At 41.1% G+C, this 244,821-nt stretch overlaps 9 protein-coding genes and 4 long non-coding RNA genes across 20 annotated transcripts; 8 read left to right on the top strand and 5 right to left on the bottom strand.

The window, feature by feature from the left end:
• The first annotated feature begins 1,054 nt into the window (after positions 1 to 1,054).
• LOC135259665 (rab11 family-interacting protein 1-like) lies at positions 1,055 to 34,249 on the top strand. The gene is made up of 6 exons (XM_064344265.1): positions 1,055 to 1,840; positions 19,237 to 19,724; positions 20,228 to 20,840; positions 24,537 to 27,236; positions 29,496 to 29,652; positions 31,381 to 34,249. The coding sequence occupies exons 1-6, from the start codon at positions 1,464 to 1,466 to the stop codon at positions 31,636 to 31,638; spliced, it is 4,593 nt and encodes a 1,530-aa protein (XP_064200335.1). The 5' UTR covers positions 1,055 to 1,463; the 3' UTR covers positions 31,639 to 34,249.
• Positions 34,250 to 36,136: 1,887 nt separating this feature from the next.
• sfxn5b (sideroflexin 5b) lies at positions 36,137 to 59,207 on the top strand. Of its 2 annotated transcripts, XM_064344251.1 has the most exons (14): positions 36,137 to 36,302; positions 37,637 to 37,705; positions 40,038 to 40,115; positions 40,626 to 40,652; positions 41,168 to 41,222; positions 41,840 to 41,865; positions 43,046 to 43,099; positions 43,428 to 43,484; positions 44,512 to 44,577; positions 47,541 to 47,631; positions 48,870 to 48,985; positions 49,505 to 49,590; positions 54,032 to 54,149; positions 57,210 to 59,207. In XM_064344251.1, the coding sequence occupies exons 1-14, from the start codon at positions 36,246 to 36,248 to the stop codon at positions 57,285 to 57,287; spliced, it is 978 nt and encodes a 325-aa protein (XP_064200321.1). In that variant the 5' UTR covers positions 36,137 to 36,245; the 3' UTR covers positions 57,288 to 59,207. The 2 variants fall into 2 exon arrangements, with proteins under 2 accessions (XP_064200321.1, XP_064200322.1); XM_064344252.1 differs by lacking the exons at positions 36,137 to 36,302; positions 37,637 to 37,705 and having other exon boundaries at positions 40,553 to 40,652.
• A 13,645-nt stretch (positions 59,208 to 72,852) lies between these two features.
• LOC135258613 (uncharacterized) lies at positions 72,853 to 76,131 on the bottom strand. Its single transcript, XR_010331040.1, has 4 exons — positions 76,042 to 76,131; positions 75,760 to 75,792; positions 74,467 to 74,556; positions 72,853 to 74,379 (listed from the first exon to the last, which is right to left on the bottom strand). It is a non-coding gene; the product is annotated as an uncharacterized LOC135258613 (long non-coding RNA).
• A 26,065-nt stretch (positions 76,132 to 102,196) lies between these two features.
• LOC135259655 (serine protease FAM111A-like) lies at positions 102,197 to 107,896 on the top strand. Of its 2 annotated transcripts, XM_064344247.1 has the most exons (6): positions 102,197 to 102,321; positions 102,470 to 102,524; positions 104,201 to 104,260; positions 104,472 to 104,507; positions 104,827 to 104,880; positions 105,033 to 107,896. In XM_064344247.1, the coding sequence occupies exons 2-6, from the start codon at positions 102,507 to 102,509 to the stop codon at positions 106,329 to 106,331; spliced, it is 1,467 nt and encodes a 488-aa protein (XP_064200317.1). In that variant the 5' UTR covers positions 102,197 to 102,321; positions 102,470 to 102,506; the 3' UTR covers positions 106,332 to 107,896. The 2 variants fall into 2 exon arrangements, with proteins under 2 accessions (XP_064200317.1, XP_064200318.1); XM_064344248.1 differs by lacking the exon at positions 104,472 to 104,507.
• A 163-nt stretch (positions 107,897 to 108,059) lies between these two features.
• Positions 108,060 to 117,914, top strand: LOC135259656 (ubiquitin-conjugating enzyme E2 D2-like). 2 transcript variants are annotated; one of them, XM_064344249.1, is made up of 8 exons: positions 108,060 to 108,458; positions 113,993 to 114,056; positions 114,143 to 114,174; positions 114,266 to 114,343; positions 114,556 to 114,661; positions 115,213 to 115,306; positions 115,565 to 115,614; positions 116,966 to 117,914. In XM_064344249.1, the coding sequence occupies exons 1-7, from the start codon at positions 108,435 to 108,437 to the stop codon at positions 115,611 to 115,613; spliced, it is 447 nt and encodes a 148-aa protein (XP_064200319.1). In that variant the 5' UTR covers positions 108,060 to 108,434; the 3' UTR covers position 115,614; positions 116,966 to 117,914. The 2 variants fall into 2 exon arrangements, with proteins under 2 accessions (XP_064200319.1, XP_064200320.1); XM_064344250.1 differs by lacking the exon at positions 115,565 to 115,614 and having other exon boundaries at positions 108,068 to 108,458.
• Positions 117,915 to 121,382: 3,468 nt separating this feature from the next.
• Positions 121,383 to 146,245, bottom strand: LOC135259653 (nuclear factor NF-kappa-B p105 subunit-like). Of its 2 annotated transcripts, none has more exons than XM_064344246.1 (16): positions 146,049 to 146,245; positions 144,420 to 144,463; positions 143,221 to 143,308; positions 139,439 to 139,479; positions 139,111 to 139,209; positions 135,072 to 135,220; positions 134,775 to 134,938; positions 134,501 to 134,659; positions 133,029 to 133,133; positions 130,931 to 131,022; positions 129,867 to 130,005; positions 129,566 to 129,709; positions 129,193 to 129,300; positions 126,780 to 126,859; positions 126,327 to 126,393; positions 121,383 to 124,559 (listed from the first exon to the last, which is right to left on the bottom strand). In XM_064344246.1, exons 1-16 carry the CDS (start codon positions 146,083 to 146,085, stop codon positions 124,405 to 124,407), a joined length of 1,671 nt encoding a protein of 556 aa, XP_064200316.1. In that variant the 5' UTR covers positions 146,086 to 146,245; the 3' UTR covers positions 121,383 to 124,404. The 2 variants fall into 2 exon arrangements, with proteins under 2 accessions (XP_064200316.1, XP_064200315.1); XM_064344245.1 differs by having other exon boundaries at positions 139,439 to 139,485; positions 146,049 to 146,244.
• On the top strand, positions 138,338 to 138,828 carry LOC135259654 (uncharacterized). The gene is made up of 2 exons (XR_010331348.1): positions 138,338 to 138,475; positions 138,743 to 138,828. It is a non-coding gene; the product is annotated as an uncharacterized LOC135259654 (long non-coding RNA).
• Positions 146,246 to 149,688: 3,443 nt separating the features above from the next.
• Positions 149,689 to 190,862, bottom strand: LOC135259652 (diacylglycerol kinase theta). The gene is given in 24 exon segments (XM_064344244.1): positions 149,689 to 153,719; positions 154,233 to 154,385; positions 154,911 to 155,022; positions 155,219 to 155,365; positions 155,635 to 155,735; positions 156,348 to 156,526; positions 156,647 to 156,795; positions 157,286 to 157,437; positions 157,742 to 157,857; positions 158,444 to 158,482; positions 158,707 to 158,857; positions 159,236 to 159,297; positions 159,477 to 159,531; positions 160,071 to 160,161; positions 161,131 to 161,140; positions 161,897 to 162,107; positions 162,652 to 162,752; positions 162,882 to 162,956; positions 163,569 to 163,722; positions 165,625 to 165,750; positions 166,385 to 166,470; positions 167,450 to 167,549; positions 178,038 to 178,117; positions 189,376 to 190,862. Coding segments are annotated over 24 exon segments (2,775 nt in total). The 5' UTR covers positions 189,599 to 190,862; the 3' UTR covers positions 149,689 to 153,617.
• A 6,548-nt stretch (positions 190,863 to 197,410) lies between these two features.
• LOC135259651 (DDB1- and CUL4-associated factor 10-like) lies at positions 197,411 to 205,219 on the bottom strand. Its single transcript, XM_064344243.1, has 6 exons — positions 204,541 to 205,219; positions 203,342 to 203,455; positions 202,256 to 202,453; positions 201,495 to 201,775; positions 200,660 to 200,805; positions 197,411 to 200,110 (listed from the first exon to the last, which is right to left on the bottom strand). The coding sequence occupies exons 1-6, from the start codon at positions 205,080 to 205,082 to the stop codon at positions 199,727 to 199,729; spliced, it is 1,665 nt and encodes a 554-aa protein (XP_064200313.1). The 5' UTR covers positions 205,083 to 205,219; the 3' UTR covers positions 197,411 to 199,726.
• Positions 205,220 to 206,563: 1,344 nt separating this feature from the next.
• gsr (glutathione reductase) lies at positions 206,564 to 227,344 on the top strand. 4 transcript variants are annotated; one of them, XM_064344239.1, is made up of 14 exons: positions 206,564 to 206,777; positions 207,364 to 207,505; positions 217,507 to 217,533; positions 217,962 to 218,050; positions 218,876 to 218,945; positions 219,582 to 219,729; positions 220,368 to 220,422; positions 220,911 to 221,010; positions 221,519 to 221,605; positions 221,863 to 222,027; positions 222,537 to 222,648; positions 224,429 to 224,560; positions 225,013 to 225,146; positions 227,077 to 227,344. In XM_064344239.1, the coding sequence occupies exons 1-14, from the start codon at positions 206,680 to 206,682 to the stop codon at positions 227,224 to 227,226; spliced, it is 1,509 nt and encodes a 502-aa protein (XP_064200309.1). In that variant the 5' UTR covers positions 206,564 to 206,679; the 3' UTR covers positions 227,227 to 227,344. The 4 variants fall into 4 exon arrangements, with proteins under 4 accessions (XP_064200309.1, XP_064200308.1, XP_064200310.1 ...); XM_064344238.1 differs by having other exon boundaries at positions 207,361 to 207,505; XM_064344240.1 differs by having other exon boundaries at positions 206,565 to 206,777; positions 207,361 to 207,497.
• Positions 227,345 to 228,453: 1,109 nt separating this feature from the next.
• Positions 228,454 to 231,493, bottom strand: LOC135259649 (uncharacterized). Its single transcript, XR_010331347.1, has 3 exons — positions 231,266 to 231,493; positions 229,645 to 229,697; positions 228,454 to 229,438 (listed from the first exon to the last, which is right to left on the bottom strand). It is a non-coding gene; the product is annotated as an uncharacterized LOC135259649 (long non-coding RNA).
• Positions 231,494 to 233,289: 1,796 nt separating this feature from the next.
• Positions 233,290 to 238,104, top strand: LOC135259645 (uncharacterized). The gene is made up of 10 exons (XM_064344237.1): positions 233,290 to 233,763; positions 234,196 to 234,354; positions 234,569 to 234,658; positions 234,777 to 234,950; positions 235,060 to 235,179; positions 235,494 to 235,697; positions 236,531 to 236,725; positions 237,077 to 237,337; positions 237,446 to 237,534; positions 237,709 to 238,104. Exons 1-9 carry the CDS (start codon positions 233,617 to 233,619, stop codon positions 237,482 to 237,484), a joined length of 1,389 nt encoding a protein of 462 aa, XP_064200307.1. The 5' UTR covers positions 233,290 to 233,616; the 3' UTR covers positions 237,485 to 237,534; positions 237,709 to 238,104.
• A 10-nt stretch (positions 238,105 to 238,114) lies between these two features.
• On the top strand, positions 238,115 to 243,337 carry LOC135259646 (uncharacterized). The gene is made up of 3 exons (XR_010331346.1): positions 238,115 to 241,448; positions 241,682 to 241,867; positions 242,389 to 243,337. It is a non-coding gene; the product is annotated as an uncharacterized LOC135259646 (long non-coding RNA).
• The last annotated feature ends 1,484 nt before the right edge of the window (positions 243,338 to 244,821 follow it).

The following is a 244,821-nucleotide window of genomic DNA, read 5'->3' as shown; positions in this document are numbered from 1 at the left end:
CAAAAATAATGAACAGAGCGAAATTTAGGAATAACAATGCACCAGGAAACCCAATCAGCCTGAACCAAACATAACACTGGCGTCAACAGAGAACTAGAGACTTAAGTGTATAAATGATAAACAAATAAAACGCAAGTGCAATCAATAACAAAACCAATAATACAATAATGACACAACTCTCGCAGAAGAAAATGTCAGACTAAATAACTGAACAAGACACAAGTGCTAACACAAAGCAAGAAACACCAATAACAAGGAACAGAGACCAAACATGCAAAACAGAGAACAACTGGGGCTAGGGATTGGCGACCTCTGACGGTCAGAGACAGGAACTGTGACAATAAGTCCCTCATGATTCGTTACCCATAAAGAAAAATATCCCCTAAAGGAATATAACCAATAATAGCAATGATGACAGTCTTCAAACAAAGACACTTGCCTTTAAACATTTTTAAAATTTTGTTTTCAGCTTTTATTTGTTTATACAAAATTTATTGCACTGAATGCAAATAAAAAATGTAAATTAGAAACCAACGTTTGGTCATTTAATAGAAATTAATAGAAACAACTAAGTTGAGAATTCTATTGATTAATAATGGGAAGCCAGGGGAGGATGACGTGGGAGCGTTTCGAGAATATCTGTCTGTTGTTTTGGCAAAAGAAAGAAGAGTTGACAAAATAATAATAATAATAATAATAATAATAATAATAATAATAATAATAATAATAATAATAGCTTTTAAATTCATTGTACCGCTGGCTTTGATTCTAGTTCACCTGCACTTCTGCCACAACATCTGATATTGGGCTTTGTCGTCGTCATGTGCAGGATAATCTAGCAAGAAAGTATGACGAGCAGAAAATTTCACTGATGCAAGTTAATAAAAAAAAAAGAAAAAAAAAGATGAAAACAGCATATTTTTCCTGTTAGCCCTTGACGACTTAAACGAAGCTCGCACTGCATCTGCAACGAGCATCTCTGAGTTGCATAGCCTACATTTCTGCAGTACTTCTGCCGCTGCGGGTGTCTTTGTGGAAGTCTGTCAGTCTGCCCGATAACCCTCCGTCAAAATGGGCAAAAGGAGAAATGAAACACGTATTAAGGGTAGCGGCGAAGTTTGTGTTAGTGAAAGTCAGGCCTGTGGTTACTTCCTCTGAAAGTGACGTCGGCGAACGCTTTGGGCTGTATAGCCATTCAGTGGATTTTTGGAGTGCCTCTGCAGAGGAGTCCAAGCGGACGGTAGCGGCAGTGGCAAGCGAGAACAACAAGCTTTCAGACGCAGTAGGGCGGGGGCGACGGGACACAGAGAGACTTTCGGGAGGTGTGGATCGTATAATGCGCAACTGTAAACTGGAAGGATTCTGACAGCTAGGCTGCTCCATCGGGGGACGCGGCTGGTGCCACTTCTGCTATTACCGTGTCATTCGGGCGCCCCCTGATATTTCTGACTTGATAACCAGCTATGTCTTTTATAAATATAGAAGATGACCAGAGATGGGTGCCCACGCACGTCCAGGTAACCGTTTTGCGGGGCAGGGGACTGCGGGCGAAGGGCAAGCATGGAACCAGCGACGTTTACACCGTTATTCAAGTGGGGAAAGAGAAATTTACCACGGCTGTGGTGGAAAAGACTACTGCTCCGGAGTGGTCGGAAGAATGCGCTTTCGAGCTGTTACCCGGAGTACTGGAAGCAGGGGGACGGAGCGCCTATCCTGCCGGGAGTAGCGACCTGGCCCTTACTGTGATGCATCGAGCCTTGATCGGACCTGATGTATTTCTTGGACATGTCGTCTTGCCCTTGGATAAAGTCTTCCAAGACAGGATATGTCTGAGAAACGAGTGGGTTGTTCTTCTTTGTTCTGCCGATTTATGTATGCTTTGGTAGTATATCTTATGAACCCTCTCCATATCACGTGTGCCTGTGATTATGCTAGCTAGCTGGTCTGTAACTAAACCTGAGCTAAACCTCATTCCGTAGCACATGGAGGATGAATTGTTACCGTTACTCGGCCAGTAATCATATAGATTGGAGAGCATACTATATCGTTACTAGATTTGTATGTAGCCTACACGCGCATATTCTATTTGACTAGCAATGTAACGTTACCTAATATAACATTTAGAGATTTAATGCCAATATGTTCCCATTTGTCCTACAAACCCGTAGTCTAATTAAACCAACAACCGCAAGCCACTGGCGAATCCTCGCCATTGTTATTCTTTAGAGAAAAGGTATCTTGCGATTCGTGGGGCAATCTAATTGACGAACTGACTTTCTGACGTCGTCTATAGTTAATGCCGTTATTACAGGGCAGAAACTAAGAGGGCCTCTATTCCGTGTATTAAAGTGGTTCATTTGTTCGTTGTAATGTGATAACTGAAGCACAGTCTTGATTTGTGCAGTTGAAGATAATGACGTTACGGAACGGTTAAACTCGATTGATACGGGCAATGATTTATGATACGTGTTTTCTAAATCTAGTTTTGAAATCTATTTTACACGTTATGGAAAGAGGCGACCGAAGCGATCTGGTCTTCATGAAAATATTTTACCTGAAGCAAAATTGCGGTGTTGATGAGAAGGATAATTTCCAAGATGGATTAGCTGTGATTTTATCTATATTTGTCATCACGGTTGTGAACGAGGACTGAAATATCTTGGGCCGACTTAGTTTTCCATCTCAGCATCTGTACCAAGCCTACGAAAAACGTCACTTTTGTATCACTTGCAACGAGCAGCACACCCTATATGATTAACTCTGAAGACATACCATCCCAGGGCACGAGCTAATAGCTTTCCCATACCCAGATTTCAATTCCTTGTCCTTTCAAGTAAAATTGTCCCCCAGCAACAAACAGGCAGATGATTAGCTGTGCCTGGATGTGAATAAGATCAGCACGCTTGTCGGTCATCTGCACGGGTACTGGTACACACAGTTTTTGTTCACCCATCCAGGCCAGCCGCATATGGGGTGTATCATGCACTAAGCAGATCAGCCAGTGCACTTGTCTGGCTGAGTACATTGTGCCCGGACTAGGTTTGTAAAGTGATAGTTAAGTGCAGCTATTATACGATTTCTGTATTTAAATGGGGTATTTAAAAACTGGTTTGTGTTTTTGCAGGTAGTCCACACCTGTAATAGGTTGACTGCTTTTTTTGTTTGGGAAAATTTTGCCCCTTAGGACTCTGACCATGGATCAGTTGCTGCCCTTATACCTAAAACGGTTTGTTTTAAGATTAGAGGTTGATAGGGTGGGTTGTTGCTGGGCAGGACATACCCAGAGCTGCTTGAGTGGGTGCCAGGTGCATCGGTGGATGACGAGCAGTGGCGATTCTAGATTTTTAATCAATGGAGGGGGAGGTGTTGCAAATAGGCTTGCTATGCATTGTATTAAATAACTGCTATGTGTAGATAGGACAACCCATTTATTAGATGTGCTAAGCAAAGCCTTATAAAACCATTATTGCCATGGGAGATATGTAGGGAGGGGCAGTGCCACCCCATGCCACCCTTTTAGCCACACCCCTGATGACAGGATTGAAACTGTGTTTGCAGTCCTGTGTGAATTGAGCGTTTGTCAAAAAATTGCTTTGTGGAGTTCTGTCATTGCTTCACCCTCAGGGAAAAAGTGGTAAAAAGCACCCACTCGTGATGCATCATATGTTTAGCCCAGATACTGTCCTTCATCTTGGCTTACCTCACTGGTGCAAGCTCTCCACAGGGACCACAGGCATTTCATTGTGCAAGCTACTGTGGTTTTTATGGTGTGTGTCCATGATTTTCTGGGAAATGGATGGTTGTAATGTGCAAGATCTGTGTGTATATGTCTGTGTTTTGGTAAGTGAAGTGATGACATTTACAGTCTGTGACTGTCGGTGGTGCATCCATATAGGCTATGTTAAGGCAATAGATGATGGTCTATTTCAGACACGTTTACAACTTCATTCATTTTTCCTCAAGTTCCACTTCTCAATTTAAAAACATTTCTTAAAGGGATAATTGTGAAAGGGATGGTTGTTAGAGGAAAGGGTTTAATATATTACAGGCTTCTCTCAGCATTCAAAATTGTCTTGCTGGCTGTAGCATTTTCCCTTTTTCCCATTTTCAGGTTAGATATCGCACATTCAGATTTGCAGCAGTGGATCATCCTCAGATTTTTTTTGTTCATGTCCATTTGTCATGGAAGGGCTCTGTTTCCTTTAGGGCGGGGATACTCATATCTGGCCCTCGAGGCCAGTAGTGTTAGCTACTGGTTTTATTTTTTACCTGATAGATAGTTAGCGATAGATGGAGATTCAACTCACCTGGAATCCCGAGTTTTAAGGCGGTTCTGTTTAGAGGGGAGAAATTAAAATCAGCAGTGCTTTCTAGAAGAGTCAGGAAGCAGCCATTATAGTGCTTTACAACACTTTGGAATTGTCTATTGCCCAGAATTGTCAGCGTCCATGATCCGCTAGTCAAAGTGCGTTGTGGTACTGTTGTGGCCGCTAAGGACAAATACATCTTACTAAGACTAGTGCTTCCCAGGGGCATTATGAACTGGAGGAGACAGCCCTGTTCCTGGTATTCACTGCCCTCCTTGTTTGCAGTCTGTGCAAATGTGTGATGATTGAGTCTGATTCCTCTTAAAGCTGGAGTCGCACTGTAGTCGTTCATGTGACCCAGAATTGATGCAGCGTGGCTGATTTAGAATAACAAGCCACTGTCCTTTCTTTGGGCCAGTAAATGCTTTGAAGCTTTGGTGGTGGGGGGGTATATTAAGGTGACTGCTGGAATGTGCAGACTGAGTCTTAATAGTAGGCCTGGGTGATGGGATAAATTGGTTGTGCAGTGTACTTGTTATAAGGGCATCAACATTAGTATAGCATAAATAGATCTAGTTTTGCTTGGCTGACATACAAAGTCCCTAAGATTGCAAGGACTTTCTATAGCTTTTCAACTGGTGCAGTTTAATTACGTGGTCTCCCCTTGAATATGTGTTTATTTTGATGCTCAATTTCATTGCCATTTACTCTACATTTCTGGATGTGATGATATGACAATGTGATGCAGCTAACTGCTCTGTAATTCACCCCGGGTAAAGGCGTTTGGCAAAAAAGGAGGAAAAAGGAATAAATATTATGTTTTAAAGATTCGCAGTATAGAAATAATCCTGAGGCAGTTCTAAATTTTCAAGGGTTTGTGGAACCTTCCTTTCCAATATTTCCTTGCCTCACCTTCATTTACAATTTGGTCTTTTGCCAAAGCAACTTTGTGATCGTTTGGTCGGGATTTTTGTTGAAAGAAATGGCCTACGTTATAATGTGTGCCTACAGAAACGGACTCATGCATATTTTCAGCCCATCTGTGAATATATTAACAATCAGCTGCCTTCCCCTCATTGCAGCTAAAGAGAAGCGTTCCAGTATCCAGACTGTTTAATATTCATGTTTTTTCATTTATAACCTGGAATGTTCGCCTAAAGTGAGCCTGCAGGGTAGTCATTAGAATATCCTTTATTAAACCACACAAATGCAAATTAGTATTTAAAAAAAAAAAATATGTGTGGCTCTGTCATTGGCTCATTTTTTGTCTCTTGAAGTGATGTACTGTGGGACTTAATTAACAGAGCCCTTAAGTCTGAAATGAATGCCACTTCATAGGATCACATTTGGGGATACATTGGCAAAGTCATGAATTTGAAATGAACCTTAGTTCCATTTAAAGAGCTAACTAGAGTGTCTACTGTTCAGCCTACTGTTAGGCTAATCCCTTTATCCAGTGGCATGATTAAACCTGGACAGCAGCAGGAACTGGGACATGTGTCACTTGTCAAACATGAAAAAAGCAACCCGTACACCGTATACTACTCCCAAAGTGCTTTTGTGTACACATGAGTTGCTCCATCCCCATTTTTTTGTGTTTTGTGGCTATGAGGTACAATTTAAAAAGTACAGGCTAACTGTGCAGGGAGGAACACATTGTTGCTCAGATGGAATAACTAGCTAACCAACACTGACCACGGTTTGATGGCAAACTCAGTTGGCAGATATAAATAGTTTTCAAGCCTAAATAGAGAAAGCTAACGTTAGTCACCATTTTGATTTCCCTGACTGACAGTATCAGATCTCTGGAGGTGGTGTCAGAAATGTTCCCATCACTGGAATTAACTAGTATTGGTCACATCCTACTGATGATTTGGTAGGTTTCACTGTCATTGAGTAAGTAAACTCTTGGTGGTGCGAGTCCCTTTGTGCACTGTCAATCAAAAATCAATTTGTGAATTTGCATCTCCAAAATAGGATAGAAAAGAGAGTCAGTACCACCATGGGGCTTTTATTGGTGGAAAATTCATAATGGAACTTTGTTCACCGTCTCTTGTCGTTGTATTTAATATCCATTGTAACAGAGGGATGCAGCTTAATATTAGTAATAAGGGGAAAAAAGATGAATTATAAATTCCTGTAGATGTTGATGGATGAAGCTGCCAGACAGGACTGTGTTTTATTTGATAATTTTACTATATGCATTTTTAGTCAGTCACAATGTCATGTTTATGTTGTCATTAAAACGATTAGGCGGATGCATTCAGTAAAAGACACTTTTGCTTCAGACAGACAAACAGACCTATCTCTGGCATATAGCCTACACGCAGTACCTGTTGTTTCCAGGGACTAAATTCTGATATGAAATAAAATATGACATAGTAGTGATTGAAGAGAACTGTGCAAGGGCTATAACAACAATGCATGCCGTTTGGGTGTTTTCACAGTTGTGGATTGTGCTTCCTGTATCTCCAACCAGTTTTGGATAAAATTGGGATATACCCAGGAAGTAAACCTGCACCACCCTGCCTACTCTTGAGGGATATTATCTAAAACTAATATTTTTGGCTTACCTGTGTTTAGTCAGTGGTATACTGGGAAAAGTGGCAAGTTGTAGTGTGAGTAAAATACCCCACCGCACCTGCTGAATAGAGCTTGTGTTACGAGCTACAAATCTACAGGAGCCGAGTAAACCTGGCCAGCCACCTAGCTGCCTAGCTAGGCTATAACATGAAAGCTAGACCTATGGCTAAAACTAGGCTCTTATGGCCTAAGATTTGCACGCTAACCGAGAGTATGTTGTGTGGTGTAAAGGTGTGTGTATAAACGAAACAAAGGAAAGCAGAAACATATTGTGGCACATCTACCTAGGCAGCCCCCCCCTCTTACCAGTTGAGAGGAAGATGTCCACATGGAGGTTGACCAGCACTGCCTCCAGGCCTCCAGGCCAGCGCTGTTATACCTTGTGTCTCCTTTCTGTTTATTAATTTTGGTGAAATTAAAATGTACGCAAATAACCAACAAGTGAAAATAAATGCACACAAGGGCAAGGCAACGCACTGATGGAGAAGAAAGTTGGCAGGTGTTTCCCAGGGATTCCTTCCCTGAAAAAGACAGTATCAAAACACAGAAAAAAAAGATTTTAACAAACTAGTTGGGGAGCTCCCCCTAAACCCGACTGTAGGTCTCAAGTGCCACTTTTTCCCAAATTGGACAATATAGGCTTACACAAACACAATTGCCTCCTCAAGTTCGTTTGGTTGATTGGTTTGTTTAAATTTTGCCGCCAAAATCTAGTTCCTGTCGGATGGTCTTTAAAACTTTCTGGTGGGGGGAGGGACTACCCTGCTGCGCGTTGTTAATGACGCAGTGACTGCCGAATCAAATAAACAAAATATAAACAAAACGTATGTGCTTTACATGTTCGACTAGATGACCCTATCCTAGTACTTGCTCATTTCAATCATGCGCATCTGCACAGCACTAATCTTTATAACTAAGGATAATCTGTTCCTACAATGGTTCCGTAATTGCACATTGTGTTCAAGGTGACAATGGGAGAAATTAAATTGGGATTTAATTAGAGCTAATGAGCAAATACTTGTAAATGTAAAAATACTGCCACACTGCGTCAAAATAATTCCTCAATTGATTAACAATCCTAGTCAACCAGAAACCATTATTCAAGTTTGTTTGCACTGAGCTATAATGTCTTGTATGGTGTTGTATCTCTGGGGGAGATGCAGATTATGCTACATGGGAACATGTGAGATTGGTTGTGTGATATTGGCTGTTTGACCTTGGCATCCAGTCTCAGATCAATACACTTAAACAGCTGCTAATTGCAGGGAGGATCATTGCTTATGACCTATCTTATAACCTATTAAAAAAAAAAAAATACCACTCACAGCATGCTGATTGGGCTGTTGAATCGCCTGCTGTTTCTGGTTGCTTGGCCTTTGCGCATGCATTATCTCAGACCACGCAGGTGTCTGCAACCAGTTTTCTTCCCATCTGCTGAATCATGGCTGAGACAGAGTCCAGACAGACAGAGAGTGACTAGACTGGGCTCTGCCTTTTTACATAGATCCTGCCTTTTTTTTACAGATCGAAGGCTAGGGCTAGTTGTTTGGTAGAGAAGTGGACGGGAAAAGTGTTCTGTAAGACAAATGGTAAGCCTTGACAGAGGGACAGTAGGCAGAACCTAAATTGTTGTCAAGTGGATGGGAGTAGGTCCCTGACCCCCCCCCCCCCCACCCATCCCCCATGGTGCAAGGAGATATGGGTGGGGCCGCTGCAGAAACCAGCTGGTGCATTTTATTTAGCCAGAAACATTAATCCTGGCTTTGTCTATTTTACACACTATACATTTTTTTTTTTTGCAATATTCTGAAAAAGACAAAGTGCGACTTTATTTTCTGCTCTGGAAAGAACTGTACTTGTAAATCCTATCTGAAAACTTTAAGTTTAAGGCTTGATGTAGGCCTAATGATCATTGCTCTTAAAATGTGATAGATTAATTGTTGGAGCAATGTTAATATCCTGAATTCATAAAATCTACAGTATAATGCAACATATTGTAGTTTTAATAAAATAATGTTATATAATTTTTTTTATATAACTTCTGACAGATGTATAACATCCAGGTAGGCTAACTCAAATGATGATAAGATCTCAAAAGATCTCACTTTCTGTCTATACAGACGTTAAATGGAGGCGCGAGATGGCTCACGTGTCACTGAGGTTCTGTGTTATTAGGTACAGGCCTAGATATCAAAAAGATCACTTAATTCAATATTGCAGATGCATGCTTCATCACTGTGCATGGTAGATGAGGTTTAAGTAATTATTTTCTTCACATGCAAACAGATGTACGCCCAATGATGTGAGACATTTCAAAATAGGCAACTCTGAAGCGGACTGCCCCCCACAATGCCACCACATGCCCAGTGTGAACGGAGCCCCTTCAGCTATCAAAATAGAAAAAAATAAATCACACACAGCTTAGTGGATAAATTAGAGAAATATCAGGAAGGTTGGGGGATTAGTTGGAAAATACCCAGAATCCTCTTAGTATCCTTTTTACCAATTCCTGTTTCAATCCAGCTGCATTCCACCACATCCCTGCATAGTAATCTGTCTGCATTCTTATATTTTTATTATACAACATAATTTAGCCTGGGTTTATCATTTTATTATCAGACTGACAAGAACACTGTGGATCTTTCTACCATAGTTATATTGTGGGAATTTTCTGGAAGAAAGAATAAACTGCATTTGGGCTGAGAATTGATTACAATTTATCGCATGGATTGGGCCTAGTTGCTTTGGACGGTGTTCAGCTAAGCGCTTCCAAACAACAGCAAGGTTTCTCACTCATCCATACAAAGAGCAAATAGAAACAGGAAATCTGATGTCACAATGTCTGCCAATGGTATTGTGACATCAGTGTATTATTTCTATCAATTATTATTCATGCAGATGTTTTTCTCTGCATCCTACTGTCCATGCAGTCTCTCATAATGCTGCTCTTTCTTACCTTTTTGCTGGCAACAATACAAAAACCATGCATTGCAATCTGGGAAAAAGAGGCTGTGCCTCAATGGATCACTTTGTGTGTAGTGCCAAACCTAGCTAAATATTTATCTTGATATGGGACCATGCTTCGCAATAAATTCAATATAAATTTGAAAAATGTCATTTTAAAACAACTATCCATGCATTTTTGTATCCCTTCCCTGCCTCAAATTTGTGTTTGATGATTTAGCCTGGATAGTTGAGTTGAGGATCTGAGGAGTAGGGGTCTGACCAATGTTTTTGCTTAGGGAGTTTTGGTCCTAAATGCTTTATTTCTATTTAGGCCTAATTGTTTTGTACTTGTATTTCAACCTTTGTCGTCATTGTGCGTTAGTGTGTTGTGTTGTCATCACTGGGGCGGGGGGTGTGGGCAGTTGACATGGTCATTCCGCTGTTTGGCAGAGGGAGGTTTTGGGAATATCTCCGATTTCTCTCCGTACAGTCTCATTGCTCTCTGTCCGTCCATATCTATGGCTTTGCACTGTACAGGTTAAAAAATTAATGCTAAATACCCTCAGAACTCTATACTACTGTAGCACACAGGTGTGAAGAAGTTTTTGTAGATCACCTGGGCCAAGGACAAAAGAGCTAAACAAGATGACATCACTGTGTCCTGAACAAGAAGAGACTCCTGGCATTCCAGAAGCTTGAAACCTGGGTGGCTTCAGGGCCCCCTGAGATTACTGGTATGCTGTATTTGGGCTGAGCCCGCCTCCCCCCCCTTTGAGTCCACAGTAGCTCCCTGATGTGGATCCCTTCTGGCCCTTTCACAATGGTTTCTTTGTGATGGGAGCCCTGGGGAGGTCACACATCCCTTAGTGTGGAGCTAGCTTCACAGTGCCTTGTGTTCCAGCTCCTGTCAAACATTATTCATATCAATTTTCTTGGTAGCCAGTCATCTTTGTCTAATTTGTTTACAGAATTTACTGAATGGATGTTTTCGCACTTTATCTATTCATACAGTTGACTATTTCACAGAAGCAATTTTGGTTGAAATAACTCGCTCAGGGGTACAATACCAGTGGCCTACCTGGGAATCAAAACTGTAGCTTGTCGGATTACAAGCTTTGGTCTTTCCCCTCCACACCACTCTGCTACCTAGCGACATAGCTCAGGAGGTAAGACCAATTGTCTGGCAGTCGGAGGGTTGCCGGTTCAAACCCCGCCCTGGGCGTGTCGAAGTGTCCTTGAGCAAGACACCTAACCCCTAACCCCTAACTGCTCTGGCGAATGAGAGGCATCAATTGTAAAGCGCTTTGGATAAAAGCGCTATATAAATGCAGTCCATTTACCATTACCCAGTGTCTCTCTAAGTCCTCATAATAAATTTCAAAGTAATGGCATATCATTCCCATTACTAAACTTAATTTAGCCTAAAGTGAGGACTTGCTGTGGTACGAAGCTAGGAGAGGCGTAGTGGCTTTGTGATCTGTAAATCGTAATCTTCCCCTTCAAGTATTTTTCAGGTTTATTAATCAGGCTATGATAGAGCCCTCTCACTGAATTTTTATAGGTTGCTGATTTTATAACAGTACAGTACTGTCTCTTTAGTGGCAGAAATAGAAAACCAGTGCTCCTTTCACAACATATTCTTAATCTGTTAGGACCAGAGTGTCTAATTTGAGGTGTCCAGAAGCCCCAGTTGTGCTCTGAACATCTCTATGGTGAATGATCATCTCTTTTTGAGAAATAGCCTGGATGTGTGCTGTAAGAATGGCCAATTGTGCCTCTTCAATTTTGTGCTTCTATTTAAATTTTTCTTTATTTTGATTTACACATTAGAAGAACACTTTTAATAGGTAGTCAGTTTCAAGGGATGTCCATAAAACTAGTAGGTGTTTTCTGCAAGGCTCCTAGTGCTGCAACTCTTACCCATGATTATTATTCACACTGCAGGCCACGCAGTACTGCTCCAAGCACAAGATGGCCATTGCAACAGATAGAATCAGATAGAGAGGCATCTGACAGGTTGTCGGTGGAGCTAACACAGCATACTCAGAGAAACCCTGACTGACTCTAACGTACCCTTGACACCCTCCCACCCAAGGAAAGCCAAGCATCATCAGACTAATGACTAGCCTAATTAGAGAGCCCTGGCCCATACCTGAGCTGTCTTGGGTGCAGGGCCAAAACTGAGTTCATGGCAAATGGCTTGTTAATTAAAATAATATCATATTATAAATGCAGAAATATTCTACATTATAATATGGCTATTGTTTTCATGCCTGCATGCCGCCCAAAGTGGAGTGAAGTGTCCAATTCAAACCAGTGTAGAACCCTGTACTGGGATGGCTCCCACCTTCCTCCTAAGGAAAGACAGAGAGCCCTTGACTGGTTGCAGGATACTGTGCAGTAAGCCATTCCAAATGAGCCTGGCTTCCTGTTTGGGAGATGACAGGTCTGAGAGAATGGTTTGCGGAGGGTTCTGGAATGTTCAGCGTTTACATATCCCGTAAACAGCGGCCATGCAGTATACGGTACCTGTCCCTCTCTCTAGCATGCTGTAATCTCTGTGCACTGTGGCATAGGGGAAGTGTATTAAGGTCTACGGGGGGAGCATCTCAACTTTGCACGCCAGACAATAACGGTGTGCGTAAAAATGAGCATAGCAGCCAGTTCTGTCTTCATAAACATAGGCTAAATGATATTTTCCATAACTTTTAGCAGAGGAAATTTGGTAAAAACTGACAGCAGATGTCAATGTAGTTTTGAATCCTTGAAGTCTATTACGAATTAATATATAATCTATTTTTCTGAATGTTTTAAGACTTTTTTTGTGTTACTCTTCCCATGTATGAGTTTGATAGTGGCACAAATGCTGAAGTTCCTGGGCGAATCTTGGCTCCCTACAGAATAGAAATACCAGGAGTAGAAATAGGAATGGATGCTGCATGTATCAGTTCTGTGGTCTGTGGAAATTGAGTTCACATCAGCGTGGCTGCTGGCAGAAAACCACAAAGTGACGCCTCCTCGCTCCGCAAATACCAGTCTGCCTCTCTGTGTTTGACTGACCGTTGGAGGCACGTGACAGGAAATTGCCTGGTATGCAAACGACACTCCCAGATCAAGCCAATCCAGAGCAATCCCTCCACCCCCGTGGGGCCCAGCGAGCGAAGCCACGGCCCACATCTGGCTTTAATTCCACCCCCTCCTCATGTCCCCATTGGCCCGAAGCAGTGAAAAGCATGTGGAAGAGCAGTGGTTTGCCTTGGCTCCGGAACACGTGTTCCCCATTGTTCTGTTTTGTTCTGTAGGGGAGTGGGTGGGTGGGGTGCTACATTTCCGGGATGTGCCTGCAACACAAAGAGACGTCGTGGCCGCTCTGTACGGCACGACCCCCAGGTATGCGCCCGTCCCCTGGTACTATGAACATAGCCGCATCTGTAGCAACAGAGCAACGCGATGGGGGGATTTTAGTGAGTAAAAAAGAAAAAAACCAAGGCCAATGGGACGTGACTTCCATTCAAAATGTGCTGTTTCCAAGTTACTTTTTTTTCCCTTACTGCACAGTGTGCTTCTGCCAGACTCGCTCGGTCAGCACAATTCCCAGGTTGCTACAGTGTCGGGACCCTAGGTTGCTATGGCGCCCAGTGCAGCTGCACATTTGAGTGGGCCTCTGCACTGCCTGTGTCCAGCAGTGCTTGTCACCACCTCCATCTGCTGCTCTTGTTTCACAATATCTTTTACAAGGAACATTTTTCAAAGAGCAGAGGAGTGAAGCATTTCGTTTGTTTGCCCTCTGGTGAGCTGGAAAGCCACCAGGAAAGTATCTAGCTGAATTGAATTGCACAGCTGGCATTCTGTGCTTAATACAGAGACAGGTGCAATGCTTACTGGGTGTTTTGAAACCCAGGTTTTGTATATTGTTGAGACCAGAGGGAGTTGCTAAATAGCCTATATATTTTTTTTAACTGAATGCACAGTAGTTATACGGCACATACTGATGTTTTGGCCTGTGGTTACTATGGCTGATTCCTAAGCAATGACACTGTCATAACCTGGAGGTTATAGCCTACATATTTTGGCTCATCTTACTGTGTTTGCCTTGCAGTTATGAAAAGATCAAGTGTTCTAAGAGATCTGCAACAGAAAATTCACTATGGAAATTGTTTTAAAAGTCTAGAGTGCATTTTAACATGATCATCTGACATTGTATTGCGGTCCACCCATAGCATGTTTCTCATTCCACAATGGTCTGCCAAAACTCCTAAATTTATACTGCTCTCCTTAGAAGAAAACAACGCACTTTAAAAAAGTGGAAATCTAACAATACCCAAGGAAAATAATAATCCATACAGTAGCATCAGGAAGCAAAATTACAATTCGTTGTGACAGTCTGTTGAATGCCCGTCGGACAGAGATGCAGTCACTGTAGGTTTTGGTTCTTAATTCCTGCCACTGTGTGTTGAAAGAATGAAAAAATGTGAACTATGCGACCAACTCTGACAAAAAGCGGCACATGTCCAAAAATGTCCTCTTATCACACATAGCTTTCTCATTTCTGTCTTTTTTCCACTCCAGAATTCAAATGCTGAATAAAAACTTGGAATTATGGTACAGTGGCTATGTAGTTATACAGAAGCTTGAATAACAAGTGTCTACTTAGGCCTGTTGTTTAGCTAGTTCATTCAAACCCAGTGTAAAGCTAGCCATGGCAGATGAATAATATAGTTTCAAATAACTTGCGCTGTGGTGCTGGCTTAAGCCTGTTACAACGAGCGAAATCTAATCACAGATAACTTACCTGCCTCACAGGAAAAATTTATTGATATGTTTGTACATGTAGTAAGTTGATAAATGATGTATGGTTCAGACCCAAAGAGAGAATCTAGCCCATCTTTTGATTTTATGGTGGGGCTAACTGCTCAATGGTTAGAAGCACTATGCCAGGATATACGCCCCGCCCCCTCGAACGGTTGATGAGCTTCGACTTTGCACAAAACCAATTTTGAGTTGATTACTGGATGCTGAGCTCACCCCAAAACACTGGATTTTTAGACAAAATTGATGTATGTCATCATAACAGATCTGTGAATACTAGTTATGAAATTCTGCTAAGGAATGGAGTTGAGTAGACTGGATTAACCCTTTGATTGTTTGTACTTTCTCTGGCAGTTCCAGTGTAGCAGGCACATGCACAGATAGACACCAATATTTGCTGAAGCATATGCCCCCTGCCATGAGACAGCAAATGTACCCTTTTGGCTGGTTATTTTACACATTCCAGCATCATCTTGGTCAAACCTGGGCTTTCAGGGTTGCTATACAGTAGCTATCTGGAGCTCTTTATCTAGAGCAAGGGCACAGGTCAAACCTATCCAACCAATCAAATCAATTTAATTACATAACCAGTCTCTCAGCATGAATGAGAAGTACACAGAAGTAGGCCTACTCATTGACTGTTACAGTATGTGCCAAATGTGAAAAAAACCTGGTATAGCTTCCTATGCTGTTTCCCACATTCGTAGAGGATTATAATTAGGACAATAATTTCCCTTTCCTATGGGAGATGACAGTAACAGTCATAGTCATTATAGTAATTATTATAATGGACTTTGCACAGTGTTCAGGGGCCCAAATATCATTTGTTATGTATCATTATTTAGGCCATTTAATGTGACTCTGAGTAGCACAGTGACTGCATGGGCATTTCAATTTTATTTAAACTTTTAGTTAAATGGAGTTGGTTTTTGAGCACAGTTTTTGATGTTTTTCAGCTATTTGCAAACATGGGCAGGGAAAGTCTTTATACTTGAAAACTTTCTTGAGAATTTTTTTTATATTTACAGTATTTTCAAACACTTCCATGAATGCTATTTTCAAAAGCTTTTGACATTAAAATTATTATAAATTACTCCCTTAAAGTACTCCTTTCAAAATACCTTTCAAAATTCTTTTCATGTTATTTTGCAAACATAAATAATTGTGATATGTTTTTCAATTTCTGTGATCTGTAATGTCTGCTGATGAGACCTAAACTTCATGTTTTTGACCATTTGAAATAACATTTGTAATTATGGTGGTTTGTGTAGTGTGTTTATTGTTTCTAAACCTTAGCTGATTAACTGGTAATTGTAAGTTGAAATAGTGAAACCTCATGTGGGTAAAGCTGATTCATTCAGGATGCTCACTAACCTGTAGCCAGTGTGTTTGCCTTGGTTGCTTGTTCTATCCCACATAAAGGTATTGAGTAGGCTATATGATTGTATTTACAAATATATCTGTTAAATCGACAGTAAATAGGCTACCTAATGTAACATTTTTACTCTTTTGTTATTTTGAAATTAATTAAAATATTTTCTAAATATTTTAATTTCAAAATGCATGCACATAGTGAAATACCACTGCTGGCAAATAGTCTTCACTCCATCTGAAAGGCTTTACTTAGGCCAGAAAGTTTTGGGATCCTTGTCTTGGCCTTGTTTTGGTTCCCCTTTGTTTGGCAGCCTTTCACAACGAGAATAGAATCCTGTTACGGTCCCTAGACTGTGCTGGGAAAGGGCCTGGCTAAGAATTCAGTCTAGGAGATTGGCTTTGCAAGCTCCTCCACGTTTGGACCTGCTGGTTGCTATACATGGCCCTTTATCCTGCAATAGCTCCAGGGCATAGTTGCAAAGGAACACACTCTAAGAACAGAGTTTGCATGTTCTCCCCGTGTTTGCATGGGTTTCCTCCCACAGTCCGAAGACATGCCGGTAGGATAATTGGTGACTCTAAATTGCCCATAAGTATGAGTGTGTGTGTGAATGGTGAGTGAATGGTGTGTGTGTGCGATCGCTCGGCGGCCTGTCCAGGGTGTATTTCCGCCTCTTGCCCAATTGCACACTGGGATAGTGTCCAGCACCCCCCGCGACCCTGTCCAGGAAAAATGGGTATACATAATGGATGGATGGGTGGACACTTTAAGAACCTTGGTCCTAAAAGAACTCTGGGCTTTCTCATGAGGTACAAAACTGTAGTGTAGGCCTAGATCTGGAATAAGTATCAGCCTTGGATTATGTGGCCCTCCAGGACCAGGGTGGAGTAGTCCTACAAATGATGTGACTCTCCAGGATCATGTGTTGAGTTACACTGTGGCTCTCTGCTTCCTTTTTGTAAGTTTAGCCCTGGTTTATTCAGTGCAAGCAATACAATAAGAATACAGCATTAATAATTAAAATGCTCAATGGGTAACTTTGAGTAGCCAAAGGTGAACAGGAGAAAAGGAGTGATGCTGAACAAGCAGAAGTACACAGGAAGATGGAAGGAGATGCCAAGAAATCGAAACAGAAATATAGCAAGTAAACTTGCTCCAAGACCATTAGGGTTGGCACACCCGGGGCTGTATCTCTTGCATGTGGCTGTTGTCAGACACTTGAATTTCTGGGATCTGCATATGTAAGTTTGTACACAGAGTGTTGTGCTCCTTCCAGAAGAACATATTGAGGCCTTAGCCTTCTCTGGGCACCACAAACTATGTGCCAGATGAAACCTGGTTACATTGTGGTTTCTGTGTGGTCGCCGTGACCTTTGGAAGAGAAGAATCTGGAGACATTTTAGGTTCACGTACAGGTCAGTGCAGCAGACTCAGAACTTTCTGTGCTTTGTGATGTGACTGGGCCTCAGCCTTGGTTCAGATCTTTTACAGCTGATGTGATGCATGCTGGTTGAACTGTGGGTGGAACTGAGGGTTACCTCAGTGCTTTCATTCAAATTGCAGTTTTATCAAATTAGCTACAGTATATTATGGAAGACCGTGAGTGCAATAATGTTTTACAGCAAATCCATCAGCTTAGTAGCTGGTTCTAGTAAAATTCTAGAATCCTAATATAGCCTAATCCTAGACTCTGTAAAACCTAAACTGTTAACTATAGCCAGTTTATTCAATCAATAATTATGATGTGTTCTGTTATTTTGCAAATTGGCTACATACTCTATGTGAAATCAATTTGTGATACTACTATATTTACGGTTTTACTTTCAAATAAATGATTCATTTTTAAAATTGATTTCCAAATACCACATGCTGGTCAGTGGTCTTCCATATGTGTGAGAGGCATTACTCAGGCTTCAACATTTCAGGATCACTGAATCTTAGAAGCTGTTGTCCAAAATAATATGCGACTATTGAAGTAAATAGCCTTGCGATTGGTTCTAGTTCAGCATGTAGCCTAAAGGCTTTGCCCAAAAAAGACATTAACCTATGGGTCCAAATGTTAACAATCGCACAGTTAAATGGAATTACTGCTTTTTTCTTCAAGCTCCTTACGTCAAGACCTTTTTGGAGTGTGTGTATGTTTGTTCTCCTTAAAAATTAAAAGTTTACAATAATTTTGCTGAAAGGGAGATTTTAGAAGAAAGCACGGGTGATAATGTCAGTGTTCGCTGAAGCAAAGCTGAGCTCCTGATTCGGAATGGTCACACAAAGTTCAGACAGCACCACAAGCTCCCTCATTGCGTCAGTAGGCAGATTCATCCTACGGGTTAGAAACTGGCAGAGAAATAACCTTGGCCATTTGTAGCCTGCTTTGGCCAAACAGCAGGCAGTTTGGTTCGTTGCCAAGGCCGTAAAAACAGCTTTGTTTATTTATTTCTGAAAGCCACGCTAGACAAAGAACAATAGTCGAATGAATAACATGAGTAACATGTGGGGGTGTTTGGTATGAAACCCTTTGGGGTAAATTGTGGATTACAATAAATATACATGAGGAAAATGAGGCAAAGACAAAGAGCTCAAATGAAGGGCAATTTTTTTCTGTAGACAGAAAGGTCTTGTAAATTCCCAGCTGTGTGCATAGCTTCTCGGTAAAGATACTGAAATCTACAAGAAGCACCTCAAATAAGTTACACAAGGACAGAACAGACCTTATTGTTCCCAGTAACTGTTGAAAAGTTTTTAACCTTTCTAGAAAATTAATTCATTCTTTTCAGATGTTTTAGGCATCTCAATTCAAGATAAATGGCAAAAACTATGACAGCCTTTTCATGACATGCAAAGGAGAATGTATACAAATTTTAAAACTAAGGACCAGATTTACTAAAGGATTGTGACTGTGAATGTACAAGCAGAATTTACAAGCTCACAGTATCTATGTTGGAATTCCTAAATGGTTGCAATGGGTCAAATTTGCTATTAAAATGAGACTTATAGGGACTAACTCAATGTGCATCTTTCCTTTGATACATAGTTCTCTTTTCCAAGCATGGCAGCAGTCCCTAAAGCTAGGAGAACACACGGAGGACTAAGAGAAAACAGAACAAGACAGGAGAGACTATATCTTGTGCCTGGTTCTTGCCACCTTGTAATCTGAAGATGTAGGCCTGCCATATTGTTTCAGAATAGTGTTTGATTATATGCCACCTCTGTTTCCAGATGGTATAAGCTGCGCTCCAAGTCGGGGAGAAAGGAGAAAGAGCGGGGGGAGCTCCAGGTCACGGTCCAGTTCACCCGGAACAACCTGACGGCCAGCATGTTCGACCTCTCCGTCAAAGACAAGCCGCGCTCCGCCTTCGGCAAGCTCAAGGACCGCATGTCCGGCAAGATGCGGGGGGACGTGGAGTCCACCTCCGCCATCGTCCCAGGGGGTTACGCCGTCCTGTCGGGCGGGGGGAGGCGCATCTCCGGGGAGGGCGAGGCGGACGACGACGAGGGCCGGCGGGGCAAGGTGAAGAGCTTCTTCCTCAAGGGCCGGCTGCGCAGGTCGTCGGACGTGCAGTCCAGCACGTCGCTGGCCTCCGAGTGCAGCGGGGCCTCGTCCCCCGGGGGGAGCCTCAGCCCCACCGCCGGGGTCAACATGCTGGTGTCCGACCTCTCCAACTCCCCCAGCGAGGACAGCAACCACCCGGCCGACAGCAGCCCCGGTGAGAGGCCCGGGGGAGGTGGGGCTCAGGCGTTGGGGAGTTTGCATGCAAGATCATTTTATGACCACTGGCCACTATTAAACAACCCCCTTGCATGTATACAAATGTGACTTTATCATGTGTATAGTCTAAAATATTAGTGTATCCAAGCAAACGTTTCTTTGTCTCTTTCTTATTTTATTTCTTTCCTCTGTCGGAATGGTCCAGGCCTTTTCTACATTTTTGGCTGGACCGCAACAGCGGGGCCAGCCCTACAAATACGAATGTCTGTGACTGAGTAACTGAGTGAGTGATGAAGTTACACCATTGGTCAGCCGAGTTATGAAGTCACACCATTGGTCTGCCGGTCCAGCCATATACTAGGTTTTGACCTGGTCTTGTTCCAACCCCATCTGTCTCTTCTGCTCTGTATGTCTGTCTTTCTCTATCTCTGTGTCTCTTTCTCTGTCTCATATCCATGTCTTCTCTCACTCTTCTGCCCCACCCCCACCCCCACCCAACAGTGCATCCTGTCCAGCCTCCCCCCAAGCTTATGACCCACAAGAGGGCGTTCAGCGACGAGGTCAGCAGGATCACCGTGGCCCTGCCCAGGCCCCGTGCCGTGGAGACGCTGCGGGCCCAGAATTCCTCCCTGTCCCGCTCCTCGCTTTGCATTAACGGGATCCACGTGTACGGGGCGGAGCCGCTGGGGCCCGGCGGGGGCGGCGGCACCCTGCCCGCCACCCTGGGGCTGCTCCAAAAGTGCGCCCCCCTCTCGCGGTCGCTCCAGAACCTGGCCCGGCGGGCCGATGACCCTCGCAGGAGCCCCGGCACTGCCCGACGCTGGTCTTTCGACCGGGCCGGGAAGGAGGAGAAGGTGGCCCCCCCCGCGGCCGCCGCCGCCTCCTTGGGCCAGTCAATGGAGGCCGCCATGCCGACTGTTCCCACGGCAATGGTGGGGCCAGATTCAGCCGGCGAGGGTAAGAAGCAGAAGAGGAATCTTTTCTCCCATGGGAGGGGCGAGTCAGCAGGGAAGGGCTCAGACACGCCCAAGGCAGAGCAGGGGCAGGCCCCGCCCCACACTGAGGAGAGATATAAGGGATGGTTCAGTGCCAAGGACTCACAGAACAAGCCAAGGTGAGCATAGCTGACTCCTGCCTGGAGTCTGCACTCCAGGTTTTCACTGTTATCTTCTCTTATACTCTAATACTCTATTGCTGCACCATCATGATATGATTTAATTTAAACAGGATTGCCCAATCCTGTTCTTGCAGATCTGTTTTCATTTCAACCCTAATCTGGCACACATGATTCTACTAATTAGCAGCTCAATGAGACCTCTAGCTCTTGAATGAGATTGGGTTGGAGTGAAAACCTACAGAATGGTGGATCTCCAGCAACAGGGTTGAGTAGCCTTGATGTAAACACGGTGTTAGCATTAGTGTTATGATAATTACCATTAAGGACAGTGCTTTTAATACCGAGTAGCAATATTTGTATAATAATATTATAATACATATAGTAAGCTTCAAAACGTTTGGGACAAAGTCATATTTTTTCTTGATGTGGCTCTGTACTCCACAGTTCATAGATTTGTAATTTCTACATAGTGAAACCAAAGTGTATAAAAAATACCCTTAAATAAATGCTGAGGATGTGCACTTTAATCACATGTGAATTTTTCAATTACAAATATAAAAGTACAGAGCTAAATCAAGAAAAAATATGTCTTTGTCCCAAACATTATGTAGCTCACTGTAATGTACTCAGTAGCCTTGAGATTTGAAATGGTTGATTGGTCGCATTAAACAGGGCTAAACCTGCTGTATTTGTTCCACATTGTTACGAGGTAGCTCATCATGCTGACACTAATGCTGAGAAATTCTGGCCCAGAAGGGTTTGCCCTGATGATACCCGAAAAGGGATGGTTAGCCAGCATATCATTTTCCTCTGAGACATTGGGTATGAGATTCAGGTTGTGTCGATTCATAGTCACAACTGGGAAGAATATGTGAGGCTTACTAATGTAATAATTTGACCCTAACCTGACCTAGGGCTAAATATAGAACTTAAAAGTGGTTGGTCCCAAGTATTGCATGACTATGTGAATAATAGTACATATTGTGGGCCATATAGTCTTGATCACACCCAAGGTTTGTTTGCATGTGTCATAGCCTTGGTTTATTTTATTTAATTTACCCTTTAACGGGCACAGCAAAAAAAAAAAAAACACCTATCAAAAAATTATAAGAATTTGTTATTTTTTTCTTCCAGAGACCTCATAGTTAGAAACCCAATAAGTAAACAGGCACTTTAGTTGCCAGTTTACAGTGTCTACCATTCAGTATAAATGTTTTTAATTTTTTACGCTCTGCTTAATAATATAGTACAATCTGTAAATATAGATTGGCACTCATCACAGTATATATCTGTTATTTCATGAGCAACAACCACATTTCAGTAGCTAAGTACTGTGCTGTGAAAAAGTATTTGTCCCCTTCCTGATATTCTCTATTATTGCACATTTGTCACCCTGAGTGGTTTCAGATATTTAGACAAAATTTAATATTAGACAAAGAGAACCTGAGTAAACACAAAACACATTTTTAAAATTATTATTACTATTTTAATGAAAATAGTTATCAAACACCCATATCACCCATGTGAAAAAGTAATTGCCTCCTAACTAACTGGTTGCACCACCTTTAGCTGCAGTAACTGCAGCCAAACGCTTCCTATCATTTGGTATCAGTCTTTCACATTGCTGTGGAGGAATTCTAGCCCACTCTTCATTGCAGAACTGCTTTAATTCAGACAAATTGGTACAGTAGGTTTTCGAGCATAAACTGCCCATCCTGCCACAGCATCTCTATTGGGCTCAATCAGGACTTTGGACTAAGCCACTACAATTTTGTTTCTTTTCAGTCATGTGGAAAAGAAACAAAATTAGGCCTGACTTTTGTTTTTTGGATCATTGTCTTGCTGCATAACCCATTTGAGCTTCAGCTTTAGCTCATGGACAGGTGACCAGACATTCTTTTTAAGAATTTTCTGGTACAGAGCAAAATTCATGGTTTCTTCAATAATGGAAAGCCATCTGGGTCTCAAGGCAGCAAAGCATCCCCACACCAGCATACTACCACCACTATGTTTGACTGTTGGTACAATGTTCTTACTGTGAAATGCTGTGTTTGCTTTTGTGGCATAGTGTGCTTGTAGAAACTTTGTGGTGACTACTTCACACTGATGGTAAGGTTAAACATGAGTGAGGTTTAGATTCAACAGGGCTGGCTTCAATCAAGCCTGGCTGTGTTCAGTCAGCTGAGTCTTATTATCAATTATCCATCCATCCATTATCTAGGCTATATCCACTTATCCTGGGCAGGGTCGCGGGGGGCGCTGGTGTCTATCCCAGCGTGCAGTGGGCGAGAGGCAGGAATACACCCTGGACAGGCCACCAACATATTGTAGGGCACACACCATTTACTCACATTGTCTAATATTGTCTAATATTACATTTTGTCTTATGATCTGAAACCATTCAGTGTGACAATTATGCTATAATAGGAGAAATCAGGAAGGGGACAAATACATTTTCATGAGACTATCACAACTAATCAGCAGCTGATTCTGATTGTAATTGTGTGTTTTGCAGAAGGATTACCTTTCTGTGCTCAAATAATCAATTAGCTACCATTAAATATGATTGCATATGGATTTTTTACTACCAGTTAAAAATATAAAATTCCCGAGGGATTCATTTCTGGGCACTATCTAGGAAGGTGAAATGTACGATGGCAGTCTATTATTTTCCTATTGTGAGCCTGATTTTTTATTATACTAAAGCAGGGGTGCACAACAAGGGTCGATCCGTTTCAGGATTTTGTGCCAACTTCTCTTCTTAATTATTCAATTAGCTTAATCATATCACTACAGCTGCACACAGCAAGTGTGTATTGGTAATGTTCTTTATATTCTAAGTTTCCTTAACATAGATCTCTGTCGTATACAATGCCTATCTGAGTTTCAGTGATATGTAAAGTTGATTCCAAAATTCTTCTTGGAGAGAAAGATGAGGTTATAACATATTATACGCAGAGGTTAAATCATCTCATTGAGATTCCAGTATACAAGATGGCTGGGTTTCTTATTAATGCAGCCCCGTGAATTACCTTTTCCTATTATAGAAACCTCATTAATTTTGTCTCGGTTCCACTCCTTGAACAGTATCTGGTTGGCAAAAATAAATTGACGTGGTAAGCACTGTTGTAAATTGCTGTATTGTATCACATTCTTTTAATAGAATTGGGAATAGATCATCTACATTTGTTTTAATTTCATCAACACTTCCTTTTCAAGAAAAATAAAGAATTGTGAATGAAGGGAAAAACTTGTAAACACAAGGAAAGGAAATTTAAGCAAAGACAATCGCATATTTGTAACATGTAAAGTTTACGATTGCTTGCAAATATCAAATGAATGCTTTCAAATTGATTTTCTTATTTGGAGTAGGCTACATTTTAAGGTTAAAAATTTAGTGTACAGTTTATTTTTTAAATATATTTTTGATCTCAACTCACATTGCTTTACTTTTACTTTTTTCTTCATTTACATTTTTTAAAATTATTTATTTTAAAACACCTATACTTGTGGCACTAAATTGAAACCAAATTTGAGATTACTCTTTCAGCTGTAGTATACTGGCTGCAATAACAGCCCAGAAGTCATGTTATTGACCTTATAAATGATAAATGATATTTCCTTTAAAAGTCCTGTAAAATTCCATTTGACACAGCGCTAACTGTGAGGATCATGTTTGCCTTCCCTCCACAGCCAGGAAGTGTCTCCTATGGTAGAAACCAGCACAGATGCACCCTGTCACCCTTCACCTTGCTCCCCCAATCGCTTGCTGCCTTGCCCCTCCCCTGCTTCTGCTTCACCAGGCAGTGGGCATAATGCTAACCCCTTCACCCCCTCCCCTGCTACCCCACCCATATCTCCCTCCAACCCCTTCCTCACCCGTCTGCAGTGCAACCCCTTCTATGAGGAGCTCCTAGCTGATCAGGCGCTAAAATCTACCCTACCTACACAACCGCGCCCCTCCAGCTCTCCCCTCTGGCCCTCCGCAACTGCCCCTTCCAGGCTCAGCGCCCCCACCACCACCCCCAATGCTGTGCCTCAGAGACCATTTGTTCCTCAGAGGGAGCGTCCCAAGGGTGTGTCCCGACAGAGGTCCCTTCCCGCCCTACTGCCCAGAACTTCTAACTCCTCCCCCAACCCCTTTACCCCACGCTCCCTGTCTGAGAGTGGCTGCGAGTGGGATGAGTTTGAAGCCTTCGCGACCAACAGGCTGAAGTCACCGCGAGGTCCCAATCCCAGAAGGAACGGCGGAGTTAAGGAGTGGCCTGTGGGTGGGATTGCAGAGGAGACTGTGGCTAATGAAGCATCAATCCTAGCCGGGAAAGTCCCGCCTCTTCCCCCGCGATGGCCTGTGAGGACTCCGGTGAAAGAGTGCCGCAGTGACAGCTGGCTGGACAGAGCCCAGGAGCTAGCGGTGAAGAAGGAGGCATGTCTGCTGTCTCAGACAGATGCGGCTTCCATGCTACACCGCAAGGAGGGGGAGCGCAAGAAAAACACCCCTTGCTCATTCCAGGACCTCCTTTCTGAGGAGAAAGCCAAAACGACAGAACCACTCATGAAACCCTCCAACTATGATCCATCGTCAAGGTATGATTGTCCTGTGAGCAGCTTCTCTGACATGTCCGCAGCGTTGCAACACCAAGATAGTCTTAGGATGTCAGGCTGTGACGCTGAGGGCTTGGCATGGAACCACAGGCTTCAACAAGGACAAACTTCTGGAGAACAAGGACTCAACAATGAAACAAACCTGAGCAGCCCACCTGAGTTCTTCCCCTTAGAAATGCCTGAAGGATTATATGAAGAAGTTTCTACAAGCGGTACTTTTGTAGAAGTGGAAGACAAGCTTCCTTCACTTTTAATGGAAACATACAGTAATAAATCAGAGGCCCAAGGAGCTAAGACTGTTTCCACTGCCACTATCCCAACACACATACTCTGTATGGGTAACCAGAAGTCCCATGTCAGTTCTGCTACTGCACTTGAGCCTGTTCCTAATGTTACCACCGTCCATCCAAGCACGACTAACACCAAAATGTTTGATTCTAAAGTTAACGCACAAGTCTCCAATAAAAATATTTGTGATTCACAGCTTGGCAGTATTGACTCTGCTCCTTCTGGTGGTGCCAGGATTGACAATGTCTTTGAGATAAACAACAACACAGACAAAGATTTTGGCGTGTCTCTATCTACTCTTGGACCCCTCCCTAACAAAGTGCACCAAAATAAATGCCACAGCTTGACCTCAAACACCTTCGCAAATTCCACTACTGTGTCGGTGGATTGTGGCGATGCAGGAGGCTGCATGCCTGTTGCTCCTGGTCCAATTGTGAGATCTACATTTGGGATGAACAGAAATGCTGCTGAAGTTCTGGTCCTGGAGTCAGATTTCAGTATTTCTACAGAACCAGTGGAAGCTCCTTCTTCTGAGGTCCGGCGTCCACCTGGGACTTCTGCGGAAGGAAGTGCTTCAGGGAATGCTAACAAAGGGGTCATTGGCAAAGAATGCTCTCAGACAGAATGGCCACCCAGAGACCAAAAGACAGCGATGCCCAGCCAGGACTCACAGCTCAGCGACACATTTCAAGGAAATCTTAAACAGGAAAATGGAACCTCAAACTTGAAGACATCAAACAAAGCTTCTATAACTCATCCTAACTGCAGCAGCCCTTTGCCAAGTCATTGTACAGAGACAAATGAGTCCAGAACTTTATATGAACCAGGGGCACTTAACTCCTGTACTCCTACTGAAGATAAAACTATTGGGGAAACCACAGAGATAGAACATGGTCATCATCCTGTGAAAACCACCGCCGGTGAAGACACAGCGGAAAAGGATGGCTCTTTGTTCAAGGCTACATGCTCCTCGAATTATCCTTCTTTCATTGAGCTATTGCAGGAGGATGGATGCAACAAGCAGGAAGTTAGCGAGCCACCGCCCAAACCACCCAGGCTTTGTAACGAGTCAACAATAGCTAGTCAATATGTGAACGAGGGACCTAAAGCAAGCCAGGAGGCTGTATTTTGCAGGAAGGGTGGGTGTGCAGAACCGAGTATGGTGGAATGTCCTTTTTCTGAAAGCACACAGAAAATCAGCTTTGAGGATCTCCATGCCAAAGTGGCCCCAGGCTCAAGAAGTCAGACTCAGCCCAGGCTCCCACTGCATGGCTCTGCTCCTTGGGCTTCTGCCTCCTCCCAAGCAGCTAAAACTAACACTCCGTCCACCATCATCCCCCCGCCTGCCCTGATCCTCCCTACTGTGAGGCCAACAGCAGGGACTGCCCAGACCACCGCTACCCCCTCCTCCACTACTCCGCCTGTGATTGGCTCAGCGCACACAGTTCTGCCCAAGGAGACATGCCCGGCTACCAGCTCCCTGTCCCACCAAGAGAGCAGGTGAGACCACATGCAAATGCCCCGCTAAGGGGAGAGCCACCAAGCCCCCTCCCCTCTCCCTTTTTAATTTTGCCCAATCCATATATTTCAGCTGTTGCATTCATTTTGCATGACAATGAGCTCACCACACATTAATTGCATTGTCATCTGAACATTTATAGTTGTAGATAGTGCTGCATAGGTTATTAACAAATATTATCTCTTGATATGAAAAAATACTGAGTTTGGGTACTGAACATATTTTACTCCCAGGTCTTCAGTAACACATCCCTCAACAAGAATTACTGTACAGTACCTTCTGTTGTAACTATTCTGTTTTATACAACATATAATAACATTTAATATAAGGCCAGGTTAAAGATTTGATGAAAAAGTCTAGCACAAACCAGGTGTAATTGGCCAAAAAATGTTCCCTTTGCTTCTATTAATTTACTTAGATTTATAATCTATGATTTTCAGGTAGGACAAACCATTGTATTTTTGTAATATTCTCATATTTTTGTTGTATATACATCCCTGCATTAGACAATAGTATTTGTCAAATTCTTTGAGCATTGTTCTTGTTATCACATGTGACTGCCTGACTCTACAGAATAGCACAGGTGAGTTTTAGCAGAAAAAGTAACAGGTATTCAAATATGAAAGTCCAACTCAGGGAAAGAGGGCAGTCTTAATATGACATTGCCTTCGCAGAATCTCCAATTTCATTTGTATTTCAAAATGTATTTTTTCCTTTTCTTATGTATATCATGTTCACTTTTCCCTAATTTTAGGTCCATATTTCATACATTTGTTCCATTGTTTTAATGTGTTTTTAATGGGATGTGCTTTTCAGTTATATATTTTCTCAGATTTTAGTGTGATATCGATTTTGGCTAAATTGGCGGTGTTCAGTTTAAATTTCCCCCAAGTCACTTCCTGTTCATTGTTTATGCTGTTGAATCATAAAACTGTTCTTTGTGTTGAATTCAGCTGGCGAGGTGAGGGTCGGTGAATGATGCTTCTCACCACTGGCTTTCCATTGCAGTTTGTTTCCCTTGTCTTTTTTATAGCCAGTCCCTACACACTGATGTGTCCTTAGGGTAAAGAGGTCTTTATAGAATTGATAATGGAAGCATGGGAAGAGTCAAAGTCTTTGGTTCAGAAATGTCCATTTCATGACATCGAGAGAACATTGTGTGCTAATAAACACATGTAGAAAAGGGCCTTGTTTTATGGCTTTTGGCTCCTGATTGAATCCCATCAGGGTCCCTCTGATTACTTGTTGGGGTTGGGCCGCAGGAACACTGATCAGCATTAAATAATTAAAATTTAGGTTTTTCATGACTCCTCGATTCTGATCCAGAATATATTTGCTTTTTTTTTGCTTTGGTTAAAGGCGTCTTGCTCCACCTGTGGGCTGCGTAGTGCTTTTTCAGTGCTGTATTGATCCTTGTTCTCTTGCCTCATAGAACATAAGATGGAAAATGTGCATGGCTGTCAATCAAAAGTGGGTCTCTCTTCTTCCTCAGGAACTTTCTGCCTGATCTCCTCTGGCTGCTTTTCTAACAACCTGACTGACCTTGTCTACTGACTTCTCTCTCTCTCTCTCTCGTGTGCTCTCTCTCCTTTTATCACTTCTCTCCCACTACCACTTCTCTCTCACATCCCTATTTGTTATTATTAGCCAATCTTAGTTTTAGTCTTTCTGCTTTCTTTTTTATCCCCCTTTTTATATCACTCTGCCTGTCTCCCTTGTGTCCTCTTTTCTTTTTTTAATGTTTCTTCACCCCCATTGTCTCACCCTCAATCTTCTCTTTCTCTTATTGGTCTGCTCTGATTGGTCAGCATTGGTTAGTTGAACTATGCACTTGTTCTTCAAGGAACCAATGTCAGACAAATGACAGGGGGTGGTTATTTATCCAGGGACTTTTTAACTGATGTCTGGGGCACTCCAGAAATCATTGGTTGAGTCTGTAAGTCCTTTCACGACACTGATTTGTGCATTCCATAATGTAACATGATATTCCATGCCAGGGGAGTTGCTGACTGTTTCTGTATTTATAAAATCTGTCCTGTGACTTGAGAAAGATAAATGCTTATATAGAACTTTCCTGCTAGCAGTATTTATTGTTGAAACAAATATGACACAACTGTAGGCCAAATCAAGCTTTGACATTCACACTGAGCAGAGCTTGGATGGGGTCATGGTAAGGTATTCATTTCCCAAACTTAACCTCAGTGATTCCCTCTCCACCCCTTCATCCGTTTCCTCTTCAGCCCCCACCCAGTGAAGCCACTGACCGCTTCAGCTCTCCAGGGAGAAAAGAAGCCAGAAGGCCGCTCAGTACTGGTCAGTGGTTTGGAGAAGCTCAAGTCCACCATTCACCCAGGGCGAGCGTCCCAGCCAGTTGAGCCTGGGAGTGAGAGTAGCAAGGTAGGCATGGAAGCAGCTGTAGACATGTTGTACTGTTGGCTTAAGTATCTCCAGTCCTTTAGAGAAAACATATTTTTAAGTTGTAGCCTTTCTGTCTTAAGGGTTTCACTCCCCTTTATGAGAAATAACTGCAGTTTCATCTAGAACATCGGTGGCAGTCCTGGAAGACCACAGTGTCCCCTGGTTTTTTATTGTGTTTCAACACAAGTGATTCGTTTAAATCCTTGAGTTTACACACCTTGTTCTCAGTGCTTGTTCTTGGCTGCTGATTGAAAGGAAACCACAAATGCCTACAGACAGTCCAACCCTCCAGGACTGGATTTTGACACCCCTGATTTGGAACCTCATGAAAAACAATAATAAATGCCAATGTAAAATATGAAATCCAAAAATCTCAAGACTATACTTTCTAATGCATTTACAGTGTACAGCCCTAGAATGTATTGAATAATAAAGAAATAATTTTAATATAGTGCATATGTACACACACATATCATAAAATGTGTTGTATATTTTATGTCATTAAAAACCAACAATACACTACACTGTATATGCAAAAAGGAACACATGTAGAAGTAAATCTGCCTTATTTTTTTTTTTTTTTGTTGGTGTTGATTTTCATTTATATTTTAACCTTTGATGCAATAGTTCTGTGTTCATAAGAATAGGTGACTGAGCCTGTAAATGAAGCTGTATGGGAAAAAGCAATGCAAATTTTATTAAGCAGTGGTGTTGCAGTTAGCGAATATTGTACTTGGCTTCGGTTGTCACTTACACTTTGTGTGCAGGCAATTATTGATCAGAATCACAGCAAATGAACTGTCTCTTCTGAGACATCTTCTCAATTAATAAATACATACATGGAGCTGCTATTGTTAAATGCCTAATATCTCATTTTTCAAATGGTGACATGATAGCCATAGTTCTTGCAGTTTTTTCTGTATCAAGAATTTTAGAAAGGTAGGGTTTGCGTGCATAGTATTTGTAGCGCATGTGCAAGAGACTACATATATTATAATAGTATAAAGAAACGTTAATCATCAAAATGTAACAATTTCATTCAGTGTGTGTGAACAGAAGTCTTAGTTATTGCATTCATCTTAAGTTTTACTGTACATGAATTACTAACCATTTTTTGTCATTCAAGTACTTATTTGTTAGAGATTATATTTAGCAAATGGATTAAAAACTGGATTGAGATAAAAATAAAGGGGCTTCTAACTATGGTCAATGTCTGTTTAGGCATTGAGAAAGACTCAGAAATTTGTTGTGTAGTTCTGACTGAATGGAGCCTTGGGCAATCTTTGTCTTTCATTGCTTTCTGTTTAAAAACCGGTGGCATACTTCTATGAATCTGTTTCACTGTGGCAATGGGCCAGCCATAAATCGGCAGAGCAGACTACACATTGAAAATACTGTATGCTTATCTATGTACAGTATGTTTAAATGTTGTAAAGTGTGGTAGTTGCTGGACTGTAAATACACATTGCGGTGCAATGTCACATTCTAAGGCGAAGCACAGGAGGACAACTGTATGGTATGTCAAATGTTTTCAGAATATTTAACTCTGAATATTTCATGTTTAGCTTATTAACAGGATAAAGGAACAAATAACTTGTTTGCAGGCTTGAATTATCAAACAAAAATGTAATGCTTCTTTCAGAGAAGTATCCTTCCACGTGAAGGAGAACATCTTTACACACATCTCTCTCCATTTCTCCCGAACAGTCTCTTTCAGAGAGAGCAGCCCAGTACGACCACCTTACCAACAACGAAATCATCACTCTGTTACTGCAGCGAGAGGCGGAGCTGGAGAAAAAGGGGGTGGAGTTTGAAAAGCAGGGGGCGTTGCTGGAGAAGCGGGAGGTAGAGCTAAAGAAGATGAAGGTACAGGTGCGGGATCTGGAGGACTACATCGACAGGCTGTTGGTGCGCATCATGGAGCAGACGCCCACAATTCTGCAGGTGCGCTCCAGATACAAGTGAAGGTCTGGCCCCATTGGCTTGGGGGGAACGGGGTTTAAACTCCGCCCAAAACCACACCCACTACCCTAGTGACCCCATTTTACTATACTGCCCTTTCAATTTGGACTCAGGTTAGGAAAATTGTTTGCATGTATACCTCCTTGGTTTTAATTATTTATGAAGGATAAGGACATATCAGAGGTGCTGGTAGGGGTTGGGTGGCTGGATGATTTGATTGATGATCCAAATGGTTCATATGAAAATGATTAGCGTGGATTAAAAAAGAGCCAGCCTCACCTGTGTTAACCATACCTTCAGAGTGAATTTTTTTAGATGGCAGTGTTTATAATATAAGAAAGCACCTTCTCTCTTCAAAAATAAGACTCATTGCTTTTCCTGGGACTCTGAAGTGTTTGGCTACTCTGTGTAATATCTGAAAGCCATCAAAATATGGGACAAACCCTAGAGAATCAAAATTCCCAGAGATCAGAGAACATTCTTAGATCTCAGCTCATGAGAAGTTCACATAACGTATGTCACTCAAGGCTGCTTTGTTATTATGCTGCCTTCATTATTGTTTTATTTTTGTTTAAAAAAAAAACATGCAGTATGATGCATACTGTGGGATCCGCTCAGACTTTGTGACACAGAGATGTGCACTGCAGCTTCTCTAAAGCTAGAGTGTGGAACTGAGTCCTTTGGCTTTTTCTCTGTGCTGTTGGCACAGCTTTTGTATAGTTCTAGCAAAATGCCTCAGAACTGGCTTTGGCTGGCTGGCTCTGCATCCGTCCCCCTTCAACACACCTCCTTCCTACACTTCTGCCGCTTACCTTGCTTCCAAGTGTGCTAAAAGGAAGGGAGATGTTTAGTAGCACGTATGCCATATGGATCTGCCAAATGCTGCCTTATTTTATATTTTTTTGTTGGTGTTGATTTTTGTTCATTTATATTTTAACCTTTGATGCAATAGTTCTGTGTTCATAAGAATATATGACTGAGCCTGTAAATGAAGCTGTACTTTGAATATCCAAAGTATGATACAGGGTGGGGTAATTTACCGTTGTGCGATACCAACGTGCTTCCAAAACATCACTTAAATTCTGTGAATGGTAATGAGTGTTTTTTGTTTGTTCTTTGTTTGTTTTTTTACTTAATAGTTTTTCTTAATTTTTATATGCATTCAATGTAAAAATGTCTAGAAATGTATAATTTAAATATTTTTTGTTTTTATTTTGTTTTTGCGGACTACCTCCCTTCCAAGCTTCCATTAAGAGAACAACATTAAACATGCATTGTAAACTTCTCCGAAAATTCTCTGTAAAATGTGTAGCCTCAACTGTGGTGTATATATAGTATATATTGTCCTGTGTGTTGACACAGTATTAATGCTTATTCAAACCTATGCAGCCATGTTATTGACCAATATCACTCCTGATTGCGCTTTTAAAAACTGCAGTAGATGCAGCGCAGGCAGTGCGGGCTCGCAGTTGGTCTGTTAGAATATTTTTTGTACAGTTTTATCACACAGTAAGGTGCTTCAAAGAGTCTTAACAACCAGCTACTGACCACTTTTGTGTGATTGCTTTGGTGTTTCCTCTTGATGATGTAGACATAACAAACTGAAGTAGCTTTGTCTGCAGTTATACCATGCAATTTCATTTGTCCATTTTTCATGTGGTCCAAGGAATTCATGTGGTATGTGGAACAAGGGGTGTAGTTTTTAAATGTTAATGTGTTATGTGCTTTACATTTCATTCCATAAGGTTTTGCATTCTCTTCATGCCAGTTCATTATTAATTTTTGTTGAAATTATTCTAAGCACTTTAAGGCTTACAATAAGATGTTAATTTTCTTCTCAGACTTGGTTTGGTATGCAGTTACATTGTACTGCTCTACATTACCCATTGCACTTGACAGAAAAGAAACGCAGCATTACAGTAGTTCATTTAGTATAAGTATACCTGATACCTGATTTTTTTATAGTACGGCTTTTAAAAAGCAATTAAACCTGCAAATTGAAAAAGCTTTCTTCACGCACACCTTGATTGTGTTTGTCCTTTTGGATTTGGTCTGTGTGTCTCATTTGGTTTCTTGACACTCAGGGCTAATGTTGCAAATATAAGGTAACATCAACACACATTTCTGTTAGTCCATGCACGGCTTCTTTGGGACATACACAGTGATTCACTATTATTGACCACTGCAAAACCATGCCTCGCTTTTGTTTTAGTTTTGCAACTGTGTGCACTGTTATTATATTCTTGTTTGGAAAGGCCACTCGTTTCGAAAATTTGTAGAGGTGTTCCACTGGAGTTTATGTGACAAGTTCAACACGTGTTATACTACGCCATACATGTCATTTCCAAGTATCAGTCATCTTCAATGCCCTGTAGCGTATCTTACATAAATTAAGGGCAGAAATTAATTGATCTAAAGATTCTTAATTCATCTCTTTTTTTCATTGTTGTTGGACCGTTTATTCAGCATTTTGTGTTCCAGGAATCAAATGTGTTCAGTGTTAATTTTTCCCCATGTTGGTTGTATGTGATATTTCCAGCAAAAGGTTCTCACTCACAAAAATGTGTGATTTCAGCACTGTGGTGTGAAATAAAAACCCGCTTTTCACCCTTAAGTGTGTGGTATTTCTTCAGATGTTATCATTACTGTATTTCTGTAGTCAATGTGCAGAAGGACTGAACATACTTAGATCTAATTTGAAATTATTTTCATGGGTATGAGTACTGAAACTAAAGTACAATCAAAAAATAGCATGTACGGTTCTGTGAAAATGTTTTCTGAATTAAGTGAATTAAGTGAAATGGCAAATTTGCAACAATGTAGCAAATTCACAAAATTGCTAAAGTACCAAAGTATGTAATTTTCAAATTTCAATCAAATTCCACTGATCTGTGTCAATAACACTCCGGTCAATTATATACATTTTATTAGTTGCATTTAACACTTATCTTCATGTCATGAACAGGCTACCTTACAAAGGACAACCGAGGCCTAAATTCTTTTTTGTTGTTGTTGTTGTTTTCAAGTTGAGTGTTGCAGATTATTATCTTGCCAGCCACAAGAGGGCTCTGCTGATTTCAAAATGGTATTGTTTTTGATTTATTGCCTCCGGGCCATATTAGGTTGCTACAAATTACCGATTCAGTTTTCAGTTATAATTTAGACCGGAATGAAGCAGACTTAATGTATTCTTTGTATTGAATTTGTGCTAATTTAACTAGTTTAAACAAAATAAAAAACAAACCACAAGTATGACAAGCAAAAAATAAACATTTTCAAATGTGTTCCAACTTGAAGAAACCATTAAACGCAGCTTCTCCAAGCTCTCAAGGATGTTACCTCTAGGTAATGTCACATAGAGTCTATTAGACAATACTGAGTGTCACTTTATAAAGTTCTTCCAGCAGTTCTACAGGGTTCCTTTGTTCACGAAAACATTTATATCAGTCCCAATATATAGAAGTAGAAAATAAGGTGCCTCTTTCTTGCTCTAGGTTATTTCAAGCCAAACTGCCACTGACAAATTTGACAAGATATCTTAAAAACTGTTTTCTCATAACTGGTTTTCTGTGGATTCCTCAGCAACCCTATCCGGTTTCATGTGCCTGCAGTGATAACCGAGTATACGTCATTGTTTTTGCTCCTGTCACAAGCAATTAGATTCCTGTTTCTGCTGGTATCATTCACTTGACTAGTTTGGCAGCAGACAAAGTGCAAAGGTTGGAAGCGATTGCCTCAGTTGAGACAAACAAGGTGGAGACAGTAATACTTAATATGTGGATTGCAGTTATCTGAATTAGTCCACTGTGAAATGATTCTTGAAAATCTAGTTTTTGTTTTGCAGTATTCCTGTCTTAATCTCACAGTATAACTGCCTGGAACATGTGCAGGCAGTTATACTGTGCCACAAACTGGTCCCTATACACAAATAAATTAACATTGGATGATCATGGGACAGTGAGTGACTTTCTCAGTGTCTTGTCTTGTAGCTATAACTGGGACTGCTAAATCAATGACGTGCCAATTTACCTACAAAACAAATGTTACTTGTATTTTTTTTCACTGTTAGTCTCATATATTTCTGAATATGTCATCTATTTCTAAATATCCATCATGAATTTCCCAGCTTCTCAGTCTGTATGGGTTTTCACTTGAAATTTCTGTCAGCTTGACCACTGGGACAAATAGACTATTTTAAGATTCTGAAGAAAAAATATTGAAATGTATATATCATTAGACAATTAAAAGCAATAAAGTACAACTCTAAATTCTCAGTCGCCTCCTTTGGCAAAATAGAAACCTGTTTTGAGACAAATCCAGCGCTCACCAGGCTCATGCAGAACTCTACAGCGATGTCCCCCCGTCAAACTCAATAGTCCACAATACTACATTCGTTGCTACCGCAGGGATAGTGCGGGATCTGTAGTCATGGCGTTGATGACTATTATTTCGTTTCTCAGACAGCAACAGGACAAAAAACTTCATTTCCCATAACTCATTGCAATTCAATGCTCCACTAGTTTCGCAGCGGAGCGGTGAGAGTACTTCGCTCTTCTTTAAAATCCCGTTTTGTAACACACTTCATTAATAAGTAATACTTACTCGGTGTCATGGCGGAATCTGCAGCTTGTCCCGCATTCCAATTGGGGAGACCTCGTTATGACCAGGTGAAACATATTTTCTAACGGTTTTTGTATTTTCCTTACCAACTGCATGATTTGTTAGTTTGGACATGGTGCAGCAAACATTACATGATTAGTAAGGAATGTTCTTGGGGCTGATCGTGGTATCCGCTGATCCAAGCGCATCACTAAAAGTTGCTTCTGAATGTAGTCATAGCATTGTTAGTTCTCAAAATAATAATTATAATAATAATAATAATTATTATTATTATTATTATTATTAGTAGTAGTAGTAGTAGTAGTACAGGTAGTACCATTAGTATTCATATTAGTATTAATGTATTTCAATTCTCCTTCTCAACTGTATGACAAGTTTTCGGACAGTCTTGTGGATTTTGGAGAGTGCGTGTGCTCGGCGACATCTCAGCTGTTCGGCTTTGAGGCTGCTTCCATAGCAGCCTATCTTATAACTTTGAAGGACGATCTCGGGCATGTACAAACACTAAGAATATTTTTTTAGTTTTTATTTTAATCGGGAAACTGGAAATTTGGTGTCATGCAGGGACAACATATAGCCTTAAATCATATTAATGGCATTTTAATAGAAGAAAACAATTACGAGGCCAGCAGTACACAGTCAAAGGTCCAGTGTTAAATCATCTTATGGAGTATATGGTCCTGCTCTGGTCCAGAGTAGGACCGTATATTGTACTCTTTTTAGAGTTGGATTAATACTTGACATTTTACTGTGTAGCCTATAAATCGTAATTCATTTTTTTAGTTGGCTAATTTTTAATAGACAACATGTCTACGTACTACAACACGTTATTGCAAGTTTTCTCATATTTTATTTATTTTTTGATCATTTTAAACGTTAATATATGTATATGTTTATGAGAAAAGTGAAAAAATAAATTTGTCAGTTAAAGAAGTAGTAAGTGTCAGTCTGTGGTTGAATGCCTAGGTCACAGTTCATAATGATGAAGAGCCGTTATTATAAATTTACAAAACAGCATCAACATCTGTCCCATGAGGTCATTTAGCCTGGAGCAAAATCGCTTCTCTCCTTGAAACCTGCCCTAACCCTTCCCCGAGAAGGAAAAAAAAAAAAAAAAATTTTTAAGTTGCACAGTGGGGTTCCCTGACAAGTTGTATTGGCCCCATAATGTATATCGTGCATTGATAAAGGGGTTTAGCTGGTGTTTCAGATGGTGTATCTCGGAAATCTCTGAGACATTTTAGGTGCAGATGCTTGTTCAATATGAACAGATGCACATGGAACTTGCTGTAGTTTTTAAATGCTAGAAATGCCTACATTATTCATATTGTTAGTGAGTGTGCTGAACAAAGTGGTATTAACAGGCTGTTCTCTCTTCTAGAGCAACTTCTACGGCAGGTTGAGACACTTCCTGGATGTGATTGACCCTCGCACCCTTTTCGTGTCTGAGGTACACTTCTGCTCTGTCCAGGGCACCTGAATTCCCTGCACAGATTTTGTGTATCATTCTACCATTGACTGAATGACAGGGATGCTGTAGTACTGCTGATTTACATTCCTCCCCTCTAATGAAGGACTGATTTAAAGCTGACACAACAGTGAGTGTAATCTCTGGCCAATCAGTGACATTATTATACTATGGACCATCAAGCAGACAAGAAAACCGGCAGTACTACGCACCTTAAGGGCCAGATTTAAGTATCCCTCCTGTATGAACTACCTTAACCCAACTGCCATTGTTTTACCTACTGGCATCAAAGGGCAGCCTTAGCAAGCTCGACACACTCCACCACTCAGCAATCCGTTTTGCCACATGCGCACCCTTCACCACTCACCACTGTGAGCTCTACAAACTGGTGGATTGGCCCTCCCTTCATACCAGGCGGCTACAACATTGGCTGCAATTAGTTTATAAAACACTCCTGGGAAAGACACCCTGCTACCTCTCAAACCTCCTGCACATTTCCGAAAGCAATTACCGCTTAAGATCCAGTGATTTCATAGTGCTCATCATTCCAAAAGTCCGTACTGTCTTTGGCCGTAATTCCTTTCGTTTTGCCGCTGCAAATGATTGGAACACACTACAAAACACACTCAAACTCACAGCTCTCACATCTCTCAACATGTTCAAACAAAATCTGCAACAGGTCATAGTTGACTGCTGCAGCTGCTGACCAGCCCTCTCTTCACTCTCTCTCCCGTTACAACTGTACAAAGAATATCCAGTAACTCACCTTCTCTTGCACATAGTGTTTATTTATTGGTTTATTGATTTTATTTATTGACTTTTGATTTATTTTATTTACCTATGCCGTCTTTTGCCATTTCCTATGTACTGTCGTGTCATACTGTATGTAGTACTGTACTGTATCTGTACTGTATGCGTAGTTTTGTGCCCGACTGTGTTTATTTTACCTATTTACTGTTGCTGACGCCTCTTGGCCAGGTCATCATTGTAAATGAGAATTGGTTCTCAACTGAATTTACCTGGTTAAATAAAGGTCAAATAAAAAAATAAAATAAAAATACAACAGGGAAAAATGTCATTTTCTTTATCAATTTATCTGTCATACAGTAAATTCACAAGTCCTTTATAATTTTCTTTTTTGGGAAATGCCATGCTGACTTAAGAGAATTGAATAAGCTATAGAACCCCATTGAACTATATTATTTGCACAATTGGTGATGTTGTAGGTGGTTTAAAATATGTTTTCAGTAGCAATGGTAGATTAAGTCACTGTCAACCCAAAATGGCAATTATCATGTGTTGCTAGTGACACCCAAATCATGGTGTGATTCTCTGGATAATGGAGTATTTTATTAGTTTGTACCAGGGGTTTGAACATGCAGCCCATATTCTGCAATCACCCATCACTGGGCTGAAGCCTTTTTAAGTTTAAATTGAGAAGTCTTTCAGATAAACATTCAGTGTGTTTTTAAATTCTGAAACCAATGGTGCATTGTATAGATTAAAATGGGTTTCTTGTTTTGTAAGAGGATTGCTAAATACCTGGTTGCTCCTCTGGGGAGCAATGTAAATCTGGAAGACTGTGTTTAAAAGACTGATTATTTTCAGTAATGTAATGCCTGTTCAGAAGAATGTTACATAGTTTAGTAATCACTAAAAATACGTGTAAATGACTATTTATACCAAGTAATCAGTCTTACTTGTGTACAGTTTCATCTGCCTTTCTCTTTAACATAAATTGTTACATGCAAATTCAGTTGTTAAACTCACATGAGTGAAACTTGTTATTTTACTATATTTTTTCATTTCTTGCTTTAATTGATTCCTTAACCACTTCAGAGATGCAGCGTCAGAAACTGTTGCAATAAACTATTGCTTGCTGGTTTGTCATAATTGGAATTAATGAGGCATATTATTTTTTATCTTGTCTCTCTTTTGTGCTTATCATGTTTTGAATATAATGCCATATTCAGATCTTCAGTTTCCCTGTGAATAACTTCTTACCAAAATTATTACCCAACGCTGTTGTTTTATTTAACGGCTGTTCTGAGAGTGTTTTGTAATCAGGTGAAGAAAATGAGAAACAGGTCGCTTTTCAAATAAAGACCACCAAGGACCTAATAATACTCCCACAAGCAATCTAAAATTTGACAGATCAGAATATCTCATTTTAAATAAATTGTGAAAAGATTTAATAACAAGCACTTGTCTGTCAAATTGAACAGCAATGTTGCAGCCAGGCTGGGTGGATATTGTTCAGCTGGTGGGTGCATTTGTCCTCACAGTTTTGTAAATCTCCTTTTTCACCTGTTAGGTTCGTCTTAATGAGTGTATGAAACTTCTGGATGATTTTAAACATGGGACACTTCCACCTGGAGTGACAGATTTGCAGGTAAGTGGCAACGGTACACCTCTACATAATGACGTACATGGCATACGCACACAGAGACACACACATACACACACAACCATGCACAGACACACACACACACGCACACATGTGCACAGCATACGCACACACACACATGTACACACACGTACACCATACAGACACCCACACTCATGCACAAACACACACACACACACGCACCCATACACACTCATACTCACGCAGCTTAGGCACACAGCAGTCCAAAGCCATAGTGACCAACATTTCCGTACTTACATTTGTACTTGTAGTCACTTGAGTTCTGGATTGTTGTGAAATTAAGAAAGCATAGCTGACATAACTGTAGCTGCAGTAATCCTTAATGGATTAAACATGCTTATAGATTTTGGTTTTTAACTTTTTCACCATTGAACTGCTGCTCATGATCATGCTTTAACCAGTAGGCAGAAAGACCCAAACCTTTGCTTCTTGTGGAATGATCTTCCTAACTCAAATGGCACCATTCTGTTGCAGCTTTGGGAAGCTCAGAAAATCAAGCAGGTGAGATCTTTGGCCTTTTCTTTGTCAAATGTTGGCAGAATTCATTGCAATCCAGAATACTTTCAATCACTGTCGCAGGAAATGTAGGATCATCTCTTGACATAGTTGATACACTACAGTGGGTTAGAAAACCAATCTGCCCCCAGTCTGCACTCATTTCCTCTGGATGACTGATTCTTCTGTCTGACTGCACTGCTTAAGCCCATTCACATAATGTAAAGGTCTGTGGACCTACACAGATGTAAGGTACAATCTCAGTGACAAGTGGCCAAATATGTGCCATTCTCTGTTGAGTGAAAATAAGCATTTTCCGGTTGGGACCTGCCTTCAGAGGATCCAAATGCCTTTCAGTGGCCATATATTGCAGATGGCTATATTTTCTTACATGGCACCAGGACGGAGACCCCTTTTTTGAAATCACCTGTGGCCTCTTTTTGTACTTATTATCCATGCGACTGTAATAATGAATTTATAAAGTAATCATAAATCAATTGTAATTGTAATTGTAATTACAGGCCATTATTCACCCTGATACTGGGGAGAAGATCTTCATGCCATTTCGGATGTCAGGTATGACCGGTTTGTCACTCGTCTCCTCTTCACAGCTCTCGGAGCAGTGAACACTGGGACCCAGCAGGACACACACACGTCTGGGGCCCAGAAGCTTTTCACAGTACTGTAGACTGTGACTCCTGCTAGGAGTTTAGCAAGAAGGCTCTGCATAATTTATGAACAAGATATCGTGGCTCACTGACAAATGACTTGTTAAAGTGTAAATTGGAATGTTTCGCAGACGTTGGAATTGACTAAGGTCTCGCTTACAGAAAAGAAAGGAACATTTATGTCAGTGGCTATTAAAATATACTGTATGGTAGAGACTATCGCGGATATTTTTATATATGGATATGTTTCTTACTTTTTTAAAGTCTCGGATGTTTCTTCATTCAAATATGTAAAACCAATGCATGAATTGCAGAGGGTGTTTTGCAACACAAGGAATTTTACTTTGATGTAATTATGCCTGTCAGTCAGTGTTAGACTTGTGCTGGTAGAAATATCCTATTTCTGACCCTAGCATTGCAAGTGTTGCAAGACTGGACCAGAACATTGGTTTTGTTTTCTAACGTTGCATGTGTCCATTTATTTATGCCAGCAAATTATTTGATTATTTGTTTTGGACTTCACAGGTTATGTCCCATTTGGAACACCAATAGTAAGCATTCATTATCATTAAATGTATAAAATTAGAAAGTACAAGTAGAAAAGAAGTATTTAGATGTAGTGGGAAATGGCATGTTGGATTGTTCTGTGGGAAAAAAAAAACTTTTGGAAAGCATTTTCCTTGGGCATTGTAGTTATCCTGCCTTGCTAGAATAATTTATTTGATTGTGGCTTTGAATGTCCAGTAAACAAATTCCCTGGGGTTTATTTTGAAGTGCCAGGAGACTTTGATCTATAAGTTAATTAAATTAAAGTGCGGTGAGTGGCTCAGCAGATAAAATGAACACCGTGAGTGCAGACTGTGCAGTATAGTTAAAGATTCAGTCCTCAGCTATGTCATTAGCCTACTATAATTGGAATTACTATTCTGAAAAGGTTTTGGTTGTTTGGAACCACTGTCCACAGCTGAAATTAGTAGGTCCAAAGGAAGATTTTTTTTGTGGATTTCATGTGGTCAGGTTTCTCCTGGTTACCACATCAATTCCCCCAAGAAGAATGTACCAGGAAACCACAGGTCTCCTATGGCTTGTGCAAGTTCTGCCCTGTAGTCCTATACGGTAACTTACAATTCCAGAAAAATGAAATTAATGTTGAAATAAAACAGTCAACTTCTACTTAAGCTCCAGTTATGTCTGCATGTCAAATCATATTTTAGAAGGATAAACCACTGCTAATCCTTTTGGGAACAGGTCTGTGTGTCTTTCATTTTATTCTGATGTGGTGCTGGCTTACTGTTGTAGAATTAACATTGTCTGTTGTAATGAATTCTATAAGAACCAGGTATAGCAGCCTCAGGTTAGGGTACAGATGATCTATTATAATGGTCAGATATTCAGCTTTTTGCTTTCCCTCCATCCTCCATATTTCTTTGGGGGTCTATTTGGTAATGGGAGATTCCAGTGCTGTCACTGTTGCTGCTGTATGTAACTGTAGCAATGGATATTTGGTGTTCTGCCATGCCTTCTCAACTTTTTGAGCTTCAACAATGACAGAAACAACAGTCTATGTACACATGTACAACATGTACAGTATGGAGTATGTTATAATGATTTGGCTTTCTGATGAGTACTGTATATAGTGTCTGTCATAAACTGTGACAATTGTACCTTGACCCAACCCAACCCAGCAGTCATTTCCTTTTATAATGTTTTTCCTTGTTGGATCCCTTCCAGGTTGTAGGCCTCCTCCTTCCTAATCAAACTCTGGGGTCCACAGTGTTCTGGCAGGTAGGGTGCCCCATATCCCACGTTCCTTTAAATCCTGTCGTTGAACTCCGTTCCTTGTTTCACTGCATGGACGTCTGATTGCCCTCAATGCTCAGCAAATTTGCTGCTGTTTATTTTGACCTGTGATTATGCAATCAACCATATGGCCATATTGCCATATGGCTGCCTTAAAGCATGTTTCCTCAACCTGGTTCAAATTCTGTAATTTGTGCATCAGCAGATTCTTGGTGTGCCAGGTGGCTGCTTCCCGTGGTTTTGACCATTAAGATGGTTTCTGAAAGTGTCACGTGTACCTTGCTGACATGTTTCCCTCCCCTTCCCCCTCCAGTGGCTGAACCAGAGTCATAACGCTTGTGTTAACTTCTCCAACCGCAATGCCACTAAGGTATGTGTTAAGGCCTAGTCATGTGGAAGAATGATACCCTTAAGCACCTACCATCTGTTAATGGTCAGAGAGCTATTTTTAATTTAAACATTGGTCAGTCACTCATTTTTGTGACGGGTTGTGTTTCCAAGTCTCCATCGTGTTTCATTAAAGCTGGGTTTGTTTTGGGGACCCCTGATTGGTTTTTCCAGCAGAAGGATTTTATCTCACTGCAATGATGCACCCTATGAAAATAGAAAACAAAGCCTTGTAAACAGTGTGTTTTAATGAAGTGCTGGTTACGGTAAATCGAAATGCACAAAAGCCAACTTTTAGTGCCATTTTGTGAACTGCACACTCAAAAAAGGAAAAATAAAAAATAAAATTCTGCTTCATCAGCATTGCTCCTTGTAGGATTGTTTTTTGCAAGATCGGTCACATAGTTTTTGCTAGCTGCTGTCTACTGTACAAAGGCTGTTGTGAAACCAATGAAGATTGTTTAAATGTGATCCAGTTTACAGCTTTTTAGATTATTGGTTATTAATCATAGCTAAAAATGAGAGCCCCTTTAGAAATGATGGTAATAGAAGTTGCCATGTAGTAACTCAAGTAACCATTCCAATAAAGGATTATAATTAACATTACAAATTGTATTTGTATATGTATTTTGAATTCACATTCAAATTTCCAAACATTTCGTTTGGAATGGGCTCCATTCCCAAAGCATTTGAGATTCTACTGTGTATATCTACCTGTCTCTCTCTCTCTCTCTCTCTCTCTATCTATCTATCTCTCTTTCTCTCTCCGTCCTTTCCTTTCATGCCACCCTTCCTCCACCATTAAAATGCATGCATGATATTTGTACAGAAGGTGTATCCGCATTTCCTCTGGATGTTTGCTCTGCACATCTGACTCAGTGACTCAGGTTCTGATACTGTACCCGAGCCTTGTACAGTAAGCTCTGAAGTGTGAGGCTTGCGTCTGGCGGTGGCGGTGAGAGGAGAACTTTTGCCTCTGTCACACGACGAGTTCTTTATGTCGCCCTCAGCCGACGCCGGCCTCCAGGTTCATCCAGGGCTACGCGGGCGCGGTGACGAGCGCGGTCTCCATCGCGGTGAGTCTGGCCGAGCCATGCTCCAGCCACTGTCTTATCTCGTTATTTTTTTGCACATTTTACATTCCATTCATAATTGTCATTTAGCAGACACTCTTCTCCAGAGCAACATACATAACCTTTTTGAATTTTCACATCCCTTTTTTACAGCTGGGTATCTACTGAAGCAATTCAGATTAATTGCCTTGTTTAACAACGGCAGTGATTTACTTTTGGGCTTTGGGTTACAAGCCCAGTTCCTTACCCTTTATACTACGCTGGCAACCCGGTGTTTTTCAGTTAGAAAAACAAGTGCATTTTGCCTCCAGGAAAATGTGGACTAACATAAGGGATGAGAACTTTAGAAAGGTTGCCGCAGGTATGTCTTGCTGCAGTTCTGCTTTTCTGATTGAATAGGTAGATATTATGAAACAGAAATTAGGGCATGTCAATATGCCATAAACAAGCACAAGTTTAATTGCATCTTTATCTTTTTTATGGGAAGCAGTGTTGTTCAGGGTGACAATTAAGACCAGGCTGGGTTTCAACTTGCATGCTATGAGTAAAACATGTAGCAAAACAGGCAATGTTGCTTTTACTCTCTGAATGTGACGAGCCGTGTTTGTACGGTTTGCATCCTCTCTGCTTGAGCAGCGAATGCCAGGAGACAAGCTGTACTTGTTCTTCCGACTGAGCTGTTTCCAGGGCCAGATTTTCTTTTTTTTGATTGGTGCAAAGCAGGCCTCGCTTTCTCGTTTGCCTTCCGTTGCCATTACAACGGCTGTCGGCTCGCCAGGGCAGGCTGAGACCTTCCCGGGGTCTGAATGTCCACTGATTTCCGCTACACCCGGAACATTCTGGGTTTGCGGGTCACAGGGGTCTGGTCTGAGCCAAACACCTTCAGCTAAAGAAGCCTGTTTCTGGCAAAAGGTCATGTTTCTTGACCTTTTCTTCAGACATAATCACATATTTTGCAATAGCTTCCATTTGTTGAAAGAAAGCGTGCAAACATAAAGCAAAACAGACTATTTTAATGTCTGGTAAAATATGCTGCATAAATGAAAAATACATCAATTATCGACAGTACAAATATAGAAAAGTTGAAATTGTTAAGGTCCAGAGGCAATAGACAAATATCTTGTGGTGTGTAGCAAAATAAACCATTGTAAAATTGCATCACAACTACAGTGCAGCTAGAGAGATACAAGTGCCCCCAACTACAGTGAAACGGCAACAATGATCTACTGGTCTATATTAGCTGCATATATAAAAGTGAATATAATTTGTGATAATTGTTTTCACAATTTTAGGACTTTTGCCACCGAAATGTGATGTGCTGTGTATTGCCTGACTGCAGATGTACAGGTGACGCTAAATTAGAATCAAGGAAAAAAGGCTCTGTGCACCAAAAAATGCCTCAAACACGTTTAAAGAGTTAACTTTTAATAGGAGACTACGACTAACGTTTCAGCTTTCTTCAGTGTAAACACATAGAACTGCATGTCTGAGGCATCTTTTGGTGTGTGAGGCCTTCTTGTTTCCACGATTCTTTACTTTTTTTGGCATTTACACAGCAGCCAATTTAAGTTTGAGCACAGTAGCTTTGAACCAAAAAAATAAAATCAAAAATAATAACTTTAGGTTAGAAGTTTTGTAACTGTAAGAACTGGTGTTTTGAATATATTTCTAGTTAACCCTAATATAAATTTTGCGTTATGTGGTTGAAGTTGCTTTATTTTGGTTGGTATACGAGTTGTGCTTTGTTGATTGTTGTGTCAACTACTGTCAATGCAGTTTGTGTGTAATATGATATGTGCATGTTGTGGTGTGTTAGAAATGTGTGTGATATGGTCACGAAGAAGTTAATAATGTATAATAATACATTTACAATGGAATGTTTTTATTCAAATATTAATATGTACCATTAAAAAACACCTATGATAATCTACACAAAAAGCTTCATCTTGGCAGGTTTTTAATGGAGTAGCTTTAATTTGTAGTATTCATTTTTAACTTGGAGAGAAGTGTATTTAAAATCACAGTTGTACAGACAGCAAAAACTTCAATGGCATGTCTAGACTGTTCTGTTCAAAAACAGGTCTGCAGATTATATTCAGACAAAATGTTTTTATTTTCCTACTCATTTTTGTATCGTCTCCGAACCAAATTCTGCCATTTCTTATTTTATTAGGCTTGGATGATTAAATTATATTTAAAAATGCTTCCAGCAAGCCTCCTGTGAAAAAACAACAACACTGTAGGGCACAATCTTAAAGATCTTATTTTGTGTCATTTTATAGTTTGAAGAAAAGCAGTTTTTGAAATTGAAATTGAAATTCTGGTGTTGTGCTTAGGTAGTTTTATATTCATTTTCATCAAAAATAGGCATCAATTGAAGGAGGCATCAATTGAAGGAATAAGGGTTTTTTAATATAAGAAGTCATCTCCAAGAGATTCTGTGCCTTGTAATGTAATTCACATTTGTATATTCAGGTCTCTTGATAGAAAAAAGTAAAAAATATTTTGTGCATTTTACCAAGAAAATCATCCCCCTGATATTTTGTCTAATGATGATTACTAGACCAAATATGAGCAGCCATCCCTTGTGAGAGCCATTGGCAGTGTGTGTGCTTGGTAAATTCAACAAAATTGTTTATATAATAGAAAATTATATTTTTGTTAACTGCCTATAGATGGATTGAATGATAACTATGAGGTAAACTGGTTACATTTTTCAGGGAACATTTGTAGTACCCTGCTTAGATGGAAAACCTATTCAGTTCTGCATCCCACTGAACTCTTTTTGCTGTGATGTGAAAGAACATTAAAGGATAAAGGATGCCTATGCGTAGAAATTGTAGTGACTTATGTGATTTTACACTGTAGGATTTTGTCCATTCATGTGTCTGTATGTATGTACATATGTTCATGTTTATGTGTGTGTGTATGTGTATGAGCCTGTGTGCATGTTTGTGTTCTTCTAGGTGGGGCTTAATGTTGGGATCCAAAAAGCCCAGAGGTTCAGTCCGGCGACTCGTCTACTGGTACAGAGGTTCATTCCCTTCCCAGCTGTGGGTATGTGCTGTACTGAGCTTCCAGCAGCCCAACACCAAGGCAGGACTAAAGAGACAGTCAGTCACTTAACATAATTAGCCATTTTCTCAGTGTAGCCACTTCCCCTGGTTCACTGTTCTACCTCGAATGATACCTCAAGCCTTGTCTGGAACCTGGCTAGCCAGAGTATGGCAGCTAAAAGCTGAGAGATTGAGAGAGGATCCTAACCTAGTGGTGTGTTGGAAATTTGTCCTGGCCAGTGAAATGGAATCCATTTCTTGTTGGCTGGTGGGAAAAAAGCAAATAACTGGAAACTAAAAGAACTAATGTGTACAAAATGCAAGTTGGAAAAGGGTCACCGTACCTTGGAGCATGTCTTTCGAGACATGGGTCTAAAATGAAAAAAAAATAAACCTCAACAAACTGATGGGTTATGAAAAATTAAACAAGTGAAGGTACAACTGGGGAGTGACCCCAACTACACTGTTTTCTCACTCCTTGCAATTCGTCTGTACAGCTCGTTGCCGGCAATACCAGCTTCACCGCATTTTTTTTTGCATTCAAACTGCGTGGTATGTTGTTTCCTCTTGGTTCCAGTCCCACCCCCTTTTTGAACCTTTGCCAAAAAGAAGGAACTGTCCTCATTATGGAGCTCCATGGCAAAAATAAAGAAACTAAATATAACAAAAAGTGCACAAAAGAAATGTGTAACAGACCTTAGCTGCTGGACTCACAATGTCAGTCAATAAAATTTCACAGTCTAGCCCTCCTCACCAGGGTGTTGCCTCAGTTGTACAACAGATTAGTTATGGTATAATAGACATACCATTTAATTTGCATGGGGCTCATTGCGTTTCCCTGTTAATATAGTGTTATCTATGTATCATCAATGTTTCTTTCATATGAGCTTGACATTTCCTTAGTGTATAAGTGGCACTTGGTTCAGTCCATGCTAGTCTCTTGTTAGTTTTCATTACACATTCAATGCTGTTTTATTTTCTGTCATGATATATCTCACTTTTCTGTTTGGTTTCACATTGTTTCCATAAATTCCTCACTGAAAGCTATGGTCGATGCACATGGAGGGATGATTTAAGTTCACTGACTAGGCGTATTTTTTTCAATGATGCCCACCGATGGGTTACATCATAGCGTTGTCACTGTAAGGTTGTGCTGTGTCACGCTGTGTTGCTTTGCTTCCAGATTATGTCATAGTGATGTCACCGTGATCTCTGATCCCGAATCTTCTCTTTAATCAGCCGGTGCCAACATCTGCAATGTGGGTCTCATGAGGCACAGCGAGCTGACAGAGGGCATTGATGTGCTGGATGCCAATGGCAAAGTGGTGGGCTCCTCCAAGATCGCAGCCAAGCATGTGAGTGGAACCAGGGTGGGCCTAGCAGGCCATGGGAGTGTTACCCAGAATCTTTAGACCAGATTCTCAGCTCCTGTGCACCTTCCATCCCCTCAACTTCTTAGCTAAAGGACATTCCTATTGGAGTTTGATGATGCATCACAGTCCAGGGCATCCATTGCCACAGTATTATACTTGGCCATAGCTCTTGATGAATTCCATAAACTGCATCAAATTAGAACAGTTGGGATAGAGAACTTTCAATGTGCAAAATTCTGAGCTGAGTATCTGGTGAGTCCATATAATTTGTGCTCTTACCATGTGTGCACTAAGGAGTGTAGAATGAATAACTGGAACCTCTGCATCAGGACAGGTCTCTAAAGAATGAAGGTGTTGCAGCACCTGTAATGATTAAAATATCAGGGCCAAAGCCATGCTCATAAGGAACAATGCTTATGAAAGCACTTACACAATCATTGACTTTTATGATTTATATTCGACAGGTAGACCTGACTTCTTCCTTTCTGTTTCTGTTTTCAGGCTTTGTTCGAGACAGCCCTGACTCGCGTGGTCCTACCCATGCCGATTATGGTCTTCCCTCCCATGATCATGGCATTCCTGGAAAAGTATGTCACATCCTGTGCATGTTTTTGTGTTGTCCCAACAACCATTAAAAACCAACACAGGAATATACACAGGTGCCTGCAGGTTGATGTTGGATTAGTCTTGGATACATTGGATACAGTGTGACCCCAGAATTTAATCCTGATGCTGCCAGTGTCATCTGTGGTGAACACAGGGGCAATACTCAAGCAAGGGGCACGGGGTGTCACTGGCTTCATGATCCTAATGGCAGGTCAGTTTTGAGAGAGGGATGTTTTGGATGTGGGTTGGCATCCAGGCATTTCACTTCACTGCTGCAAAGAAGGTCAGTGCATTGGCTGTTGCATTGGTGACATTTTTTGACTCTTCATCTGGTCATTCAGGCCCATAGAAGGTGAGTACAGGTGGTGCCGGCTGCCATGGTGGCAGTTGGAGATTGTGTAATTCAAGGAAATGGAGTCAGAGTTGTGCAATATGATACATGTAACAGTTCTCTTTTTTCAGTTATTTGTATCCCCTATTTTATTGCTAAGAGTGACTGTATTACACTTCCAACAGTGACAACACACTGCCTAAAACGCACTAAATGTTTTAACAACTTATTGTGCTAAATGGTGGCGCTGTACATACAGTATATTAGGTCAACAATGATACTGTTTAGTTCACATTAATTAGCTGTGGAAGAGTAAGTGGATTTGTACTGTGCTCCCCATCTCAATTCCATACTTTATTTCAAAGAGGTGAAGAGCTGTACAGGACTATTTGCAAGAATTGTGTCTTAAATTTATAATATAATATACACTGTGTGTGTGTGTGTATGTGTGTAAGAGAGAGAGCGACCAAAAGTGGTTGAAGTGAAGGGTCCTAGGCTACAGTTACACTAGTCACTTTATGGAACTTCTAGCACTGTTAAATGTCCAGTATTAATTCAACTCTTATGGAAGACGTATGTGTCCAATAGGGACCACATGTACTCTGAGTTGAATTATCACTGAACATTTAGCTGTGTGTAATCAAAATTCCAACATCCGATTACATCAGGCCAGATGTGAATTGTTTTCACATTTTACAATTCAATGCAAACTCTTTAATTAGATTGCAGTTTGGATTTTATGATCCAGCACAATATTTAAGTACTAAATAAAGCAATGGGAATCAACATTCCTGGAAAAATGGTGTTTAGTGTTTGTGAGGTTGTGCTTCTTTTCAATGTGTTAAAATTGTGTAGTCAAGGTGGGACCTGTTCAAGGTGTGCACTGATGAGGAGGCAGCAGTGGCATGATATTAATGCAAGCATTGTGCTTCTGGGTGCATCAGCTGTTTTGGTGGAGAGAAGGGTATTGGCCTGTAAACGTAGCTGCCACTGGTGGAACCATATTGTGCATAATTTCATAGATTCTGACTGGGTTCTCAGTTTCCATATGCGAAAGCACACTTTCCACCACATTTGTTAACAGATTTTTCTTTACCATCAGCATACTCCTGCCTGTTCCCCAGTATCTGCACAGAAATGAGTGCTTATTGCTTTTCCATTTCATTGCCATCATTGGTTAGATCTTAATCATTTTCTCATTTTCCACATGCTCTCTGAGATTGTAAGAATAGTCTGCAAATTTACAGGTTTTCCAGGACACGTGTTACCCGCAAGCCAGTAAATAAGCTAGCTGGAGGAGGAGCAGCAGAGGCTCCGAGAAATCTAATTCTGCTTACTGAATAACCAGCAATCAAGCAATTTTATTTTAATTCACACATTTGCAGACAGTGATTAATCATGCTCACCACTCTAGCTTGCCAGCTGACTGACTGAACTCTCTCAATGTGCGCCGTCTGGTACCAACAAAGATATTCAATGCTGAGATGTTGATATGTCCTCGCATTTCTGCCTGGTCCTAATTTACATTGTAGGACATTGTGCAGCACCTCCAACTGAGGTAATGTCTTGTGGCTGTTTTATTATCTCTGATGCCAACTGAATGACTGGTGACTGGATGAACTGACAACATCAGGAAAATGGGATTAGGGGTTCACCAAAGTATGTTTTGTGCATTATTTAGTAGAATACTTTTGACTCATATAATCCCAAGTCACCATGAATAAGTACTACAATTTTTTAAAATTGTAATTGTATATCTGAGGGAGGGAAAAGCAGAATGGATACATACCCCCTCAGTTTGAACTGGCACGACGCCACTTTTTGAGTCGGTAAACTAGAGGGAAAGAGAAACCGAAGGAGAATGTGGGGAGGGGGGATGACATCACTGCGGTTTGTACTGTGCGTGTGCTGTAATCATCCAATGAAAGAGCGAGGTGTACCTGCACAGTCCCCAAACATCGTACCCCCTGGCACCTAACCCTCCCCCCAGGAGATGAATGAAAGAGAGAGGCTATTTGGAATACAAAAAGAGGGAAGATGGGGTCGGGTCAGCCCTTCTTGGATTTGCCAGGAACTCTCCACAAATAAGACGTTGTCAGTAGCAACAGTTGCCATGTCAGTTGCGGAAACATTGCAGAGTCTTTTAAGGCTTGGGGTAGCTCGGTGCTAGATTTGGCAGAGTATCAGTGACTGCACTGTGCGACTGATCTTCATGAAGGTATTTCTTTTCAGTGAGCTGTGGTTCCGGTCCTGGGGACATTGTATATCAGTGTGTATTCTATTGGTATGCTGACATTTATGGTTAGTGGAATATTGTTGCTGGACAGCATTGCCCTATAACAGTACCAGTTAACAGGCCAAGCCTTTGGGGCAGTATGTCATGGATTTGGAACATCATGATTTCTTACTATTGCCGTACATGTGCTAAGCACCTTATTTGTCGTATTTATAGCACAGATAATAATTTGGTACCTGAACATGTGACTAAGCAGCTACAAGGAACTTCCTGTCTATTTGTGCTGGCAGCTACCAGCCGTTTACACTCATGCATGCTCACACAGATGCACTGCGCAGCCTGGCTCACCACACATACAAATTTGCTCTCTCTCATGCACACAGACACACACACACACACACACGCAGACATACATGCACAAATGATGATTAGACCTGTATATAGTGATAGGTCTGCATCAGACCTGTATGATAAATCCCGTATGTAAAATGTAAGTGCTGTGTGTAAAATGTTCTGTAAGTCGCTCTGGATAAGAGAGTCTGCTAAATGCTTGTGATGTAGACCTGCTTTCACTCCTCTTTATTTCACTTACTTTTGTGTGCGGCTTCACCTGACGCACATCGTACAGAATGCGAAGGCATCTCAATTAAAGCGCAGTGCCGGCACATTAATTATCTTGCTTGTTAAGTGTTAGCTCCTCATTATCTGCTGGTGGCGGTGGTGGGTGACTCACGCTGGAGCAGACATTAACTCAATCTGGGCCCAGGCGTGGGGAGGCGTTGTGAAGCTGTACTGTTCATTGCTATGCACAGAAGCAGCGCTGGGGTGTGGCGGTGGGTTGAATTGAGCTCAAAGGCAATCAATGAATTTGTAAGGTTTGCCCTTCTCCACCCATATTCTGAATCCCAGACTCATCATTGCAGTGCACAGGAAGGCTGTTTGGGGAAACCACACATAGCTACTTAACTGGTAACTGGTATTTGACTGAAACTGAAAAGCCCTACAAAAGTGTTAGTGTCCCTCACTCATTTGAATGCCGTGGAGGGTCCAACACATTTCACGCATACAGATACCCAAGCACGCACACACTTTTTTTGCGAACGCTATGACATAAACACGGTGGCATTTCCTGTACACGCTGGCATTTCCTGAGCTTCCTCCCAGTTTGGGCTGTGAAAGTTGCCTTGGTTTTCATTTCTTACATGTTCATGTTCACATGTATATTTATTAGACCATTCTGTTTTTTTAGCCGTGCCTGAACTGTACACATCTTGGGCTCTGTCGTAATAATACTGAGCGCATTTCTAAACTACTGTTCCAAAATTCCTTTATTTCACCATGAACAATCACAGCCACTGAATTGTGCTATTTTTGTTTTTGTTTCAAATGTTACTCTCCTGTTCATCACACTTGCGTTTTCATTGAGAATTAATACTATCCCCTGTCAATTGTCCTCTCCAGAAAGCCTTAACCTTTTTGCCAAATCATAACTGCTTTAGCCTCATTTATATGTGTTTATTTATGGTTATTCAACACTAATAAATGTTAGGCCAAGAAAGCCAGGTTGGCCAAACCCGCACAAGGTTACAATTCTGTATTATGTGAATGGGTGTATATGTAGCATGAAAATCTTTTATTTTGAAAAACTATTCTGGAAACCGTGACTACCATCATGGTATCTATTAGTGTTGACTACAATGTATTTTATATTTGTATTAATTTATAGAATGCAGTTATTAGTGCTTAATTAGTCATATATAATTCTAATGTATGCGCCATTGTTTTATACACTATCTGGCTGCCGTTAATAGCCATGTACCAGTGTTGTAGTAACATTTTTCCCTGTATCTTTCAGACTCCCTCTCCTGCAGACGCACAGGAGGCTGGTCCTGCCCGTGCACAGCCTGATGTGTCTAGTAACCTTTGGCCTGGCTTTGCCTGTGGCCATCAGTCTCTTCCCTCAGATGTCACAGGTAATGCAGTTCTCCACCTGCCTTACCCTGCTCAGTGAAGCGATGGTTAGAGAACTGGACTGTGCTGTTGGATTTTATCTCCAACATCTTGGATGTTATTCCAGTAAAAGTTCCACGTCCTATGAAAGATGAACCATGATGAGCATTTGCAGGACCTGTTTAGGCATATGCTGAAAGAAATGTATCAGTTATTCCTAACAATATAGCATGACTTGGTTTGTTGGTGAGCACTGAGCAGAATGCCACATCTCTGACAAAGTTGGGAAACAGTGCCTCTGATTCCCATTCAAACCAGAATAACACTTCCTGAGCATAATGTTGTGGTCCCTGTGGAAAAGAAATCCAGGAAACTTGCCCAATTTATCTATTCCTCTCTGTCTGTGAGTGGGATTAATGGTGTCTTTGGTCCTGCCACCCTCCTGGATAGCTGAAGTTCCTGGAATACTGAATGGACAGGGCACTACTAGGTACAGGAGCGGCCCTCTGTGCTTAATGCTGTCTTTCTTGGTGTCACAGTGCCATTTTAAGATATATGGTTGTTCAAATCCTAGTCAAAGTGTACCAATCACTTCATTTGTTGGGCACATTTACACTCGTCTTTTTTCTCAAATAAAGTAATGTGTCATATTATCACTTAATGGCAAACTCAGTGAAATGTGAAACTAATGAGGTCACTGATAGCAGATACTGGAGCATAAAGCACTACGTAAACATTTTCATTATATTGCTGGCCTTTGCCAGAAACTGTTATGCAGACTGACCGTAATAACTTTTTATATAAATAAATATAGTGTCCATTTATACAGCTGGGTATATACTGAAGCAATGCAAGTTCAAGTGTGCTCAAGGGTACAGCAGCGTTGTCCTACTTAGGAATTAAGCTTTAATTGTTATATTACACTGACACCCAAAAAAGTTTTACATCCTTGATTTGAGAGATCAGTAATGGTGTTACGATGACAGAGCACAGTCAGGTGAATCAGCTCAACAGCATAGAATAACATTACTCAGATGCTAATTTTATTTCTATTCTTTGGTTTTGGAACTTAGGGCAAAGGTGTCTTTGCTATTGATATGTTCCTGTTGTTACCATTGTTGTAGTTATTGTCATTTGTGTCAATTGTATTTGTTAAATCATTTCCAAGTACAGCAGAGCTGGTTGCTATACAATTACAGTTTGGGGGGGCCTTTTCAGAGCTTGGTGTTGTTTGGGAGGGTCCAGAGATGGACCCATGGAACACTGCAGAGAGGATGGGCTATGAGAGAAATGGTGTTCAGCTGCAGGTTTATTTTTAGATTTGATTTCACAGACTTTTGTCTCTCCCACGCTGTTCTGGGGCACCACGAGAACCAAAACCAGATGTGGGAGAATTTCTGTGTTTTTAATCTGTTAGGTCTGGGGAATAACACATGACCCAGATATCTGAGGAGGTGTAAGAGAGACTTTAAACCCCTCCCCCTGCCCTTCCTGCTATATTTTTCAGCCATTTTTCCTGCCCTCCACCTGTCTGTCACTCTTCTGTGCTCCATGATTCTTTGCGCCTCCAAACTAAATTTTTCCTTGCTCCTCCTCCATTACACCTCTCCCTGCCTCCCACCATTCTTCACCTTCTTGTCCTGCCCTAGTGAATTATACATTGTTAAACCTAAATAGCAATTGTACTAAATGAATAGTTCAAGCTTAAAAAGGAATATCATTATAACTCAATTCAAAACAGAAAAACAAGTTTTAATTAAAAGATAAAGACCCGTGAATACTTGATTCAGCACTATCCAAATGGTTCAAAGTAATCGGTGTCCTCAAATGTGCAAACTGCCAGCTTTAATGTAAAGTAATGTAATGTATATACATCCATATCCAGTGATCCATGTAGGAATTACAACCCTTTAAAAAAAAGCTAATATAACGTAATCTAATAATCACAAATCATTAACACAGATGAGACACAGAAACACCAAGAAATTGAAACAGGCGACCTCTGGTGGACAACAGGGGGAACCCGTGATAATGTGTTTGTGAAGAATCCGCAGCATTCTACTCTTTAATTTCAACTAAACGTGAACCCCCTTTGCTATGTCTTGATAGTTTCTCTAAATAAAAAGTACTGTTTGCTGAATGTAAGCCAAAATCACTCCCTCTAGACTGCGAAAAAAAAACCCTCTGCAGTTCAACTGTGTTTTAGGTGTTTACCAATCGCTACATCATATTTTGATTGTTTTCCATTGAACAATGGAATGGGGGCATGGGGGGTGGGGGTGGAGATAAGTGAGATTTTCACTGTTACTCAAAACTAGCTGAAGGACATGTGGCATTGCGGTATTGAGTATTTGAGTGATAACACAGGAAGACTGTTGGTTGTCATTGCCCTGCTGAGTGGTGTGAAATCTTCCAGAAGTGGTGCACTGCCTCTATGAGGAAGATAGGGGTAATGGATAACTCCAGAAAGGGGTGGGGGGAACATTCTCAGACGTCAAGCTGCTTCACACAGAAACCCAAATGAGTTCCAGTTTTTTGAGCCAAAAAAGCTTCAAATGGTGTTCAGACCTTTCATTCCCATTTGGATGCAAAGCCAGTCATTACGGCCAACAATGAGAGAGATGCATCTGTGTAGCTGAGTAGTGACAACGTTTTGGGTTCCACTATGATTGTATTGCTTGTTGTTTTATGCCTATTTTCTATGGGATGTAAAGTGTGCTGCAATCAAAATTGAACTTTCATCTACAAATACTCAGATCCGTCAGATTTTTAAGCTTAAATGTGTTGGTCATTTATTTTGGTAATTAATACCGAACCCAGTTGTATTTACGAAAAACACTTGTATATAAGTATCAGGTAAGATCATATATTTATTATTTTTTTGAATGTTTTGTGTTCTTGAGCCCCACCCCTGATCCTTCACGTATGTAATATTTATACCTGATTGCCAGACCAACGGTGTAAATCTAATAAAGAGGACTGTCTGATCATTTAAAACAAATGCATTCCTGATTTTACTACTGCATACAGCAATAACATACTTAAAATGCCTAAAATGACAACCTGTGTCATTTCTTAAACAGATTGATGTGTCCCAGCTAGAGCCAGAGATCGCCAAGGCAACAGACAGCAAGGTGGTCACTTACAACAAGGGTCTGTAACCAGTGGCAGCGGAGATCCAACAGGAGCCTGTGAACAGGAGGGAATCTCGCACTCTTGTTATGCAGTTGAGGTCTTCCCATCAGCTACCAGCAGGTGCAGATGCACCCAACGTGATTCAGTTTTGAATGAAGCATAGACACAGAGAAGGGCAGATACATTAGTGTGTGTTTTAACCCCAGTGTCACAGATACAGCATTATCTAGTGTTGTGTGAAGTGGGTCAAACCACAGAGAACGAGGAATTCAACACCAGAATGAGTCATATTACTTTGCAGCTGGGGGAATTTTTCAGCCTTGGCGTATACAGTGTTACAGTTTGTTGTCTTTAATTCCAGAAGTGAGTTAGCATTTTTAAGTCATGGGTTCCGTCAGCAGATTTCCTATGCTTGTCTCGCTTACAGATTTTGATTTTCATGAGCCTAAGAGAGTTTCACGTTTTGTTCTACAACAGACTGTATATTGAAATTGCTAACGAGTTTCTATATTGAAATTATTGAAATTACAACAATAGTCACATTCCACCACCACCACTCAACCCACCAGCACAGAACAACTGTTGTAATTTCAATGTAGCAACTTGTTAGCAACTAACATTTTTAAAGCACATAACAGCTTTGAAATTCACAGTTGAGACATTAACAGGTGTAATTTATGTTGTTGAACAATACGTGAAACTCTCCTAAAGCTTATGTTAACCACAAACCTTATTTTCTGCATAAATCAAAATCCCTGTGGGAAAAAAAGCATTGGAAATCTTCTGAGGGAACCCACGTTGGAGGAAACTTCCGGGTTGGCCTACAAAAAGACATTGTTACTGTAACCCTCTTGGTGTGGAGAAACAAATGTATCAATGAGCTGAGGGATGTTACTGACTTACAAGCATTGCAGTTAATGGTCTCTAAAGCTGAGTGCTTACAGTAAATAACTGGGCTGTAACACATGAATAGCTTTTGTTAGTTTTTGCCTTTAGTGACTGGCAAAAATTCACATTCCCATCATCAACATTCCCTGTTATATTTCAGCTCATGCTCAAACAACGCAAGGGTGCATAAAGAATCGATGTATTGAAGCCATCGCATGCCCACTCTTTGTGGTGTCAAGGGGTCTAAAACAACCTGGATCTTCCAGATAAGACTCCTGTTCAATCCATGCAAACCATGTTCCCTGACCCAAATTGTGCACCATGATTGTGAACGTCCCATGCAAATGCACACACGTGCCTGCATTCTGACACAAACGCACACTCCATCTTACACTGACGTGCTGACAATCAGACAAACTTTAAATGCACACTAAATCACATGAACAAATGTGCACAAAATCTCACACCCTTACGTGCGTGCACAGTTCAACACCTGTACCCAAATGCCTTCACTGTCACAATCCTTTTGACTCCTATGCAAAACCACAGTTTTGTTCACCAGAAGTGCCCCCAAGGCTGACACACTGCCAACTACCCCAGGGTCTCAAAATGAGCATTAAAGGAAGCCTGGTTTTTTATTGCAACAGTAGTTTCACATACCTGCATATAACAATTTCACTAATCTAGACTACAAGGCACATATCCAGAGATCCCACCAAAATAGTAGAAAAATACCTAATTATATTTACTTAAATTAATATGATGAACAAAAAGCATATCTGTTTCTGCGGATATGAACATAACATGTTTGTTATATTAACTATAACGTGATAATGTTCAGTACAGAATTGGTCAGAAACATTATGACGTCCTGATTCCGTTCTGTTGAGCTGAGATCATTTCTGATTCTTGTGTTCTGATTGTATATTAAAAATGGGCATGCACTTTGTGTTGATCTAAATAGACTTCTCTTCTTGCACTAAAAATGTTTAATGTGAATTAACATATTGGCTGAATGTTTAAAAATGTCATGCTGAATAATATATTTATACACAGTTTACCAATGTGCCAGTGTCTTCATTTTGGTCATGCTGAGGTCTTTGTGTGAAAATGCTTCCACATTTCTGTAATTACATGTCCAATTTCAAAAGAATACGATTTCCATGGTGCCAGTTCAAGAGCTTATATTAATCTTTGCAGGGCTTGTCTGTAAAGTCTTAACAGTATGTGAGTGTCAATGCATGTGTGACCACATATTAAGAGAGAGTGCAGGCATGTGCTTGGAAATAAGGTTAGCCATTGGCCTCAGAACTATGTGAACATATCACAAACTGTTAAAAGAATATGCAAGCGGGTAACAAATCCTATACCTGTGTTTGCAAATAAATTTTGTCTGCACAACATCACCTTCTGGCTCCTATTCATTAAGAGTTCTGTAAATGTCCAGCAGCTGGCACTATATAAGCCATAACATAGATGTCAGGCAAGCCAGTGAAAATGTCCCTTTTACTTAACTGTCTTCTAGAAAGAAGAAATATGTAGCTGCATGAGAATTTTCACTGTGTAACTACTCTTTAATGATTTGAAATAACGTGTTAAAAATATTAAATTCTACAGGAAAAGTACCATTGAACAAAGACTTCTAAGGGGTTTGCAATTAAAGATTGTGCATGTTTTGCACCCACATACTGTATGCAGTTTTGATTCATTGAAAAAAGGTAATTTTATTACTGTCATATCATGACTGGAGTAGTCTTAATCAAATCAGTGATATTGGAGGACACTGTGAAGCAGTTTGTGGACCAAATATTGAAGCAAGCGTCTTTATTTGTTTCTTGTCTTAAGTTAAATAGTTGCTTACAACTTGAGACAATCTTCTTACTATTACAGTACTACTAATCCTTATTTTTATTAAAAAAACATCAAAATGAATCATCAGGAAATAGCTGATGTCACTAATTTAATCATAGAATAAAGAAATGGTAAAATGATTAGGATAATTGCATATCAACTTGAAACAAGTGAAGATAAATTTGCTTAGATTTCAGTATTGATGTAGCTGTTATAGAGGGAACACAGTTAAAAAAACTCAGTTTTATTTCTTGAAAGTTGGGTGTGTCCTATGGAAAACAGTAAGGCTGGGGTTTCTATTTAGGTACGGTGTAAATCACAGGATTGCAATCTGGTTAATCAGTTACAGTTTCTACTTTTCAGAACTTAGCATAATCATGGATAAACATCCCCCAATATTAAAAGTTTCCTTGTTAAATGTAGGTTAAAAACATATATTACACTATTGATTTAAAAATATTAATGTATTTGAGGGGTTGGGGAATACCGGTGTTTCGTGTTTATAATGAATTTTGATAGGCTTAATTGTAGCCACTGAAGGACTGACTCTTTGCTCTCATCCTCAGCTAGCTAGCTGACCTTAAAAATGAATCAACAAAACTAGCTAACAGTTATGACAAGTAGACACTTGACATTGGATACACAAACATATGTTCCGAGCAATCTTTGCATTTCAGAAAATAAACATGGTACCATAAAAATGACCACACATTATGTAATTGAATAGTTTAAACAATACATTTTCTGTAGAATGGGCATATAGCTAACTTGTTGCTGGTGCTAGCTTGGCTGAATTGAGTCAGCCAAGCCTGCCTTTGAGGTACACATAGCCCCTTGCATGTTGCAGTTAGCGCTAGGTAGATTTTTGTGGGTCAGGAAAGGAACCATGAATGGAGCAGCTTAAATGCATTAGCTAGCTAAAGAAGAGCAGATTAAAGGGATATTTTATTCACTTTCATATTTTAAGTAGGCTACAACCCAGATAGAAGCAATTCCAGGCTGGATTGGTGCCAATTTTGGCCTGGAGTCAGCACTGCTGGCCCAGAATCGGCATAGAACACTGGTTAGAAGATACAGAAAAAAGCCACAAAAAAGAAATGAAGTTACAATTGTGAAAATAAAATCTGAATTGGGAGAAATAAACTTGCAATTGCGAGAAGTAAAGTCAGAATTCCATGAAATAAACTTGTAATTGTGAGAAAGAAGAAAATGAGCTTCCATAAATAGACGATGAACTAAAAGTGATGAAAAATGAAAATGGAACTATGAAAGGTGAATTGTTATAAATTCAAAGATATTCCAGAAAATGGAAACTGAGGCAGCATGGAGCAAATGAAACTGAAGGTGAAAATATAAGAGAGGTTGTTATTAAATTCCTTGGGTATGTTTCTCAGAGCATCAAGAATGAACTGACGTAATTGACATGGTACATCGTCTTTGCCAATAAAGGGAAATACTGAGACTTGTGAAATTTGAATTACCTTGAATGTTGCTCTCTTGACAATCAATGTCATTCTATGAAGGAAAGTACAACTTCTTTTTAGGCAGGGGATCTCTGAGATACTAAATCGAAACGTATGCATATTGTAAGACATGAGCAATGATAATGTTTTCTAATCATTAAATCATCTAATCATCAATTGCTGACTGCAATTGCTGTGCCCAAAATAGACTTTACATTTGGGAAGGAATGTTAAACACAAGTTCCTCCTGTTTTTCATCTTCTTTAAGCCAACTTTTTTTTTCTCTGGCTTCCATACCTATTTGTTTGATTGGTTCTTCATTGAGGTTAACTTTGAGAGAACAAACCAAGCCCCATTTTAGCACGCCAGCAGTACATACCGCAAATTCATTTTACATTTAAAAATACAATTGAGCTTCTCTGCCCTACAAAGCCTAACTGTAGTAACTACGCAAAGGGTAAGACTGAGAAAAATGGCTTTAAAGTATTTTAACTGGCCAGCCAAATGGGTTATAGGTATATCAGTGATATTGCACTAATTGTACATGTATGCATGAGGTAATTTTATTACTGTCATATCATGACTGGAGTAGTCTTAATCAAATCAGTGATATTGGAGGACACTGTGAAGCAGTTTGTGGACCAAATATTGAAGCAAGCGTCTTTATTTGTTTCTTGTCTTAAGTTAAATAGTTGCTTACAACTTGAGACAATCTTCTTACTATTACAGTACTACTAATCCTTATTTTTATTAAAAAAACATCAAAATGAATCATCAGGAAATAGCTGATGTCACTAATTTAATCATAGAATAAAGAAATGGTAAAATGATTAGGATAATTGCATATCAACTTGAAACAAGTGAAGATAAATTTGCTTAGATTTCAGTATTGATGTAGCTGTTATAGAGGGAACACAGTTAAAAAAACTCAGTTTTATTTCTTGAAAGTTGGGTGTGTCCTATGGAAAACAGTAAGGCTGGGGTTTCTATTTAGGTACGGTGTAAATCACAGGATTGCAATCTGGTTAATCAGTTACAGTTTCTACTTTTCAGAACTTAGCATAATCATGGATAAACATCCCCCAATATTAAAAGTTTCCTTGTTAAATGTAGGTTAAAAACATATATTACACTATTGATTTAAAAATATTAATGTATTTGAGGGGTTGGGGAATACCGGTGTTTCGTGTTTATAATGAATTTTGATAGGCTTAATTGTAGCCACTGAAGGACTGACTCTTTGCTCTCATCCTCAGCTAGCTAGCTGACCTTAAAAATGAATCAACAAAACTAGCTAACAGTTATGACAAGTAGACACTTGACATTGGATACACAAACATATTTCCGAGCAATCTTTGCATTTCAGAAAATAAACATGGTACCATAAAAATGACCACACATTATGTAATTGAATAGTTTAAACAATACATTTTCTGTAGAATGGGCATATAGCTAACTTGTTGCTGGTGCTAGCTTGGCTGAATTGAGTCAGCCAAGCCTGCCTTTGAGGTACACATAGCCCACTTGCATGTTGCAGTTAGCGCTAGGTAGATTTTTGTGGGTCAGGAAAGGAACCATGAATGGAGCAGCTTAAATGCATTAGCTAGCTAAAGAAGAGCAGATTAAAGGGATATTTTATTCACTTTCATATTTTAAGTAGGCTACAACCCAGATAGAAGCAATTCCAGGCTGGATTGGTGCCAATTTTGGCCTGGAGTCAGCACTGCTGGCCCAGAATCGGCATAGAACACTGGTTAGAAGATACAGAAAAAAAGCCACAAAAAAGAAATGAAGTTACAATTGTGAAAATAAAATCTGAATTGGGAGAAATAAACTTGCAATTGCGAGAAGTAAAGTCAGAATTCCATGAAATAAACTTGTAATTGTGAGAAAGAAGAAAATGAGCTTCCATAAATAGACGATGAACTAAAAGTGATGAAAAATGAAAATGGAACTATGAAAGGTGAATTGTTATAAATTCAAAGATATTCCAGAAAATGGAAACTGAGGCAGCATGGAGCAAATGAAACTGAAGGTGAAAATATAAGAGAGGTTGTTATTAAATTCCTTGGGTATGTTTCTCAGAGCATCAAGAATGAACTGACGTAATTGACATGGTACATCGTCTTTGCCAATAAAGGGAAATACTGAGACTTGTGAAATTTGAATTACCTTGAATGTTGCTCTCTTGACAATCAATGTCATTCTATGAAGGAAAGTACAACTTCTTTTTTAGGCAGGGGATCTCTGAGATACTAAATCGAAACGTATGCATATTGTAAGACATGAGCAATGATAATGTTTTCTAATCATTAAATCATCTAATCATCAATTGCTGACTGCAATTGCTGTGCCCAAAATAGACTTTACATTTGGGAAGGAATGTTAAACACAAGTTCCTCCTGTTTTTCATCTTCTTTAAGCCAACTTTTTTTTTCTCTGGCTTCCATACCTATTTGTTTGATTGGTTCTTCATTGAGGTTAACTTTGAGAGAACAAACCAAGCCCCATTTTAGCACGCCAGCAGTACATACCGCAAATTCATTTTTACATTTAAAAAATACAATTGAGCTTCTCTGCCCTACAAAGCCTAACTGTAGTAACTACGCAAAGGGTAAGACTGAGAAAAATGGCTTTAAAGTATTTTAACTGGCCAGCCAAATGGGTTATAGGTATATCAGTGATATTGCACTAATTGTACATGTATGCATGAGGTAATTTTATTACTGTCATATCATGACTGGAGTAGTCTTAATCAAATCAGTGATATTGGAGGACACTGTGAAGCAGTTTGTGGACCAAATATTGAAGCAAGCGTCTTTATTTGTTTCTTGTCTTAAGTTAAATAGTTGCTTACAACTTGAGACAATCTTCTTACTATTACAGTACTACTAATCCTTATTTTTATTAAAAAAACATCAAAATGAATCATCAGGAAATAGCTGATGTCACTAATTTAATCATAGAATAAAGAAATGGTAAAATGATTAGGATAATTGCATATCAACTTGAAACAAGTGAAGATAAATTTGCTTAGATTTCAGTATTGATGTAGCTGTTATAGAGGGAACACAGTTAAAAAAACTCAGTTTTATTTCTTGAAAGTTGGGTGTGTCCTATGGAAAACAGTAAGGCTGGGGTTTCTATTTAGGTACGGTGTAAATCACAGGATTGCAATCTGGTTAATCAGTTACAGTTTCTACTTTTCAGAACTTAGCATAATCATGGATAAACATCCCCCAATATTAAAAGTTTCCTTGTTAAATGTAGGTTAAAAACATATATTACACTATTGATTTAAAAATATTAATGTATTTGAGGGGTTGTGGAATACCGGTGTTTCATGTTTATAATGAATTTTGATAGGCTTAATTGTAGCCACTGAAGGACTGACTCTTTGCTCTCATCCTCAGCTAGCTAGCTGACCTTAAAAATGAATCAACAAAACTAGCTAACAGTTATGACAAGTAGACACTTGACATTGGATACACAAACATATTTCCGAGCAATCTTTGCATTTCAGAAAATAAACATGGTACCATAAAAATGACCACACATTATGTAATTGAATAGTTTAAACAATACATTTTCTGTAGAATGGGCATATAGCTAACTTGTTGCTGGTGCTAGCTTGGCTGAATTGAGTCAGCCAAGCCTGCCTTTGAGGTACACATAGCCCACTTGCATGTTGCAGTTAGCGCTAGGTAGATTTTTGTGGGTCAGGAAAGGAACCATGAATGGAGCAGCTTAAATGCATTAGCTAGCTAAAGAAGAGCAGATTAAAGGGATATTTTATTCACTTTCATATTTTAAGTAGGCTACAACCCAGATAGAAGCAATTCCAGGCTGGATTGGTGCCAATTTTGGCCTGGAGTCAGCACTGCTGGCCCAGAATCGGCATAGAACACTGGTTAGAAGATACAGAAAAAAAGCCACAAAAAAGAAATGAAGTTACAATTGTGAAAATAAAATCTGAATTGGGAGAAATAAACTTGGAATTGCGAGAAGTAAAGTCAGAATTCCATGAAATAAACTTGTAATTGTGAGAAAGAAGAAAATGAGCTTCCATAAATAGACGATGAACTAAAAGTGATGAAAAATGAAAATGGAACTATGAAAGGTGAATTGTTATAAATTCAAAGATATTCCAGAAAATGGAAACTGAGGCAACATGGAGCAAATGAAACTGAAGGTGAAAATATAAGAGAGGTTGTTATTAAATTCCTTGGGTATGTTTCTCAGAGCATCAAGAATGAACTGACGTAATTGACATGGTACATCGTCTTTGCCAATAAAGGGAAATACTGAGACTTGTGAAATTTGAATTACCTTGAATGTTGCTCTCTTGACAATCAATGTCATTCTATGAAGGAAAGTACAACTTCTTTTTTAGGCAGGGGATCTCTGAGATACTAAATCGAAACGTATGCATATTGTAAGACATGAGCAATGATAATGTTTTCTAATCATTAAATCATCTAATCATCAATTGCTGACTGCAATTGCTGTGCCCAAAATAGACTTTACATTTGGGAAGGAATGTTAAACACAAGTTCCTCCTGTTTTTCATCTTCTTTAAGCCAACTTTTTTTCTCTGGCTTCCATACCTATTTGTTTGATTGGTTCTTCATTGAGGTTAACTTTGAGAGAACAAACCAAGCCCCATTTTAGCACGCCAGCAGTACATACCGCAAATTCATTTTTACATTTAAAAAATACAATTGAGCTTCTCTGCCCTACAAAGCCTAACTGTAGTAACTACGCAAAGGGTAAGACTGAGAAAAATGGCTTTAAAGTATTTTAACTGGCCAGCCAAATGGGTTATAGGTATATCAGTGATATTGCACTAATTGTACATGTATGCATGAGGTAATTTTATTACTGTCATATCATGACTGGAGTAGTCTTAATCAAATCAGTGATATTGGAGGACACTGTGAAGCAGTTTGTGGACCAAATATTGAAGCAAGCGTCTTTATTTGTTTCTTGTCTTAAGTTAAATAGTTGCTTACAACTTGAGACAATCTTCTTACTATTACAGTACTACTAATCCTTATTTTTATTAAAAAACATCAAAATGAATCATCAGGAAATAGCTGATGTCACTAATTTAATCATAGAATAAAGAAATGGTAAAATGATTAGGATAATTGCATATCAACTTGAAACAAGTGAAGATAAATTTGCTTAGATTTCAGTATTGATGTAGCTGTTATAGAGGGAACACAGTTAAAAAAACTCAGTTTTATTTCTTGAAAGTTGGGTGTGTCCTATGGAAAACAATAAGGCTGAGGTTTCTATTTAGGTATGGTGTAAATCACAGGATTGCAATCTGGTTAATCAGTTACAGTTTCTACTTTTCAGAACTTAGCATAATCATGGATAAACATCCCCCAATATTAAAAGTTTCCTTGTTAAATTTAGGTTAAAAACATATATTACACTATTGATTTAAAAAATTTAATGTATTTGAGGGGTTGGGGAATACCGGTGTTTCATGTTTATAATGAATTTTGATAGGCTTAATTGTAGCCACTGAAGGACTGACTCTTTGCTCTCATCCTCAGCTAGCTAGCTGACCTTAAAAATGAATCAACAAAACTAGCTAACAGTTATGACAAGTAGACACTTGACATTGGATACACATACATATTTCCCAGCAATCTTTGCATTTCAGAAAATAAACATGGTACCATAAAAATGACCACACATTATGTAATTGAATAGTTTAAACAATACATTTTCTGTAGAATGGGCATATAGCTAACTTGTTGCTGGTGCTAGCTTGGCTGAATTGAGTCAGCCAAGTCTGCCTTTGAGGTACACATAGCCCACTTGCATGTTGCAGTTAGCGCTAGGTAGATTTTTGTGGTTCAGGAAAGGAACCATGAATGGAGCAGCTTAAATGCTTTAGCTAGCTAAAGAAGAGCGGATTAAAGGGATATTTTATTCACTTTAATATTTAAAGTCGGCTACAACCCAGATAGAAGCAATTCCAGGCTGGATTGGTGCCAATTTTGGCCTGGAGTCAGCACTGCTGGCCCAGAATCGGCGTAGAACACTGGTTAGAAGATACAGAAAAAAAAGCCACAAAAAAGAAATGAAGTTACAATTGTGAAAATAAAATCTGAATTGGGAGAAATAAACTTGCAATTGTGAGAAGTAAAGTCAGAATTCCATGAAATAAACTTGTAATTGTGAGAAAGAAGAAAATGAGCTTCCATAAATAGACGATGAACTGAAAGTGATGAAAAAGGAAAATGGAACTATGAAAGGTGAATTGTTATAAATTCAGATATAAGATATAGATATTCCAGAAAATGGAAACTGAGACAGCACGGAGCAAATGAAACTGAAGGTGAAAATATAAGAGAGGTTGTTATTAAATTCCTTGAGTATGTTTCTCAGAGCATCAAGAATAAACTGACGTAATTGACATGGTACATCGTCTTTGCCAATAAAGGGACACACTGAGACTTGTGAAATTTGAATTACCTTGAATGTTGCTCTCTTGACAATCAATGTCATTGTATGAAGGAAAGTACAACTTTTTTAGGGAGGGGATCTCTGAGATACTAAATCGAAATGTATGCATATTGTAAGACATGAGCAATGATGATGTTTTCTAATCATTAAATCATCTAATCATAAATTGCCGACTGCAATTGCTGTGCCCAAAATCGACTTGACATTTGGGAAGGAATGTTAAACACAGGTTCCTCCTGTTTTTCATCTTCTTTAAGCCAATTTTTTTTCTCTAGCTTCCATGCCTATTTGTTTGATTGATTCTTTGTTGAGGTTAACTTTGAGACAACAAACCAAGCCCCATTTTAGCACGTCAGCAGTACATACTGCAAATTCCTTTTTACATTTTAAAAATACAATTGAGCTTTTGTAATAACCACATTTATGTGTTAAATAACAGTATTTTGAGGTCTTAACCTGCCATATGCTCTGCCATATTTAATCATTGGGTACACAGTTCAAAAACCTTCTGTTTCATTTTTTTTTTTTTTTTTTGAGAGAGAAGCTCAAGTGCCAGGACCATGAGTTTTGCTGAAAGTCAGGTGTGTCAGGTGTGTCATATGGCATTTATTTAAAGTGAGTTTCACAGAAGTCTGAACACATTGAACAATTGCAAGAAAATAAAAGATAAAACAATCAACACCAGAAATCAGCAACAACATAGCAACGGAAACAGAAAATAAGAACAATGATAGAAAAACTAATTTAAGGGTTATCAGACTGGTTGATAAAACCAGGAATGGCAGGCTATAGGAGAGTAGGAAAAGGAGTGTTTTGTATATAAGGCATCGTCCACGATGAGCTGGTCAGCTATCGGAAAATAATGACCAACGAGGAGGCAAAGAACCACAAAGGTTATTATTTCCAGATAGCTGACCACCTCAGAGTGGATTATCCTGCTTATTACACAGCTAATTACCTTACAAAATAAATCAATCAATAATTTGATGCAAAATATTGATTTAAAGTGATTTTGTTAGTTTATCCATCAATCCATTATCTATACCCACTTATTCTTGGTCAGGGTCATGGGAGGTGCTACTGCCTATCCCAATGTGCATTGGATGACAGGCAGGAATACACCCCGGACAGGTCGCCAATCTGTTGCAGAGCACACACACCTAGAGCAATTTAGAGTCTCCTGTTAGCCTACCTGCATGTCTTTGGACTGTGGGAGGAAACTGGAGTACTCGGAGGAAACAGTGCTAGCCACCGCGCCACCATGCCATCCTTATTAGTTCAAATAAATTTAAATTAATATGATACATAAAAATACAAACAAAGGTTGCAGAAGAGAGAAAGGAGATTGGGATGGCAGGTATGCCATCCCGCCAAGTTACGCCTTGGCGGGGGCATGCCCCATACCTATACAGCACCGAGAGTTTGGCACTTTTCAGGGTTCCCCACAGAAATAACCACAACAGCCACAGACACTCAGCCCTTAAAAACATTAAATTCTGCACATTCTGACCCCATTTCAACAGACAGAATTCATAAACAACTTCACATGTCCACACAATAAAGCCCCAAACTAAGGGGATTTTGCGTTTTCTCCTTCTTCTTCTTCTTCTCTTTCTTCTTCTTCTTCTTCTCATTCTTATTTTTCCTGCCGCCTATCCCACTAATAACATGTCTCCCCATTGGACATTTTACAGATACCCGCCAAATCTTCACCTGCACGACCCAATGAAAAACTCGCATACACACACAAAATACCCATACCTTTTTACTCTGAAACATTTTCAGTACAAACAGCTTGTCTGCCTGTGGCCTAGTGGGTAAGGTTACAGTCTTGAGAACACAGGGTCCCAGGTTCAAGCCCAGCTAAGAACATGTTTCTTTAACTTGGTTTTACCTTCACTAATAATTGTCTACTACTTCTCAATTATTGCTTTTGCACCATATCTACCAGCCGTTCCCCGAACGTATACACTGTATTATGACGTACCGTCTGCACGTTCAATTGTTAACCGGCTACAATATTGCAAAGCCATATGGATTCGACGGGAGCTCTTCTGTGCTTACTCGCCTGTGTTCTTCTTTAAAACCACGGACAGGTTTGCTAATGATATTTCACGCATTGCATAGCTATGTCATGGTGCTGCCCTAACAAAGTGACAGACTGGTAAACCTCCAGTTGAACGATTGAATCCCGCCTCGTCCTCAGGCAGATAATTTCCTCTTTTACACTAACGTTCTCTTACGCTTATATTTGCTTTACCAAAACTCACTCATGGCCACCCATATGCATTTCATGACGGCAAATGTATTCCTTTTATTAAAAAGTTACACCAGTTCACCGCTGTGCCATTTCTACTAACTACATTTCTTCACTTGGCTACCGTACAAAACCTTCTTATCAGCAAACGCCACGTTTCTATCTTCATATTACCTCGCCCTGTTCTCTATCTAGCCACATACAAACAATTACTACATATGTACGTTCTGCAACTCCCCATTAAAACATTACATTTAAAATCATGATTCACTCATAATTATAACTACTAGTACTGAACATGAAAAAAACACGGCAGTGCAATAGATTTCACATGTTACTTAACCCTCCACTTTAACAACTAATGCTTTATAGCGACTGTTATATATACCGTTCGATAAGGAATATAAGCTCGCTCATGGTTACTCCATTTACTTCGCACTATACTCCGTGATCATGTCAACCTTCACCTACATGCCCATTCTACTAAAAACATACTGTTTCAGCTACGCAATTTCATAATTTCAACCTAATTTCTCTCACACTGTTGTTATTTTCTCATATGCAAAGCCTGCTGGGACATATGCGTCTGCTCCTATTCTCCACTATCATGTTTTCCGGTTCTAGTTTAGCAAAACAGCGAAGAGGATTCCTACCTGCAGATAAGCCTATCAAAATGCCTTATAAACCTTACAAACACTAAAAGTGCATCTCCACGAAATAACAGACAACGGAGCAGGACAGAAGGCTACACAACTTGAGACTTAGGGAGTTATAATTCTACGGGCTTGCTGATTCTTTTGTCAGTCAAGGCTCGTTGGATGGACGTCAAATCCGTGAGTACATACACTGGCCATATTTCATCTGTGTTTCTGATGCGTTTACGCTTACGCCACCGCACCCTTTCTCACAGCCACTATTTTACATATATAGCAAACCGAAACTGCTGAACGGTACACGCTCATCAGACTGTATACAAATGCACACAACGATAGCCATAATCCACAACCATTTCTTACAGGGTCACTTCGCATTTCTCACTCTCATAATAAAACGCTTTGCAAAAAGAAATGATATCTCATAAAAAACACGTTTTCAATGTACAAAAGTGCCAAGTTACTCAAATGTATTGATATCAAAATGACGCCAAGTTACGGTACTACAAACAATATAGGCTATCTTGCCTCACCGAAATGACATAAGATGTATTTCAAAGCAATGCTACCCAATATTTCCTCAGTTCTTTCAAGTCACTTGGCCCTGTGTTTTGTAATCTTACCATTTTACAATGTCATGCAAATTCTGTGTCAGATCAAAGAGTCAAATATTTCGAATTGCCTCATGGAACACATTGAAATTAATGTACAAACCTGCTGCTGAGTAACTACAGGAAGCATGTTTCTCCAGAAAACATGTTTATACTTGCTTCTGAACTGAATTTGAGTACATGTGCAAGTTATTGTATATTTGCTACGTACAATAAATACTGCATGTTCAATACATATTGTACATACATACATAGACAACTTCTTTATCCCCATGGAGACATTTCCCTCGCAGCATGTTACATTCACATTTACGAACACACACTTATACCAAGAAACATACTATCATTCACGCAACTGAAAGGCTGGGCAGCGAAATACATGCATACCAATACAAATTGGACATATACACGCCTATTCAATCAATCTTGATTGTGAGAGAGCCATCCATACATATGTTTGGCCTGTCCATGTAGTGCATGCTTATACACAGGGCCAAGTGACTTGAAAGAACTGAGGAAATATTGGGTAGCATTGCTTTGAAATACATCTTATGTCATTTCGGTGAGGCAAGATAGCCTATATTGTTTGTAGTACCGTAACTTGGCATCATTTTGATATCAATACTTTTGAGTAACTTGGCATTTTTGTATGTTGAAAACGTGTTTTTTTATGAGATAATATTTACAACAATGGATGCTTTAGGGGTATTTGGAGAATTTTACCTTGTTTATTTATACACTCTAAAATCAAATGCGTCAGCTCTGACACAAAGATAATGATAATCATCTCTATCTGTCTCCAGATTTGTGTCAATTCAACCCATATCTTTTCACGTGATTTCATATTTTGTGTTTTTGTTTACATGGAATTCTATGTCAGATGAAGTAGGGAGAGTTAGCACACATGGCACTAACTTGATGTGAACACAGCACATTTTATTTTGTTCTTTTCACATTTTTTATCTACTTAACCTATGTTAAGATAAATTGATTTTTTCTTGTTTGAAAAAATAAAAAAGATTCTGGAGACACCTGGCACAAAAAAGTTATTATTTCAGTTAACCTGAAAAACATATTTTTCAGTGTAAACACCTAGTTGGTGGCTGAATTAAAAGGTGTAAATAACTGTGAGCACATGCAGATTTAAAAAAAAAATGTTAGACTAACTTATTTAATGTCAGTGAAACATATTTCTTTAAGTATACTAAACCACGTACTTAAGTTCATGTCTGAGCCATTTTCTGTGTTTGCTTAACGTGGATTATCATGCTGACAACAGTCACCATTTTTAATTCATACTCGCAATACATTGTAAGGTACTCAACTTTTTACTTTTAAATAGCCTACATTCTACTAGCATTACAAATCACTTGTCAAACACAATGAGGTCAAAATAAATGTTTTATATTCAATTTAATTCAATATATTCAATATAACATCTCTAGTTGTAATGATGGACTTTTATTATGTTAAATGAGGATAGAATATGTATGTTATAGAACTAGAAATGGGCAAGTAGGCACACACACACACACACACACACACACACAGGGTGAGAGAGAGAGAATAGGTCCAGATTCTGTCCCTGTAAGGCATATTCTCTTTCCATTTCACTCACTCAAACATCGACACACACACACACACACACATGCACACACAAAGGAGAGACATGTGGGAGAAAGTGCAGAGCAGAGCCAGACACTTGTTTACAGATAAGCGTCTCAGGATGCAGGTACAGGTGTGTGTAAGGCAAAACACATCTTCAATCTTTGTCCACTATGCTATTCTTTGTTTTAAATGGCACCTTTTTGTAAAAGAATGGCAATCCCCCTCTTTGCTGATTTACAAGATGATGAAAGTACTTGAGGTAACAGACATTGCACTGACTCTTCTCACGTGTTGTCTATTCAAATGTGTCTGCTGTAGAAATACAATCTAACCATGTCACTTTGTTTATAATTGTGTTTATAAGCTAGTTGTAATGCAGTTCTGTGATCTAAGGACACTGCAATTGATCCTTTGATTTCTGCATGCTTTGTTACTACATTTACATAATGGTAAATACCCAGTAATTATTGGCCGTTCATATTACGTGAAGTTATGTGAAGCTAACTCTTGCTATTTCTGAACTCCTACTGAATTCATAGCACGTAATTTTCTGTCCACCCTATAAAGTCTGTTTATTCTGGCATGTTATCTATAGTTTGGTGAGTGGAGTCAGGCAATCCAGTGAAGATGTCCCTTTTACTTAACTTTACTTAACCACTCTGCAATCATTTGCAATAACGTCCCTTAAACAAATGGAATTCTACAATAAAAAATTGAATAAAGACTGCTTAAACTGAGAGGGATTTGCAGTCAAGATTGTGCATGTTATTGTACCGTCATTTGCACAGTTCCAGCGTAGGTTATTGCAAAAGGGCTCTTGTATTAGTTATACCATGACTGCAGTAGTCTCAGTCAACTCAATGTATATAGGAGCACAGACAGGTTTTCGTGTGAACAAATGTTGCGAGGCAGTTGGCATACAAAATACTTTATTTTTTTCTAGCCTTAAGCTAAATGCTTGTTTACATCTTGAAACAGTCTTCTCACTATATCTACTAATCCTTATTACTATTTGCAATTTTCTCATTAATATTATCTTTTTAATACACTTGTTTTCTTTAGACAGATTATTTGTGATCCTTGTGAAAATTATGTTTCTAATACAGGCTCTTTTTGTCAAAGCTAAACTTTAAATAATTCAACACATCATTCAAAACTCCAGTTTCATCTGTCAGGTGAGTTATCATGGAAGCAAGCACAACACATCACACTTCCCATTGCTCATTTCTCATCCCACATCGTCTCCGAAGTTACACACTCCCGTGCGGCAAGCAGGCAATGGTAGAATGACTCAGCAGAGCCTGAAAAATAAACATGAGAAGCAAATGGCTTATTCATCATGGAAATCACTCAAAGCATTTGCTCACTATGGGGCAAATGTAACTTACCTGGGACAGTTTGTGCTGACTGCAATCTCAGTTGTTGTTTATATGCCTTCACTCCCTCAAAACACTCCTCAATGGCACATTCTATCAAACCTGTAAGGCAGACAGCTTGCTCAGTGAGGAAATCCTAGCATCCTCAAAAAAACTGAAAAAACGAATGGTCTTGATAACTAGTGGCTTCAACTAATAAGTAAGTAATCAATCATTTCCAGTTCAAACCCCGCCCTGGGCATGTCGAAGTGTCCTTGAGCAAGACACCTAACCCCTAACTGCTCTGGCGAATGAGAGGCATCAATTGTAAAGCGCTATGTAAATACAGTCCATTTACCATTTGCTAAGTAACATTATATGAGACCATCTGTCAAATAAATAAATATTCCATCCCAGATTTTTAATCTCCTTTGTACAACTGAAAGATTTGTCTATTTACTTCATTACAATGTTAATTGAACTAAATCCAGAATTAACGGGAATAAGCTGTATGTTTTGATAAACAGCACAATGCTTCTGCATATCTGTTGAAAAGATCAAAGCAAAATATTGTGTTTATTCCCCCTTTACAGTATCAGGAACCCTGTCGAATAAATTTATGTCATTGATTTTTGAAATCATGTTTGTCAAAATAGCAAATCATCAGGGAATATCTGATGTCAATATTTTCAGTTATCAAGTATCAAGTGCCAGTTGGATTTCTGATTAAAGAAATAAGCAATAAATTACCTCTGGGTAAAGGAATGGTAAAATGATTAGTATTATTGCATATCAACATGAGTTTTGATAAAAGCAAAGTATCTCAAATGTGAAAGTACAAAGTAATAATGTGTTTATACAGCATATCAACTACATTCTATTCATTTCTTAATTGCTTGCAATAAATTATAGATTCCATGAAGGTGGCCATACCTCTTTTTCTAAAATCGTATTGAAGACCCAACATAGTACAGAGCCTAAAATGTCTTTGGATTCTCTATAAAACTAATTTCTGTATGCTTGACTCCCAGGCCTCTTACTACACCTCCAAAGTGTTGGAGAGATGAATAGGGAACATCTATAATCAAACATTCCATACTGGGATGAAAATGGGGAAAAGATATGCCAGGTTTATGATGTAAGTTCTTACATATCTATCATGAATGGCCCATAAAGCCTATTCATAAATAGTACATCCAATCAAACCATTGCCAGGATCTATCACAAAACTACCCCAGACCTTTGTCAAGTCTGAATTTTTATTAGCTTGTTAGTGTGTTGGTTTTAAGGCCACACTGTCATTCATGAAATGTAAGTCTTACTTACCATAGGTATCGAAGTCATGCAAGTCACGGTAAGCTGAGACAAAGAGACATATATGTTCAAGGATCTGTGATTAAAATTTATCTTTGCATCTTAGCTTCTGCATTCAATGAGTAGCCTAATTGGTCAGTGGTCTTAAACTAAGACTTGAACTAAAAATGGACTTGAAGATTAACTGTGAAAAGGAACCAATAAGAGTGGACCAAAATTCATAAAGAAAATAGCTTTTAAAAATCATATTTAAATTCTGAAAACAAAAAATCTTTTAATGAAACATGAACTTACTAGAATCTTGGAAAAAGAGATCGAGTCCAAACAGCAGGCACGTTTTCAATCCATAACTTTTTTTTTCTTCCCAGCAATCTGAAAATTTGATAAAATGCAAGTAAGGGTTTGTCTCAGATTCATAAGAGTTCATGAAAAATTGATGGGCTAAATATCCCAAGTAACGCTGATCATTCTGCTTCATGCATTATAGAAACTTCACGATGCAAATTGACCAAATAAAAAAAATTGTTTCCCACCATACCTTGATCATTCGAACAGATGTAGAAAGCTTCTGCAAGTTTCTTTTTATAGCAGTCTGTAAATTGCATAATAAAGAGCATAAGTATGAAACATTTCAAATCAAAGCAACATGTTATTATAATGTAGCAATGTTGATATTATTTATCTGGAGACAAATTTCCATCAGTGTCCAGAATACACCTTGAATCTGAATGAGAAAAGGCCATTTTTAACTAATTCAAAATGTCAAATTCATATTTATCTACTTTTACAACTGATTACTCTCCATAATATGATAAACGGGAACTACAGGAGAGCTGTGGCCACTGCATTGTTTCAGCTTCAATGTTGAGGTCTGAGTATGACAGTTGTTGAAAAATAGAAAGTGAAAGGTTTTTAACATTTGATGATAGATCAGATAGAAGGGGCTGTTGTTGGTGATTCACTATTTGGGTAAACTGAAGATTGTAGAGCTGGTTTCCCACACTGCTTCTTCCTGAAACAATTTACAAGTAGTGTCATAATACCAAGCTTACTGTAAAAAATGTACCTGCAATCTTCGAAAATGGGTCTGCAGTGCAGAAGTATTCCGAGAGAAAACCTGTGGGTGGAAAGGGCTTTGGATATGAATACTCTAGAAAAGCAAATATAGCGTAATTTTATATGTGGGAGACTTAAATTCTAATAAGGCTACTTTACTCCCTTACAGTGTATTCCTCTCTCTCGCTCTCTCTCTCTCTCCCTCTCCCTCTCTCTCTCTCAGGGAAAATGCAGATTGTCAATTTTGTGTTGGGCCAGGCCAAATTGGCCATATGGGTGACCCGGAAGCACCAGCTAAGGGGAGCAGGCCCAACAGAGGTGTTAATGTGGTTGCGTTTTTTGTTCCGAGCAAGGATACGGCTGGAGTTTGAATATTATCTGTTGATTAATGATTTGCCTGGTTTCCAAGATAAGTGGTTTATTCAGCAGGTTCTGTGTGCAGTAGTGGGCAATACATTAGACTTGAAGGTTTGAATAGGAGACATGGGGATAGTGGTGTTGGTTTTTAAGTGTTCTCTGTGTGTGGGGCTGGGGTTGGTTTCTCTTTTTTTTTTTCTTGGTAGGGATTTTGTTTTTGTGGCTGCAAAGTGATTAAGACTGTGATTAATAATAAACAGGGTTTTAAAAGTCAAAAAGTTTCTCTCTCTCTCTCTAATCTCTAATTTTTTTCTTATATTAACATTAACTTAATTTAAGACTGAATGCAGAGTAGCCTACCACAGGAAACACAGTATGCATCTAGAGCTGGGCGATATGGACAAAATATCATATCATTATATTTTTAAATTTATTTAGCATTATATCTATATTTGACTGTCTTTTGATTTTCCAATGCAAATAACATGAGAAGTAAACTGAAGTACACTGCAATGGTAGAAACATCAAGATCAATCAAACTGTTGTAATAATCAATCAATATCACTTCATTAGAAACATGAACACTGACTGATAAAATAAAATTCAAAAACTGGATAGTAAATACAAAATAGAAAAAATGTGTAAGTAAGAAACTATCCACAATATTCAAGCAAACAAAAAAGAAAAGAAATTCTGGTTTCAATAAACCAGATCAACGATTATGGAATGTTATTATATTGATTTTCTTAAGCATAATCACCGCCATACAGTGTAGGCCTATCAGCTTTCTTTAATCTTTTTTTCTTTAATCATCTCTGATGCAGTAGTAGCCAAAACATCAAAACTTCAGAGACCATGTGAACAATAAAAAACAGTAAACAGTCCTATCTATTGGGTGTTGATATGACCTTGCAGCTTCCATGTGAACACATCACATCACAGAAAAGAAAGATTATTATTACACTTGATAACTGTCAGAATGATTTATTGCCCAGCCCTACACGTTAAGCTGTTCCTTAATCATTTCAAAGTGCAGCCAGATGCAGCAGGGACTGAGAGGTTTCACTTGGCTCCAACTCCATCATATGTTTCCAAAAACTTGTCTGCACGTCTTTTCCACGATGTCATGTCACGTCACATTTAATGAAATGGTGCAGGTTTAATTCAAGACTGACAAGTCACCTTAAGTTTATGTTGCACAACTTATCGATTTCTTTCAGAGGCTGACATATTGTGCGGTTTGGGTTTGTTTTCCTTTCATTTTATACAACAATAAATAGTTTAGCATTTTTAAAAATGGTAGTGCTTCACTTAACTTGTACATGCTTTACCGTACTGTTACAATGTGCAATTTACAATATTCATTGGATGAAAAACAATAAAATACCATTGAGGTCAGTATTGCAAAATCACATACCATTGCTGAACATTGGTAGCCTATATCGAAAAATACCATACACCAGCCCTGTATGCATTAATAGCTGAAGTTCAGCAGCCTACCAGCAAACAGCGCAGCAGCCAAGAGAAGACAATATGCAGATGCCATGGCTCTTGGTTCAGTGTTGCGTCCCACTGTTCTGTTCCTGAGGTGTAGAGTGAAGTTATTTGTCCTGTCGCAGTTATATAGATGACTGAAATAAGAATTTGACTGTACAGGAAAGATGAGTCCACCCCTTTCATTGGCAAAAATGAAAGTGGAACTTAAGATACTACAGGTATATAAGGCATCTCCTACTTCTGCAGCACATTACAGAGTACAGTGCTGACCAGTTATTCAATGTAATGTAAGTACCTGTACTTTCAGTTTCCAGTCAGTTGAAGAGAGGCTGTCTTATAATTGAGTCATTGTACACAGTGTAAAATAATGTCCTGATTTAAAAAATTTGGTACCAGTAGCCTACAGTAATCTAAATGTGGTGTCTTTCTTTGTTCTCTTTTATTTTGTTACTTGTTACAGTAAGCAAATGCAAATGGCCACCAAAAACCCTCTCCTACTCTTAACCATCTTTCTGCTCTTTGGTGAGTAAATATGACTACATTTTTGCTTTTGTAGTTCATGCTGTGTTGAAATACTTTGTGGAAGCTGCTGTATTATCAATGTGCATCAACAGCTAAAATTCCTCACGTATCCGGCATGTAAAATGTATTTATTTAATTTAATATGTTGATTGCAAAAATACCAATGATCAATTAAATATCCAAATTTATTCTTATAGCAGAGAAACCCGTTGGATCAACCTTTAACAACACGTACAACTCACAACCAGATTAAAACTAAGAGATTTATTGAGTTGAAAGTAGAAGTCCGCAGAATATTTTTCAAAAAGAAACAGGGATAAAAGACAGATGCCAAGATTTAGGTGAAGGGACTCAGATGGCTACTCAAAGGTAAAGACAGCCCCCCCTTTATTGTAGTTCAATGAGGGGAAGGGACACTAGAATCAATCAAGGAATATTGATTTCTTCCCTTTTATATATTATTATTGTGTACAATACGACACATCATTTTAAGGTAAAAAGAAATTGACTCTCACCTGGTGAGCATTATGGTGACATTTAATATAAAGGATTTTCAAATCTTTTTGGGAGGGTCAGCTTTGGCTATTATTGAAATGTTTGTGAGCTACCATGCAGAGACTAGATCAGGCACTAATTAAACCAAGTTAAAAAGCCAGTAGTAACACCTTGTCCTCTGTTTTATTCTAGTGTAGCCAACATAGTACCTATACAGTAGATTAACCAATTTTAAGGTATGGAATTCTCTTAGAGTATGAGGTATGCCAGTATAAGGTTTGCCATACACATGCACACGCACACGCACACGCACGCACGCACACGCGCACACACATACACACACACACATACACAAGCACACACATTTACATCTGTAATGACTAGCCTCCTATTGCCTCCTCTGTGTGTTTTATCTCTAGGCAGCTCTGGCCTAGCCCTTTGAAGTTGCCTAGGGCCCAACAGAGGCCAGATGGTAAATTAGAGGTCAGACACGCATATCATGGCAGAGAAATAAGTTTAACTCTAATTTTAGGATTTGGCAGCAAAGGATGCTGGGGGTTCTTGGACCTGACAGGTGAGTTTTTGTGGTATGTTGACCATTAATTTAATCTTTCTTTCAGTGCTCGTCATAGTACTTGGTAAAAAATGTTTCCTTTCAAAAAAAACTTTCCAGGGTGTGGAGCAAACAGGCTGTTCTTCCAGTTTTTATAATTACCAAATGAATCTTGCTGGTGCCTTTCAGTTTATATACTTGAAATATTTTTTTTCATGTGTGTTTGACTTTCTGTTGGTTCACATTCCATTTCTGAAGTAGAGAAACTGTGTCAGTTGCAACATGCCCACAAGTTGGAGATCAGCTGAAGCTATATTCTGTTTTCCCTTTCCATGTTTGGAAGCACCTGGAATTGCTTGATTTCAATTGATAATTCATTGGTGTAAGAGATTTTTTTTTTAAGTTACCCCTACTTGCATCCCTGAGGCACTCCTGTCACAAAGTTATGCAAGTAGTAGAACTTTTCCAAAAAATCACTTATTGTTGTCCAGCCCATATTGCACCAAGTAGCATTCCCAACCCATCTGTCATTATCTATGATAATTAATTGACTTCTAAGGTATTTAGAAAACCTATTGACCTTATATTGTCCTTAATTAAAATTCTCTGCTGATACCCACAGACTGCGTCCAACTGGAGATGGCTTCTGCAAGTTTGTATTGTGAATTGAAATCTGGCTCCCCAAAATTCTGGAAAGGTCTGGATTTTGGAGTGGGGGGCTATACTACTTCTCCGAAATATGATGCGCAGTACAGTAGTGCTTTAGCTATTTTTCTTGTGGGTGTGATTATTTTAGAACCATATCCTGACTTTCAAATTATAGTTCAATATTTGATGTGGACTGGAAGATTAGATGACCAGTCTTATGTGGCTTACATTAAGATGACTATTCCCAAGACATTTGACTGCACTTTATATGAAATATTGAGGAATGTATATTTAAGTTCCAGAACAGAGGCCTTGAAAGGAGCATCACCGAGCCCCTGTGGTTGCTATCGCTATTGCAACCTTTCACGGTGGGGGGTTTAGGCCACAGGTTCAGGTCCTGACATCACATGGTGACAGTTGGCTTCACCAGGGGTAGTGCTGGTTACTGTTACATTTCCCATTATCATCTGCTCTTATTACTCAATTCTCATCTAGTGTTTAAATGGAATGGATCATATCCTGTTCATGCATTAAATTTGAATGCAATTATTTGGCTGACACAACATGCAAAATAATTTTAAATGTCTGAGGAAATGCTCTTCTTATTAACAACTGAACAGATGTGCCTGTATAACTCTTTTGGTAAAACAATGTGACTGCTACTGTGAATTATATAGCTGGTGTAGTTGACAGGCTCAAGTCATAAGCATTCATGGATTACACCTAATTGAACAAAGTGGAACCTAACACATAATAATTATTTCAGTATACCTAGACATAAATTGCTCAATATTTTGTAAATGCAATGTAAGTGCAGACATAAACTCTGAGAAGTACTCTTCCTGCTGCAGTCATAGGAACATTAACAGGCATTATATCACAAAGTCCCCAGTTTTATTTCCAACCAATGATTCATGAAGTATCTATGGCACATTTTGCTAATATCTCAATTGTGCGGAGGATGGACAGGTGTAATTGAATTTGTTTTTCGCTTTTTTGCTTGCTAGCTAAACTAGTTCAGGAAATATTGAGTTCAGGGGGTATTTATGTTATACTAAAACACCCGAAGACCAGACCATTAGTCATATAATATGTAATGAGAGCATGGGCATTGTATAGATATAGGGTTTGCTGCTCCAACACATCCTTTTTTTCCTGAATGACACACCTTCTATTCCAATGTTTTTTTTAATGTTTTTTGGATATTTTCCAGAATGCGTGCTGACTGAAGGAAAAGCTGTCTTGATGCGATGTTGGAAAGGTATGACCCAGGACATGTGACCAGATAGTTATATTTTGATTTGCATAGTTATTGCCAGACTATTAGCTATGTAAATTGATGTCAAGACATATCTACTAAGAATCATAACAGAATTTTCTTTTAATGTCTATAGTCCCATGTGTTATTTTTTACTTCTCTTAATTTTAGGTACTTTTCAACATTTATCTGAAATAATTCAATACGACTATGGCATGCATTTAGAGCTAATCACCACCACCCTGCTGGAATCTCTCTTCGACTGCTATGACAGTGAACATTTCACTTTGGGTAAGTTTACATATGCAACTGTAGCAATAATATAACAAGCGCAAATCCGCAATAGCTGCGACCGCACACGCGCATGCATCCATGTGTGCATACATTCATGCACACACCCTCACACAAACATGTGACCTGTTCTTTGGCTCATGACCAACCTTTCCACAAAATTTTGTGCAAATCTGTGAATCCATTCAGGAGTTATGTGTCTTTTTGTGATCGGCCACGCCCATCGCCACGCCCCCTCTTGGTCAATCGGCCTGAAAGTTACTCAGCACTACCTTCAGTCATGACCAACTTCCATGCCAAATTTCAGCCTCCTCGGGCAAAAACTGTGGCCGCTACGGGGTGGGACACTTTTGTGGACCAACCGACTAACCGACAGACAGAGCTATAGAGCTGAGGTCACAGCTAAAAACCTGCAGGAACAATTTTATTTAGTGGGATGAAAGCTGCCAGAGAGGATTGATAGGTCACCATTTGGTTATGTCATTTTAATATACCTCAGGTATTCAATCACAATGTGGCCATACATCTACACAGTCACAGTCACACCCAGTCACAGTGCAGCAACAGTAGCATATTGCATTGCAGGTTATGGCTCACTGTGTGAACAAATACTTCAGCTCTATTACAGATTGTCCTCATCTGAGAGCTGCTGCCATGCCTATCATGTTTACAACAATGAGATCCTAACTGTCACAAAAGCTAGGTGGCACTTGAAAATTTGCCAGTATATAACATGGACTATCTGTGACAAAAACCAAATGTTGGAGCCAAATCTGAAATAATGCCATCACTAACACTTGTTAAGTATGACGTTTTTTACCATGATTTTGAGCCGTCCCAGGTGCCCCGGTTTGAAACTATCAGCACACAATTGATAATTTCAAACCAGGGAATGTACGACAAGTGAGAACGGCAATGAGCAAAAGCCAATGAGAGTGCAGGAGGAAACCAGGGAGAGGATAAATAATTAAGTCTTTCTCTGGGGTCCCTCCAGGTGAAAGATCTTGTAATTTGTGAACCTTGTCTGCTCTTGATTGTGTAGTGTAAACACCACTATGTCAGCAAGTCAACAGATCACAAGAAAGAATGTTGTGTTATGTCAGCGGTATAGTGATTTTGGTATATCAGAAGTCTTGTTATGCAGGAGGTTAAAGGCGTGTCAGTCCTTAATGTGTCCCAATGTCTTTGCAGACTGCATTTTTACCACAGCTATTGAGAGGGCACTGTCAAATGTCTCCACAATCATCACGGAATACTTTCAACACCCAGGTATAATCTTTCAAGTGGTGGTTTTCTGTTAAAACTTGGAAAAATCAGGAAAAATAAAGATGCTATAACCAACAATGCATTGAAGAAATAATATATAATTTTCAGATATTAATTAGTAGTTCGTTTTGCAGATATTTTTGAAATTAATTTGATTTCCTAACATTCCAGACTATGTCAATTGCTGGGCAAGAGGAACTGCGAATGGTGTAATAGATTGTGCAAGGGATCCAGCTTTTTCATTGGGTAATCATACTTCATTGACTTATCACACCTCCCCGAATCAATTAATAATATTGTATTAAAGCTGCAGTAGGACATTTTTAAAAATCAAGAATGGGAACAGTCATGCTTAATTGATAACAATCATAGAAACTGCTGCTGTGAGAAAAATCCAGCACCATACGTGTTGACATACCAAAGGCTGTAGAAGAAATATGGAGAATATGACTGTCACTGTGATCCATCACCCATTCACTTTCCAATGTTTTGTGAAAATTGTATTGAAACCACATAAGTGCAGATTTTAGAACCAGAGACTGAGCAGTTGGGGAAAGGGGGGACCCTTATATGATCATTAATTCCAGGCTGCATCCAGGCACAGTGTAATTGACCTTCCTCAGCCAGTACTACCTTTCCCTGATTAGTCCAAAAATGACATGATAACTTAATAATTCCAAACAGGCAGAGACATTAGATTAAGAACAAATACCTAATGAGACAACATATTCTTTTAGGAAAAAAATAATTGACTGTATTTTGACAATGTTGGTACCATTGAAATGGGTGGCTGAAGGACCTTTACTGGATCCAACTGGTGAACAACGAGTGAAGAACCAAACAAGGAAGTGAGCTTCAAAACCCGATTTTGGTTACTTGGTTTATACTGTCTAATTCTGCATTCTAAAGCCAATAATTCGGCCTGAACCAGTCAAAGAGACACCCCGGTTCACGTAATGAACTAATCAACAGTAAGATTGACCTTGCATGTTCACAAAACACTGCACACAGATCATGTTGCATGACTGGCTGACAAATGACTTGCTCCAAGGCTACATAATTTAAAACAAACCCAGAAAATATAATTGGATGGACCTGGCTGTAAAACTATAATAAATATTGAAGCAATGGAAGAAATGCAGCAGGTTCCAGGAATAATAGGCATTAACATAATTAGTGAAAGAGAGCAAGAGTCCCTGGGTGTCAGCAGTCAAAAAAGGATGGCAGTGTGCATTTTTGCTGTAACTATAGAAGTCAGTACAAAGTCACATACATGTACACCTACCCACCCCTACGAGTAGAACAGTCACTTGATGTCCTTGGAAAGGCACGACTCTTCTCAACACTAGACTTGACAGCTGGATAAGTCACAGTTGGTGAAAAAGATCAAGGAAAAACCATTTGGTCTGTTCAAGTGAACATGTATACCTTTTGGACTAACAACGTATACCACTTTCCAGCACCTTGCTGGGTGACCTTACCTTTAACGTTCTGTTGATGTAACAAAATAACAATCCTCTTGTCAGAGGATTTTGAAAACCACTGCAATAAGCTAGACATGGTTCAGCTGACTGAAGAAACAGATCGAAGCTGCAACACAGCAAATGCTTTCATTTGAGAACAGTTCTCAGGTTATCTAGTCTTAGCAAACAACATCAATGAAGACAAAATCAAAGCCCTGGAAGACTGGCCTGTTCCCAAAAATTCAAGAGAAGTGAGACAAGTGCTAAGGTTTCTGAATTATCATCATTGTTTCATACCCAGATTCGAACGCCTTATGGAACTACTAAACATGCTAGTGGGAAAGCCGGGCAAGACAAGCAACAGAGTTGCAGCTGCACCCTTTATCTGGAGTGCAGAAATGTCAAAATGACTTTGGCAGTCTAAGAAGATGCCCAATGCCAGTGTTATCATACCCAGACTTTAATCTTTCCTTTTAGCCTTCATGGACTATGGAGCAGTGCTAAGATAAAAAGAGGAAATAGCTGAGGCTTACATGAGCTGGGGTCTGCAAGGATCTTAAAGAAATCTCCAAATTATAGTGCATTTAAATTGGAGCTGCTAGTCCTTGAATGGGCTGCAACCAAGAAGTTCAGGGACTATTCTCTGTTCTCTAATGTCACAGATCATAGTCCTTTGAGCTAACCTGGGAGCAACTGAGCAAGTGAATGGCTCAACTAGCCGAATACTACTTTAAGGTACACCACAAGCCAGAGAGAGGGAACACTAATGCTGGTGCCTTGTCAATGATACTTCTACAGCAAGAGGCTGAGAGGAAAGACTCAGAGAAAGACTTCCCAGTGGTGAAGGCAGATGAAGCCTGAACATACTTGTAGCCAGCTAAGGAGGTTGGACCAAGTGACACAGATGTGTAGGTCACTGTGTAAGCTGTTGTAAAGGGAGAAAGTACTGGGCACAGCTAGGATGAAAAGACCCTAATATTGGCCCCATCCTTTTCATAGTGAAGACCAAAACCAGCCAAAATCAGGATCAGGTTTGAGAAATAGGGCCAATATTGAAGAAGTTGCTAATAAGTGCAGATGACTGAAGTTGCACAATGGAGTTTTGTTCCGCAGTATATGGGATCCCCAGGATGGAGAAGAGATGCACTAGCTGGTGGTACTTGAGCCATTGCATTGGCAGCTTTACGGGACCCAGTAAGACCATGGAGGTCACTTGGGCAAAAGGAACACTTTAGAAATGAGGAGGAGGAACTACTGGCTAACCATGACTCAGAACATACTGCATTGGGGATAACTGTGCTGTGCACTGGCAAGGGATGTGTTCCAAAACATCCATTTTCCTATGACCTGCACCAACATACAAGACCACAAATATCAATTTAAGTTCTTACCATCCCCAGGACAATTTACAATGTGAGTACTTCAGTCAGACAATGCACAAAATGTTAAGGAACCTGCCGCCTGAGAAGAAAAACTGAAAGGAGTATTTACTTGAGCTGGTGATGGCCAACAATAGATATGTACATAATTTAACAGGCTATCCACAATTGTACCTCCTATTTGGGAGAGATGCAAGGCTTTCTTTGTGTATACTGGGGGAAAAGACCTAAAAAGAGATGGTGACATTGATAAACTGAATGACTGGGTCTTGATTTTCAAACTGCTTTCACATTGCAACCATTTAGAACATAGCCTACTGCAACTTTAATGCCACTGAGATCATAGCACATTATTGCAATAAGTCAATAGTTGTGGGGTTCTGCACTCTAAAATTCTGTCTCATCCCAGAAGATACTCCACTCAAGCGTAGAGCGAATGGTACGTACGTCTTGTTCTTTAAATATTTGTGGGGAAGCAAAGCTGGGGCCTGTAACACAAATTAAACTGGATTAGGTAAGGAAATTCCAAGTTAGCTGGCTACAGAAATCCTAACCACAGCAATCAGGGATAATGGGTATCACAACGCTGGTTATAAACTCGCTCTGTCAACCCAGGATTACCCACTCTTGTCTTCTGCTATCTACATGTTCACATAAAAGGGGTGGTGTTTGTAGCAAAAAGACAATCGTACAGAATCATGGAGGGAGCAAGAGTCACATATTGCCTTATGTAACATATATATTTTTTAAACTTGTGTCATGGATTGGTGCCTCTCTCTCTTTCACTGAGCTGTGTACCATTGTCTTCTGGTTTTAGGTCTAATTCTTTGCGTCCTGAAATCCAGCATAAAGGCAACAGTCAATTGTTAACCTCCCTCCACAAATGCAGATGAAGAAGAACTTCCAGTGCCTGTTTCCCTGGACTTTACTATCATTTCGTTTTTTAATTTGATAAAGCTTTCTTTTCTAGCAATGTGTCATTAAATGACTGGCTGTAACACGTAACGGCTACTTTACAAATACTAGACTACTTCATTGTCACTTTTGCATTCCCCTTTCTTTTAATGTATGCCACACTATTTAGGGAAATTGTGGTAATTCCATATTGATTGTGCAAAGGTTACCCTATTATAATCCCATGAGTTATTTCCTATTTGAAGGAAAATGGATATCTGCACACTGGATTACAGCTCCCAATATTTTATTTTGGGAGCTGTAATCCAGTGTGCGGATATCCATTTTCCTTCAATCTTCATATGTACTTTTATCCTGCACCTGGCTGAATAACTGGTTGGATGTGCACACAGCTACTCTGCTGTGCTTATTTCCTGTGTGCACATAGGAACAATACAATCCATTGCAAAGACAATATCATTTTGACTTGGAAATCTGTGCTTGTTACTGTTAATCATGGCCATTATTGTATCTCGATGTAACCTCCTGACTGGTGTGGCCTGGCCTACTGAGTTAAACTGTGGTTGCACACTGCACACCAGAGAAGAGAGCTGTGGCTGATCTATAGTCTGATCTATACAGATAGCGGTCTTTTGTCTTGCTTTGTAAAATAAAGTGTTCACCTTTTCCATCATTGAAACTGCCTATCTTCGGTTATTGCCAACGATCATATTATGTCATAATGTGTCATAATGAACAGTTTTTTCCCTTTTTCAGAAAAGCCAATGCACATATACACGAACCCGTATTCACATACATCTTTACTTTACAGGATTTGAAGTTAATGGAGTCAGATAAACATGTTTTTCTCCCTGCGGCTAAATCTAATTCCTTACAAAAATAACTGTTTTACTAAATACATAAGGAAATATTGTTTGTATAATGGTATATTGTACTGTGCAGTAGTTCCCTTAAAGTAATAATCTCGAAGATTTTCATTAAAATAAATGTCTGTTAAGTCACTATCTATCGCTGAATTAGGTAACACAATGGTGATTGAGCCTATTATTATATTAATTTATATAATAATAATAATAATTATTATTATTATTATTATTAATATTAAAATTTATGATTAAAGAACTGGGTGTCTGTGGCGACATTCCCGGGAAAATTAACAAGTGGCGCATAGATAGTGACACGTTTTCCATCACCCATCAGTGGTTGGTCCGCCAGAGAGGGTAGGCGGAGCTAACGCAACAGGCTTGCTCTTCAACTCACTTGTGTTGTGAGCGGTGTACTGTTTTTTCCGGTGTCTGCTAGCGTTAAATGTGTGTATGTGTGTGTGTGTGTGTGTGTGTGTGTGTGTGGGGGGGGGTTATGGAACCCTAATAAGTTTTTGTGTAACATGAGAGGTCATATTATTTGTTGATGTAGATTTCGTATAACATTTGATGACAATGTAACATTACTAAATTACATAGCTATTTGCACAGTTAACGCTGGCTACCGGACCATGTCAATAAATGCAACATTAGTTCAGACAACGTTGCGCACAGTATCCATCTCTCATATCAGGTAACATTGCGTTAGTTGGCTAGCAAATGTAATTAACACGATCTAATGTCAGCTAACAATTAGAAAAAATGCTAGCTAACGCTACCGACCGGTACCGACCTCGCAAACCGTCTCTCGAATGCAATGCTACCTTGTTGCAATGTAGCTAACTAAAGGCCAGTTCAGATCAATGATTCGCAACAAGACTGGGTACAACTTGTAAAATTCCAAGACATCTGATTGTAAACATTCTAACTGCATTTGGCGATTTGACAAGGTGGGTCTTTTGAGACCCTAGGCAACGGCTTCAGAGGCTCTGCAACTAACCAGCTCACACCGCTGCAATTTTCTCTGCAGCATTCTAAAACCGTTTCGTCTCGTTGCGAATCATTGATCTTAACTGGCCTTAAGGCTACCGTTATTTACATTGCCATCAAGTTCATCAGTATATAAGCCGGGGTATAGGTGGAGCAGAGGGTCTGATTTCTGTGTAAAGATGTCAAGCTGGAGAAAACTAAATAAAAGAATACGGCAGTATGGATTAGTGTTGTTATGATTTTATTATGCTTCCTCATATGTTCCTTCAGCCTTGATGCCCTTTTTTGATGAAATCTCCTTTGTTTTTGTTTTATCCTTCTTATTCTGATTGCTAATTTAACACCCAGCTCAGCTTTATTCTCGAACAGTTTAGCTAGTAAAACCAGAAACAAGGCAGTTGTTTCAAAAATATCACACAACAATCATTCACGATGATGATGCACGAGATACATAATTGCACGAGCCACAGCGAATCCCGCAAATTCTTCTCTGCAGTGTAAAGATGTTCATACCGAGCAAAGGGTGGATAAAGAACGTTTGTGGAAATTGATCATGACTAATTCTACCCCAGGTCTGCTACAGCATTTTAACCTGGCTTGGCAGTGTAAAGACAGCTTAAGTTAGCCTAATGTTAGACAATGAATGAGTATGTACATAACGTTACTTGTATGACAACCATTTTTTATTCAGTAAATAATAAGTGTAATATTACATTATTACATTACATTATAGGCATTTAGCAGACGCTCTTATCCAGAGCGACGTACAACAAGTGCATAGGTTCATGATGTAGAGGTGCAAAAGAAACACTCGAGTGAAGTAAGGATCGTAGTGCCAGAAGTGACCACATCGATCAGGACTCCAACCCTGTAGAGTAAGCTTGTTCAGCAGGCAAGAATCCTACCAAGTACAGGTGCCCCAGGTGCCCCAGGTACCAACTGACTGACGTCACACAGGCGACACTGGTTGGATCCGGTTGGATCCGGTTGGATCTATGGGAAGTGAGGTCCAAAAACACACCTGCAATTACCGCTTCTCGCCATTGGTACAAAGAGAAAGAAACTGAAATCTTCAAAATTGTAACTTTAACTACACAGTGCCTATACAATATCCTGAATCCAGGGACAATGTTGGAAAATTACAGAACCTACATTTATATTGAAAATAAAGATAATGGTCTCAAATGTATCAGTTGGTCGTTATACTTGTAGAATTACACTATAAGTGAAGAGTAGCAGAGAAACACTGCATGGAAAGATCTGTTGCAGAAAATGAAAATCTGGACCACAAAATTCCAGCATACACTGCAGAACTGTGAAAGATTTTCATCATTTTAAACAAAAAGTTCTGTTTGAGTATGAGTCTGAGTACACTGATTCCTTAACAGAGCACAACTCATTCAACAACTCGCAATCTTATTGAGCAGATCAGGTGTGCCAAATTAAGTAGGCAGTATACTCCAAACGATGTACAAACCTTGAAAAAGAACCACCGGCGATCACATCACTGAATAGTGTTGTTAGTATACTCCATGTTCTTCTTTTTATGTCAGTCTATGCCACTGGGAGGAGTACAATGATAACAAGGCAGCTGTTATGTATGGATAGACTTTTGTGTCAGGAATCTGAGAACATTTTTGTCTTTAAAGTCTTTGAATGTTTGATCATAAAGACAATATCTTTGCACAAGTTCAGCGACTCTTCCTTCAAAAGTAAATCTCTGGATAAGACCGTCTGCTAAATGCCTGTAATGTAATTTAATGTAACTCAGATGCCCACTTCCAACTAACTGTTAAAAACCAACTTATTGCCAAGTTGCTCAAAAAACTGACCGTGACTAATAAGAAACTACATATTTTATCTAGTGAAAGAGAGGAGGGGGGGATAGACACCCCATTTGACACATACAAGCAGACCCACGCTTCCGCATAGACACACATTCACACCTCAAATGGCTACCCCCACCCAGTTCCTGCTCTGTGTCTTATTTGCAGGCTATGCTGGCCGAGCTCTTTGAACCTTCCTTTGCCTGGGAATGGCCAAATGGTGAATTACATGTCTGACAGGGCGATTCCATGCATGCACATGGCACACATATTGTTACGCATTGGTCAATCATACAAGTGCATGCTAGTCCTTAGTAATTTCTTTAATGAAATTCTCCAAAGATTCTGTAATCACAAAGGAGTGTTCTGCTATAAATGTACAAAGTCCAGATGGCCGGGTCCTTAAGTTTTTCCATGAACTAGACAATTTTCCATCAGCTCCCTTTTCATCGACACAATCTCCATTTTTTTACCGTTTCATCAATTAGGTTCAAAACAGAGCCAATAAAAAAAAAAAAAAAAAAAATGTCTGTTAAGTCACTATCTATCGCTGAATTAGGTAACACAATGGTGATTGAGCCTATTATTATATTAATTTATATAATAATAATAATAATTATTATTATTATTATTATTAATATTAAAATTTATGATTAAAGAACTGGGTGTCTGTGGCGACATTCCCGGGAAAATTAACAAGTGGCGCATAGATAGTGACACGTTTTCCATCACCCATCAGTGGTTGGTCCGCCAGAGAGGGTAGGCGGAGCTAACGCAACAGGCTTGCTCTTCAACTCACTTGTGTTGTGAGCGGTGTACTGTTTTTTCCGGTGTCTGCTAGCGTTAAATGTGTGTATGTGTGTGTGTGTGTGTGTGTGGGGGGGGGGGTTATGGAACCCTAATAAGTTTTTGTGTAACATGAGAGGTCATATTATTTGTTGATGTAGATTTCGTATAACATTTGATGACAATGTAACATTACTAAATTACATAGCTATTTGCACAGTTAACGCTGGCTACCGGACCATGTCAATAAATGCAACATTAGTTCAGACAACGTTGCGCACAGTATCCATCTCTCATATCAGGTAACATTGCGTTAGTTGGCTAGCAAATGTAATTAACACGATCTAATGTCAGCTAACAATTAGAAAAAATGCTAGCTAACGCTACCGACCGGTACCGACCTCGCAAACCGTCTCTCGAATGCAATGCTACCTTGTTGCAATGTAGCTAACTAAAGGCCAGTTCAGATCAATGATTCGCAACAAGACTGGGTACAACTTGTAAAATTCCAAGACATCTGATTGTAAACATTCTAACTGCACTTGGCGATTTGACAAGGTGGGTCTTTTGAGACCCTAGGCAACGGCTTCAGAGGCTCTGCAACTAACCAGCTCACACCGCTGCAATTTTCTCTGCAGCATTCTAAAACCGTTTCGTCTCGTTGCGAATCATTGATCTTAACTGGCCTTAAGGCTACCGTTATTTACATTGCCATCAAGTTCATCAGTATATAAGCTGGGGTATAGGTGGAGCAGAGGGTCTGATTTCTGTGTAAAGATGTCAAGCTGGAGAAAACTAAATAAAAGAATACGGCAGTATGGATTAGTGTTGTTATGATTTTATTATGCTTCCTCATATGTTCCTTCAGCCTTGATGCCCTTTTTTGATGAAATCTCCTTTGTTTTTGTTTATCCTTCTTATTCTGATTGCTAATTTAACACCCAGCTCAGCTTTATTCTCGAACAGTTTAGCTAGTAAAACCAGAAACAAGGCAGTTGTTTCAAAAATATCACACAACAATCATTCACGATGATGATGCACGAGATACATAATTGCACGAGCACAGCGAATCCCGCAAATTCTTCTCTGCAGTGTAAAGATGTTCATACCGAGCAAAGGGTGGATAAAGAACGTTTGTGGAAATTGATCATGACTAATTCTACCCCAGGGCTGCTACAGCATTTTAACCTGGCTTGGCAGTGTAAAGACAGCTTAAGTTAGCCTAATGTTAGACAATGAATGAGTATGTACATAACGTTACTTGTATGACAACCATTTTTTATTCAGTAAATAATAAGTGTAATATTACATTATTACATTACATTATAGGCATTTAGCAGACGCTCTTATCCAGAGCGACGTACAACAAGTGCATAGGTTCATGATGTAGAGGTGCAAAAGAAACACTAGAGTGAAGTAAGGATCGTAGTGCCAGAAGTGACCACATCGATCAGGACTCCAACCCTGTAGAGTAAGCTTGTTCAGCAGGCAAGAATCCTACCAAGTACAGGTGCCCCAGGTGCCCCAGGTGCCCCAGGTACCAACTGACTGACGTCACACAGGCGACACTGGTTGGATCCGGTTGGATCTATGGGAAGTGAGGTCCAAAAACACACCTGCAATTACCGCTTCTCGCCATTGGTACAAAGAGAACGAAACTGAAATCTTCAAGATTGTAACTTTAACTACACAGTGCCTATACAATATCCTGAATCCAGGGACAATGTTGGAAAATTACAGAACCTACATTTATATTGAAAATAAAGATAATGGTCTCAAATGTATCAGTTGGTCGTTATACTTGTAGAATTACACTATAAGTGAAGAGTAGCAGAGAAACACTGCATGGAAAGATCTGTTGCAGAAAATGAAAATCTGGACCACAAAATTCCAGCATACACTGCAGAACTGTGAAAGATTTTCTGGCATTTCCTGTACGAAGATGTTAAATTCTACCCATTCATATAGTTCTAGATACATACCATTTAGATGTATATGGAAGGGGGAAACTTCCATGTAAACCCTTGAGCTGACATGGTAAATAATCTTGTGTGGTTTTCTGCCAGGAAACATTTTCACACCTGACACACATTTGTATTTCACACCTTAGTGATACTCTGCTGATACAATGCTTTCCCCTATTAGTCTCCAACTGTTTTGCCTCAGAATTGATTAATTGGTTGCCCACCCAAAACCCTGAAAATCATTTCCCTATTGGGCCATTACATGTATTGCCTTTCCTCAGAAGTGATTTGATTTTTTGCAGGTTCCACTTATATAGTAGTGGTAGTGGTAGTAATAATAATAATAATAATTATTATTATTATTATGATAGTGTATTGTCTAGGCCTAGAACAGTCTGCAACCCTAAATGAGGCAATATATTCCAGACAACATACAAACAAACAAAAAAAAAACCATGGACTAGCATGTCACCAAACAACAAGTCACTGGAAACCAACTCCATGTTCTTCATTTTATGTCAACTCCATGCCACTGGTGGGGGGGCTGCACAAACTTGTTGCACAGACTTTTCAAAGTTACTTTGCACAACTCAACAAAGCGCCAGGAATTTGAGCACATTTCATTGTCTTTAAAATCTCTTGCATGAGTTCAGATACTCTTTGTTTAAACATATTCATATCAAAAATATTCCAGTCATGACCACGAAGATACAATGGGACAGCACAGTGATGAGATAAACAAGAAAATAAAGTTGATCCCTGACCCCTGGTCAACTGTGATGCACCCGACTATGTAATATTTAGATTGGTCAATCGCAAATGGGGGGAGGTATGTGAACTGGTGGGCTGGTTGCAAACAGTTCGCGCTGGATATTGCACACACCGCACTCTACAAACTCAAAACACTACGTATTTTTGTTTGTCTTAATTGAAATCATCATTTTAAACAAAAAGTTCTGTTTGAGTATGAGTCTGAGTACACTGATTCCTTAACAGAGCACAACTCATTCAACAACTCGCGATCTTATTGAGCAGATCAGGTGTGCCAAATTAAGTAAGCAGTATACTCCAAACGATGTACAAACCTTTAAAAAGAACCACAGGCGATCACATCACTGAATAGTGTTGTTAGTATACTCCATGTTCTTCTTTTTATGTCAGTCTATGCCACTGGGAGGAGTACAATGATTACAAGGCAGCTGTTATGTATGGATAGACTTTTGTGTCAGGAATCTGAGCACATTTTTGTCTTTAAAGTCTTTGAATGTTTGATCATAAAGACAATATCTTTGCACAAGTGTCATGGTTCTGTGTTTTCCTGTCTGTGTTTCCCTTGTTGGGCCGCCAGATGGCGGCACTTCTGTTTTGTGTCCTGCTCCCCCCTGTTAATTGTATGATTGTTTCCAATTGTCTCGTTATTCTATCATTGTTCCCACCTGTGTCTTGTTATCCCCTCCTTTTCTGGTTTGATTGTTTTTTGAGTTCACCTGTGTCTTGTTACCCCCTGTCTATTTAAGTTCTTTGTTCCCTTGACTTGGGTGCTGGTTCCTTGTGTTTGTTTGACTTACATGTATCGGCCTGCCTGTGTTTGTTTCCTACTTGTGTTTGATCTGTTTGAATGTACCTGCCCTTGTACTCTGCCTGCCTGTGTTCTGCCCTGCCTGTGTTTTTGAGTTCCTGTTGTTTTCTGTTTTATTAGTTATTTTTTGAGTTTGTGTTTTTGCCCATCATGGCCTTTTCTGTTCCCTGCTTGTTTGCCTGTCGTGTAAGTAAAGTCTTTGTTAATTTTTCCTTTTTGAGTTTGTTTTTTTTTCCCTCTGCGTTTGGGTCCCCCCTATCCGTTACGTGACAAGTTCAGCGACTCTTCCTTCAAAAGTAAATTTCTGTATAAGAGCGTCTGCTAAATGCCTGTAATGTAATTTAATGTAACTCAGATGCCCACTTCCAACTAACTGTTAAAAACCAACTTCTTGCCAAGTTGCTCAAAAAACTGACCGTGACTAATAGAAAACTACATATTTTATCTACTGAAAGAGAGGAGGGGGGGATGGACACCCCATTTGATACATACAAGCAGACCCACGCTTCTGCACAGACACACATTCACACCTCAAATGGCTACCCCCACCCAGTTCCTGCTCTGTGTCTTATTTGCAGGCTATGCTGGCCGAGCGCTTTGAACCTTCCTTTGCCTGGGAATGGCCAAATGGTGAATTACATGTCTGACAGGGCGATTCCATGCATGCACATTGCACACATATGATTATTACGCATTGGTCAATCATACAAGTGCATGCTAGTCCTTAGTAATTTCTTTAATGAAATTCTCCAAAGATTCTGTAATCACAAAGGAGTGTTCTGCTATAAATGTACAAACTCCAGATGTTTTTCCATGAACTAGACAATTTTCCATCAGCTCCCTTTTCATCAACACAATCTCCATTTTTTTACCGTTTCATCAATTAGGTTCAAAACAGAGCCAGAAAACATCCCGTGGGTAGGACTTGGGGCATCTGGCTGTGTTAGTCACATGTCAATTGACACTGCAGGCAGAGTCAACCACTTCAGTCAACCTGTTGGTGTGGAAGCGGATACCATCACTGAGTGTGAATGTGGCTGGTCCGTGTTAGTGAGTTACTATACTTGCAAAGGCTGGGACTAGAATGAGGTTTTTTTTTTCCCTGGTGAGGTCTTTGGACTCAGTTCAGCACTTGTATTAAAGGCCTCCTGGCTTTGTAGACTTTGTCAAACTGGTTCTTTCACAACATCTCTGCTTGAGCTTCACTATGCCCAAGTGACCCTTGTGTGCCATTGTAAGAATACGCACACACAGGGAACTTATAAACCACAGTGCAAAGCCCTCGTAACATGCAGGTTTCACCCCAGTAAGAGAGTTCATCAAAAAAGGTATAAATAAGCTGCTCAGGCAAACAAGATAGCCACCCGATATGATATAAGTGTAGAACATTTTGATGAGCTGCACCTCATTGTCCTCCACTGGGACAACTAATAGTGGATCATCATGGAGTTAGAGAGGAGGTCAGCAACTGTGTTACTTCTTCCTGGGGTGAACTTCAGCAGGTAATCATTCCGGCGAAGGTGCTCTGCCCAGCGATGAAGCTGTAGTGGGCTTATGGTCTGAACCTGAGGCTGACAGCAGAACGGAGTGCTTGGTGATCTGTGTGAAGCGACAACTACAGATCTTACATGTGCCATCTTTCACATGCCCAGATGTAGGCCAGGGCCTCCAGTTTGCCCACAGAGTAGGGCTGTTCTGTAGGGGTCAGGGCACAAGAGGTAAAAGCAACAGGCCGCTCAACTCCATCCTGTACCTGCGAGAGGACCGCACTGCCTTGGCTGAGGTATTGATGGTGACCAGGGTGGGGCTCGACGGATCAAAATGTGCCAGGACAGGCAGTATGGTGAGCTGGGCTTTCAAGGTGTGGACTGCCTCCAAGCAGGCTGATGTCCAGGACCAGGGCTTTTCCTTTTTCAGGAGCTGGTGGAACAGGCAGTAATTTGAGAGTGCTGCATACACGGTATGGATCATGAAAGTTGTGAGGTGTCTGCTGACTGGATGGACAGGAACCTGCAGATTACCCTGATGCAAGTCCAGCTTAGAGAAGCCTGCAGAGCCACATAAGTGGGTGGTCAATTCCTCTGACAAGGGCAAGGAGTGTATGATAGCTTTGTTCATTGCCCATAGGTCCACACAGACACAGGATATGCCATCAAACAGGACAAGATGAATTCATTGCAGGGGTTGAATGACTGGAGCTACAGTGGGATCCACCATGGGCCTGTGAGTGAAGGTGTTCAGGCAGCCTAAACCCTTAAACAGTGCTGGTGACTTTTGCTGCCAGGTGGAGGTGACCTGAAGGATGGTTGAGCCTCTGATTCATGAGAGAGAAATCCAGATTGATGAAGAGATCAAGACCAAGGAGGTTGGTTACCTGCTTTGCTATGTGAAACTGGAAGGATGATAAGTGATTTGTGCCATAACGTTGAGAGAGCCAGACAATACAAACAATGTCAATCCTGGAGCTGCCAGAGACTTCCAATGTTATGGAGGGCTGCTGCAGTGTTAGGTGAACCTCTTATATGTGCCCAGGTTTAACAGAGAGACTGCTGCTCCAGTCTCTAACAGCAGGGGCACACTAGGGCCACACTGATCCATCCATCCATCCATTATCTATACCCGCGGGGGGTGCTGGAGCCTATCCCAGTGTGCATTGGGCGACAGGAATACACCCTGAAGGCTGCATAAATTGAAGGCCGCAAAAATCAATAATACTCCCATCAATAAACTCCCATCAATTCTGAAAAGGCATTTCTGGATGAGGTTGAATGACATTTTAAATACCGTTTAAAAGCTCAGTGCCAAAACTCATGGGCCCAGCGATTTGGATAAGGGCCACAGGCTATGTACAAAAAGAGCATACAGCTGGCGCTCATAGCCAGTTATGTCAGTCTCATGTTTGTTGAAATGATTTCTCAGCTAAATAAAGGAGTGAAAAAGTGATATTCTTGGTCCTTTCTTCACCGAAATCACTACAATATTTATGTGAAGAGTTTAAATTATAATTACTAAATAGTCTGCCAGACATGTGAAAGATACAAGCAATAAAACTTGTGTTGCAATCACATTTCCAACTCCACAATCGAATTCAGCAACATGATTGCATTGCACTAGCGCTCTTTTAATCCTCTTCAGGGCCCTGGAATCATTCTGGTGATGCTGATCTATCTGCTCCATCATTTCAAATGTATGTTCTTGAGTCTCCAAGCGATGACTGATTTCCTAGTGATGCTCTGGAATTTGATAACAGTGCAGCGAGTTGATGAAAAACTCCTTAATTCCTGAGATCAGCTGCTTACTGCAGTCACTAACTGATGCCGGGTGTCTGAAATTGTGGTCTGCTTGCTGGAGGTGACTGTCGGTCACTGGCACCATTGATTCAGGAAAAACTTTTTTCTTAATTCGAGGGAAAAACCTCTTGCAAAAATGTCAAGCAAGAAATGTTTTCTTTGTAAAGCACCTCTTTTATGGAACCAGCTGGTTTAGATGGTTGGGACTGTTGTTCTGTCATTAGCTTAGCTATGGTTGAGAATTTTGAAGGTTAAACCCACGTTGTCCAGAACTGCTCATGTGGTCTCATAAACCCCATGGCTGTTTCCTCATAGCCAGAAGATTAATGCACACCAGCTTTTAAACCCAGTTGTTGTGTCTTGTTGAAATAGCCAAACTGCCAGTAGAGGTCACTTTAACTGAGGTTTAAGATAAGCCTGCTGCACACATGGTTTAACCAAGGATCAAAGGGAGATATCTACTGCTCAGATCATTTTAAGATTTCAGATTGTTAACATCTTTCACCATATATGGCCTTATGTAGACTGCTCTAATAAAAGGGTGAACCAAATACAATACTGCGTAATTAAATAATGTGGTGTGGTTAGGGCACCATCTGCTGGCGGAGAGGGAGCGGTTTAGCTGGCCCTACAACCACAGCTGTTTGTGATGACAATTAATTGCTAATTGCTTATATGCTCTGCCTGCAGTGAGACCTGGGCGCTGGAATGAGCGATGCACGTGGGAGCAACAATTTGTTTTGTTTTGTTTTGTTTTGTTTTGTTTTGTTTTGTTTTGTTTTGTTTTGTTTTGTTTTGTTTCCGTGTTTGGTATCGAGTGCACAATAAAGCCTTGGTGCGTCTAAGAACGACGGATTGTGTGGTTTGTGGTGAGAAGGACTGCAGAACTTGTTACATTTAAAATGTGTTATATCTGCCTTAATCATTTAAAGGCAGATATAAGGATAAGGCCAGCGTAATTTTATATTGCTGTTGCTATTCAACTAAACATCTTAGCACAGCCATGAAGGGTGTATGTGGGAAACTACACACTCTTCTGCAGCCCTGCTCCAATCCAAATGAACTATCTCCCTTCACTTCTTTCCTTCAATGGAATGAGTACTCCAGTGAAATATTGTATCTCGTATATGCAAGAGACCCCTTTCTGAGTGAGGGGAGTGATTGAGGGGATAGGGTTGGCGTGATTTGAATTGGGCCACCCTTGCGCTGCTTCCACAGAATCCGCACTTCAACATTTGTCGCACTTTCAGTCAGATACATTACCCTCCATAATGTTTGGGACAAAGTACATCTTATCTGTACACTTCTGAATTTGCTATCAGCGGTTACATCATCAATGAAGGACAAGTGAGCCAGTATAGCAGCAGAAGGAATTCTGAAGTGTACAGAGCCATCTTATCTGCTGAAGTTCATGCAAATGCCTCATTCAAACTCATTTGATGGCACTTCACCCAAGATCAATACTGTGATCCCAAATATACTGCTAAAGCAACGAAGGAGTTTTTCAATACCATAATCGAGAAAATTCTTGATTGGCCAAGTCAGTCACCCGATCTGAATCCAATGTGTTTGATATGCTGAAGAGAAAACTGAAGGCAACTAGCCCCCAAAACGAGCAGGAGCTGAAGATGACTGCAGTACGAGACTGGCAGAGCATCACCAGAGAAGATAATACAGCTCCCGGTGATGACAATCGTTCAAAGATTTTAAGCAGTCACTGCATGCAATTAAAGTATATTTAACAACGTATTAACAAGACTACTCCCATTTACAATACATGAATACTGTATGTCCCAAACATTATTGTGGAGACATTATCGTAAGTTCCAAAGTTCAGTGAATTTAATGATGTATAATTAAGCAATCAGGCACTCAAGGCTCGGTTTATGTCAGCCTACACACGTGCCTGCAACAAGAATTCCAATGGGATAATAAAGCTGAATATGATATGGAATGGACCCCTGAACATAACAACCACCATCCCAGCCCTTTAGGTTTGCCAATCATTAACTATGAAAGGCTGCAGAACTAGGACAGGTACATCCAGCTAAGAAGCAAACGTGGATTTTTTTTTTGTAAGTTAAAAATTTTGTGCTACATGGCTCCGTTTGTTTCTACATACACGTCTGTATTTTCCCAAAGATACCTCTTTTCATGTAGTGAAAGTAACAGAAAGAAAGCAAGCAGAGAGTAGCAGAGAGATGGATTCATACCATTTTTTGTGAAACCAGTATAACATTTTGCTTATTTTGACTGCAGGTGAGAAAGAAAAGGCTTTATATTTTGTATTGTGTTTATATGTTGAAATGACAAGATTCACAGTAAAATGCTTGGCCAAAATGTATATTTTGCATTGATAAGAAATGCTGAAAATATACTGCATTTTTTGTAACTGCATAAAGGGCCCACAACATCAGCAAGATGTGTGCAGTGATTATGCAGATTTAGATGCGTGTTGATATGGTGGGGTTTGTGCACTTTTGTGTGCACATCTAGCTGGCTGTCATTATTGTGATGGGCAGCTTTGTGGTGTTATTCTAAATGGGATGGGTGGATTAAATGTAACAAATTTGTGATATAAAATCTGCTCTGGTGCTACACTAGGGGTCCAATTTATGGTTAAGATTTTCCAAAGAAGTTGTGAATTTGTTTATAGACCCTTTAACCATGTTTCCTCCATCTTTAGCAGACCAAAGAATATTTCCACTCTTTGTTTACATAAATGTATGCACCTCAGAAACCTGCCTAATTAGCCTAAGATGTTGCAGTTTTGTTTGTGATTCCAGAAAAGAGGGAACTCTATGCAGGGTTAATGTCTGCATAGTTTAGGTCCTGTAATGGTTAAATGCTTCTAGCCGGATCTTGCTGGAAAACGTCATACGCTCTTTAAGAGAGAGAGAGACGAGAGACAAGAAGAAAAAAAAGCGGGAAAATGTATGAGGAAGGACAAAGGAAAGACCGATAAACCAGTCCTTTCCAAAAATGACTCCACATTTCAGCTTTTATTCTCATCTCCGGGCCTCTGCCATCTTTACCCGTAACAAGTTTTAGACCTCTGAGTTAAAAACAAGGGGTGCTGGTTCCAGGCATTGACTCCGAGATACATGTATGCTGCCTAGCACAAAAGCATACCCATCAGGTTATCTCTGGGTATGTCATGTTTCTATAGTACCTTTCCCCACTCTTACTTATAAATTGCCCTAAATATTCCAGTTACAGGTTTTGAAATTAAATGTCAGATAAACATGTGCTTTTCTCCCTGCCAACAAATCTAAACTCTAACCATTCCAAAATGGCTTACAAGCATTACCATTTTCCTATCCTTTTTCATTCCCTCCACTGAAAAATAGTCCTTATCCCTCCCCATGTTACACGTGATTGGTTTACTATTCCCGCCTTTTTAAATGATTGGTGCAAATATTTCCTTATTTTATGCCTCTGTCCCTCCATTTATTTTTCTACAAGTTACAGTATCTGCAGCCTCTCTGAACATCTCTAATGTTTAATATCTTCATTATTTAAGTTTTAACAACCTGGGACGTGCATAAGTTGCAAGTTTGCACAGAAAGCTATCAGGTAAGACCAGCAACATCTGAACGGGGGTCTAAAGGATGTTGTTTGCTGTCATGGATCAGATTCCAGAATGGATTTATGTATGTGTGTGTCTGACGAGTAGTGCATTTTACTTGCTTTCAACAGTGTTTCTGCATATTTCTTTTTATAGCCCAGCTCTGCTTCCTCCTTCAGCAAAGTGCAAGACAATGGCAGGCACTTTTAAGGTAAGCACTTTTAAACTTCAGTGTCCCAATGAAGTACTGAGAATCTCTGAATATTTTAAGGAAATGTAGCTTGGTAGTTCAAAGAGATTGCTCATTGGAAAAAATATTTTTTTATTAATTCCAGAATTGAAAAATAAAGATATATAATTTAACACTGTGAGACTCAGACATTATTGGAATTAGAAAAAAATAACTCGTTGTAACTTGTTGTAGGAGGCCTCTGATGAGGAATATATTTTTAAATGATCATTTTTATGTTTCATTCCAAGTTTCTAAACATGTTGAAAAAATGCTATTTACATTACATTACATTACATTCATTTGGCAGACGCTTTTATCCAAAGCGACGTACAAAAAGTGCACTTCATGGTCATAGACAACTTCTCAGGATATACACAGGATATGCTATTTTTGGCTGAAGTGGTAGCAGACATAGTCATTATGCTTCCCAGTAACAATACTCAAAAGACAGTTGTGCCAGTTTTAATACTTTGTTCATCGCAAATAAAACTTGTTCATTTGCAATGATAAGAACAAACACATGTTGAAATTTTATTCTTATTGCATACTTTAATTCCTCAAATAATCATATTGTTTGTATTCATATGTGTCCATGCTGCCCTGTTCAGTGTGATACTGAAGGAAGCTCTTGTGACCTGTGTAGCAGAGGCAGACATCATATTTGTAGCTATTGTTTGTATATCCAGTACTGCAGTGTTTGCTGTATCTTCATGTTGTCTTCACTTGGCAGTGAGCAACCTGTTGTTGGATTTTCTACACTGTCTTGTGTGCATGCATGCACAAGTCTACACGTGTCATGGTATTGTTGTCAACATAGAATGGTGACACAATCATAACATATTCCTTAGAGAACATAGGGACAGTGCTACCACTGTTGCATTTTTGCAATATGATCAAATGACCTCAAAGTATCAAAGTAAGACTATTGTTTCGTTTTGCATAAATGTATTATGCACAGGTACTACTCCCAGTTGGCATCCAAATAAAAAATACTGGAGGAAATTTATTTAATTCAGGTGGTGGAAAATCCAGATGTTATGAGACACAAATGGGATCTGCTTGAGGAGCCTGTGTTGTGTGTGCTCTAAGCACTCATATGCGTGATAGTTTAAAATGTTTCACTCCAAATATGTTGCTAAAATAAAGTAAAGGGCCTGGGATGTTCTAAACTTATATTTGGCAGAAACAGGGATTATATGGTGTATTTTTATGGTCTATTCATCTATATGATGTGTGCAAGCATAACTCCAAATCAGTTTGCAAATCAGCAACATTATGTCTCCATTATGAAGTTGTACTCTATGTGTATATGTTACTAGATTATTCTTCAAAAAATGACTTGAATATTATTTTTAGTTTGCACTAGTTCCTATGGCTCATGCAACATGAGACTGCTGCGCTCAATAAAAGAAGTGCCAATACAAATTTTAAACTAATACTTATTTGATAATAACTGCTATAAAAATTATATAAAATATATAACATAAATTAACCATTCTGTCCAAGTTACTTGGAGTTATTTGAAGTGTGTTTTCTATGCACACAAAAACTGACAATCGAAAACATGCATTAAAGTTGAAATAATTTAAATAAAAACATTCCTTTATACACTGTTGTCTTTCACTGAGTTTAGTGTTATTTCTCATTTCCTACAGAAACCATTCACTTTGAGACTTCCAGCTACAAAACAGACAAGGATTACGCAATACCTGAAGGTGAATCAAGCTGACAAGCCCTTTCAAAGTTTTAAAGCTTTGTTTATAGCTAAAATCTTATTTTCTGTCCTCTGTTCTGCTTCCTTTGTTCCTTCATTTTAGACTATTTCAGCCTGAGTTATTGTCAAATATTTTACATTTTTTTAAACTGTAAGAATTGAGTTGATATTTATTTTGTTGTGTCTCACAGATATTTTCTATTCTCTTACAGAAAAAGAAATCTTGGAGTGCTAAAATTATGAAATCGGTAAAATTGTTCTTTCTATTCTTAATTGTAGAAGAAGGACTTGTGGTAGTAACAGCAATAATAATAATAGTAATAATAATAATAATACAATGAGTATTGTCATAATGTATGCAAAATTGTTGTTAGGAAATCAAGAACCAATATTTTATTGGACTCCTCTTAGGTTTCATTCGGAATGTCTTTGACGGCAGCATGGGCTTTTTCAGTTTGTTACTGTCAACTTTGAAGTACTGTCTCAGATTTAAAAAGAAATATATGTTGCTTAAAAACTGCTGCTGGGCAAATGATTGACATGACACCATCCTCATATCTGTCACAGAAACTGAAAACTCGGAGAGGTGGAAGACTGACCGACAATAAGAAGTACCTAGGGGTAAAATAATGAATCATCTTCTTCTTATTCTGTTTTGCACTCTGCTTATGAGAAGGCGACGCAAGACATTAAGCAGCTTGAATCATATGTCTTGTTATGTATTCCTAAAGGATCGTGCTTGGTTGCTAAAAAATTCTATACCTTCCTTCTAGATCCACGGTGTGACAGAAAGAGAGGACTTCCAGAACTTAGGGAAAATGACACATACAATAGAAATGACAAAAATTAAGACTTTGCTTGAACTGGGAAAATCTGTTTGTGAAGTGTGCATTAACGGCACGGCCTGTGGTACAGGCTTCCTTCTATTTGAGAAATTCATTCTGACAAATGCTCATGTTGTCAGGGATATCATAAATGGCAACATGCAACAGCTTTCACAGCCTGTTACAGTCAAATTTGAAGAGCTGTCACTTTTGAATATTGTGGGGCATATTCCCGTTGAGGAAACCTTGACTGCATATCGATTTGGTTGTGACAGCTCAAACCATTTCCTGGACTATGCTTTACTGCAGCTGGCAGGCTCACTGGAAAACCTGCCCTCAGGCCTGTTGCCTCCAGGTCTTCTTAGTAAGTGCAGCCATTCTCCACACAAGGGTCAAATCTGTATCATTGGACACCCACAGGGGGGTGTGAAAAAAATGGCTGTTGCTTTCATCACTGAATATGAAAAACGAAACATGGCTTTTGACAAGTATTTTGCAGAGAACCCTGGACACATGGCAGCAATAGCAGGGTCCTTGCTGAAGGGAAAATGGGACTTTAAAGAAATGGAGAATCCCCGTCTAATGACCTATGATACAAGTTTCTTGTATGGGTCCTCTGGCTCTCCGGTATTCCAAGACCACTGCCAGCTAGTTTCCTTGCACACTGGTGGCTACCCCTATGAGAAGGATGGTAAAAGTTACAGCATCCATGAGTATGCCATTCCCATTATGAACATAGTGCAGGACATTCTGTGTGAGCTATTAGAAAGCAAAGTTATGCAAAATCACCAAAAACTTGATTGTTTGAAAAAGTTCAGCAGTGAAGCTTTGAGGGGGTCACAAGACATAGTGTGCATGATTGCATGGTTTATGACTGAAGTTTTATTGAAGTTCAGATTGAACCAGATATACCCAAAAGCTCTACAGGTGCTTCTGGGTGCGGTGAAGGGGACCACGCGCCATGTTAAAACACAGCTGCGTAAAGCACTGAGAGATGCCATGGATACAAAGCCATCGCTGAAGGGAATTTCTCAACAGGGCCTCCTCGAATTGGCAAATACAGAAGAAGAACAATCCAGCATGGCCACTCTTCGCCGTTTCCTGTTTTCAGAACAGAGAAGGGTATTGAAAGACATTTGTTTGAATGTACTAGCAGATGATAAACAGAAAAGGAAAAAGAGCGGGAAGGCAAAAGGCAGACCAGGAAGACAAAGAAAGATGCAGAAGAAGGAACTGATGAGATTGTGAAATAAACAGCAGATGAATTATGTTTTGAACTTATAGCAGTACATTCATATAAATAATTAAGAAATTGGTATATTGCATATTGCTGCTGTCATTTCCAGATCTTTGGAATTACTGAGGATGCCATTCTCTGTCTGTCTTATTAGCAGATAAAGGACAGAGGTATGTAAATGGGACAAAAACTTGACTGATCAAAATGGTTCATATAGTGAGTGTGATTGTTTGGTTTATAACTGTCATTTTAATGAGACTCAGAGAGAACCAAATAAAACTACCCAAAAGCCCTGTAGGTGTTTCTGGGTGCAGTGGAGGCAACCTCACTGAGGGCCTGATTTACTAATGCTGCTTTCACGTAATATAGGAGTTACCTAAATTATCACCTTCTGACTAGGAAAAAACGTTCAAGTTGACCTCTGAGTTGTAAGTAGGAAATATGGGAACTGCCTGACGTCTCCGATTTCTCCGACCTGGCAGTAAAAATCACAGAATTGTGTGAATATAGCAAGAAAAATGGCTTCCACAATGACAAACTTGCCAACCTTTCAAGAAGAGAAAATCATATCGTATGTGTTAATATTTTATTTTTATACACAATTTTATATTTATTTTACACAGGACCACCATGTTCAGTTTCCCAAAGAGTGTACAATGCATGAACACTTCCAAGGCAGGGCAATTAAGTCTTCTGATCATTCAGCTTTCTCCCATATGACGTAAATGCAGCATAAGACCTTTATACTATAAAACCTTTTAGCACATGCAAAACCAGTAACGTGACCAATGACTGGTCCTGGTATTTATTTTGCATGCCCTAAAAGGTTGTGCCGAAATGCAGAAAATGAAGTCCATCACAGATTTGTTTCCCCATTTCCTCTTTGAAAAATAAAAGAGTATTCAAATTCAAACCAATGCATTTATTTAAAAGTCAGAGATAGCTGAGGCAATTGGATACTTGTATGATGTGGTAACTTCATAATGAAGGTAAATGACTTGATAATGTCTTGATTTGAGGTTGTTTCCCCCAAGATACATTGGTCAGTTGGTGCCAAAAACATATTTTGTTTATCTAAACTGTCCATGAAACTGTAGTCCTTTGCTCACAGCAGTTAAACCAGATGATGTAATATCTCTGAAAAAGTGTAGGGTGCCAGTGCCCCCTTGAAGTTATTTTGTTTTACTGTTTTTTTTTTCTTGTCCTGGTATACTTTAATGTTTTTAAATGTATGTATTTCATTTGTTAATTTTTATTCATGAACCGTCGACATACAAAATTGTTGTGTGCAGTTTAGGTCAAATTGACCTGTTTTAAACTATTAGGGAAAGAGGACTGACACTTTTGATAAATGTATTTCATAGCCAGTGAGCAGTGACTATAAATCACATCTTCACAAAAATGAATGCCACTTTCATTGTTTAATGTGATATAGCAGAGGTTAATTCCATCCATTAACTTGTTTTGTTGGCTTGAGCATGTTCTGTACAGTTCTATATTTCATGTGCTCTACAATCACAATCGCAATTAAACAAAAAAACTGTATCATAAGCCATTACATTTGTAAAAGAATAAAAAGAGAATAATAATGAAAAAAAGTTTCGCTGTTTTTTTCCGCGAAGGCTGTGGCCTGGATGTTACCCCATGTCACGCCCCAAAGATACTGCACGTACAGCAAGACACCTGATAACCGCCTATCAATGTGTCCTTCACAGAACTGTTTCCCTAGGTTCCGTTCTCTCTTCTTTGACGTTGTGTGGTGCAGTAGGGGCGGACGGATATGAGGTTTGCCCAGTTGCCTGGATGTGTGTAGTTCCGGCAGAAGTAGACATCTTGTGGAAAAACTGCGGAGAAAAGACTTGGGGAAGAGAGGTTGAGCTTGGAGGAAGCGATTAGCAAGTAGCCACACAAAGGCTGATGATAAGTGACTGAAGAATACCCAGTGACTGGTGGTTGTATCTGGGTCACTATTTATTTTGTGAGCTCTGCATATTAACAGTGGCTGTTTTTCTTGTATTTTGCCTGGCCAACACAATTCAGAGCAGATTAGAGATACGTTACCCTAGCTAGCTAACGTTACCCCCATTTCTCGGCGACCCCACAGTGAGGCAAGAATGGCGCTGAAACGAATTCACAAGGTAAATTTTGGCTGAACAGAAGTCGTGTTTTCTTAAATGTAACAAGCTACATGGTGCTTGTTCTAATTATTCAGTTTGTTGGTTTGATTATGGAGGGGTAGCTATCTGACAACTGCTAGCTTGTTCTCTGTCTACCTCGATTCGCACATCGGTTTAAACTGGCACTAACTAGTCTTGACAGTTTTCTGGTCAACTACCACGTACTCGTCAAACAACAGTAGGCTACAGAAGAGACTGGTTGTTGTCAGTTTGCTGCGTTCAATCTGCGTCGCGGGGCGCCTCAGCTGGGAGGTCCTCGACTTCTTAGCTAGCTATTTCGCATGCGAAGTGGTGCTCAGCGACTGGCTAACTTGCCAACGCTGCCAACTAGTGTTAATATAGTTTTCCAATTCTCATTTACGCCGGAAGTTCAAGTTTCACTCCGTTGGTGCAGCATATTGCCTACCCTCGTTTTCAGCTGTTTGTTGGACATTGTTATTTTGTCCGAATTGTGAGAAATGGTGGAGTTTAAAATGATATTTTTATTAACTACACATTTTCCATTTTATATTAAATCACTAACGCTATATAGTTGATTGGCTAGCTAGCTAGCTTATAGGCTGGCCGTATTGCTGCTTAGCGTTAGCTGCATTCTTGAAGTATTGCAGCACTTATATTAGCTAGTCTAGTCTAGCTAGCTAGCTAACTGACAATTCCTTGCAACCTGGTCCATGTGCTAATAAGCTCTTGATAAGACTGTGCAGGAAAACAACCATTAATCAACCACTGTTAATTTAAAATGGCGACTATATTAAATGCTATATGTAGCCAACGTAAACGTGACATATTCATGTTAAAATCATTGTAGCCTGCTTGCTTACTAAATATGCATAACAGGTATAACAGCTGATTCCCTGATAATTTGGCACAATGGTCATGATGTAGCTAATTAACACTAAGTAGTAGCTTTGATACCAGCTGTGTCACTAATGTCGCTAACTTGGTTGTAGTGTGCACCTGGTCACTCTACCAATGTAGAGTGTGAGGTATCTTGTAATGAGCCAAGCTTTCCTAATTAAACCTATGTAAAGAAACTTAAAGTCTGTATACACTTGGTTAAATTTTAGCTATTTAAGTCGATAAAATGTTATGATGCAGTAATAATATGTAGGCAGTCTTTAAAATATTTAAGACATTTTGGGATATCATTAACTTTTTTTAAAAAACACAATTTTATAGGTAGGAATAATAATGTAGGTTTGTTCTTCCCAGTAAATCTTTTACAAGGACCAATTTGCAAGTGTTCTTTTGACACTTGACATTTGCAAGTGTGTTCAGTTTCGGTCAAAGTATGCATTGATGAAAGGCATGGTACAGCAGGATCTTTTATTCTAAAGGCAACGTAATAGGCTACATCTCATCTTTTGTGAGAATCTTATTTGCTCATTTCCACGGCCAGATTTTAACGACCTGCAGTTGTTCACCATCGGAAGCCTCATAATGTTTCAGGATGGCGTGAACACAATATTTGTGGGATAATTTTACTTCGTTTTGGCACAGTAAAAATATATAACTACAGGATATGGCTTTCAAGGACAGGAAATAACATAATTTGATTAAAATCAGTTTGTAAAGGCAGCACACAAGTCTGAGTGCTTGCTTTCAGGAAAACTTTGACTTTGAATATAGCATCCACCAGATTCCTCTGCATGTTTAGTGTAGTATGTAGCTAATGCAGTGTGCTGCGTATTGTTCATTCTCCATTCTGTTATGCAGTGTCCGACTGCTTCCGTACTGGACTGTTTTTCCCATTGGGCCCAAAATCCACCAAACCCCTGGGTTCTGTCCTGTGAACTTGAAGTGACCACTGTCAAAGGCAATACTCGCTCTGGTTCTGGTGTCTCGTCTCCCTGGGTTTTGGTTGGCTGGATTTTGACTGTTAGTTACCAGCTTGTTTCATTTCATTTTGATCAAATAAAGTACGGAGCCTCACTAAGGAATCGCAAATGTCTGTTCACACATCACTTGTAAGATAGCCACCATCACGGATCGAAGCAGGAGTGTAAATTTCCACGAAACACAAACAGCTGGACCAGTAGTACTACATTCTGCACTATGCTTTTGGCTTTTGTAATCATGACAGGGTTAAAACAAATGATGTGCTTTAAATGGTGTTTCCAGAGAAATAAAGGGAATTGAAGCTGAAGGGTTCAACGAAAGGGGGCAGTTTGGCTGGAATGAAATCCGTTTTGCAAGTACTTTTTTCATTGCGGTGTAAAACAGCAAAGTTGAAACATACGCCTATTAAAAATCAAACTCGTAGTTCACGAAGAACAGGCCTACACATGCAGTTTGTTCACAAGTAGAGGAAGACGAACCCTGTGGTTAGGCATAAGGCTGGGCAGTTGTGCAGAGGGGGGCTTATTTATTGCATAGCAGAACATGGTGGGCCTGGAGACTGAAGCTCCGCCCAACTTACAAGCCCCGCCCACTGAAGAGCCGGGTCCCTGGAGGGGCTGTCCTTGCATTCCCTTCACCCTAAAAAAGAAATGCAGTCCTCTAAATAGCTGCCACTGTTGGTGCCAATGCAGCAGTTCTGTGAGTGCTGTCAGGCCCTCTCAGTCACTGCATACCACTCAGCCATTTGCTGCTCCCAATACATTACTCAAACTGGAGTGGCACGTAATAATGAGGGCCTTCACCACCCTCAACAACTGTGTGACCCCTCTATAGGTGGCTTAATTTAAATGCCTTTTTCAAATAAGAAAATATATGTGTGTAAATGAGGTGGGCAATATACATTAACTCATGAAACGATATACAAAAATATTTTATTTCCCATAGCCAGCACACATACTGGCTTATCCCTCTGAACAACCTGACTTGTATAGCCCCACTCAGAGTCCGAGCAGGGCGGCAGTGTAGTCTAATGGGTAAGGAGATGGTCTTGTAACCTAAAGGTCACAGGCTCGATTCCTGGGTGGGGCACTGCCGTTGTACCCTTGAGCAAGGTACCCAATCTGCAGTGCCTCAATATATACCCAGCTGTATAAATGGATGCCTTGTAAATGCTATGTAAAAAGTTGTGTAAGTCGCTCTGGATAAGCTAAATGCCTGTAATGCACTGTAATGCCTCTGTTCATTGGTTATTGGAGCTGTTGCCTTTCGACAGTCCATGCTCGTCTCTGTCCTGAGAAGGCCCAGGTAAATTTATGAGCATGCTGTCTCTCAAGTAGGTGGATTTTTTATTTCAGAGTCCTGCATCATCATAGCTACATCATTAATCTGTCTATTTTAAGTAGGTTGAATTGATTGAAAAGGAATAGGGTTTTATATGGGTTAATCCTTTTCTCTGCTGAAATTAAGAATTGTGGCCTTGTGTTTGAAATGGAAAAATATAACTTAATCATTCAAGATGAGATGGAAAGTAATTTAGCCGATTGATTTGTTGTACATTTGCAATCGGAAACATTGCATTAGGCCCAGGTTTCAAACTAGCCCAATAGCCTCAGCACCCCACTATAACCACTAACTGATGTTAATTCTATGAGAGGGGTGTCAGCGCATCTCTAATGAAAAAGTGGCTAGATCGTTTTTGTCAGCGCTTCAACAGGTCATGCTTTTAGTGGTGAAGATGGTAAGCTTGTGGGAGTGTAGCTGGCTTATGTTTACAAGACCCAGTTGTCTTCTTGCTAAACAACATAACGGCACCAAGAACACGTGCACAATATTTTCAGGCTTTTACAAATATCTGACACTGAATCGATGCCATTTCCTGCCATAGTTAGGATATGTTATGCAATGAAATTAACTTTACTTTGTGTGATATTCAAATTTGGGCGCATACCAATGATCTCGTAAAATTAAACAATGATTTAATTCCTGATGTAGGCTAAATGTTTGCATGCTAGCTGTGACAGTCATCAGAAATGCCCCCAAGACATCCTACCCCATGGCTTCTTATGTAATTATGCGTCACCTGACTAGAAATGAGATTACAATCAAGATTTCTTTACACTGCTAAAACATGGATGTATTCCTATAATAATTTGGCAGCATTCCTCCATAAGTTTCAATTACAAAATGGTCAGGGGTTAAAATATTGGACTGGTTCTTCTTCTGAGACACTGTACTCTGTCACTTTTGAAACATTTAAATGCTTTTCCCCTGCGATCTGGCAGCTTGTTCCAATCAGGTCCTTGACATTTTACATCTGTTGACCAGTTATGTTTCTAAGCATGATTTAGGCCTGTGTCCTCCAGCTACTGTAGCGTTCTTTGTTGTTGGCGGCACCGGCAGTGAGTATACCAATGAGTGCATTTACATTGGTATAAAGCACAAGCGCCATATCGATTTAGATGTGTAAAAAACGAATCAGTCATATCGATTAGCCTACTTGTCTCAGCCCTAATATTGAGCCTTGCTGTAACAGCTTCTTGCAAGCGCAATCACCTTCCTTTAACGTCCACCACAAATCTGTGAAACTCACTGTGCTGAAGGTGAATGAGCGGCATCAATTGTAAAGCGCTTTGGATAAAAGCGCTAGCCTATATAAATGCGGTCCAGATTGTTCTAAAATTCTAGAAAGTGTTTTTAGTATTTTTGACATTCTCCTGAAAGTGTTCCCACCTCCAAACTTTTGGCCCTCTAGTAAGAGATGGGGAAAAGCACTGGCCCAACCTTATAGCAGATAATAGTATGCTCGTGCGCCTGGGAGCTCTGTTTTGATTGGCTTTGCTGCTGACTTTCTGGCTGTGTCCTTCCTGCAGATGAACCACAGAAATAAAAATGCACCAGAGCGTTGTGCTGCTGCCCCCACCCCCCTCTTACCCACTTTCTTTCACTCTCACAAACACTGCAAATAACAATGGTTATGAAGCATTGATTTTATTTAGAAATTTCAGCGATATGAACCCATCAGGAATGTCAGTTGCCAGAAACGCAAATTTTGTGCATATTTCCTTGATGTCAGGTTGATTAAAAGAATGTACTGATTCTGCGGGTTAATTTATGTGGTTCCAGTGTCTCACTGGTTAGACCGTAACATTTACACTGCTATTGCACATATTGTGTATATTTTGGATATTCATAGGCTATATTTACACTTTCAGGTTGCCAGCTTCTTGTTGAGATTTTAAGACCGGAAAACTTTAGAAGTTGACCTTTTGGCAGTTAAACAATCTCAGCAGTGTAAAATATACACTGTGTATTTTACAGTTACAGGGAACATTGGAATACAGAGAAACCGCTTATCAGAAATCGGTCAGCATTATTGTACCCGACATCACCAAGGTAGTTATTTTTCCAGTTTTTAAATCATGCCAGTATTTAGCGAGAAACTGAAACCCGTCTGAAGACATTTTAATTTCACGCAAAGGACGACACAGCCTAGTAATTCGTCAAAAGAATTCAGGTACCGATCACTATTTTGCTCTTTTAACAGTGAATGGAAATATACCAGTGGGCAATCGGGTAGGGGCGAGTTCCTAGAGGGTGACGTGGTGAGGAGCTGTGTTGGCATCTCGGTCTCAGTTTCTCTTTCTCTCTCGTGGCAGGAACTGAACGACTTGGCGCGCGATCCTCCGGCACAGTGTTCTGCAGGCCCAGTTGGAGATGACAGTAAGCCCCGCCCCGCTCCTCTCCGTCAGTCATAACGCCCGGCTAACGCCCCCTTGTCTAACTGAGCTCACGTTCTTTCGTTGCAGTGTTCCATTGGCAAGCTACAATCATGGGACCTGTAAGTTCTACGACCGTTTGCACGTTTACGAAATCAGCCATCGTTTGTTTTGACCACTGCTTTGTGACCCTCTTCTTTCTTCTCCCCTCAGAATGACAGTCCATATCAAGGTGGTGTTTTCTTCTTGACAATTCATTTTCCCACAGATTACCCTTTTAAACCTCCTAAGGCAAGTAGAGTGAAAAAGCCTTCCTGATAAACCCCAACAAATTAAATAAAAAAGGTTGTTTTTATAAAAAGTAATATAAATTAACTGTATAAGTGTCTGTGTATGTCAAACTTGTTCTGTCGCTGGGGTCTTTAGAATACAGAAACATACTGACACCTTGATCTTGCTGGCTGACTTTTTGGAAATTCAGTTTATTTTTTGTTTTCTTCTAGGTTGCATTTACGACAAGAATTTATCACCCAAATATTAACAGTAATGGCAGCATCTGTCTCGATATTCTTAGATCACAGTGGTCTCCAGCATTAACTATTTCTAAAGGTAAGACATGTCCCACAATTATAGAATGTCTGGCATCAACCATCATTCTTTTTGTTCCATTTTCCATCAGTAGACTTTGATTTGAGTGAACTGTAGAGGGACGTCCACTTATCTTGGTAATGCCCCCATTAATTGTTTAAAAATCTGTATGAATCTCAATAATCCAGAGCTGCATTTCAGCTCTGGATTATTGAAAATGTACATATAAATATAATATTTTAATGTGAGATCAGAATGCTGAGAGCTCTTCATGTATGTCTGTTGTGATTTGGTTGGAGTGAATGAGCTGTTTGCAGTCTTCATTAGCACTTTGTAGCACCTTCACAATCAATGCATAGAAATCTACAAGCGCTTCTATCAGTAACTGCTAATAGTCATGTTATGACAACTGCAAATAGTCATGTCATGGCATCACCATGATGTAGCAAGTCAAACGTGCTACATCATGGCAACGTCATGTGCTGCATCTGTGGTGACGTAATATGCCGTATGCCCCGTTTGCATGCACAGAAGCAGACGCTTTAACCTGATCTCTCTCCTCCTGTCCGCAGTCCTTTTGTCCATTTGTTCACTGTTATGTGATCCCAACCCAGATGACCCCCTAGTGCCAGAGATTGCGCGCATCTACAAAACAGATACCGAAAAGTGAGTATCGGCGCCGGTCCTCTCGCCCGCAAACGCGGTTGGCATTTCGCTTGCTGTGACCGGACCGTGATTTTAAAAAAATAAAAAATTCACCTTTTACACTGCTAGCAAGACCTATAGCAAGGAGAACCAACATCGGTTCATCCAAGGACACGCGAGGAACCAGACATAATTAATGTGTTAGTTCATTATTAAGTGACTGGGACATATTGTGGAGGGAGCAGCTTACTGTAACTCTAGACCGTTTTGCCTCATTAGGTATAATAGACTAGCCAGGGAATGGACAGAGAAATATGCCGTGCTTTAGGGTAAGGTGCTGCAGCATGGTGATGGATGTAATTGTATGTGGTGTTGCATGGAAACCACGTGGTTTCATCCTAACAAAGACTCTGCAATAGGGCTTGATTAACCTGGTCTTGCAGGGGTAACAACTGTCTGTCTAGTACTGCCACCTACTCTGGTTATGTGAATTGCTTTGATTTAAAAAGGGTATAGAGTCAAGGGGCTGTGGTGAGACCCTATGAACCTGAGCTAGGGCAGAGTGCACCCTTGTTTGTCTCCAGATTGTGGTGGTATTTGACTTTAAGGACTTGTTACTTCTGGTCAAAAGTTCAAAAACTGCACACCAGCCTTCAATTCAGAGGTTGTAAATGAAACATAAAAGCCACACACAAATTACACTTGCATGCGGTTGAAAATAATAAGTTTTGTCATCATGCCAGCATAACAGAATGTGTGTTGGAGACCACCTGATAACGGAGGTACCTTGGATACAGTTTGAGAACATGTCACAGGTGTGTTTGGGTCCAGTGTTCTGGAACATGTCTGCGCTCTCACTAGAGTAATGTTAGGGAGTCGGGTGTCCCACTGCTGAGCATAAATGAAGTGTAAATGAGCATGCTGTGATGAATAGAAAAGGTGCCGATGATACAGCCATCCCCCTTTCTTGCTTGGTTCTGCCTGCGAGTTTCCATAGTTACTGGCATGGAGGCTTTGGAGTTTGGAGCAGTGAAATCTCCTTGGACAGCAGATCAGGGCCCTGGTCTCTTCTGCTCTTCAGGGTTACTAAGGTCACATACCATCAGGGAACCCTGAACTCAATGAGCCCCATTGGGTTTTAGAGCTTGTGGGAAATGTAGTTTAAAAAAAGAAGAGAGAACTACAATCTGTGAAAGATTGGCCAAGCCAGAGATTACAGCAGTCTTAGTGTGTCAGCGTACGTTCTCAGCTCTGGTGATGGTGGGCTTCACTGTCTGCAGGGCTACTTAGGGCTGAGTATCTGAATGTCTACTGGTAGATGCCTTCTGTACCTTGGCCCTTCCGCAATACCCCCTATCACCCACATTGCCTGCTCTTGAGTGGAATTAATTTCCTGCAAGGAGTGACTGTACACTCTCCGCTCAGAATGCCATTAGTTTTCTTTGCTTGAATCATGTCCATGCCAGAGCACCTCTGGACATCAGAATTTTGCGGGCGCCGTGACAACGTGACCGCATGCTGTCCCGCACTTCTGTTATGTCGCTTTTCGATAGGATGTTTTCATGCCAATGGTCCCGTCAGCCAGTGCTGTCCTGTTGTTTTTATTTTTAGCCAAGATTGAATTCCAACGTTTTCTGACTTTGTGTGCCTGTGTGTGTTTGTATGTGTGTCACTTTGCAGGTATAACAGAATAGCTCGGGAATGGACTCAAAAGTATGCAATGTGATGCCACCTTGTGGCAGACGCAAGAACATGCATTGTTGCTGGAATAAACTTTAAAACATTGTTCTTTTTTGGTTACCTTATTTGGCTGCTCTTACACATCAGACCATATTGTTTCTTTTTTCACCCCCACATTCATATGCTCTGACAAGAAGATATAGTTTCTGTCTTCGGATAAGACGAGCTTCTTCTCCCTTGAGTTTCAAATTCAATTTTTAAAGAAAGCGCAAATTATAACGGTCACACGTGGTCCTGAACTCTTGGCGGAGTGCCGTCTCGACGGTCTGAGAAAGAGGCAGATATTACCCCCCAGAGTCACTTGTTTCCAAGACAACAAAAAGAAGAAGAAACAAAAGTGTTCCTGGCCACTTCGGAAGATGCTACAGACCCAACAAGGATGCTCCACGTGCCACAATACCCATTTTTTCTGAGGATCACCTCCTTTCTGGAAAGGCATCCATCTTTTTGTAAGCTTTTCCACTGCAATAGTATTACAGAACTGAGGCCTGTTTGGGGAAAACACGCATTTTATGCCCATAAATGACCTGGCAAAGAATTTCAGGGGAACACATAAGGAGTAAAACTGAAAACAGTACTGTATTTTATGCATGTTAATAAAGAAATACAGTTTTACCTTGTGCTGAAAAATTTGAGAATGGACGAGGTGGGTGGGTGGTCCACTGTTAGGGTAACTTGTATTATTATTATTATTTTTTTCTGTTCCCTGTTTTGATTTTTGAATGGAGCTATTGGTTAATCAACCTTCCACAAAACTGTACTCTTGTAGCACTGAATAATGATGCAAAGCTGTCAGTGGTTGACTGATAAACTAAGAGCTCCTCTCTTGATTTTTATTTTGTTTTTTTTCTTTCCTCCTCAATAAAATTGCATAAGCCAATATCCAGTACCCTGCTGCTGATTTTGTAGTGCTTTTTGTATGCTAGTGTACGCTATTGTCTTTTTGTTGAGAATGGTACTTTTGGTTGGATGAAGACTCACTTGTCCATATTTATCGCAAAAAAGTCTGTCTTAAGTGTTTTCTTCTTGAGACTTAAAATCTTATTTCTTTTTCTCGGAAGTAGAAAATATTTGCTTGTTTGAAGGTGCATTTTGTTTGGCAAGTAAAATTGTTTTACCCCATTGCCAAATCTTGAAAAGAGTCAAACTGTCTCACCTCACTGGCTGTCTTTTTGTCATATTTAGCAAAGAAATGAACATAAATAAGATCTTAAAGGGTAATTACACCCTAGCTGTAAACATGTCTGTTTGCCTACTATATAATGAGATGTTTTCATCCATTCCATTTTTTCAACATTTCTGATATATCATTTCACAGAAAAAACTGGCAGAAAACACCTTTGTGCTGCCCTCTAACATTTGAACATTTTCCATTTGAAAGTAATACTACCTCATTTCAAATGTCACACAAGATATCCATCCGGAGAATTGTTTCCGCCCACAAATTCATCAGTTTACTTAATACAACGGAACATTGCCAGCACCTGATTGGCTTGTTTTGACCCAACATTTTCAAACCGGAGAACATTGGCAGCCTGTTCATAAACTCTCTTAGTCCACCTATACGGTCCACTAAAATATGTTTCTGAAAACATTTATGGAGAGAAACAGGTTATGTGATTACTGAATCTTAATTTATGGTTGACAGATTGAGTTTCATGAGCCAGGCACAGCTATACTGTACTAATTTATTTGTATACAGAATACTAAATGCAAATGAGATGGACACGTACTCCACCCACCGCAGGATACATTTTTCTAAATTGTGTTGCAGGCGGAACCAGACTGAAGCAGTGAGTGCAATTACTATCTGTAAATATAAGTCTAAATAGAAGACGAAAATACTGAAGATTGACTTACTTTTTGGTTTTTAAGTCTCATTTGATGTATTTCTGCCCAGGTCATCAGTGCAGGTTCCCTCTGTGGAACTGGTGCCCAAATTTAAACCTTTAAAAAAAGCTTAAAACATTTTAAGACAGAGTAATTTTAAGGTAATTTTGCTGTACCAATACCTTTGCATACCATTGTGCAGCTCATAGTTACTGATTTGTTCATGTGTGAATGTGAAGGCCATAAATTCTGGCCTTTTGGTTTTTTTGTCTGTTCTCTAGGGTGGTACATCAGGTGTTGATGCAATACCGATTCACTGATCTCCAATGGATGGCTCAGCCTTCTGGTTTTGATCTGCACACTAGATCAGTGAATCGACACAACATTCTTAAAACAAGCCCTCTGAAACCATGTCTTTTGTTGGACTGAAGCCAGATTGGGAAAAACTAATTCAAGGTTTGACGTGGTGTGCATTCAGAGATGCTCTTCTGCATACCTCGGTTGTAACAAGTGGTTATTTGAGTTACTGTTGCCTTTCTATCAGCTCGAGCCAGTCTGGCCATTCTCCTCTGACCTCTGCCATCAACAAGGCGTTTTCGCCCGGAGAACTGCCGCTCACTGGATATTTTCTCTTTTTCGGACCATTCTCTGTAAACCCTAGAGATGGTTGTGCGTGAAAATCCCAGTAGATCGGCAGTTTCTGAAATACTTAAAACAGCCGGTCTGGCACCAACTACCATGCCAGGTTCAAAGTCACTTAAATCACCTTTCTTCCCCATTCTGATGCTTGGTTTGAACTTCAGCAGATCGTCTTGACCATGTCTACATTCCTAAATGCATTTAGTTGATTGGCTGATTAGATATTTGCATTAACGCGTACAGTTTGCAGTTGAACAAGTGGACCTAATGAAGTGGCCGGTGAGTACATGTGTAAGGATAGTGTGACTTCGGCCTACCTCATGCATTTTGATTGGACGGAATGAATTTGGCTAGTTGCCACTAACAGCAATGTGTTAGAATGTATATTGACCAGTTTTGTCCTTTTGTTTATGCTAGCATTGATTTGAATGCCTTAGCATCAAGATTTGTGCATACTAAATTATATATAAATTATCCTTATTAAACCTACCTTAATCCCCCATTAAATCTAATTCTCTGTTTTCATTTCAAATAATCAATGTGACTTGTATTCATTATATCAGGTCAAGCAGAATGGTGAAATGGTGGTTTGGATTGAAAGGCCTTGCTATATGGATCCATTTTGAGAGTATGAACAGTGCGTAACATTCATGCAGAAAATAAGAGTATGGTTAGAGTACCAAGGGATTGCAATTCTCCGGGGATTAGTCGAATGGCTGCATGCTGGCTAACTGGGGCTTTGGTCATAGTGAAATAACCTATTTGTATTTATTGAGGGATTGCTACAGATGTCACTAATGTTGCAAGAGCTTATATTTATTTTAACGATGGGAAGATGGCAATCAATTTTGGGATGAAGCTCATGCTGCAGCAATAAATGTAGCTAAAATGCCAGATGGTGTAAATGTTAGGGCTAATTAAGTAATTAAGGCCAGAGATCGGCATAAAAACCAGAAAGATACAGCCCTCATTGCCCACTTTTGTCTTAGAAGGTACTTTTCTTTCAGTCCTTTTTTATTGAATTCATATCTTGTAAACCAGCACCGCATTAGAAGAAGCATGCTTGTTGTGCACAAGGCTGTTTTGCTTTCTTTTATAGTAAATTCACGTTGATGGAAATGCACACAGTCATGCGCTGCCAGAATCTGCAGAGTCGAGCCGTCCCCAGCTCCCAGTCCTTCTGCACAAAGTACTGATCCCTAAACTCAATAAGGGTGCTTGCTTTACTGAGCCAATATTGTCTTTGACTGAGAAGTCATCTGTATTTTCATTGCCTAGGGCTTAATTATGTCTATTGTGTACAGCTAAGGATAACCGACATATTGGTGGTAAACTTTGATAAGGAACCACAGTGAAAAAGGATAATAAGATCCGCTTTGAGACCACAAAGAGTTTCTATCCTTTGCCAAGCAATGACTGCATGTCCTGAATGACCAGGATCCTATTAAAAGAGCCCTTAAAATAATTACAAGGTACTCTGGGAAATATCTAATGACAATAGCTTTTTTGGTAAAGTTTGCTTCACCTTCTTTTGGCTGCACCCATGTTAGTTACATTCCTAAAAATGTAATTGTTTTATGTTGTGTAGCTGTTTTTTTTTTTTTTTTAAACAATTGAGCCCCTCCATGACACGATTGATAAATTGTGAAACATCAGAATCCCAAAATAAAACACTATTGAGCCCAATATCGCTGTCATGTACTGCCCTGCAAATGCAGATTTGTAGCAGGTTCCTGTGGTCCACAAGGGCACTTTCTCCTTTACTGAAGGTAATATCTCTACTGCTGTAGCTACACTCCATAGTATTTGAAAAACATATACAACATTGACTCCATAACATTTTCAAACACAAGAAACCGTAAACGTGTAAGTACAGTAACTATGGACATTCATTTCCACAATTTTATTATAAAAGTATAAATCAAACCTCTTCAACAAACAGTCTGTCTGAATATGTACAGAGAAAAAAGATACTGGCACACATGTTGGAAACGCCTACCAGAGCAGGCACAATCAGTTTCGCTGAAAACAAGCAAAGTTGAATGTCTTGAATGTGCCAGCCTGTTGCAGTTCTGTGAAAAAAACTGGGTAATTTCCTTTTTTTTGTATTTCTTCTGAAATGAAAGCAACGGTAAACTTGGCCAAATACCTCTAGCTGGCAGCTAGATGGCGTACCTATACGGGACATTTTGGGAAAGCTGAATTGTACATGTAGGCCTGTCTCAGCAACACTGCAATGTCCTCTGTGAGGGCTAAGATTCTCCAATATTTCTTAAGTCAGACAACAACTGCTTTTCTCACTGCTTTTTGTCCTTATGTCCTTATCCAAACGTCAGCATCTGCTGCAACAGGCTTAGGCAGATCACTGGTGCCAGATCGGAAAAAAAAAGAAAAAAAAAGGCTGTTGAGAAATGAGAACTGGAGTACCTTGCAAAATAAAATCCTCCCTTCTGGAGTGATGCTGTAGGCAATATTGCTGGCTGGTGCTGGCATGGTTGTGACTTTCATTCAACGCGTAGCGTGCATTACTACACTGCACGCAAGTGCTGTACCCAGAAGCACCATTCAGGAGCCTCTGGCGGATGTAGCGATTTTATACTGACGACAGGAACGCACTTTGCTGTACATTCGTAACTAATTTTAATTTCAAATGTACTGAAATAACAAAATACACAAAAGTGCGCTGTTTAGCATATTCTGCTCAACACATTTGTAAAGATCCCATTTAATATATCTAAAAGAAATAAACTGTAAATTTGGTGTTATATTTTCTCTCCAATGTCTTTACATCCTAGCATAAAAATGTCTATCCTGGCTATAAGATCAGGAAATAACAGATCAGAACTTGAGGCACCATTATGTTTTTGAATTTGAGAAAAAGTGACAGATATACTTGAGACCAAGTCAGTCTTTGGTATACAATATTTGCACTGTTTGACAGGCTACTTTTAATGCATCAATGTGCATTTTTGCAGTGCAGAGAATGACAGTCAACGTACCACATACTTAAAGGGGCAGTTGACCGAAAAATGAAAGTGTATTTCCACTTATCCATCCAGATAGTTTCACTGAAATTTAATGAGTTTTCTGGATGCAGTTCACCTTGATACAATGGACGTCTATATACCCATATTTCTTTGGTGCTCAATGCACTGAAAAGCTAGATTCAGAAAAACTTGACTGCAACACGTATTTCCAAATACGCTATGGTTACGGAATATCCATAGAGCTTATATTGGAGGTAGGAAAAAGTGCGCCTCAACCAGCAAAATGAAGAGGAGTGCTGGGCCGAAATATACATAAACTGATCAAACAACTCATAAACATGAGTGAGGTAGCACATCCAAAAATAGTGAAAACAAATACAAATTCCTTACTTTTAACTATTTATTATTAGACACACATTAGAATAACGCTGATGCGTTTTGGCATTACTGCCTTCATCAGAGCATCTAGTAAAAATGAGTATGAGGTCAGTTTATATAACAAAACGAACAGGTGTTGAAAAGTGTGCTCACTACTGTTCCTTTTGTTATATGAACTGACCTCGTACTCATCTTTACTAGATGCTCTGATGAAGGCAGTAATGCCAAAACGCATCAGCGTTAATCTAATGTGTGCCTAATAATAAATAGTTAAAAGTAAGGAATTTGTATTTGTTTTCATTATTTTTGGATATGCTACCTCACTCATGTTTATGAGTTGTTTGATCTATAGAGCTTAATTTGTGCACAGCTTTGAGAACTACTACTTCTAATGAAGTCTTGTGCAGGTGGACTAGAATTCCACCAACGTCATGTCACCACCACTCAAGTTTCATACTAGTCCGCCTGCACGAGACTTTGCTCGGATAGACACAGTTGGCGTACTTCCTTATAAGAAGTAGTACTGCATGAAACCGTGCACAAATTAAGGTCTGTGGATGTTTGTGAGTGACCGTGGCATCATATTTGGAAATAAACACTGCTGTTGAGTTTTTCCAAATGTAAATTTTCAGCACATTGAGCTCAAATCTCAACAAAAATATCCGGATGAATAGATAGTTCTCTGGGTAAGTGGAAACATACTTTCATTTAATTTCTGGGTGAACTGTCCCTTTAATAGTTTCACCAGACATTTTTTAGTAGGCAGACAATCATTTAATGTTAAGACCTGCGATCTTCAAGATAATGCAAGTCTTTTACAGCTATAACACAGTTATTGTAATAACTTACATTATTCAATAGATTTAAAAACTATTTTCACAAATACAGCTCTAAAATGTAATGTCACAGACAAAATAAGTACAATAAACCAAAATCCTAACAGGAAATTAAAGCAAAGCATGCTATTGGAAAAAATATTTTTCCAGTGCTTATAAAACACAAAAGTCGGGTAAATCTTCAGCCATGAGCTTCATCATCTTCGTGATGGCTTTAAGCAGAACGTTGATCTAAGACTATCAAGAGCGTCTTAGAGCACCGCCTGCCATCTTCGTGAAACACACCGACTTACTCTTCCTTGAATCGAACACACAATTCAATTTTTAAGACATTCTTGTACAATATACTCCATTTCTAGAAGGAAATCGCTGAAACGCATTTAAAAAAAAGTTAGATTCTTAAAATAAATCTCAGAAGTTTTCCTGTTTCCCATAATTGCAGGCTGGATGTACCTGTGCGTCTTAAACTAAATGGCCATCTTCCCTGGATTCAATATAGACAGATAAAGTTTGTGCCCTTTCAGGTGAGAGTGTTCCAAGTTGGATTCTTTTTGGGTTTGATCCTCACCCCAGTTGTTTTGCCATTGAGATGAAAAGACGATACAATGTATGTATTCCTGTGAAAGGTGCTAGGTCCAGGTATGGGGAAGGTCTATGGAAAGGAAGATGATGTGCACCCTCGATGTGTCGTTCCCGGGACATAGGGGTATTATACCGCCCCTTGTAGCAATGAACTGCACTCATGGCCCTGGACCTGCGCTGGGGGCCCACAAAGGGCCCCCAAAACACTGAGACTGTCAGACCTGCTGTCTCCCTCCACCTTAATCATGTCCTTCACAGTCATCATCTGAAAGAAGGATGGGCCTGAGAGAGAGAGAGAGAGAGAATTAGATTATTATTTCTGACTATTATTGCGGTCACTCTTCCTGTGAAAAATTATAAAACGGTATTCTTTCTTATTGGAGTCTAGCCAAAGAAAGTTGCCCCATTGTCACAAACCATGTGTACTGACAGCAAAGGACAAGTAACACTGTAACACACAAATAAGTAGGGGAATGAAGTTCTGTCTCAAAACCCTTTAAACCATTTGAATGTTGCCCTAAGATTTTTGTTTTGAATATTTATTTTAAAAGCAGGCATTGTACTGGTGTCTAAAGGATTAGCATCTTTCAAATAACTAATGAATTGGTAATTGGACAAGTTGTCTCAACTCTTACACTGGGTAAGCCGAGGTTTTGATAAATGCGATCTCAATGTCCTGAACAGAAAATGAATTTTATTATTATTAATAATAATAATAATAATAATAATAACTATTTGTATAGCACCTTTCGTACAGACTGGAGCTCAAAGGGCTTAACAGGAAAAATAAAAACAAAAGGCAAAAAAAAAGTACAGCAATCATAATCAGTTATACACAAGAGGCAATATACTGGCTTCATCAGAGTACTTAATGGAAATTCTATTGCATTAGAAATTCATTAGATGTACTGCCTGCACATGCTTTAAAAGAATAGCAAAACTGTAAATTGATATTTTAATGAAACAACAAACCACGCTGGTTTGACACAGGGAGAAGAAGAGACCGAATAAAACAGAACTGAACAGAAACTGAACTGAACAGAAAGTTCAGGTATCTCCCTTTCAATGAACTGAACAGAAAGTTCAGGTATCTCCCTTTCAGTGACGTTTTCAGCAAGCTACCCACAACACGAAAGAGAACGTCATGCTGACTGGAGGGCGTTCAAAGTGGAAGTGCCTTCGTGAACGGACCATTACATCGTTCTCTCGTTTGAGGAAATGCTACGTTGTCGGTTTCCTCTCCGTAGCCTGGATTCAGTCACGCCCATCCCGGGGGAAACCCTTGTGCCGTCTCATGTCAGAACGACATGAAAACCACCGAGGTCGACTGCGACCGGGACCACGAATGCGACCGCAGCCAGGCCTCAGTCACTCTCTTCTGGATTTTAGGGGATGCCCCGAAACAAAAGGGCCCGCAATGGACCGCTAATGGGGGCTTTAGGGGTCATCTAAATGCAAATTGGTTGCGGACTGCAGGTTTCTGCAAAAATACTTGGGATGTGACATCATCACAGTGAACGTAGCCTTTGGAGTACATACTGGAAGTGAATTTCCCATTCATTTACTCATTACATTACATTACAGGCATTTAGCAGACGCTCTTATCCAGAGCGACTTACACAACTTTTTTTACATAGCATTTTACATTGTATCCATTTATACAGCTGGATATATACTGAAGCAATTTCGGTTAAGTACCTTGCTCAAGGGTACAACGGCAGTGTCCTACCCGGGAATCGAACCTGCGACCTTTCGGTTACAAGCCCAGTTCCTTACCCACTGTGCTACACTCCGCTACTCCATTGACGTTTCAGAAAAGCCTTATATAAAGAGTTGTAAACCTGGAACCAAGCCAACCAACTACCAGATGAATCGCTCACTGATTGACAGTCTTGTTTTGTTACGTAGATATGTCCAGAATAAATATGGGGGGGGGGGAGGCTTCCTTTTCGGGAAAGGAAGCAGTCATGCAGTGCCATTGATTTCAGGTTCGTATGAAGTGCTCTGGGACGTACGCTAGAACAGCTCATTGTATAGCAATGCCTTTACCTTGAGGGGTCGTCGTGGCGATGCTGCCATCACACAGCCACTGTTTCCCATTCTGAATGTCATAAGCCTCAGGGTGAGAGGAATAAAGAAAAAATCAATCATAAATCCGAGAAATCAGCACTAAAATACTCGTTTACAAATGGAAAATGAAGCTGCAAATTCCTGTGGCCATAAGAAGGAAGAAGGGCTTGGGTAGTCCGACACAGCAGAATTCAATAAAGCACATCAAGTTCTGTCAGAAAGGAAATGCTAATAAAAGAAACATGTTTTGAACTTAAACATCAAAGCCATTTCAGGTCATTTACAAGCAGGTCACAACACGCAAATTAGGGACAGGGGGGGTTCACTGAGTGCTTCTTCAAAGCTTGTTTCTGGTGAATGGGCCTGGAACTTTACTCAGGGTCGCAAGAAGTGACTACAACTTTCAAGGTGACTGTGTCGTGGGGTACTCACCATGTTCAATGGGGTGACCCCCGTGACAACTCCTTCATCTTCACTGTCACGCTGAAGCTTACAGCTGTCCCTCTGAGAGGCTGCACCAGACAGATGTAGTGGAGGGCAGAGGGAGAGAAACAGAGAGCCAGAGGGAAGTATGGCAGAGACAGACAGTACACAAATAAACAGAATGGGAGAGATGAGGGACAGAGAGCAAGAAAAGTGGGAGATGGAGAAACCGATCACAAAACGGATACTTCTGCACCTAAATTGTGAGTCATTATTAGTCACATATACTCGTTTTATCAATGGGGGCTAATCATTCAAGTAGGGATTTTCCCTCAAGGAACTGGCCAACCGGAGCAGTTGATCGCATTGACAGAGCTGACGCCTTTCATCTCAAACGGACTTTCATTTGAAAAATCTGTCATGTAACCTCTGACATCTGTCATGTAAAAAAGGGGAATTCTGCCCAAAACAAAATTAGCATTTTTTAAAACTGCTTTTCTAACCCATGGTACATGATCTGCTAATGTATTTTGGAGTGTATTATCTGGTCAAAAGAACTGACGGCCTCTTAGTGGCTTACATATAGGTACAACTGAAGCAATACATACTGTATATTTACCCATATTTCTGAAAGAGATTTTTTAGCTTAGCACCTGAAACAGCAGTGAACTGCAACTGTTACACTTCCAGAGGAGACAATCAAAATTGCGATGCAGTCGCATTGGCCAACCCGTATATGACTACGTTAGCCGCAGTTACCAAAAAGGGAGGCAGGAATAGGCATTCATCCTATGTACAATGCCACAGCCAGAAGGTTTATATTATTTTCAGTCCTCATTCACACAACATTAAGATATACAGTGAGTCTTCAAGGAACATTCAACCTTACTTACAATACATTGTATTCACATGGAATCAGAATGAGCAGCCAGCCATTTTTCTGATTATGGCCTCTTCAAAACAGGAATACCAAGGGCATAGGTACACCATTTATTTTTCCATAAAAAGTGAGTTTTTCATTTTCCAACTTAGTGAGACCTCTCAGCCATTCACCAATAGACATTTGTGATATATGTTGAAATAGGAAGCACCAGAAATACAAAAAGAACATTCTTACATTCTTCTGAGAGCAGCTGGTGATAGTCTGTCACAATGTATGAGACACGATTGTTATTGGAGTCCATTGTATATGATTTATAGTTGTTAGCTTTCATTTACACGTTTAATCCATAATCCGCGATACAATTTGAGATGATAAAAAAATAAGTAAAATACTTAATTATTTGCTTTACGCTGTGACTGACAGTACATAATAATAATCCTGGCAGACAATCCCACCATTATGGCAGCGTTGCTCTAAAATTGTTGAAACAAGTGGCCTTGCTACCTCAAGGGTACAGGGTTGATTCCCTGGTGGAGCACTGCGACTGTACCCTTGAGTAAGACACCTGAACTGCTTCAGTAAAACTCCAGTAAATATAAGTGTAAATGGATAGCATTTACACAAATGTAGGCTGGGCAAGTTACCCTGGACAGGAGCCTGCTAAATAAGTCAAATGCAAAGTGTACACTTCTTGACTACTGAAGCTCAACCAGTCTTGGAATGTGAAAAACACAGCTGCCAAGGGCCTGATTATCAGTTCAATAACATTGACTAGAAATAGCAACATGCTAAGGGGAACATGACTGCAGAGCATGACTGCAGATTGTTTTTTTCTTGTCCTGTTCACATCATTCAGTTTATGCATTCCATTCCATTACATTACAGGTATTTAGCAGACGCTCTTATCCAGAGCGACTTACACAACGTTTTACACAGCATTTACATTGTATCCATTTATACAGCTAGATATATACTGAAGCATTGCAGGTTATGGGTACAAAAGCAGTGCACCTGATAATGAAACCCATGACCTTTAGACCACAAGACCAACTCCTTACCTACTATACTACACTGCCATACACTCTGATGCAGTTATTCTGAACTTGGTACTTTGCTTCAACCTCCTGATGCCTTTCATTTAGAGCTCTGAAATGAATTACAAGAGCTCCCCCTGTATGTCATAAAGGCAAACCAAGCAAAACAGGCTGTATACATTAAATACAGCTGCTTTTCTGCTTTTCAGAGTTCAGCCAGTGTTACAGAAAATAGTTACAAATACAGAGCAATTCACATTGTACCCAATAAAATCAATTAAATTCAATTTGCTGTACGCAATCACATGTATGTTGCTCGATGCAAATGCTCCAAGACATTTCCTAATGTGAAGAGTGTAGAATAAAAATGAAATGGCTGATAACCTACCACTTTTGCTCTGCACCATGCAAGACAATTCTATTCTAGGAAACTGCTACTTTACACAGCTTTCTGTGGTGACTAGTGGGCTGGTGATGTAATTTGACTGATAGCTCTTTCACTCACCATGCATCATGCCAACGACACCTCCAGCCCCACCCCCATTGGTTCCATGGGAAAAATAGTCAGTTCCATAACTGTTGTAGGTGGAAAAATTCTGGTAGAAGGACAAACCTGCAAGGACAGACATCATGGTTTTAGAGGTATTGCATAATAAGCCAATATTTAGTCCCTTAAATGTATTTGAGACTATTCACAAAAATGTTTGGTTTAACAAGCTAAATGTTTACCAATCAGGCCAGTATGGGCAATTTACTTATTGTGTGCCCTTCATATCAATGGAATTATGGGCACAGTATACGGCTACAGAAATTTGACTGGTAACACTGGTGATTGATGACTGATAATAACACTAGGGACTGATTAAGTCCAAGCATACCTCCTCCAGTGCCAGGACCTCCTTCTGCTGAAGGACCAGCCCCACCTCCTCTGTACATGCCCCCGCCCCCTCCTGTTCCAGGGTGGCCAAAGTCCTGAAAGTTGGGAAGGGTCTTCTGCCTCTTCCTCTGTACCTCCTCTTTGTCTGAAGAAGAACATGTAGCAGTGTCAGTGGTGCTAGGGCAGTCAGAAGTGGGTGGGTTAGTGGTCATTGAGGGTGGAGGGAGGAAATTACAGAGAGCAGCCAAGCATGGATGATTGTTAGGGCAGGGGATGTGGGATAGGGCAAGGGTGGGGCTTACCGATAATCTGTGGGTGGTAGGTGAAGGGTTTTGGTTCACTGGTCTCGTTGTCTGACTTTCTCTTGAGTTGCACAAAGACAGAGGTGGGCTTCTGAAGTTGAAGATCTTGGTATTTGGGGGTCTTGAAAACGATGGCAAACTACATGGAACAAAAAGACAACATCATTTCGGGGCACAGCAAGCTGTTTCAAAGCATGTACACACTGTCTAATCTGTACAGCCTGTGTGAAGTGGCAGAATTTCCAGAATAAATCTGACTAGAAACAAGTCTGACTAGAAATATAGGATAGCCACAATCCAGAACTTCAGCCTGTTGTGCGAATAAGAATGCTTGTACATTACGAACACATTTTCTTGAAACAAACTTCCCCATTCCATTCATACAACGGCATTTTGACTCTAATGATATATTCTACCATGGCCAAATGTATGTGGACACCTGACAGCCAACACCTCATCCAAAATTATGGGCATTAACATGGATGTAATATAGTTGGTCTCCCCTTTGCTGATGTAACAACCTCCACACTTCTGCGTAGGCTTTATACTAGATGTTGAAGCATTGCTGCAGGGATTTCCTTCTATTCAACCAGAAGAGCATTAGTGAGGTCGGGCACTGATGGGGCGATTAGGCCTGGCTCGCAGTTGGCTTTCCAATTGATCCCAAAGGTGTTTGATGGATTTGAGGTCAGGGCTCTGTGCAAGCCAGTGAAGTTCTTCCTTACTGTTCTTGATAAAAACTATTTCTATATGGACCTCACTGTGTGCCTGGGAGCATGCTGAAACAGGAAAGGGCATTCCCCAAACTGTTGGGGAAGCACAGGATTGTCTAGAATGTGATTGTATGCTGTATGCTGTAGCATAAAGACTTGCCTTCACTGGAACTAAGGGGCTTTTTCAAAACCTTAAAAAACAGCCCCAGACCAAGGAGTGCCCAGGTACTTTTGGTCATATCTCTTGCAAGAATGAAATAGTTTGTGATGGATGGACACTCTCATTAGCACTTTGCACTGTAATGGCAAAATAATGTTGCTGCAATGTTACACTGTACAAATGTCGCTGACCTGCCGGTGGACATCTGTTGGCGAGAAGTCACCAAATGCCTCCCACGTCCGCCCGGACTCATCTTCTTTGTAGAAACGCACCTGAATGTCGTCTATTGGGGATGAAGAAACGACACCAAAGGGGACAACCTTCATGAGCACTCAACTCATCTAATTGAATGTGGACTATTGATGCGCTAACTGAACATCCATTTCAACTAACAGTCTAAAAAGGTCTTCCTGCTCAATTCATGGCTACAGTTTCTTTCAGTTTTCAAGAGCGGTTTTAATTTGAAAAAGCATGGCCACCAGTGGTGCTGAGCAGGTCATTGGATGTTGTGACTATCTTCTAAAAAATAAACAAAACACCCAAGGGAAACCTTTGTTGGCTAAATGGCTTTAAGTCATCAAGGGTCCAAGGTATCAAATGAGCCTCAAACCACCGGGCTGCTGCCAGATATGCAGTAGATACTACAGGCATTGTTTCTCCTGAATATTTTTTACATTGAGTTCAACAGGAAAACTCATCAGGAGAAACAATGCTTGTAGTATCTAGTCCCACCCCCCAATTCCCATAGAGATCCATTCAAATGCAAGGAGTTTTTGTATCGCTTGTAGGACAACCTGAAAATAAGATATCCAGACTCTGATGATGTTGATAAGTCACAGACATCAGGAAGTCATGGAATGCAAATGATATGCAACCAAATACAAAATATGACTCTTATATTTGACATTATGTTAATTTGTCTACTGTATCAGTGAAGTTCCCTATTTATAGCTTTTCCCCAAACAGTTCACTGCAGCAAAAGTAAACAAGCAAATGGTGGCACAGGAGGTCATATGAGTGCATTTGTTTAATTCTTGCTAATTTTCTGACCAATTTGTTGTTAAGATCATTAAAAGCTTAATATTTTGTCGTTTTGGGCTTGGCCCATTTTATTTGCCCAGGAGTGTATATATATATATATATATATATATATATATATATATACACACACACACACACAGAACAGGTCAAAAGTATTAGGCCATGTGTGGTTTAAAAAAAAAAAAAAAAACTTTAGGTTTACATTACTGCCCATCAACTGCACTCTTCTGAGTGTGTACTGAACACTGCACCAGGAAATGTTAAGCTTCGTTACAATTTCTCGCTGGGAACATTCTTGCCACAATATGTTTATTTGGCTCTGTACATCTAAGCCTAACTCCCCCTTCTTTGTCTAGCACTTCCTTACTATCTCGTTACTTAGCAAGCCAGTGTAGTCATTTCATTATTTCTTTTATTTTCCAATCATATTTTTTAACACAATATTTGCTGCGTGTTATGATTTGTGAAGATGATTGTATTTTAAAGATCACATTAAACATAAATAAGAGCAGACTCTCTATCTTGTCAACATATGATTTGACAGCAAGTTAGCTATTTAGCCAGACCAAGCACCTTTCAACCTTTCAGGTTCGTGGTACTGTAGGGGAATTCCCCTGTGCAAAAACTTCCCTTACTATGAGTACACGTCACTCTGTCGCTAGTCCAAGCACTCAAGGAGTACACAACTATTGCCCTCAGACAGATATTTGTGCACATAGGTGTGTTTATGTGTGTGTGTGTGCGCGCGTTTGTGTCTGTTTCTGTGTGTCTCTGTTAGCATGCATGTGTTTTAGCATATTTGTGTGTAATGAGAACAACGTTTCCCTGCAATATTGGTTGACTTCACACCAAGAGATGCTGGCTCACATTTTTTTTGGCAGGCTCTTGCCATCTTTTCTTAGAGTGACTACCGACTTCTTCCTTATTCTTGACAAGCAAACAATGCTCTCGATCATTGCTCACGAAGTAGGAGGACCACAGTGGCTTCTCCCAGCAGCCTCAATCCTTGATCTAACACCGGTATTTCAATAGCAGCGCTTCTATGGTTGCTTCAGGCCATCACCGCAGGTTACCACCTGGCCGGCCAGACAACAACCCAGTCAGACAACTGAACTGCCACACTTTGCAGTCAACCGAACAGTCACCGACCCACTGCAACCAATCAGAGTGCTTGGACTACATTTCTAATGAGCAGCATGGATGAAGCTCTTGGGAAGGCAGGACAGTCGGCATCCTTATTTCTCCTACCTTTCTGGACCTTGTCACAGAGGAGGTAGACCTCCTCACCCCCCGTGACGCATCCTGCAGTCCGGTCCATCCTCACGATCTTCAGGTTGGAGGCGTTGGGGGCCTCTGTAGCAGAAAAGAAGAGAGAATAAAGGGGCAGGAGAAGCATTCATTTCCCATAGTGTTCAAAGCACATCTATTAATCACTCACATTAATGCTTACGGGGCGGCAGTGTAGCACAGTGGGTAAGGAACTGGGCTTGTGACCGAAAGGTCATAAGTTCAATTCCTGGATAGGCCCTTGCCGTTGTAGCAAGGTACTGAACCTGCATTGCTTCAGTATATATCCAGCTGTATAAATGGATACAATATAAAAAATGCTATGTAAATGTTTTGTAAGTCGCTCTGGATAAGAGCGTCTGCTAAATGCCTGTAATGTAATGCTGGTTAGCAAACCAGTGGCAGAAGTATCTTGATATACCAGTAACTACTTAATATCAATTCAGTGGGATGGTCCACTTGGGCGATATTGAAGTCTGTACATATTCAGAATCTTTTATTTTGGTTCATGGTTACCACAGCTTATTTGCACTAGCACATTAGTGTTGATGTACATATTCGCTGGAATGAGTGTGTTGTTAGTCAGGCACTATTGGTCATATAAATCAGGCGAAAGCACTTGTGTCCCCTTCATAAGCCACTCTGGATAAGAGTGTGCACTAAATGGATGAAAGGTTAGATAATTTAAAGTGATGTAACCGCGAACAAGATGTGCCGTCGGGTGTGGGGGAAGGGGTTGGTGTTAGGGCAAAATAGCCCAGTTTCACTGTTGTGTGGGACTTCAGGGGTGAGGAAATTACACACGGAGGCGTTTCTCTGAGTCGAGTCAGGGAAGTGAAACCGCGGACAGGAACCTACGCAATGTTTGCTTTCCTGCCTTTTACGCACAGCCAGCCACCAGCTGTATTGTTTTCAATAATTACAGCTTCAGCACGGCACAGATAACTAGTATCATGACAGTGAGGTTCACTGGCCTCTTTCATCTACTTCATGTTGCGTTTAACCCAATTCTAATTTTTTTTTAAATTGAGAAAAAGATGGGCCAGAAGTGAACTGCAGGAGACAGTAAGGACCTATTACTGCTTTCTGTGGATTATTTAGGAGATCTCAGATGCCCACTGATATAAAATATTTGGGGGTGCCAACACTGCTTGCTGCCTTCATTAGGGTGTAGATTTGAGGGATACAGATTTGAGATTTGCACGGATCAGGGCAAATCTCTCTTTTGCTGTGGCATGTGGGGTATAGGTTTAGGGTGGATATATAGCACACAGATCCACCGTAGTCACAGGTGAGGTGTAGAATTGAGGGTGTAGATTCAGAACAGCATAAAGTGCTGTCATGGATCAGCTGTAAATTTGAGGCTATGCATTTTGGGGGGTAGATTTGGGGTTTAGATACGGGTTTAAAATGTAGGCGCGTTCCATGCTCACTGCTGTCGTAGATGGGGTCAGAGATGATGGGATCCAGCCGTCGGGTGAAGGCCCCATCACTGTCGGGCAGGAAGGCCGTGAACATGAGGTGAACCACACTGAGATCCATCGCCTTAGAGTGGGTCAGAGCTGCATTGGCAATCAAATCCCTCTGGTGGTCTGTGAAGCAACACGCACAAGTTAGAATTATGAATGCGTAAGACTACACTCATTTACACTTATGTTTACAGGCAAATGCATACACACACGCAGACATGCAAGCGCGCTTCCACACCTGTGATTTCTCTCGGTAGGCGAGCCTCTCCTTGCAGCATGTCGATTTCGGGGTGGATGGACAAGCCGTGGTTGTAGCCCATGCGAAAGGCCTCGATCATTCGCTCCTCCAGAGTCTTGCTCACGTTCTTCCTTGTTACGTGGAGGATTCCCAAATTTGGGAAACTGGAGTGTTTTAACACAGCAGCAGTCAGTCGAGCAGTTTTGAACCAAAAATAAATGTGTATGATTGTGTATGACACTGAAACTACATGAATCTGGCCCACCCCCCGATCCAGCACGCTTGCGAGGTGATCACCTGATGCTGGCATCTTTGGCCTGGAGGTCGATGATGCAGACGCCTTTCTCACACTGCTTACCCACAAGGCTGTGGGCGTGGAGGTGGACGTCCTTTGTGGAGGTGACCAGCTGTACCACTATGCGTGCCGGACCCTGGTAGTTACACACCTGGCACAGGGTAGGCATGCTGTTAAAGCATTCTCCTGGCATTACATCACTCTTAGCTCATTACATCACTCAAATACACTTCACTATGCCAACGATCTGCATATTGGTAACAATAAGAATACAGCAGTGAGCTTCCCTGTTACTTTTTGAGGAGGCAAAATAAAATCTCAAAATAATGTATTTGGATAATTTGCTCTCATTTCATTTCCGAGATGTAAAAGTCTTTCAGAAAGTAAACCTTGTATTCTGCTAGAACCTTCCTTGACCAACTGGCTTCAATATTGTTAAACCCTTTAAATAAATAAATGAAGTGAAGCATTATGTGACTGATGCTAGATGCCCCTGGAGACTGCCATGCTGTTTATGCTATGAACAGCTGTTGCCCTCATATGTAGCCAGTGCATCCAAGGTTGATGTAGACAATATGTGCAGTTACAGCCAACAGCAGCTGACATTTAAGCCATCAAAAAAGGTAAAAAGTCTTTCCAGCTGCCAATATGCTTATAATCACACAGAAATCAAAGTGCTTTTCAAGACACACTTTTCCCCCTACATGGCCAATCAATACAGATGTATCAGCTTTGTTTCCCTGATATTACGAGATTTCGCCAACATGAACTTGCAAAGCAGGGCCAATGGGTGAACTGCAGTTCAAATCTCTTCATGGTCATTTATCTGCAAGCAGTTTAACAGTTTTACAGTTTGTGTAACCTCCAGTTCAATACACTCTGGTATTTGATTCTGCTCTACACCGATTTCCATTGTTTGGCTAAACTGATCAGGCAGCTCTAGGTGACCAATCACATCACTGGCTCTGCATGTATGTGTGCTCATTCATTCAATTTAGAATTTGTTATGGGAAGGAATATTGCTTAAATTGAGATTTAAAAAAAGTACTTAACAAAGAACACACAGACCCCAGGAAGACTAGCTGATTGTTATTGCATCAGCAAATGGGGATCCTTATAAAAAAATAAACAAACAGGCAAAAGGTAGATTGAGAGCACCACATTAGGCATCCCTCAACATGTTTACCAATTTAGAATGCAATGCCTGTGTAGATGTTGTAATATTTGGTAAATCTGAGCCACCATTTTCTCGTTGACCATATCTGCACGTAGGTTTCAGTTGGGTCTGGTGGTTTCTGGTTTCAGTTCAGTTTCACATTGAGGAGAAATTCAGGAGAAACAACACTCAAGTGAGGGAAATTCTTACGTGAACATGATACACTCTCCAATTTGTTTGCAATCGCAGCTTACTAACAACCCAAACAACAGAAATAAAGCGAATTGTGGCAGAGCACAGAAATCTCAGACTTTGTTTTCACAACATCACTGCTGCAAGTGAAATTTAATGACCGAAAATGAAACTGGAATCGCATCAAAATGCATCCTTTTGCTTCATTTATCACGGGTTGCTACGTATGCCTTTGTCAAAATGCCTGCTGATTGTAAAGACACCCAAAAATGTTTTTTTTTTCTTCACATTTTCTGGTTATTCTAAGGCTTTCCATCTTCATAACTGTTTGACAGTGATACTGCACCAAAAACTGGAATCATAACTACGGTGATTCATTCCTGTAGCAGTGAAGTAGGCCTACATGATTTTTTGCTTTTGTAGTTATTCTCACATGGTTTAAAAGGATACTTTCACTTGGACTAAATGAATCATTGTATGCATCGGCACCAAAAAAAAAGAGAGAAAAAACCCCAGTTATTGTACTCATGTAATATCAAAGTATGCGGGAGATTTTTTTTTCCACTAACTAAATACAAGTAACGGAAATTATAAATCGATTGTCCGATGTTTAGTTGAGAAAGACATTTCAGTTGAGGAAAAAATAAACTTTAAGTGCAGCAAATGCAAACTCTCCTATGCTCATTGTTCATTTGAAAAAAAGACAACTGCCTCAAAAGCTCAATTAAGAAACAACCGGGACCACTGCCACACTGTACCATACTGAAATTAATTAATTATATGCAATGGATACGGCTTTCGTGTGTCTCATTTTACACATTTTGTCAACTACTGAATGTACTGTATTACATGCACACATAATCAATGTAATTAATGTGTTTTTTCTTCATGTTTCAACATTTGTGTGCGCGTTTGGGTGTGTAATGTGCATATGTGTATGCCACTCTATTGAAAGGGCTGTGGCATCTCTGAGTGGATGCCCAAGGAGTCTCTGGTCCCCTAAAGAGGACTTACTGGAAAGCACATATAAGATTCGCAGAAACTGTGACTAAGACTGTATGCCTATAAGGTCAACAATGTTTATTAGGTTTGGGAGATACAGAATAAGAAAACAGCTACAATCTACAGAGTGGAATAAATGGAAATCCCCCGATTTACCAAAGTCACTGTGCTTTTACAAAAAGCTGGTTAATTTCTTGTAGTGCGAATTCGAGTGAGCGTGAGTCACCTGCTTGTCACTGTGGTCTGTTGGCTTGCAATCGACAGCCTCTACGTCTCCAGTTGATGAGCAACATTCTGATTGGCACCCGAAATGTTTTGGCTGTGCTTTCACATCAATAAAACCTCAAGCCACTGTGACAACGTTATACAGAAGGTTAGCCTGGCCTGATCACAAAACTAGTGCTGTATTATGTGAATAGGTCTACTGTATTTTAATGTGCTCAGCCTGCGGTGAACTATAATTGGCTTGAGACACGATGGCTTTTAAAGACAATGTTCAGGAAACAATTTCAAAATGTTCTTTAAAATTTCCAAGCTTACCAATTCGACAGGCAGACAATGGAGATTCAAAAAACCTTAGGTTTGTTTAGGTTCTCATCAAAAGCAAACACCATTACCAACAGAACATTTCACTGCAATCCTTTGAATATTATAGCAAAAAGATGCTAAACCAATTAGAACGCACCGTTTCCATTTGACCTGTTTTTAACGTGTCACTTAAGAAGAAAAAAGGACCAACTCAGTTACAGACGAGGGTCGACGCCCTGCGGCAAACCTGAATACTGTCTTCCACAGGTCTGCATGTGAGAGGGAGGGCCTTTGCCACTTCCTGTTTGCTGAGTCGGTGGCACAGCATTGGGAAATGGCGGTTGCTTTAGTGAAGGGTTCAAGGAAACCAGCACCTTTAATAGCCTTTCAAAGCTGACTCCAGATATGAGGACTCAATCTCCCATGGAGCATTTCTTTTTCCTACAACCGCACATACACCAGGCTGTACATTTCCTTTTTATTTTTTGGTCAAGGATTATAATTCAAAGTATCAAAATGTAGGCCTGGGTACATACGGAAGAGGATTAGGGCCACGCAATTTGCAATTTTTTTTTGAGTTCTGACTTTAAAGTCAGAATTCTGAGAATAAAGTCAGAATTCTGAGTTCTGACTTTAAAGTCAGAATTCTGAGTTCTGACTTTAAAGTCAGAATTCTGAGATTGAAGTCAGAATTCTGACTTATTCTCAGAATTCTGACTTTATTCTCAGAATTCTGACTTTAAAGTCAGAACTCAAAAAATATTTTTCACATGTGACCCTAATCCTCTTCCGTAGGTACAAGATGTGTCAGAGCAAAAGGATTCTTCTGTTCCTGTGTAAGTGTAAATGCTCTATAAATACTCTATAAATTCATATTAACGCCATATTCATAAAAAGCCAGACCTGTTTGTTGTCCCATAATATTATTTGGATATAATATTAAATGGAATGCAATCATGAAAGAATAAAAATATCCAAAAATGTCAAGTATTAAAAAAACATTCACGTTGCCTTAACAGAGACTCTGCAGTTTTGGTTTCATGTTATAGCAGAAGCATACTTCTTAGGCTGCTGGCAGTTTTGGTTTGCTTTCAGCATACGAGTGCTGTGACTGTGGTTGATAGTACCATCCCCCTTGTCTGCACCCCAGCTGGTCGACCCACCTTCACTTGCGGGTAGGATTTCCTGTTCTTCTTGCTGTATGCCCCTGGGAGCCCACCATGGGATGGGCCCTCGCAGCCATAGCGAAACCGGAACCCCCTCTGGAAGAAACCCCATTCTCGATTATCGAACGTTATTACATCACCGTTCAGTTTATTTGGCAAACAAAAACAACCGCAAGTAATGCAAACACATAGGAGTGCACAGTGTTTCTGGGCAGATGGCTAAAGCCAATCAGTGAGAAGTCAGTGGTGTGGAGCACAGCTGCACAGAAATAGGGCACAGTGATAGTTTATGCATGACAACATGAGCATAATAGAGAACAGGTACCTGTTTGGGCTGCTCTGTTATTTCGAGGTAAGGCCCATCAGCTGTAATTGAGAAATAAACAATGAATTAGTTTACAAAATAGTCAACCACAAAAGTACCATCTTATAATAAACATCATTTTTCAATGGGTACATCAAACTCATTATTTCCAATCTTCCTCCGCAGATGAAACAAATGCATTCCAACACGCTCACATGCAAGCCAGTGACTATTCAACACTTCAGGCCACACAGTACACAAGAGCTTACTTTAATCGGATGCGTGTTCGATACTAAGGACAACTAGAAGAACTGCTGCAGTGGTAAACAGAGGAACTCTGGGTAGTTTAAGGCATTCTACACTTTCAAAACTCATAACGTGTTATTTTAACACATTTCTATCTCTACAGAAGGACCACACATTTTGTGTTACTTTCAACACAGTCTGTGTTAAAAGGTCTACCTCTGTAACACATAAATTGCATATTTGTAACACAAAAGTAGTAACTTTGGCACAAAATGTGTTGAAAGCAACACAAAAGCAGTAGCACAAAAAGTGTGTTGGACATTAAAGACATCTTTTTCAAGAATCTACCCATGTCAGGGTAAGATCAGCTTAAGATGAGCTTTACAGGACCACAATTACTAATCACCATCATAAATGCATTATATAAAACATTTGAGGGAGCTACTAGCACATTTGTCGCTGTGCTTTGCACGTTCAGCATTGCTTGGTTTGCAGAGAACTGGATTTCAGAGAGAAATTCCCTGTCTGACAACAATGGAACTTCCTACAGCCTGTAGCCTTCAACGACAAAGCTTAGGTCATGTGGAAGTTCCTGAAACACAACTTAATATAAACAATTTTGTACTGTGCACAAAATGTATTTGTGCTTTGCAGTGTCTCTATTCTGAATGTATACAGTACTGTGAAAAAGTATTTGCGCCCTTCCTGATTGCCTCTGTTATTGCACATCAGTCACACTGAATGGGTTCGCAGCTTTAGACAAAATGTAATATTAGACATAGGGAACCTGAGTAAACACAAAACACATTTTTAAAATTACTATTACTATTTCAATGAAAACAGTTATCAAACACCCGTATCACCCATGTGAAAAAGTAATTGCCCCCTTAAACTAACTGGTTGCACCACCTTAAGCTGCAATAACTGTAACTTTATTGGGTTCAGTCAGGACTTTGGACCAAAGATGAAACTATTCAGTGTGATAAATGTGCAATAATAGAGGAAACTACGAAGGGGCAAATACTTTCACAGCCGTGTGTACTGTATTTTAGCAAGTAAAAGACTTATTCCAAGTTCGGTTGTCCCTTACTCATCACAAAAGTCAACATCTGCAGCATTCAACACAACACTCAGATAAGCTGTGTCTTGATTTAAAACATATTGAACTCTTTAGCCACAACCACCAAAGATAAATTTGGAGAAAAAACGGTTAAGCCTTTGAAGAAAAGAACACCTTGCCTACTGTTAAGCATGGGGTGGATCTACTACGCTCTGGGGTTGTGTGGCAGCCAGTGTCGCAGGGATTGTTGTACAGGTGGAAGGATGAATGATTTCAACTAAATATCAACAAATCTTAAGTGCTAATATCCCAGTCAATGAATGAATTGAAGGTGAAAAGAGATTGGGTATTTTACCAACACAATGATCCAAAACCCATCTGAAAATGTTATATAACTCTGATCACGTCTTTTTAAAATGCATACGTAATGAGACAAGTTTTAAACGTAGGACTGAAAAAAAGGATATCATGTCAAATACGCTACGGGCCCATAGATGTGAATCATTACAGTTAGTAATAACTTCCCTCATTATTTAATGGCTGGAAAAAAGTGTAAACTTCATTCAATACACATGACCTTGCCAATGTCTGCTGCCCTTAGGTACAAAGTTTTCTTTGTTTTGTTGCTGAAGAAGGGGGAAGTCTGTCTGGGTCCTGTGGCATTTTGCTTTTTTTGAACAACTTTTTATTCATTTTTAAGCCATGTGAAACAGCCAAAGGGTAAAGGTTATGAGGTGGGATTCCCTGAACAAAAAGAACAGGACAAGGTACACAGTACCTGACAAATTGTTTCATATGGTAGAAGTGGCGATGTCCAAGCGTAACCCTTATTGCGGACATAAGACCCACCATTTTTATTGAAAAGCGCACTCTCTCCAACCCTTCTGGTATGTAGAAGTCAATCTTGCCAATAAGACATGACTCTCTTTGTTAAGTCAAATTGGAGTTGGGGGACATCCCCAAAAAGGACCTGGGTACACTGGCGTATACACACAATATGGGAAAGTACTTCTGTAACACACTTACAAAAAGACATTCCCAGAACAGCTCAACGTTTAAATTAGTCTTATTACTTTAGCTGAGAACTCCAGAGACGGAAGGGCGGAGCACAGTTTAAGATGCAGCAATTAAGGCAAACAAGGACAGAGTCCTTAAATCTTGGTGCATCATGAAATAAATCATCAAGGTCTCAACATTTCTACACGACGGGTAGGGAAACCAAATGTTTGGTTTGCACTTTGATAAATGATTGTCATGCCAAATGGGGGGGGGGGTGCATTCCAAAAGTTGTAGCCACTTGCTTTCATATATCTAACTAATTGGCGATGACCAATAAGATCAGAAGACAATTGACTCATATTATCGATTGTATAGAAGGTACCCCAGATCATGAATCGAACTAGTTTTTCTAGGGCTTCTGCTTTTGAAGGGCAAGTAACCTGACAAGTTTGGTCAAGCCATATAAGGTCCTCAACTAAAAGGTTGAAAAAATTATTTTCAAAATTAAACAAGCTAGGGCTCAATTTAAGACACTGTATATTTCTAAATCAATCACTATGTTGCTCCATATACATCTTCAACAAACCATACTCAATTAATTAAATAATCTGTGAGGAAGTAAAAGCAGAATCATATTTTAATAACAGAGAACCTGTCAGATAAAGCATGTTTCAAAGACTTTTAATACCAAAATATTTTAATACCTTAATATATAAATATATCCTTTTAACTTACACAGGGTTCTTAAGTTTCTTTAGGATAAAGACTTTTGATAAAAGCATCTGCCAAATAAAATATAATGTAACTGGCAGGTCACCTTTTTCCACATCAAACGTAGTTTATTTATTGATTTGTGCAACTAGAAAGAACAATATGAGAACAGATGAATGAATAAAAAATACTCAATTGGATACAAAAATAAGCATAGTTACTTGTTTCAGCTGCCAGTTAAAGGGCTTATATAGATGACTAAGAATATATCCATTGGACAGATAATAAATCTTACCATGTTTATTTCAAACTAATTTTTAAATAACACTTGGGCTGTTCAATAAAATGATAATTGATTATTAATATCTTAAAATTAACTGAACAAAAATGCACTGTAATTATCTTGGAAAAACTCAAAAAAAGGCAATTTTTTCTGCTTAATACAAACATATTTGAAAATGTACAGAATTTCATGCTAGAAAAGACAACTATCACTGCATAACAGATTGCTATACTCTACAATGACGCAAAAAGATACTTTTTTCATATTTCTTAGTTATCAGTTGTAAAGCAGTTCACCATATGTCGCACAAACACAGAAAGCATGCTTTCATTTGCTGTATATCTGCAGTACATAAAGTTTGAAGCAACAGGCTGAGAGGTACAGTACCAATTGTGATGTACTGATTACACAGGCTTGGTCCTGATTCATGTATTTACAGAAATATGACAGGACTTCTTTACAGGAGCTCCTCTCTGAAGTTCAAAGACTGCAAGAGGTACTTACCAATCTTCAGTGAACCATTTGGATGAGACACAGGTGAGAAATTCAGATTGTCCATTCCCATCCAGTGAAGAGCGTCCATGTCTAAGAACTGCATGAGTGGTGGACAGAGGAGTAACAATGCTTCATTTAAGGTCAAGCACAATGTGGCCAGTCTACCTTGGTTTACAGTTTTGGCACCATATCTCTAATTACATTCTACCTGAGGTGTTCAGCCAAGTCCTTCTTCCTGGAGCAAAGCTCTACTTTCTGTGAGTGTTGCATAACCCAGTCTTGAGCAAACAATGGATGGCAGTTGGCTGTTTTCTTATTAAAATAAAAAACGCTTGGTTCGCAAACAATGCACGATGATGAACACGGGTGACTATGACTACAGGGTAAGACTTTGGCTGAAACTCTGAGACACTGGGGTACTGAGCACCTTTAACCCTCATCTGTGAATCATGACAGAGTACCACAGAAGAAGAGCTTTATTAGAGGAGGGGGAAAAGAGCACATAAGATGTTAAACAAACACAGTTTAGAGGTGCTCTAAATGTGCGGAAACGAGGGTCTGAGTAGAGCTCCCATTAAAGGAATTCCTGTTCCAACTTCCCACTAATTCCGAAATACTGGAATTAGGTTTTCACCTGAACAGCCTACATTCTGATGCCCCAAATCATTGCCAATGACTGAAGTAAAGACATGTAATGCCAGAGTTCCACAAGTACAGTGTTATTATTATTATTATTATTATCATCATTATTTTTTATTATTATGATTGATTTAACTATTTCATACACAGTAATTCCCAACTATTTCCTCAAGACTATGCAGCACAACCCTGTTCCCAAATTCACCTGTGTTATGTGCATGTAAGTGCTTCATGTGCATTACATCACAACTCTCACGAGCAGTACAGTTATAAAGTTGAATATATTTTCTTTTATTGTTAATATTAGCAGCAACGTTGGTGTTTGTCCATAATTTATAACTAGGTACTCCCCTGAACACAATGCTCCCTCAAAACTGCTGAAATATCTATTACCTTGTCTCCATTGCAACAAGTTTGCAGAACTTTAAGCTGTTGGTCCGCACCGATACTGTCCCTACATTGACAATGGTTAAAGTAACAGCCCAACCAACTTGCACTATTTTCCCAAAATGCATATGTCGTGAACAGTACATTTTACAGAACTTTGTAGAGACAGCATTAATACTTACTGATCCTTGGGCAGGAAGGTAGGGATCCTGCTCATTCATAGCGTCTGCATCAAAAGGTGAAAACCAGTCAAATAAATGTCCATTTCTTTGACATAGCACATATCTGTTGGAAATGCTCAGGTTTGTGCATAAAAAACCAAATACCTGCTGAAGCAAGCCAGGCTAAGAACTTTAAGGATCCAACCACCATCTTTCTAAGTGGGCTTCAAACCTGTAATGTCCTGGTAATAAAAGCCCAGTTCTCTAATGCAGGGGTTCCCAAATGCCATGGGGCCACAAAAATGCTTCAGGTGGTCCTAAGCAAAATAGCTCCCCTTTAAAGAAATGTATATTATATAGAAATACATGTATATAAAAAATATGTTCCCCTTTAAAAAATATTTTGTTTATATTTGCATATTTCATTAATTACATGTTCATAAACATACAACTGTAATTCCATTTAATTTTATTTATTATTGTGTCTATTATTTAAGTATGTTTGATATAGACTAGATACTGTAATACACTAACAAAAACATCTCATTTTGGACGAGCTTGTATGCACTAGTGTGTTAAACAATTATTGCACTGCAGCCTGTGTTTAGTAACGGACAAATGTATTGAAGATTACACATATTATTAAGGTGAGCATGTGGTGGTATGAGCATGACATAACCAGCGGCAATGATTTCAGGGGGCCTTAATTTGAAAAAGTTTGGGAACTGATGTGGGAGCTGAAAACGCACAAATAGAACAGGCTACTAGGTAAGCTAATATTTATCGCAAAGTAGCTTACTGTAATTTAATTTCAAAGTTCAATAAAACAGCATGTTCGTGCAATTGTGCTGTCCACTCTGTACAAAGTTATAGTCTGTTACTACTACATGTACTTTAGTCAAGGAATACATTTATAGCTACAACAAACAGTCGTCTGGAAGATTTAAATCAGGTTATTAGATTTAAATCATTGAACGCTTCCGTAGTGTCTAATAGTTTATGAGGATACCTGCTCTAGCACTTGGCTTGACAATTCGCACATCACTTGTTGGAAATTGCAGGAGGCGCTGGTTATTGTCATCGCACGTTCTACAATTTAAGAAGTGTAATTTCAAAGCTCAAAGTAACTGGCACACAATGTACTGTATCACACCAACGCGACCCAATTCTGAACGTCAAGATGTTAAACAGAAGTCAGTTTCATATTCGAAGGCAATAGGCGCTTTCCCAGTCACTTACACGTCCCGTCATCAGCAACTGAGTACAAGACATTAGCACATGTATATTAATAAGCCGAGCTGGTGTCCGTGATTTATTATAAACAGTAGCCTACGTCTCCACGAGGTAATGGAATGAACCCTGTTCACTGAACGCTAACATATTTATTAACTTGCTATAGCGATTCATTAACAATTTCCGCGGGAAATCTAGTATCATGTACAATATCGATAACAATTTGAAAAAACAATACAAACACAGAGTGCATATGATAAAATAATTACCACAACATTGCGCTAATGCAGCCGTGCAAACTCATCTGACAAAACAGGACTTGGGTTGGGGATAATAACACCGGTGATCAGACGAGAAAAGCGTAAAATAAATCTTTACCCATTTGTTCAAAAACAGATTGACAGAGTAAAAGCTTACGTTTTCCGAATCTGACAGCGTCCAGGTTTGCGTTCATAGGAATGCCTCGATACCGAACGGAGAGAGAGAGACCTGGAAATTATCGTACCATGTGTTGTTCTAAAGCAACCCCCACAAACTTTCTGTGTTTGTTAGCTAGGGGCCGACTTGCCTGTCGCTACAGCTAAGATGACGATCATAGGACTTCCTTACGGGAAATTCCCTGTGACGTAAGGTTGCAGCCTTTCGTGTTTGCTGTCCTCTGGCGGCTACAATACTGAAAGTAGCAATTGCATTTCGTCGTTCCTCACCGAGTATTTAACAAAAATCAATATATTAGCATCTAGCATCATTATTGTATGTTTCTGAAGTAAGAGCCACACGAGCAGATTGCAGCTAAATACAAGTTTATGGATACAATGGACACAAATTATGAATCCTGCAAGCGTGTCTGATTTTGCCATTCTACTTTAAATTAGACATTGTTAATTCGTTCAACAGTCAGTGAAATGCACTGGGTTTCAAATTCTGCAAGAAAATGAATAACATTAAAAGATGGCTAATGCAAATAAACTGGAGACAGTACAGTTATCCAAGTAATAAAATCTGTCTTTGATTTGCATTGATAAAATTTAAAAAGTTAATTATTGTTTAGTAACAAGGATTTATTTTTCATTATTTCTTCATTAACATTTACAGTATTCTTAATCCTTCATTGTCCTTCTTTTTATGAGGTTTGGTCCTGCATTTGTTTAAACCAGGAGAGGGCAATCTACGGTTGATTATTACAGCATCAGGAATGTTGACCTTACATGTACCAACTCCTAAAAACAAAAGAAACTACTGGAGGAATTCTTAATTTGCACCTATAACTTGTCCATAAATATAATAATTATATACAAAATTAAACAATCAAAATTTCATTAAAATATAATTTACAGCCAAGAAATGCAGTTGTGTTGCACAGACATGTCGGTTATCACAAGATGAGGTTTAGCCTCAAGCATCACTGCTTGCAGCTGATTTTGTTTTTTAAGTTACTTTAAAGTGTTTAAATTGAACTAATCCGAGTGAAACTAATTGGTGAGATTAGACTTTTTCAGGTATTTATCCTCTCATGTAAACCATAGGCTTCAAATCCACCCATCCTTCTCTATGTGTCTTTTTAACTGTGACTGAGTCACCTGTTTGGTTATTGTGGACAACACAATATGGGGAGGGCAAGAGTAAGAAATCTGATGAGGAGAAAGACAGATCAATGTCCAAACTTGACCAAGTAGGAAACCAAAGGAACACAAAGTGAGGAGAGGACCAGCGCTTGAGTGACAGTTGGACATGAACTGGTAGATGCAGTTCTGCAATGTCATCAAAAGGCTGTGTTTCGAGTCAAAATGTATGTACAGTAAAGTCTGCACAGTGCCCTCCAGAAGTATTGGAACGGTAACGAACTACGGAACCAAAGTAGACACTCACTGCTCATGCAAAAGGAAACGCAAGCGACAGTGTTAGTCATCCCATAACTTACTTTTACAAAGTTGAAAGAAAAAAAACTGTCAACAGCTGTTTCTGTAAAATATATATGAACGGAAATACCATGAAATAAAAGCTGATTGTCTGTTTTCATCTTCTGATCTCAAAACCAAATTCCTTAGTTATATAGAAAAAATGATACATTTTACTGTACTCTTCCCATACTTTTGGAGGGCACTTTATAACTTTATATGCATAAAGCAGTGACCCACAACTTGTGATACTTTTACATGGGCACTGCATGTACTCCAAACTTTGAGACAGGGGGGGCATGATGCAGGAAAAGACTTTCTCTTAGGACTGACAGCAGAATCTGCAGAGGAATTCACAAGCAGGAGTAGGTAAGGAAGGCAGTGAATCCTAAATACTGGCAGAAGCACAGAGATCCATAACTTCCTGAAACAACACCATCACTAAACACATTATTTTTGATACATGACACATTGCTTTTCAGAATGAGGTTTTCAATTACCTGCTCCCACAACACTGAGTGCCTAAGTTATTTCATTGTAAGCTACGGTGTCAGAAGGCGTGGATTCATCAGAATGCCTTTACTAGCTTTTTACCACATAGGATATGTATCAGAAACAATCTTATCCTAAAAGAAATTAGTACAATATGTGGTCAATACAAAAAAAAAAAAAACCTAAACATTGTGCAAGCTGCAGAAACAGCAATGCATACTTTTCCTTGTGTCCAAATACAAGATTTTCCAAATTAATGCAGATAATGTTATCTGACTGAATTCATCCTCCTACATTGAATCATAAAGGTGTTTATGGAATCAAACATGTTTATATATGCTCTTCATAAATTCAGGGACTTCTATACGTCTACCATTTTAAAGTGCAAAAATGTCATGCAGTATAACTCTGCTCATGAATCCAAACAAAAGTGCTATTGAAATCTTAAATGTCATTTTTTTAAAAAGCTAGAAATGATTACTTCTGGCATGTATGTGTAAGGGTATAGGGCTCAACACTGCAAAAGTATAAGAAATTGCATTTAGGAATTTGTTGTTGTTGTTGTTGCTTGAAACACTTTTGTCTGCATTTTTTATTTATTTCAACAACATCATTTGGTGAAACCAAAGATACAACAGCGAACATGTGCAACTCCATGTCTCGTTGAGGGCCCCCCTTAACACCAGTAAGTGCACACAACCTCCAAAATGACTGGGCAAGAAAGGGCTAAATATAGTTAGCATTGTATAATTCATTTTGCTCTAAAGCATTTTATCTTTACATTCCTCATATTCTGAAAAGTACCAAGTACAAATAGTCACAACTCATTATTATTATTATCAACTTCCATAGCGTGACAGCGCCAACTTCCATGGCGAAACAGAGCTGACTAGTGACATTAGGTGAACTTCACGCTTAGGTGTTCGTGACTGCATTACGACGTAGCATACAAAGATATGTGGTTATTTATCAACATTAAAAAAAAATAAACACTCCCTATCTTAAAAAGAGTAATAAAAGAGTATGTGTTGTCCCTTCTTTGTCCGTCCGACATCATTGTATATGACTTTGTGATTAAGCGCAAAGGAAGGTTGGTGGAATCATCTGAAGAGAAGCCCTGATCTGCCCCCTAGTGGATATACCCTTTAAACTTCCAGTCAGAAAAAAGCAAGCAGACAAGTACGTGAACAATGTTGCCCAGGATGCAACTACTTCACATACACGTAGCGTCAGAAAATCAAAGTATGTGTCCAGCCTTAAAAAAAAAAACGACACCACCATTTTGGACTACAGTACAAGATCATAATCATGTGACAGGACATGACATAATACAGACCCCAGGGAAGGACCCCATAACTAGGCTGAAAGTTTAGTCTTAAATATATGATGCACTTAAAAACCTGGGTATGCTTTTAACAAAATTCCATGTCAGTTGGTATCATCCCTGAAAATAGGTCAAAATGTAATCTTAAAACCTGAATGTAAATGCTTGCCGTACGTATTTAAATCCAAAGTCATGACTTGAAATAGTTTGCACAAACTGGCTGCTAAACTTACTTACAAAAGGAAATTACAATAGGCAACAGTTGTTAAACCATTGACCCTTAAAGCCATCAACATTTTATCAATAAAAAAATTAATGTAAAAAATGACAGCCAACACAATACTAAAAAGTCCCACATATATTTAATTTTGTTGCTGGACATATAAGTTTGTAATATCTAATTTATATATCTCTATATATATAGTTATATACTTTAACATTCATGTTACACAAAATGTACACTTAAAAGCATTTGTAAAACATTACAGTCAGTGCAAATATCTTTACATTTCAAATTAAAAACAGATTTTCAAAAATATACATATTTGTTAAAACATGGAACTCTGGTAACATGTCAGTCAAACACACTAGGACTACTGAATAACTGTCATGATAAACCTTTTTTTAAAAACAGAATTAACATAGGTCAGAGGCACATTAGCTCACGTCAGTCAAGACACCTTGAACCTTGACATAAAAGATACTCACTGCACCAACGAAACAAACAGAGCACACATAATCATTATGAACAGGTAAATACCACTACATTATAGAAGCACTTTAAGAGGCACTATGTGGAATTCAAGCCCACGGACGTCACGAAGAACAGCACACGCCTGAAGTTTTCTCCAAGTACAACAGGCATGGGGAACAGAAAGCTGCACAACAAGTACAGGCGAGGTTAAACACGAAACGGTACCTACACACGGTGTTTCTTTAACTTACACCCCCGCTGGAGTATAAGACTATATATTATGCGTCTGGCCCGTAGCAGGGTAAGCGGGAAAGCAGCCGATAAAAGTGCACACTGAAAAGCCAAGAGTGTTTACAGAGCGTTCTCCAAATGTTGCCGAAGCGTTGCAGAAATACGTTCATGCGGTCACACGGCGAGTCGTGATACAACAGCGTGCCACTGGAAACGAGGAATGGGATGGAAGTCGGCTAGAACAGTGAAATAGTCAACTTTACATGAGGACAGTGACAATTTCAGGAAGAAAAGGCCAAGTCTGGAATAGCTTACCTAGCCTTATACCCAATCCTTTTGAGATATTCCTACCAACCCCCTCCACCACCAACTCACTGGACTGACTAAATATATAACCCTGAGTCATTTATGTCACTGAATCACTTTGGCCATACCCCCCAGGAGGGTTGCATGACCCCTTCCTTGGTCTATTGAGGATCTATGTTTGAAACCTACAATGGGAGGTGAAAAGTTTTGATGGAGTTGAATAACAAAGGTGAAGATGGGAGGGAAATAAAGGTCATGGAGGCACAGGAACATTCAGAAAGCAACATCGACCATACTTGCTCTGTCGCTTGGCACTGCAAAACAAGGCGAACCATACAGACCAATGAGAGAGTACTCAAACGCACATATTCCACTGTGCTTAGTTATAACTATACCAAGCACAAATTAACAGTTCATTCTTAATTGCTGCATATTACCCTCACTAAATTTTAAAGTTGTCCTGGGTTAACACAGAGTAGACAGCTCATGCATCACCGACAGTACAACAAAGAATTATATATTCTGGGCACCATGCATGTCTCCATCCGTATCTGAAAAGAACATATTTGATTTAAAGACCACTCAGTAAAAACATGTTCTGACATTTATGACTAGCTTGTCCATATTAGGTAATAAGATTATCCTTATTAGGTAACCAGTGAGTTCAAACACAAGAATTATTATATTCATAATATTTCCCTATATTCATTAGATTTCCGCTTAGGATTTCCAACAAGGATAAAAATATCTTTTCTTGATCCAAAATAAAACACTGATTTTTTTCCCCTCAAAAGGAAATGCTGAAGAAATCTATTTTCTGAGACAATACCTTAAACTGATTTGAAAATATATTTCAGGACAAAAAATAGACTAAACTCTTTTCTTTTCTTTTTTTTTTTTACTTCATAACACTTGCATGGTCTAGTTAGCATGTAGTTTCACCTATGGCAGGGATGGCAGCCCTGGTCCTTGACAGCAAAGGGCCTGCTGGTTTTGGGGTTACCACTAGTTGTATTCTGGGTCCTAAAGTATTGATTTTGGGCTTAAAAACAAGACCTTGCCCCCGATTGGCTCTTCAGGACCAGGGATGGTGTAGCCTAGCCTAGGCTTAAAATACTAGGAAGCCCCTATGCTCACTCTTGAAGATTTTAGACTTAAATGGAAATTCCAGGGAAAACCAAATGACTTGCATATGTTCGATCATTTATAAGACACAGGATTCACAACACAGCACTTAACACACTGGCACCAGATAACAGAACAAATTCATATCACATGTTACTGTAGATAGGACAAAGGCAACACATTCTTCTGGCTACTTTGACACATGAAGACTGTTCAAAAAGAGGTGGAATGGGAGCAGTTTTAGCTCTTTAGACTGAACTGGAAGCTTGATTTCTACAAAAGTAGTGAGATTCCATGATCCTAGAGTTCCACGTTCTACAATAAGTAACATGGTCCGAACACTTCCTTTAATACATTTCATGAGTACATTTCAGAACCATTTGTCCCATGGCAAGACAATTTGGCCCAAACTTTTCATCCTGAAAAGCCATGAGTCTTTCAGAAAAGAACATGGCAAGGTTAACATCTCTCAGTCTGAACCATCCACATATGGAAATTTTCACATGCTGGAGCTTTTCATAAAAATGTTACATACTTTCTCCTGGCAAGAGATGGCTTCACCAATGCTCTTGTATAAACATGTACATTGAAATACTGAAGTGTATGCTAAATTTGGCCCCGATTTTAATTTCGACAACCCCGATCAACAGCAAGCTAAGGGCACAATAACAGCGCTTAGCAGGTGCAATACAAACGTGGTTATACCTCTACGAGATCACAACAGCAGACTGTGGCAGGGAAAGAAGAACTCTGCTTGGAAGTGTTCTGCTATAGGTTTGCTTGGCTAACATTAAGAGTAAGGTCGTGATCTGTACAGAATGACAGAAACAAGCAGCAGCATGAAAAAAAAAAAGAACAATGAAATGCATGCACACCTATTGTCAGTAAATGTGCCGTTGATTTGTCTAGCAGTGATGTCAGAATTGCTTCCTAGGTACACTACAAGGCTGTGATGATATTGCCAGATGCTACTCCAGTAAATACCACGTGACCTCTATGAGTGACGGACGTGCGTGCTGCCGCTTCCACTGAAGGCGCTACATGGGAGAGTTTGATATGAGGTATCCTTTGTGCTAGTGGGTGTGGTTCCTGCTCGCGAGCTGGGAATGCAGTAAAAACAGATGTGAATGTTTCAGAGGAATGCTTCTCTTTGCCTGGACCGTTTCTGCTCTGTCCAAACCCTGAACGTGATAATTTATCATTTCATCCCCTTGCAGAACAGCAGTGTGAAATTCTGAGGGACGGACATAATTGCAATGCTCAGTAGTCACTGTTTCCCCAGCTGATGCTTTTAAGATAGAAATGATCATTGACTCGTACACAATGTTAAAGGCTCAGTTTACTTTGATTGATGTCTGCGAGCTGAGAGAAAATCTTTTCTTTTCAGAAAACCTTCTGCCTTTTTTACACATTTAAAGAGCTTTGAGTCCGTTCTCAGAATGTGTGGAGCAAAACAGCGCATGAAGTGTCACAATCAAAGCAAAGAGAAGCTTAACTTCTGGCCAGCATGTGATCGCAAATCTATTCTTACCTGTACAGATTAATAAACCAGAGTTCAATGGCAAACGGAAGTTCAAGTAACGTGGAAAAAGCTATATTAAAAAAAATAATAACAATAATAAAACGTTCAGAATCCTACCTAGAGCTTTCAATTCAACTGAGGCCTAAGTGCTGATTGGCCAGTAAAGGGACGTATGAAAATGTGGGGTGGCAGCACCCTCCCCCCATCTTGCGTCGGCCGCTCTAGGAACAACATTCCGCGCCGGTGACGAAGGTCTCCCGAACCTGAAAGCGTTCCCGATTTCACCTGTGAGGTTTGAGGAGGGACGCACAGGGGGGGCCTCTCTCTCTCCTATCACCCCCCCACCCCCACCCCTGCGCCAGAACCCCCCACCGACCCGAGACGGGGCTCCGGGTCAGTGGCCCCCGTTGCTAGGCGGCGGGGTGTCGCTCCTCGTCTCCTTCAAGCTGCCGGATTGCTTCTTCTGCTTGCTCTTCGACTTCCTCAGCATGCGCACCTGTTAACGGTTTAGGTCGTGGTTAGTAAAAAAAAAAATATATATATAGAAAAAGAAATTTAACCCTGAAAATGCCAAATCAGAAAGCCTACGTAAGAAGACTACACGCTTTACTGTGGTGAATAAAAAAAAGGCAGCACAGAACATCGATTTCTCGTGTATTCACTCCAAATCAACTACAGCAGTTATTTTTTATTTTGTCGGTCTCGTTTAGTACCATATATTTAACGGTCTCATTAACTTCGATAGTTATATGAACGATAACACAAACAGTTTGAAGAGATGCAAATAAAGAACATGCAGTTAAGCATTAAGTGCTGCCACTGCCATGGCTTAGGTTTGCCGAACATCCACAGGTGGTACAGTGTCAAAGGATTAAAATGCTGGAATGTATCACGTGCTGCCAGAACGTTGCCTGTAGTGATCCCTGTGCACAGTGCTCAGTTACAGGCTGGAATGACTGGAGATCCCTGACCCCACCCTGGCCTCCCCCGTCTGAACCCCGCGTCTGACCTTCGGCCCGGCGGCAGAGATGATGATCTGCCCAGGGGCCTGGATCCAGGGCTCCCCGTCCACCTGCACCGGGATGGGCTTCATGACCGTGATGCGGATGTAGTTCCCCTGCGCCACGCGAATCCCCGAGCGCAGCCCGCTCTGCACCTGACCCTGAGAGAGACGCGCGCGCGTTAGCCACAACGTTAGCCGCCACGTTAGCTCAAGCTACCCTACGTAGGCTCATCAAATCGAGAAGGACAGAAGACAGCTGAATGCTGTTCATTTTTAGTCAGCTGCCGACATTCCATGTGTGTGATGAGTAAGTCTCACAAGAAAGATGATGGGAATCTGAATCAAGATCTGTACTGTCGGCTCAACGACTTGCAAACGAACCTCAGCTTCTATATTACCAGCCAATCTTAATGCAGACCGCACTGCACCTGACCCTGACAGGCACAGGCCCACACACGCGTACTTGTACACGCACTCACACGCACGCACGTGCAGGCAAGCACAGGAATCAACCTGTAGCAAATGCCTCCTTTAAAAGTCTGGGAGACAAATTATGGTCCTGCGAGTTGCAGGCTTCAACCACTTGGGGGCGCTGTAGGCGTTCGTAATGGTGAGTTTTTTGTATTGAGCAATGCGCAGAGAATGGGGGAACTAGGGAAGAGGAACAAGCCGTTTTTCACTTACCATGTGCACCACCCCGGTCACCCCCACCACCTCCAGCATACCGTCATCGATGCGGGGCTTCCCAAAGCGCGCGTCGCTGTCTGAGCCCCACAGGTCCGCACCAGAGCCCCAGCTGGACGGAGAAAACAGGTCGATGGAGCCCTGCTGACATTTTGCAACCAGAGACCTCTATCTGCACACGAGCGTGCACACATATGGAAGCTGCCTCTTACATTCTGTGAATATAGGTAGCCATGTTTTTTCCAATGTGTGCACTTGCAGCTAAACGATTGCACCCACGTGTGTGTGTGTGTGAGATTGCTAATAACCTGGGGATGTTGAGGAAGATGAGGCCTTCGATGTTGGGTAGCTCCACTTCCTGTTTGTCCACCTGCAGTTTCAGGTCTTTATGAAGGTTGCGGGTGTGGCTAAGCTTCTGCAGGCCCACCTTCACGTACACACCCTTGTTGTGAAACCTGCGGGGGACACATTAAACTGCGACACCGCACCAAGACACTGGTCCACAGCATGAAAAACCTGCATCCTCGGGCCATTTTAGCAGAGCCATGGCCAATGTCTTTCAATCAGACTGCATGTACAACAAAGGTTCTCCAGCACAGGAAGTGGAGGAAGTGGCATCACACAAAACACCTCGAAGCACGTTCAAGAAATTCAGTGCGGTTGCCGTGTTCCATTACGTCATGGTTTGTGGCCTCTGATTGGCCTGTTTTTCCGTTTGCGGTACCTGCTGTTGAACTTTCCGGGCTCCTCCTCGCGGGCATGGTGGAAGTCCAGGCTGAGTTCGGCATCGATGCCCAGGCCGCAGTAGTTGCTCATCTGGACGATCTGTGGGGGAGGGAGAGAGGAAGTGCATGGGGCCTCACCCCTGAAGACCTCCCAGTCACAGGCAGCCAGTGACAACCCTGGATCAAACCAGCAATGCCTTGGCGATAGGAACCAACCTTCACGGCAACCATTACCTCTAACAAACGCGACACCCCTTCAAAACGAATGTCGTGTACACCGTCTCAGTGAGGTATGCTAATACTGTCCTACTAATGTCCTTTTTTTAACAGTATTTACAGTTAATAGCAGGATATATTTACAATTGTAATTGAGGGGAAGTCAGGTCAAAACCAACGTAACAAGACAAAACAAAATAGAACAGAACAAACAAAACAACAGGGGGTGAAAACAAAATGGTACAAGACAGGACAGGGCACATTGTAACAAACTGGAACTAATATTGGTGAAGTGGTTGAGATATTATAATGGCTAGGGACAGTGGGTGGGGAGTGGAGAGGCATGTTCCGAGGAATCAGCTCTCAGTGCTGCCAGGTGCCTTAGAAGGACTGGATGTTTTCCTTTAGAGTGGGTGTAAGCTTTTCTGGTGTTGAGTGTTCTGTTTATAACTGTATGGTAATGATATCCATGCTTGGGCAGTCGGCCGGGGGCTACCTTGGGCGGCTCCAGGATTCCGTCCTCCTTGCCGTCCTCCAGCACCTCCTGGGCGTCCAGCAGGATGGTCCAGCGGTCCATCAGCACCTCCTCCGCCTCCTCCACCGACAGCAGGACGCTGAAGGGATCCTCCCCGCTGTACCCTGTGCCCCATCGCAGCACACGCGCCAGGTCATTACCTGAGGGGGGAGGGAAGAGATAGGAATTTCGTTCTTTATCGATCTCTCCCAATGCCGAGTGACAGCCAGGTGGCAGTCGCGAGGCATAACGGACCCGAACACGGTTCTAATTGTCCTCACCTGTGCCCAGCGGCACGATGCCGATGGCCGGCTCGGCGCAGGACAGCTTGTGCCGCACCTCCTCCAGCACCCCCAGCACCCAGCCCACTGTCCCGTCGCCCCCGCACACCAGGATCCGGAAGTGCGGAACCTCCCGGAAAGTGTGCAGTCTGAAGAGGGAGGGAGAGAGGGAGGGATGGAGAGGAGACCACAAAAGAATGAGCAGCAGAGAGAAACAGACAAAAGAAAACGAGGGAAAGAGTGAGGTAGGATGAGTGAGCCAAAACAGCAGCAACACCGATGACAGAAGGATCAGGCAAGATCCATGATGCCACTTCAAGACTGCAGCACAGCTTTAAGTTCCACAGTCCACAAATTCTTGTGTATTTTCAACCTAGCTGAGATCAAACAGCCCTTTGGGTCTAAACGAAGAACACCACAGCAGGATTCATTGCATTATGCAACTGATGAACTTTATCCAGCCATATTTGTCTACTTAATTGAGAACCTTTACCAAGAGGTTTCCGGCTTGAACTAGCTAATGCTTGGTCTTATTTGAAACCTGACCAGATATAAACCCGAGGGGAATTACGTTGCTCTCGATGCTTGCAATGGGAGCTCATGTGCAGACTGGAGAGGCGGCCGAAGTCCGGTTCTTACCCTGGCAAAGGTCCCCCGCTGGTCAGCTCAAACACTTGATGCGGGTTCAGAAGCTTCCGGAAGCTGTAGAGGATCTCGCGGCCCTTCAGGCCGCCGCTCTTGGGGTTGACGAAGACCAGGAGCGGACCGCAGCCCCGCGGGAGTTTCCGGTGCTGGTAGGAGAGGACGCGGGGACGCGGGGACGGGGGGTGTCATAACTTCCACCCATTCCAAAACATTATTACTGATACCAAACGCCCAAACCAGATCAACCAAGAGGCTGCTGCTCACTGACGCTACAAACTCTTCATGGCTGATTAGCTTACATTATGAACCTGGTTTAAAAACATGATTAAAACTGCTGTATTCATTTGGAAAATTTACCCAACAGCACTTTTATAACAGATAAAAGAGTTCATCTGACGGCGCCTGACACTGAGGACGTGAAGTAAGGCTCGCCGAGCGCTGTGTCTTTACCATGATCTCGGGGATGACCAGTGAGTAAAGCGCCTTCCCGGAAATCGCCGTGTCTTTAGCCAGCATGTAGATCCGCTCTGCCTCCGAGAAACATGAGATTTCCAACACTACCGCGCCTGAGAAAGAACAGGGAACGAAGGAAATGTGTGTAACTGCACACAAGAGCAAGCGTGTATGCATTCGCACTGACAAGCACAAGGCATCAGCATGCAGGCACTGGGCTGCCTGAAGCCCAGGCATAAACAGGAGCAGCAGCAGCCACCCATCGGATATTTCAATCCGCACCCTTCAGGTCTAAGCTAATTGAGCAGAGTACTCAGGTACACATCCAGGAGACTGTATAAGGTAAATCAGTTGCTAACCCATATAAAGGTCACCGCAAATAAAAAATAGGAGACCGTCAGAAAGAATTTGAACACAGGCCAGAAACATGCGTGTGCCCGTGTGCCGATCATTCAGCCTATAGTGGGTAGGCAGGCATTATTTCAATGTTTTCATGGCGACTGAATATTCACAAAAAATATATAAAAATGCACTTCATAATTATTTGCAGTAGAGAGCAGAGGGACCAATGATGAATACAAGTAAAGCCCGCGACACTCTTCGTCAGGTCACGTCGTCCGTCGCGCGGTGAAGGCTACGCGTCGGAGCTCATGAGATTCGTGAGCTTCGCGTTGCGTTTTCCACGGCGACTGGACTCACCTTGCCCGGCGTAAACGTGAGTGATGGCAACCAGGTGACCTAGGCCGAGACAACAAAGAAAAACGCACCGCTGAGTTCGGACGTGATCCAAAATCTCTCTGTGCAGCTCTCTGGATACGGTTCACAACTGAGGCAGCCGGCCAAGGGGCTTTGGCCCGACGGTGCACAGTAAGCAAACGTTGGCAGGCGGAATCACAATGCAATTCAGAAGATTGAATGAACTGAGCGACGTCAACGGGAGCAGCAAAAAGGAGGAGACTCACTCTTGATGGCCAGGTGCTCCCGAAGCAGGTCCGCGTACTCCTCCCTGCAGAGCTGCGCGGGAAGCCCCCCCACCATCAGGGAGACCTGAACCACGCTGTTCCTGCGCTCCGCCACGTACAGCCGCGTCTGGTTCATCTGCCGCAGGGACGTCTGCGCAGCGCGCGGAGCGCGTGCACGTGAACACGCAGAAAAACAAAGACACCGAGAGACACAGAAAAACGCACAAGGACACACAGAGAGACGCAGAGACACACAGAGGCAGTGACACACGAACGTGCACGTGCAAACAAGAACAAAAGCGGATAAACACGCACACAAATTCAGAAATGCAGACACACAAATATGCACACACAAAGAAGCACAGACGAAATACAAAGATACACAGGTACAGATACACACACAGACACAGACAGACAGACAGAAACACACACACACACAGTAACACAAAAAGGACATTGTGAGTAAATGCAGATTCCCGTTCCTGAACAGTAACAGTCAACGTGTTCAGTCAGAGTCGGTTCCTCACACCTTTCTGATCTCCTGCAGCTTGTCCAACACGAGCTCCTGGCCCGAGAGCACCTGCCGCAGCACTGGAGGGAGATCAGGAAGAGTCTGTTCAACATGACATCCTCACGCCTACAGGTACACCTAACGGCACAGCTCATGGAAAACCAGCATTACTCAATAGGAAGAAATGTTCTTTACCACTGATACAGTAATGCTCTTCGGTGCTGATACAGTAATGCTCTTCAGAAGGTCTGAGTCTCACCTTGTTTACTACTCATGAACACCTCCACCAGACTGTATCCTGCAGGGTTTTCATCCTGACACACACACACATACACACATTTGAGATGCTGAGGTGAGTTATAATAGATTGACACTAGTTTCAGTTCAGTTGCCTAAATTGAACACCGATCCAGTGTCACCAAGTGGTGTAAGCGAAAGGGATCTGGGGTCGGTTGACCAACTTAGCTGAGCCTCTGGTGTCACCACCAATGACACGGCAGAAATATTCCTATTCTGCCCTTTGTTTCGGTTTCCATAGATACAATATCAAAGTGTACAAACTACTGAATTATTACTAAATAAACTAGGTCTTGTAACACGCACTAACCCATGTCTGCACTAATAAGTAATCTGACAGGTGAATGTATGGACGGTAATCGACAGTAGTTCTTAAAGATCCATTTTAGCAAGTTTCCTTGATCTCTACATCACCAACACACTCAAACCGGAAGAGGGACGCGTGAATGGATCTGCTGAGACAACAATCAGCAAATCCAAAGGAGCTCCATATGTGTGATCAGTGGGTCGAGAAGCGCTTGCGAGTGATCAGTGTCATCAGTCTAAGCTCAGGCACCTGTTTCCCCAGCTGTTTCAAGACTTCCTGGACCACAGTGTCGACCGTGCTGCTCCTGGAGACCGAGATGGAGATATAGGCCACGCCCACTCTGTTGACAAACAAGGGGAACAAAGACCGCAACCGTTCAATTAGGACAACTGTGGACAAAAAGACAAAAGACCGTGGGGAAATTCTGCAGTGACACGACAAGGTGGATTAAAGGACAGCAGGGCAGTAGGGTTCAGCATCGAATAATTAGGCCTTACAAGCACCGAATCAGCTGACAGCACAGAAGCAGCCAAAGGAACGGAGACACAGCTTCCTCTCGTCTTTGATACGACAGTTCCCGTCCCCATGAAGGTAGCCCTTGATGGCCGTACGCCACCGGTCACTATGAACGGAACGGAACATGCTTCGGTCCAGAACATTGCTCCCATCTCGCCTTCCATATCGGACCGTGCGGTTTCTGACTCTTCCTACGTACAAAACGTTTTAATGGGAGCGCTGCTTCTTTCTGTCACAACAGCATTAGCGGAGCGATTCAAGCCTTTAAGTAGAAACTGATACGATTTTTGTACATGGAAAAAATGAAGATGCCTATTCACATCATCTCACTGAATGGAGGATAATTCCAAGTCTGATGCTAACTGCTTCTAATCTGATGCTAACTAGTGCTAATCTGGTGCTACCTGGTGCCAATCTGATGCTAACTGGTTGCAGCATCTACCCCAGGAGGAAGAGCTGCAGTAGTTGTGGTATTCCCCCCCCCCTCCACAACAGCGACACCTTTGGTCAAAGCCGGCAGTGCATCCTGGGAGCCCCTCGGGTGGCGCGGCTCGGCCGGCGGACTGCAGGGCGGCGGCGGCGGGCGCAAGCGAAAGACGATACGGCGCTGAGGGCGATGGACGGACCCGCAGCTGAAATCGGGCCTTCTAAAACTAAAAAGGAGCGCGAGGCGGGCGCCCTACGCGGGCCATTAATAATAAATAATGGGCTGCATTAGCCCGAGCTAAGGCCTTCCCCCGGCTCGCTTCGCCTCTTGCGGCCCCCTCCTGAAATTGATTCTGGTAACCGGCACCAGAGGAAGCCTTTGCTTCGCTGCATAATGCCGTGCACGGAGGAGACATCAGCGTATTAACACTCCACGCCCCGCCGCTGCATGCAGATAAAAGCCTTCGGGCTAAACGGTGCGAGGGGGCAACTGCAATAAAAGTGCAGTAGGAAATGCGATTTGGACTGGCAGGCACCGCCGCAAGCGGGGTAATCAAATAACCCGGGTTTCCAATCGCGAATCTGATCCGATGTTTCCCGCATGCTTTTCCAGGAAATTGTGAAAACCTCCGAGGAACGTTCCCCCTTGTGGAAGCTATAAATGCTGACCACAGTGCACTTGGAGCATCGTAAAGGTGAGCGCCAAGGCTGTTTATTCCATGAGGAATCGGTGAGCACTGTCGTCTGGACCTGGGGACAGCGTAAAGCTGGCCACACACAACCCGCCTACACAATGAAGCCAGTACGACTACGCAATGAACGCGTAAAAGGAATCACACACAACTCGATAGGCTAAAATAATTATGTTAGCTCATATAGAGAAAAAAACTTTTTGATTGATCATCATTTGTTGATCCTAAACAAAGGTCAAACCCAAATTATTCCTGGGTGGCATTTATTTTCAGAAATGGCCAGTTACATCTTTTTCAAATGTTGAGGAAAAGGTTTTTCTTTTTTGATGGGTTTGCATGTGGTCTGGGCTCCTGATTGGAATTTCAAACAGGTAATGACTGTAGTGGGTGTTCCTTTAAAAAGGGGGTGGGTGACATGTTTACCAAGTTCCCCAGGTGGACTCTGAGCCAGGGGGTAGATCTTGGAACCCGAATCTCCGGCTCTCAGGATCCAGGTTTCAGTGCCTCTGAACACCGGCTTGTTGTCGGGCTTGTTGTCCGGGGCGCCGTTGCGGTTGATGATGTCATCGCTGAGGAGGGCCTGCTGGCCGTACACCTGGAGCTCGTAGTCCTGCGGCTCGTCCGGGATGTAGAACGCCCTCAGCGCGGCTTCCTGTGGAGGCGGATGCGCGCAATCACAAACACGCGCTAAACAACCGGCAACGGACCTACAGTCACAGACGCACACATATGGTCACGAACACGCAAAGACAGATGAAGACAGGCTCCCAGAAGACATGTTTACCGCAACCCTTTCCCCCTTCCACACACGCATGCACGCACACGCGCACACACACACATGCACGCACACACACACACACACACACACACACACGCGCGCGCACACACGCACGCACACACACACACACACATACATGCACACACACACATACACTGCACACACACACATGCACACACACATGCCGCACGCGCACACACACACACACACAATTGCACACACACACACATGCACACACACAGCACACACACCCACGCACGCACACACACACACACAGAAAGGCACACACAGAAACTTTACATTTTTGAGTAATCCTGCTTGGTTCATGTGACCGGCCTACACCAGACTTTCGAAAAGCCTATATTTGAGAGAGTTCACTTTCAATCTCTTTCACTGTGGGAAGAGGGAGGAGTCTCACCACCACTTCCTCATTCTTAGTAATGCGGGGGATGGAGACCAGGCGGAACTGGTTGCGTCTGACCGCATCATCTCCGTCAAACACCTTGAGAGTCTGTTTGCCTGTGAACAACAAAGAAAAAAAAACAGATAGGGATTTTTTGCCGTTTGCTGGTAGTAGCCTGCTGACGCAAACACACGGCCATGATTCGTCCAGTCTGGTGACAGTGCCGTCTCTCTCCACACACTTACCTGTGTCTGGAGATGACGAAGACTGGTTCTCCTTTGAAGCCACTACAGTCGGGGTGTCGACGTCATCCGAGTTATCTGGTCCAAGAAATGATCAAAGTGTGAAAAAAGGCAGGCCCTTTTCTGAAAGAGTGACATCATGGGGTTTTCTATCTGTGTGAGACCTGGGCTTCTGACTGAGAGTAAGGAAGTGGAACCAAACCCAACTGCTACCATCTGGAATCAAGAAAGACAACTTTATGGTGGGCAATTCTGAAACGCCACACACAGAAAGTGTCTGGTTGTACCAAGAATGAAACTATCAATCTGGTGAAATTCAAATCAAAACAGCATAGCTTTTTGGCCCATGATAAAGCTTTGTGTGCAGTAGGCAAACGTGAGTACAAACACACAATAGGCAAAACTCAGGGGAAGAAGAAAAAAAAAACGGCAGCAATAAAGTCCCAGTTTCAGTGCTCAAATTCACAGATTCAGCTGCTTTACAAAAGCATTCCAGATCATCACTGAACTCCATAGCTGAACCTTCATAAAATATTCATTAGAGCTTTGGGGTTACTGACGCTTCCTGCAGAAAGCACTAAGTGAGGCCGTACTTAGCCCGGTCGAGGATGTAATGCAGTAGTGCTTTGGTGGGGGGGGGGGCGGAGCCAAGGGATGGGGAAGAAGGGGGAGGGGCTTCTCCGGGATTACCGAGCTCGGTCTGGGTGTTCTCAGAGATGCGGAAGCAGTGCAGCTTGCTGAAGTTGCGGGAGCAGAGGCGCACGCAGCCCGGGGGGAGCATCATGTTCCTCAGGCGTCCCAGCCCGCAGTCCGGGGGCACGATCACGAAACAGGAGGCGTGCGCCTGCAAAATTAACACGGGTCAACGACGCGAACGTAAAAGCAACGGAGATCACACACAATGAAACAAGACCGTTAAGACGGAAAAATAATAAAAGCAATAACAATAAGGGCACAGCTATGAATGGCTATGGACAGCAGTAAGACTATTCATCAATTAGTAGCCTCCTCTATGGTTGAATGTGTGTTAATTAGTGAAATCAGCAGGTGCAGGGTTGGAATGAAAACCTGCGTACTTTTGGCCCTCTATGGCACACGATTAGGCCAAAGTCTATAGCAACAAGGGCACAGAGAAAAGAGTGTATAAAAAAGGACATAATACAGAGCATATTTTACAGATAAGAGTCTATAACAACAAAGGTACATGAATAAGTGTCTATAACAACAAGGGCACAGGAATAAGAGTCTATAACAACAAAGGCACAGGAATAGAAATCTGTAACAACAAGGACACATGAATAAGCATCTATAACAACATGGGCACAGGAATAAGCGTATATAACAAAAAGAGCATATAAACAGGTCTATAATCACCAAGGGCACAGGAATGAGTCAATAACCACAAGGTCATAGGAATAAACCAGGCATAGTAAGGAGCATCTCTTACAGAGACAGAGCAATGAGAGTCTAACAAAGGCACAGGAGTGAGTCTATAATAAGGATTATGGCCCCTCTTTTTGGGCCCAAGGTCACACCCAGGGTCACGGGACCAGGGTCACACCCTGACCCCGATTGGTTTGTGCGGGATCCATCACTGAAACAAACGTACGTACACCATGGGCAGCCCTGTTCTCATGAAAACAGGGCAACCCCCCCAAACTGAAATCATTCACGTGGGCCCAGGGAAATCCCTTGTAATACGTAACGACGCCCTAACCCAGGGGTGTCCAGTCGTATCCGGAAAGGGCCGGTGTGGGTTCACGTTTTTGATTTAGCCCAGCATTGCGACACCCGACTCAACTAATTAACCAACCATGGTCTTCAGCCAAGACATTCATAAATCAGGAGAATCAGGTGCCTTTACGACTGAGCTGCAACAAAAACTGGCAACCACATTGGGCCTTTTCGGATAAGATTGGGCACCCCTGCCAGAACCACTACATCTCACTTTTTTTAGGTCTGCTGAAACAAACGGATAAAATCATATCAAAGTGTGTTATATGTCAGTTACTCAAATCTCCCTGAAGAGAGGAACACAGGTAGCCTTATTTACACAACGTCCTTGACTGGTATGGTCAGTATGAGGGGAAAATGATGAGCTTTGAGTACTTCATGGAGGGTTAGGATGAAATCTCTTGACTTGAACCATTCATACAACACACAGCTAGACCACCACAGTACCAGGTTTAAATAATGTGGGACTAATCATGTCCAAAGTTTTCACAGCAGGTGATTTTAAAGAGGAAAACCCATCTAAAAATAATTTTTGATGGTAATTTAAATTCCAATCTGTCCATCTATATTATGAAAAAACGAATAATTTACAATATACAACTCATACGCTATACGGTACATGACAAGCCAACTTATACGTTAGCCAACATTGCTGATGAAACATGGGTAGCACAATGCTTCATATGAGCCTGCGTAGACCTACCAGAAACTGCAGCGGTGAAAGCTGGAAGCATTTCAGCTAGCGCTGACATCGAGCCACAAACAAACCAGTGACCGAAAATTATGAAGCCATGGCTACAGGGCAGCGCGTGCTGCCACAAATAGAGTGTTGTCCACAACTTTTTACCCAGCGGATAACGCTTCGCAGCCAGTTCTTTAGAGATCCCACTGAGCCACTAAATATTTAATCGAGAACGCAATCCTTTTTGACCTATGGATTGACAGTTGAAAGAGCACCCATTGCCTCCCCCCCCACAGACGCCCAGCTCTTCGGCGCCCCCCGGCTGCGTACCGTGATGCCGCACCACTCGCACCTCATCCCCGACAGGACCTCGGACGACCCGCAGGTGCGTCGACACACCTCGCAGCGCGCCCCCGACGACATGTTTCCCTCCCGCCAGTGATGGTGGTACGTGTCCTGAGAAAAAGGGGAAAAAAAAGGGGGAGGGGTGGCGGAGGGCACTGCAGGTCACTACAATTGCATTGCATTTGCTGCACACACTTACCACAGGTGATTGTACACGTCAATTAATGACGCAAGAGAGCACCCAAAATAGCCATGTCGCCGCACTAAATGATTCACACGCGCTCTGTGGAGACCACAGCGGCGCTGGAAGCGGACCAAAGATAAACAATGCGGTCGCCCCAGCACAATGCACACAAAGCAGGCTAGTTTAGCATGTTCCGGGAGGTAGCAGAGTGTATTAGGCACACCGAGTAACAGGCAAATTAAGGCATTCGCTCGTTGCTGAAACGAAACTGGCAGCTCTATTCCGGCTGCGTCAATAATTTGCACCGATGGCCGAATGTTGTGAGACTACACAGGGCAACATTTCACTCCTGACTTCAAAAGCCTGAAGGAAATCTGTTAATGAGTGGGAGGGGAAGAGGAAGAGGTTAAATACGCACTGGATTTGCCCTAAAGAGGCAGACAAAGCCCCCCCCCCGCCCCATTAACCATGTCCATGAATGCTTATAATATTTGGATTGGGGAGGTGCAGGGGCCATGGTAACTGAGACCATTGCTCTGTGGGAAGGGTAGTTCCACTCACGTAGTCCTGGGTACCATCCTGGTGGCAGAGTCGGCAGTCGCTGCAGCTGAAGGGGGCGCAGTCGGCGTGGACGTGCAGCTCGCACACTGAAACACGCACAAGACACCACGTCACCCAAGCTGCTCTTCGGCTGGGCCGTCGCCAGGCCAAAGGGTTACGATTAGACACATTCAATTAGATCACATTGATTTTTACTACTAAAAAAACGACAATAAATTATAAGATCATAATCCCCTAAAAAGAAATATTTACACTACACACACACACACTTCTACTTTTATTAAAGGGTATTTTTATCCATTTTGTTTTCACCATGTAGAAATTACAGCACTTTAATGCATATATATATATATAGTAGCAATTAACAATAATTTCATATAACCATGGTCAGTTCATTGCAGACCGGTCAGAAGCCGAACAGCCCCTGAGGAAGGACAGGCTTCAAGATGTGTCACTATGGGCCTTGTTTATTCACCAACAGAACAGCGCCACTGGAACAAGGACACAAGACCGACGCCTGAGGATGGCGGGGGCCCTGCTGTACGTTGTGTGTATCTTTGGATTTGCCAGTGATCCGTGTAAGCAGTTCCACGAGCGGGCGCTGAGTTGACGAAACGTAACCGGACTGCCGCGAGACGGTTGTTGTGTCTGGCGCGCGCGAATCTCCGAACGTCAGACACTAATTGCTACAGTGAAACAAGCGTAACCTCCTCTGCGCTGCTCGTCTGCAGCCCCCCACCCCCCCGCATCCCCCGCTGTTGGATTTGAAATGCCGAACTTCTGTTCCCATGGCAACTACACCTCTCCACCAAAGAGGCTGATGCGGCGAACACCGGGAGACTCGAGGAGGGGGGGCGGGAGGTGACTGCAAGTGCGTTTGGGGGCAGGGGAGGGCCAGGCAGAAGCGGTGACTGCGAGTGCGTTTGGGGGAGGGGTGGGAGGGCATGCGGAAGCGGTGACTGCGAGTTGCGTTTGGGGCAGGGTGGGAGGCATGCGGAAGGTGACTCGAGTTGCGTTTGGGGGCAGGGGTGGGAGGGGCCAGGCGGAAGCGGCGGGGGACCTCACCTTCGCAGCGCAGGGCGGAGCTTCCCTCCAGGTGCTTGCGGCACACGAAGCAGAACCTCTTCTTGTGGCCGGCCGGGCCGAAGCAGTGGGCCACCGGGACCTGGAGAGAACGGGGGGGACGGGGGGGGACGGGGGGGATTCCGTCAGCTCTTCCGATCCGACACAGTTTCCGGCTTAATCGTGAACTCGCATTTAAAGTGTAGCACACCTCCCCCTCCCCGTCCCCCTCCCCCGGCCCCGGCCCCCCGTGCGGCACATGCCAGGATGTACGGGGAATCCGGCCGAGCACGCCGCGGCCCGGAGACCGGGGGGGGGGGGGGTTTTCCCGGGTCTCAGGGTCCTTCTTCGCGTTCCTCTAGCCGGGGCGAGAGCAGCGACCGGGGGACTCGGCTGACCTTGGGAGAGCAGCGGCTGGCGCGACTGCTCCGGAACCCGGGCCCGCTGCCAACGCTCACACGCGCGGTCAGTCGCAACGGGGTCCCCTCCTACCAAGTGGCACTCGTGTCAGAGGGAAACACGGACAGAGCAGCAAGTCGCCGCCCCGTCCCCCGTTATATACTGGAGCCCTGCGGTAACTCACGAGCTTGTTTGTGAAGAAAGCCGTAACCCAGGGTGCGTAGCGCACGCTTCCGTCGTGCCCGAGCCAAATTTGGCGGAGGACTCCTGAGAGGAGGCGCCCTTTAGACCTCTTGTTCTTGCGCTCCGGAAGGCTCTTGGTCGCGGGGAAACCCGTGCCGGGCACGCGGAGGGGAAAAGGCGGGAGGAGGATCGAGGAGGCTGGTAGCCTTCTCTGACTTCCACAAATAAAAAATAAATAAAAAAAACCTTTCATTACAGAAATAAAAACCTTAGGTCCACGGCGTCCTGGGTGGACAATACCACCCACGTATCATGTCTTAAAAAGGTTCTGTTTGGTACGGCCGATGGAAAAAACTTTCCCGGGTTGCAAACTTACTCTAATGAGCGCCAAATAGTTCCAGGGAACCTCGTTGATAACGACAGGCCCCGGTAGCGCACGAAGCGGCCGGGTAATCTACAGGAAGCACATTGTTCTCGGGATCAACAGCGCCGCGCCAGCAGAGATGCAGACCAACCGCAGCTTAGCACAAACGTAGCCTGCAGGCTACTTCTGACGCGATTCAAGAACGATACCCCTTTTTTTTGCGGAAGCGTGCACGCTTACGTGTATTTGCGCACGTGCAGGTGTAGCCCATTCGCGTATGAGCACACGCCACTGCGTGCGTGCGTGTGTGAGGGAACGTGCGCCCGTGTAATGGAGAAGGAACCCGTGCGCTGGACGCGATCCAGTGCGACCCCTCAGACGTTAGTCACATGCCGGCGAAAAAGGGAAAAAGGAGATTAGCCCCTTCCGCTAGTCTTACGGATTAGCGTAGCCGCGCGCGTTCCTCCGGCGCGGTTCGACCGCTAAGTCGCGCTTGTGCGGTTCAACCTCGTGAAAAAAACCACAGAAAGGCACGGGACTCTCGGCTCATTAGAATAATTTATTGAAACCAGAGTCAATCGTCGACTGACGTTCAAGAGGTGAGATCCTGCGAGAACATACACAAATGACAAAAATACCGCGTGACTATCATCGCATATTCTGTGAGAAACCACACAGCTGGTATCTGAAAGTTCAAAGAATAAGACTACAAATCCCAGGTGACCAGTCATGCATTTGAATTCAATTAAAACTCAGTACCTCTTCACCAAGCAAATTTAGAATACCACGAAATGGTAAAATGAAATGAAACCACTAAAATAGTGCACAAATGCACTGGCCAGGAACACCTGCCAATGCACAAAATCTGACAGAATAACAGCTAGCCTATCAAGAGGAAGTCACTTAAAATGAGAATTCATGCCACAAAATATAACTGTACTGCCTTCAAACTTTGGTCCTCATTTGCAAACATTCTAAGACACGGCACACATCCTCCTTCCTGCAACATGCTGGTTTGTAAAGCGGGCCATCTGTACAGTGTCTTTAACGTCTAACGTGGACATAATTGACCAAAAGCATGTGACTTGCATCGAAGTATGAGAAGCGCAATCGCTCTCGACCTGGAACAGCTGCCGGTTGTTGCTGAAATGTTTTCAACTCAAACAGAGAGTAATTATTACATTCTGATTCTGTATATTTTTAGCCCGCTTCACTCCCGCCCCTGAAACAGATGTTCTCTCGTCTGCTTAACCGCAGTGTTTTGGGCTCTTGGTGGCAGCTACCAAAGCGCGTCAAAAAAAAAAGAACCCAATGGCAACGAACGGATAATGCCACCCCCAAACTCGTGCCAACCCGCCTTTGTCTGCCCCCACCCACCCAAACACTCTTCCCCCCCCCCTGCCCACAACAATAAGCTTCCTCCCGAAAATATCCGCCCGTCCCGGGGTCTGCATTCGGCATTTCCGAGCGCGGGCCGCAGTTCCTGTGTCCGAGGGGGTGCGCTCAATAGCGGGAAACCGGGGCGAGAGGTCGATGGCTTCCTTCCTGTTGGGGACCGGAGGACGGGGGGGGGGGGGGGGTCAGCCTGTTTGGGGGGCGGGGAGGGGGGGGGGGCTACAGTGTTACTGGCTTGGGATGAACCCCCTCCCCCCCCAACCCTGAAGGCAGGGGAGAGCCTGTGCTTAAAAATAGACGCCCCCACGGCCCCCCCCTAGCCCAGTGACGTCCCGCCTGAGACTCCCGGCCTCTGGCCCGGTCTTCCCGGCGGGAAGCGGCGCTCTCTGATCCAGGCCTCGGGTCAGGCCTCCAGCCGGGCGCTCTCGGGATCAGGGCTCGTCCGCCCGGCACCTGCGTTTCGAACCCCACGCCACTTTGGGGACATTTTTCAGGTGTACACCTGGTGGGTAACCCTTCTCTATGACGGTCCCCTAAAAGGTGGTACACCCCCCCCCCGAGAGGACTGCAAAACAATCCCCGGTCTGCTTAGCGTTCCATCAAACTGCAAAGCCGTGTGCATATCTCCCAGACTATCATTTCTTTTTTTGGTAACGGAAGCTTCCAGAATATAAACGCACACGGTCCCTTTCACATTCACCTCTGTCTAGCGGAACGACCGCACAAAAATACATTGCTCGACAAGGTCTGCGCTATTCCGTAAAACTGCGAGCCCGCATACGCGCGCTCCCTCTCCCTGTCTGATGAGGGAGGGCAGACCGCAGCAGACTAAAGCTCAGCCGTGCTTGCAGTCCTCCTCCTCCTCCTCTTTCGTCCACTCTGACCTGCGGGGGAATCTGGCACTGGGGCTCGCTCTCCGCCGAGGCCACCTGCCCGCCTGCCCGTTAATTAAGCCTGCACCCCCCGAGGCGGGCGGCGACCGCGCCTCGCATCCTCGCATCCGCCCCCTTTCGCAGCCTGACTTGAGAGAGAGGGGAGGGGGGGGGGGGTGCGGGGTCTGCGCCGCGGGCGACGGCGCCACGCGCGGCTAGCCGGCCGCGGTCTCTCTCGCTGTGCCGCTCCCGTCGGGGCCGCTGAAGGTCGGCTGGCGAGCCGTTAAATGTCCGCCGTCCGTCAAAGATCTCGGAAAGGCCACCGCGCGGGAAGGACGGCCGCGAGGGAATGACAAAACCCGGGAATTCCCCCGCGGTACAACACATGGACCGCAAGGTTTTTTTTTTTTTTTTTTAAGATTCCCCAGCTGATACGGGCTGTAGAACGTTCCGGACACCGGCGACGCAATCAGAGGATCACCAAATCCGAACGCTGATCGTCGTCCCTGCAAGCGCCGTAAGTAACCGCGGTAAACTGTCACACCGGAGGGAAGGGGGGAAATTAAATTCTCGCTTCGCTTGTTTCAATTTCTATTTGTAAAATTTAACACAATGGGTCGCACGTATTCCGTTTGCTTTTTTAATTACACACAGATTAGGCTACTTGCCATTACAATCAGTGTAAACAATGCTGTGCCATACAGGCGATTAATAAAGCAATAAAACCAAATAAAACTACAAAAGCAAACAGTCAACAGAACAGCAGCCTCCAATAAACTGAGAAGCCGCATTTCTACTTGAGAAGGATATCAGGTGCTTTAGTTACCAAAAATGGGTTATTAATGTAGGCTACCACCCAACAAACTAAAATTACACCCTTGATAATAGTGAATTTTATAGTTTTAGACCACAACCACATCCAGATGCCCCTATATCAGCCATTATAAAGCCAGTAGGCCCTCAGAAACTTCTGGAAATATCTACAATAGCCTTCATCGTGTACAAAAATCCTCCTAAAAGTAAACTAAAACTGAAATACTATCAAAAAACCCCAGCCAATGACGTTGAGTCCTGTAAGTTTAACACTGCTAAAGAGAGATAAAAATATAAACTATAAAAAAATTATACCCAAGGTCTAGGGTGACTGAGCAAATTGTACTGTACACGCCACCCCCAAAGATGAATGGGAACTACAAGTAACTGCATCTCGCAAGAACAAGCCACCGTTTGATAATGAGTGAACCCCACTGACAACTGAAGCAAAACAGAGCAACTGTTAGAAGCCTTCTGTAGAAGCCAGCGCCCCCGCCCCCCCGCCCCCTCCCCCTCAAAAAAAAAAGGCCAGGAGGGACTGATCATTCCACAGGATGGATTGAGGGCCTTGGTGAAGGACAAAATGGACACGAGACGAGAACAGAATGTCTTGGCCACGAGTGAACCGTTGTTTGGGGGAATGGGGAAAGGGGGGCTCGGGGCTTGAGGAGAAAGGGAGCGTCCTTCCAGATCTTTCCGCAACGAGTCCGTTCCCGAGCCCGCTCCAGGTGGCCCCTGAGGTGTGAAATGGACGGCCGTGTCTATGTGCAGTAGTTTGTACAGGAACAAATCTTAAAAGCCATCTACTAACAGTGGACCATGCCTTTCCTCCTCAGGACAGTCAAACTGAAGACTATGGAATCATCTAATATACCCCTAATGAGCAATTTACTTATGTTGGGTCATATATAATTCAGGCTTGATACACCAGTGCAGTTTTGTGCATTACCTGATTTTAAGGACGTCAGGCATTTGAAATGCTAGCAGAATTTGAGTTCACAGGCGCTCACGTACTTCTTAAACACTAAGCTTGATTCTGTCACGCTCTTCTGTTCTTGCACACGCTGGTACAATGCCACACTCAAACACGGGTTCTTTAAAGTACTTAAATCATGTTGTGTCTGAATCTCTGCAATTTGTTCTATGTTTGTTCTATAAGCAAGATTTAAAGAGATTGAACAATAATGTGTGGTACAATACCATCTAGTTTTTCTATGACGTGCAGTAATGAAATGTTCTCATGATTCTGTGGTTAAAGTAATGTCAAGTCAGTTGCGAGAATAGCCCATGTCTATTCTTATTTTCAAATGAACCCCACATTTCCTTGTTTCCAAGGCAGCCGTATCTCCAGGACATGACCCTCTCCCCTGCTCGCTTTGGATGGGGCACGACCTTGAGCAGCAGCCTGGGCCTCCCCCCTGCTACAGCGCCACTTCCTCTGCAGAGAGGGGACACTTCCTGTCCAGCTCCCGCCCTCCCAGGGGGCCTTCCCACGGCAGGCTGGAAGCATCAATCAGGAAGACTTCATTTCCTGTCTCCTGCTCTCTCTCTCTCTCCCTCTCGCTTGTGCTCTTTCCCCTTCATTCCTCTCTCCCCACTTCCATCCCTCCACCTTTGTCTCCCTCTCCCTCTACTCAGACGTCTTGCACCTCTCCAGCTCTCTCCCCTTTCCCTCTCTCCCATTTCCTATTCATTCAATTAACCTTTATTTAATCAACATTTGCCCTCAGCTTTCTTGACTTGAACGCCGCACTATATTCATGAGAAAAAAAAAAAGTCTTGCTTCAATCCCAGTCAAAGTTAAGGATGAATGCTGCCTGAATACCAGACTCAGTCTGAGCTTGTCGCATTAAGCTAGAATCTTAAGAGGCTTGTTCCTAGTTTCAAAATCTCCATTTCTACTGGTGAGAATGCAGAAAGCCAGAGTAAGCCATCGAAACCAACTGCAAACACTGAAAAAAAAGAGAATCAGATGGTACAGCGGTGCTCTGACAAGCGTCTACCGGTAGGAACCTTGAGCACCAATAGCGCAATGCTGCTAAAGACTGAAAGGGCAGTTAGCGGAGCAGAAGAAGGTTGCTGTTGGAAGGTTAATGGGGGATTTGGTTCTGCAAATTACTCATTCCCTCATATGAGGGGTAAACAAACCGACCCCTTTTTATAAATACGGCTTAAATGTAGAAAGGGAAGCAAAGCAGGAATTTGCAGGTTTTTAGTACTTTTTTTGCCCCTTTTCATTTCTGTTTATATCGTGGCCTGTTAATCATACACCATTTTATATGAACAGTTGTCTTTGAACAGAATGCCAAAAGGTCAGAATTTATGTCCCTGCCCCTATATTTAGTGGACAGGTCCACTGCAAAATAGGGGTGAAGTAATTCACATTAATTGCGGGGCACGTAATTCACAAGAATTGACCGCACCTCATTTCATGCCATCAAAGACTTTTACTGTTAATATGCCATTAAATCAAGGCTTTGCGGATTGCTGCTTTTGCATTACTGTCTCCACAAGTATCCTCTTTTGGACACGTAAAGACCTGCTGATGGACAGCTGCCCTTGGCCTATGGGAGGCACTGGACAGGATGATGGATGTGTGGGCGGAGAAACATGATTAGAATCGCATTAAGAAAGCACCAAATGGGTGTCCCCCTCTGTCAGCGGCGGAGTGACTGCCCTTGTATGGACAGACAGGACCATAAATCTGCAGTCCCCTCAAGTCGTCTTTATGGAGTGTTACCAAAATCACATCCTCCTGTCCCCTTCACACACACACACAACACACACACACACACCACACAGACACATACACACACACACCATATAACAGTCACACACACACCACACAAACACACACACACACACCATATAACAGTCACACACACACCACACATAAACACACACACACACACACACACACACACACACAATATAACAGTCACACACGCACACCACACAACACTCACACACACACACACACAGAAACTTTACATTTGCAAGCAATCCTGCTTGATTCATATGACTGGCACTTGCAAGTAATCCTGCTTGATTAATATGACTGACCTACACCAGACATACCAGATGCCCCTATTTTTAAAAAAATCCGCTTTTACTTTTGGCGCACGCACGCACACACGATAGGCTCTCATAGAAAATGCTTACTATAACTCACTTGAGTGCACAACTTGTGAAGTAAATCCATGTTTTTTTTTTCAAGGGAGTACATAAACCTTTATTTTGTTACCATTGAACATTTAAAAATTCAAGTTTTTCCGTGAGGAAACAAAACCCAGGGAATATGCTTGATTGGACGTAAAAAGAGACAATAAAGAGTGTTAGGCGGCAAATAACCGGGATGTGTCCTTTGTGCATACAACCAAATGCTTGGCCTGGGGCTCAACTACTTTCCAGAATGTAGCCTACATTTTTATACGGAATACCAACGTAATTACAAAAGAGGCTAAAGAGCGATCATTTTTCAAGTTTAAAGTTCAAGGCGAACACACAAGTGCGATTTTCCATGTTGCTCACGGGAATTTTCACCGGATGGCAGCGGCGCCACCACCATTTGGCATCATCAGTGATGGAGGAACGGTTTGTTCTGACAAAATACGCCCGTGAGATTAATTACCAAACAAATCACGCCGCCACTTTCATTTCCGCTAAATGTTCCACTAAACTCGCTTTTACGGTCTGGCGTCGCGGTGACCGAGTGTTCTCGCGCGGCGGCCATTTTGATGGAGCTAACGTGCTGCGAGGCATTGACTAGGCTATACCCACAGGCGCACGGCAGTCTGCTGAACTCGCAGACAGAGCTCATCCACAGCCGGTGATCCCGCGCCAATTAGCCAGCTAGCCTAATGGCCAGTGATTTGTCTACGGAAAGGTTTGGTTTGGAAAGCTCTGCGGTACGCGGGCACATTACTGAATGGTCACCACGGTGATCATCTCCACACTCCTATATAATAACCTATACAGTAAACGCATTTTCCACCACCTCACCGAACTGCAACCAGGGCAAAAGAACACTCACAAGCACCCAAACGACTGAACATACAAATCACCATGATCATGCACACACGCACACACCAACGCCACAGCTTTACCCACAATGCCTAAGTCTACCCACCATACCATAGTGTACCCACAGTGCAGGTTTACTCACACGCATGCTTCCGTTCGGGGTCAATTAGGTTTCAATTCGGCTTATTTGGTAAACGGACGGATAATTCAATTCATAAAATTAAAAAATTATCATAATGGGATTTGAGGATTTTTTCAATTGATTAATTGAAAGTTCACTTCATTTCCTGATTTGACTGAACTGAAGGAGAACTGATCGCAAACCGAACGCCTCCTCTTGTAATGTGTCTGGTAACTGAGGAGCAATACGCCAAGATTGCATTACTGTAATTGAATTAGGCTATAGCACATCATTAAGGGTATGCCCCTTTAAGCAAAGAGACTGTTTTGTTTCCTGGAAGTGCTCTTAACGCCGTTATTCTGTTTCTCAATGACATCTCTCGCAGTCTCCAAGTGCATATGCACTGCGGCATAGAGACTACCACTACGTGAAAAACCACTATGCACTGTAGCATAATCTAACACTGAAAAAACACTATGCAATGTAGCATAGTCTAACACTGAAAAAACACTATGCACTGTAGCATAGTCTAACACTGAAAAACCACTATGCACTGTAGCATAGTCTAACACTGAAAAACCACTGTGCAATGTGGCATAGAGACTAACACTGAAAAACCACTAAACTATTCATTAATGAACCGCTGTTGTTTGTCAATTTTCGGCTCCACTCATATACATGAGTTATACACACGAATACATGTTGTCATATACGTGGATTTATGTAGCCTATATAACAATAACACTACAGAATGCAGAAGGTTGCATATCATCTCTAGCGTATGCCTGCTGCATGGGTAAAATTAGATATCAAATGAACGCCTCAGTGCTCAAGAAGAAATGTGCCATCACCCTGCAGTCTAGCTATTTAGCATGTGTGAAAGTTCTGACTCCACAAGCACTGCAAAACACAGATACACAAAATGCTCTACATGGTTTTTTTTTTTTCTGCTTGCAATAATTAGCTCCCTTTGGATGTGCTCTGTGCAGTACAGTTAATTGGTTTAGTGAGGAAATTTCAGAGGTAGGCCAGAGTGCCTGACGGGTACACACACACACACACATACACACACACACCTTATCCTGATGACTGTACGGTCCCACACTCAGCCAATGCCTCTCATACCACATCCTTCAGATCAGTGTGGAGCGATGTCAATATTGAAAGAGTCGCACCTAGAGTTCTTATTGCCGATTGGGCAGCAGTTTAATAGGTCACTATTCAAACTGCATTTGATAGGAGCAAACAATATACCATGACCGCTGAAGGTCAAATACTACTGTAGGGCAGAATACTGGTCAGGCAAAGTTTTGCCAGAACCCAAAAAGCAAACATTCATTCATTCACTTAGCAAATGTTCTTATCTTGAGGACCTTGTGAAAACGGAGAACATCAGTGTTACTCCCAGGAACAGAAACATACAAACCAAGGTGGCAGAGACAGGCCCATTCATAATCAATAAGTGTACAGCTAGCCAAAGAAACCAAAAATGAGTATTGTAAACAAAAGTAACAACCATGTGACAAATTAACATGGTAATCTGCATTCATTTTGGGTAGGCCGTGCCACATTCTAGCACACGCAACACCCTTCAGCACGGTTTAAAAAAGAAAAGAAAAAAAAGAAGCATGTTTGTTTTTACGGCTCATTGTCAGGGATGACAGCATACCTTTGAATAAACATTTCAAGCCATGTTTATAATGCTTCATAATAATACATACATGTAATAATAATAATAATAATAGTAGTAAATAAATACATACATACATACATACATACATACACAGCATGTAAAAAAACTCCTTTGGTTTCAGATCAAATTTGTTTCTGTTCATTCCATTTTTAACATCAACTTCATGACTTGCAAAACCGTCGAGTTAATGCTCTCCTGTCCTAAAAGGACAGGGGTTGCCTCAGCCTTCCTTTATGGAAAAGCCCATTATTTTGAAGGCAGTTCCAAAGTCAACAGAGACTGAGAGGTGTAAATCCTGTGTCAGCCTTGCCAGACGGCACTCATGAAAACCGAGAGTCTGAAGTTATCATTCACGATACGATGCACTTCCTGGCTAGGTCTCACAGTCCATGTCGTTTATTTGAGCTCAACCGGATATGCTAATCACAACATTTATACTGATTCGAAGAAAAGCAATGTTCGGATTGACCTGCCTATATATAGCGCCAAAGCTGGCGGAACGGGAACACTGAAACGATGTTACATAATATAACTGGATCCCGGGAATAGGATCTTGGTCCTGGTGCACGCATCAGTCGATTAATAATTCACTTGCCCTTCTGGAGTTCTCAGCAATTGTAATAAAGCATTTCAGTGTATGCGCTGCATATTAATACTCAAGGTGGGGGGGGGGGGGGGAGGAGGGGGTGGGTGCTTGAATGCGAACTGGAGGCAGGCTTGGTACTCACCCGCACGAGTGTTGGAGCGACACAGGAACAGACGGTCTTGACGTGCTTCAAACACTTCTCGTGGGACATGAAGTTACACACTGCAGGGGGTACACACAGAGGAAACGTCAGTCCCTCAATCCTGGACTAAAAAAAAATGCCATATGCTCATATGCCACATTCAACTGACATAGTGATGTCCTAACATCTGCTGGATAACTTTGACTACCTTTCCATTATGTTTAACAAACTGTACACAATTTGATGACACAATTTTTCACACTTGGCGAAGGCACTTCCTCTGATGTAAAAAGTCGAGTTCTCACATAAGCTTGTGCAATATACAGGATAAAGGCCTGCTTCTTTGGAGCAGATATTTTCACTGGTCCTTGCATGTTAAAAACCTATTACTCACCATCTTCTGCAAAAGCATATACAGCTTAATGAAAAAGTGTTGGTACAGTGATATTTCTGTTGTTTGTACTCCGGCACATTGGATTTGAAATAAAACAATGAATATGAGGTTAAAGTGCAGACTGTCAGCTTTAATACACATAGTACCTTTTATACATGGTTCTCCCATTTTCGGGGAGCAAAAGTAATGGGACAAATTAACATAATTTGAAATTAATTTGTTAAAGCTGACTGTATGCACTTCAACCTCATATTCATTGTTTCATTTCAAATGCAATTTGATGGAGTACGGAGTCAAAACAACACAAGACGACTCGCTGACCCAACACTTTTGCATTTGACCGCATATCGATGTGCTCTGCCTCGGCACAAGCGATTGACAAAGACTACAAACAGCTGGTGCGCTGCTGTGTGGCATCCTGACCTGTACACAGAAACAGGTTCCAGACAGTGCTACGGCTCTTCAGAGAAATTAATAACAAATGGGTGCGTTTCAAAGCAGATCCGTTGTTGAGTTTGTCTGGCTTAAACCGATGCTGGCGGAGTAAATGTTCTGCTAAAGAGGATTAAATGAACCTTTGGAGCTTTGGACCGGATGAACCGGGTCAATGGTTCATTAGAGCTTTCCTCGAACCCAGGCCCCACTGAGTACTGATTGTTCGGTGATCCTTTCCCAGCCTTTTCCATTCACAAAAGTAGGCCTTTCACTCACTCACTCAATGGCCATTCAATGCCATTTAAAATTCCAATAGCGATTTGCCAGGAGAATAAAGCAGCATTTACTTCAGGAGCATTCACAGAAATGTTTAAAATGCATGTCTGGCAATTTCCAATTTGGGCATTTAGCAGATGCTTTTCAGCTGAAGGAACTTACAGAAGGTGCATTTAACGTGGTTGAAAAACCACCACTATAGCTAGAGAGAAGCAATGCTAACAGCCTTAGCACTGTGGCCAGACCCATGCACCAAAATTACAACCCCATAATGTTATAAAGCCATCAATGGGGTTGTTCTATTGAGAAAAAATAAAAACCAGTTAAAGTATATTGCTGGATAATTGTTAGATATCCCTGATCTCTGCATTTCTGTTTGTATTGTAAGTTGCTCTAGATGAGAGTATCTGATAAATGACAGTAAACTAGATGATGAATGCAATCTTTCTGTCTGCTTTGTTAGGCCTATTGACTTTCAGCGGGTAGGGCACATCCAACCAAACACTTTCCCGGGGGTTAACTATTGAATGCTTGTTGCCTATTCCCAGTAATGGTTCTCATCAATTTCAAGCTCCAATTACAGAGACAGTAAACAATAGCCGTACTGTAAACGCACTGCAAACAAAATGCTGGTAATTTTTATTTCTCAGAGAATCCCCTCAGTTAAGCCGGTCTTGTGAGCGTCTTGGCACTCCTTAAAGAAATTATTGTTGAGGAAATGCCCAAAGTCTCATAGTCACTCATGCCCACCACTATGCTTTAACTACAAGGGATGCCATTTGCCAGAATGATGGAAGTCCTGTTGGAAGTGTACCGAGTCCACATAAATGATGTCAAAACAAGTACTATTTGATACATTTCCACGTTCAAGGCAAAACTTTTCTAACAAAACCCTTCAATAAATTTCAGTTCATGCTACCATATCAGACATTCACTGGATCGAATTGGCCTTCTACGAAAAGCACAGCCTTCATACTGACGTTATAGCGACGCCAGTTACTGACACTACGCGACAGCTCAAATCATGACTGGGTTAACGAAACCCTTGCCCGTTAACAGGACCGCAGGCTGAATTAGCCAGCACGCGAGCGCAGAAGAGTTTGGGCGGTTTTTCACCAGAAGGCGAGTTCGGCGGTTTCGCCGAGTCAGCTACGGCAGGAAGTGGTCGCTCCAGCCTCGCTTGCCGCTGGCATTTCGTGGGCGGCTGCGAGAATCTTTTCCGTCAGCACGACGCCCCCGCGCAGCCCTACCCCGGAGCGACGAGGTGTGAGAGCACGCACCTGAGTGGTCCCCAGCCCCCCTCCCTTCCTGTCTGAACTTTAACGGCTCCCATCGCAAACTGCGGATTACGAGCACCATATGCTCAGTGCACTGGAAAGCACTGCACGCTTCAGCGATTGTTGGTCGCACCAAGCATTTATGAGTCTTTTATGTAGGGGCCGCTGGTGTGGTGCGCGCTTGAAACATCTTTCCTGTGAGAGGGCATCTTCTTTTCTTACCCAATTTTATCCTCCATTTCTTTCATCCCGCACTGGGTGATGATATATGATCAACTGTGCACTCCAACATGGAAGGCCTAGAACGAAACGCTCACTGACACGGTGTGATTTCAGTGAGAGGTGGTACATTCCCTCATCTTTTGACTGTAGAAATGCACATCGGCTCGTAACAATGCAGATGCTTATCAATCATTTGCTTACATTTGTAATGGCTAATGTAATACTGCAGGACATTTTGTCACAAACTACACAGGAGCGCAGCAGATAAACTCGTGCATGGCTACACAGCCAGCGCTAACGTTTGAAAGGATCTCAGCTGCTCTCTGTCTCTCTCTCTCTCTCTCTCTCTCTCTCTCTCTCTCTCTTCCTCTCTCTTGAGCACTGGCATCCAATCCCCTCTTTCCAGAGGACTTGCTGTTGCTATGCCGACCGGAGGAGTCAATCACGACTTTGCTGCAGCAGATTACACAACAGCGGCTCCCCCTCTGCCTGGCAACACCAGAACCCAGTCGGTCACATGCTCCATATGCACTCAACGCCATGTCCATGCGCTCCATATGCACTCAACACTGCATCCATACGTCCCCCACACACTCAACACTACAGAAAAAACCTCCCGGCAAACTGAACACGCAATGTACACAGCGGCCATATGCTATGTCTACGCTTAACACTGTGCCCATATGCTCCATATATACAGGTGTCCATGTATACTATGCATGCTAAACACTGTAGCCAACTACTGCATAATCCCAGTCCCTGAAGATCACACACAATAACAATTAGGCTACTTCCAAACATACACGCAATTCACTGCACCAATTCATTCAGTTTGTTTACACCCCACAATACTCCAGATTTCACACGAACATTCACACATTGACTCACTCAGGCTTAGTTCTAGCTGTCATGTGATGCTCTATTCATCTTTTCTTAATAAATATTATTTACTTACAAAACAACCATTACTCATTTCGTTGGATAACCATTACTAAATGACCATTTTTCATTTAGTGGGATAACCACTACTTAATATCCATTACTCAATAACTCAATATGCAATAACCCTTAATAAATAACTATTTTTCCACAGTAGAAGAAAGCTTGACAAAGTGCAACGGTTGTGTGACCCTCTTCCCATTTGACCTTCTCCACCTCATGGTAACCCGAGGAGGAATGAGGAGGTGTGATGGATTCCTGTTGGCTCCTGCTGATATTTTAATGGGCCCCAGATTCAAGCCCTCATGAAGAGGCACAGGGATCTGAGGAGACAGCATGCTTCAGGCCCTGCTTCGGGAGGAGGGGGGGGGGCTGCCAGCTCTACCTCTAGACCGTTGCGTGCGGCGACCCTCTGCTCCCCACCGCCGTGAACAGAAAACAAAGCAAACGTTCCCCGACAGCTACGCTACCACCCGAGTGTTCTGCTGACAAGGAGAAGCTCTACACCCAGGAGAGAGAAGGAGGTTAACTCCAACTGCTTCCCTGAGGATGAAGACGCTCTCTCGAACTACTGCACAAAAAACAATGTGCACAGATAGCACAATGGTCCAGAGCGACATGGCTCAGGAGGTAAGAGCGATTGTCTGGCAGTCGGAGGGTTGCCGGTTCAAACCCCGGCCTGGGCGTGTCGAAGTGTCCTTGAGCAAGACACCTAACCCCTAACTGCTCTGGCGAATGAGAGGCATCAATTGTAAAGCGCTTTGGATAAAAGCGCTATATAAATGCAGTCCATTTACCATTTACCAACACAGCAGTGTATACTAGACTGACTGTAACAGTCAATCTAGTAAAGATTTTCACAGGTCAATCTGGTATAGACTAACTGGTATAGATCGAATCTAGCAAAGGTTGACTGGTACAGTCAATAGGACTATTGAAGTAGCTCTTTGGTCAAATGCAAAAGCAGGAGGTAGACTACATTATTCCTTTACGGCGTGTACACATCCTTTAGTGGGGGGCAGACAAAAAGTTCCTGCGCTTCCCACAATGCCTATACGGCAAGGACAGGCAATCCAGCAGGGACATCCTGCCCGCCTGTGTTCTCTGTCATGGGAGCCAACTCTCCTGGTGAGCCGCGGGGTAAAGCAGCTCAGCGATCTAAAAGGAGACCTCAAAACCGGCCGACGGCTAGGAAAGCCTGTCCCCGAGTTGGGGGTTAAAGGCCGGGTGCCAACGGTGCACCGAAATCTAGGGCCACGGTGAAACCGCGGCCTGGCACCTGCGATGAGCTCCCCGACTGTTCTGGTGAGGCTGACGACGTCAGGCACATTAGCGCTCGGCTGGGAAGATCCTGTCTAATGAGCGCAATTAAGAAAGCGGGGGGCTGGGTGGTGACACAACTGAACCAATTCCATCTTTCCTGTTACTCCTGGATGGGGCCTTTTACTCCTTTTCTTGGACAGTCTCTGTGAGCTGTCAACGGTGCGGCCGTGAGAATTTTTAAAGCACGCCGGCATTTGGATCTGCGATTCAGTGGATCAATGGGATTCCCATTGATCCGCATGTCTGTACACACGGTCACAGGTAACTGGACTTCTTGTGTTGTCTATCTTCCGATACCTTTCTGTCTCTTTAGCTCCACTCAGTAAAACCAGAGGTGGACCCCCTTAGGTGAATGAACTGTGAACTTCCAATGAACTGCAACTGCAACATATGTTAAATGAACGCTCATCGATTCTCACACTCACTCACCAAGACCCCAGAGTCAAGCTTACTCCGTCGTTTCATTCACTTTGATGATTCTCCAATACTCCTGACTTCACATTCACACACTTACTTACTCACTCACTCAAACTCGGCTATAAGTGTTTCAGTATGCTGTGCCCACCTTTTGTTTTAAATTATTCACTTACTAAATAACTTCTGCTAATTAACCATTCATCATTTAATTGGACTCCACAGTAGTACAACTCCGACAATGTGTGCAGCAGTTTGCAATGCTGTTCTCATTTCCTACCACACCTCAGGTAATCTGGACAGGAATCAGCAGGCCTGGGACAGGCGGCACACTGACACACAACAATGGTTACAATGGTTACTGTGCCCAGACACAGAGCCATCTCACTCACACTCTAGCTCACAAACATTTTCACATTCCCATGACTTTCAGGCAGCCATACCAACGCTTGAGAAGCAAACCCAAATTTGCGTGCAGACACATGTGCACGTGTACAGAAGCAGTTGCTCCACATATGACTTACTCCCAGTTCCCTCATTCCCTCCCAGAATTTGACCCTATTCTTATCTCAGCCTCTCCCTTCTTGCCCCACCTTTTTTGTGCTACTCACACAAAATCATGAGTCATCACACAATGCATCAAACGTTAGGAAATTACGGAACACTCCTCCTTTATTACTGGACGACTGAAGAAGACAGGGAAATCATTTGCTACTCTGAAGATCCGAAGCAGCAACCTGAACTAGGAAATGTAGAAATCAAAATGGGTTACCGTTCATCGGTTAAATTCTGGATGACAACAGTGTTCCAATGACAAGGGGCATTTAAACATCAAAATGCCCATCAAAACAGCTTCAGCCAATCAAGTAGCTAAACGTCCTTTGCCAGTCTTCTACTTGCAAATGTGTTTTAAAAAAGTTCTATCGAGAGGAGTAGGGAGCACAAATGTTATATTTTTACATTTTCATTTTGAGGTCCAATTAAATGAAAACATGAACACTTGGAGCACTGAAAATAAAACAGAATAAATCACGGATGTGTTTTAAGCTTTAAGCTTGCTTTTGAATTTCAGATGAAGTCTCATTAGTCTGTGTACTTTGTGCACATGTATGAGAGGAATAGCCTACTAGGAGAGTGACACAGTTACTCATACATTAACATAAGATACAAAGTAAAGCACATTATTTAAAGTACGGTTGTGCCTTCTAAACGTTTAATAGCTAGACGTTAACAAAAATGATAAACGCTTGAGAAAAAGCTCTACAATCAAATGCCTGTTATTTAAAGCGCCAGTGTTATTAGAATAACGTATAACTATTCCTTTTACGTGTCCTATTCGCACTGTGATTGTCGTAGGCTCCTGTTTAAAAAGCATTACTGCAGCAGATGGGTTTTGACAACTGAGTGAGGTTGCGACATGTACGTGAGAAAAGGTTCCTTGATCAGTTTTCGAGTGATAGCGTAGGCGTCTGCTTGCGCGCACAGAAAACAGAACTGGCATTCCTCAAAATGCTTTGCAAAGTGCCGTTTGGTCTCACTTCGAGCAGACTGCAGAAAATAGACAAATGAAAACTTTGCGAGTGCATCAGGCCCACTAAGCTGCGACAGCACTGTCCGGAACGTCGCAAGATCGTGTGAGACTTAAACAGCCCACAGTGTGAGTGACAAGTCATGAAGTAGCCGGCGGTAGGCTGTACTGTACAGCAAACATACACGACAGCTTTCGTTTTAAAAAGGTGCAACAAAACTAGGCAAAAAAACGTGGCCAGCGTCATTTCTATTTTTATTAAAGGAAAGCTTTCCTAACCATTCCTTTGTTACTCAAAACAAATTCATTTAATATTGCCTGTTTTTTTTTCATTTTGTGGAAAATATAGCCTGTCTTTATTAAAGACTAAGAAATCCCAACACATTATTACTGTTGTATCCTCTCAAGGCATTTGAAGTCACCCACTCTGTTCCACCCATCAGATGCTTTCCTGTGATTTGCGCTCATACATGCCACAGGATTTGCTTTTGAACCATGGCGCTTTTTTGCACGGTGTAATCGTTTAGTGATTTCTGAGTTTTACCCATCCCCGGTTTAAAATGTGGACTAATTATCTACACGTTGGCACAAATGTTCATTTCTTGAAATGGAAGCAAATATCACTAATTTAAACAGAATTTATAATGAAAGCGTATTCATCTTTAATATGAATAATCTAATATCATGACACTTCTGAACACTGAACTGTCAAACAAGCCTACACAGGACCAAATAAAGCCTACCTTCAGGTCTGGATTACCGAAATATTACAGAAAAGTACTGTAATTTCCTATTTTTACAGCACCCTTTAGAAAGACAACAATGTATAAATATGACCCGGTCATCGTAGCAGCTCTGTACTCTTGGGTACAGTTACTCATTCGCTCTCAGCTCAGCTACCTGTGTATGTACATAACGGACAGGATGTTATGACCACAAAAACTTTCCTTAAATGACAAAGTGAAACTATTTTAAGGCAGGTAGGTGACTTAGGTGCATTAACTGTCTTAACTAATGCTTGTATTTTTTCCATAGACTGCGTTGTTACATTACATTACATTACATTACATTACATTATGTAATGTAATGTAATGTAATGTAACAACGCAGTTGTTGTTGCCGTTCTCGTTGTTAGTGTTAATCAGTTTAACCTTCAGGGTCCAAGTTGAACTATGCGGTTGTTCCCTGCACTTGGACCGGTACTTCTCTCTAGGGGTTTCGTCATACTTGTTCCTGGTTATGGTTATACACTTTGTTGTACGTCGCTCTGGATAAGAGCGTCTGCCAAATGCCTGTAATGTAATGTAATGTAATGTAAGGTATGATCTTGATTTATATATGAATAGTACAGAAAGCTGAAGACTACTGGTGTAACTGCAGCATAAGTGGTAGCCAAAAACCACCCAGTGTCAATGACCCATTTCACATTCCATGCATTGTCACAGACTGTTGCAGACAAAACAAAAAAAAGAGAATACTACTGCACTCAAGAGGAGCGATTTGAAACAAACGGTCTGATCGAACACTTGGGCCAAATCATGCACATCTGACGGCATTTCTACACAGCGTGTCTCATCCTTGCTGACGGGTGGGAATTCTGACAGGACCCCCCACACTGTAAGATGACCTTGCCAGGAACATGCAAGGCCACAATGCAGAACATGCATAGCCTACATCACTACGGTTATGCATTCGTTCAGTGGACACCGTCAAACAGAGCCTCACAGATCAGTGCTTTTGTATATTACCCATTTAGGCTGTAGTATGATGATCAAGCTTAAAGTAGAAGTGCCAGACGTGCTATTGAAAACTGCCACTAGTGGGAAGTTTTAGACTTGTTTTTCAGGAATTAATGTAACGGCAGTAAACCTATAAAACAACACAAAACAAACTTGAATTAATCAGTTAAAATGTTTGGTTTCAGGACAACAGCTGCAAGGAGGGTCCTTTAAACAAGGAAAACATTTTAAATGCCCTTTGGATGGGTAAGAAGGATAGGCTACTCCAGTCACTATGAATCCTTAAACAGATACCCCAACCCCAACCCACCTCCCCACCACACAAACACACGCACACAATACACACACAACAACAACCTCTGAGACCTTAAAACAAATGCCTATTATTGCAGGCAGCTCATATCGATGTCTGCTAATTTCTGAAAACACGCCCCCCCCCCCCCCCCCCCCCCCCCCCTGGCTTGGAAGCTGCATTGAGCACTTTCGTCGTCTGCTTGTAAAGAAGACTCCATCTGCTGCAGCTCCGAACACAATTCACATTGATAGGATTTATAATGACAGCCGAGAACACACCTCCAAGGGTTCCGCGCACTGCTTCCATCTACAGAGCTACTGCGGCAGAGGAACCACACATGTTACAAACTTACAAAAGGTCCAGTTTCATAAATAGCTACATCACATTGGTGATAACTGATAAGTAGTCTTCTCTGGATGCGTCCTACCTGTTCTATAAAATGTAGGCTACTTTATAATTTCTCGTTCCGCTTCCTGCAAAGAAACTGCCATTGAACACTTAGACCATGTCCGCGCAGCCTGACCACAAAAGGTCAAAAGGACCAGGCGGATGATGACCCAACCTTGTGCCAAACCTTCACTAGGGGTTGGCAACAGTGCAAAAGATCTAAAATGGCACAGCTTGACTCCAGAAGGGCTACATTTTCACGTTTGTCGGCTCTTTCTATAGCACAGGCACTCAAAACTGGAGAGCGAGGCAGAGGTATAACTCTTTTGGTCAAGGTGATGCTTGGATGAACGCGGATAAATAAAGAGCCAAAGCTTGAAGGTGATGCAGCCATTTGGGCCCAGGTCTTCAGACAAAATACCCATCGGCCTCAGACACGACAACCAATCCAGAGTCTCCTTCGCTCGTATAGAAACCACATGTAAACATTGACGCTCCTCCACCATAATGTGCATCATTTGTTCATGTAATCCACTCAGTCCTGGGGTTCTCTGTCTGTTGTTGGTTTTTGTTACAGCCAATCTCTGGCTAAATTATTATTGTTGACCAAACGTGTTTAAGTTCTTTCATAATTTGTTCCTTAAACTTAACACAATGCCGGTTCTTTGAAATATTATCTACAAAATGGTTCATTCTAGTGGGCAGGCATCCACATTTTTACAATCACGAGCCTATCGATTCACCTCAGTCTTTAATTTGATAATTTAAAAATGTTTTACCTATTTTATGCAATTGTTTGCAATATAGCACAATAAGCATAATGTGAATAGCTATTTTTGATGAAGTGGCTTAAGATCGTAACTAATCCCTCAACATGTGAAAAGCATCCAATTAAGAAAAATGAACAGCTTGTTAAAATTCTGCATTTGCAATAGTGGTTGGAATAAAAACCAGTTTACACAGGGCTCTAAAACCAAGTTTGAAAACCACTGATGTAATCTACATACCAGTAAATTATTAAAACTGCAGACCAAAAGAACACCACACACAATCCCTGCCACAATTTCGCTTTCACTGCAACTCAGCATCAGCTGGTCTGCGTTTTTACACTGTGTGAGCTCATGCAGCCAACACCAAATTCTGCGCAACAACTTCACGGCCAGCTTCCAAACAATAGATGACTGCCATTTGAGAGGTATAAACAACTTGCAGGATACACTGACCAGAAGCAAAATAATGAAAGCAAAACGTTTTTTAAAAATAATTCTGGATAGACCAGAATCCCTATAGGCCTATCATTGATAGAGGGTCCAGGGGAAATTCGCTGTATTATAACGGAAATCAAATGTCATTTAAGCCAGGACAGATACCGAGGACAAGGTCAAACTCGGGCATCCAGCTGACCGGACGACAATATTGCCTTCACTATTGAGCACAAAAGAGATCAGCATACGCACTGTCGCCAGCTAAGAACTGTGAGAAACTTGCTAATCCTCAGTACCACGAGAGCAAACAACCTTTCCAGTGACGGAGTAACATTAACGGCTTAAAGTGTTAACCCGTTTAAACCAGAGATCATTGTGGTTTCCAATAGTCCCACAGGCAATGAAGCAAAGTCTGTCATGTAGGCAACGTGCATTTGGAGTTATGTTACTGGCACGAGACAAAACAATCCAGAGGGCTGATACTCTACGCAATCGACCAGTAGTACATAAACACATAGACTAGTCCCTCAAAATGCTACCTTGACTCTCAACGGCAATTTAAATAACTTGAGGGAAATGCATTGCTAGTAAAACACACTAGACAGCTATTTGTTGAGAACTGTCAACATGAGTAGAGCTCCAACGCACCCCAACCATTTTCATCTCAAATTATTTGTATGAGCGTACAAGTAAAAAAATTAAATTAAAATAAAAACATGAATTCGAACAACTCTGTTCTTCTATAGAATGCACAGGTTATACATAAAACAGATATAAGTTACATGTTCCTTTCGCTTTCAAAACAAAATTCATCAACCGAGGTAAGAGTAATTGTTGGCCAGCTTGCTACGGGGAAAAATCTAAATAATCAAAACACATCATCATCCGTTATACTGTATCTCACCTTCACAAAGGAAGCCAACCAGTCCCCATATGAAATCGCTACAGTGGTGGCAGAATGTCGGTTTGGTTAGAGTCACTTTCCTGAAGCAGTGTCCAGGAGCCCCGACCTGGTACTTGGTTCTAGAACCCGGGGATTGCTGTGCCTTCTTCCGCCCAGAGAGAGGGCTAGCGCCGGGACTGTCTGAGCTGGAGTTCCCATGTTTAATTCGAACGCTGTCTGCCATGCCACAACGATTACTGCTGTAGAACGTTTTTTTATACTTTGCTTTTTACAGTAAACGTGAAAAGATAATCCCAATATCTATATCGAATCTGTAATCGTTCTCATCACCGCTTCTTTGCTTTCCGCCAGAGTCATCGTGACTGTACTGAGAATGTGAATCGTGAACGTGAACTGCTCGCTAGCTGGCTAGGTTACCCCCGAAACGAGTCTTCAACATCCAGTCACGTACGCTATTTACAGTGTACCATAAAATTATCACACGCTTTGGGCTGAAATGGTAGACTATACAGACATACTCTACTAATGAAACATGTCTGAAATATGGATTCCGAGATTTAGTTTAACTATCAGCAACAATTTCCTTGTTTGCGACGGTGAGATGAGTTGCACAGTAAAACATTGTTGCGGGCTACTAGCTAACAAGTAGTTTATTGCAACTTGTTCGTAAGCAAATTCCGAAAAAGGCTAACTTTTAGAATGAAAAATATCGATATATTCATATGAATCAAAGCAGGCGATTGCTAGGAAAGTAGATGAGGCATGGCTACTTTTAAGACTCCTCGGTTGGCTAATAACATTGCTGAAAGGGAAACCGGTATTCAACTGGTTGCTAGCTTTTTTAAAAAGCTAACAAAGATGTCAATTGAAATTCAAGTAAATATTTTACGTTACGCCAAGACTTCGAGGACATAGTTAGCTAGGTAGAACAGGCTGGCCCGACATTCACACAATCTGTAAGCTAGCTCGCGACAACACAGCTAATTTAGCTCTGCAATCAAATTTGGTCAACCGCATTAGTTAAGGAAATGGGTAGCTGTCCAACTAGTAATAGCAAGAAAATTATATAAATATATTCCATTGAGGGAGACACCGAGTCTACACAATTGCATTCTGCCCGTTTTAATTTTCTTTTCATATATCGGAGTTATAAAAGAACACAACTTCCGCCTCCAGCCTTTTTCAGCTGCTTTCCTCGACTCGTGCCTTGGTTTACAGCCGCTGTGTTCTCCCTGTTGCGACGTGTATGCGCGCGCCAACGAGCTAACATTTTACTACATTCTGTACACGTCTCGAGATAGTTTTTCACTGCGGAATGGATTTGCGTTTTGACGCCGATACCTGCTGTTCGTTCTGTGCGGCCGCCCTCCCTGGACCTGCGTAAGACAAGCAGATGCAGGGATTCCAGCTCAGCACACGCACACTTCGCAATTCGGTAGTCAAACAGCGTTCGAACACCTACTGGCGCCCTCAACCTTCTGGATGGGATTTAAAAAGACAGGGTCATTAGTATAGTTCTATCTCACCGTAAAACCTTCCTTGGATTAGGTATGCAAAGTAAGGAAACCGTTTTAAATCAAACCGCCTGATACAGGAAGGGAGTGGAAAACTAGAATTCGTGGCTTGAGGCTGCATTTTGCAAAGCTTTATTTAAATGGAGGTACTGATAACTCTATTCAAATGGTTTTTTTTTTTTTTTTTTAAATTGTGGATGGTATTACATTAGTGTAGACAGAAGACTCTTCCTGACATTGAAACCCAGGAATTAACGTTGAAAGCAGTGGTACCGTCGGTATGAAGCGCTGTAGGCCTACATGAAAGCAAAAAACAATAATGTTTATTTACGAACATTGAAACAAGTAGATAATCGTATAGTGTATAAAAATAACACATTTTGAGAGAGCATGTTTTTAGACCGAGGGAGTATTTGATACATTTCGAGGCATTCTTTTTTGGGGGGTCGGGGGCGTTTGTAAGGAAACGTAGGTAATAGGTTTGACTCTTTGTCCCAAAGTTTGGACTGTTTTTGTCTGAAAGGAATTTGCTTGAGTTTAAGTCTAAAAATAGCAGTGTTTCCGCATTCTGGGATGGGTCAGTAAAGGTGTCATCGTTGCCAGAGATAATTGCATCTGTGTAAACAATGTGCACAATAATACAAATGTGTAGGCTCATCATAGTCAAACCACAATGCAACAGATTGTGCTCCACCCAAAGCAAAGACAGACAGTTTGTGATACCCATACCTTTCCCAGACACTGTATATTCGTTTAAAAATTCTCATCTGCTCTCTGCAATGTCCTGGGAGTTGTGGTCAGAGGGAGAAAAGTTTGTCATTACATTAAAGGGATAGTTCACTCTGGGGTTTCAACATTTGTGGTCTGATGCTAACAAACTGCACTTAAGTTAACTCCATAGCAGCTTGTAGTGACATCATGCTAATTATAAGGGTACATGCCTGTATATTACCCCATTATTCTTATCTGCATTTGAGGGCCTTATTTCCACCTGTTAAGTATCGAGGTGGGGCTACATTTTCTCAGTATAGCCATGTTGCAGGACAACTGGCTATTTCAATTTAATTTATTAGAGAAGGAATGCACTGTTGTCTTTATTGTTGTAGGACTTCTACCAATAAACAGAAACAATGTAATAGAAAATATTAATTAGATGGTAAATATTTATATCACAAAGCCACGCGTCTATATGAACTGCAGTCCTTTGCATTTAGTTTTTTTTTCTTTATGTACTTCATCAGTATTCTCGTCATCTGAATAATAGATAAGGTATAATGGGTGCCTACTGAGCAAATATTTTTCCCCTGTTCCTGTTCTAGAGAACATTGTCGTCTTGTTCAGGCACCCCCTAGTGGCTATCTCTGTAGCTGGATCGCAACGCAACATAACAAACTATCATAAGTGTAGTGTATGAAACTGAATGCTTAATTTGTCCCAGTCAGTGCTTTGAAGTACATAACTGTGATGTCATGACCTTAACATTTGCATGTTTCAAATCTCCCTACTTTTAATTTGTAAATCCACTTAAACTGATAAGTACTAAAAACATGGACTACCAGGGATTAAGTTTTTTTTTGTTTTAATTTTCGATATCATTCTGCTTTTTTCCCAAAAACTTGGGGTTGAAATTCTATGTTATACATAATAGCGTTAACAGTGTACATCTATTTATCACATATTTAAGATATTAACTGAATTCTGCACGTTTCCTTATAAAAATGACCTAATATTTAGAAATAGAACAGTGCATAGATATAAACACACTGTTCACAGTATATATAGACATTTCACTACAACAGAAAATAATGCATTGAAAGTCAATAGGGAACCAATGCAAAAGAAAGCGAACTTATAATATTAAACACATTACATACACAATAGTATATATATATATATATATATATATATATATCATTATTTCATTTCATTTTGGTCGGCAAATTATTACATTCGATGAATGAAACAGTGGCTTTCTGAAGACAATTATCCAGAGAGTCGAGTGTCTCAATGCGAGGGAAAAATCATTGGTTTTCATTGATCTTGCAACAAACAGAAAGCAATTGCAAAGTATATAGGCTTAATTTTTTTTTTTTACAATAAAGCAGCACATTAATGAACAATGCATGTAATTGTCCAAGAAATTAGTAGTCATTTTCAAACTTTGCAAAGAACTGTGCGATTAGCAGTGTTTAACTAAAAAAATAAAAAGGACCACAGATGGCCCAAGATTATTTCCAAAAGTAAAGCTGATGTGTTTTTTTTTTGTTTTGTTTTTTTTTAAATCTTATTTTGAATTTTCATTAAAAAGTTGGGACACTCATGATATGTGCTGGAGTCTGAGGGTGTAAAGTAAAAATAAATAACTATCATAGAGTACATTTTAAAACATGCATTTATATAGACATATCTTTTTAAAATCTTTGTGTTGTTCTTCAAGGTCCCCACATAAAAACATAAATAAAAAATTAAAATATCCACGTTGTCATTTTCCTTCCTCATTCACAGTCAGGATGCACATGACAGTGTAGTGGAGAAATTGGCTGATTGAATTTGTCTGTATTTATCTCGGCCAATAACATGAGAGGCAAATGCCACTTTAAGAAGCTTCTCGTTGCCATATGCCACCTCTAATACAGTATCCAATTTAATTGCTAAGAAACCCACTGCAACCTTCAAACCAGACCACAATATGATAAAATGCTGAAACAAGCTTTTAAATGACAACTGAAGATGGATTTTTTCTATATTCGCACAATTTAAGGCGATACAACATTTTCTGCTACAATACTTTTAGTGTGATTGTCGCTGTTCTTTGCAAATGACAAGTGCTGACAAAACTGTGACTTATTTATACATAAATTGCTCAATATTAAGGCATAGATGTATAGCAAAGCTACAGGTCAGCCAAAATCACTTCAGAGGACTTAAGGTAAACCCATTAGTGAAAGGGTAATGATGTACTAGGGATGTATATCCGAATACTGTATTCGGGAAAGCACGAATAATGCGATGGAAACAGATATTTCTTCTACTCGAAATTGCTCGTTATTATTCGGATTCGGGAAAGAAAAAAAAAAAAGTCAGCTCAATGTCGAGTTCTCACAGCCTCTATCTAACGTTACACGGGGAGAGAGAGAGAGAGAGAGAGAGAGAGAGGGGGGGGGGGGGGCAGGCAGGCACCAGTTACACACACCAATAAACTTTCAGCCACTGCGCTGCAAAACGCTTCATAAATAAGTTCTATGCGTCAGCCATCACTAACTAGTCGTTTCATTTACTACACATTATTGGAAAGTGATCGATATATTCTGTAGTCGCCCCACCGAGTCAGCGCACAGCAGGCAGCAGGCTGAGCATCGCATCGAGGAGGAGGTGAGGGAGCTAGCGAGACACAAGCCTGGTGTGGCAGCTGGATTTCTTTCAAACCCCCGCAACCTATACATCAAAATCAAGCTTAGAACCTGTAGTTTTTAGCTGTATATGTTAATTTCAGTCGAAATATTGAAAAAACCGACGTGTATTTCAGTCAATATTCATCCGTTTAAGATGTAACATGCTGTATGTATCAGTCATAGGTCTTGGCTATAATGAACACGAAATCCATTCATGGTAACAGACTTTGCCACCAAGGGAAAATATGAGGACATCAGATGGTTTGCAGTCTATCCAAACTTATTTCAGTAGGGGAAATAAATAAAACAGGCAAAAAAAAGTTAATGTAGGCTATTACTGTTATATACTGTTGTCAAGTAGTAATTCACGTTTCCCTAGCGAACTTCAGTAACGTTAACACATCAAGAAACGCGAACGCAAAATCATTGAAATTTAAGATTATTTACTTCAACTGAAGGATATGTTTCTATATATTTAATGTAAGTAGTTTCTATTTCCAATGCAAAACAGAATCTTTAGATTTATAAAACATTTTTTTCTGTTTCTGATTGTTCAATGTACCCCAGTTAAAGGGGGGGGGGGGGTGCTGGGGTTCATACAGTTCATAAAACTTATTTTAGTTAAAAAAAATTTAAAAAGAGAGAGCGCGATTAAAAGTACAGTATGAGGATGTGGAAATATATTTCATAATTAATTATATGCCATTGCATTGCCAATGAATATTAGGTTAGAAAATGCAACATCTGCCTGATTTAACGTGACTTCCGGTATAAACCACGCCCACTTCCTGTCTTCTATCCGAATACAGATAAACAGATACAGATAATTTTGTTGGTTGATCAGATACAGATTATGACGTCTCTGCACACCCCTATGATGTACACTACATTCACAATAGCATGTGAACACCCCTACTAATCAGTGGTTTCGGCTATTGCAGCCACACCCATTTGTGCATAGAATTGAGCATACAGCCATGCAATCTCAATTGACAAATATTGGCAACATAGAATGGGTCGTACTGAAGAGCTCAGTGACTTTCAACGTGAAACTGTCATAGGATGCCACCATTCTAACAAGTCAGTTTGTCAAATTTCTGCCCTGCTAGAGCTGCCCCAGTCAACTGTAAGTGCTGTTATTGTGAATTGGAAATGTATAGGAGCAACAACAGCTCAGCTGCAAAGCGGTAGGCCACACAAGCTCACAGAACGGGAACGAGTGCTGAAGCGTGTAGCGCATAAAAATCATGTCCATGGTTGCAACACTCACTACAGTTCAAAACTACCTCTGGAAACAACGTCAGCACCAGAACTGTTCATCAATGGTTTTCCATGGCTGAGCAGCTGTACACAAGCCTACGATCACCATTTGCAATGGCAAACGTCGGCTGGAGTGGTGTAAAGAACACCACTATTGGACTCTGGAGCAGTCTAAATGTGTTCTCTGGAATGATGAATTACAGTTCACTATCTGGCAGTCTGACAGACGAATCTGGGTTTGGAGGAATGGATAGTACCAACTGTACTGGCCCGAATACTGCTAACTGTAAAATTTGGTGGAGGAGGAATAATGGTCTGGGGCTGTTTCTCATGGTTTGAGCTAGGCCCCTTAGTTCCAGTGAAGGGAAATCTTAATGCTATAGCATACAATGACATTCTGAAGAATTGTGTACTTCCAACTTTGTGGCAACAGTTTGGGGAAGGCCCTTTCCTGTTTCATCATGACAATTTCTTTATGGACCTTGCTTTGTACATAAGGACAATGTCCTCATTTACAAAGCAAGGTCCATAAAGAAATGGCTTGCTGAATTTCGTGGGGAAGGAATTGACTGGACAGAGCCCTGTCCTCTACCCGATAAAACACCTTTGTGATGAATTGGAATGCCTGATGCGAGCCCGGCCTTACACTCAATATCAGTGCCAAACCTCAGTAATGCTCTTGTGGCTGAATGGAAGCAAATCCCCCACCCATGTTCCAAAATCTACTGCAAAGCCAGAACAGTGGAGACTGTTAGAGCAGCACAGGGGGTTCAACTCCATATTAACACCCATGGTTTTATAATGAGATGTGCAAGAAGTACAAATGGGTGTGACATCTGGGTGTCCTCCTGCTTTTGGAAATGTAGTGTGTCTATCAGCGAGAAGTTAAAATTGTTTCTGGACAAATGGACTGCTGTAAAATGAGATGGTCAATAAGATCAGAATAAAGGATGCTAAGAGAAAACTCTAAACCAGAGAAAGTCCTTGACACCCCAAGCATTTATAAATCGATCTTAAAGTCATGAAATTGAGATGTACAACAAAACCCCAACAATTTCCCAGTGTTTAACGTGTTCAGTGTAAAACTTTCCTGAAGGAGAATTACGAATAACAGGGTGTCAAAAAAAAAAAAACCCTAAGACATATGCAGGCTTAATTCCCATGTTACGAAAGCTGTGACAAGCTTTCTTAAAATGGGAATTAAGGCGATCAGCAGCCTTGTCATCTTCTTTGAGCCGTTTGAATTGATCAACACGGCTAATATTTGGAACTTTAGGTGTCAGGGAATTAACAGGGGGGCAAAACATGTAACTTACAGCACTGCTCAAGCCTGGAGCTTTGGAATGGCCTTAAACCAGAATAGGTAGAATGCTACCACTTTGCTAATCAAATGCACAATGCAAACTTGCTATTGAACCAACAGCACTTGTGTATTTCCGATCAAATCAACATGCTCAACCCACCCTCCACCAATCATTACAACACTCACACACTCCCATCCAAACAGCTCAGCTCTCACCCATTCACAACCATAGAGCTCAACACTCACCCAATCCCAATCATGCAGCTCAACTCTCGCCCACTCTCAACCAATCACTACAACACTCACCCACTCTCAACCAATCACTACAACACTCACCCACTCCCAACCATACGGCTCAAGACTCACCCACGCACAACTGTACAGCTCAACATACACACTCACAACCATGCAGCTCAACAGCCACCCACTCCAAACCATACAGTATCGCACACACAGGCTAACTAATCAAACGGCATATGGCAGACTGTACATTGTAATCTGCCTTTCATACCGCAAGCCTTTTAGGCCAAATCATTTCCATAACCCCATTCTCACAGTCCACCAGATTAAAACCACATTTTTTTTTTTTATTATTTTAAATTCCATTTTGTTCCTGCCCCTTGTCATGCAGGACAGGAGCTGCAACAACAACTGTCTTTCCAAAATGCCTTGTGTTTTGCTGATCAAGCTTCCACATTCATCATTTTCAACAGAGGACAAATTGGGGAAAAGAAAATAACAGTAATGTTCCAAAATAAAAAAGAAAAAGAAAAACTGCATTCACATGTAGTGCACTGGCTTTAAAAATCAGAATACAAGCACTGTTTAGCCAACTATGTTGGAACCCATCCTAAGTGCCCTTTCACCATCTAGTGGTAAATTAAGGTACTGTCATGACACTACCATTTCCAGGGTGCATAGTTGCACTCATAACCACAGAATTACTTATTGGCACATAGAACTTAGGTACATATACCCAGTAACCAGGTATCATCCCAGAAAATTGAGATCACAGCTGCTAAAATCAACATGGGGATGTAATCTCATGCATATGCTGAAGGTGTTTGTAGCTCCAAAAGAAAGTACCCACTGTGTACTGTGTTCTGTATTCAAGGTCAGGTGCTACGCTGACCTCACGACACTTTGTTGGTTTGAATGTCAATAAAGGGATGACCTGACAAACAAATTTAAAAACATATTAAATCTCATAACGAATGAGAAGAAAGCAAGTTTAAAGACTTTGAACATGACAACAACTAGCCTACATGTCCTTTACAAGAACATACTTAAAACTTGGGGGTCAATGTGTTACAAAAGCAAATGAAAAACGAGGCCATTGCGCTACATTTTGGAAACAGTGAAACCACATTGTAGTGTCTGAAGCACAACAATATGAATAATAAAATCCATAATAAAATATTTACAAATAGGCTCCAGGGTTTAAATAATCAACTTTTTAAACAACTGTTAGGTGAAGACGAATATAAACTAAAACGGAAAACAAGGACAGAAAATTAAGCGGCAGAAGGACACAGAAGGAAATTTATTAATTAATAATCAATTAAGTATCTTAACTGTTGCAATATCAGCAGCAGTAACAAAGCACCAGTGGGATTGGAGTGAGGGACGCTGAGGCACAGGATAGCCAGCGCACTCTATAAGCGGCTAATGGTCAAGAACCCACTTCCTGTTTCCTGCAGTGAGGACGCACACGAGCAAAGTGAACGCAAGGGGCTTCTCTCTGCTGTCAGAACAAGGCAGGACTGCAAAGTGTGATTTAGAATTTTTCTCAACGGTCCTGTGGCCTGAGTAAAGTGCAGAAGAAACGTCGAGACCACCTCCGAATAGGACTTTCCGACATTTCGACCTTTCAGCCACGTGGGAGTTCTTTTTCCTCGGGAGTACCGCAGGACGCACAAAAAGAACACAGTTCAAACGAAGGAAAACGATTCGAACGAACGAACAAAACGGTTCAAACGGGAGACAGTTAGCATTAACGTGCAACGGCAATGGCGCTAATAAAAATAGACTGGCTGTTTGCATTTCCCATCGTTTAATAAAGTACGTACAATAATAAAGTATAGGCACCTGAGCCGGTCTCTCTCACCCAACCCATCTCCCATTTACAGTATACTGCAGTCGCCATAAGGTTATATCGACGCTTGGGGCATTTCTCGTTTCAGTTCCCCCATGCGAAACCAAGGATTCTTCAGGTCTGATATGGCATAGCTCCTTCTGGAACATTAGCTTAATGACATCGTCAAGTTCCCCAGTGAATGGGGAAAGTGTCCTTCACGTTTAAGTTGCCACGGGGAATTACCAGATTGTATCGCTGCGCGGCGGGGCTGAGTTTCAGTGAGGGCCTTCCAAGAACAGAGTGCACTGTAGCTTCAGTGGGCATCCAGCAGAGCTCCATACTCAACGAGTCCACAGTCAAACCCCACACAAAGCTTTCATTGGCCTCCATAATTCTGTCCATGTCGCACGGCAGGGGCTACAGCTAAGGTTAGCATCCAGTAGTCACCCTACCAGGGGTTTGCTCTCATTAGCCAGTGGTTTTGTGCCTCCACCCATGACAGAGAGAGGAGACACATGGACGCCAGATCGCAATACCGGACCCCCTCCCTCCTGAGACGCGAGGCTCCCAAAAGGGGCTGCTCGGCCCTAGTTCCGAAAGACCACGATCTAGCACTCAAAAAAAATAAGAAAAATAAAACCCACAATCTTTTTCAAGCCCTGTTCAAATTATTGATGCATTCAGAGTTGGAGAGGACAGCTGAGTCGATTCAGCAAGGACACGGAGCAACCCTCCACCAATGCCAGCGTCCATTCTGGGCGGGGCCGCCCCCTCCCGGCACCACCCCGCCCCCCCCCCCCAAGGTCTAGAACTTGGGCTGGTAGAGAGAGACTCGTCCGCTGAGGCAGCCGGACGCCAGCTGGCAGTGGGTGGGGGAGAACTTGGTGGTGAGCACCACGTCGCTGTGGGAGTAGATGGAGCGCACCTCCCGGAGCGACGTGGGCAGCGAGTCGCTCGGCAGGCAGTCGGTCAGCTCGCCGCAGCTCCCGTCGAAGGCCAGCAGGCGCACGCCGTAGCCGTACGGCGAGCAGATGAGCCGCCCGTCGGGGCTGAAGCACAGCTCCTTGATGTAGCCCCGCCCCACGTTGGCCTCCTCGATGTAGTGCGTGAGCCGGAGGGAGCGGCGGGGCGAGGTCGCGGCGGCCCGCGGAGGGGGGGCGCCCTCCTGGAACTCGTACACGCAGGTCCACTGCACAACAGAGGCCAGGGAAAGGGACTGTGAGATGGGAGGAGCTAATCCAAGTGGCCTATCGGGGCTTGCATTTCTAGGCTCATACAAAAATGTATTTGTAAATAAATGGGCCTTTGAACAGCACCATGTACGCATATGCAGACACAAATAATACATATCACTGCGAGCCATTCATTTCTTTTGGAGTCGAATGATATGTAGTATCTGCCTGTCAATTTCTATTGCAATTGGACATTTGGCTCACATTCCTACAACCTTTATCCTCATATTACAGTATAATATGACGAATTTCAGCAAGACAATACGACCGTGTAGTTTAAGGTTACATAACCAAACCAACAGACTGCCAGCAGCATTTCTGAACTCTATGAGGGCAACAGAAGCTAAAGAGAAAGAGATAATCTGACAGACTTGGCTGGGGAGAGATACTGGCCTCCAGTTTTCATGACTAGGTCCCCCACAGCAGAAACACTTAGACTCATCTATTCTACCACTTGGCTTGCTAGACAGGGAAAGAGAGAGGGTGAGGTGTGTGTGGCTGCTCACCTCCTGGTCATCGGCGTTGCTGGAGCAGCGGAGGAGGGTGGCCCAGCCTTTTGGGTGCAGCTGCAGGGAGGTGATGCAGTTACCCCGGTCTCGCTCACCTGGGATCTCGGGCGTCAGGACCTCCAGGCTGTTCCTGGGGGGAGCGCCTGCCGTCGGGACACAAGCTCATCAAAGACCGCATTAAAACTCATCAAAACTGTTAAACTCAAAAAACCAGCCTTTCAATTCCAGCTGCGTGGGCCGCAACCTTTAACATAAGGAACAATATGTAACGAGAAGCCATGACACAAACCCACACGGTATGCTTATAACAGTCCTTTCTTTACAATAAACAAACTGCTTTAGGGCAAAAAAAAATTGCCATTTTCCTGGCAGGTCGGCACAGTAATTTGCACTTGCTGGCTGTTAATTGTTTGACATTTGAAACATATTCTCCCCTCAACTGTACTTCCACGTATAAACCCTAGACCAAGGTGCATAACTTGAATTGCTTCTGTATATTCAGTTCAATAAATGAATACTGGGCAAAACTGCAAAAAGCCGTGGAAGTCTCTCAAGGTAATAGTGTCTGCTAAATCCCTGTAAAGTAATGTGATACAGCGCTACAGGAATCTGCTGCTGCAAAACTGGAACTGAATGTCCCTGCCTTTGAAAATGGGCAGCAGAGGGTAAAACACGGCGCCCTTTCAGCGATTTACGTACACACAGCGCTTATTCGGATATCCTAATCATGCAATTCAAAAGGGGTACAACAATGGTCTCCACCCCTCCGAAACTTCTCACAAAAAAAGACCTCGAGCTCCGCCCCTCTTGGGCCCGGGAACGTGCACCTCACCTTCCCTCGGCGAGGACTGGGCGGAGCCCTTGCTGGGGTCGTTGCCGCGGCGGGGGGCGCCCACCGTCCTGGAGCCGTCGGCGCCGAGGGTGGTCCGGCGCGCGCGGAGCGTGCGGTAGCTGCCCACCTCCAGGGACTGCGTCAGGTCCAGGTCGTGCAGGATGAGCAGGTACCCCGAGGAGGTGGAGATGAGCATCTTGGAGCAGTCGGGCGTCAGGCGCATCCTCATCAGGTAGCGTGTGTGGAAGAACTTCTTGTGCGGGCAGCCCTCCTCCGTGAACCTGCGGAACGGGGCTCATTTCAAACGCCAAGGGAACGGATGCAGCGGTGATGTTATCACATCACTTGTATACAGGCCCAGCCAATCTGTTGACATCTAAAAGCAAAATGCGGCTTTAATGCGCTTTCTAGTTAAATGTTATGCTACTGTTATTGTATACAGGGGTTGACATAAGTTGTACGCATACATGGCAAAAAGATTAAAATGAGCAACAATCTTTTAGCCATGCATGCGTACTTGTGTACCACTTAGGTGAACCCCTGATTATAGATTTTTATTTTATTTATTTATTTTTTTTTACAAAAGTATGTAAAACAAAATACAATTTTATACACACAAGGGCAAGTTTTTATTTATTTATTTTTTTACATTAGCTTTAAATGCACGTAATCTGTTTTCACCAACTCAGACATATTCTTCACTGCATTCTTTAGCAAAAAGATTTCTCCAAAAGATGTTCCGGCAAGGCTCCGCCTCTCACCTGTTGGTGTCCCAGGTGATGACGTTTCCGTCGAAGCCAGAGGTGACGAGGAGGCGGGTGTTGGTGTCGTACTCGATATTCTTCACCCAGCTGGCATGCCCATGCAGGGAGCACACCTTGGAGTTCAAATTCCGAAGGTCCCACAATGCAATGGTGGTGTCATCCGAGCAAGTGGCAAATAGGCGGTTGTCCAGAAACCTTGGAGTGTTGTAGGCGCACAAGAAATGTTTAAACATAGAGAAGACAGCCCGGAGATTTAGAACACGACACAGGTACTAAATGTCAAATTTGGGATTCTCAGACACAACACATAACAACATGGTATAATTAAAATCATTTCAGCTTCTGCCAATACCTCACTGAGCAATTTAACCACATTTCAGAATTGCATGTCTTCATGCATTTCCACAAATCAGTAAGCTTGTAAATTGCCCATAGGTAAGAGTGTGTAAGTGAATGGTGTGAGTGCCCTGTGATAGATTGGCGACATGTACAAGGTGTATTCCTGCCTCTCGCCCAATGCACACAGAGGTTCCAGCACCCCCAGAACCCTGCCCAGGATAAGTGGGTATAGATGGTGGAATAAGCTGAGCAATTATGATCTCTTTTTAATTGTTTTTGCAGTTAAGCATGCTGTCCACAGACCTTTCCATCAACAGATCACGAGACACATGGACGCCAGACCATAGATTATGAGCAACAAATTGTCTTTTAAATTCCAAACCCATGGCATGCACACCACTTCTTCTGAAGGCTGGAACATCTCCAACACATGGATGTGCCAAGTGCATCCATGCACACAACTGTAACATGCTATTCAGGTAGAGCCCTTTTTCCATTGTGGCCAAGAACATGTACTTCCATGACAACAAGGCGATGAAGCCAAAAGTGTCAATACTGAAATGCGTGATAATGGGGGGGGAAAAAATGAAACATCGGCTTTTGTGACAAAGTGTAAAACGTCTCGGGGCAATACTGCGACAACATAAAACGCGCTAGCTCACAGGGGCAGTAAAGTGAATGGAAAACGAATGCTCCCTGTTCGGCGGCGGCGGAAGAAGATGGCTGGCAGCGATGGGAGGTCACCTGATGTTGTTGACGCAGTCCTCATGGGCCTCCACCAGGGTGCGGATGTGCCTGGAGGAGATGGGGTCGAAAAGCAGCACCTCGGTCTGCTCACAGGCCACCGTCAGCACTGATCTGAGGTTCAGGAAGAGGAAAGGTTTGCGATTTAGGCAGTGGGGAAACCATTGTGTCTTTTGATGTGAATTGCTTCACCCAACACAATAAAAAAAATAAAAAAATAGAAATTGTTTTGAAAAAAGGTGGGATGAGACCACACCCCACAATCTTCAGGCCTGAGTAGAACATCCCCAGCACTTCCCTGATCCCAATGCCCTGAGCAAGATGTCAAGTTCACTGGAAGCAGAAAATGACTTGCTGAATTGGATTGTGTGCATGTATCAAATTCAAAACAATCGTGCTCTTGAGACCAGTTTATTTGGGTACCTATTTATGGCAAGATATAAACCCTTTGGGGCTCGTATAAAGACAAAACACCCCACTTGCAAACATCAGCATTTACAGTGCCATTTAAGATTTAATCTACATTGCAATGGAAATTGAACAATAATTGTAAATTCATTTAAGTTTATAAATATCGATTTAAACAGTATAGTTGCACGAACCAATAACCAAGTTTGAATTCGTTACATTACACCACAGTCACTTAGCAGACGCTCTTATCCAGAGCGACGCACAGAAGTGGAGAACATGAGTGTAACTTGGGAAACAAGAATGCAGTATCACCAAGAAGGCCCAAGTGGCTATTAATAACAAATAAGTGTAATGTTAACCTAATAAACAACAATTTGCGTTGTAGCTAACACCATACAAATAATCTATCTTTACACAGCTAACTATAACATTAAATCAAATGCTTTAACTAGGGCTTTCTCACACAACAGGCTAGATATAGGAAATAAGCTGACATGTGAGATTCAATTATTCACTATAAAACTGTAACTGACAAATTTCTGGGGCAGACATCTTTCATGCAACATCAGAATTCGTTAGCTTGCAACAAAGTTGACAACACAAAAAAACAGCAAGCTAGGCTAACTACCCAAGTGTTGGAACAGCAAAATATTCACATTTCATCAAAAGAACATCAAAGCAACAATGAGAAATGTAACTTAAATCAGGAGAAACGACTGCGTTTTGTTACATTGACTCGAATAATTTACTAGCTAGCTAAGATAGCCTATCTGAGATAGTTTTCATACCCATCAGGCGAGTATTCCAAATTGAACACGGCACCATGCGTTTTTGTGCTCAGATTCACCGAATCCGCGGGATTCATTGAGCGGTACATGCTCGTCATCGTCCTAAAATTGTCCCGGGCAGGATCTACAAAAAGTCCCCTTCCTAGCGTCCTTTGTCGCAGCCACCAGAACAGCCCATTCGACGAACATGCTGTACTGTGCACTGACGCGCTTGTGGACTGAGACCGAGGAGCGTCCTCCGTTGTCCCCGCCATCCCACTACTCCAACTGCGGGCAGATCCGCGATTGTGGCGCAGGGGCGGCGACCTCTCCCGGACCATCTCATCTTCTTCATCACGTTCCCCGGCTTCCTCTTCGGAAGTTCTACTGCTGGGCCTGTCCGAATGAGACTCGTTATCCGCTTCTTCACCCTCGCTGTGGTGATCAGAGCTCATCGTCGGGGTATCAGTTGAACGCGGCTCTTGTGGATCCATTTGCTCGCTTCTTCGGACGGAAGAGGCGTTGGGGTCCGTAACTTCTTTGTCCCTTTCCATCCTGGGCATCCTCCTTGGTTTACCCCAGACAAAAACACTTAAAACATTTCGTTTGCATAATGAAACCCCAAAAACAGCCTCGCCCTATACCAAGCAAAAGCTACCGCTGTTGTACGGAACTGAGAACAGCTGTCGGAGAAAAGACAAACAGGTAATTCTACTTCCGGAGGCCATCGGCTGTATTTTTTATTTCAAAATAAAATAATCTATAGATCACCTTAGCACAGACACAGCGCGTGGGGCTTATCTTTGCATAGCAGCTACATTCTTGTTAATGTGGCTACGTTGCAAGAACAGAAGAGGTAATTAAGAGATTTTTAAAAAGATATTAATAACTTTTATATGCATTCTGCTTGTTGGAATACCAGTTCTTATTACTGGTCTAAATAAATAGGTGAACACTAGCTTGAGCACCAAAATGTTTGTCCTCCTTCCATTCACAGAAACATTACATTACAGGAATTTGGCAGACACTCTTATCCAGAGCGACGTACAACAAAGTGTATAACCATAACCAGGAACAAGTGTGTCGAAAACCCTAGAGAGAAGTACTGTTCCAAGTGCAGGGAACAACCGCATAGTTTAACTTGGACCCTGTAGGTTAACAGAAACATTCATTCTCCCTCATAAAAGTATTCCAATAAGGCACAAATACATAAACATATTTTTTATGTTTTAATTATAATGCTGTGGTATACTCTGGATGATTTTGTACATTGGCCTCAAATCTGGTCTTTGGCCCCAGCAAAAAATTCTGGTTTTCATTCTTCCACCATGATCACGGACTGATTTAAGACCTGGGTGAGTGGACTCTCTGGTCAGTCAGTGACATCAATCAATGAACTTTCAGGTAGAAAATAAAACCAGCAGGACTACTGGTCTGAAGGGCCAGATCTAAGCATCCCTGCTGTACACAAGCAATGTGGTCCACAAATGGTGCATACTTAATTTCCACCTCTCTGTAGTCACTAGATGACAAAAAAATAAATAAAATAGAATAAAACCCCCTCCAATAGTGTACCACATGTGAGTATACTGTATGATGACATAATAAAATGGTTAAAATGGTGGAACCAATCAAATTAATTCCCAGTGGATTAGCACTGTATCTGAGCCCAAAAATAAAAGTGGCCAGCAATTAGTTAAAGCCAGCAATTCAACCCAATGAATAACCAGGGATTACTGGTGTACTGAAAAATATTAATTTTGTGAAACACTGCTAAGATTAAGAAATATAATTTGTACTGATATACCCTGTTACAGTTGTATCTGTATTACTTGTATGTTGATCAAATTAATGTATGGTATTAAATTAAAAATATATAGGATGAAATCAAAAATTGAGGCAAAGCCTAAATATCCTGTTCACAGGCAACACTTTTACTTTGTCTGTTTCGTCGGGATGTAGCTGATGACGAATTTCCGCTTCCCTTTTAGAATGTGGCTGCCAAAATAGTTCCGACTGACAACAAGTTCAAATTTATTAGGCTATTTGTTCTGCTACAAAAAGGAAAGGGACCTAAAAGCGTGACGACTGTGCTTTCCTATAAAGGGCTACATCAGCGATGATTTAACAACAGAACCCACCAACAACTAACGACCAGGCATGAATTATGTCTATTTATGTGCAAAGAGGGCTCCTCTGTTTCAGTTGTCTGAACTTTATATTAGGAACAATGTAGCAATGACGGTGACACCGTTTCGGTAAGTTTGACAGCTAGCTACAGCGAGATTCGACTTATAACTTTCTGAACCGTGAATTGTGCCAGGCAATACATTATTTTGGCTAATGCAAGGATACTGAAGACAACGTTAACGGATACTTAGCTGTTTTACAGCTTTTCCTCAGTCTCAATTATTATTAATCAAAAGTGCATGCTGGCTGTCAATGTTCAATTCGTGTACAACGTAGATTATGAACTAATAACGTGACAGATTTAAACTGTTCCAGCTTTGATTCCATTTTATTTTATGTGATCGTTTTATAGCCCTATGTAGTTTATTATGACTGAAGTCACCCAATCAGTCTGTTTATAACTGTACCAGGACCATTGTCCGAAACAGTCACTATAGGGTTTACAGTTCTTTGTTGCGATTCACAATGACGAAGCACCGGCTTTCACGTATCATATGTCCCTCCCATTTATATTGTAAATAGATGGGTTCAGCGAAGTGGGCGCTTCCTGGTCATGGCAAGAATACTACCGTTTACTCTTGCACAAGCAACACTTTGTACATTCCAGCGATCTCTGCATTTTACTTGGAGACATAGACACCTTATCATTAGCAGGACTATGGCATCAGACTCAGTGACCCGGTTCGACTTTCTGGTTATTGGCGGTGGATCTGGTGGACTAGCTGGTGCACGGAGAGCGGCTGAACTCGGAGCCACTGCTGCCGTGATCGAGAGTCACAAACTCGGAGGTACCTGCGTGAGTAAACATAATCATCGTTTTATAATTGAAAAAGTCCACACAAAAAAAAATGCATTTATGTTAATGCTCCTGTGTCGCAAGGTGTGCTTCAATTTCTGAGCCACTGTGTTGCGAAAATGCATCGAAACAAATCATCGAGACTATTTTACGAAGTTAGGTGGCTTCTTAAGATTTGTACCCTGGTATAAGCATTCTGCGATTTTTTGGTCATTGCGTGACCTTGCGTGACCCGCGGACAGTCATTTACTTGTACTTTTTGTTACAGTGGGGCGCAATGTTTGGGAACTCTTGTAAAGTTTACTTTAAGTTCACACCCCGAACCGTCAGTCCGAGTGTGTGATCAGTTGTTTTACTTAAAATTTTATTTTAAATTACTTTTGGTCAGGGTTTTATCGTGTCATCAATAGTGTGGAAAACTGTGCATGATAGTGGCTTATAACATATTGTTGATATTTGCTTAAAACTTCTTTTTGTTTGTTTATTAGTTTTTTTTCCAGTAGGCTAAGTCCAATGTGATACAGTAGATACAAATTTCGTTATAGTAAAACATATGAAATATCCCTGGGTAGCCTATGTTCTACCAAAAAGAACACAGAACAGAAAGAATAATTAAAGGAGGATAAGGATTCCTATAATGCTGTAGGCTATGCCGAGGCCCACATACAGTAATGGTGTTGTAATAAATACAAGTACACTTCTGTGACTCCATTTTGTTTTGGCACTCTGTTAATTGTAAACGGCATGATGATTTCAGACCACCCACATTTCACTGGAGTTTTGTCCTTGTTATGATAGTGTATCTCAGTACATAGGGAACTGAGTAAGACTGTAATCAGGGCTCTGCAGGTTTGAATACTGGTTGTGGAAGTGCTGTCATATATTTAAAATAGGCACCTAATTTATTCTCTGAGTAATACAGTATGTTCAATTAAAGCGTTTTAAGTGTATTGAGGAAATAAATCATTGCATATGTGCATTAGCAACAGACAACATAATGGCATGAAGTGCATATTCATAGGCAAGTGCATGTGATTGAACTGGTTAAAAGCAATTATTAAATCATATCCTGTATATAAATTTTTCAGCCATTTGTAAATGATAATTCCATGTTCACAGAGGAATCATAAATAGGGCCACCAGGTTGTCTCCCCTTGTTTTCTCGGATTGCACTTCAGTCCTCCGTCAGCTAGAGGTCACGATAGCCTCTTTGTCAAACCCCTTCTCAAACAATTGTCCCATTTGCACCACCTTAATATTCTGTGTTGATAAAGTCACTTCCAGAAATTAAGCACAAACAATAATTGACAGCGATATTTACAAGTGACAGTACAATTATTACTGTGGACATGCTGCAGTATTTTTCATTAGCAGTTGGTGGGGTGGAAAACCTAAACTGATTACTGGTCTCAACTGTTTTTTTCCAGTAATTTCCCTTGATTATTAATAAAGCAGTTAATTCACAGAATACTCAGTACTATCAGATATAGCCAGTTCTTCTCAATTAGACTATTTACGAGTCATAAAATTGTTTTTATTTGCACTGCAAAATTGTGTACATTTTAACAACAATTTTTGTGGATAGCCTACAGGTAGACCTCTTCCTTCTCTGCACTCACACTTGGAGAATATTCATAGAAAAGATCTGCAATGCAAAGATTTTGCTATTGTTGGTTATGCTGTAAGCTAACGCAGTAGTAAACAGAGTGGTGTATCTTTTTTCATTGCGCGTACGCAGAGATTAAAGTTATGATACCATGATACTCAGTCCTGGACCTGTAGAGCCATGGAGTCTGCTGGTACTTCTCTTTTTCTTTTTCTTAAGATCAGTGACCAATTCAGACCCAATAATAAACCAGGTGACCTGGGTTAACTGATCAATTGCTGTGCTTATTAAGTGCTGAGTAACAACAAAAGCCAACAGACTCTCTCCAGGACCAGCAGTGAGAACCACTGGCTCAAAGACATGCTTTTCATAGCATTTAAACTTGCATCCATATTCACTTACCTTCCTGAGTCTCCCCACGTTAGATCACCTAATTGTTTATAAATGTCTCAATAGGATATTCAGTTGTATGAAAAGTCAATTAACTGTGCCACTGGAGCGCATATGAGGATCTATTGAGGGATAAGCATTGCAATACAAGTTAAAATCTTTGCGGGTAATATGATGGAGGTAAACTGATGCCCCTATTCAAACAATTCTGCAGGATCTAGACAATAACTAGAGGAACACCCGACCAGTGTTCTCTCACAACATGTTTGACCCTCCTTTCTCTCCAAAGCAGTCTTGCGTGTGACTGCATTCACACACGTGGCTGTACAACAGAGACAACATGGTTGCTTTGTTGCCAGAAAATGCTACATAAATAAATAAATGAAGCTGGAATACATGTAAAGTTACATACAAAAGTAGGGTTTCCTTTTAAATGTAGGCTATCTAAGATTACTTAGATGAAGTATTCTAACCACAACAACAATAAGTTACAAAGTGCAGCTTTACCCTGGCTTTTGCTTGTTTGAAATGCTGAATCATGAATGGATGAAGAAGGCATTGTGTTGTATGGAAATGTGTGATGTGAAATCCTTTGCTAGGTAGATTCATTCACATCATCCCGATCCATTTGAAAGTCTTGTTAGCCTTGCATAGGTTAAATGAGGTCGTTGAGATGCCGGTAGCCTAATATTTTTCAATCGACATTATGCAGTATTGGGATGGCATGTATGCCATCCCGCCAAGTTATGCATGCAATATACAACAAAATAACTAGCCTATCTGTCACACAAAATGTTTATTATACTGCAATCCTAGCGACTGACACATCTTTAATTTCAAACTATTAGTCTGAGTTGCTCCCGCATGTGTGGTCGAGATCTGCAGAAGTAGCCTAGTCACCCAAATAGTCTGTTAATACATCCCTAGGACTATTGTTAAAACTACGGTTTACATGGCATTGTTGCGATTCACAGTGACTAAGCACTAGCTTTCAAATATCATATGGATGTCCCTCCCGTACAGGCTACTGTTCTCGCCGTGTGCGCGCTACCTAGGTGGCTAGAGGAAAAAGCATTTATTCTGTTCAATCTACAGTAGAGTAACTCTTCGTACATGCCCAGATAAAATCGTAGCACTGGTTCGTTTAGAAACCTTCAATCGTTCTCATATCGTCATGTTTTTCCGCACAGTGTTGCAGCTGGAAGCCACAGACGGGCAAGAATCAGGCACCCATTCGTTTACTGTCCAAATGTTAGACGTTATTTCGGGGTGCATGGCAACCGGTTTCTTGCTCTAGTTCGCTCAATTACCAACTAGTAATAATATATTTGGTAATGTAGACTGTGCCTGCTTTCCGAAGAGGATACTATGCGGAAGTGCCAAATTGGTTCACATGGCGCAATGGTGCACTGCATAATGTAAAGAACACAGTTCTGAGACCGACATGCTCATTGGGCAAGCCTTTTGCTTCCGTCGCTTATCTGTGTGGTTTTGTCGCAACCGAAACTAGCATATTCACGATAAGAAGGAACAGACGAGGACCAACAAGGAACTTGGTCCCTTACTCTTTCACATCCCCTACTTTTTTTTTTTTTTTTACAATTTTCAGTAAGCTGTTATGCAAGGGCAATTTGATTTTTATACTTAATTGTATACATTTTCCTTACTGCGTATACAACCATATCTGTCTTTTTTCCCGCAGTAAGTGCATAAACATACAGCATATGTGTACTCCAATGATTTCTCTCTAAATGATTTATAGCTTGTGAAGACATTTGCATTCTCTCACAAAGGAAAATGAATAATACCATTGGAGGATTTTTAACTTTTGGAGGATTCTGTTGCACTCCTTCATGAATCTTGATACGGAATAAATTATGTGCTTAGTCAAAAATTCCATTCAAATGCTCTTCTAAATAATTGATTACAGATCTTATTGTCACATAATAATGACATCTTTCATTTAATTCATTTTATATTTATATTCATTTTTTTATATTTAAATGTTGCTGATCATTTATGTAGGAGCCAAATTTTATAGAATATGTAAGTAAAGTAATATGTAAGTATGTAAGTAAAATTCCACACAGCTAAAGACAATGTGCAGTACTGTTAGATGGGAAGTACCCTCTGTGGAAGTGGCAGTTTCCCTCAGACAAGCAGAAGTGGAGCCTATATCGCTCTCACGAAGACTGACTTGTTAGGCTGATCATGAATGATCAGACTCGGCTTGATTATAATAGGTTATTTTTGGATTATCAGACCAGTTTGTTCAGGTTGTTTTGACAACATAGGCATGCAGGTAGGTCGTTGTCATCCTCAATTGGTCTTGTAACCTGAAGGTCCCAGGTTCGATTCCCCGGTAGGACACTGCCGTTGTACCCTTGAGCCAGGTACTTAACCTGCATTGCTCCAGTATATATTCAGCTGTACAATTGGATACAATGTAAGTTGCTCTGGATAAGAGCATCTGCTAAATTCCTGTAAACCGTGCGTAGCTCAGGTGGACATTTCCGTACATTGGGTAGGTAAGGGAACATAGATCAGGTCACAGTCTCAACATGGTGTAGCATTGCTGAAGCAGAAAATGGGAGGCACTAGAAAGGTAGCCACTAATAAATTAATCTCTTTGTTGGATATCTTTGGCATAGAGGTCTGGGAAAGTGACTTTCTGCCAGAAGGTAACCAGAAGTGTCTTTCCTGGTGACATTGGATATGCAGTATTTCAGGTCACAGGATGAAGGATTGAAAAGGGATGCTGTACAAACTATACAGACACAGTCTAGGGCAAGGAATGTGATATCACATTATGCTTTATTGGCCCTGTTATCTCTTACGGTAACTGTGAAGCATGGTGTCATTACACATATAAGGGCTGGCTGTCATCCAGTCAGCAAGGTCTTACCTGGAACCTGGATTCCTTAACAAAACCCCTATTTTGTGCCCCTCTCTTCTGGGCCCTGAACAGAGATCAGTGTGAAGTGGGGAGTTAGGGAGGGGTTTGGAATGCAAACACCAGACTTAATTACCTGCCCGTCAATAGCTGTTTGTTTCAACTGGTTAACCTTCTGTAAACAGTGAAAAATAAACTGAAAGCTTTTCTATGAACAGTTTTACCGTTTTTCGCCAAGACAATGTACTAATGTGCATTAAGCAGGATTGGCAAACACTATTCGAGCTAGAGATAAAATTAGATATGTGCCTCATGACTGGGAGGGAAGGGTTTATTTATTTTAAATAGCAGCATTCAGGCATAGTATGAAAAGGTGGGGTTTTAGATGTTTTTGGAAAACAGTTATTCTGACTTCCTGACGGATTGGGGAAAGTTGTTCCATTAGGGTATGAGGGCAGCGAGGAGCTGGGGTTGTGATGACAGTAATCATGCTGTAAAATGGCTGACCTGGAAAGATTGCCCTTTGTAGGACTGAAAGGAAATGGCCATCCATTCTATAAGCCAGTCTGCTATTTTGATATCAATCTTTATTCCGGACTGAATGTCCATATATATACAAACAGGTTAAAAAAATAAACAGAAAAAAGGTCATAAGTTATAAAAAAAAAATTAAAATAAAATGTACAGAAAATAACTTGTGCCAGTGTTTCCAGATTTTAGACTGGTATCTCGTACAGCTACACACAGGGTTTATGATCACCTGTATAATACCATTCTCAGAGGCATTTAGACGACACATACATTTATACATAAGGTTTCGCAAGACACCAAGGCATGAGGGAACTCTAGTATTAACAAACAAATTTCAGAGGCACTAGACCATCTTGGTATTCTTAATAAAAGTCTCATGGAATCATTATAAGCAACTTGTAGCTTCTGTAAGCTTGATTTTCTATAGCTACACCATAAATGCACACTGTATAGTGGAGTACAATATACTCTAAACAGAGATATCTTAACATCATCTGTACACACTTTAAACTTTCGCATCAACATGTTGGCTTGTGCATATAGATTACGACATTGACGAAAAATATCCTCATTATCAGACAACTCATCAGTGATGCAGTAACCCAAGTATTTTACCTTATTAGAGACACTTAAGACATTCTCAGACATATAAAAGTTAGGAAAAATTCATTTCTTATCCTCTCTTGTTCTAAATGCAGGCCAGCACTATACGGGCAGAATATAACTAAGTCATCCGCATACATAAGATGATTAATCAAGATATCACCCATCATACAGCCTGTCCTACAATCATTTACCTGTCTTGAGAGATAATTCATATAGGGGCTACAAAGCTCAGGAGGTAAGAGCGTTTGTCTGGCAGTCGGAGGGTTTCTGGTTTGATCCCCCCTGGGCGTGTTGAAGTGTCCCTGAGCAAGACACCTAACCCCTAATTGCTCCCAACGAGCTGATTGGTACCTTGCATGGCAGCCTTTCACCATTGGTGTGTGAGTATGTGTGTGAATGGGTGAATGAGAGGCATAAATTGTAAAGCGCTTTGGATAAAAGCGCTATATAAATGCAGTCCATTTACCATTTACCATATACAAGTTAAAGAGAAAGGGGGATAAAATCCCCCCTTGTCTGACGCCATTCGAGACCCTAAAGGGAGAGGGTACATTGTTTCCCCATTTAACCTGCATGGTTTGTTGAGCATACCAATATGCTAAAATTCTAATAATAAATTGAGGAACCCCATACTCACATAATTTTAAAAACAATTTCCTGTGATTTACACGATCAAATGCCTTAGATGCATCAGTAAAACACATAAAGATTGTGGAGTTCTGACTCCTATATTTCAAAACAATTACCTTCAGGGCATATATGCACATGTCCATGGTATGTTTGCTTTTGAACCCAAACTGATTGTCAGTGGTGAGAATATACATTTGTAACCTATCTAAAATAATTATTTCTACAACTCTGGAAAGAATGCTGGCTAAGGCTATGGGTCTGTAGTTATCCATACTACTTATTTTCCCAGCCTTATCCTTAATAACAGGCACTAGAAGGACAGGCAGCATAGAATCTGGAAGGATACCATGCATCAAAGACCCAGTAAAACAAAGAGCTAAGAGAGGAGCCAGCCTCCGGCTTGCAAATTTTAAGTGCTCAGCAGTAATGTAATCTGTTCCACACGTCTTGTTATCGGCTAGCTTCATGATAGCATCGTAAGTTTCTGTTGGTCTAACCACCACTCTATTACTGCTCACAACCTCATCACACTTAAATTTATTTTCCGTGACACAGTTAAAAAGTTCACTGTAGTGTTGTCGCCATAGTACAGCAATCTTCCCTAACTCTGTCACACTGTCAATACTAGAGGGTAAAGATGTTTTGCTATTGCTGATAACTTTTACTTCCTTCCAGAAGTCATGTACATTATTATTTCTGAACCTTCTTTCCATGGCATCAGCCCTCAGTGCCTGTTCATTTCTATTCACAAAGCGTAAAGCATACTTGGATCTTGCATTGGCAAGCTTCTTATTGTCAAACAGTGGTCCATGCCTAGCTCTACCAGACTCAACCCATGCTTTAATGCGAGGGGTGTTGCGGTGTCAAAGCGATAGCAGCATCCGTTAACATGCCATCAGGATCGGTGTAGCCCTCGGCTCTCATGTCACTACCAGCCAACCCGTCTGCATCCCGGCTGCATCCCGGCTGCTTCCCGGCCCCGTCCAAACTCACCGGAGCAATGGTGCCAGCAGAGTCAACAATTCGGCGCTGGTCAGTAGACCTAGAAGCCCCGAGTCCCTCGAGCACAGATACCCGATGACCCATGTTCTCTGAGACATCCCGCAGACCTTCACAGACGGTTGTTTGTAGCTCAAGGGCTCGGTTCATGGAGGTGCCGTCCGTGCTTAGTTGTTCCATTTTACCAAGCAGAGCTGAAACGTCAATGTCGTTCAATGTCATAGGCGGAAGTACGTCCGGATAATGTGAAACAAAACGTTGAATATTTTCCCCGCATTCGTTCAGCACTTTAAATTATTGAAGTCTTTTTGCAGCCCCTCATGCGAGTCACGTCGCTGTGTTGTTTTGGGGCGAACTTCAAACAGCAGTCGCTTTGAGTTCTCAATCCTCTCCGAACCAAATGTGTTTGCAGCAAGCAAAACGATTTCATCTCGGCTCATTGTTTTCATTTTGACCACAAGAAAGTTTAGCGGTTCATCTTCCACCACCAGTTTTCCTTCGGCTGTTTTATAAACCTCTTTGTTTTGGACGACAACTCGTATCTCGGCGTGCTGTCTCCACCATTGTGCAACCGCACTGTTTTGGCCAAACATTTTGTAATGAATGTGTGAATTATTGAATGAAATAAAGTGATTATTAATGTGACTGCAAGCAGCAGCACTGATCACAGTACAAAGGTACAGTACAGAGCAGCGTGGAATGAGTGAGCTTGAGTGAATGGCAGTGTAGCATAGTGGTTAGGGAACTGGAACTGGGCTTGCAACTCAGAAGTTTGATACTCAGGTTAGGCTGGGCCAATAAACTCTTGAGGAAGGTACTTTACCGGAATGGTTTAGGAACTATACTTATAACTCAGAGGATGCAAGTTTGATTCCCAGGTGGGGCACTGCCAGATTTACCATTGAGGAAAGAACTGAACCTAAATCGCTTCAGGAAATATACAGATGTATGTAAAATATAAACTGTGTAAATTGTTTCTGGTAATCTGGTAAATACCTAAATGCAATTTAATGCATGTGTCTACCTCACACCCATGCAACCCTGTGGGATTTTGTATGGATCATTAATGGCAGTCTCATTGCCATTTAGGGAACCATGTCTAACAGTGGTGATGTGCAGACCTACGTTTCATGAAAGTGACTAACATTAGTGTTTATTTTTATATGGGGATGTATACATATTGCATATGTATTTTATACGTATTAATCCATTACTCCCACAATTAAGTAGGCTATTCCAATCCAGTTGTCTGTACAACTGTACACCTCTGTCTTAGTTGCAAATTCTGCAATGAGCCCTATAAAGAACTCAGTTTCAGCCTTCAAAGATCAAGAGGAAAGGCATTTCTCAGAGGCAGTGTCAATAGCAGGAGAATAGGATATTCAGGGGTTGATGTGATTTCATATTTCTCATGTTGTTTTATTGTTTTCTGGTATTTTGAATCTCAAAATGTACTGTCAATATGATAACACTACAGTTAAGTGGAAGAATACTGTAGCAAACACGCCTGCCACAGGCCACCGAAGTGGCTTTCCTTGGTGCCCTCCAGCACAGAGACACAGGGAGATGATGTTAAAACAGTCCACATTTATTCACGAGGGTTTGGCAAGATGGTAACGCCAAATGAGCAGATGTAAAAACCCTGTCATGACAGAGAGCTCCCTGGTGTGGGTGGGGATGGCAGATTTAACCTGTGCGCAGTGATTACCTCACTACGCACGGGTGCAGCCACTCCTGTTCCTGGGTCCAATTAGCCTGGCCAATTATCCAATTGGCCAGGTCTAATTAGCTTGACCCAGGGCAGGTGTGGCTGCTTAAACCAGCCATCCCCACACCACAAATACAAATTCCTTTGCCTGTTAGCTTGTAGCTTCCGACAATTGTTTGCATTATGAGCCATACAAATATGTGAATATTTGTGGTGGGATGGAACAAGAGAATTGGGACAGCATGATGGTTGAGTATGTCTAGAACAATCCAAATGCGGTATTAATTAACTGCCACCACTCTGTGTATCATTTCATTTTGAATCCCCCCCCTTTCATGACACTCATGTTACATGTTCCCCCATTCCAGCACTTTTTGTAATTTGTATTTGTCCTAATATTGTAGCTTGTTCTTCTCCCTAGTTTGGCTTGGCATAAGTTAGGTCAGAATAATGTTCACTGCGTGAACTGAACTGTGTTCTTGGTTATAAATAGCTGTACGAAATTAGTATTGTACCTTATTGAACCTGTATTTTGTAGTTGTCCAATGACCATGATTTGCACTTTTTGTACGTCGCTTTGGATAAAAGCGTCTGCTAAATAAATGTAATGTAATCATTAACTCTTTTCTTCCTCATAGGTCAATGTTGGCTGTGTTCCAAAGAAGGTACGGCTCTCTCATCCTTATTTCTTTCCTTGGGTGACATGGAAAATCCTGTGTAAGATATTTATTCCACACCTGCCTTTGGAGGACACCTGGTTCTCTGTAAAAGTGTTAGCACTCTACCTTGAAGTTGTTACCTAACACGCATGATGTAATTGAAACTTTCCTTCAATTGTAATTTTTTCTGGTGAAACTTAATAATAAATCAGAACCAAATCATATTCAAAATGTACGGTATGGCTTATCACATGCACACATATGCAGTGTCTGTCTGTACCCCATGCAAGGCACAGTTATATACTGTACATGTTACTCGTTACATCCAAATAGATTCCTTCCTTGGGTTTTGTATTCTCATGGCACATATTGGAATGCAATGAAAGCAGTTGGCAGATGTTTTTTTTTTTTTTTCCTGGTTTATTCTGCCTCAGGTCATGTGGAACACCGCCGTCCACGCGGAGTTCCTCCATGACCACGCTGACTATGGGTTCCAGGGCGGGAACGTACAGTTCAGCTGGCCGTAAGTGACTGTTGTGTCTGCACAAGGCTTTCATTGAGCTTCGCTCTGGAGGGGCGGCCAAGCCAACTTTTGCAGTCAGTGGATGCGTGCGTGATGGTGATACACTGAACGTGCTGGGTCTTGTGTGGATTTCAAAGCCCCCGATTGATGGGCAGCGGTGTTGTGAAATGTATTTTTTTTAGGAAGGAATGTTGCTTTGTGCCTTTTGTTACAAAGGTCTGTTTCAAACCGTGAGGTTTTGTCTCGCCTTAGTCATTTCCTCCAATATACCTGCACATAGTAAAATGCTTGTCTATGTCTGATTGCACAGCCACACCTTGCAGAAGATAGAGGGTAACATTGATAAAATGGGGAAGGGCAAAGGAAATGAAAAACCGGTTTGAAAATATGTATTTATCCAAGATTCCGTTGCAACAGGGCACAGTTGGCCACATTTTGGCAGGGTCGGGCTGTATTTCAGTTAGCCAGGGATCCTCAGGTTACTGGCAATTAGTTCCTCCTGATGACACATTAAAACTCTGGTATAGACCTGTTGTCAGTAGGAGACATTTCTCTCCTCCAATCAGCGCTAGCTCTCTTGTAATCCCGTGTGCTTATGCTTCAGTTGTAGCACTTGGTTTGTGTGTGTGTTTTTCACAGTGATAACTTGATAGCATCTTTAATGAAAAAATGTATTCCAATAAACACAGTCAATGTGTAAAATATGTTTTGTAAATTGCGTTGTGTTGGGGCATCTGTTAAAGGAAAAAGTAATGGAATCATTATTGAATATGCTGTATGTGAGTTAATCACACAGGTTTGTGTGTTTTTGTTTTCTGATTTCAGTGTTATTAAGAATAAAAGGGATGCATACCTTAGCCGTCTGAATCAGATTTATCGGAATAATCTTGACAAGGTAAATCATGTTCTGTTTACTGTAACTGTAAGTTTTTCATGCCAGTAAATTTGAGATTTACAATTATTATTGTTCTCTAAATAAATGCACATGCACTATTTTTATATAACTAACTGTTTTGTGGATAAATGCATAATCCACTGTGTTGTGTAGTATCCAGCTAGTACTGTTTAAACTCCACTGACTTTAGTAGCTTATCTTGTAAGTGTTTACATTTAAGTAAGTAAGTTTGATGGTTCTTATTTCGTATTACATGATTAGTGACTTTCCTGAAGCCAGGTTCATCTTAGATTGGTCTTAATTTTGAGCCTACAGAACCCCAGGGGTAAAATAATTATTACTGCATCTTGTAGCCAGGTGGAGGGAGAGATGTTCAACTGTTGGAGTGCTTATCTATTTCATTTTGTTTGGAAGTTGGGAAATCTTGTTGGTTTATACCCCCAAACAGCTAAACCCTAGCTATTTGGAGATCATGAACACATTTTATACGTAATCACGCTTGACTCCTTTAAGAAAATATTCTTTGTTGCGTGGGATAGTGTCAAAACGTTTTAACCAACATAGCATTATTATCGGTTCATCTAAAAGGCCCTCTGACCAATTTAAAGAACTGTTTGAATACCTGGTCTCCAACAGGCAAAGATTGAAACGATTGTTGGCCATGCAGTGTTCACGGATGACCCCGAGCCTACCGTGGAGGTAAATGGCAAGAAATACAGGGCTTCGCACATCCTCATCGCCACTGGGGGGCGCCCTATCGCTCTCAGTGACAAAGAGGTGCCAGGTGAGTATTTTTTTTTTGTGTACTGTATACATCAGTAAACATGATTTACAGAATTTTTAATGGCAGAACAATGTACATGTTGTTGAGAGACAGACATTGATTAAATACTCTGCATTTTAAGCACTTGATTTGCTATCATTCTAATCAATTTTCTGTAGCAAGGTACCTGTGGAAAATCTAGGTGTGCAAAAAAGGAAGTTTGTAAGTACCATTCTGTGAATGGTAATGTGATAAGTGTGAATGTAAAGTGAATTGTATGTGCCTGAAATTAACATATGCTACCAATGTCAGTAGCTATAGCTATTTGTTTGTTCAGCTTGTTTATTAAAGCTGAAATCTAACCAGACTTCAAATGTTTTATAAATGTAAGTGAATAATTAAATATGAACCAAAGGGAAAGACCTTAGTTAGAACCCAGCACACAGGCACACATAATTGACTATTTATTGACCATACAATTAAATAGTCAATAAATGATCAATTATGAATAATCAATTATCTAAAAGCTTTCCCTGGGTTTCATGTTTCATATTGGAAAACCACTGTGTCCATCAATAAGAGTGATACATTCATGGTGGTACATTTCACAATGGGTAAGGAGGGATGCACATCGGCTGATTTTTATGATCTCTTTTCAGGAGCGAGCCTTGGAATCACCAGTGATGGGTTTTTTGAGCTCGAAACCCTGCCAAAGTAAGCAATTGCTGGGAGTTTGGCCTCTTGCGTTTTTGTGCGTGTGCATGTGTGCACGTGTGTGTGAGGGCATTAGGGCTGGTGGTTTTCTTGAACTTGTTGCCAGGTGTTCCTGCTCTGGCTGTGCCTTTGTTTACTGTGAACTCATATTCCCAGGATGCATTTCAGTATCAGTCCTGGTGGGACCACTCCTTTGATAGTTTTTTTTATTTGTTTATTGTGCCATACGGAATATTACTTGTTCCAGGGTCAGTATGAAGTAGTTTGGGATGTAGCAGAGGGCTTTCTGAGTTCAAATGCCTGTTGGCCACAATCCCCCTATCGGAAGTGGAGCCAGACAAAAGCAGAGCCGTAGACCTGAGAACCAGAAATATTTTGTTTGTTTCCATTGCATTTTATTTGTAATCCACATTGCATCGATTGTGCAGTGATTTAGAGAGCAGTTCTGATGATACATGAGTGACCTCTTTTCTCACCCTGGTCGACAGGCGTACTGTCGTCGTGGGAGCGGGGTATATTGCTGTGGAGATGGCGGGCATCCTCTCCACACTGGGGTCTGTGACCTCTCTCATTATCCGGCAGGGCACGGTAAGACCTCCCTCAGACACAGCCTGTCTTATGTGTTACTAAATTTATGATGATGATGATGATATTAATCTTGTAAATAATACCAGTTCTACTACTACTACTACTAATAATAATAATAATAATAAAAGACTGAAAAATGACATAATACACAAACAGGAATTATTCTCTTAGACAGGCAGAAAGTGGAACCAAATGACTTGATGAATTCTGTGTGCAAGAGAATTGTTCACTGTGATACATCTTCATGATAAACAATAAAACAGTAAAATAGCAACATACTATTGCTAAGAAATGCAGAGATGGTGTAGGAGTGGCTATTTGTTGTTAGAGGATTAAAAAATGCAAGAAGATGATACATTGGGAATGTATATGTCTTATTGTTTGCCTGATTTTGTGCGATTTAGTTCACTACTTGTTCTTTCCTCGGTATCCATCCCACTCTGGAGAATTGCTGAGGACATTTGAATATTATTGGCTGCTAGGATGACGCTGACTTTGTTCACTCTAGGTGCTGAGAAGCTTTGACTCTTTGATAAGTTCCAATTGCACTAAAGAACTAGAAAAGTCTGGCATAGAGTTATGGAAGAACACTCAGGTAAGGTCCTGTACTCTCCAATCTCTACCATAGACTCTGTTGTCTGACACTGTTGTGGTTGGACCGGGTGTGGTCTTTGGCCTCTCTGCGGTATCAGCAACATCTTTGTGTTCGCTGTGACTTTTCTGCAGCTGGTGTGTTATCTCTGACTTTTCTGTCACAGCTCGGTGACTTTTGTGTTATGTCTCAGTGGCTTCTGTGAAGTGTCTCTGGCCTCTGCTTGTTCTCTGTAACCAAAGCATAAAGTGATCCTCCAGGTGAAGTCTGTGAGTAAGACGGAGAAGGGCCTGGAGGTGACGCTGGTCACCAGGGACCCGGAGAAGGGGGAGGAGGAGAAGACTAGCACCATCGGGGAGGTCGACTGTCTGCTGTGGGCCATCGGCCGTGAGCCAAGCGCCGACGGTCTCAACCTCAAGAACGTGGTGACTACACTTTCTGTGCAGCTGGTGCAGGCAGACTGCAGGCCCCTGATTGGCCAGTGGAGTCACACTTATATGATGAAGTGGCGAGACAGTTGGCCAACTGGGCATTGACGCAATCCTAGCCACAGTTGCCAAATCTTGATTTTGGGTGTGGCGTGTTACCGCAATACTGACTAGTGGCTTAGCTGCATATGCTAACTGGGAAGCTGTAACAAAGAAAATTGAGAGCCTAGTGCTTGCAGATAATGCACCCTTCCTGTAGCATATGCACTCAGTAAAAACGAGTGCTTATACTCCATATGTAGGGAGCAGGGGGCCCAGGAAATATTTGTTTGTGTTTTGTTCAATGCTCATTTGTTGATAATGCTACTTATCCATTAATGTGAGTGGGAAAACATGCAAAACTGTACACTGGTAAGAGTATGCACACATTTTAATGGTTTTGCTTCAGTTGAAATACAGAAACTGACATAAAGGAAGTGAAGGAATGCTCTGTGTGTCTCCTTCAGGGCGTCAAACAGGATGAGAAGGGGCACATTCTTGTGGACGAGTTCCAGAACACCAGTCGCCAGGGCATCTATGCCGTGGGGGATGTCTGCGGCAAAGCCCTCCTTACACCTGGTACGTTTTGCTCACTTCCTGTGCTGTTCTGTGATGTCATCTTCGGTCACACTTAAATTATCGGTGGGCTAACAGCCATATAAACTGACCATTTCAGACAAAGCTCAGCAAAGCCTAAAGAGCAAACTCCCATCAGACATTTTGGCTCTCCCACTAGCATATAAACTGCAGAGCGGCTGTTTTGGTGAACTGATTATTATCAGTTCTTCACTGCCTTGGGGTTTTGGCACGTAGAATGCTTGCTAAATCTATCCACGTGGTGGTCATATGATCTGTGGATCCGTGAGGCTGCTCCATAATAATATTCAGAAGAGTGACTTGCTTGAACATTAGTCCAGCAAAACAAATACTGTTTTAGTGAATTGATCAGATTAAAAGCAAGATTTCTGTTCCCTCAAATTATATTTTGTCTATTATTTTCTTTATTAATAATCAAATCAAAACTGCATTGTAACAATATCAGTAGATGCGGTGTGAACAAAAAATTATATTACAAAGAATTTTTTTGTAACATCACTTCCTGAACTGAATGATAGATAAACTGCTCTGCTGCCTGTTGCACCAGTGTAATGTAAGTTTGATGTTGAGTTATGGCGTAAAGTCAACACTAAATGTTATGTTGTAACTAGTTAGTTTTAAACTAAAGCTGTGTCTTTGTTTGGTTGCAACATGGATACTTGCGCTACATTTTAACTGTAATCGACTGTAAATAATTCCATGACACAAAACATTGTTACTTACAGTGACATTCTTGTATTCGGGCCAATTCCATGCGTAAAAAATAAAAATGTTGCTCGTGCCCTTCTAATGTCAAGTAATATTTATGCTAGCTACCTCAACAGCTACCACCTATTCCAGGTGGTGGCTCATTATGGGCCTTTAGTGAATGTATTTTGTACTTCCTAAACTGTGGTTTTGCTTCTTCAATGTGTGTTGTTCTCTAACCATTGATTTGGTGTGAAATTAAGTATTTTGTTATTATAACCTCTGCTATCATCTACTGAAGCCGGTTGCAGCAGTATAACTTATGTTCAAGCGTAGGCTAGTTTGAATGTAAATTCAGAGTTGCGCAGAACTTAATCAAAACCAGTTGCACCCACTGAGTTAGTTCCAACCTAGAGTTTAAAATTTACACATACTCCCTACTAGGTATAAAGTCATTCCTAAAATAGCCAGTGACAGCGCATCAGTTTGAAAGATTGGAAAACTTGTAGGACCCGGAGAATATAATTCAGCATGGTATAGGCAGGCAGGGTATTCTCAGTGATAAATTACCCCTTTGATTGGTACGATGATGTTGCATTCGCGCTTTCGTTTTCACCAAGCTGAGATTCATAAAATTCTAATGAGAATTAAGATATTACTTTTTCAAAAATATTAGCGTGTTATAAGATTTAACATTGCTTGACAAGTGAAATTGTATTACTCCATTGGAAAATCTTGAATTGGCAATCATTGGCAATCTTTTTGTCTTGTTTAGCAAAAAAATAATCAAAATAAGATTTTTATGTTTAAATATAAGATTAAAATACTTATTTCTAGTTTTTTAAGTGCTTCAGAAAAGCAAAAAGCAAAAAAAGAATTGTTTAACGTGCATCTATAACCAGAGTTTAAAATGAACGCCACTTTTTCTTGAAAAAGCTTCATATTTAAAAAGAATGACATTATGGGCAGAAGGTAATGTGTGCATGTGTGTGTTTGTGTGTATGTATGTGCGTGTTTTTATGTGTGTGTGTGCGTGTGTGTGCGTGTGTGCATATCCATGCTTGTGTGAGTGCAGTTGCCATTGCTGCGGGCAGGAAGCTAGCACACAGGCTGTTTGAGGGGAAAGCGGATTCCAAAGTGGACTACAGCAACATTCCCACCGTGGTGTTCAGTCACCCCCCCATCGGCACCGTGGGGCTCACAGAAGGTAAGCACTCACCCTTGACAAAAGATTACCTTCAGAAACCAGCTTGAAACTCAGACCACATAGAATTCACCTGTGGAAAGCCAGAGTTGTTTCCACTGACCAACCCTAGCTCTTCTTGACCTTTATACTGTTCTGCCCTACCTGTGGAATTACTAGTTTAGCTATCACCCTTGTTTGTTTACAAACACAGCATTTCTGAGTGTATGCTGTATTAGAAATGCTAGAAAGCTAGACTCTGATCTCTTTGGTCAGCCTGAGGTGAGACTCCATTAAAATATAAACTTCCATATTGGTTCACGTTAAGATGACACACATCGAGCAATTGGTTAGTGAAAAAACAGGATTGGGTTTATTCCTAAGAGCGTATCTCGAATTGTCTATGTAAGGTTGTCTGTTTCTGCATTCCCCTCTGTGGTGAGGGGCTGGTCTTATCCAAGCGCCATGTCTTGCAGAGGAGGCCATCCAGAAGGAAGGCAAGGAGAACGTCAAGACGTACAAGACGTCCTTCACACCCATGTACCACGCCATCACCACCCGGAAAACCCAGTGTGTCATGAAGCTGGTGTGCGTGGGCAAAGATGAGAAGGTACAGGTTTTAAAAAAATGTTTTGGCCTACCTGTCTATGCATATGTAGTTGTATCACCTTCGTTTTGGTTGGCCAATGAAAGAGCTGCAATTGTTTTAACCTCTCCTTGAATGTGACTAAAACGGAGGTAATGAACCTTCTTCCTGGACATCTACCGTCCTGTAGGTTTTCACTCTAACCCTAAGAATGCACACCTCATTCTACAGCTAGTTGAGCTGCTAATTATTAGAATCAATTGTGCCAAATTAGAATTGAACCGCTTTTAAATCACTTGGTAGATCATCACAGCAGTCATTGAGACGCTATTACAAAAGTGGGTGCTTATCTGAACTGGACGAGTTGTGGTGTGAAGTTTGCCCTATTTTCTGTGGTGTGAAGTGGCTGATGCACCAGTAAACTGCCCTGGACAGAACAAGGGTGCGTCCCAATACTCAAAAAATGAGTATTCCTCCACTGCCGTGTCATCTCTTCTGTGCCCCAGAAATCGATCTTTGTGTCCTCCCTCCCTCCAATGTGTCAGTATCGGAGGAGACGAGTTAAGCAGCTTTAGATTCGGCTCCTTGTCTCCTCCCAGCGTAGGATGTATTTTACCTGGGAACTCTTTTCTCATTTCTGGGTGATGTCATCATGCTCATGCCCACAGAGACTAAAAGACCATCCCACAGAATCTGACACCATGAATTTCTGCAATTATTCAAGATATTTAGCCTAAATTATGTGTACTACAGGCAGATATTACACAGATCCTACCTGAAGGACTACAATGGGTGACAAAATTCTAGTTCATTTTTTTGGCTCATATCCTACAGACACTTCTGCAATTTAAAACTGAGAAGTTGGTTTATTTTCTGTTTCTTAAACGACTGTTGCTTAAATGAACATGATGCTAAACATACAGTACTGTGCAAAAGTCACCACCTTTTCATTTCCAGTCAAATCAGCCATTCAGTGCAAATATTTTTTTTTCGGCATCAAAGCAATAATGCAAGAAATGTAGGATACATTTAACAGAAGATTACACAAGAGCCCCCACCACTACATATAATATAAAATCTATAAGTATTTGCCCACTCTTTTGTGATCCCTACTACTGCTTTAAGTCGTTCATCATTCTAATCAACAAACAAGTTACTGATGTGTCCTTCCAACAAAAGTAGTTACCAGAAGTGTCAATAACATTGTTGGAACCTTTTGCCCTCAAAAGTGACTCAAACATTCAAACAAACAACTACCCAAACACTCCTTTGCTTCCTTGCAGATTTATTTGTTATGTGCATCTAAAACTGCGAAAGAAGATTAGATATAAGATAATTAATATGCATAAGGAGGGTGAAAGTCAAAGGAGCTGGAGTTCAAAAGATGATTGCAAGAAACAAGGAAACTAGGTCTCCTAACAACTGTGCAAGAAATGGTGGACTTCAAAACCAGCACCATCACAAAGATAGTGCTTAAAGATTTTATCTTGGAGATACAGGAAAAATCAAGCTCCTCTCTTGCTTCAGATCTGAATAAATCGACATGTTTCTGTCAATCCTGCCACTGTGAGAAGTCAACTCATCAATGCTATAGGTCTGAAAGGGTGTGTAGCTGCCAAAAAGCCACTACTAAGAAAAGGTTTTGCACATCAAAATTGGACACTTGATGTGGAGTAAGGTTTTCTGGACCAATAAGTACAGATTTTTAGAAGCACGAGAAGGCAGTATGTACACATCCGATGCAATGAAAGATCATTTTACAGATGTTTGATAGCCTGAAAGTAAATATTTTCTCTTCTCTAGGACTATCCGTTTTCTATGAACACAGTTGGGACTGAGGATCTGTTTTTGAATTTTGGTGTGTTTCTGAATGGATGCCCTCTACCTTAGTTTAGAAAGTAAGCCTTTTTTTAAAAAGGGTACAAGTTTTACTGGCCTCTTTCCTTTCACTCAGGTGGTAGGGCTTCACATGCAAGGCCTTGGCTGTGATGAGATGCTTCAGGGCTTCGCTGTGGCTATCAAGATGGGCGCGACCAAGGCCGACTTCGACGGGACCATCGCCATCCACCCCACGTCCTCCGAAGAGCTGGTTACTATGCGCTAGGCCTCAGTAGCACATAACCACGTGCCCTCTCCAACAAGTCTGAACAAAAGCACCTATTCGCTAATTTCACACACTACTCCTGTTCTCTTGCGTTCAATAAACTCATAGCGTTTCATAACCTTTGAGTGCTGGTTTTGTGCGTGTGTGATCACTTGTGTGTTCATGGCAGTGGCCTTGCGTTTGTAGCACTGCATTTCCTTATGAAGAACTGTGCCTTTCCTATCCATTTTCGAGGCAACTGTGGGTCTATATTAGGGATGAACTCTTTACTTGCCCTCGTGCAAGTAACGTTCAGCCCTGTTGACTGTTTTCCCACAGTCTTTTTCTGCTTTGTGGCGCTTGACTACAATTACAAAATCAGAAAAGCTCTCATCTGATGCTGCTCTCTTGTCAAGGGCTCCCTTGAAATATTTCATTTTGGATGTCCTGGAATAATAAAGAATACAATGAAGGCATCATTTATGATTCAAGTTTTATTGCTGAATCTCAGGTTTCACCAAATGAAAACAATTGCTGTTAAGACCAGAATACATTAATTTCAGCTCCTTCACTAATGCAATACTACACCTGTAACTGTTTTTCATTACCTTGCTAATTAGGTCTTGTACTGACAATGGTGCTGTAACAATGAGTATATTTTGATGCAATTTCATTTTCTTGTATAACCATCAATAAGCATAATTTAGACTACAAGTGTTTTTTGGTTGCAGGCATGTCTGTCAGTTTAACAGTGGGCTCCATTCAACAAAGCAAGCATGAATACCGTAAGAGGTTCATGTCAAAACAGCTGAACATTTTGGTATTTTGTTTCATTCATTAGACCATGGCTGCCCAACCCTATTCCTGGAGGTCTACCATCGTTTTTTTTTTTTTCAACCCTAGCATAGCACACGTGATTCTGTCAATTAGCAGCTCAATGGTCTGTTGACTGAGGTGTGCTTTGTTAAGGTCAGAATGAAAACTTACAGAATGGTAGATCTCCAGGAACAGGGTTGGGCAGCTAACTAACACTGATAGAGACCGTTTCATTTCCCTCACCCACAGCCCTGATGTAGCACCATCATGGACCAACTCTGTGGTGGTTCGTGTGGAAACAGTCAAATTAAATATTTGCCATCTAGTGGATATTTCTGGAGGACTTACAGCCCACAATAGGACATGGAGTCATTAAATCAAGGCACAAAAATCATGCTAACAAATAACAAAAAAGTCAATGACAAATAAGACTACAAATATGGTTATTTATTGCAAGTCACAGCATGTCATCAGTAAGGACTAGCTGCACACTGGCCTCCAGATATGCCAACCCTTGAAACAAAGGACAAATAAATCTTATACAATACACCTTGCCCCTCAGATTAGAGCTGTTAGAACATACACTGCCCCTCAGGTTAGTGCAGTTACTGTAGAATAGTACACACTGCTCCACAGGTTAGTGCAGTTAGAATAGTTCATACAGCCTGTGAGGTTAGTGTTGTTTAGGGGGTGGGCATTACCTAAGTCTCAGGAGTTCCGGACGACTGCACTGGAAGTGGATGGGTCTGCAAAAACTTTGCAGCAGGATGGGGTGGCACCAAGACTTTTGGCAGTGGGACTATCGGTCTTAAGGGCACTGGGTTTCTGGGCAAAGCAAATGCTTCAGGGGGCGGGGGTACTAAGACTTTAGGGAGAGAGAATACCTGACGTTGGCGTACTGGACGTCTTGGTAGAGCAAACGCCTCAGGGGGCGGGGGTACTAAGACTTTAGGGAGAGAGAATACCTGACGTTGGCGTACTGGACGTCTTGGTAGAGCAAACGCCTCAGGGGGCGGGGGTACTAAGACTTTAGGGAGAGAGAATACCTGACGTTGGCGTACTGGACGTCTTGGTAGAGCAAACGCCTCAGGGGGCGGGGGTACTAAGACTTTAGGGAGAGAGAATACCTGACGTTGGGGTACTGGACTTCTTGGTAGAGCAAACGCCTCAGGGGGTGGGGGTGCCAAGACTTTAAGCAGTGGGAATACTTGCCGTTGGGGCAGCGGTTGTGGTAGAGCAAAAGCTTTAGTGGGAGGGGACAGAGGAAGAGAGATCTTGCTCAAAGGGGAATTCTCTCTGGGCAGAGCCAATTGACTGGGATCAGGGGAGCCTGAAACCTGGGCAGGCTTGTCTGCATTGGAGTTAGAGCTGATGTGCACATCTGTAGATTCTTCATTCTTGTGGCTGTTGAGAAGCCCTGAATTGGGGATAAAAGGGGAGGAAGAAAAAAAAAAAAAAAAGTTGAGAAACCTAGCACCTGCTACATTAAAACTTCAAATTCTGGTCAACCATATGTTTCTCGAAGACCAAAGATTCCTTCAATCACTTCAAATTGACATTTCCAATTAGATGAAGACAGCACATGCATCTCAAGCATTCAAACTTCAGGAGTTAATGGGTTACCTTTCAAAGCAGCACTGCAACTTACAGGTGACACCAGGCAAAGCAAAGACACCCTGCGTGATAAAGGAAAGTAATCGATTATAACACTCCCAATGTCTTTGTATCAGCACCAACAGTTTACATGGAGATAGGCATTTATGCCAAATAGAATTTCAAACTATATGCATGGCCTTTTGTACACGTGGTACCACAGCCAAATTACATTTCACCTGGGTAACGTAGTTTGGTCAGTATGTTCTTAAACTGAAAAAACAATTTCTATTATAAACTGTTCATACACCACTGAAGCTGTAAAGATTTTTATTGGCAAACTGTAAAGGCTAGAATATAGCCTTTCTGAAGGAGTGATACAGAGAGTGGGGGCTAGATTAAAATTAAACTGGTTTAGAATTTGCCACAAAGAGAACAGCTTAAAGGCCTTAGGCCAGCCTCTCTCAATCCTGGTCTTTGAGTACCCATGTGCAAGAGTTTTCATTCCAAGTTTAATTTCATTCCTAAATCATGAAGTTGATCATTTTAAAATCAGACAAGGTGTAACCCCCCGTAGTCACATTGTATGAAATGGATATTAAATATCCATATGCCATATTAAAGCACTTTTATTGGGATCTGTTCCCAGACAAGTAATTCAAAGATTCTGTAATGGGATTTGGCAAATGATTCCCCTTGAAAAGGGTTGCATTTTGCGAATTGTATGAATTGATAGACGTACAGCACAGATTAGTGAATTTGACCACCGATACAACATGAATGAATACATAAGACAAAAGAAAATAGTAATGAAACAAACCTGCATTGTTAAAAAAATAAAATTTGTATTTAAAAGATTAAACTAGTATTTTAGGATTTCAAACAAAATCAGCATTCATAGGGGTACTCCAGGATCAGGGTTGAGGACATCTCAAACTTTCAAATTAAATTTATACCCTGCACAAGTCACTTTAAACCAATCCCATTTTAACACTAATTTTTGCCACAATGATTTAATCTTTTGCTTGCCTGCCAACAGTTGCCCTATTTCCATTTCTAAAAGGAACCCTTGCAGTAGAGGTGCTAAACTCCAGTTCTGATGGGGGAGTCTGCATGCTGGTTTTCGTTTTCACCAACCATTTGCCTCAGCTTTACTTCTGACAGCTCTATAAACTACACTGGTTCACTCCTGTACCTGAGCACAGTACAGGAGTGAACACTTGCAGTCTGTGGCTGTAGCTGGTGCTTATAGAAAATGTCAGATCAAGATAATATGGCGACATGTGTAAGACATGGTCGAGTTGCAGTTCAAACGTGCCCTGGCGTTAGTCTTACAGACACCTCCCCAACTGCTGGCAAGAAGGTCATTGCAAAAGCTATACATAATTTAATTGATACAATTGTAAGAGCATGGAATTCAAATTGGCACAAGATTCTGAAACAGATCTGCCCTTGTTGTACACCTCTGCCTTACAGCCTTCAGCAGTGAGCAGACCAGGTTCAAGCATACACTAAAGCGAAGATATTTTTTAAAGATTACAACACAACTAAATCATAGCAAGCTGGAACCCTCTCAACAAACAGTTCCCATGAAAGTCAACCCAACTATGGTTTTAGAGCCCTGACAATGGAGGAAGGACACAAAACTCACCCCAAATAAAAACCAAGAGCCACAATCATCATACTATATCTGCACAGCCCACTAATAATCCAAGCAGCTAACAGACTGGAAAGCCTGAAACATGTATTAGTACCATTCATACAGATGGTACAATTAAAGTCCAGAGATGCCCAAACACTACTGCCACGTGCAGCTGTTTAAAACACAAACAACCTCACTGATCTCAAATTCAAATCATGGAGGGCTGCTGCACCTGCTGGTATCTGATTTGTTCCTGCACTTAAGTGCTTAATTTAAGTCATTGATTGGCTAAAGAGCCTGCACACCTTTTTTCTAAGGCCTAAAGTTTCTGCTGAAAGGAAATCACTGTAATTTGTAAATGTCATTATTAAATTCCTATGGTAGGTATTCCAAGTAATTTTGTATATGTTCAAATATGTTCAACTAGACCAGGGCTGCCCAACCTTGTTCTGGTAGGATTTCATTTCAACCCTAATTTGGCAGACCTGATTCTACTAATTAGCAGCTCAATGAGATGCTGTTGAATGAGGTGAGTTTTGTCAAGGTTGGATTGAAAACCTACAGGACAATTAGATCTCCAGAAACAGGGTTTGGCGGCCCTACACTTAGACTAGGGGTGGCCAATCCCGGTCCTGGGGAGCCGCAGGGTCTGCGGGTTTTTGTTTTCACCTTAAATACAACAACCACTTAGACAAAATAAACCAGGTGAGGTGAGTTAACTGTGTAATCAACTGCTTTAATTGATCAATTAAGTGCCGAGTAAAAACAAAAGCCAGCAGACCCTGCAGCTCTCCAGGAACTGGGTTGGCCAACCCTGCACTAGACAATTAAGAGCTGAAGCAGAACAAACTTCTGACCAGTGTCCTCTTCTCCATTTACATCAGGGGCTCTTTCCAATCACCTAATCGCTTTACTTCCTTGCATCCTTTCCTTGCTTCTTTTCCCATCAGAGAAGGCAAGGTAAAGATGCGAGGAAAGGATGGGTGAATAGAGCAATCAAGGAAACCTGTATTGGGCAAATGGAACGGGATATCCTTATTTAGTTTGTTTGGCTCCAATTTATGAAATTAAATTAAATTCTCTTTCCTCCCTCCCTCCCTACCTCCAAGGATGTAAAATGCAAGCTTCCAGCTAGACAGGAATCTCCCTATGCAATGCTCCATGTGAAGAAGAGAGGAGGACTGTTCAGTTCTGTTTTGTTGCTAATCTATCCCCCTTGCAGAGCATCAGTTATGTTCACTTGTTGCATGTCACAAAATGGGTCATTCAAAAAAGTAATATCAGAATGTGTGGATCCTAATGCACCCCTGGCCCCACAGTGAGACAATCAGTAGCACATCACCTCTTCAAATCATACCTCACCCCTCCAGCACTTTTACTACCAATGGCTTGACTACTTTGACCACAATTAATTACACTTCTATCAATTGCACTACTTCTATCTTGTTACATTGTTTGTAATTAATATTTTTAATATTACAACTTTCTGCTTTGTAAACATTTTGTATTTTTGCTAATTGGCTTAACTAGTTCTGTCAGTCCTAGATTTTTACATTAGTGGCCTCTGAGTATTTGTCACTCACCTCTAGGGCTACTGTTACTCTTAAACTCAGATTTATGCACGTGTACAATAAGTGCATGCATTATCGTATGTGCGGACAAGAGAAAACAGGTGTTAAGAATTATTTTTAAAAATGTAATGATGTTTATATCAGGCTCAAAATTCAAATGAAGAGCAGAAGTTATGGTGTCCCATGAGTTGTCTGTTTGCATATAGCCTACGTTACGGACAGGTGTACCTAATAAAGTGACCGTTGAGTGTGTATATTCTTTTTGAGACAATTTTCGCATAAGGCATAGCTATTAATCTGGATGTTGTCATTTAGGCTACGTAGCCAACACGGTAAATATGCAATGGCATGTGCGTTTGTTTTTTTATTTTTTACATAAACGATACACCAATAGTTTACGAAGTAAATGCTGATTTGTTGCACCGTATTGTTTTGTATAGCGGGTTTTCTCGAATGTAGCCCACCTAACTAAAAGTTGTCGGGCCAATAACGTCAGCTACTGTCAAGCCTTCATTCTCTTAAAGATGCCTAAGGTGAACAGATGTGTCGCGTCATAGGTATGACTATATAGCGGATTATAAGATTAGCAAAAATAATAAAATTATAACACCGTTGGAACGATGCGTTGACCAATCAGCATCAAAGAACGGCCCTGAACTAGCGTCTTCTATTAGGTCATAATGGATCGCATCAAGGTTACTGTGACGTAATCAATATCGTGTTATAAAATATGGATGTTTGTGACACTCTTTAGCGAATGGTCACTACCATTCTGCTGCGGGATACGGGATGGAATCGTTATTCCCTCCTATAAGCCCGGTGCAGTCACCGCACAGGTCTTCAGCCCCGCTTCACGAGACTAAGATGCGTCCTGGGAAGCTTCCAATAATTCCAGGGGCTCAGCTGACGTTGTCGAGGTCAAAACTTGGCGAGATGGTAAGTATCTGAAAGATGTTACGCCTGTACTTTCCCACCAAAAGTGCAGTTTTTCCTCATGCTCATCCGATGTGCTCATTTTAGGATGTTCAGGAATAGCAAATATTGTGAAACATTTGACATGGACACAAGAGGAAGTCTTTGATTTTGTCATTTATTGCAGACCTTTAATAACAATTGTATCTGATTTCATGATCTTTTCGATCGCTGTTTATGAAAATTGTCCCGGGATACTGTGATACAGGTTGTATTCACAAAGCATCACAGCACAAAAGCTGAAGTGGAACAGCTTCCCCTTTTGCACATAAAGGTTAAGATAAGGATGCATGACAAGGTTTAATTTGCAGAGTTGGAGGCAGGCACCTTTCTTAAAATGTGTTCAATAGGTGTTATTTACTTTAAAATTACATCATTCCATTTTTGTTCCCATAGCTGTACAAGCCTCCCACTGACTTCCTCAACAAAGATCCAGTACCGAATATGAAGCCCGACTACAACAGCCTGCATGACCCACACCTCCGCGATTACTATCACAGGAGGGACCTGAATGACAGGCTGAAGAAGGGCAACTTCATTACAGCAGACAACGAGGTAAAGAAGAAAATAATGCTGAGATGTTTATGCATTTAAGCCATTTTGTCTCTGGGTATGGTCTGGATACTTTTGAATGCTGGTGTCAAAACAGGCAGTGAACCTATCATGTTCGTTTTGGCACTCAAACCATTATTTTACTGGCTTTCTTAACCCTAAACCTTACACCAGACTATGACCATTGTTTTATGTCAATTCTGATATTTGTTTCCAGGTGATATGCACTTTGAAGGAGTACAATACTTATGAGGAGTACCTTGAACGCCTCAAGGCCGTTGCAGACAAAACTTACCATGATAAACAGGTGATGAAAAATTTGCAGTTCACAAATCAGATGTTGTTGCTGACCATCTCTATACAACATCATATTACAGCAACATAAAACTTATCAGTCAGCCACAATATGCTTCTTATATTTTCAGAGTGGCAAGCTGAGGAAATTAATTGAGCTTCAGGACAAGGGCCTCATCCCAGGGAAATTAAGCCTTGTTGAAATGGAGGCTTTTCTGGAAAAAGATTTGCCAAGCCAGCCCCAGAGACGGGCTAAGGTAGAGGAGGACTGTGGGCAAAGCAAGGAGTGTCTCTACAGAGCACTGGTAAGGAGATCTGAACCATGCTGAGAAATGTGTGTGGTAGACATTTGTGCTGAGCATTCCTAGTTTGGTTTTCATCTGAAATAAAGTTCTACTGCTGTGCTGCTTCCAGGACATGGAGAAGATCAAGGAGGAGGATCGTGCGAGACTGGTGATGTTTGAGAAGCAGTACCGGCATGAACATAAGAGGGAGAAGTACCTGAAAGAAGCCCAAGAGCAGAGGGACAGGAAGGTAATTGAATAATTCTAGTAAAACGTGAGGGGTTTTATTGTTTCCAACTGGGGTGGGAGGGGGTAGGTGTTGGTCATGTGGAAAAGGCCAATTAATATTGTCTCAGGTTGTTATTTCTAACTGCACATGTTTTTATGTCAGTAATATTGTGTACAGACATTTAAAAAGAGGAATAGAAACAAACAAGAACATTTGCTAAATGTCTAAAATGGATAGTAAAGTAAATGTATAGTATATACTCACAGTATGTACATTTTTGTTGAGATTAGTGTTGTTGCAGCTATAATCACAATATCAATATAAATTCCTCTCAGAAACAAGCTTCAATGGAGAAGATATGTGCCAAGAAACAGGAGAAAATCATGATGGGTTCTGGGGTGGTGATGGTGATGCTCCCTGAAGATCTTAAGCCAAGAGAATGTCAATGCGGACACCCAGCGAAACCATGCATGAAGCACCTAGAGCCACTCCCTGACACAGCAAGCTCATCTGGACACGACCCATGCAGAGCTGATCAGGTAAGAGACCCAGCTAGGCATCAAAAATCATTACACTTGTCTGGACACATTCATAATACTTCAGAATCTTCAAAGGTCTGGGAAACTGGATTCAAATTATGGTTATATTCCCCAGAAGTGACAATTGATTGTCTTCTTTAATATTCCTTTCAGATTTTTAACCAACCATTAAATTATAATAACACTATTAATAAATACTAATAAGCACTATTAATTATTGTGACCTGTACCCCTGCACTGGGTAATGCTTAGGCATTTTCAGCTTAGCTTGTCTTGCCCGTTCAAAACAGTGGCTAGAGCATCATTTACATATTACATGTTGGAAGGATTTCACTAGGCTTAAGAGGTTTTGTTATGTAACTCACACTCAGTTAACCCCACCCGGCTTGGCCAATTTTGGCCGATACAAAAATGTATTAAAGCACTGATGTGCTTTAATACATTTTTGCATTCACAAATAGTTCTGAGCTATTTGTGAATGTATTAAAGCACATCAGTTAAGAATTCACAGATTTCAGTTTCCTGGACCTTTAACATGTGGTTTAATATAGAATATGAGATGAGGATAGCTCATAGCTGATTATGCTAAGTGTGGTTTCTAACAGTATGGTTGATTAAAAACCTATTTTTGCGCTTTGGCTGGATAGACAACTCTTAACTGCTTTTTATTGTAGTTATTTCTGGTCTTGAGACCACCTATTGAAGATTTACTTAGGTTGCTCAGGTGTCAATGAATTAAGGCAAATAATGATGTTTTGATCAGTTGAATACACTACCTTCAGTTGCTGGGAGCAGAAAACTGCTTAAAACACAAGTATCCATCTCATAACCAGGCTTCAATGGACAAGCCATGCACCCAGAAGCAGAAAGTTGTGGTGGAATCTGAGATGAGGAATGAGGTGCAGCTTGAAGATGCCAAGCCAAGGGAACACCAGCGACTACTGCCGGCGAGACCGCGCATGAAGCACCCTGATCCATACACTGACACCTCAAGCTCACATGGACACAAGGCGTGTAAGGTGGACCAGGTAACAACTAAACAGCAAACGTCTTTGCACTTGTCTGCAACTATTACTATTATTCCTTATTACTTTATTAGCACTAGCACACGTGGTTTAGTACTGAATATGTTGACAATATAGTTCATTATCATTGAATAGCTGATTATTATGCTAACAGGACAAATTGTAAAACTTTTTTCAGTTTTGCTGGCTATAAGTTTTAACTGTCTTATTCTGTAGTTATTTCTACTGTTGTGCACATATTGAAGGCTTGTTCTTTGCTTTGCACCTCTGGATAACAACATCTGCTAAATGAGGGAAATATAACAATTTTAGTATCACTTAAGATATGATATCATACCCAAACATCCCTCTCAGAAACAAGCTTCAGTGCTGCGAGAATCTGCCATCCAGCAGAAAAAGTCCCAGGGGAAGATAGTACTTACTGAGGAATCCAAGAGAAGGGAGGAGTGTGTTAATGATCCTGAGCACTCGGATGAGAAAGTTCTGGAACCACCACAGCAGGACTACCAGCACCAGCACCGGAGTACCCTGCCAGACAATCAATGCACCGAGCTTCCTGCTTTGCAATCTAGTCTCGCAAAAATATATGGACACAAGGGAATTAGAATGGATCAGGTAAGTAAAAACATGAGATGTTTCAAGCAGGCCGATGTATTGTCTGTTATTAACACACTTTATGCAATGATGTCACTGCATATATATAATGTAACATCTGCTTTTCAGAAACAAGGTAAAAAGAAGCAAAAAAGTGGGATGCTTTAGAGGAGGGTGAAAGTAAAGACAGAATCTTCTAGAATTTAAGGAGACGACAGGTGAATACCAGTAATACCTTGACTATTAATGCATTGTAACTCTTGAAATATATTTGTATTCCAAAGAGAATAGTAATTTCTATAGAGTAAAAGCAGATTTGTGATGGCATTTGCCTTCTCTGACATCAGGCTCAAGACCAGACCCTTGTTCATCACTGGTTTATGCTTCTACAGGTGAACCTTTGGGAAGCAGACATGTTGGAGTTGTAGGAGTGGCAGAAAAAAAGATGAGTAAACAGTGAAATAAAAAAGACGATGTTTTATGAACAACATTTAACTGTGGCGGGCTCAAATTCAAGAAATGCTAAAGAAACAGTCGATCTTGGTGCTGGTGTTGGGTCGGGAGGCATGCAGCTAATGTCACTTTTTATCTGTGTCAGTTTGAGTGCGAGACTGTGGAAAGGAAGCTCTGTGCAAGAGCTAAAGAAGAAAATTATAGGTGAAGGCTAAAAACCTTGTAGCGTACATGTTAAAATTAAAAAAAGTTTTGATAAAACATTTATAATAAGACTTAATGGAGTACAGGAATGCCTGACTCTTTTGCCCTCTAACTGGAAGCTTCCTTTATTCTGATAGGAGTCAATTCTTTCATTAAAAAAAAAAAAAGTTAGGTTTTGCGACAAAACTCAATTTTTCAGTTTTGGCACAAAGGGGAGGAAGAAAAGCACTTGACTCAATGACCTGATGCAATCACCTTGGTGTGTAGGCTGTGTACAGATGCAGGGTCAACTTTGAATCTCCTGCTGTAAAACATATGCATGCAGATCACCCACTGTTTGTGGTGTAGACAGCCAATAGGAAAGCACGTCCCAGGCAGCAGTTTGGGGTGTGATATATCCTAGGGGCCTGAAGGGTAGTTGAGATGACATGCTTAAACCAACCTCCAAGATCCAAGCTGAGAAACCTACCAGCCAGGCCTGTGCTTTTGTACCAAGTGAAATCTGTGGGGGAGACTTACAGCTCATAATTAACCCTGCACAAATCAATGGAAGTGGGCATTCAGACACTTTGCACTGACTGCAGCTAATGTGTAAAGCAAGCTGAGGGAATTCAATAATGCAGTCTTCTCGCTGATTGAATCTCCTTGGAGTGACAGAAAGTGATGTTAAGTCACTGAAGTAGGCAAGAACACTCGAGTAATATACTGTAAATTTGTGTTTTTTAACTAGTTGTCTCGCCCAGTGGCTGTCAAACTCGGTCCTGGCAGACTTTTATGTGCACTGGTTTTCTTCCAACCCATCTCTTACACAATTAAAGTTGTGTTTAAGTTCTTAAACTTAAGACAATGCAGGTTTGACTTGCTATAGCTTGCTTTGTCTTGCATTATCTCCAAAATAGTGGCCATGTGTCCAAACTTTCTCCATAATTATGAGCCTATTGATTCACTTCAGTCTCTAAAACTTTTTTAGGATACAAAAAAAAAAAAAAGCACAAACTTGAGACATAAAGAAGCAGGCTCCAATGGCAATACAATACAAGATTACTCAAAGAACTCAAAGAACGATTATTTATAAGAGGTACGTTTATACATTCTCTAAAATCTTGAGAAATACCAGGTGCATGGAAGCGAGGCAGTATGAAAGGGGTCTGGACCAGTATGAAACTACAGCCTTTGTAGTTTTACTTCTTAACCTCATTTAAAATTGTGGAATCTATCATCAACTGGTATTAATGCCATACAGCTTGGTTGGTTACTAGTTTGAAATGTAAAAGGTACAAGGAAAGACCTATTTAATTGTTGTAGACCATAATTCAATGCCTTGTCCTTGCTATTGTAAAGCCAGCAGCAGGTCATTAAAATATCTTAAATATCCAGAATATGCTAAATTGCACCCTGAACTGTCTGGGCCAATTGAAAACATGCACACCAAAAAATAATAAATAAATAAATAAATAAATAAATAATGAAGCAATCCCACTTAAAATGCACTTTTTCAAGCTGCTTATACTAGTGTCTGCCAAATTACTCAATGTAAATTGGAAATTGAGCTCTGTCAGTAGAATAAGTTAGCATACGTGGAAAAAGTCATCCCACACAAACACTTGACACATTGATATCCAGGCTTTATGCAAATGGCAAGCTTAGATTACATCAAATTATAAGACATGATGCAAGCAATTGTCTCAGACATTGGCCATTTAAATAATGTAATTAGGTGATATTTTATCTCTTTATAAATTATTCATTTACTGCACTGAAAACTAGGTGTGGCAGTAGGTGTGGGCATATGGAAGGTGATGAACAGCATAGGGAAGTTCAGCACCATGGATAGCTACCGAGCGCTCAGAAGCCAATGCACCTGCCCCAGGTCTCAGGCGGTCCATGAGATTACATTACATTACAGGCATTTAGCAGATGCTCTTATTCAGATCGACTTACACAACTTTTTGCATAGTATTGACATTGCATCAATTTATATAGCTGAATACATATTGAAGCAATGCAGGTTAAGTACCTTGCTCAAGGGTACAACAAGGGTGTCCTACCTGGGAATCGAACCTGTTACATTAGGCTAGCACCTCTGCTAGTCTTTGGCAAAAAGCAATGATAGAGACTTAAGTTAGCATTGGTCCTACTCATTGATGTGAATCATTAGTGGGATACAGGTACCTTGTTTTTAAAGTGATAGTTCACCCAAAATCGTAAATAAAAATCATACCTCTCAATTCAGTGAACTGTGCATCCAAATGCCTTTTTTCAGAGAATTAACTGCTTATAAATGATGCCAGCCAGAAGTTAGGGTTAGGATCTGACAGACTCAAAAATGCTAGCTAACTAAAATTACCTCCATGTAATTTGTAATCAGGTTACTTAGCCATTGTGTTTTTCTGGAAGCATTCTGGAAACATGTTGTACATATACCTTAATGTTATTATTTACCGCATAATTTGTGGTAAATAATAACATTACAAGACCATTGAGAGTTGTTATTTAAATCAATTTGGATATAGTGTGCTTTCAGCATAATACTTTTTCTAAGGTACTGTTTTAACACGGCCATCGAACCCCAGTCCTGAAGAGCTGCTCCTGAAGGGTCTGCTTGACCTGCCATTGGCATATACAGCTCATTAAATATTTTAGCCAAGTCACTAAGGGCACACACACACTGGCTCTCCAGAAATTGAAATTCTCAAGTCTCTGATTAGTCTGGGAGTCCACACACATCTTGTTTCCAATGCCTGAACTGATTGAAAGGTGCAAAATCATAGCACTAAAAAGGTACTATAGTGGAATCCAGATTTTGTCAGCATTTATTTTTCGGCATTATCATATAGAACATTTATAAATGAGAATATTTATCAATGAAGCATGAGATGATAAACACATTTAAACATGACTAATGCAACAACAAAAAAGTCCCATGTTTCCACATTACTGTACATACGGGTGCCAGAAACGTGATTGCAATGATGAATGTATCATTGCTAGAGGATTTCTCATAGTTCATAATTTATAAACTATAGTGTATTTTCTGAGAGTAATCTTCCGCTATGTATTTTTTTTCCGTTTGTATTTTTTCCATTCTACACACAATGAAGCAACTCGCATTTCAAGATGAACAGATTTACACCCTGTCCAGCTGTACTGATCTGTACCATTGTCCCATTTCCATCCAAAACTCCAAACTCTGTTCAATGTCCCATTTCGCACTTTCAGAATGGTCTCATAGATCTAAAATAGTCTGGCTTTGAGGCTGCTCAGTCAACTACGACTCCCTACTTTCACTGAAGCCCTTAAAATTGCCAGAGCTGCTTTCCTCTCCTCTTTTCTCACTCTCCTAGGTCTGTCCACTGCATTTGACATCTTGAACCACAAAACCTTCCTCTCTACCTTATCTGAGCGGGGCATCTCTGGATCCTGATTTGCAACCTACCTGTAGAGGCATTTCTACACAGTGACATAGAGAGGATCGGTATGCACGATGCACTGCATCACTACTGGCATCTCCTAGGACTCCGTCCTGCCTATATAGCATGAAACTTGTCAGGCATTTTCTCAAATGGCTTATTTTTACCAATGTTATTCTGACATGTTTGCTTACCACATGAAATGCACTTTTGTCAGTCACTCTGGCTAAAAGCATCTGCTAAATGGACTTTAAGTTGAAGACACTCAACTTTATTTGTTTCACTCTCTGATACGCAGGTGGCAACGCACATCTCTAGAACACATACGTATATGTTTGGCATACGTCTCACCTTGGACGTCTGCCCAGCACTTCAAGATACACCGTAACGAGACAGCGGAGCTCTCCCTTCCATGAAAGACTTCTCCATTGCTGTAAAAACCACTGTGCTGTCTGGATGGGGGCATCGACAGAATGACTAAACTGTAAATTTTTTAGCATGCTCATAATTTGATCTAATACTGAACACAATTGATTTAATTCGTTGTGTTATAATACCAAGAAATGCTCGGTCACACAGTCTTGCCAAACCTCCAATTTTTGGTCCAAAACTTCATCTGAGAATGCGTGTGGAACTGCCATATATATATATATATATATATATATATATATATATATATATATGCACTAGGTGAAAACAATCAACATCAATAATCAATTATAATTAACGCAAAGAAACGTGATTATATTTGTTTCACTAATTATTACAGCTTTGCATGTAATCGTTAGTAACATTCCTTAAATGTGTCCTAACTTTGATTGCTTCACATGATTTTAAAGTTGTTGCATCAGCTGAAAATAGACATACGCACATCATCGATAATAAATACACTTAGTATGGAAATAGAATATTTTGTATATTGCATAATTTTACTGGGCATAATTTGTTGTGAATATGTGAAACGGTGAAACACATTTATGTTTGCTGTTTTTTTTTTTTTTTAAGAATAAAGACCGAAATATGATCTGAATGAATTTCCAAAATGTGTGACATTAAAATGGATGCATATTGGGAGATAAATCTGCAGCAGGCCTATGGGGACAGATCTGGATCCTTCAGGGTCCTTCAGCTCCAGACTGAAAGTCTGGGTCCACTCGTATATGACAGCTGACGATAGCCATGGTTACACATCATCCAATGGAAGCATGCGGCAATGGCAATCCACTGATGGACAAGCCTGAAGATACTTATAATCCCTGAATGTGAAGCCACGGGAATATACTGAAACCATCATTTTTTTGTACTGTATTTTCAGGCAATGATTGCATAATTTAACTAAATATAATGGCTTAAAAAATAAGGTATTGGCTATAATGTTTTAAAATATTATTATTATCATTATTGCTAATAATAACACTACTACTACTACTACTACTACTACTAATATTATTCTAAAACAACATCAACAACAACAATAATAATCTTCTCAGATGCTCTCAGCTGCAAGACTATTTTCTTCTCGATTCTCTTTACTACTAGGATCAAATGGAGAAGCATATGAATCTTTCAGCGATTACATATATCCTGTGGGGCTCTGGCCTGTGTATGCAGAAATGGCCTCAGGAACCCTGTCCAACTTAAAATCAGCCACCCATGTCCCGTATGAATATCTCTTGGTTATAGGCAGCAGATGACACCGTTCTTGAATGTGATTTAAATTCATGTATATGGTTTTATCTTCTCAAACATTGTTTGTAAAATAATTACACTATGCATGACAGTCATTTCTTATGAAGGTGGAGAGGGAGGGAGATAATGTGTCATAGAAAATTAAAAGAACAAGGCAAAAGCCTTTCTTCAGCTCAGTTCCGTTTTATATATATAACACTGATATGCTTTACAGGAAATATGAAAAGTGGAGCAAGACTGAACCTGGCACAAGAAAGTGATTTTTTTTTTTAAATGCCGATTGGGAAGAAATCTTGGATGCAACCTGGCTATTACGTGTCCCAGGTAGCCAGTAGCAGTAGTCCGACTGCTCTAGCAGGGAAAGACTTGTGAAGGACTGGCCATCTTATTCACCTATCCATTAACGCTGTATTGCGACTCTGGGATCCTCAATATTGGCAACTGCAGACTGCACAGCAGGAGAGAAATATCACCTATACCACACAGTGGGATACTGAGGGAGCTAACGCTATGTTAACGAGACTGTGTGGTCTTGAGTTGTCTGGTCTGTGCGTATATTATGCCCTTGATCTAGTCGTACATTTTGGATGTCTGCCATTATATGTTAGATACATGCACGTGCCAGTATACATAAACAATGTAAAGAAGTATGAGCATCTGTCATTCCTTGCACCACCAACTGTGTGTATACATCACAGAAACATATATGCTAAATGAGAGATTTTTTTCGTACCTGGAGCTCATCGAGAAGCAAAACGCCCGGACTAACAATGCTCTATTGGAGGAATGCACAACTCTTGCCCTAGAGGGCTGGCCTGTGCGCTGATTTTGGTTCCAACCAATTACATCATTTTTAGTTTTCTGACAGCTCCATAAACTACACTGTTTCACTCCTGTACTTGAGCACAGTAAAAACTTTAGGGTAGCACTTATACAAATGTCAGTTCAAGATATGATTGAGCTAATTAAATCATTATTATCAGAAATTGGCATAAAATCCTGAAACGAATCCGCCATTGTTGGGCACCCCTGGTTTTCCGTTAAAATGTTGGGAAGTAGCCTAAATGTTTCAGTGATTAGATTAAAATTATATTTATTGAACCCAGAATGAGCGAAATTCAGTCATGAGAGGAGAAGCGTCATGTATATACTGTAATAAGAGCAGTAGCCTAAATAATTTACATAGAATTTCTTGAAGAGTTGTTCAGCTTGCCAAGGAAAGACCCGACGTCATGCATTGCATCACCTTTAAATAACAGCATTCATTTTAGGTTAATTGATCTTGAAAATTCCAATTTTTAAGTTAAACGTTATTTTCTGAAGCCGAGTGCATTTAAGTTCTCGTTGCAACACGAGTATGTGCGCGTGGGTTTAATGAATTAATCCGTCCTCCTTTCCACCACATATTGTACGGTACACACAAAATGAATATATTATTTATCCTTGCTCCTAGTACGTTGGAAATAGTCACGAATAATTCCAGTACACTATATTCCTCCGGCAAAATCGGAAATTCATGCACTTTCTCTAATGACTAACCATTTCCATACACTTTGGCGCAGGACTCGTGAATGCCTCAGCTTCCTTCTACAGGATAAAAACGAACTAAATAAGCCGTTTTATACACATGTGTAATTACATAGCATTTTATCCCTTGGAAATGTTGAACCAAACATTAATTCATACTCATTCAGAACTGTATTGCATTCGTGAAGTTACCCAAGCCGTAACACATTTGTAGCTCGAGTT

This window comes from Anguilla rostrata, chromosome 7 (assembly GCF_018555375.3).
Source record: "Anguilla rostrata isolate EN2019 chromosome 7, ASM1855537v3, whole genome shotgun sequence".
Lineage (NCBI taxonomy): Eukaryota > Metazoa > Chordata > Actinopteri > Anguilliformes > Anguillidae > Anguilla > Anguilla rostrata.
This window is presented reverse-complemented; position numbering and strand designations above follow the sequence as displayed.

What these genes read in the sequence shown, in the direction of transcription:
- LOC135259665 (XM_064344265.1), top strand. Translation starts at nt 1,464, where the DNA reads ATGTCTTTTATAAATATAGAAGATGACCAGAGATGGGTGCCCACGCAC. An exon ending in AGGATATGTCTGAGAAACGA is followed by an intron (nt 1,841 to 19,236) that starts GTGGGTTGTTCT and finishes CTCTGTTTCCAG; the next exon opens with ATGGTATAAGCTGCGCTCCA. An exon ending in CTGTCCCACCAAGAGAGCAG is followed by an intron (nt 27,237 to 29,495) that starts GTGAGACCACAT and finishes TTTCCTCTTCAG; the next exon opens with CCCCCACCCAGTGAAGCCAC.
- gsr (XM_064344238.1), top strand. Translation starts at nt 206,680, where the DNA reads ATGAATTATGTCTATTTATGTGCAAAGAGGGCTCCTCTGTTTCAGTTG. An exon ending in TCATTATCCGGCAGGGCACG is followed by an intron (nt 221,011 to 221,518) that starts GTAAGACCTCCC and finishes TGTTCACTCTAG; the next exon opens with GTGCTGAGAAGCTTTGACTC. An exon ending in CAAAGCCCTCCTTACACCTG is followed by an intron (nt 222,649 to 224,428) that starts GTACGTTTTGCT and finishes GTGTGAGTGCAG; the next exon opens with TTGCCATTGCTGCGGGCAGG.
- LOC135259651 (XM_064344243.1), bottom strand. Translation starts at nt 205,082, where the DNA reads ATGCCCAGGATGGAAAGGGACAAAGAAGTTACGGACCCCAACGCCTCT. An exon ending in GACTGCGTCAACAACATCAG is followed by an intron (nt 202,454 to 203,341) that starts GTGACCTCCCAT and finishes CAACACTCCAAG; the next exon opens with GTTTCTGGACAACCGCCTAT. An exon ending in CCAGTCCTCGCCGAGGGAAG is followed by an intron (nt 200,806 to 201,494) that starts GTGAGGTGCACG and finishes TCCCGACGGCAG; the next exon opens with GCGCTCCCCCCAGGAACAGC.
- LOC135259655 (XM_064344247.1), top strand. An exon ending in GGATTACGCAATACCTGAAG is followed by an intron (nt 104,261 to 104,471) that starts GTGAATCAAGCT and finishes ATTCTCTTACAG; the next exon opens with AAAAAGAAATCTTGGAGTGC. An exon ending in GTGCTAAAATTATGAAATCG is followed by an intron (nt 104,508 to 104,826) that starts GTAAAATTGTTC and finishes TATCTGTCACAG; the next exon opens with AAACTGAAAACTCGGAGAGG.
- sfxn5b (XM_064344251.1), top strand. Translation starts at nt 36,246, where the DNA reads ATGGCGGAATCTGCAGCTTGTCCCGCATTCCAATTGGGGAGACCTCGT. An exon ending in GGAGACCTCGTTATGACCAG is followed by an intron (nt 36,303 to 37,636) that starts GTGAAACATATT and finishes TCTCTCTTCTAG; the next exon opens with AGCAACTTCTACGGCAGGTT. An exon ending in AAGCTCAGAAAATCAAGCAG is followed by an intron (nt 40,653 to 41,167) that starts GTGAGATCTTTG and finishes TTGTAATTACAG; the next exon opens with GCCATTATTCACCCTGATAC.
- LOC135259645 (XM_064344237.1), top strand. Translation starts at nt 233,617, where the DNA reads ATGGAATCGTTATTCCCTCCTATAAGCCCGGTGCAGTCACCGCACAGG. An exon ending in AGTGTCTCTACAGAGCACTG is followed by an intron (nt 234,951 to 235,059) that starts GTAAGGAGATCT and finishes TGCTGCTTCCAG; the next exon opens with GACATGGAGAAGATCAAGGA. An exon ending in ACCCATGCAGAGCTGATCAG is followed by an intron (nt 235,698 to 236,530) that starts GTAAGAGACCCA and finishes TCTCATAACCAG; the next exon opens with GCTTCAATGGACAAGCCATG.
- LOC135259656 (XM_064344249.1), top strand. Translation starts at nt 108,435, where the DNA reads ATGGCGCTGAAACGAATTCACAAG. An exon ending in CGCTGAAACGAATTCACAAG is followed by an intron (nt 108,459 to 113,992) that starts GTAAATTTTGGC and finishes CTCTCGTGGCAG; the next exon opens with GAACTGAACGACTTGGCGCG. An exon ending in AAGCTACAATCATGGGACCT is followed by an intron (nt 114,175 to 114,265) that starts GTAAGTTCTACG and finishes TTCTCCCCTCAG; the next exon opens with AATGACAGTCCATATCAAGG.
- LOC135259653 (XM_064344245.1), bottom strand. Translation starts at nt 146,085, where the DNA reads ATGAACGCAAACCTGGACGCTGTCAGATTCGGAAAAC. An exon ending in AGGTCCTGGCACTGGAGGAG is followed by an intron (nt 129,301 to 129,565) that starts GTATGCTTGGAC and finishes CTGTCCTTGCAG; the next exon opens with GTTTGTCCTTCTACCAGAAT. An exon ending in TGTCGTTGGCATGATGCATG is followed by an intron (nt 126,860 to 129,192) that starts GTGAGTGAAAGA and finishes TGTCTGGTGCAG; the next exon opens with CCTCTCAGAGGGACAGCTGT.